Below are 202,586 nucleotides of genomic sequence, written 5' to 3'. Positions count from 1 at the left end.
TAAATATATCTAATGTCATTATTTGAAGTTTCTATTCCAGTATTTAGTTTTCAGTGACTTCTAATGTGAGGCCTGTTCAGTGGCTGTTGACCTGAACTATGCTATCTGTAAATGAAAACTCAGATACACCCTCAGTTATGACTGTCCAAAGGCCAAGGCAGTTTTGGAAGATTATGGAAATTGTATAAGAGCGGACGGTGTCCTTGCTTCTCAGAGAGAGTGTGTGTGTGTGTAAGTGTGTATGGATCTGAAGTAAAAGCAGCAATGTCTGGAAAGTTTTTTGTTACATTGCTGGCTCTGTGCTGCTCTGTCTCTGCTCTGTCTGTAGAGAACCAAGCCAAGGATTTCCTTCGGCAGTTTGATGAGGAGGCCAATACTCGCATGTACGAGTACTCACTTGCATCATGGGCCTACAACACCAACATTACAAAGGAAAACTCTGACAAATTGGTAAGATTTTTATTTCTTTAAATCACCATCTTCATCATACCGCTGACAGATTTTTTAAATCATTGAATATGTTTTCATTTATCCAGTCAGAACAGGGACAGATTTGGGGCAAGTTCTACACCCAAAAGTCAGAAGAGGCTCAGAAATTCCCCATTCAGCAAATCAAGGATCCTCAAATCAAATTACAACTCATCACACTGCAAGACAAAGGTTCTGGTGCTCTGTCACAAGCTAAAGCTGAACACGTAAGAGATGTTTCTCTTTCTTCCGAAGCTGCATGAACTCTTCTAGCGTTTTCCAGTATCACATCATGTTTCCGTTTTGTGTGTATGTTTCAAATATGGCTGTAGCTGAACAAGATCATGAGTGAGATGAGTACAATCTACAGCACAGCAACAGTGTGTCTCATGGATGACCCGCTAAACTGTCAGACATTGGAGCCAGGTATGCTGTGTTAACACATATGTTAAATAATAACTTGTGGTGTTTTGTGGTTGAATACAGTCCATTATTGTTATTATTATTATATTGAAACAAATTATACATATTTTTTTGCCTAAATGAGTTATTCAGAAGACTGATTCAAAGACGCTGTAATGATATGTAGTTTTCTAAAATGGTCACTACATGTTAGTAATATTATTGTAATGTTCAGCAAGAGGCAAAGCACGAGACTTGATCACCGGGAAAAAAACAGCTTTTATTGCAGGCACAATAACCCATGCAAAGCTTAAACTCAACTCCGAACCCCCAATGTCACTTCCTGTCTGCCAGCAATCTACTCTTCTCACACTGTAACACCGGAAAAAACAGCTTTTATTGCAGGCACAATAACGCCAAATAAAAAACATGGACTACTGTTGCAGCCGTAACCCATGCAAATCTTAAACTCAACTCCGAACCCCTGATGTCACTTCCTGTCTGCCAGCAAATCTGCTCTTCTCACACCGGAACGCCGGAAAAAACAGCTTTCATTGCAGGCACAATAACGCCAAATATAAAACATGGTCTACTGTTGCAGCCATAACCCATGCAAAGCTTAAACTCAACTCCGAACCCCCGATGTCACTTCCTGTCTGCCAGCAAATCTGCTCTTCTCACACCGGAACACATTTATAGCACCACACACAAGCCCAAGTTTTATTTTTGTCTTATTTTCTTGTCTTATTGTCTTACTATATTAATGTAATACAGGTGCAAAGGTGACTACAGGGGTGTTATTTCATGTTTCATTACTGTGTGTGCTTGAAATACTGTACATTGTGAAACATGTCCACAGTGAACTATTCACTATTGTCCACAATTGTTAAGTGTTTTTCCTCTTTCCACATTCATACCTATGGACAATTTGGAGTACATGTTTGGAACCATGTTTTGGCATAGGCGCCTCAAAAGTGACGCTACTCAACCAAAATCCTGAAAGATACGGTCAAAAAAGCAGCTCATGAAAAACAATTCAAATTTCAGTTTGATTACGCAAGGGTTAGCCTGTTTTTTACGGCAAAAGTTTGAGTATATTTTCTGGTGTACATATGTCATGTTATTAATACACTGTGTGAGTCCAACTGTATTTTCATCACAAACGTCCTTGTTAGCAGCTTGCTAATACATAGAAACAGTAATTGGAGGTCAGCTCCGTCACCTGTCAATGATGTCATCAGCTGTATTTCTTTGCCATCTAACACAGTTACACTACAAGTCTCAAAAATGTTAACAGTAAACATGCTTTTATACTTTTACAATTATAGTTTTACATGCATAAAACAATCCTAAACACATGTAAGTGACAAATGAAAGGGATAAATGAACATTTCAGGTTCCATTTACCCTCGTTGAGAGACATGATTGTTTACAAAGACACTATGTGAGATCAACACAAACCTTTTTCTTTTGCTATGTGCTAGTTCTTGAATTCCATAGTACTTCTCACCTTCTTTATCAAGTGGTTACATTATAGTATTTGTTGTTATTTTGCAGCCACAATAAAAATGCTCATTTATGCCTCTCAGTTATAATTTATATGTGCAGTATTCACACATGTTCAATTGTTTTCACCATATAAGTTGTTGTAAAACTGTAAAAATTTGTTTTTTGTTAACATTTTTGGCTTTCTGGAGCGGATTAATTTGATTTACTTTATTTCTCATGGGGAAAACGTATTTGGTTAGATTTGTTCCTTCTGGAATGGATTAATGGCACTAACCAAGGTTCCACTGTATCTAATGATAATATAGATAATACAGTATGAACAAGAATGTTTCACAATATAAATATTTTGTTGTTTGTATTGTTATGTATGTGGTCTTTTCATTAATGCAACTTACAAATTTGACTTCTGCATGAAAACTCAAAATTAAAAACACATGAAGCAATACACGGCTGCACGGCGGACGAGTGGTTAGCGCGCAGACCTCACAGCTATGAGACCCGAATTCAATCCCACTCTCGGCCATCTCTGTGTGGAGTTTGCATGTTCTCCCCGTGCATGCGTGGGTTTTCTCCGGTTTCCTCCCACATTCCAAAAACATGTTGGGTTAATTGGAGACTCCAAATTGTCCATAGGTATGAATGTGAGTGTGAATGGTTGTTTGTCTATATGTGCCCTGTGATTGGCTGGCGACCAGTCCAGGGTGTATCCCACCTCTTGCCCGAAGCAGTAGAAAATGAATGAATGAATGAATGAAGCAATACAAACCCACCTACATATATCCCAGTGGAAACATTTTTACCCATTCATTCCCAACTGCCTTGTCTAAGGGAATCCCGGTATTCAGCGACTATCATCCAGTCGTTCCACTGCCCCCCCCAGCCAAATGGTATTCTAAATGTCATTCATAAGCTGTTGTTTGCAGGCCTGGAACATGTGATGGCAAACAGCCGCAACTACTCTGAGCGTCTGCACGTGTGGGAAGGATGGAGGAGACAAGTGGGGAAGAGAATGAGGCCACTGTACGAGGACTATGTGCATCTGAAGAATGAAGCTGCCAAACTGAATGGTGATCTAAGTTACAGTTAATAAGATACCATTTTAAGGAGGTTACATTTGAATACCAGATATACAACAGAAGATATCAATAGAAGATATAATTGCTGTCTCCCCTGATGTATTTCAAGGTTTTGAGGACTATGGAGCTTATTGGAGATATAACTATGAGACCGTTGAAGAGGAAAGTCCATACAATTACACAAGGGATCAGCTCATGGAGGATGTACGCTCTATCTACAAACAGGTACATCTGCTGTGTCTTTATGGGTGCTTTGTGGAATCCAAAAGTGTTTCTGGCAGTAGGTAATCAGCAAGGTGTCTCAAATTGTATCCACACAGATCCTGCCCTTATACAAGGAGCTGCATGCCTATGTGAGAGGAAAACTGATGGATGTCTACACAGGCCACATCGAGACTCAAGGACCGCTGCCAGCACATCTCCTGGGTAACATCCAAGATTTGTTCAGTCCAAATAAGCAGAAATCACACTGACACGCCATCTCATTACAATATGTCTCAAAGTGAGCACACACCTCACATTTAAGCTTTTTATTATATATTCTCAAGGGGAAATACTATAAAAAGAAAACTTTCAATAGTCATTGTACAGCTTCTATAGCAGCAGAGGTTGACTGTCCTTTGAAAATCAACCATTAGCTGGCATACTCAAGTCAGTATAAAGTACCTCACAGGTTGTTACGGGAATCCTATTTCACTCCTCCATGGTGCCATTACTGGTGCCGCTGGTTGATGTTAGTCAGACACATTCTTATACTGGGAAACTGCCTTGCATTTTCCAAAAAGAGGACATAATAATAATAATAAAAGTTTCCCAGAGGCATTAGCATTCATACAGCCCCGGATCATGACACTACCTCCACCATTTTTTGACTGTACGCAAGCCATGCTTATTTTGCTACTCACTTGTGTTGCCAGCTATGTAGACAATAAAGTCAAGTCAGCTTTATTTATATAGCCCTTAATCACAAAAGAGCCTCAAAGGGCTTTACAAGCTGGCAACAATCCACAACATTCACTGATCTGAACTCCCATCCGGGCAAGGAAAAACATAAAACCCCATTTGGGAAAGAGAAGGAGCGTCAAACAGGCCAGGAATACTATTAACTTAATGCTATAGTGTAAAAATAAGTATTGAGTCAGGATTTCTACTGAGGTAGCAACTCTAACATCAGGAGGTAAAGCATTACACTGTTGGAGCCCTGAAATAGTTTATGATTGTATTTTTTTTCAATATTTTTTTCCATTGGCAACTTGTGTGATATATTTATGGTCTGTTGTTATGATCTGATTTGTTTAGGAGACATGTGGGGAAGATTCTGGACCAACTTGTATCCTCTGTCAATCCCCTATCCGGAGAAGCCTGATATTGACGTCAGCAAAACAATGGTGGAAAAGGTGCAGTGCAACTGAATCTGTTTTGTTTACAGTAATATGCAGTCATTTGCAGACAATATGGAGACAGGCCAATTATAGCTTTGTTGTTTTAATGACCTTGGTCAAACATGAAAACCAAAAGAATCTGATTTCCATGAAGATTTGTAAAGGTGTCGTGCATGGGTCAAGCAAGAACATATTACATTTCGGTGAGAATCTAGATGAAGGGGAGCATATTTTCAATAAGTCTTATTGGAGTCACTATGCCATCATGGAACTGTCAACTCCATCAAAAAAAATCACGATATTGCGTCTCTGTCATTTTCCATGAACCAGTAGGAAGCCAAAGACATTTGATAGATAATGTGACTGTAGAGCATGTCAATGCAAAGAAGCACTGACTATGTTCACAACGTTCCATCACACAGCACAAAACATGTTTTCTTTGATATTTAATAAATGCATGCCAATTTCAATTTCAGGGCTGGAATGAGCGCCGACTTTTTGACGAAGCAGAGAAGTTTTTTATGTCGGTGGGACTGTATAAAATGTTTGACAACTTCTGGACCAACTCCATGCTGGTGAAGCCGAATGATGGACGCAAGGTGGTCTGTCACCCTACGGCCTGGGACATGGGGAACAGAATGGATTTTAGGTATCTTAAATGCACATTTGTGAATAAACATGAACAAACCAGCAAGAAACTAAATACAAATTAAATGTGTATTTAGTATAATTTATATTTTTCTGTAATGTTGTAACTGCAATAATCTTAGTGCGGTTTCTTACTACTTACTATCAGTCATGACTCTGAGTCATTCTTTGTTGCTGATAAAGGTAACAAAAACTATTTAGTCAAACATTAATCAATATACTGCACAGTTGTTGCCCTATAACCGATGAACATTCTAAATATAAGATAATGTCATGGGGGTTTTCTTTATTTAAAAAAAGCTACATAAGGAAAACCATACTCATTCACATGCATGCATTTGTTGCTAGGCAGACTATGCTTGGAATAATTGCTGTGTCCCCAGGCGCAATTCCAAAATGGCGCTTGATGTTGTTTTTGTGGCTTCATTTTTTTTGAGCATGGATTTTATTGTGTTTTGCCTCTGACTATGATTCACCAGAAACATATTATCGTATCAGTTTTATTGGTTATGATAACAGATCTGTATTCCATTGTAAAATGGCTATCAACACCACATCTATCTTATCATCATCAGGATCAAAATGTGCACCAAAGTGAACATGGACGACTTCCTTACAGTACATCACGAGATGGGCCATAACCAGTACCAGATGGCTTATCGACATCTGCCCTACCTCTTGAGGGACGGTGCCAACGAAGGTTTCCACGAAGCCGTTGGGGAAATCATGTCCCTATCTGCCGCGACACCCAAACATCTCAAGAGCCTAGGCCTCCTGTCTTCTAACTTCACTTATGATAACGGTACTGTTGACCTCCATAACCACTGCATATCTCAAAATTTTTAAAAAGAGAAAATTATGACAAACTGTCCTTAATTCATCATAGAAATTGGGGCTGCAGTGATCACACCTGAGTAGATCAGGGGTCAGCCACAATAGAAAAGTTAACATACACACACCTTTATTGTATATTTTTCATAAATAATTATTTTTCTTTTATTTAATAGTATAAAGCTTATTTTACTCACCTTGCAATCCTGCTACAGTCCATGCTTTCACACCAGGGATGCTGAAAAAACTTCCCAATCCAATAAAGATAATGGAGTGAAAAGTTAAAAGGTAACAATGTAAATCTTGCCATTACTGTAATTCAGCATCACTGTAATTTAGCTTATGTGGGAGTCTAATATTTTGTGTATTTACAACAACCAATGTTATAAATCCACAACATTTTTATCACACATAACAGTTTCTGTGGAACTTTCTGGATTCTGCTCTCTATCATGGCGGACAAACCCGCCCAGGGCACAATACGGAACCGGAAGCCGATCTTCGTCAGAATTATGATCGTTACTTTGTCACGTCAGCTTGTTTCTACTGCCACTAAGTGGCAAACATGTGAACTACAAATCATTTTGTCAAAGCTGCAGTGATATTATTCTAACAAAGTTATTTTTTTTCCTTTCTATAGAGACGGAGATTAACTTTCTGCTGAAGCAGGCGCTCACCATTGTGGCCACTCTGCCTTTCACCTACATGCTGGAGGAATGGAGGTGGCAGGTCTTTGCAGGAAACATCCCAGAGGATAAATGGATGGAGCGCTGGTGGGAGATGAAGTAGGCACACTCACAGACAATTGGCGTACTTATAGAGCATCATTTCATAAAAAAACATGCCTGAATTATTGTTGTCTAACATAACAGGAGAGATCTGGTTGGGGTAGTGGAGCCGGTGCCAAGAGATGAGACATACTGTGATCCCCCTGCTCTGTTCCATGTATCTGGAGACTATTCCTTCATCAGGTAAACATTTCACAAACCCACAGCAGAGGGACTTTATAGGACACAATAAGCATTGAACATTGTTAAATGGGTACAGATTCCAATTACACTAATTCATTAAGTAGGTTTCCTTATTTATAAACGGAATATTTTCATAGTTTCAGTACAGAAAACGGCTGCACGGCGAGGGAGTGGTTTGCACGCAGGCCTCACTGCTAGGAGACCCGAGTTCAATTCCACCCTCGGCCATCTCTGTGTGGAGTTTGCATGTTCTCCCCGTGCATACGTGGGTTTTCTCCGGGTACTCCGGCTTCCTCCCACATTCCAAAAACATGCTAGGTTAATTGGGGACTCCAAAGTGATGAATTTGAGTGAATATGAATGGTTGTTTGTCTATATGTGCCCTGTGATTGGCTGGCAACCAGTCCAGGGTGTACCCCGCCTCTCGCCCGAAAACAGCTGGGATAGGCTCCAGCACCCCAGCGACCCTCGTGAGGAAAAAGCAGTAGAAAATGAATGAATGAATGGTTGTTTGTCTATATGTGCCCTGTGATTGGCTGGCGACCAGTCCAGGGTGTACCCCGTCTCTCGCCCGAAGACAGCTGGGATAGGCTCCAGCACCCCCGCGACCCTCGTGAGGATAAACGATAGAAAATGAATGAATGAATGAGTATATAAAAATTGGTTGCTACCTTCTAAGTATATTTTTAACATTCTTAAAGCCCTGTAGACATGAACTAACACCCCTATAGTCACCGTTCCACTCATAATATCCGATGTACTGTAATAATAATAATAATAATAACTGAAAATACATGAATAATACTTGTGTTTGTTGCTGTAAAGGGATTGAAATGTTTTGACTAATGATAAGCCATGAAGCCGATGACGACGGTTACTAATTTCTGATGTAAACATCTAATTACAGAACAGTAAGTGCATAGTGTTTAATATATATCTGGTGTTGCCCAGATAGATATACACACAGGGAAAGGATACTATTGACTGTGCAAAACGATTACTGTGGTCTTTGTTCATGTTTACTGACAGGTACTTTACAAGAACCATCTACCAGTTTCAGTTCCAAAAAGCTCTTTGCCACGCCGCCGGTCAGTCAGAGGTCTTGTCTTCTTGTGACATTACGGGTTCTACGGTAGCCGGCTCCAAGCTCAGGTATTTCTTCAGTTTCTCCTTTCAACAATTTCAAGACTTCCTTAGGGAGGTGTGCAATATTTTGTTTACTTTTTGTTTGAATCCTGGTTGGACCCCCTGTGGAAAAGGATGCATGGTACAGTGGGTACTAAATACTAGACTGTCCATAAGGTGATAATGTGAGTGTGTTCTTTGTCTATATGTGTCCTGTGATTGTCTGGTGTGCCCCATCTCTTGCCTGAAGTCAGCTCAGATAGGTTCTAGCCATTAGCAGAACACATCAGAGTACAAAATGGATGATATGAATTAATTATTGTTCTTTCCTATAAACCATCATCTTCTCTCATTGTTTACTCTCAGGAACATGTTGGAGTTGGGTCGTGCCCAGTCATGGACCAAAGCATTGCATGCAATATCTGGAGATACCAGGATGGATGCAAAGCCTCTTCTGGACTATTTCCAAAAACTTTACGAATGGCTGAAGACAGAAAACATGAAACACAATCGTGCTGTTGGCTGGGATAAAGCCATAGATCCGTGTGAGTTGAAAAACCTGAAAATTTTCCCTGAAAGTCGGACATCTTTCTTGTGTTCACCAAGATAATATTTGAAAGATGTCAAAAACACAAAACATATTGGATTTATTCAACCTGCTTGCAGATTCTGATTATGCCATCAAAGTGAGGCTCAGTTTGAAGATGGCCATGGGTGCTGAAGCTGTGAGTATTACTAGAATTACATGAAATTATAATAACATGAGAAATATTAATCAAGTGAAAAATTCTATTGTAGTATTCCTGGAACGCCAACGAGCTCTACCTGTTCAAGGCCAGCATGGCTTACGCTCTGAGGCAGTACTATAGTCAAAATAACGAGACGCTTCTCTTCACGTCAGTATTGGCCTCCTTTGTTTGAATACGTTACAGCTCTGGTGTGAGAACATCTCTCTCTCTTTATTGCATCTGCAGATCAGAGAACATCCTAACTTATAAAGAAACACCCAGGATCTCCTTCTACATGGTGGTTAACAATCCTAAGACGCCCTCTGTTTACATCCCAAGAGAAGATGTGAAAGCGGCCATACGGTGAGGTTGCACTTTATTAACACACCTGCTAGGACCTGCTATAGCAAACTTGCGCGGGCCGCACTAACATTAAACTTTCATATCAAGGAGGGGGGCCTCAAACTGGTGTCCTGCAGGCCACGTTTGGCCCGCGGGCTGCGTGTTTGAGACCCCTGTGGTAGAGGTTGTATCACAAATTCTGCCTTTACATTTTATTTTTACTCGCTTTTATTTGATTTGTGAGGAATTGATTTAGCATTATATAGTTTGTATTGGTCAGGAGATCGGGAAGAAGAATTGGCGACTCCAAATTGTCCATAGGTATGAATGTGAGTGTGAATGGTTGTTTGTCTATATGTGTCCTGTGATTGGCTGGCGACCTATCCATAGTGTACCTACATAGCCCCGTGACAACAACAGCATATTCATTCTTACTGATATGAATTATAACAGATTATCCCGAGGCCGAATTAACGACGCATTCCAACTGGACGACACCACACTAGAGTTTGAGGGTATCCCAGCAACCCTTTCCCCCCCTGTGGAGCAGCCTGTGGAAGTGTGGCTGGTTGTGTTTGGCGTGGTCATGGGAGTGGTGGTGCTCATGGGACTCTTCCTTATCGTCTCTGGCATCAGGGATCGCAGAAAGTAAGTCCAGTTTAAAACCTGGAAGTGCAGAATTCCTAAGTTGGGACATTTTGCACTCACTGTACATCTGTGCTTCCTGTCCCTTTGCAGGAAGTCTACAAATGTGGGAGTCGAAAATCCTTATGAGTCTGATGGACAGACTAACAGGGCCTACGAGGACAGTGCTGATGAACAAACTGGATTATGAGGAGTGAGGTCATTTTCACCTACGAGAGGGAAGGCAATCACATGACTTGGTATCTGTAAATAAAATGGTGTTCGCCCACCTTAAGTGTGGCTTACTTACTTTTTAGATGGACATAACCAGTGACGTGCAGTCAGGGGAGGCAGGCCTCACCAGTTATGATGAAAAATAAATAAAATAAATAATGGATAACATAAAGCAAATATTAATATTTGTGCATTGTCCTGTATTCTGTAATGTATGTATTCTGTAAGTGTATTTTCTGTATGAGTCCAATTGTTTTTAACATTTTCTTAAGTAAATATCACTGAATTTGCACATTTCAGTGAGGCTGAGCGTGCCTGCCTGTGGTCATACTGCACACCAAGTGGGATCGTGGCACCTTCTAGTTCTGTTTGTCTCCAATAATAGTTGCAGAAACATTTATTTTTCACCCAGACCTTCTACGGCCTTTGTAATGTCTTTAATGTAAGTGTAATATCATTATTCATGCTCATCAGACAATAAAATACATAAGAATGTCATACAGGAGGCTCTTGTAGTACCACAGCGTCCTGAAGGGGTCAGGCGTGCATGAGCTGGAAGGTGCTTGTCACTGCTGTTCTTCCATAAGGGAAAGGCCCTTTATAGCAGCTCACCAGGAGGTGATAAGACTTTTTGCGGTCTGAACGCAAATGTTTTTAGTTCATAAAAAAATAATAAAAGGGACTCAGAAGTATGTGCAAACAATTTGATAATAATTCACTTCTTTGTCTTGTTTTTCTCTTAATGAGCAACCTGTTTTAACAAAAAACCCCTTCCAAACGCGTCAGTGACTAACCAGCCATGAGCCAAGATCTTCATAAAAAATCTATTTACATTTTTTTTTGAAAATGTTAATGTCAAACATGATTCAGGATTTTTTATAAACAAAAGTATATCCACAGACTTTGTTTTTTGAAGTTTTTGAAGAGTAAAGGAGGGTCTTACGTTCTCCTTGGGAGGCTCACTGAGCTACACTTTGAAAATCCCTGATCTAAATCATGTTAGAAGATGTTACCATTCTTTTTTTGTTGGAAAAGAACCAATTACAAAACAATTACAATTCCCCATTTAATCAAAGAATTCCTCATTTTGGGATTTTGGAAAGACTTGGACTTTATACAATATAAGGTATCTTTAATTGGGCTGTTTGGAATTTGTAATATACTTACATAGTAGTACTTTTTACTTGGATACATTCCAAGGTTCCTTTAATGCTTGCTTAATGACATTGGTAAAGTGTATTTTCCAGTGTTATGAAATGCATTTTCCTTAAATATGCATTAAAAAAACAATAACAAATATAATAATATTAATAATAATAATAATAATAATACTATTACGATAATACTACTACTAATATAATTATTATTATTATATTAATATAATAACAACAATAATAATTATTATTATTATAATATTAAATTATAATATAATATAATACTAATAATAATAATTGTGCAAAATAATAATAATAATAATTAATATGATAATAAAAATGATTATTATTATTATATTATTATAATTATTATTATTATATTAATATAATAATTGTTAGTAGTATAATATTATATAATGCTACTACTACTACTACCAATAATAATAATAATAATTATTATTAAATTATTAAAATTATTAATTATTATTATAATTATTATTATAATTATTAATTATTAAATTATATAATACTAATAATAATAATTGTGCAAAATAATACTAATAATAATTTATATAATGATAATAATGATTATTATTATTATATTAATATAATAATAATAATTGTTAGTATACAATATAATATTATATAATACTACTACTACTACTAATAATAATAATAATTATTATTAATATTATTATTAAATGTAGATTTTTTTTTGTTATTTCCAAGGACAATCATGTGCAAGAGCATTTATTATACAACAGTCAGTTTAGTTTAGTTCAATCACAATAAACCATAACTCATATCTGAGTCAATTGTAAACCTTCATACCTTTGCCAGTATTAAAACACAAAGAATTAAGCAATGTACTCACTTACATATTTAACTTATTCTGCCCAAATAAGATTTTTCCCAAGTTATAGTATCATTAATAATAATATCATTATTGTGATGAATGATAATATAAATTTTTTTTAAATGACGTGAAGTAAGCTGACTTGCACTCATAGCTCTAATAGTAATGTCAGCACACACGTTACTTCACTCCTAACGGTGGTCAACTTGTATTTGCACATTTAACATTTCACTTAGAGTAAGTCTTGTGTTGTCAGTTTATTCCTGGAATTATTCGTTTTTCCTACACAAGGAATTAAAATACAGTGCATGAATTCTATGTTTGAATGATGAAGAGGAATGGCTGGCATTCTCGCGGCTCTTGCAGTTCGCCCATTTTCACAGAATCCGTGGCGTCTGATGTGACTATTTGGATATACCAGCCACGGTAGAGGGCTGATTCAAACCTCCGCTGGCTTGTGTGGTCAGTTTTCATGTAGAAGACGTATGAAAGGTTGGTCTCGTCGTTCATGGAAATGCTCCTCAGTCTCTGCTTGTCACATGTCTACAAAAGCAAACGTGGGGATTCATCGGTTTAACCACTCCTGATGGCATTTTTATTTCAAAATAAGTTTTCTAAACAACTTTGAAGTCAATCAGCGTCACAAAACAGAGTTTTAGGATCTACTGTATTTCTAATGTTTTTACCTCCACTTGAAGGAGCACCTGCTCTCCTCTCTTGGAGCACCTAAGGAAGCAGTCAGAGCCAGTGAAGTTCAACACCACTGGGAAATACGGCGTCAAACAAGTGGACTTGTAGTAGTAGATAGTCATTTTCTCTGAGGACAAAATGTTTCAATTTTAAAACAACCTCCAAAGGCTGATAAAGGCCTAAGCAGTGTGGTGTGGTGTTTGTTGAACAGTATGACACACCTGGATGAGGTGACGCATAAAGAGTCTTCTGTGAACAAATGCCTCGAAGATATTTGTTGGAGGCCACATGTTCAATTGGAGTGTCCAGTGACTTTAGGTGTTTGAAAGATCCCCCTCCTCTTGAAACTGGAACATAACATACAGCAAAGAAGCATAACTTACAGTACACCAAGGGTCTATAATGTGCAGGCCAAATGTGGCCCGTAGGACACTAGTTTGAGGCCCCCGCCTTGATATGAGAGTTTAATGTTAGTGCGGCCCGCGCGAGTTTGATATGGATGCTCTATGGTATCATGTACCCAGAAAAAATTATTACGTTTGATTAATGTTCATGTTAAAGGTTAAATAACTGTTAATAGTTATCCTCCCTATCCGTGTGGAAGTGGTAAGTTTTTGGCTATTTAAGTATAAAAGAAATAACTTGAAGGCTACCGTTTAGGTCGCTAGCTCTCTAGTTTGCGAGTTAGCATGTGTCTCAAGACCCTGCAGTTGCGCAATATGTTGTAAATAAAAAGAGTATAAATGTGACTATAGTCGCGTTTTGTCATGTCTACAGGGCTCTAATAATGCTTTGTTCATTTTAATTTGAAAAAAATAATAATTTAAAATATAAATAATATAATATAAAATAATTTGTCTACCCACCAACTATATGTGGTTTCTTAAGTTTTTATTATTTACCGTTTTATTATTATCATTATATTTATTTATTACTGATTTATTCTTGATTTGTTTATTTATTTTTCATCTTATTTTGTGTAGAAAAATAAAAAGTAAGATATTCGAGAACAGTGGAATGTTTTATCAGAGCTTTTATTGTAGAAAATTGGAACCAAAGCAAAGTTTTTTTAAATTTTTTGTTTTTAATAAATGCGTTTTTTTTTTTTTTTAACCTGATGCGGTGTTGTTGGACCGCCAGGGCCTTCAGAATCAGTAATGCTGGCCCGTGTCACATAAACACTGTTTTATTTACTCACCAAGCGTCACAGTGCTGGACTCTGACACCATGACAATGTCACTGAAGCTACATCCCGTCCCAGGACATCCACGGCAGGCGCTCCCAGCATCACAGCCCCTCCCTCTTATCACAGAGATGCTAGTTTTATTCATGGTAACAACAAGAAGATCGTTGTCTTGCTTTTTCTCCTCATCTTCAACCGGGCATATGTCATTATCTTCTGCATCATTCCTTGACTTGCTCTCGCTCTCCTGCAGGTCTTCCTCTCTCAACATCTCCATGCTGAATTGTAGCAGAGTACGTTCCTTGGAGACAGGGTGGAGGGCATCCTCCACTGAACACAGCTGATCTTTGTGCTGTTTTTTACTTTGACTGTCTTGCTTGTGCACCGTCTGATGACAGAAACAAGAAGTAAGCCATGACTTTACTGTTTAGGTTTTCTCTTTAAAGGAGACCTATTATGGTCTTTTTCGACCCTTTGACCCTTCGACCTATGACAGTTGGATTTCCTTGGCTTTACAAAATGGTGTGTTTTAATTTATTCCACCCACGGCCCACCTTCGGGCACTCCGCTGTGTTTGGTCCCACTCAGCTTGTACAACTTGTAACCCCAGCATGCCCACAAAAGGAAGTCTGTGATGTCACAGTGAGCCGGTGTTACAAAAAAGAGCCATCCTCAAAATGTCTTTCAGGGCTCACTTCCAAATGTGCAAATCTCGTTATGTGGAACTCATTCATTCACTTTCTATCGCTTATCCTCACGAAGGTCGCGGGGGTGCTGGAGCCTATCCCAGCTGTCTTCGGGTGAGAGGCGAGGTACACCCTGGACTGGTCGCCAGCCAATCACAGGGCACATATAGACAAACAACCATTCACACTCACATTCATACCTATGGACAATTTGGAGTCGCCAATTAACCTAGCATGTTTTTGGAATGTGGGAGGAAACCGGAGTACCCGGAGAAAACCCACACATGCACGGGGAGAACATGTAAACTCCACACAGAGATGGCCGAGGGTGGAATTGAACATGGGTCATTATCTGAAACTCTTTTACCAAATACTCAAAAATCTGATTAATTACACTTTTTTAATTAATTAATCATGATTAATCATCACGTGCAGTTATGTCTGAAATATGTCAATTTTTTCTTTATTTTATTGAAAGAAATATAAATGACAGGACAGGATTATATATATTTGTATGTATTAATAGTTCCAAATGAACGCAAAACCTAAATCAATGCAAAAGATATCACACGTCTGAAAATCTATTTACTAGTTTGTCTAATAGTGAGGGGGTTGCATTCAAAGATATGAGATATATATATAAAGATACGTATATAAAGATACCATGTCATTTACATTAAAGTCACAGTTTGAGTGTGTTTTCTAAGATTGCCAAGCAAAGTGAGTGATGAGAACATCAACTCATTGTTTTACTTTTTAATTAGACTACACACAAACACATACACATATAAAAGACGTTGCTTTGATGTTCGGAATGTACAGGAATGCATCTCTCGATCATTTAGTGACAATGAGGAAGTGTTGTTCCAATGCTGAACAAACTAGAGACGAGTTGGAGATACAGATATATTGTTGGAATTGCACTGTTGTTGATGTGTTCAGGCCAAAATAAAGTTATAAAAGAGCATCAGACTCTGTGGGGGCGCTACAACATGCCTCAGTCTGCTGTCGTAACAGAGAGGTGGGGCTTGCGTTAATTAAAAAATTTAACATAATCAATCAAACCAATTAGTTACCGCCGTTAACGTCAGAATCTGGCCTATATTTCATGTTGTGGATGAACATCAAGGCCTTGAACATGCTCTTAGGACACAATAACCAAATGATATGTTTTAATCCTTGTCAATGGATGATGACCTGACTCAAGAATCTGCATGATGTGAACTCACCAACTTTGGACAACCTTCTGCTATGGCCTGAGCCAACTCCTTGGGGGTGAAATCCTGCAGGTCAGTTCCGTTTATTTGCACTAGCTTGTCTCCTCGCCTGACCAAAAAATAGACATGAACAGTTCCAGAATGCAACTTGACAATGCCAGGGCTTATTCACATCAGGTTAGTTATCACGATTGGCTGTAGCTGGTAGATTGTCTTGGGCAGCTCCACAGAAGCTAGTTATCCACAAACATGAACTGAGAGTGCTGTGGCCAAGAAACACGACCCTTCTCCAAAATGGACAACTTTAAGCACCGAAATGGTTTTCTATTCGAATTCTTCAACTTTACCTCAAATCTATCCTGACCAACAGCTGGATGGCTGAAACTGGGACACATTTTGTTTGATTGTTTGTTTTTTTTTTTTCAATTGGTACCAAAAGCCTTCAGAAATCAGTGTGCAAATACCTCATCATTTGTTTGGGTCCACTTGATTTTTGGTACTGAACAACATTTTCCACTTCATACTGGTGCTTCCCCTGATGGAGTTGGTGAACTATCAGCACACTTCCATTAATCAGAGTCTCCTACCATGTGAAAATAAGACAAACGTCCTTCTTATTAATGATCACAGTGCATTCATTTATCCGTATGTTTTGAAAATGAAAGAAAACATTGGTCACTCACTCACCATTGCATCCATGTTGCTGACACTGTCCACAGATGATAATGGAGGCACCACGAATGACAAATGTGTGTCTGAAATCTTCTGTGGTTTTTATACTTGTGCTCTGGACAAAAAGCGGAAGTTGCAACCAATGAAACACTAACACAGAAACAGGATTTTTTTTTTTGAATGGGAAAGTGCAGCCAGCCTCTGATTGTGATAGAAAGGAGAACTCTAATATAATACTACAAAAATACAGGAAATGCTGTCACAATCAATATTTACTTCTGAAATGACAAAAATCAAAAAGTTGTTTCAACACTCGAAAAAAGTGCAAACCTTCATTTGAATTGTAATGATCAACCTCCAGGTTTGGACACATAAAATAATGAAGTGACTCACAAATATTTCACTCCTCTGACCATGCCTTTTTTCTTCTCTACATTCTGCTGTACTGTGGCGTTTTTGTATCCTTATTAAAACTTATTGCTGCGGTACTCCTCCTGTCGCAGTACTCCTCAAAGCGAAGACTCATTTATTCTGTACTGGCACCCTGCAGCCACATAACTTCTACATTCCTTCAGCATGTACAGAAATCTAACATTTTGTGCGATGGTTAGCATCTTCCGTTCTACATGCAAAACATACAGAACGTTTTGGGGAGAACCTTGCAACCTACTGCAAGCAAGGTAGCGATGACACAGGAGACACGGCAGGGAGGCATGAAGGAGATTGAATGACAATGGCCTACAGCGAATCAGGATACAGAAGACAATTAGAGGTGCAGACAGACAAGAGAGGGAAGAGATAGACACTCAATTTCCCATAATGCAGTTCTTTCAAAAGAGCCATGCTTGGCCTTTTTATTTAACTTCATAAGCACCTGCGATCAGTGGTCATCACTGCATTTTTACATATTATAGCTCTTCATGTTTTTATGTGTCCAATATTAACATTTACTGTGTAAAAATGTGATTAATAATATGTCATGGAAGTACTTTTATTTAAACACGATGAACACCTAATACTATTATGGAAGTACATTCTTCCCTAATTGTTCAGCAGCCCCGTGTCTACAATGTACAGTAGGAGCAGAGACTACTAGAAGAGGAAATGGAAGTGTTTGGTTATAACAGCATGTCACTGATATGGGAACTTAATGGATGTGACTTCTCTATGCCCAAACACTGAAAATAATGCAATATTGTGAGGGTCGATATTGACTGTTGCACCAGAAACAGAACCACTTATGACTGTGATGTCAGTGTGTTGTATTACAAATATCAATGTAACAGGATATAAAAGTCAGAGAGGAATTTTATTTAGTAATACTGTATGTTTATTATGTATTTTGTATATTGATGAGAACTACACTACACGAGAGCTGTTATTAATATTTTAGTTATCTTACCTTAGCTGTATGGGATTGTGTAGGAGTAAACAGGATGTACACACAAAATGCAGTGTCAACATATTTACAGTATATAATAGTAAGGAAATGGAAAACAGTAATCCCTTCTTTATCATGGTTAATTGAGTTCAGACCCGACCATGATAAGTGACTTTCCTCAAAGTAGGATCCTTATATCCTTACTCTCTTTGGCTCTGGGACCCCTGGTTTGCCCGTCCCATTGCACCCCAAAATGTGTGTGTGCGTGTCTGAGTTGTTTTTATGTATATATTTCATTTCATTTTCTACTGCTTAACCTCACGAGGGTCGCGGGGGGTGCTGGAGCCTATCCCAGCTGTCTTTGGGCGAGACGCGGTGTACACCCTGGACTGGTGGCCAGCCAATCACAGGGCACATACATATAGACAAACAACCATTCACACTCACATTCATACCTATGGACAATTTGGAGTCGCCAATTAACCTAGCATGTTTTTGGAATGTGGGAGGAAGCCGGAGTACCCGGAGAAAGCCCACGCATGCACGGGGAGAACATGCAAACTCCACACAGAGATGGCCGAGGGTGGAATTGAACTTGGGTCTCCTAGCTGTGAGACCTACGTGCTAACCACTCGGTCACCATGCAGCCCTATGTGTATATTGTTTGTGGTGTATATTGTGGTTGTCTGGAAGATTTAGAACGTTTTCTGTGTGGGTTATTGTGTGTAGCTACTCTATAGGAGTCCACAACTCAAAACAAAGGGTCTAAAAAATGATACACCAGAAATTAGGGTAGTTCCTACAGCTTAGCACTGAGCAGCTCCACAATGACAGGCTGCCCACTTGTGCGCTGTGCCACATGGGCATAAACTGTCCTAAAAATACACACATAGACATCAAGTGAAGCTATTTCTAGCCTTTCCTGGACAAGCCAGCTAAATGTGTAGATGTCGAGGTGGATTGAGTTACATGAGAAGCGCATAGCACTGCTGCCATGTTTCAGGTCCTCACACTTCTGCCACTCGTGCTCAGACTCAAAAACTTTTCAGAAGAGGACATACACTCGCAATCGAAACGACACAAGGTATAGTCATGTGATCAGTTCTGCATGATAATGTCATAGTATAGTGCCCGCAAGGGTCTCTTTAATTTCAGTAGATATTCAGTAGTGTGCAAACATCTTATGCGGTCATTGTTAATTTTTTTCTGACAAATAAACCACAGGGTAGCGCTGGTATTAAAATTAAGTAAGGCCTGTTTATGCAATTTTTTTCACAGTGAAGGGTCAAAGCTAATTCGCCCTAAATTGCATCAAACAGACATAACTCATATGAATATAAAATATAATGAAACCCTTCTGGAAGAAGGAAGATCTCAATTTGGGCATCTCTGTGTGGAGTTTGCATGTTCTCCCTGCACCCAAAAGCAGCTGGGATAGGCTCCAACATACGAAGAGAAGTATATAAATTGATGAACAAATTAGTGAGTTACTACACTTATTCTAAATTATGAATGGATGGAACTTGTTGCTTGTTGTTGCTGTACATTCTGACAATATCAAATTCAACAGTAGTTCTCATCTTATTTATCAGCATGCTGGCAGTCAAAATGTTCTTTGTCCCCATGGCAGGTTACTTTTACTATTATTTTTATGAAGTATACAGGGCAGGTGAAACAGACTAGTTTATTACATACAATACTTTTCTGTATTACCAGATGGAGATGCTCGATGTGTTGATAATCGGGAGTGGGCCTCACGCCTTGACCCTGGCAACCCTCCTATCCAGCTCAGACTCAGATCTTGGGCAGGAAATAAATCCTACCACATCTTACAAGGAACCTCCAAAATTGGAACTAAAAATGGAAACCCATCACAGACAACACAAAACAAAGAGAAAAGTAACACATGGTACAGTATGCTACTATTAATTACAAGTAGTTTTCCTAAATTGGAAGCAAGGTTATGTGGTTAGCAAGTCCTACAGCTAAGAGATTCTGGAATCAAACCACCTTTTTATTTTTTAGGAGGCCCAACACCGGAGGAGCGTATAGCAAAGTCCACGCTAACAGACGGTGCCATCAAGTCGCCAATCAGTTTCCAGGTAGTTGACACCTATGGAGAGTGGACGTCTTTGTGGAGAAGTCAGTTCATAGCACTCAACATCCCTCACCTGCGCTCACACACACTGGTGCACACAGACCCTGTCAACAAGGTAGAAAGACACAAACCCTGGTATTAACACAAGCAAGGTATAATATCTAACAATTTATTGTGTGTGTTTTTATTCAGAAAGCGTTGCAGGAGTTTGTTTTGAAGCACAATCGTTCAGCAGAACTTCATCGTCTTCCAGACCAGATGTTCATTCTGGATGAGAACGCTTTTTTCAATGACATGCGACTTGGCAAGAAGGATAGAAAACGACTGAACATCAAATCAACACTCAAGAAGAGTGTGTGCTTTAGTCTGCCAGGAGCAAAACTAAGTGCGGATTTCTTTAAAGATCAGGTTGGACTGTAAAATACAATGTGTGCGTGATTGTGTGTGTGTGTGTGTCTTCAGCATGACATGTTGATATGAGAATCAGGTTAATAAACAAAGACGTAAGCATGCAACAGTTTGAACTGCTTTCTGCTTCATTGTGGAATGTGATGACCATTTGATCCTACATTCATTTGTATTACTTGTTATTGTCAAATGGGAACAAATGGAAGGTGTTGGAATTGAACAGCCTTTGTCCTTAAATATTCAGTCACAATACTGAATGGAAAGGTCGTAAAGCATGTGAGACATGCAATAAGTCACTAATTGTGTGTGTGTGTGTGTGTGTGTGTGTGCTTACAGCTTGTTGTGTTCACTGCTGTCATCATAGTGTTGGCCATCATGCAAAAGTACTATGTAATTTTCATTTAGGGTCATAAGTATTTGGACAGTTACAACTACAATTAGGCCGAGTGATTAGCGCGCAGGGCACACAGCTAGGAGACCTGCGTTTGATTCCACCCTCTGCCATCTCTGTGTGGAGTTTGCATGTTCTCCCCGTGCATGCGTGGGTTTTCTCCGGGTACTCCGGTTTCTTCCCACATTCCAAAAACATGCTAGGTTAATTGGTGATTCCAAATTGTCCATAGGTATGAATGTGAGTGTGAATGGTTGTTTGTCTATATGTGCCCTGTGATTGGCTGGCGACCAGTCCAGGGTGTACCCCGCCTCCCACCCGAAGACAGCTGGGATAGACTCCAGCACCCCCGCGACCCTCGTGAGGATAAGCGGTAGAGAATGAATGAATGAATGAATGAATGAATGAATGAATGAATGAATGAATGAATGAATGAATAAATGAACAATCAAGTAAATCCCAACGGTCTAAAACTGCATGAAACTCTACACTTTAACCACCAATTAAATGTGGTGAATAAAGGCAAAATCCTAAAAACCCTCTTACTGTCCAAATACTACTAGGCCAACTAATTAAGAAAACACTTGTTTTACCTGATACTTATGTACAAACAGGTGGCGAGATACAACTTGGACAAGGTGCTTGTAAAGGGAAATGTTACACACATCACTCCTGTGACTGAAGACATGGAAACGACTGCAGAGCATAGGACAGAAGACGGTGAAGTTTTCAGAGTTATTTCCAAAAAAGGAAGTGGAACGAGAAGGGTGAAGCATTTCGAAGTCCAAATTCAAGATGGCGTCATACTAAAAGCTCAACGGGTTGTCATGGCAACAGGCCCTACTCGGGCCCAGATGGCAAACATTCCATTGTGGGTTACAAATATGGAGGAGAATTATCCAGAGGGGCGCTTGCAACACACTGTGCACCTGATGCACTATTTGTCAACTCAGCAAGACACGGATTATGAGGGAGAAGGTCTCCTCAAACAAGGTAAAAATATTGATTTACAATGATGCAACATTTTGTTAAGTCACATATGCAATAATTTACTTTTGCTTGTGTTTTGGTGGCTACATCTTAAAAATATTGCATGCTAATTTGTGTCAAGGCTCGTGTATCGTGTGTGAGGCAGGCCAGAGAGTAATGGTAGTCGGTGGAGGTCTAACCAGTGCTCATGTGGTCTCAATTGCACTACAGCAGGGCGCCAGTCATGTGACATGGGTCATGAGGAAACACCTCCAGGTCCACTGAGATAAATCAATACTGTATATTTTAAACTCTTTTATGACATTTTTATTATCTTTTCAGTTAAAGCAGTTTGATGTGGGGGATGTAGAGGGCCTGGTGGGTCGGTATTCCCACGTGGAGCACGGCATCAAAATGGATGGCCAGGCCCACTTGAGACAGTTCTACAATGAAAGGAGCGTTCACAAACGACTGGCTATGATTCGACAGGCAAGGAAAGGAGGTGCCGTCACCCCAGAAGCTTACATCCACCTCAAGCCTTTTATTTTGAAAGGGCAGGTGGTTGTGAAGTCATACAGTCAGGTAAAAGTGCATGACCACTGTATTGATTGGATTAGAACATGAATTTATCCAAAATGTATGGGTGAGATGTGGAATGGACTAACTTTTAAAGGGTTTGTTTGTATTTTTTGATGTTAAAGAATTGGCATGACATTCCCATCAGCAGTGTAATCCATCAATGGTGACTTACCCCACCCTACCCCATAGGCTTGACCAAGTCTCCATTTGGGGTAGCACGCGAATAGCACTGGTACGAGGTGTGTTTAGCAACATTGCGTCATTTTATTTTATTTTTCTTTGAAAATGGCTGGTCACAAACCACCAGTTGACAGTCACTGATATAGAGAATCTTTGACTAGTCGTAGGTCCTTAGAAACAACAAGTGTTCCTGTCATATAAAGGATCTTCGACAAGTATAAGCAACATGTTTGCATTGAGATTATTTAAGTGAAGAGAGAAGGATATTACTTACTTTTTTAAATTGATCAAGAGACAATGTTCAGAAATCATGTGTGACCAGGTGAATGAAGCCAGCTGGTGCTATAGGAAGCAGGCCTGGAGCTTGTCCCTCAGCAATGGAGAGCACTGGACAGGAGATATGATTTGGTTGGCCACTGGATGTAAACTTGACGTGCAACAAGACCCTTTGCTTTCTGAAGTCATGAAGAAATTCCCTATCCAGGTGAGGCTGGGGTAAACGTGAAGTGCTTGAAGTAATCCTAAAAATGACAACAATGGAAATGTGTTCCCATAAAGGTGCTGGATGGCTGGCCGTGTATTTCCGAGAGTTTACAGTGGGCAGACGGGTGCCCCCTCTACCTGATGGGGCAGTACACAGCTCTTCAAGTAAGGTTTTTGTGTGTAGAAGACTGAATACAATTACTTTACATGACAGATCATTCATGTGCTGTCTTCCTCTTGCACGTCTCCACAGATCGGACCTCATGCAGTAAACCTGGCAGGTGGACAGGCAGCCAGTATGAGAATAGCCAAGGACATCCAGCGTCATCACAACAAAAACACCATAGACGCAACTGAACGGAGTGCAGGGAGATGCACAACTGAAGAATATATTCAACAAATGCAAGGCCTTTTATGGCTCTAACTGCAACAAATATATGTACAAGCATGTTGAGCATTAGGTGGGAGAAGTGACATTGAAGTGGTATAGAAGATGGATGTTAATAAAATCCTAAATATTGCTGGTGATGCAAGGACACTAATGGTGTATCGTAAAAAGCGAAATCCTGCTTTATCCTGCTGTCTCAGTCAGATCTGTCTCAAGCAATTAGCAATGTTTTATGGGGGTTGAACATGTGAAATATGGTGGCAGAGAGTCCACATTTAATAAAACAAAACCAAGCTACAGTATATAATGTAGCAAAACACATTGATGTGTGATATATTTTCTTTTCATGAATGGATTGAGGGCTGCACGGCGGTCGAGTGGTTAGGGCGCAGACCTCACAGCTAGAAGACCAGGGTTCAATTCCACCCTGGGCCATCTCTGTGTGGAGTTTGCATGTTCTCCCCATGCATGCGTGGGTTTTCTCCAGGTTTCCTCCCACATTCCAAAAACATGTTAGGTCTCCAAATTGTCCATAGGCATGAATGTGAGTGTGAATGGTTGTTTGTCGATATGTGCCCTGTGATTGGCTGGCGACCAGTCCAGGGTGTACCCCGCCTCTCACCCAAAGACAGCTGGGATAGGCTCCAGCACCCCCCCAACCCTCGTGAGGAAAAGCGGTAGAAAATAAATGAATGAATGAATTATTGAATTCTCCACCACGGCAAACTCCCACCACAATAATATACTGCCAAACGATACATTTTACATTACCTGTTATTATGTTTGTAAAGGTAAATTCATTGATACTCTGATATTGAATCGCATTACATTGTAAAGGAGTGACTAACGTGTGGCTGCGTGGTATAGAGAATCGCTGAACAGATTCTGTACAGTTATTTGAAATTCCATTAAACCTGCTTTATATGCAGATGCTTTCTTTTTATATTGACAGTCCCTTCTAAGTGGAGGCTAAGGCATTAATTCAGATGAGTCATTTAGCCACGCCCCCAAGAGGAGCTTCCGCATTGTCATCCTCAGCGACTGGACAAACTACTACAACCACACGTTGAAAACAACACAAACAATCATCAGCACCCCTTGTCTCACAACTGTAAAGGTATGTAAAGTGTATCCAAAAACAGACATTATTTCCGTGACTACAAATGTGGACGCTAGTTATATACTGGATATGACTTCGCTTGGGATAATAAGTAATAGTACTGTATAGTAATAAGGACAAGGCAATGTTGAAAGATAAACACGTTTAACGCTTTATGGCTTCCAAATTGACTGACGGTTGATTAACAACCGTATTTTAACAAAAAGCAGTATTTGCTTGCAGCACAGTGATGACGTACGTATCAGCTGACGTCTCGGCTCTTTCGAGCAACGACGAGCCACCAGATTTAATGATTTATTTAGCGTATCATTGTAAATAAATGTGTACTACTATATTTTACTATTTATTACAAATTAAGCTCAGTTACAATGCGCAAAAAGCTTAAATTGAATAGGAAGTCGGTTCTCTGCCCCGCAGTGCATCCTGGGGAATGTATTTTTCCTATAAGGTTGACACATTCTGCCAAAAATGACAGTTTTCTTCTTTTGTTTCAGTGTATTTGGATTTTTTCCATATATAAAGGTTACTTACAAATAATATTTTGTAACTACACAGATATTTTCAGCACAATGAATGTGAGAAAGGTGGAAAAAGCTGTTCTGAGTGTGGAGCAGTCTGAGGGTGTTGGTGCTCGTGTCCGCAGAAGCATTGGTAGAAAGGAGGTATGGCATGTGGCTAGTATGGCTACCTATTTCATTTTTTTTAAAGGGACCTATTGTGCTTTTTCTAATTATCTGACCTATAAATGTAGTTAGAATGTTGTATTCTCATGTTAAACAATGCCAATGTTTCAGATAATGAGGATTACGCATTTGGAAGTGAGACCAGAAGTTTGGGATGGCTCAAAATGCTCAGTTTCAAAAACTGTGGTAAAACTGACCCTTTGTGACGTCACAGAGGGTCGCACTTCCTCATATACAAACTCTCTGACCTCCTCCAAGCTCTGCTTCCTCCGCCCTCCCCCAAGCTCTGCTACTCTGTTTACGAAACAAGCCCAGGCAGAAGTTATTGTATTTGGTCATTCCAAGCAACAGAAAAATATTTTCATCTGTACAGCATTTCACACGCGCTCTCGCCGGGAAAGGTGCCCTCACGTCCGGCTCCTGAGCTCCACCATACCAACGGTGCCTCTGACAAAATGTGTCCCACAATGCGTGCTCTTCCTCGGGCAGGCAAGGTTGCCACACGTCTGGCTTCTCCTGAGTTCCACAGCACCAGCGGTGCTACGTTACCACTATGACATCATAAACTGCAAGTCAGGGGTCTGCAGCCAATAGATCATGAGCTGCCAGTAGCTCCTAAACACTTTTCAATTAGCTCTCCAAAGATTAATTCATTTATTATCAACTCCTATACCCACCATATTAGGGTTTGTTTGTAGTTAAGAAGCACTTTGGGCGTGTGACCAGAGTGGCTGTGGGTGGAATAAATTAAAACAGACCATTTTGGCGGTAAGCACAAATCCAAGGAAATGCAGCTGGAATAGGTGCAGATTCTGGAAGATCTACATATATAGCTTTGTGTGCTGGTTATTGTGTGTAGCTGCTCTATTAGAGTCTACAACTCAATACAAAGGGTTGAAAAATTAGCATAATAGGTCCCCTTTAACAAATATTTCCACTCCAATGTATATTTTAATTTTAATTCTTTGTAAATTACACTCCACAGACAAAGTTTTTGAAAAATGTTTCTTTCAGCTGCAGACCCTGGATCCATTTCTGATGTTGGATGAGTTTCGAGTGAGCAAGCCAGCAGGGTTTCCAGACCACCCTCACAGAGGATTTGAAACGGTGGGAATATTTAAGTTCATACATTTAAAATGGTTTAAATGTATCTTATCAAGTCTCTAAACTCATTTAAAAGAACTTGATTTAATTTGATATCTGGTGCTGTAATGCGGCATACTTCTGCCTTTCATGGTTAAAGGACATCGGTTTGATTCACAGCCAGTGTTGCGTCAGCAAGGCTATCCGGTGATGACTCTCTGTGGTACTGTAGACAGAAAAGAAAATGGAAGGAAAAAGATTTCATTTAAACATTCATTCCTTCATTTTGTATGCTGCTTAATCCTCATTAGGCTCACAGTGATATGCCTACATGTATAATTATATAATTATAACCCTAACCCTAACCCTAACCCTAACCCTAACCCTAACCCAATGGTTGTGTGTGCCAAGCAATAAAGCACATCACACTAAATGTGTTCCATAAGTGCCAAAACCCTAACCTAACCCTACCTCTAACCCTAACCCTAACCCTAACCCTTAACCTAACCCTAATTCTAACCCTAACCCTAACCCTAACTGTAACCCTAACCCTAGCCCTTCTTCTCTGAGGGAGTGGAGTGTTTTTTTGGACGTGGCACACATGTGCCATATATGCGTATATATACGTTATCTGACTTTAGGCGAGAGGCAGGGTCGCCAGTCAATCGCAGGGCACATATACTGTAGACAAACAACATTCATACTTACCAATTAACCTAACATGCATGGCTTTGGACATGTGGGAGTACCTGGAGAAAACCTACATACAGGGAGAACATGCAAACTCCACACAGAGGTGTCCAATGGAGATTCAAACCCAGATCTTCCAGATCTCCTGACTATGTGGCCGACATGTTTGTTTATTTATTTATTTGCTCAGGGCAGTTCATAGTAATGAACGTATGAGCAAAAGCATAACATTAAATATGCCGGAATTAGCTGCAATAGTTACATTTAATCTCTTGTCCTAAGGCAGGTACCATAAAACACATAGATGTTTTTGGAATGTGGAAGGAAACCGGAGTACCTGGCGAAAACCCACGCATGCACGGGGAGAACATGCAAACTCCACACAGAGATGGCCGAGGGTGGAATTGAACCCTGGTCTCCTAGCTGTGAGGTCTGCGCGCTAACCACTTGTCCACCGTGCAGCCCATTCCAAAAACGGTTAATTGGCGACTCCAAATTGTCCATAGGTATGAATGTGAGTGTGAATGGTTGTTTGTCTATATGTGCCCTGTGATTGGCTGGCGACCAGTCCGGGGTGTACACCGCCTCTTGCCCGAAGACAGCTGGGATAGGCTCCAGCATACTAATCAGTGACCAAACTATCGAAGCTGGTATTTACTTTTAAATGCACAAGTTAGAAAAAAGTGACAACAGTTTTGTGCTCTGTAAAGACATCTAGTATATCAATCCAGAAACCAGAAATACATTTTGGAAGTATTTTATTTGGCAGATCTAATCTCCTCGTGTGGGTGTGCGGAACTATTCTGCACTCCCAGCATGCAGCTCTGCAGGTGTGTTTGCTCACACTCAGATGACTTCTGCAATGATACAGCTGTGGTGAAAGATCACAGGCAGCTCGCGGCAGGAAGCTGAGCTCTCCTCCCTCATACAAAGATGTTCCTTATTTATTTCCTGACCCTGAACTCAGAACTTCTCTTCCCGGCCAGCTTGACCACTGGGGTGGACAAAATAAATGTGTACAGTTTATGCATGAATAATAGCTGGAACTCAATATTTCATTTATTGTGGTTAACCCCACACATTTTGCTGTGTGTTACGGTGATGTCCTGTTGTTTCATGGTTGGAAATTTACAAATAAATGGAATTAGACATTGGACCTTTTAGGCTAATTGAGGTAGGTCAGGGTTTTGTATTGCATCATTTTATCAGTTCATTCGTTTTTGTGGCAAACTGTTTCATGTTGAACTTATAAAGCCATAGAAGCAATAAACATTTGGTATAATTTTAGAAATTCATTTAACATATATTTTGGTTACCGAGTGGTTAGTGCGCAGGCCACACAGCCCGGGGACCCGAGTTCGATTCCCCCTTCAGGCATCTCTGTGTGGAGTTTGCATGTTCTCCACGTGCATGCGTGGGTTTTCTCCGGGTACTCCGGTTTCCTCCCACATTCCAAAAACATGCTAGGTTAATTGCCGACTCCAAATTGTCCATAGGTATGAATGTGAGTGTGAATGGGTGTTTGTCTATATGTGCCCTGTGATTGGCTGGCGACCAGTCCAGGGTGTACCACGACTCTCGTCCACAGCTGAGATAGGTTCCAGCACGCCCTCGACCCTATTGAGAATAAGCAGTACAGAAAATAAATGGATATATTTTGGTTATAAATAGGCAACACAAAATTTGATTACATTAGACTGTGTGATGCTCACACAAACACTATATTGCGATACTAAACCCACAGTATTACCCACAGTAGCTACTATTTGTTATTGGGTTTTTTCGCTAGTGATGCAGGATGTTTTATCTCGCTGAGCGCTCTTGTTCTTGCAACTATATTATATATGAGGAAGTTAAGCGTGTTTGCTTCAACATTTTCCATATTGTCTTCTACTTTACTATGTTGTTCCACAAGCAGGTAACATACGTGTTGGAAGGCATCATAGGTCATGAAGACTTCTGTGGACATTCAGGGAGACTCCAACCCGGGGATCTGCAAGTACTTCAAAACTTTTTATTTATGTTTTATTATCTGTTTACAATGCCACATGTCGGTTAGGGACATACTGTATAACATAACATACATTTTTTTCAACTCGCCCCCCCCAAAAAAAACAACCACAGGAGCATTGCAATTTGGACAGTGCCTTAGATTTGGAAACTATCCTTTTGTGTGTGCTTGTCCAGTGGATGACTGCAGGACGGGGTGTGGTTCATGCAGAGATGCCCATGTCTGAGGGTCCCTTGGTGGGTTTGCAGCTATGGGTGAACCTATCCAGGCGGGACAAGATGGTAGAACCAGCCTACCAAGAGCTTCGGAGCTCTGAAATCCCTAAACCATCCCATGGTGGCGTCACTGTGGCAGTGATATCTGGAGAAGCCCTAGGAGCAAATGTATGTTCGTATGTGTGTTGCTAACATTCTGACTTATTTGTTAATATATGTTGTTTTACAGTCTAAGATCTTCACAAGAACACCAACGATGTACCTGCACTTTGTGCTGCAGACAGGAGCTCAGCATGTGCAGCCAGTCCCTTTAGGTAAGTAAGGATAGGTTTCAATTCTTAGACACAGCGAAACCTCAACTTGGACATAATTTGTGTCCTAATTAAGCAATACTGTTGTCTACATTACATTTGTCAATCCACACAAGTATCATATCATTGGAGTTGCACATTACTTACAGACATTTAGTCCCAATGCAGAAGAAGTGTATTACAAAGGATTCTGTAACAAAAAGCATCTGGTATCTTCTGCATTATTCGAATTGCGTGACAAGCTTGACACAATGAATTATTGCGGCCTCTGCATGTCGACAAAAAAGTAACCACCACCCCACTTAAACTTAAAAGACAACTGCACAATCCTTATGTGAAACATGAACACATACTGTATTTCTTTCCCTTTTCTGTACATTATAACGAGAGAAAACAAGTAAGCATGAGCTAGCTAACAATGCACGTCATTGGGTCCTACCTATTTTCACTCACCGTGTCTGGAGTTGCGAATAGACATTTCCCACCACAATCAGTGGGTCTACCTGAGTTCTTAAAACACTGGTAGTCTTTCGAAAAACCCTAAAATGCTAAAACTACTTACCATTCAGAGTCTTCAAGTAACATCTTTTCTTGGGAAACTTCAGATTGTCCAGTGTCTACTTCTGGATCGGAATTGGGATCCAACACATATGGCTGTATGTTAAGTGGACTTTGAAAAAGAAATTAAATTGCCATTTATTATCAACTCCATAAAGTTGGGTTTATAGGACTTTACCAGCTATCCAGAAGTCCTTGTGAGCACTTGGGAGTGTGACCAACCACAGTGGAGTGGGCGTTTTTGGAGGCAGGCTACGGGTGGAATAAATTAAAACAGACCGTTTTTGCAGAAGCATGAAATCCAAAGAAATACAGTTGGAATAGGCACAGATTCTGGAAGATCTAGAAAGGTTTCTGTGCTGGTCATCATGTGTGGCTGTTCTATAGGAGTCCACAACTCAATACAAAGGCCTGAAAAATTAGCATAATAGGTTAAAAACAACTTAGGTAGACACATCGATTGTGGTCAAACAGGCTATTAGCAACTCCAGACATCGGTGAGCTTGTAATTTGAATGCAGGCAAGATGCTAACTGTATGCTCACTCTATAATGCTACACAGACAACCACTTACTTACACAAAATAAACACAGTTAGGACACTGATAAATTGTTGTTTACAGCTTGCGCTTTTGACTGCAAGTAATGTTGGAAAGGCATCAGACTTCAACAACAGTTTGGCAGATAGTCCAGCTGCGCCAAAACAGTTCCTATAATTTTCTCTCCTCCATCTGCAACTGTATGTTAGCAGTTCTTCAAACCTGAACAAATATTTATATTAGCGCTAGCACCATGCTAACACAGTGAAATCAAACCAGTGAAACAATATAGCAGAGCGGGTGGAAGACAACCATGCAGCTTGTATCCGGAATGCCCATGTAAGGAAGTCCAGTTCACTGTGATGTCACAGGGAGCCACTGTTAGAAAAAGCTCTCTGAAACCGAGCGTTCAGAGACAACCCAAACTTCTTTCAGGGCTCACTTCCAAATGTGCAAACCTCATTATCTGGAACTTTGGCATCGTTTAACACGAGAATACAACATTCGATCAACATTTATATAGGTCATAAAAGTCGAAAAGCATCATCGGTTTAAAGGCAGCACATGTTGCATGTTTTATCAATTCTTTGACTATCAAAATAGTCTTTGACTTTGATGATTTTGAGAGAATGATCATTCCATTGTTAGATATCAAAGGTGTACCACATCAATAAATGTACGTATGTTTCACAGGATGGACTGCCTTCATTTACACTCTATCAGGATCCATTCATGCTGGTGAGTTGTATGTTTACATTCACAGTGAGCCTAGTTTTATAGTTGCAGTTTTACAGTAACTAGGATTTCTAGCGCTATGTTATGAAGAAAATGTTTTTTTTTTCATGTGTGATCACTTGTAAGTGATGGACAGGGGAGTTTCATGGTCAAATTTGATCAACAAGTGGGGTTTGTGGCATAGAGATCACTTATGGTGCATGACAAAGCTTAGGAGAGTTTAAAAAAAACAATGAAGGAAAAGTAATACCGTCAAGCTTAAAATAAAACATGAAAACCTAGATTAAGATCAGACACAAATGGCCAATGTTAACATTCTTTGCTTGGATACATGCCATCCCAATCACGCTCTGTCTCCCTCCATTTGCTTCCTGATGGTAAATACTTGATACAAATATTTCTGTGATGTCAGTCCAAACTCCCACATGTCCTACTTTGAAACTTCAGAAATGGCGCTGATGCCCTGCCCACCCCCACCTTGTGTTTAGATTTTCAACGTGACATTTTACCCAGCATCAGCAACTTTTCAGTCATCCTCATTCACATTGATTTTGCCATTAAACAATGACATATGGCGGCAAATACATTATGCATATACATTATGGCTTCATATCAAACATACCGCCTGATAATTTTAACAAAACAATGCTGTACTAGTCTTACCGTTGGACTACAAGAAAAGCTTCCAGCTCATTGAGTTTTGTGTGAGAGGAAACCCTTTTAGACAGGAAGCTTATACACAAAATCTGTTTATTTTTACACAGACATTCTAATTAATCTTCTCACAAAATGTCATAAAGGTTTTACTAGTGACTAGAAAAAAAAATAGAAAATTACAGTCAGATGCATTACTTACCACAACAATGAACATTTGAATTTAGTAAGTTGACTTAGTTCCGGGGGTGTCCAAACACACAAGGCTGCATACTGAATAATCAAATGATGCCAACCCCAAGTGGATATGCAGATGTTTTTTTTTATATTTAAAGGAAAAACAGCCTGAATTTCAGATTTGTTTTATCAGTGACTAAACAAATTATTACTATGAACTTTTTCTACTCACATTTCACTTTTTGCTGTTTTTTTTCATATTCATTCATTTTTTTCTTGCAATATTCTGATTCTATTCTCATTATTTTGACTTTTTCTATACAATGCATGCTGGAGCCTATCCCAGGGAGGTGGGGTACACTGTGGACTGGTCAGCAGCCAATCACAGAGCATATATAGACAAACAACCATTCACACTCACATTCATACCTATGGACAATTTGGAGTCGCCAATTAGCCTAGCATGTTTTTGGAATGTGGGAGGAAACCGGAGTATCCGGAGAAAACCCACATGCAAACTCCACACAGAAATGGCAGACGGTGGAATCGAACTCGGTTACGCACCATGCAGCCTATTTTGTCTTTATTATCATAATTTTTATTATCATAATTTTCCAAAAATTCAACTTTATTCTTTTCAGATTCATCAAATGTCTCCATGTCATGACACGACTTTCTTAATATCTACTCTCTTTATTCTTTTGTGCCTTTTTTCTCTTTAGCTGTATTTTCATTCATAATTATGTTTTTAAAATGTACCAAGGGTCAATAAAACAAATTGCCGTAAATGGCCCCCAATTCAGACTTTGGACACCCCCTGACTTAGTTGTACATATGTGTATGTTAGGTAGTAATGTAATTACTGGACTCTTTTTCAGGCTCTGTTGAGGAGCAGCAGAAGTTTGAGCCTCATCACACCGTGGTGTTTGGAGATGGAGATTGTGTCAGATTTGAAAACAAGGTGATATCACATTATTGCATTTTTAATGTACTTATCCAGTGACAATGAACAGTATCATATTAATATTTGAATGGTGTGTCACTCTATAGATTTGTCTCTAAGCTCACTACGACTACCTCCCTGGCCTTCATTATGTTAAAATTAGCATCATAGTTCTTCTCTTTTGTTGGCTATCTATGAACCACTTTAGGTCTCTGCCTCGGCTGCATCTCTGATGGTCACTGCTATTTGGTGCTATGTGTTGGTTTGCATATGTAAATCTAAACACTATGTGTCCTACTCAATTCACTTCATTTTTCATTCAGGGACCTGAAGTTTGCACTTTTGTGCTGATAGCTGGAGAACCCATCAAAGAGCCTGTGGTTAAACATGGTAAGTTCGTGAACATTATTCTCATGCAGGTAAAAAAAAAAACAACAATATTTAAAGCTTTGTGTTTGCACTTCAGGTCCGTTTGTAATGACCACACACGAAGAAATCAATGAGGCTATCAACGATTACAGAAATGCTATTAACGGCTTTGAACAAGCCTTAAACTGGAGATCAAAGATCAGAGACTGTTGCTGACCACCATTATGTTATTTTTACACTAAACCCTACACTAAACTTGATAGCTGCTTGACATATTTATATAACTTATTTTTTATTTCAAACATATATAATATAGAATGCGTTTTATCGCCTGTTCGACAGCAGCACACAACGTGATGATTCCAACATTTTGCTTCTGTTTGTAGAACGCAAACATTGTAGCAGTGGCATCATTTATACATATTTTAAGGGGACTGAAGCCTTCCTAAAATATTCTATTTATTCTAAATAATTGTAATGTTAATGTTTTCTCTCACATCCTATGCATCTCTTGGGGGCTAAGCCTCCCCTGTCCTTAAAAGCTCATTATGCCTCTTCATTGTCACATTTCTGGATGTTCTTGTTTAGGCCTTTTAAAAAATAAATATGTTGAAATAAATCACTGCAATGTCTACAGATGTATGTGCTTTTGTAGTGAAAAATAATTTGTATTTTGCTGCATGCACATGGTTGATGCCATGACAAAGAAAAACAAACTAATACAGGCATGAAGTATCATTTCTGTGCATTAAAATGTGTTTGTAACACACACCAGCGATTTCAAACATGTATGTGACAAAAAATGTGACAAAAATAAAAAAATAAAAATTTTTTAAATAATACATTTTAAAAAATATATAAAAAAACTTAAACTATATTAGGAAAGCAGGAAGTGAACAAATGTAACAGTTAGTGATTGTAAAAGTGCCAGATGGAGGGGTAGGATTTAGTAAGCTTTGCTTCTTCCTAGGCGGCATGTCGGTCTAGTGGTTAGCGCACAGACCTCACAGCTAGGAGACCAGGGTTCAATTCCACCCTCGACACCCTCTGTGTGGAGTTTGCATGTTCTCTCCGGTTTTCTCCGGGTACTCCGGTTTCCTCCCACGTTCCAAAAAACATGCTAGGTTAATTGGCGACTCTAAATTGTCCATAGGTATGAATGTGAGTGTGAATGGTTGTTTGTCTATATGTGCCCTGTGATTGGCTGGCGACCAGTCCAGGGTGTACCCCGCCTCTCGCCCGAAGACAGCTGGGATAGGCTCCAGCACTCCCCCACGACCCTCGTAAGGAAAAAGCGGTAGAAAATGAATGAATGAATTAATGTTTCTTCCTACTCTGATGCATGTTCAACTGAAATAAAACCATTACCATAAACACAATTGTGGAGTGGCCTTTTAATGTGGCCAGCCTAAGGCACACCTGTGTAATCAGCACGCCGACCCTGTGAGGTGGCCGGATTATCTCTGCAAAGTAGAAGTACTCAATAACACAGATTTGTGAACAATTTTTAGAGAGGTAGGCGTTTTGTGTACATAGAAAAGGTTTTAGATGTTTGAGTTCATTTCATGAAAGATGAGAGCAAAACCAAAAATGTTGTGTTTATACATTTGTCAAGTTTGTAATGGATTCTTTGACACATGCACCATCTACAAAGTTTCATCAGTCAGTGTAGCAGGGTTTTTTTTATTAATAATACTGTTAATTGTACTGTACTTTTCACTTTCTGTCTTATCAGGGGTCACCACATACTGCTAAAGGTCATCTTCCTTTGGGATTCCTAATGAATTGTCCAGTGAGTGTATTTCCTCCAGCATGTTTATTTATTTCAAGCGGGGAGGGGTGTCCCATCTGTGGGACATGGGCGGTGCTGCTTACTTGTTTCCCCTCACATGTAACCGAGGTCTGGATCACATTTAAAACACATGTCAGTGATCTACGCACGTGTGCTTTCACAACTCCAGAGGAAAATACATGACGACTGGATTTTAACTAGCAAGTGAAATGAGATAAGAAGGTGTGAGGATCCGCAGCAGTGGACAAGATTTCGATGTCACTTTCTATTCACAGATAGATGAGAGGGAACAGACTTTTGCTTACTCCATTTGGACAAAAGAGAGAGTGTTGGTAAGAAGCCTTCAAGGGAGTCTTTGATTTTTATGAGGCCATTTTCAGCTACTACCTTGTTGCCTCGTTATTCAAGCGGACACTTGAGGTTCTGCATCAAAGCTTCACAAGTTCGAGGTTCCAAGTTTTAAAGCCCCTACATTTGGCTGGCGGGTGTCTGGGGCTGCTGCGACAGGTTACGTCTGGCGCACACACACACGCACGCACGCACGCAGCGTCCTGTACAGCTGTTAAAGGTTGAGGGTTTATGTAGGACTTACCCCGAGGAGGTCAGCTGGTCTGGCAGTCAGACAGGCAAGACATCTGTGAAAAGAGGACAAGTTCATACTGTACTTCTCAGAGTCAAGAGCTGAGCCGAGGGATGCCGATGAAGATCAAACAGACTCTTTGTAGAACCTCCTGCTTGGTGACTCTGCTGGTGGAGCTCAGCTGGATCAATGGGAGCCTCGGCCTGCACAGAGAGGGAGGAAGTAGAGTAAGTGACATGCATACGTCTGTGGTCTTAGCAAGCTTGTGAACAATTCTGAATTGAATTGAGAATGTCGTTCAAATTCAACTCCAATGAATCTGAAATGAAATTGAATTGTTGTGAACAGACAGTAGCATTGAAATTCAGATTTGATTTGAAGGAATTAAAGTTTTTTTTAATCAAGTTTTACAGTAAAAATCCATATGTGACTGTTTTAGTGTACATATTTCATTGAAATATAATAGTGTGAACCTCATGTAGACACTATATTTTCAATAAACTGTAACTTTGAAATTATGGAAAATGATGGAAAATACTTGATTTCCCAGAATGTTTATCCAAGTATTAAAACCGGGGAGAATTTTGTGTTTCATTTTAGTGTTTGTAAAAATTTTATTAATAAACCTTTGTTGAATGTGACAAATACTCCGTTATTTCTTACTTGGTTAATTTAATTTAAGGAATTGCAATGAATGCAGTTGCACTTCCAGTAATTCCAAATCCACATTTCAATTCAATTTAAATTCCAAATTTTGTACAAACCTCATCCACTTTTTTCATAGATCTGCACTTGTCCAATGTAATAGAGGACATATATATATATATATATATATATATATATATATATATATATATATATTTATATATTTATATACATGTATATACAACAGCATAACATTAAGGAGTGTGGGAGGATACAAAGTGTTAGCAATATTAGCTTAGCTATGCGAGTCACGTTACTAACCTTACCGTCATTTTAGCCGGTTATTATACTTGTCTATTTGCTGAAGAAAATGATCAAACTTTACAGCTCCCGTCTGGAGTGGATTGAAATTTAGCGGAACTCCAGGCTTTATTTTACAATGAGTCGCACGGTGAGTGTGTACACGGGTTATTGTTCGGGTCAGATAGTATCATATTCATGAGGAAGGAAGTTTGTCCTTAAATAAATAAAAACCCAAAACTGCAAATGTGACTGTTTAAGGGCATGGTAAGGTCTCACTCCGATCATGCCGTTGTTCTATGGAACAAACAGAGCAATGTACTGCAACCAATTCACAGAGTGAATCCTTTTCCTGCTTGTTTGGAGGAGAAAGATGAGAAAAAAATACATGCATGCACATGGTAATATACAGAGACCTGCTAAATTGTCAAATTCATTTATTTATTCATTCATTTACTTATCATCCCAGGTGAGGAATAAAAACCTGAAACTTCAAAAATGACCATTTAAACCTAATCATAGATTATGATAATAGACAAGAGCTCACGCTTACAGGTCTTAAATAGGCTGTAGGAACTAGGGATTCCATCCATGTTGTTTTCCTTGATCTCATTATTTGAGTCTCCCAGGCACATGCTGTTTTACTTCCCCCTTTCATAGCTCCCCTTCAAATATCGTCATCACAATCTCTGGAGCTGTTTCTCATTAGCCACTCTCCTCTGGTGGAAGCTGCAAAGTGTAACCCCCTAATTGTTTCTCCTGTAAGTGGCTAAATCCACCAGCACAAACAATGTTTTTTTATTTATGTTATTGTACCTTCACCTTGGTGTTATACTGTCAGCACTATTTTTGAGTTAATAAAAAGATGACAAAAAGTGTTGTGTGCAGGTAATGAAGCAATGGGAGAGGAAGGTGCGCTCAGCCTCCAGCCTTGATGAGTTGCTCAGACTCGCAGACTTCCCCGACTGGAAGTTGTGGAAGTGTCGCATGAGACTGCAGCAGTCTGAGACTCTTTTCTCGCCACCTTTGGTGGGCTCCCACCGCTCCACCCGTTACGCTGCAGAGTCTTACAGCCTGGAGATACTGAAAGGTTGTGCACGACAGCTCATGTCCAGTTTGACTGTGCATGGTTTGTATTTCATTCAATGGTTTGTCTTTTATTCATTGCAGCCATAGATGAGGAGTGGCAGAGGACACAGTGCATGCCCAGAGAGACTTGTGTGGATGTGGCCAAAGAGCTGGGAACGGACCCATCTATGTTCTTCAAGCCACCTTGTGTGTCTGTTCACAGGTTGGTTTAACAAAAAGGTCACATTCACAACATAAACCGGGTATTCGCCGTTAATGTGAAAATACTCAGGTCAAGAAAGTTGAAGGTTGCGGTCAAACATGTCAACACACAAACACAATTTATCACCTCCGAACATGGTACTGATTCTTTTTTGGTGCCATTTGCCCTCGACCTTCAGGGTCCTTCAGGGACAGTCTTTTCATAAGTAAGTTCCTTTTAATGGCGGCAAATTTTTAATGCGCGATTAACGTGCACTCCTCCTGTTTGAACATGCAAACTCCACACAGAGATGGCCAAGGTTGGAATTGAACCCTGGTCTCTGTGTGGAGTTTGCATGTTCTCCCCGTGCATGCGTGGGTTCTCTCCGGGTACTCCGGTTTCCTCCCACATTCCAAAAACATGCTAGGTTAATTGGCGACTCCAAATTGTCCATAGGTATGAATGTGAGTGTGAATGGTTGTTTGTCTATATGTGCCCTGTGATTGGCTGGTGACCAGTCCAGGGTGTACCCCACCTCTTGCCCGAAGACAGCTGGGATAGGCTCCAGCACCCCCGCGACCCTTGTGAGGAAAAGCGGTAGAAAATGAATGAATGTATTTCCATCTGTGATTAATTGTGAGTTAACTATGGGCAAAAAATGCGATTAATCATGATCAAATATTTTCATCGATTGACAGCCCTATTATAGACACATTAGGGCTGTCAATGTTGTACATTGTTAAATCAGATTAACCAGGTTAATTAGTCATGATTAATTACCATTTGCAACAATGTTTGAAATGTGCCCATTTTAACAGAAAGATAAATGAGAGGACATGATTAGTATATACTATTTCATGGTGTTGGTTTCGGATAAAAATTTGTATTTCAACAAAACCTTTCCTCATTTTAGTCATCATAGGTTCGAGATTCTTTCACTAAAAAAAAGCTGACACATTTGTTGTATATGCTCTCCAGAATTTCTCTGTGATGTACGTCTCAACTTGACATGACATCTTCATTTTGGACAGATATTATTTCAGTGATGTGTCTCCCAACTGGCAGATGCAGTGGCTGTTGCAATCAAGAAGGTGTCACGTGCAGAAATACAAGTACAGTACTGGTCAATAAAACTGTAAGTTGGTCACTCCACATTTCTGTACTGTCTTTAGCAGAATAAATCACCCTGCGTCCATTACAGGTCCTTAGTATAATTCCATTCAAGTTTGTACCAGAGCCAGTGCTGATAAAGGTCGCTAATCATACAGAATGTAGATGCATGGAGCCGGCCATTATACGGCGTAACGCTCAGCCTCAAAGTAGCAGTGGGTGAGTCCTAGAACTTGTCAGTTCGTGCTCTGAATTAAATGTACAGTATATGATATGATTGCTGTATGCATCTGGTTTGTTTTGCAGCTGTTCCCTGATTGGACAGCTGTCAGAGGCAGAGGATTCCAGGAGACTTTGTGTCAGTGGGTGGATTTGGGATTGTGCAAGTGACAGATGTATACCTTACCCCTCCAGTAGACCAGGTGAAGGATTGTGTGCTCACTTTTTTGTGGTCATATTGGACCCATCCCAAATAACAAAAATGTATATTATACTGTAGGTTCATGGTGACTCTTGAACTGTCCGTAGGTGTGAATGTGATGTGAATGGTTAGTATGATTGCTATGATTGACTGGTTACCAGGCTGGAGTGTAGAAATTGACACTGCAGTGTCAATCAAAGTCATAATTTATTGATACAGCTCTAGTATTGTCCACCCTCGGCCATCTCTGTGTGGAGTTTGCATGTTCTCCCCGTGCATGCGTGGGTTCTCTCCGGGTACTCCGGTTTCCTCCCACATTCCAAAAACATGCTAGGTTAATTGGTGACTCCAAATTGTCCATAGGTATGAATGTGAGTGTGAATGGTTGTTTGTCTATATGTGTCCTGTGATTGGCTGGCGACCAGTCCAGGGTGTACCCCGCCTCTCTTCCGAAGACAGCTGGGATAGGCTCCAGCACCCCCGCGACCCTCATGAGGAAAAGCGGTAGAAAATGAATGAATGAATGAGCTCTAGTATTGGAATCCATTCTACCAAATGCAGTTCCATAGTATGGAAATTCGATTGCTGACTATGAATAATATTCCCTCCTGCTTAGAGCTCCCAATGACTTCATGGATGCCTGACTGTGAGATTGATGTGGATCACTGTGACTGTATTGCAATACCTGAGCCAACTCCCCAGCTAAGACCCGTCCAGCTCTGTCACCTTAACAGTTCTATCTGTGCACATCGACGTCAACATTTTGACTCTGCATCCTGCAGGTAGGAGACACAAAAAACACTGCAGAGTTTAGCAGTCTGTTTCCGTCACCTCATTCATGTATGTTTTATGTATCTTTTATTGACAGATGCAAGTGGCAGAAGTAGCAGCCCACTGGCAGAATGAATTAGGACAACCTGCACACCAATATTTTTGGAAGCAGAGAATAGAGGCTCATAATTTATTTACAGTACTATTTATGTTAATCACGACAACTAATTAAGATTATATTAACTCAGAGGACCATGTTAATTGATTTTTTTAACATGTTGATTTTATATTCCAATCAATGTACAGTTGTTCTTTGTGCACTGAATATTTAGATTATTAAAAGATTATTTTTGTAATTTAAGTTAATTTAAGTTCACTCAATTTTTACTTGGCATATCCGTTTCCTGCTGTAAAAAAAAAAGTAAACCTCTTGTAATTCACAACAAGCTGAATGTTTTGCAAAGGTGCATAACGGTTACAACAAACGTTATTTGTTATATTTGATTACAGTATACAGTGTTAGTGTACAGGCCTCATAGCTAGGAGACCGGAGTTTGATGCCTCGGTCATATCTGTGTGGAGTTGGCATGTTGTCCCCGTGCATCCGGTGGTTTTCTCCGGGGACTCCGGTTTCCTCCCACATTCCAAAAACATGCTAGGTTGATTGGTGACTCCAGATTGTCCATAGGTATGAATGTGAGTGTGAATGGTTGTTTGTCTATATGTGCCCTGTGATTGGCTGGCGACCAGTCCACCTGAAGACAGCTGGGATAGGCCCGCCTCTCACCCAGAGACAGCTGGGATAGGCTCCAGCACACCCGCGACCCTCGTGAGGATAAGCGGTAGAAATATCCTATCCCAGCTACCAGTACACCCTGGACTGGTCGCCAGCCAATCACAGGGCACATATAGACAAACAACCATTCACACTCACATTCATACATATGGACAATTTGGAGTCGCCACGTGCATGTTTCCGGAGTCCCCGAAGAAAACAGACTCATGCAAACTCCATACAGAGATGCCCAAGGGTGCAATCGAACTCTGGTCTCCCAGCTGTGAGGCCTCTGGTCTAACCACTTTCCACCATGCAGCTCACACAAGATACATACAAGTGCAATAACTGACATTTAGACACCTAAAACAGTACGTAGTGTAGATAAGACTACACTTTATACAAGGCTCAACATTGATGAATGAAATCGAATGTTATGTAAGAAAACAGACACACTGTGCACAACTTCTTCTCATCTTCCAACTATTTACACATAATCTTCCTGACAGCATGGCTTAGTCGCGTCCATCACGCTCTCACTAGCCATGGAGTGACGTGTGCTGTGGACAGAGGTCATACGCATGTTGTTATGCAGGCTGGAATTCTGGGAGGAGGATTTGGTGATCATGCAGCAGCAACAACACAGGTGCTCGTTGAACTGCCTCTGGAAGGTCTTGCTCAACAGGTACAGGGCAAAAGGATTGAGGCAGGAGTTGGTGAAGGCCAGGATACGAGCGACAACGCTGCACACAAGGTGAACCAGGGACGTGTCCGCCTCAGGGATAATAAAGATAATACATAGAAATAATGCATTAATGGGTGTACATTATATTACATCATGAAGGTGTATCTTAATGCAGTACATAAGCCTGTCCTCTAGATGTCAGGACTGTCCTTTCAGTGCAGGTGTATTCATATGCGTGTATTTATAGCTACTGTACTAGGAACCTTTCTTCGATAAACAGGTGTGTCTGGAGGGAGGAGCACACAAGCTGGCACACCAGGTGAGGTGTCGTAATGCGGTGTCCGAAGGCCAAAACAATTCAGGAGGCAGAGAAACTTACGGAAAACACTAAAAATAAAAAAAAATAAATTGGGGAAAAAAGAAATGACTTGACTTCCCAAAACAACAACAAGAAAAAAAGGTATTCGCTCACATCACTGAAATCCAATACTGCCTCCACCCTCCTCTTACAGGGCTCCTAATCTGCCCAGAATGTCCCACTTTCGTCCATGGGTGAGTCTACAAAACACATCTAATCATGAAACTCTTAAAAATGGATTTCAACACCATCATCTGATGCGACCCCACTGCTACTACTAATCTCCATAAAATATTAACCCACACACATATTTCCCTACCCGAACCCAAGATTAAATACCCATCCAAATTTACAATCCCCTCCCACCATCTCCAGTACATGGTATGGTCTAATGACATCACCAAACCTATAAAATCCAGAGAATCATGGCGGCTCCTCCCCTAATTTTCACACAACATAAGTATCCCCAGGTAAGACAAACTCTGTACACTTGTTCGAATTCCTATTTAGCCTGGATTAACACAGCACTATTATCAGTGACATACCTCCACAAACAATGACATCCTGAATACAACAACACAAGGGACAAGTGATGAGTTCTAACTCATTCACTTTGTCAGTATCATTGACATGTCAGAAGTAATGAACACTAAATTAGGACTTTTGCATGTTATATGTAAAGAGCAATACGTGGTGTATAGAGTGGTCATACAGTAACTGGAAATGTAATGTACAACTGACCTCAACTTAGCCAAGCTGGGCTGAGTTACAGCTACAATGGTTCCTATTTAAATTTGTCAAAATGACAAAACAAGTAATTCCAAGCTGGAGGTCAACCTTAGATTTTACTATTATTTATTGTTGTAAGAAATATGTCTGAGTGTGATAACACATACTGTTGTGGCAAGTGGGTGTATATCTTGCCTATACCTACCTCTGAGTAGTGGTAGGAGCGGTATAAGAAGATGACATGACTGGGCAGCCAGCACACTGCAAAGAGGCCAACAAATACGAACACGGTCTTGGCCAAGCGCTTTCTTGATTCAATCTGTTGGTGTTTAAAAAGAAATGGTCAAACCTATAAAATTAAACATATAAATTCAAATATGTAGCAATGAATCTAAAACCTGCTGCGTTGCGTGCATGTTCCCTTCCACAGGCAGGTTGATTGTGCTCCTCATCAGGCTGCCAGCGATGGACGTGTAGTACACAGATATGACCAACAGGGGGATGATGTAGTAAATGAGGAAGGAGGCGGTAGAGTGGATTTTTGGATGGAGCTCCCCAACATGGGGATATGGAGCACAGGTGACGAAGCTCTCATTCTTGGAGGGGATGTTGAATATGTGAAGGTCAGAGAATATAGCCTCGGGAATAGCCAGAACCAGAGACAAGAGCCAGATGAGCGCCGCCTTCAGGACAATGCTGGTTGTAGTGTTTCTCGTTTGGATGTCCAATGGCCTCACAATAGCCCTGTACCTGATTTGAATATGTAAAGCAATGAATAAGCAAGAAGGTTAGTCTGATTGTTGTATTGACATCCTCATGCTGCTCAATATTTGCACTGTGATTATATGCTGTAATGTCAACTTGTATTCCATCCATCCATCCATTTTCTATGCCGCTTATCCACATTAGGGTTGCAGGGATATGCTGGAACCTATCCCAGCTGACTTTGGGCAAGAGGCAGAATACACCCTGGACTGGTTGCCAGCCAATTGCATGGTAAACCTGTCTTATAGACCACTTACACACATATATCTGAAATAATATTGAGACCTCTGATCAATCCATGTCAATTTCAGACTTACAATCATGATTCATGATTCATGAATCACAGATTTAAGCCACACCCATTTGTGATTAAACCATTGTATGCGATGTTTGTTTGTTCAATTAGGGTGCAGGCAAATAGTTTTTTTCTTTGTGATGAAGGTGTTGATCTGAAACCTGTTCTGCAGTTATGTACAAATTATGCTTTCATGAAAAAAATAAATTAAACTAGACAATGACACGTGAATGCTGAAACACAAACAAAACTAAGTTGTAATTTAGAATGAACACAAGAGCCGTTTGGAAGCTGAAGCTGGACTGAAATGCTGTGGAAATACGCTAAAACGTAGAATGAAAGTAGGAGTAGCTTGAGCCCAAATCGGGAACTGAACGAACCATCTCTGGGTCTGATTCCAAGCACTCTATGCAACTTTTGGCACAATTGGGGTAGCTGTCGGGTATGCCTGTCTAGCGCAATTTCCCATCATGCTTTGTGGCATTGCTTTTCAACAGTTAATGTGTTTAATGTTGTGTATTAGGTTTTTTGTCCTTCCGTCATTTATTTTTATGTATACAAGTAAATACCCAGTGTGTATTTAAATACAATGTGTGTATTTATTTATTTGTTCTCTTCTATGTATTTATCTGACACCATGACCATAGTTTGAGTTCTTTGCAGTTGTCCCTCCTTCTCCCCGTACTGCTTTGACTTGTGATTTGCATACACTTTAGTACTCCGCCTACCTTGTGTACTGTCTGTTAGTGCCAGGTATGAAGTAGCCTACTCCAGTAGGCTTTGAGTAAATGGTAGAATAAACTGTGGACAATATTCTCCCGTTGTTAAGAATGTAGCGGTTTGCCTTTGCAATCCTAAATCAAAGATATTGTTAAAAAATAGTCTTCGTCAGTCAACCTTTGCTCCTAAATAGTGAATTGGCGGCAGTGATAATACAGATAAATGTTATCAATAAATCGGCATTTGCTGTCATTTCAGCATTCACACAATACAATGTAGTGCATATTCTTTCACAAAATTATCATTATGAAAAACATGAAATGTGCAAAGCTGTAAAAAAAACAAACATCCCTGTAAACAGTGACTTTAAAAGAGTTGGTGCAATGGCTACCTGTCAGCAGAGAGCGCTGTGAGAGTGAACACGGACACTCCAACTGAGGTGAGCTGAATGAAGGCGATGGCTTTGCAGCCCACTCTCCCAAACATCCATTCCTCTGTCAGATAACGGCTGGCATCCACCGGGGCACAGGTCACCAGCAGCAAAACATCACCGAGCGCAAGACTCGACATAAACACACTGGGGACATTCCAGACAGAATTGGTAGAGCAGAGCGTCCTGATGAGGGTGATGTTGCCGACGATTCCCAGCAGACCGATGACTCCATACAATGAGGCAATGGCCGCACCGGACAAACTCATCATCTCTGCTCGGCTTTGGAATGAAGACATGTGTGATCAATATGAATACAAGTGCACCATCTCTGCCAACTCAGATGAGACCTATCTTTACAAATAGCGTGGTGAAAATGATGTGTCCAGTGCCTGAGGGTTTGAAGCAAGCAGTTTGAGCATTAGGGGTATGTGGGGGCTGGTCCTCAGCATGATAGCCAATAGCACACAAGCTGCAATCACTGTGATCTTGATATTATTAGGTTCTCAACATGCATATTATTTACAACTGACCTATAGAATTTATTCAACCTATGTCATTATAGCAGTTATCCATGTGCAGAGGTAATATGTCACCAAATTCATGAACTAAATAAAGCCATCTCCTTTTTTGAAAATTCCATATTCATATTTTTGCAGTTTGCATCGCATAGGAACAAAATGCCCTGCAAGTAGCTCGAATCTGCCTTCTTAGTATATGTTTTTCCTTTTAATTGTGGTAATTGTTTTTAATTCTGTAAAGCACTTTGTGTTGCATGTCTTTGCAGGAAAAGTGCTATACAAATAAAGTTGATTTGATTTGATTTACGTCCTTGGTCAATGCAGACTTCACTGAGGTACTGTCATTATATTCAATAACTTGTAAGTGTGGTGTGAATGGTTGTTTGTCTATATGTGCCCTGTGATTAACTGGTGACCAGTCCAGGGTGTACCCCGCCTCTCGCCCAAAGACAGCTGGGATAGTTTCGTGAGGATAAGCGGTATAGAAAATGGATGGATGGATGGATGGACTTGCTCTAAATTGCCTGTCTAGTCTGTCTGCTTGAACGTAATGAAACGTCAAAGGTGCTCTGAATGAAAAGGAGATAGTCAGCAGACACTCAAAATTCTCAATGACTGAAAACATTTAATTCAAGCAAGTTGAGAATTGAACACACTGACCAGTAGTGTGTAGTATTATGGAGAAAAAAACACATGAAATCCCTTATAATCTCTGGCAATGTTGGGTTGGCTTTTGTTGAATTGAAATTGGTTCCATCAAGCAACAGCAGGGAGGACATCATGCTGCAAAAAAGAACATCAGAGGGTGCATTGTCACCTATTGATCCTTTATATGTACTTAGCCAAAATACAATAAAAGTCATTATTGAAGGATACAAGAGGAAGGTGACTTGCAGGGTAAAATGTCATGTAAATATCAAACCAACAATTTAGTGAGACTGATTGTAGATGATAAATGCCTCACACAGTAATTACTTGTGTAATCAATTGAGTATTTATGCTGTTGTGTTTCGGACATGGCTGTTTTGCTGCACCAGTATCACAAAGGATCTGGTGTTATATGGTGGGGTAAATGGGTAAATAGATGCCATCAAATAGTTTTCAAAATATAATTGGATTGTTGGCTGCAACATATAGTACATAAAATTGCAGTTTTGTGTCCAGGTGATCTTTTACTATAGTCTACAGTCAAATTGATAAGGGCAAAGTGATATTGGAGACACTCAACTATAACAACGTACGCCGGCTAATCAATCTGATGCCTGACAATCATCCGTAATTTAGAAACCACAATCATCTCGTGAGAGATAGTCAAACTCAATTTACCTGGGGGCCACTGGAGCTTGGGTCTGGGCAAGGCTGGGCCGCATCAGGTTTTCCAAAAAAAAAAAAAAACGCATTTATTAAAAACAGAAAAATATACAAACTTTTTCAATGTTTTGGTTCCGATTTTCTACAATAAAAGCTCTGATAAAACATTCCACTGTTCTCAAATATCTTAATTTTCATTTTTCTGCACAAAATAAGATGAAAAATAAATAAACAAATCAAGAATAAAAAAAATCAATCAGTAATAAATAAATATTATAATAATACAACGGCAAATAATAAAAACATAAGAAACCAAATTATTTTTTTCAGATTAAAATGAACAAAGCATTATTAGAGCCCTGTAGACATGACAAAACACGACTATAGTCACATTTATACTCTTTTTATTTACAACATATTGCGCAACTGCAGGGTCTTGAGACACATGCTAACTCACAAATTAGAGCGCTAGCGACCTAAACGGTAGCCTTTGAGTTATTTCCTTTAAACTGAAATAGCCAAAAACTTACCACTTCCACACGGATAGGGAGGATAACTATTAACAGTTACTTAACCTTTAACATGAACATTAATCAAATGTAATATTTTTTTCTGGGTACATGATACCATACAGCATCCATATCAAACTTGCGCGGGCCGCACTAACATTAAACTTTCATATCAAGGCGGGGGCCTCAAACTAGTGTCCTGCGGGCCACATTTGGGCCGCATACTCATTAGTTCCTCAATAGTTCTTCATTGTGTTCCTAAGTAACTACTTTTTGTGCTTTCGTCATCAGTTCCATAGTTCTTCATATAGTTCCTCAGTAACTAACCTTTTTGTTAATTTTTCTACCTTATTTTAAACCGAGAGTGCAAATAATATTTTAAGTCTTGTGCCTTTTGGTTCAATGGGTCAAGAAAGACTGGAGTTCTTGTGAAGATCACAAACATATCCTTGCCCTCTCCAGATTCACTTTAAACACATAGGTCACATTCTTGCTTAACCAGTCCGACGGGTTTAAACGCTTCTGCTTCTCACAGTAGTCTCCATTTTGTTTATTTCCACCACCCGTTGGTCTGTTTTGTTTCGTTTTTCATTCTATGCTCAAATTGAAAATCTATTTTAATCCTATCCTTTGTCCATGCAACCCATGATTGACATGTTTGGATGGAATAAGAGTACATGAACATTACTGTACAATTCTTGTCTCATTCTGCAAAGGTGTGTACCTGCATTTTATGTCTATGGAAGAGAGGACAGGCCAAAACATGCCAGGGGGGCGGGAAAAGAATGTAACATGCTTAGCAGGGGCTTTTGTGATTGGCTCACAGCACTGTCAGTCAATCGCCGATTTGAGGGCGCACCCAGAGGAGCCCGTCACTCCCCAAGTAACGTCGACAGGTTTCGATGTAAATTTGTAAGTTTGTCCTCTTTTCACTCCAACGACAAACAAAAGGACGGAGTTTATTCAACGGCGTGACCATGGAGACAAACATTTTTACCTTCACTCTTCTGTGTCTAAGTAAGTAATAAGGCACATTTTTTTAATTTAGCCACACCTGTTTGCGTCTGATTGTTAGCCCATGTGTCATTTCTAAAATGATATATCGCTTTCATTGTGATTATTACGTATGTATTTACTAATACATTATTAAGCAAACTGTTGCATGATAGAGCCATTGTTTTAGGTTTTCTAAGGATATTTGGTCTGTATGTAGTTCAGTTTAGGCCTATGGGTGATAACTATTAGCACTGTGAATTGCGCCTATTGTGCCTGTTAGCAGAAAGGATATCATTGACAATTATTTGCCAAAACAAGATGTTTCTAATAATTTTATGGCATCTGCTGGTACATGAAAATATAGCATTGAGTGAAATAAAGTGGGAAACGCCCTATACCAGGGGTGTCCACACTTTTTCTAGAGAGGGACACGAGGTCATATTTTAAATCTAATTTTTAAATCTTTGTTTTTTTGTAATTGTCTTGATTCATTGTATTTTTAGAATACTGTGTTCCACAGGCGAAAATAACCCCCAGGCCGCACTTTGAACACCCCTGTTCAAAGATTTTGCAAGACTGTACTCATGCATTAGTCTTTTTTTTTTTAATCTTTTGTCCAACAAAATGCTAAAAGTGCTTTAACTCTACAGTTAATCTGAGCCAGATGGTGTTACTCAATGTCGATTAACATTCATAGATCATCAGTATAAAATATACCTAAAAAAATTAATTAATCCATTTTCTACCGCTTATCCTCACGAGGGTCGCAGGCATGCTGGAGCCTATTCCAGCTGTCTTTGGCCGAGAGGCGGGGTACACCCTGGACTGGTCGCCAGCCAATCACAGGACACATATAGACAAACCACCATTCACACTCACATTCATACCTATGGACAATTTGGAGTTGCCAATTAACCTAAAATGTTTTGGAACTGGAGTACCCTGAAAAAACCCACAGAGAATATGCAAACTCCACACAAAGATGCCCAAGGCGAGAAATCAAACCCGGGTCTCCTAGCTGTGTGGCCTGTGCTCTAACCACTTGTAATGTGTCTGTTGAGTTTGTAAGAATAATGATAATATAAATTTGTCTGTTTTGAAATTATTTCAGTGATGTCAGGAGTCGGTGCCTTGGAAGTGACCATTCCAGAGGAAGAGTATGAGTTTTCCAGAGGTGCAAACATCACATTGCCCTGCACGTTTACAAGCAGGCTTACCAACCCGCCACAAGTGATTGTTCAGTGGTCTGTGACCGAATTGGAAGTCAATGGCGAAAGGGTGTGTTCTTATCTATCTTACTAGAGAATACAACATTTTTTTTGTTCTCATTTTAATCATTCTGACATTTGTTTCAACAGAAAACAATCGTCACCTATTATTCTGCTGGCTCAGTGACTGACATCAAAGCAAAATATGAAAAGCGGGTGTCCCTGGATATAAACGTGGCCTCTGGAAAGGCCAACCTGAGATTGGCTTCAATACAATCAGAAGACGAGAAACAATTTGAGTGTCGCGTCAACATCCCAGGCGATGACGAGGGCCAGCCAGCTGCTACTACCAATTTGGTGGTTGTAGGTAAAGTTTTGTTGGGTGGAAAAATCACATACTGTCATTGTTGTTCAGGGTTCCTACAAAAAGTATGGAAAAGTCTGGAATTTGATTGTATACATTTCCAGGTCTGGAAAAGTACCGGTATATAGAAAATAGAAACCTGAGTGTGAGAAAATAATTCTGTTACTATTGTTTTGTTTTCTTTTTTTTTATATCACACATCTTTTATTCATGTGCATTCTGGGTGATGTTTAAAATGCTCCTCAAGATAGTTCAGTTGTCTAAAAGAAACAATTATAAATACGTTACAAACATTTTTTTCTTAGGCACTTGCTAGGGCAGCTAAGATGTTTGTGTGAGAGCACACAGTGGACAACGTATTTGGGAAGATTGACAAGTCGAATGGCCAACACTTTGTATGAGTTACGTATAGTATATTACATAGTTATAATCTTCTGGAAAATTCTATGGTGACATAAAGGCATACATATTCAGAATATTAAAAACAAACAATTCCATCATTTTATAAAGTCTGGAAAAAGTATGGAACTTTGAAATGTCAGCTATGTAGGAACCTTGAACACTCACCTGACCCTTCATTAAGTACATGTGCAATCCAATACAAAACAAAAGGTCTATCAGAAACTCTTACGAAGGTAATAATGGTTACTTTTTTTATTATTTTATTTATGATTTTAGTGCCACCAGCTGTGCCCATCTGTGCCATCCAAGGGAAATCAGAATATGGGCACAACATCAACCTGACCTGTGTCTCAAAGGAGGGCTCACCATCACCCCAGTACGAATGGACCAGTCTTAATGCCAGGAAAATTCCCCATATTAAAGACCCAAGAACGACCAGCAGTAAGTACCCGAGAGACCGTTTCTCACAGGAACATCAACCTGGTAACACAAAATGATAACACACTGCTTACTCTCATTTGTAATGGTGTGGTCTTAGCCAAAGTTATGGAACACACTGTACATCTGTACATTTATACACCAATAAACTAACAATAGTACTGACAATATTAATCAAAACTGAGTATCTTTATGTATTATTTTGCTAATGTAATTTAGAATACGTTGGACTGTTCTTTAACATGCTGACTTTTAGATTGGTCTTGATTTTCATTATGAAATCTTTCCTCTTGTCTGTCAGGAGGAGGCATTCTGTCTCTATTCAACATCACCAAAGAAACATCGGGATACTACACCTGCACCTCCAGGAACAAGGTTGGCTCTGCCAGCTGCAACATCACCCTCTCGGTCATACCACGTGAGAAACCCCATCCTTTTTAGCATCTTTTACAAAAACGGGTCATCTTGACACTTGACACGTGCTTCACTCAACAACTTGGTCTTCCATCCACTCTGTCTAGGAACCATGAATATTGGCTCCACTGCAGGAATAATTGTAGGAGTTGTTGCAGCTTTGCTCATACTTGGCATAGTCATCTATTGCTGCTGTTGCCGCAAGAAGAAAGAAGATGAGGAATATGCTATGGGGTAAAAAAAAACTAATAAACACGGACTTAAGCAGAGGTTAACTTGATACTAAGAGCATGTGGCTTTGTAAGTTTAAAGTTTTTAAAGCTGTCATCTGTCACTGAGTTACTGTATCTGCTACCGAGTAGTACTAATTACAGTAAGTGTAGTGCAAAGACTTGAAATATCTCTTATGAAATGAAATGTCCCCACTTGCAATCACACAACAATGCTACGCTTATTTTCCAGAGTTCGTGAAGAAGGATACCCTGGCAAAGAGCAAGACAGGAATGGTGAGAGGCGCCATGCTGAGACGTCAGATGATAGACCCGCTGACGATGATGATCACTCCGACGTGAGGGCCCCGCTTCGTGACCAGCCTGAAGAACGTGGGGAACGAAGGGAACGTGACCCCGACCCCCACAGAGATTATGATGATCATAGCAACGATCGTCGGAGGGATTACGACGGTCGTCGTAGCGACTACGATGATGGTGGAAGTGATTACATTGATCGCCGCTACGATGACGACCATCGCAGTGACTACTCCAATTCCCGTGAACGGTATAATGACCGCCATGACCGTTATGCTGACAACCGTCGCCGTGACGTTGAGAGAGACAGAGAAGTCCGCTACCGTGATGATGACCGCTACGATGAGCCCTATGATGACCGTGAAAGACCCCCTGTCCCATCCGATAAGCCACGTAGAAGAGACTATGATGACTAAGCCGGCATCCTCCAGCTTGTTTTTACACAATGGTGCCCACAAGCGGGCGCTCATTTCCACCTCAGGAGGCCAGCTGTGTAATGGTTGAAAAAAGTAATTCGCAACTGTAAACAACTCTCGGGATTGTTAACCAACATCTAATGTTCATTGTTTGTTATATAAACCTCATTCCATCCATGGTTGATATGGACATCAGCTGTTTCTGCAGACAGCATGCTATAAGTGAACGTAGCTTCCATATTGTCAAACCTCCACTTGCTTTATACAGCCTATAGCTCCTCTATCACTTCTCTCTTTTGTTGTGCATATTGTGGCAATGGCACGATGAGTACAGTATATAGTTACACTCCTCAGGCGTAGATGTTGCGCATATAACAGTTCTGGGCAGCTCTATGTCTGATGCAATACAGACACTTAGGTTTAACAGTTCTTGTGCTTGAGATGAATTTTATTTCATTTTACACCACTGTTGCTGATCCATTTTAAGTACTTTACCTTCATTTTTTAGATATAGCAAAACAATGGAATTAGCGGTACCCTAGTTATTTCCTGTGTGTTCATATGTTGTGAATGAACTCTAGTTATGCTTGTGTATCTGTGTTGTGTTTTTTATCTTTATAGCTACATGCAGAATTCTACTATGTGGCGTTGACTTTGAAATGTGTGCGAGTATAAATGTACTACTGCTGAATGGTACACATTCCAAACAATATAGTTGTACAGTGACGGGATTAAAACGGGTATATTTCTGATGTTTGGAAACAATGCCAGTCTCAGTGATTTACTGAGTTACTTGCTGATAGATGTATATGCTCTTATTGAACAATGTACAGTGTATTCCACCTTAGATAATATGATGAAATAAAGTAAGGCTGATAGAAAATACAGGTTGTCTGAATCGTGAACACTAGAGGGCAGTGCCTCACCTCTAAAATAGCTAAATTAAATTTCGCGTCTGTTAAAATCAAATTATTTAAACCCACACACCAAATACACCAGCAAAATAGAGATTATACGGTTTATTCAAATTTAAAAATGGGAACAGCATATTTTGATCGATAATTTATGTGCACTTAATTCTTATTGTGAAAATCCTGTACAGGAAGAGTGTAGAAGTGTTATCCTGACGCCATTTACGCAACGTTCCGTTACGTACCAGTACACTGGAATTAAACACAAGTGACATGAAGGGATGAAACGAAAGAGTGAAGAGCTCAACGTCCGTTTGAATCAAATGGAAGTCAACTGCAGCGTCTGGAACGTGTTTTTAATACTAAAGTGGTGGATCTCTGTCGTTTGTTTGGCAGGTAGGTGGAAGGAACAGGTTCACAAGTCCCATTAAGTTTTCATTGTAGCCTTTACTGTCTGATATGTGGACTAACTATTTCAAACGAAAGATGCCAGTAACAATAATCTTAAAAGATTCTGCCCTGCGATTTGGATTTTTTTTTTTTTACCAGAATGCCGTGATTTCGCCAGGAAAGAGGAACAGTAATATGGAAGTTTTCCTTCTGGTCAGCCAGTGCTGTCTGTTAAAAGTAAATCATGAGTGAACAATCCTACTATAGGATTGAGGATTAAGAGTTTCATGGTTTCGTTTGTATGTTTCCCTCAGTGAAATTGGCTTTGCTTTGCGGATGACCATAATTGTTTTTGAGAGAGAATTTGTAAACAAGTTCAACTGTATTCAAGTATTGTTTAAGATTCTTGCTACATCTTCCACAAAATAACCCTTTACCCCCTTCCCGCGCTTGTACGTTCTCCTATGGAGGTATTTTGTTCTGAAAAGTAATAAAGCATGGATTGCTTCAGAGCCTGTCTGTGATCCCAGGATAACCAGTCAGCCCCCTTGCCTTTGTTACTGCAATTCCTTGAAGCTGCAATTCCTTTAAGTCAAGAGAAAACTATTCCAGGGGATTTCTTATCAGTCTGATGCAATTTTGTATTCCAAAATGCCAGTAAGCAGTTTATCACGGAAGTAAGTAATCAGGAATGTTTATACTCCCATTTTCACCAAAAGTACAGTACATCAGTATGTACTGTGTGGAATGCTCCAATGTAGATAGTCAACTACATAGAATACATCTTGCAGAAAGGCGTAACTCTCTGTATCTCTGTTGCAACCTGCTAATGACATTCGGTGACCTTCTAAACCAGGGGTCTCAAACACGGGGCCCGCGGGCCAAACGTGGCCCGCAGGACACTAGTTTGAGGCCCCCGCCTTGATATGAAAATTTAATGTTAGTGCGGCCCGCACAAGTTTGATATGGATGCTGTATGGTATCATGTACCCAGAAAAAATTATTACGTTTGATTAATGTTCATCTTAAAGGTTAAATAACTGTTAATAGTTATCCTCCCTATCCGTGTGGAAGTGGTAAGTTTTTGGCTATTTAAGTTTAAAGGAAATAACTTGAAGGCTACCGTTTAGGACGCTAGCTCTCTAGTTTGCGAGTTAGCATGTGTCTCAAGACCCCTGCAGTTGCGCAATATGTTGTAAATAAAAAGAATAAAAATATAAATGTGACTACAGGGCTCTAATAATTCTTTGTTAATTTTAATCTGAAAAAAAACCCACCAACTATATGTGGTTTCTTAAGTTTTTATTATTTGCTGTTTTATTATTATTATATTTATTTATATTTATTTATTATGGCCACTTCTCCCTGAGAACGTCCCGTTTGAAGCCACGCATACTGTTAATCAGTTGTTGGGTGTCATCTTGGTCTCAAAATGTGAACGGCACGATGAAGTGGTCTGTGTGAATACCAATTCTAATTGAACCAGGAAATATATTAGTTGATTTGTGGATCGTACACTGCTGTTCAGGTCCTTGTTACAGAATGCTAAGTTACACCTATTAAATCCTACACCGTCTCCATATCACAGCAGTTAATTCAGTTATTGTGTTCCTGCTTTACATCGCCAAAAAGGAGACCCTTTGATGGTATATTCGCGGTATCTCCTCCTCATCCTCTTTGAGAAAAAATGAAAGCCAGATCTTAACAACTATTCATCGCCAAGGAATGATGATGGCGCATTGCACTGTGTGGAAAACATCACAGCCAGCTGTGAGATCTCCTTGTAATTCCATAATGTTGGAAGCCACCAGGACCATCAAGGTTACATTAGAGAATACTTCCTTCCACCTTTCAATGTCCCATGTTTGGTGCTTTCATGCAAGTACCAAATGTGCAGTTTTGAACATATAAATGTGAGTGTGAATGGTTGTTTGTCTATATGTGCCCTGTGATTGGCTGGCAACCAGTCCAGGGTGTACCCCGCCTCTCGCCCAAAGACAGCTGGGATAGACTCTAGCACCGCCGCAACCCTTGTGAGAACAAGCGGTAGAAAATGAATGAATGAATGGTTGATTGCATACTCAACATTTATTGTTTTATTTTGAATATTCTGTTTGGTATCATCATTTGATGCTCTAATCCAGAGGTAGGGAACCTATGGCTCGGGAGCCAGGTAGGGCTCTTTTGATGACTGTATCTGGCTCTCAAGCATTTCTTACCACAATAAAAATGTATTTTTGCTAACATTTTAAAGTAAACATCACAGAAATGACTGTTAAAAATAATATTAAAAATCAAAAACTTTTTTATGCATTTTAATTCATCCATCTATTTTCTACTGCAATACGGCCGACCATATCCATCTTTCCTGATATTTTCCAGGTCAAACACCAAAACTTGATTATTACTGGGTAATGCTGTAGTCTACCTCGGTCATTGAGATGTCAACATGTAAATATAAACTTTTCTCCTTTAGTCAAATAGTCACCTAGCTAAAGCTGCAGAACCAAGCCTTCTGGCAAAGATGGCCAAAAGAATGAAATATACTGAGTACGGTGCAAAATTATGCAGCAGCAGAAGTTGTATTAATGGCAACAAGTATTTGATTTATTATTAGACACTGCGCTGCTCACGAAAGTGTGCTGGCCACACCCCATTGGCGTGGGGTAGTGTGCCTGGTCTAAGTAATTAGAGCCCATTATCTAAAACTATTGGTCTTACATAAAAATGCACACATTTTATTGCATTCAATGTTTAAAAAAATGTATATGGCTCTCACAGATACACATTTTAAAATATCTGGCCTTCATGGCTCTCTTAAAAAGGTTCCCGACCCCTGCTCTAATCTTTTAGTAGGTTTTGTGAGGTGTACTGACATTTTGCATGACATCATGCAAGATGGCGAACCGATCTCAACTTCTGAACGACTTGAGGAACATGTTTTAGTCAAATTGCACAACCGCAGGGAGAGATTGCACTGTAATTATGTATGTTTGATGTACATTGGGAACACAAATGGACCGTACTGTATTAAATTGTAGTAGTTTACTTTATCATATGCACCTTGTGTTTACACAGATGGTAGTGGGTGTGGATGTGTGGGGGTGGCATTTTTCTTAAGACCCTTTGGTGAATGTTGCTCTAAAACTGCTGAGTTCAATCTCCTGGTCATCATGTGACTCGAGAGTCCTGCAGCTTCACAAGCTTCCAAACAATGTCTGATGGAGCAGCTTAATCATTTAGCTCACACTGTCAAATATAGTGAGTTTACTTTACATATAAAATATATGCAAACTTGCATATATTGTCTCAGAGTAATTTGTTAACTTAGATGAATTACATAGGATATACCTAATCATTGTGAGTGTGCAGTACTGAAGTTAGACTACATAATTGGATTATTGTAACTTGAGTTTAAGTTTGCAGTACTAAAATGTTCTTAAATATTTTGATTAGAGTAACTTGTTTGTTGGGTTGCACGGCGGTCGAGTGGTTAGCGCGCAGTCCATGTCCAAATTGTCAATAGGTATGAATGTGAGTGTGAATGGTTGTTTGTCTATATGTGCCCTGTGATTGGCTGGCGACCAGTCCAGGGTGTACCCCGCCTCTCGCCCAAAGCTGGGATAGGCTCCAGTACCCCCCACGACCCTTGTGAGGAAAAAGCGGTATTCAAATTAAATGAACTGAATTACATTACAGTAACTTATTTATTGTTACAGACTGCACTGCTCACAAAAGTGCACTGGCCACACCCCGTTTGCGTGGTGTAGGCGTGGCTCTAGGCAGGCACCTGGTCTACAAAATTAGAGCCCACTGTGTTAATAATATTCACTCATTTTTTTTCTATGTTGATCTGTTGCTTTACTGAAGTTTTCTCATTTTCTCTCTATCCTCCCTAAGGTCTCCTCCCTCAGCATTGCAGTGGAGTTCATGTTTTTGTAAGAGATGAGAAGAAATATGCTGTCCTGTTCCAGTCGGTGGTGTTGCCATGTCAGTACACCAGCGTGTCCACCCATACACCTGTAGTGCAGTGGGTCTACAAGTCGTACTGCCGCGACCGCACACGGGATTCTTTTAGCTTCCCAGACAGCCTAAGCGGAGGGTTCGGAGGAGGAGGAGGAGGCCTGATTGGAGGAAATGGTGGAGGCGGGGGAGGTGGAGGAGGCTACGAGACCGCCATGACAACAAACTACCTTGACTGCTCTGACAGCAGCCGCACGGTGCGAACTGTGGCGTCCATTTCCGGATCTTCGATCACACTGTCAGAGTACTACAAGAACAGAGACATTTCCATCATCAACAGTAAGGACCACGCCAATGTTTTTCTTCCCCTCATCACACCCATGCAGTCTACGCCACTGCTTTCTCCAAATTTGAAGTTTATTTTATTTTGTTTTATTTATTTAGAAATTATAATACAGGACTAGCACTATATTCTATGTAGGATACAGCAAAATGAACGTGACTGTAACCATTTAAAGCTCCATGCCTGAGTTTTCCTGCAACACACAACATACATGGATGAAATACACCAATACAGCACACTTGTTTTATATCTGAACTAAACCTATCATGTGTAAACGTAAATGTAGCTAGCTGACATTTCTATTCCAAACATAGTGATTCACGACCAGTCCAGGGTGTACAACGCCTCTCACCCGAAGACAGCTGGGATAGGCTCCAGCATGCATGCCAAACTAGTGAGAATAAGTGGCATAGAAAATGGATTAATGTTTGGCTTTAGTGTTTGTGTCAGTAATTTAAAGAAACATTTGAAGACATTCAACAATAATGGATAATAATGATAATGATAATCATGATAATAAAGAGGGCGGTCGACTGGTTAGCGCGCAGACCTCACAGCTAGGAGACCAGGGTTCAATTCCACCTTCGACCATCTCTGTGTGGAGCTTGCATGTTCTCGCCGTGCATGCGTGGGTTTCCTCCCACATTCCAAAAACATGCTAGGTTAATTGGTGACTCCAAATTGTCCATAGGTATGAATGTGAGTGTGAATGGTTGTTTGTCTATATGTGCCCTGTGATTGGCTGGCCACCAGTCCAGGGTGTACCCCGCCTCTCGCCTGAAGACAGCTGGGATAGGCTCCAGCATGCACGCCAACCTAGTGAGAATAAGTGACATAGAAAATTGATTAATGTTAGGCTTTAGTGTGTCTGTCAGTAATTTAAAGAAACATTTGAAGACATTCAACAATAATGGATAATAATCATAATGATAATCATGATAATAAAGAGGGCTTTATTATCCATATCCATGAACTCATGAATGTGAGTATGAATCTCATGAATGTGAGTGTGAATGGTTGTTTGTCTATATGTGCCCTGTGATTGGCTGGCAACCAGTCCAGGGTGTACCCCGCCTCTTGCCCCAAGACAGCTGGGATAGGCTCCAGCACCCCGGCGACCCTCATGAGGAAAAAGCGGTAGAAAATGAATGAATGAATGATAATAGTGACAATTTTAGTTCATTTTATTTGTGATATGAAATGTTCATATTGTTACAGCCCTACATTAGGTACACCTGCAGCATAAGAAAAAGATAAAACTAATGACAACCAAGAGCCATACTGGAAATTTACATTATATACTGTACATCTACATATAATGCATTATTCTGATGGATAATTTCCAATAGTTTATAATTTAGTAGTCTAGTTGAATAGAACTGCATTTCATCACACACTCCTCTTCATTTAGCCCAAAATGTACAGTATAAAACAATTTCGGACAGTGTTTTGGATATCATTGAATTGTCCACTAAACTCAACGTGTACTGTAGTTTGGCTGGAGAACCATCCACACAAGACAATACAATGCTGCTGGTTATTGTGGGGGATCAGACATATCAAAACAACAGCCAGGAAATAGGCTGTATAATTCATTTCCTTTTCCTGTTTGCCAAGGAAGAAGGGGGAGTGACAAGCTGCCCAGGCATGCACCACTCGACTGCGGCCAGTCTCTCCTTTAACTCCTGCACTTTATCTAATGTATTTTATCTAATTAGTAATTCCTCATACAGTGTAGTAACTGTGCCACCATCCCCCACACAACCAGCGTCTGAGTACTGATGACTGGGAGAATCCAACGGTAAAAGATACATTGAACATAGAGGACATTTTTTACAGTGTGTGGTGGGTGAAAAACTAAAAGAGGGACACTGAGGCATGAAAGAGTGAAGGAGCAAGAGGTCAGGATGAATTAGAGGACAGCATGAAACTATTTCTTTTGTGTGTGCTCCTGGATGCTGAAGAGAGGCTTGATTCTTCACCCAGAGTTAGTACTCCATAAATCTGAGAGCTGAAAACAAGAATACCTCTCTGTCTTCACACACACACACACGCGCACACACGCAGTACATGCATAATACACATACACTCCCTTAGCTGAACCTCTTGTTGCATCAAAGCAATAGTAGGGCTGTGTAAAGAGATGGGGTTATGCTGGAGCCTATCCCAACTGATTTCGGGTGAGAGGCAGGCTACACCCTGGACTGGTCGCCAGCCAATCACAGGGCACATATAGACAACCAATCATTCACACTCACATTCATACCGATGGTCAATTTGGAATTGCCAATTAACCTAACATGGTTTTGGAATGTGGGAGGAAACCGGAGTACCCGGAGAAAACCCACGCATGCATTTGGGGAACATACAAACAAAAGGGCACATGATGGAGCAATGCATTGTGGGCCGCATATTGTGGTTGTATGGATGAACACAAAGGGAAGTGTGTGCCATTCTGATCTAGTTTCAACACGTCCAAGTAATTGAAAAGGGGATTAGTCTTTGCAAGGGTATCTAATATTATATAATATATATAAGATTGTTGGTCACCTAGCTGAATACGGACAATTTGTATTTTCATATCACATTCCTCTGACCTCTATTCTTTTGGACAATGTATTTTCATTATCACTACTTCAAGCAGCACAAACCGTGTTATTTTTTTAATCTATTCTTTATTTGTCTGTCACATTCAGAGGCTGACCTTCGCATTGCAGAGGTCCAGTGGGGGGACAGCGGAGTGTACACATGCAAAGTGGTTATATCTGATGACCTGGAAGGACAGAATGAAGCGTCTGTGGAGCTATTGGTTCTTGGTAAGGTGATAATACCTCCCCTGACTATATGGACATGGAAATACCATGTTGTACTGAGTCCTAGGGCCCTATGTTTTAATTTTTTTTTTACCCAAATTCAGTTTTTCCCCTTGTTTTTCTTTTGTTTTTACATTTATTTGTTTTTTGAAATTCAGTTTACATTTATTTATTTTTTGAAATTCAGTTTTGTTACCTTTTTGCACTTATTTAACGTCATAGAGTGTGTGCTTTTTGTGTCATTTTGTCATTGTAAAAGAAGTTTAAATTACATTAAAGCTATGAAGTACAGACTAATATAATACATTAAATTAAAATTACAATCAGAAAAGTTATAACAAAAATCTGACTTTATTGTATCCCCAGTTTGAATTAGTTGATAGGGGCAATAATTAGACTTTGTAGTGTTGTCAAAAAAAGGGGACCTCTTATCCTTTTTTCCACTTTTTTGACCTATAAATGTAGTTAGAATGTTGTATTCTCATGTTAAATGAGGCCAAAGTTTCAGATAATGTGGTTTGCACATTTGGAAGTGACCCCTGAAAAAAGTTTGGGATGGCTCAAAACGCTTGGTTTCAAAAGGCGTCGTAAAAATGCGCCTTCGTGATGTCATAGAGGGCGGATTTCCTTATATGGGTGTGTCTGTAAGCAGATAAGAACTCTGCCCTCCCCCAAGCCCTGTTCCTCTGTTTATTTGCTTTAATTCCTGAAGACCCCTTGCACGGTGGAGTGGTTAGCGTGGAGGACTCACAGCTAGGAGCCCCGAGTTCAATTCCACACACAGCCATCTTTCTGTGGAGTTTGCATGTTATCCCTGTGCATGCGTTGGTTTTCTCCCACAAAAACATGCATGCTGGGTTAATTGGCGACACGAAATTGTCCATAGGTATGCATGTGAGTGTGAATGGTTGTTTGCCCTATCAGGCCCCTGCAACCCCGCGACCCTCGTGAGGATAAGCGGGGGTGCCATCAGGCACAAGTGGTTTGTGTTCCTGATTCCCCACCAGCAAAAGAAATGCATTTTAATATGAGGCAGCCTGTGGGTGGAATACACTAAATGTGGGAATATTTTTGAAAATTCAGAATAGGTAGCTCACCCGAGAGTCCTACTGCCGCACTGCTCCACTTGAGTGGAAATTTGACCATACAAGTGTTTCTCCTCTTGTTTAAGCAGGCCTGGTGCTCAAGCCTTTGTAGAAAAATATTTGCAGACTCTAAATTGCTGCAGTTGCATAATATGCCATTCATATGTCGACCCTTTCACCACCAAGAGAACAACAGAATCTCATTATTAAGCTGATTTATAACAAGCAGTGGCATTTCTTGGTAAATGTTGGTTGATCTGTTGTCATAGCAACTGTTCCTGCTCAGTCTGTTTTATTGCTGTATAGTCCTAGTTTTTGAAACAGTTCCTGCAGATGAGCTGTATTTAGCAGGTACATTATTTGACTTAAATACGTAAATGTAGTTTCTATCTGCAGTTTGTGTTGGTTGTGCCATTGTGTGTCACAGTGACTGCTCTATTTATGTGCAGATCCAACTGTTACCGTAGTAACCATTGAGAGACCTGGTCTTGGACTACGCTCTATGTGTATTTTTAAAAGCACATATGCCCTCTGCAAATCTTTATTTAAATAAGATCACATTGTGAGTTGAGTTGAGCCCGCAATGTCTTAATTGTAACATGGCAGAATTACACCACAGGTTGATACAGGTTTTACGTTTTCTCCTTCTCGCAATGTATTCGATACAGCATGTGAGGCACTTGTGTTTCCATAACAACTGTAGGGCCTCAATGAGAATGGTTTGGGGGGGGTTCCTTTGTTTTATGAGCAAATGGCTTCACTCGCAAGAAAATAGACATTATTTAATGGCACTCAGGGCCAAAGGGACAGTATATACAATACAAAAGATGGAGGTGACACCATGTCCAACACTCAGCTAATGTTGAAGACTGTAAGAAATAATGTAATGTGTATAAAATGTGTATGTGTATAAAATGTACTCGAATAACTACTGTGAATCATGTAGAGGCTAAGAATTTCTGTTCTGTTCAAAACAGGAAATCCTGTCATGTACTAGTGTAAAAGTACTACCTGTTGTTGGCCTTCAAGCAACAGAACATAAACAAAATAAAGCTACACATAGTTTACTTTAGTGTATAGTGTGTTAAGACTGAATTCCTCAAAGCTCTGGATGGTCCTTGGCTTCCTCAAGGACTGTCTTGGCTGACATGTCTCTTCAACATTAGGTGGAAGTCGGGAACAGTACCTTTGGATTGGCGGACCGGGTTGTCGCTCCCCCTTTTTAAGAATGGTGACCGGAGGGTGTGTTCCAACTATAGAGGGATTACACTCCTCAGCCTCCCTGGGAAAGTCTATCCCAGGGTACTAGAGAGAATGGTACGACTGATGGTCAAACCTCGGCTACAAGATGTTTAATGTGGTTTTCGTCCCAGCCACAGAACACCAGCTCTACACCCTCACAAGGATGCTGGAGGGAGAATGGGAGGAATATGTGTTACCCTTTGCTGCTGAGAGGTGACGGCATGGTCCTTGCATTTGATGAACAGAGACAGCATACTCCAGCATGCGTTTAGTGTAGTTGATTTATTGCAGAGACCAGGGTACAGCAAACTGAGGATATTGATATGTATGTATGATGGCAAAATATGGGCGGCACGGCGGACTAGTGGTTAGCCCGCAGGCCACACTGCTAGGAGACCCGAGTTTGATTCCAACCTCGGCCATCTCTGTGTGGAGTTTGCATGTTCTCCTTGTGCATGCATGGGTTTTCTCCGGGTACTCCGGTTTCCAAAAACATGCATGTTAGGTTAACTGGTGACTCCAAATTGTCCATAGGTATGAATTTATTTTTTGTTCTCATGTATTCATTGTTTGAAGACTCTGCTTCATTGACTATCATTATCTTAAAATTAGCATCATAATGCTGCCTCCGGTCTAGTGGTTAGCGCGCAGACCTCACAGCTAGGAGACCAGGATTCAATTCCCACCCTCGGCCATCTCTGTGTGGAGTTTGCATGTTCTCCCCGTGCATGCGTGGGTTTTCTCCGGATACTCCGGTTTCCTCCCACATTCCAAAAACATGCTAGGTTAATTGGTGACTCCAAATTGTCCATAGGTATGAATGTGAGTGTGAATGGCTGTTTGTCTATATGTGCCCTGTGATTGGCTGGCGACCAGTCCAGGGTGTACCCCGCCTCTCGCCCGAAGACAGCTGGGATAGGCTCCAGCGCCCCCGCGACCCTCGTGAGGAAAAAGCGGTAGAAAATGAATGAATGAATGAATGCTGCCTCTACTGCCAGCTTACCTGCCCAAGCTTCAAGACACTTTTTTTGGAGTGGGTCTCATGTCATGGCTTCACTTTCATTGGTGTGTGTGTGAGTGATTCGCTTGGGGAGATATTTGTGTTGTATCATGCCATATGTTGGTTTGCATGTAGAAATCACTAAATAACGAATATTAAAACAACCAATCTTTTTCAGACTTCACCCATACTTTCGCACGACTGCATGTAACAGTAATGGAATTGCCCACAACAATCATTGAATCCTAATTTGTCTCACAGGTTGGGACACACATGCTCCATGGTCTTCTCTTTAGAGACTCATCTAAGTCTGACGAATAGGATAAAATTGTGAAGTCTGGCAAGTTTCAGAATGTTTCCTCACTGCCCTGCATGTCCCACTGCAGCATGCACTTTATCTTCCTGACAACATTCCTTTTCCTTCGGCCACCATTACCAGACAGGGTCTTCAAAGATTGCTTGGGGAAGTGTTTCAATTGGATTTCAAGAGCTTGTGCAAGTGTACCTATTTATGTGTCTGGTGATTGTGTTTAATTATTGCTTATTTCTCGTCTTCATACTTGCTGCTACACCAATAACTTTCTTTGTTTACGTCAACCTCAGTGCTTTTCCCTCTCCTTTTCGCCTGTGCTCTCTCCAGGATTCTCAGGTGTCTCTGAAGATCTTCTACCAGACTTTGATTTGAAGATTATGCCAGGTATGGGCATAATGTACCTGACCCCTCACCTGCTTTCTTTCATTCTAACATTTCATTCACTTCTTTCATTCATTTCTAACACTACTGACCGCTCTAACTGCAGTAGTAACTCATGTGTGAAGTGTATTAACTACAAATATTCTGGTTCGATTTCTACAGTAGCTTAGTGTTTTTTTAAAATGTTTCATGAATTTAACGTGATCCATATTCTATATCACATTGTTTACATTTATTGAACACCTGAAACAACAACCCAACAGCACATGCTCAGAAGACAGGAAAAGAGATGAACACAAATAAATAAGGGACAGCATCAACAAGTGCGCACATCACAATGCATGACTCTACCCCATAGGTTTATAAGGCATGTGTAAACTTAATGGCCTTCTTTTGTAGTTTGGATTTATTTGCATAGATGATTGTGTTTCTGCTTTTATACATGGCTGCATATACAAATTTTGCCACTTGGAGAAAAACAAACTTGCTTATTCGACTTGTGTAGTGTAAATCCAGTCCAGCCATATCAGTGCTGTATGACTGATAACGTCATACAGAAATAGTGAGGAATTCCAAATGTAAACCTGGTGAAAGTAATGCTGTTCTACCTCCTTTAGCAAGGTGTTTGGAATTTAACCATATAAGAGAACATTTTCAGAGCCAGACACATGAATCCACTGTCCCTCTTGCATGTGTGACGGGGCTGGAAAACAGCCATTATGGTAATTTAAGGTAGTTATCGTTGTGGTTAGCATGCTATCCCATTGCTTGACAGTACAAACATGGTAATCTACTGTGAGGAACTTTTGTTTATGGGACATTAAGTTCCCAAAATCATCACATAATGCCTTGTTGTTTGTGGAATAACTTTAAGGAAGAAGGACAACATGGAATGAAACTATTCAGTCACTGGAAATTAATACTGAAAGCTTGTATTCTGTGTTTATGTGTGTGTGTAAATTATGTAAATGAGATGTCGTCAGAAGCTGAAATGGAACAGCCAAAGCTGCAGTATCTTAGGTGACAGCAGCAGCATTAACTGTTCTTTTTGTCCTGTTGCAAACTCTGATTTCCTTTGTGTGTGTGTGTGTGTTTGTGTGTAAACACGGTAGACTTTGCTTTTGCAAAGAATGCCTACTTTCCTTTCTGTCTCCAGAGACACTGTGACAACATGTAGTTTATCTGCTGTGCCAGAGGTATAATTATCTATGCCCAGTCCTCCTGACCAGTATTGTTTTATCAAGAGTTATTCTAGTTTGGATTGTCAACTGTTTTGATGATGATGGAGATGAGTCTGACTTACAGGGCTGTCCTATTTTTTGCTTTGTTTCATGGTTCAGAATTGTTCATAAATCTGGTTAAGGAAAGCAGAATTGATGTAATTGATGAGGATGATGAGATTGATGTGTTGTCAACTTTTTGTAAATGATTGTTCAGTTTGACTATAATCTATAATCACATTACACTTGCTGTATATGTTCTTATGGTGATGCTGTGGGGGATTGTTTTTTTCAACAACTGGGTGAGATTAGTATTTAGCAATGGTGCTCATAATTGTTGGATAAAGAGTTAATGGTCTTTGTCAGTGCTGCAGCTATGTAATACGGGTCTTTATTATAGGCCTTTAACAGTCCAGCCAAAGGTTTTATGTTGTCACCGAGGCTGCAAGGAACAATTGATTAAGGGAATAGTAAGTAAAAAATGGGTTCATGAATGTGTGTCTGTGCTTATTTCCCTGTGTATTCTGTGCTCTTTCAGAATGGGTGTTTGTAGCTGCCGTGGCACTGGGCATTGTGTTATTCCTTCTGCTGGTTGGGGTGTGTTGGTGCCAGTGTTGCCCTCACTCATGCTGCTGCTATGTGAGCTGCTGCTGCTGCCCTGATACGTGCTGCTGCCCGAGACATTGTGAGTAGAAACACACAAATAGAGCTCCAACATCGCCAGATGTTCTCATTCTCCCTTCTTATTCTAGTGTACGAGGCAGGAAAGGGTATAAAGACGGGTACCTCCACCCCGCAGACACCTGCCTACATGCCATACTTTGTTTCTGGGGTGCCCGCCATGGTACCCATCGCTCCCCCTTCCCTGGTGGAAAAGATGTCATCTGCCCCCCCTTCAGATGGTAGTCTACTCACAGCAGGTAAGTCATATTTACATTTGCCAAATGAATTATTCAACCAAACTGTAATCATAATTAACTTGATGCTAATTTGAAAAGCGTAGTAGTGAGGGACACAGTAAGAAAAGCACATAGTGTTAAACATACACAGCTCCTCAGTGCTGATGGGTCAAGTGTTTATGTCCAGTTCCAATACATGGTGTAGGAGCTCCCTACCGCTTGCCTTCACCACAAGACCAAGACACTCTCAGGGTTCTACAGTATGTAGAGAACCAACTGGCTCACTTCAACCCTACCAGGTCCACCAGCCACCAGTGTAAGCTTCACAAAACTGTCCTGTGGCTTTTACTGTGCATGAGCTTCTTTTATATAGCATGCTGATATAATCCTTGGGCACTGCCTGCTGGAATATTTATCTTGTTATCGCATTTGCATGTTTCTCTGTATTTATGCACTCTGCCTTTTCAATTTTCTTTACTTTTGATCTCCAAACTTGTGTGCTTTTCTTACCTGAAGTCAAATCCTTTTCAAGATCTTGCAGTTTCTCTTTTTGCATCCTCATTCAATTCTGATTCCAATCCTTGGTTGAGGATTCACCCATCCATTCATTTGTAATCAATCCAGCCTGTGGTCTCTCCGAGCTGAGTTCCCTCCATGAAGGTGAAAACGGCTTCCGCCAAACATTCCGGAATGTCCAGAAGAAAGCACTTCCACCTATCTCAGATCACGACCCTCAACCTGAACCGAGACGATATAGGGAAAACCGCAGCCCCGAGCCACAGCGGTACCATGACAACCCCCCTTCTTCACCTCAGCATTACCACAAGGGCCCCGAGTCAGAGCCCTGTCACTATGGAGAGGATCCCGTCCCACCACGCCGCTACAGTGATGACCCCCCTCCCTCGTTTCAGTCTCGCAAGCATGTCCGTAATCATCGGCAGCAAAACCACACCGAAGAGAACTCTAACAAAAGGTATGGTTAGGCAAATACATCTCTTATAGACACACATACCCACCTACACTGTACTTCCTTGTCTCAGCATCCTGTTGTAATTTACAGGTGGAACCCTCGATCAGAACATCTGCAAAGAAAGACCTATAGCACCGTGGGACGCACTGGCTCGTTGGATGAGTTGGAAGAGTTTGCTACCACCTACAAGCAACGAGGAGGCAGACGAGCAGATAAAAGGGAAGATGAAGACGATGACACAGAGCTTCGTGAGTTCAGCCGATATCCTTTGTACCGTCATGGTCCACCACAGCACTATTACGACAATCACAATGAGCTTGGAGACAGCAGTGACCACGACGACCGACCCAGGAGACACAGGAAAAATGGACATAACATAAGTCCACTGCCCTCCCCCACAAAGAGTCGGGGCAACTGTGGCAATGAGTGTTCCGTCCCAGTCCCTACCAGTATGAATCCGCCATCAACTTCTTCTCAAGAAAAAGACTATGACGGCACATTCCTGAATAGCCTGTTGGAGCGTAAGGCTAAGTTACGAGGAGTCAACCACGGGAAAAGTGGCCCCCGGGGAGAGGAGGACTCAGACACACCCTCAAAGAGCAGCTTGAAAAAGAGTAACGGAGAGTCAAGCCGAAACTGTAGCAGGTCACCTAGCAACAGGCCAGAAGCAGATTCCCTGGCCTTTTACTCGGATACAGAGCGAAGCAGAACTGACAGGCCTGCTCCACGGCCGCTCCCAGCATGCATCCGCTCTCCACAACCTCACACCCCTTCCCCACTTCATCGCAGAGAAGAGGCCAGAGACAAGTCTCGCAAAGTGGTGAGTTTCCTCTGGTAATGCTCAGCTGCAGATGTGGACAGAAGTATTGACATAGGTTCCCACTAAATTTTAACTATTGACCTTACAAGGGATATTCAATAACTCTGCGCTTCCAAGTATTTGCTCTCTCTACGGGGACTCTGTTTTTCTCCTACATTCCAAAAACATGCATGTTATACCCTTAGGTATGAATGTGAGTATGAATGATTGTTTGTCTATGCTGTATGTGCCCTGTGATTGGCTGGCAACCAGTCCAGGGTGTACCACTCTTGCCTGAAGACAGTTGGGTTAGAGCAGGGGTCTCAAACTCAATTTACTTGGGGGCCACTGGAGCTAGGGTCTGGGCGAGACTGGGCCGCATCAGGTTTTCAAAAAAAAAAAAAAAACCGCATTTATTGAAAACGGAATAAACTTAGCTTTGGTTTCGATTTTCTACAAGAAAAACATTCCACTGTTCTCAAATAACTTTTTTTTTCTACACAAAATAAGATGAAAAATAAATAAACAAATCAAGAATAAAGAAAATCAATCAGTAACAAATAAAAAAATATAATAATAACAATAAAACGGCAAATAATAAAAAAAACATAGTTGGTGGGTAGACAAATTATTTTTTCAGATTAAAATTAACAAAGCATTATTAGAGCCCTGTAGACATGACAAAACACGACTATAGTCACATTTATACTCTTTTTATTTACAACATATTGCGCAACTGCAGGGTCTTGAGACACATGCTAACTCGCAAACTAGAGAGCTAGCGACCTAAACGGTAGCCTTCAAGTTATTTCCTTTAAACTTAAATAGCCAAAAACTTACCACTTCCACACGGATAGGGAGGATAACTAACTAAGTTATTTAACCTTTAACATGAACATTAATCAAACGTAATAATTTTTTCTGGGTACATGATACCATACAGCATCCATATCAAACTTGCGCGGGTCGCACTAACATTAAACTTTCATATCAAGGCGGGGGCCTCAAACTAGTGTCCTGCGGGCCACATTTGGTCCGCGGGCCGCGTGTTTGAGACCCCTGCGTTAGAGAGAGCGGTATTTTGTTACTGAGTGAAACAAAATGGGAAAAAAAATCACGTTTATTTTGAACGCAACTCGTCTTAGATGCAAATAGACATTCTCTGTGACACTTCTGTGACTGTCCTTCAAATTAAGAGCACCGTCTGCCCCATGTCTACAAAACAAGCAGTGTTATAAAAATATCTTCATTACAGTTTGTTGAAGATTTAGTAGCAATGTGTTCAGATACAAGTGTATTCCAAGGTAAGGCTTAACGTTTGTAGCTTTTTATACAAGACTCAGCTGAATTAAAATTTCATATCGTTTTATATCATGATGCATCCCAAAAACATTGTCATACATGCTGGGTTCCGTATTGCCCAACCTAATAAACACGCAGACACACATACTAATACTCGTGCATCTCTGTCAGAATCACTCAAATCTTCGTATGGACACATTTTTGATCCATCTTTTCAATTGGATCATGTCGCCGTATATGATGTTGTAACTCAAAGGGACCCAGCAAGCGTGTATTATTGTTGAAAGTTGTGTCATTCTAACGAACCTGCTGTACCTTTGACAGGTCAGGTTCTCATGCTACCAGAATGAAGACTAGGTAGAATTTTCTGCTCTCCATCCAACCCTTTACTTACTTTACTTACATTCATTACTGGTTATTTCCTTCCTAACAAACCTTGGGAAAAAACATTCTTCAACATAAAAAGTTCTGCTCAAAATGAGCATGTTTACCGGAGTTAAAATGTGAAGTCCCGTTTGTCCCAGGTTCTGTGTCCAATATAACCTGTGTGGCCTAACCTCTTAATCTATTTATAACGATGTGTTCATGTAAACCTATTGTTTTTTTTCTCAGCAGGGCACTCTTCTCAGCCGGGATTCCCTCATCGTTTGATTGGCTAAAAGGCTCAGAGGTTGGAGGGGGGTAGGAATGTGCGACCATGTGATTCAATGGGAGCTACAGTACTGCAGCTGGTACTGTTGGACGAAGACATGGATGGCACACGTATATACAGTATGCCATCTTTACCGCTGATGTCATCACTGCTTGGTTTGTGTCACTGCTTACCCAGAATACAGAGCTGAACTAATGTGGGTTTAGTGGATGACCTGGAATGTCGCTCCTGCAGGACCCGCCCATCTGCCTTGAGAGGGGGGATGGAAGCCAATGAAAGTAGCTTTATGACCCCAGCACAGTGAGTGCATTCATTTTGGTTGAAGAGTTGAGCATATATAATGTCACCATCATGGATGATAAAGGACCTATTAGGTGTGAAACACTGTCTTTTAGGTAATAAACAATAGTAGACCAGAAAGCAATAATCATAATTAAGCATCACTTATATGTGTTAAGTTTAACTTACAACTTGTCCTTTCAATCACCTAATGTAACATATGTGGATGTGAGTAGCAGTGCTAAAGTATGTGTGACCTTAATCCCAAGATGCCACAGTCATCGTATACAGTATTCTGCATCCAAGGTATGCAAATGCCTCAGTTATTGTCGCCATGGCAACATATGGAATTTCTGCATTGTCCTGTTTGTTATGTCATGGATTTTCAGTTCTATATAAAAGTGCCAGTCTCATAAAGGCTCGGGCTAATACTGTTGATGCTTAATTCAACATCTAGCGTGGTAATTTATTTGCTTTTCAGTCGGTATTAATCATTTAATATGTGTGAGTTTACACAAATTGCAGCAGCTACTCTCTTCCAAGGGAGTGTTTGTTTCGTGTTACAAAAGTTTAACTTGGCTTTTTACTCTAGCAGTACAAACTAAACGGATGGCAGCCTTTTTATGTGATGATGTGAGGTTTTTTATATGTGTGTTTTTTTAAGAGCAAAAAATGACTACTGTAAATTGACTGCCTGTAAGAGCTAGTAGTGCAAATTTAACATATGGCTGACTTGAGATGGAAATATTCATTGTTTGACTCACTACAGTATTATCAGCTATAGCTTTTTATTTTTTAAGACTGTAGCATTTACATGTCAGTTTTGCTCATTTACACGAAACATTGTACAATGTTGGATTATTTCTTCGTGTGTATCAGAGCGGGATGACTTTACTTTTTTGCCAAAGGAGACAATGTCAAGTATGAGTCATGTCTTTGTTCATTGTTGCCGTGACAGGCTGCCTTTATTCAATACACAACTGGTGTAAAACTCACATGGCAAGACTCACTCAGTCTCCCATATGGAATCTGATGTTTACAGTTGTTTCCTATGACCTGTTTAATCGACCCAGATGCGGTGTGCTGTGAAACAACATAAACATCCACCAGATTATCAGCAAATAAACTATGTAGAAATGATGTCTCAATGTAATTCTTACAATGCTTTTTATTCATTCATTCATTTTCTACCACTTATCCTCACAAGGGTCATGGGAGTGCTGGACCCTATCCCAGCCAATCTCAGGGCATGTATCGACAAGCAACCATTCACACTCACATTCATACTATGGACAATTTGGGGTCACCAATTAACCAAACATGTTTTTGGAATGTTATGTTAATTGGAGAGTCTCATACATTTTTAATGACCCAAGTCACAAACGTCTACCTATTACTATAAATATAGAAAGATTATTAGATATGTTTTTGATATGACAAAGAATTTAATGTGAAGATATCCCTTATAGGTTGTAATTCCTTGTATATCTGCACCTTGAGTGTGCATATTTGATGGGAGGTAAAGACAGTGGCCACTCATGCTTACAGATTTTGTTAGGAATGCAGTTGAGCGACTCCCCTTTTCTTTCACTTAAGCTTTAACTGGAACGCAGTCATCTTTCCCCATATGTCAGTAAATTGTAAATTGACTTGTTATACAATCTTATTTGAACTATTTTCAAATATACATTTTATCCTCATAATGTGCTGTGGAAATATGATGAAACAATTGATACCATCAAAAATTGGTGTATTACTTTGAATCATGCTAGCGACTCCAAATTGCCCATTGGTATGAATGTGAGTGTGAATGTTTGTGTCACGATCCGCAAGCTCGCCGGTGTGACAGTTTATTTGGTTTATATTTTCTATGCCTTGGTTCCTGTTTTCATGCTCTTGTTTTGGTAGCGTTTCCTGTTTTGTCTGCCTGCTTTTCTGTTCCCTTATTACTCGCACCTGTTGCTAATTATGTTACCCTTCTATTTAGTTCAGGTGCGTGCTCACTAGTTTGTGGCTGCATTGTTTGTTGTAGCTCTCCACGCTACTCCGACCGTCTTTGCTCGCATCCTGCTGCTGTAAACCTTTTCAGTTTATATTAAATTGACTTTCGATCTGCACTTGGATCTCCTGCTCTCTGCATCTTGGGGTCGTGTCGCAATACCGAAGCGCAGACGTGACAGTTTGTCTATGTGCCCTGTGATTGGTTTGCGACCAGTCCAGTGTGTACCCCGCCACTCGGCCGAAGACAGCTGGGATAGGCTCCGGCATACCTGCGACCCTTGTGAGGATAAGCGGTAGAAAATGGATGGATGGGATGGTTTTGCTCCCAATTTTCATGAGCTGGGAAAAAAATCTAAAACTTTTTCTATGCACACAAAAGGTTGCTGTCTTAATCTGTTAGTGAGCATAGACAGCATGATTATTGGTTGGCCACAATAAAAGGCCACTCAAAATGTGCGCTTAAACTGTGTTGGGGGTGGCCCGTCAATCAGTGTCTGCTATGACCACCATTTACCTCAAACACTGTATACCAGGGGTCGGGAACCTTTTTGGCTACGAGAGCCATGAAGGCCAGATATTTTAAAATGTGTATCTGTGAGAGCCATATACATTTTTTAAAACATTGAATGCAATAAAATGTGTGCATTTTTATGTAAGACCAACAGTTTTAGATAATGGGCTCTAATTGTGTAGACCAGGCACACTACCGCACGCCAATGGGGTGTGGCCAGCACACTTTCGTGAGCAGCGCAGTGTCTAATAATAAATCAAATACTTTACGTTTACGTTAATACAACTTCTGCTGCTGCATAATTTTGCACCATACTCAGTATATTTCATTCTTTTGGCCATCTTTGCCAGAAGGCTTGGTTCTGCAGCTTTAGCTAGGTGACTATTTGACTAAAGGAGAAAAGTTTATATTTACATGTTGACATCTCAATGACCGAGGTAGACTACCACATTACCCAGTAATAATCGAGTTTTGGTGTTTGACCTGGAAAATATCAGGAAAGATAGATATGGTTGGCCGTATTGCAGTAGAAAATAGATGGACGAATTAAAATGCATAAAAAAAGTTCAATATTATTTTTAACAGTCAGATGTTTACTTTAAAATGTTAGCAAAATTTTTTTTTATTGTGGTAAGAAATGCTTGAGAGCCAGATACAGTAATCAAAAGAGCCCTACCTGGCTCCCGAGCCATAGGTTCCCTACCTCTGCTGTATACTATACTTCGATCCAGACCTTCCCAAAGAATGCTCAATGGGTGACATGTCGGGTGAGTATGCTGGCCAAGAAAGTACTGGGATGTTTTCAGCTTCCAGAAATTGTGTACCATGCTGCAACAAAAGATGGTGCTTGTGGATAAACAACGTAACAATGGGCATCAGGCTCTCATCACAGTATATCTGCATAGAAAATACTATTAATACAGTAAAATGCACCTGTGTTGTGGACGGAGGGGCCCATGGTGGCAGTGGGTTTATGGTATCTGCAGGCATGTATGTTGCGGACAACAAACAGGTGCATCTTATTGATGCCACTTTGAAGATAGCAAACATATTTGGGATGCTCTGGATGGGCGCACAAGGTATTTGAGGCAAATCTAGGTCACACTTAGCTGTGTGGCCTGTGTGCTAACCACTCTTCCACTGTGGAGCCCAATGTATACATAATATATAATATAATAAACGCTGGTCAAAAGTTACTAGTTTCCATACATACATCTAAGTGACAAAGTACTTTATTGAAACAAACCTTGTGTTTATGATGCTCATTCTATGGACGGATAATAAAACAAATAACAACATATATAAAGATAATGTCAAACATATATATTTCAAACAAAAAATTGTCGTGGATTTCAACTCGGGGTTTCCTGTTACCCGGAAGTGACGTCACTGCACAGGACGCTTTCACCTGTTTCGGGGTGTGGCCTGATAATGTGACTTTAGTCGGGCAGATACTCAAGCATAAAGAGGCTGCCATGAACACCAGCTCTTAGACACATCTTCAAAACGGTGGATTTTTTATTACTATTTCGATTTTTTAACATTTTATTTAATATTATTTTTTCGTGTCTTTTTATTTTTTAGTCCAGGTGCGGACTTTCTACATGATGCGGCGTTTTTTTGCTGCCGTCATCTTGTCTCTGCTAAAAGGTACTTTGTTTTTCTGGTTGGTTGGTTAATTGGGTCGTTTTGTTATGGATTTATTTCCTACGTCGGGCTGTTCTGGCCCATTTTAAGTGTTAGTTAGGCCACGTGATGAATATTTTTGTTTGTTGAAACAAATTACATTTTTTTAACTGGGTTATTATTTTAACTAGAAGTGCTGGCTCTAGTGTAAAAATAATGGTGGACGAGTGGTGTTTTCATAGCATCCCTCATTGTTTTGAAAGTGTTCCAGATGAAATGTAATTGCTCATTTAGGGGCTGAAGATGACTTGGTTTCATCCCACCCATCTTCATGTTTGTTGGCTAGTTTCACTTCCTGTTACTTTGTCTGAGTCACCAGTTTTTCTGGTTGGGTCACTTTGAGATGAGCTCCCTGTTTGAGCAACAACACTGATGCATTCTGACCCTACTCTTTTATTTTGATCTTTACATTGGAAGCGCTGGTATCTTTTACATGGACAGCCCCCACTTGTCAAACATGTTAGGCACAAATACATAATGGACTACTGTATGTGAAATTGTGTGTTTGCCCTCCCTCCAGTGTCAACGTGTATTCAGGTGATAGTCTCCCAGCAAGAGCGCAGCACTGCTCTGTTTGCCTCAGTCATCCTACGCTGTGACTTCACCACATCTGCAAACCCCCAAGATGTCCTGCTCACCTGGAGGTTCAAGTCTTTCTGCAAGGACCCTGTGCTGGAGTACTACTCCACATGTAAGAGACATGTAGATGTCACTCCAAACATGTAATATATCCTCATAGTGTCCATGTCGGATGGTGAATGCTGACTACTTTGTCATACACATTTTTCTCAGTGAAACATTTGTATCACTCTTCACTTATTTCACTTGATGAGACATTTTCATTCTCGTGTTTATTAGTGTCGCTATTATTTTCGTTACTTTCTGTTTTTATTATGCCCTGTTTTCCTGAATACTTGGTATATATTTTTTGTGTGTAAAATTGCAGCACTGTACTTCTGTTTTATTACCACCATCATATCACCAATTGTCAAATTTCACCATATGCTGCAAACTCTACCAAGTTCCAGCTTCACCATCAATCCATTTTCTATACCACTTATCCTCACGAGGGTCGCGGGTATGCTGGAGCCTATCCCAGCTGTCTTCAGGCGAGAGACCAGCCAATCACAGGGCACATATAGACAAACAACCATTCACACTCACATTCATACCTATGGACAATTTGGAGTCACCAATTAACCTAGCATGTTTTTGGAATGTGGGAGGAAACCGGAGTACCTGGAGAAAACCCACGCACAGGGAGAACATGCCAACTGCACACGTCCACCGTGCAGCCTGACTTTGACTGTAGTCATAATGGATGCATAATGGATGGATGCATAACATGATTACCTATGTACCTTTTTTTGTAGCATACCAGGCTGCACTCCAGTTGGGGCAAGACCCCTCAAACGACTGTCCCGATCGCCAGCGCACAGTGCGCACTGTGATTCAGAAGAGAGGAACTAATGAGCCGATTCTTGGTGCAGAATATCGTGAACGCAAGATCTCCATCCAGAATAGTGAGTTCATACCAGAACACAGCATACCATGACTTTATCTCATTCTTTTAAGATACAACTTTTTGCCACTATGTTATTATTAATATGCAGGTATTTGCACTTGAAAGGTGTGTACAACAAATGTAGTACATTTGAGGGTAATGATAATCATTAGTGATAGTCCTGCTTTTTGTAACCTTCTGTTCCTGTGGAGAAATACTGTACCAATATAAAATATACTGTAATTATGCCAGAATTCTATATTTACATACAAAAGGTATAATCAACACAAATTGCCTGTTTAATTCTTGTTATTCATTCTGGTGGTTTCTGCATGTTGCAAAGCCAATGTAAAACTAAAGTATGTTTGTGTGTTTGTGCAGAGGCTGATCTGGTCATCAACGAGGTCATGTGGTGGGACAACGGTGTGTACTTCTGTGCAGTTGACGCAGCTGGAGACACCACTGGGGACTCGGACAGAGAAGTCAAACTCATTGTATATCGTAAGAAAAGTCTATTTTAAGTGTATATAATACCCACATGTTCATGTCCTGTGGCTTGTTACAAGAAGTGTATTATGTTAAGACTTGGTGAGCAGCTCCCTCTTTCTTTTTCTCGCTCAGATTGGTTAACTGTGCTGTTCATCATCATCGGCGCTCTGCTGCTCATCATTCTGTTTGGCATCTGCTGCTGCCAGTGTTGTCCTCAGAGATGCTGCTGCTATGTGCGCTGCCCTTGCTGCCCACAGCAGTGCTGCTGCCCCGAAAAAGGTACATATCAGAGAAGAATGTTCATGGAAACTTGGACTTTGATGTTTAGTGATGACATTACCTCAACAATAGATTAACTGTTTTAATACTAGTCATAATGATCAGCAAATGTATGAAGTATGTATTTCCCATGTTTATAGAGTTTAAAATAAATGTCTTCCAGCCGTAATGCAGCATCGTATGATGAAGGAGGCTCAGAGGGCCATGGCCCCCTGGATGGGAGGACAGCCTGTCTATGCACCAATGAGCCATGTTCCCTCCACTCAAATGAACCCAGTCCTATATGCAGGTAAATACACAGCAAAAAATACCACCATGTGGCTCAGAAACTATTGGTTTATACTACATCCTAAAATCTACTAATTTGCACCGCTGATTTGTTTCAATAGGATCTGCGTCAGGCAAAAGCATTCCTTTGAAAGCTATGCCTCTCCCACCGCCTCAGTCCTCTGCTTACAGTATGCCGACGCCAAGTATCCATGGAAGCCACACCCCTGCCACCACCAATCAGATGCTTGACTACATGGAGAGTCAGGTGAGGGGGATGGACGTGACCAGTCCTCTGCTCCAGGTATGTAACTTGCTTTTATTGTCATCTAATCCAGGGTGTCCTCTAGACTTTCTCACCTCAGTATTAGCTAGATGATTACCACTTTGAATCCCTATGTTGAAATACAAAGTGTGCAATAATTATTTAAACAAAGGTAGGCAGGTACCAAAATTTGGGCACCCCAACAAAAAAAGACATCAATATTTAGTAGATCCTCCTTTTGCAGAAATAAATGCTTCCTATTCTGGTTGAAGGTATTTTTGACCATTGTTATTTCCAAAACATCTCCAGTTTGATGGTTTCCAAGCATGGACAGCCCGCTTTAAATCACACCACAGATAAATATTCAATAATATTTCGGTCTGGGTACTGAGATGGCAATTCCAGAACGTTGTACTCGTTCATCTGCATGAATGCCTCAGTAGATTTAGAGCCGTGTTTAGGGTCATTGTCTTGTTGGAAGTCTACAGCCTCGGCACAACTTCAACTTTGTCACTGATTCTTGAGCATTGTTGGCAACAATCTGCTGATACTGACATGGAATTCATGTGACCTTCAACTTTAACAAGATTTCCAGTACCTGCACTGGCCACAAATGTTACTGTGGGTAGTAAGTGGTAAGTGTTTGTCTTGGAATGCTGTGGTCTTCATCCGCAATGCATACTGCCCCATGTTATGTCCAAATAACATATATATTTAACTGAAATTGCTGATCCAAACAACCAGTGTTTTTTTTTTCAAAGGCAAATATTGAAAATTACCAGGGATGCCCAAACATTTTCATACCATTGTAAAACGATGATTGATTGACAGCACGTCCGCTGCCCTCTGTGTGAATGAAGCAGAGCCAACCGAGGCAAAAAAAAGTGGTCCAATATTAAGGCACACATTTCCAAGGACATATTAGCTCTATCTTTTAAACTTAAACAGTTAGTTAGTTAGAACGCATAATATTATCATTATAATATTATCATTATAATAAAGTAAAATATGTAGTGCTGCACTGGAAATGATAAATGACAAATGATATCAATCAGTGTCACATCAAATAACACTTTCCACAAATGTTTTCTTTATTGGCTTCCATTGTGTGTTTATTTCTAACGTATGATATTACTTCAGTTTTCTCCAGGTACTCCGATTTCCTCCCACATTCCGAAAACATGCATGTTAGGTTGATCGGCGACTCCAAATTGTCCATAGGTATGAATGTGAGTGTGAATGGTTGTTTGTCTATATGTTCCCTGTGATTGGCTGGCGACCAGTCCAGGGTGTACCCCGCGTCTCGCTCGAAGAGATCTGGGATAGGCTCCATCATACCCCTGTGACCCTAATGACAATAAGTGGCATAGAAAATGGATGGATGGATGAAAACATGGTTTTGTTGGCATGTTTTACATCTGGATTTACATTAATTCTTGAGGGGAAAAATCCATTCGGTTAGATGACATTTCATTTCAGTTAGAGTTGGACCTTCTGGAACAGATTAATGACACCAACCAAGGTTCCACTGTACACATCAATTGGTTGTACAGTAAGCCTTGTTTATTACGTTTAATTGGTTCCAGACCTGACCTTGATATGTGAATTTCCACGAAGTAGGACTGTGTTTATAAATTGAATATTTTCATAGCAGAGAACCTTTTGAAATAAAGTTTAACATAATTGGTCTCCTCCCGACATTAAATAACACCCCTACAATCACCTTTACATTCGTATTACCCAATATATGTATAAACAAAATAAGAGTGAATAAGATAAAAACCCGTTCTTGTGTGTTACTACAAAGTTGTTCCCATGAGAGGCAGACAGGATGTGACATTGGAGGTTGAATTTCAGCTTTGGGTGGGCAACGACTGCAAAGGTTGTGAATGCAGAAAATATGGCCGAAAAGTTAAGTATTGTTTTTCCACGCCTGGTAGGTTACCTATAAAAACGAGAATGTGCACATCGGAATCCACCCTTTATAATTAGAGTATGCACTTTTTGGATTGCAAAAAGTGGATGCACATTTTAAGTGATGAAGTGAAATCCATCCATGCATGTTTTTGGAATGTGGGCGGAAACCAGAGTACCCGGAGAAAACCCACCCATGCACAGGGAGAACATGCTAATTCTGACTACTTTTTTATGCAACAGATTTTGCTTTTTTTTATTCATGTTACTTCTTCTCTTTCTTCCCATCAGCCTCAGCCGCCGCCACCCCCCCACATGCAGCATCTTGCACCTCCTTCCCAGCAGTTGCCTATAAGTGTCCCATTTTCACCCGGGCCTCCCAGCATGATATCCGGCCTTAATGAGCCATTGGAACGCCGTGTCATCACCCTTCCACCACTACGAGAGTCGCAGCCAGGCAGGGTGCCACCCCCTGCACCTAAGACACGACCCCCAAGCTCCAGCGATAGCAGTCGTGGTGGCTTTGGAGTTCGCGAAGAGCGTGGGCAAGCTGCTCGACGTTATCCCTCACCTCCACGGTCGAAAGGCATTCCCAGGAGCTACAGTGAGGAATCACTGGATGGCCGGCCGCGTGGTGGGCCACGAGGGGGACTGGACCGCCCTCGATCCCGATCCAGAGATGATCTCTTTGACAGCAGGTCCAGAGGAAGATACTCCCCACCAGGAGCACGCCGACCTAGAGGGTCCTGGAGTTCTGATGATGAGGACAGTAGTCGGAGAGGAGGGGCGAGAAGAGGGGGCGGAGGATGGGGCGAGAAACCTCCAAGCTACACTGAGTACGAGCCTGGACATAAACCAGGAACGCGGAGGAACGAACACTACTCTGTAAGGAAAACACTGCTGTAGTTGCAATGCTGTATCACACTTCTCAAAAACAGACCTGCACACAATCATCAATATTCAGTTTGAGTTGGCTGGCTGTAAGAAAAGTGAATCTAAAGGAAGTGTGTGTTTCTCTCAGGTTAAGAGCTCTCGCAGTGGCACCAGTGTCGTCATCTGAACGGAGCTGGGAAACTACATGTTTCTGAGAGCACGCAAACCTCACTTGAACTGGGAGTTAATGGCTTCCTTGTTGTCAAAGTCCTGGGAATTTTGATAAGATGAGTTTAAAGACGGTCTTGCACAAAGGAAAACAAAATTGTATTCATTGTACTCACAGGTAATGATGAAGGACTGATAAAATACATCTTCTTCAAGTACTATATACTGTAGATATCGCTACTAGTCGTTTGGAAAAGCTTTGAAATTGAAATATCAAATGTGAGTGTGAGCACCCTCTAGCGGTTCATTGATGTTAAAATGTTGATGGAAGACCTAGAGTGAGGTCTGCTGGTAGGCTGTTTATTTTTATGCAGTTTTTTTCTTTTTATAATGCTTAACAAAATAGCTGCAGTATATACAAATGGCTCTTAAAGGGACAGTGGTGTCTGTGTCCTTAACGCAAATTGTTTTTTATTTTTTGTTTGTTTTTTTAACGCAAATTACACATAAGGTATTTTTGTGAGTTTTGTGCCGTCACTATTTTATTGTAAAGTTGTTTTTGTCTCCTTGGTGCCCTGAATTGCAATGATGCTTTTGTACACTTACATGTAAATGCCATTTTGTTTTTTTGATCCCATTACAGTGTAAATATGTAATTGACCACAATAAGTAGATAGCATTGTTTTTTGGGGAATTTACTCGGGAGAATTAGCCTAATGCTAGTTTATGCAGTCTTTATTTTATAACAATACATTAAGTTTGTGTAAATGTAATGTCTTATTTTGAGTTTGTCTAATAAAAGCGTCTCAAAATAGTATTGACCTTTTTCTGGATTGCCATATGAAACAAAAAATGAAAAAATATACGGTAAGCTGTGTGCTACTATGGGAAAAGATGGTTAATTAGCATTTGTCCAACTTCAGCTCTGATGTGACCAAATCTTAATGTTTTATGGTGTGGTACTTCACAGTAGTAACTTTAAAAATGGGACATCCCCAATGACTGTTACTAGTATGTAGGATATTGTCTAAGTATAATAAATCTGGTGAAATGATACAACATATGGGGTCATCACTCCAAAAGGCAGTACTTGTGCTTTTCTCCCATTTGTCATGAGCTGATCTCAAATGCTCACCTTTTGTGTGCATAGAAAGTTATAGATGTTTAAGTTCAGCAAATAACAAAAATGTTTGACCCTGACATTCTCGTGGAAAAATAGATTTGTCTAAACTTTACACAAAATCTGTAGATATTGTATGTATGTGAATATTACACATTTAGATGTATAAAGCAATGGTGTTTTTTGGGGTGGGAGGCTGAAAGAGGCCCCCAGCATCCTTAAGTTTTTCAGCATGTTGCCCATTGTGACAGAGACACTCAGGGATGAACTGTTGAATTCATTTTATCAGGGAGGACAGGCCTCGGTCTAAAAATCCAAGTTAGAAAGCCAAAACAATTATATTAAATAATGTCACCTAGAACTTCTAATGTAGGTAAGCTACATAGACAGAGAAAAAATATGTCCATATTGACTAACAGTGCTAACAGACTTCAAACGCTACGTTTAATTCCGCGTCGCGCGTCGATGACGTCACAACACGGAGGTGCGGGCTTGCCACGTCGGTCTCTCTGAAATGCATTTACACAGTAGCACCTCGCAGCCTTGGGTGAACTTTTAAAGACGCTTTTTCTTTGAACACGGACTGGAAGCGACGTCACCAGCGTCTTCGGAACCGTCGTAGCTCATCTCCACGGCGCTGCAGTCGGTCTTATTGTAGCTAGGAGGCGGAGGAATGATCGGTTCCGTCTGGACTCGTCCGGCTGGAAGCCACACAACTGACTGATGCATCCTCGTTCACTTCACCCTCCCGTATGTTGTGTGAGTAAAAAATATTTCCCAGGGCGCATTGACCTGGCCAAGTAGCATTCGATAGAATGCTATACCTCCACACAACTCATTTTCTTCCATTTTACGCTCTTTGCTGAAGTTTCTGTGTCTTCTAAAAAGAGCACATTGCCTGGTTCCATGGTTCAGACGGACAGGTTTGGTTGCACGTCATAGCGGTGTCATCAACATGTAATCAACACACGTTCGTCACGCTTTAGTGTTAATGGTACATATGCAAAGGGTTGAAGTCTGACCAAATTACAAAATAGCTTCCTGCAATGTACCACTTAGTTCCTGTATTTCTTTGTGTGACTTTCTACGGAACCGCTGCCACTTGACTATTGTCGTGTGGATTTTTTTCTAATGATCACATTTGAAGTATTCCAATAACCACATACACAATAGAAAGTCTAAAAAGTAAATATAATATATTGGACTACCTTTCCCTCCAATGGTAAGAGTGCATTGCTTTGTGAAGTCATTGAAATAGTTAAGGGTTCTGATTTTATGATATGAAGATGTATGGCATCCCCATCAGCAGTGTAGTGCATCAACGGTGACTTACTCCCACTTAGTCCTGGTCAGTGCTGCTCAGATTTCTGTGATTAGTTGGTGGGGCCACTTAAGTAAAGAGTTTGACTACTTAAATTAATATGTGTTCAGAAGAGGAATACATTTACATCACAAAAATGCCTCCTTGAAATAACATAATCCGTGCATGTAAACGCTGTGGAACACTTAACGTGCAGTGAGGCGACGGCAGAGAAAGTAACGTTGAGCGATTGTGAGGTCTGTCTGATTCTTTTCAAGGAGGCATTTTTGTGTTGCAAATGTATTGCTCTTTTTCTTTTGAGAAGCCAAACTCTTTACTAAACAGAACTGAGTTCCTCATCACCAAAATCCGACCAGAACTCAGCTTATGGGACGAATTGAGGTGGTAAGTCATCATTGATGCACTACACTACTGATGGGATTTCATACAACTTCATGTAAAAAAAAAAAATCCAGACTATCCCTTTGTCATCTGTGCTACTGTTGTGACATGTATTTGGTGAAAAATAACAATGTGGTTGCATTTGTGTATCTTGTCGGTGTTAAAAGTACCATTTGAATTAGAACATTCACTTCTTTTGACCAGCAGTCTATGAGCATGACACGTCTTGACAATATTTCCACACTCATTGTAAACATGCTCCAAATCTGGGAACTTGTAAAGACATATCCTGTGCACAACTCTCTCCAGGACACCCCATTCACTTTGAATTTGATTTACCTCTACTGGCACAATTAAGAAACGTCATCCTCCTGGTAAAGTCATTCAATTCTTTGTTCTGGATAACAATATAAAGTCATTGGACTATCAGATACATAGATACATACATGTGTTTAATTGGTTTCATTGCATGAAACAACACTAAGTTAGTGTGGCTTCTGTTTGCAGAGTGTGAAGAAATAAACACACATAGGCTAAAAAGCATAAATAAAGAAAACAACTTTATATTCAATGTTGGTCTACAATTCCACGAGGACAATGCTTAATTGTAAACACAACAATTTTAGGTGCGGATGGATGTCAGTTTCTTTTAAAAACATTTATTCTCACCTAAAAAATGTAAATAAGCTGAACTTTGAACAAGTTCAAAATTGAAATGGTGAGCTATGCACATGAACTATTTGTATTTAAATGTTGTGAACTGAACTTTGAACTAGTTCATGAGAACTATGAACTTGCACGACACAAACTACCTTTGCAATTGATGTAACAGGCACCCCTACCTTTGACTAAGGAAATGATTTACATTTTAGACACTAAAATCAGGATATTTACATGAAGAAAAAAAAGCAACCGAATACCAAAATATTTGACGATTTGTTGGATTTAACTGTTGCAGCTCTAGCTAACATAAGTAATATAAGTCACAGGCTGTCATGCTAAGCTGTACCATTTGCTGAAGAAAAACAAAATGATTAAACTTCCACCTCTCACGTCTGTAGCTGACTGACAGTTAGCAGAGCTCCAGACATTTTAAGAGGTGCTGCAAAGCTGGCCATTTTACAACACCGTCCTCCGTGGTATGGCAAGTCCGCAGGGCATCTAGTGATGGACGTGATGGAGGCATATCCATGTGGAAAGAAGGTTTTCCTTCAGCACATCACAAAATCCCAGAAGCAACACTGGATGTTTGAGGGAGACGATTGATTTTTCCTCATGTTTATTGATCATAAAATACGTTTAATTAATGTTAAAGGGGACTTTTCTGGACTATCAATGTAGTTAGCATCAACATTTACTTCAACAATCTCTTTGGTTTGAAAAACAATGAAAACCAGGACATTTTCATATCCGTGCATAAAAAGAAAACAACCCAGGACATCATGACGGGACGTAAAAACAGGATATGTCCTGGGAAAGCAGGATGGTTGGTCAGCATTTTTTGTAATACTGAACTACATTAAAGTTGATTCCTGTTTTGTAAACTCTAGAGTAAGACATTATTAAGGTATAGCACAGATTATATAATGTACTTTTAGCAACAAACAACAAAAACACTAGACTTGACCGTTTACTTTTTTCACAAGTGAAATGTAAACAACTTCTAGTAGATGTGTTCTCTGATAATGCTGCATGTGACTACAGGGTGCCTGTTTGCTCTTTTTTTTTTTTTTTTGCAGTGGCTTCAGCGTATATGGTCACTCATTAAGGAGCAAGGGGGAGTCCCAGCGTCCAGGGTTGCCACGGTAACAGGCGACCATGCCAGGGGGTCGCAGGGGTCCCAGCAGACAGCAGTTAAGCCGCTCTGCCCTGCCCTCCCTGCAGACTCTGGTTGGAGGCAACGTGGGCAATGGTACAGGCTTCAGGAGCAGGTATGCCCGAGCATTGTTTCCGCAATTTTTTTATTATTTTTTTTCAATCTGTGTGATCTCCACCCCGTCTTGAAATAGTTTTGCCACTCGACACAACCTTTTTTTATTTACAGTATTTAAGCATGCCCATTAAGAACACAAGAGTCCACCACATTTCAGTGGGCAAGCCTTCTCTTTGGGAGTGAGATATTGGTTTTCCTCTATCACGTGGTTGCCATGCATGTGATTCAGGTTTGGGTAGCATATAATATTAATGCATATTGTAGTGTAGCATAGATTGTCACATACTGTATGTGTGTGGTGGCATGTTTTGAAGACTTCTAGTTTCCAACAAGATGTCCTTTAAACAAAACGTATTTTTCTCATTTTTCTATGGCCACCAGACTTTTCGTGTGTGTTTGTGAAGCCTACAATGTGTGCACACAGCCCTGCAGGTTCAATTACAGGGGTTGGTGTGGTATTTACCTAAGTTAATTAAGAACAAGTTGCACAGTTGAGATAAGAAATGCAGGTGTGAACAGTGCCACACAATGCATCAACGACCAGATATTTCCTACAGTACACTTTTGAGCTCAAAGAGGAAGGCACAGTTGCCATTTTTATTTTGTACACTCTTCATTGCAGATTTGTGTGTGTCTTTCAGGAACAGTAACTCCTCCGGTCTGTCTGCACCACCTATCTCGTCACTCATAACGCCAGAGCCCGTCCGTCACTCAAGAATTCCTGAGCTCCCGTTGGACAGTAGCCTGTTGTTTGAGTTTCTCCTCTTTCTTTATTTACTGGTGGCCTTGTTTGTCCAGTACATCAACATCTACAAGACAGTTTGGTGGTACCCGTACAACCACCCACCTGCCTCTACCTCACTTGTAAGTATACGCACAAACATACACACTTATTTACTTGGCACAGATTACTTTTTTATGTATAAGTTTGCATAGTGGTTTTTGCTTTAAATTGTTTTCAAATATTTTTAAATTATTTCTGTGCACTGCTTGTTTTCCTGCAGAACTTCCATCTAATGGACTACCACCTGGCTATCTTCATAACAGTCATGTTGGCCAGGAGGCTTGTTTGGACTATAGTTTCAGAGGTGAACATAGTTGCCTACTTGAAGTAATTCCACACTTGGACTTGATTGATATCAATTGTCAATTATCAAGTGTCATTGAAATATGTTGATCATGCCTCTTTGTGCAGGTGTCTCAGAGCAGCGGCGGGTCGCTCGTCCGCTATGTGGTTCTGATTGCAGCGAGACTCTGTCTTCTCACTATGTGTGGCTGGGTTCTCTGTTGGACACTGGTCAACCTCTGCAAGAACCACTCGGTTCTCAACCTCCTCTTTCTAGGATACCCGTGAGTCTTTCACATCAAACTACTGTGTACAACTGAGCATATGTCGCGACGGACATAGTGCCGTGATTGTTTGCATGGTGTCATAACGAGACATTTGTGATAATGACGTCTAAAGTGGTTGCCCTGCACAGCACACTAGTACATTTTGCACTGTAGTCAAGTTAAGACATCCCTCTTGATTATCATAGTTAATTATTTACCACTTTTAACAGGTTCCCTCCTGTTGAATTTAGGGTTTGCAAGCTGAGTGCTTTTTTTAGCAGAATGTAGTAAAAAGCATACTGGTACTGTGATTGGTGTTTATTTCAACATACTGCCACAGTTGGGCACTCTTTCACTTTCTTTCCATACAAACCAAAAAAAATATTTTCGTGAATTCACTGTCATGAATTTGGTTAATATGCTCCAGGTAGCCAAGTGTCGTATTTAAATGAGCATGTTTTTTTACAGTGCAAAACGCCTTTTTCTGTGTCTTATAAATTGTTACCTGACACAAAAGTCAGTTAACAAAGTTAATCAAGACATGTGAGGACTGCACACGGTTGTTGAAATGTTCAAAACATACAACTCAGATTCTCTTTATCTCTCTCTTTCTTCTAGGTTTGGCGTATATGTCCCACTTTGCTGTTTCCACCAGGAGGGACCAAAGAGCCAAACTTCACCGGCTGACTGTGATTACTCAGCCGATCACCAGCAGACGGATTTAACAGAAACTGCATTTTTTCGGCCCCGGGACTTCCTTTTCCTGTTACGGGAGAACCTCAAAGAACAGTTTTCTACAGCCCCGCACATGCCCACACACACATGTCCACCACACACGCACAGTCACACACCCGAACGGATTCGGTCGGAAGTGGAGGAGCTAAAGAGCGACTTCAATCGTCGAATCAAAGAAGTGCTGTTCAACTCGCTGTTCAGTGCTTATTACGTTGCCTTTTTGCCGCTCTGCTTTGTAAAGGTAGGAAAGAAAGCTGACTTTTTTTTTTGCACTCTCAATGTAAAAACATATTTATTCACAAATTGTATTTTCATACCTGACTCCTGCAGAGCACCCAATACTATGACATGTGCTGGTCATGTGAGCATCTGATCATGGTGTGGATCAATGCCTTTGTGATGCTGATGAGTCAACTGCTGCCCCCCAGCTACTGCGACCTGCTTCATCGTTCGGCGGCTCACCTGGGGCGATGGCAGAAGCTGGAGCATGGCTCATACAGTAATACACCTCAACATGTGTGAGTAAGCTTTCTCCACAGCATTTAATTACACATAAAGAGCTAAAATGTCTCCATGGCGAACAGGTTTTCTCATTGCGAATGTGTGTTTTGTTTTTGTTTTTTACAGGTGGTCAGACAGTGCAGTTTGGCCTCAGGGTGTGTTGGTACGACATAGTCGCTCTCTATACAAAGCAGTTGGACCATATAATGTTGCTATGCCCTCCGATGTTTCACATGCAAGGTTTTATGTGAGTATCTGCCTTCTTAAATCATTATAAATAGCAATACGGTAACCTGTAAATGATTCACTTCACAGAAAAGAGTTTCATTACAGCTTACAGTGGAGTGAAACTTTACATTGGCCATTGTATCACTTTTTGCATTGGTTTCACCGCTCGATTGCACATATGAATACTAGATATGGGTCCAATATCAGCAAAAAACTGGATGGGATTATATTTGCCTGCAACTAAAATATCAGATATTGGCCCTCCACTACAAGCTGTCAATTCCAGACTGCGCACCAGATATTCTGTTCAGCTTGCAACGCCCACGTGATCACAACAATCACATATGCTGGCGTGTTTAGCAAGGAGTAGGAGCGATCTCAGCCACGTGGCTGTGTTTTTCACTAAACTCCCAAAATCCCTTTACAGTTGAATGAAGTTCAAAGTTTAATACGACCAACCTCATTGCACATTTTGCAACACGACGACTTCCTGAAACATCCACTGCTGTTTGACACATTTGCAAAGCTTCCACGGGACTGTAACAGAATAGACCTAGACCCTGTCGCTGTCGAGTAATGGTAGTTTTAAAACACTTTATTGAGCACATCGAGCCTCACTACATTACGCTTATTGCCAATAAAAGTATAAATCACACTCATTAAGAACTAAATGGGTTGTTTTTTCTCATACCGACTGTAGCTGCCTATTGTTTTCCAAGTAATATTACTTGAGCAAGCCTTTTCTAATATTTAAGTCTACATAACAAGTAAAAAAAAAAGTATGTATGATTTGCATCTGAATTGAATGGCAAGTGTAGTGGGACACCCCTAATAAATAGAATAATTATGCATTCTAATTCCCATCCTTAATATGATCTTTGTTTCTTTTGGCTTTTTCCTGATCACAGAGTCGCCACAGCAGATCTTTTTTTAATCCACATACTGATTTTTGGCTTGAGCCCTTTATATTGTTGTAATTATTCTTAATTACAATTCTTACGAGCAAGTGTCTTAAGATGATAGGGTACCAATGCAAAGAACCTAAGTTGGATTGTTTTGATCTTTTTTTCAGCACAAGCTTGCTTTTTGCAATGAGCTTGCCCTTAAAAACAACAGACACATCATATGAACACCCACTGTAGTAACTGTTTTTAATATCAATTGTATGCGTCTTGCATATTTGCCTCAATTTGTATTTGTCTACCTCTCCAAATGTGCTTTGTCTGAATTTTCATGTTTAATTTATGATGACAGGAGTTGCTTGAATGTAAATTCATGATTGTAAAATCATGTTTTACCCTTTTGAACAATCTAGTTTAGGTTTGGTGATCTTCTCTTCCTGTCATTTGGTTACAGTTTCTGTTCCACAAGCCGTTGCGGATCCTGAACATGCTGATTGGGATCGAGTCCAGCGTGGTTCTGTACCAGTTATACTCTCTGTTGCGGTCCGAGCGCTGGAACCACACTCTCTCTCTAGGCCTTATTCTCTTCTGCAATTACTATGTCCTTTTCAAGCTGCTCAGAGACCGCATAGTGCTGGGCAAAGCCTACTCCTACCCTCTGTCTGGTAGTTTGGGCTTAAAGTCACAATAAAGATGTATTCAGTTTGGGAGACCAGAGGGATGCTCAGCGCTCACAATTGGAAGTTAAGGGACAGGACTTTGAACTCATAATCGTGTTTTGATACGGTTCTATTTTTAATGCAATGTTTATATAAACCTATTTAAAAAAATATTTTATTTTGTATACTATTTCAAGTCACGCCGGGCATTATTACCACACTGATGACATGACTATGTTGTTGCTAGAAGAGGAGGAATGTTTCATCAAATATGTAATAGTGCAAGTGGCCAAGCAACCACATAGCCAACAGGACCTCCCGACAACCTTTGGTTAATGTCTAAATTTGCCCACCATTGACCTAAAAATCTACAACAACCCTGAGGCTTTATTTTTAAACTCAATTGAAGGATGCAACTTTTCACGAGGAAAAGTCCCAACATTTGGGGATGTTGTTGGTGTGACAGATGAGCAAGTCAACAGCGCACTCGCATGTCGATTTACAGTACATGTTCAGTTGAGACCTGAGCCCAGGAAGTATGAGAACGGTACCAGCAGAGACTCCTACACCCCAGAAAGATTCAACTGTATGAACTTAGCATTAGTGGTGTGTTTCTTTTCAGTCAAGGTGCTAAGCTGTTTCTAATTGAGCGAACATCCACAGGAGCAATGTCGCTAGATATGGTACTTCTCACTGCCTCGACAATAAATGCTGCACGTTCTTTCTTATTTCATTTGCAAACAGCATGTGCTTGTTGGTCATCGTGGGGTGGGTGTCGTCACCCTGACGTGCCACCTTCAGGCGCACTGCCTTTCTCCTTATTTATGCTGCTTAAGGTCTCTGTATAGTTTTCTGTCTGTGGTGCCTAAAAATGTGGCCAAGAGTCTAAACAGTTCCAACCACCCATTGCTTACATTTTGAATGTCATTCTCAAAGGATGCTTTATTATTTGGGTGTGAAATGCATGGTTGAGGTGAGCCTCGTCTGCCTGTCGTTAGTAATTAATGGATTCTCTACAGAATGCGTCTCCAGGTCACCTTGGATGTTGCCTTTGACTAAGTCATACTCTTTATGCTCCCTCCTGCCTTAAGTAGTTCCCTCTGACTTGTGCCTCTTGTTGAATCTAGTCTGAATATGTCGCATTTATTTTGCATCGCAAAAATACATTGAAAAGGAGACAAGCTACTGGTTGTCCAATATTGTCTGTCAAGCCCCCATCGAGGACAAGATTCTCCTGTTTTTTTAAGAAAGTGATATCTACTTATCTGTACTGTACTCAGAACTGAAACCAGCAAAATGCAACAAAATTGAGTGCAGTGGAGCATACAAACAGCAAATTCGTACATGTTGGCAGGTGTCCTTCCTGTCTCTCGCCCCCCCCACCCCCACCCCCCGCCCACTATTTGAACAGCACTGGGTTTAGCTGAGGAAACTAAGTTGAGCTGGTGGGTGGCTATTTGTGCCTTTTTGTGGACAAGCGTTCAATCAGCAACGTTGTGTACAGGACTGCGGTGTTGGTCTTAGCCTGCATGGACTAAAATGCCCCAGTTGGGGGCGCTGTTGACCCGAATGGAATTAAGTCACACATCCAAACATGCGCTTATCTTGGAGACCATGGCAGCAAACAACGTGTGTGGTGTTATGTGCTTGCTCATATGATATCAACCCTGCTTTTGTTGTGTTGGTAACCTCCCTCAAAATTAATTAATCCCAAATGTTGAGTATTATTTTGACATTTTGGAAGATGTTCATTGAGTAACCTTTTGACACCATTCCTTTGAGTCTTGTAGCTTCCATGAAATGAAACTGAAACTAAAGCTGTCTCAGTCACATTGAGTTATTATTTTCTATGGGTTCATAGAAAATGCAGCATGCATTCGTTCAACCTGTTGCAGAAGTAAAAACAAAAAAAAAGAGCTGGTCCTCATATTTCGGCTTTTTACAGTATTGGTTTCTCTCACAGCATTCATGAAAATTATTTGTTTTTTTGGCATCTGAAATAAAACATGGCGTTGAAATGATGTTGTGTTTTGTGCAACAAAACAGCAGCAGACAGATGAATCATACGCTTAAACGGAAAGCGTTTTATTACCACAAGAGGGCGCACAACTTTGAAGATATATAATGCTCCTCGGTACTCTTAATGTGCTTTGGATGACGACCCATGAACGTACCAAACATTTGATTTAGCAGAGAATACATGCTTTTCCCACCGTTATGAATATAGGCACTGTTGGTAGCTCACTTGTACATTCTTGGACAAAAATAAGCAGAGGCGGTTCTAAGCTATGGGCATATGGGCAAATTGCCCAGGGCGGCATTCTTGGAGGGGGAAAGGAAAAATCTAATACTCAAAATTTAACTTAAAACAGTAATTGCTAAAAAAAAAAAGCATGTTTTATTTCATTCATTTTCTACCGCTTTTCCTCATGAGGGTCGCGGGGGATGCTGGAGCCTATCCCAACCGTCTTTGGGCGAGAGGCAAACAACCATTCACACTCACATTCATACCTATGGACAATTTGTAGCCACCAATTAATTAACCTAGCATGTTTTTGGAATGTGGGAGGAAACCCACGCATGCACGGGGAGAACATGCAAACTCCACACAGAGATAGCCGAGGGTGGAATTGAGCCCTGGTCTCCTAGCTGTGAGGTCTGCGCGCTAACCACTAGACCGCCGTGCCGCCCGTTAATATAACATATTAATGATATTGTTGCATGTTGGCCACACAGGAGATTGGGTAGACCTTGGTTCGAATCTCTGCTTGGGCATCCCTGTCACAGAGTTGATCCGCCCAGGGTGTCAATCAAGCCAGAACCGTCACTGGAAATAAGTCTCAGTAGAAAACGTTTTACAGTGCAATCACAAAGACGTAGTAAATGATGGCAGTCTGCAGGCACCTTCCTAAATGTATTCATTGCTCCATATTATTGCCTATAATGACCACAGGAAGCAGATGCACTCGCGGAAGGAAGTAAATAGGCTTGCGCTGATTACATACTAGCAGTAGGAACAATTATGCATCTGCAACCTTTCTTCAGTGCTCTTCAGCGGTCCTGGTGTATCCATGTCACTTTGTCATCCTTCTCGACAGTCCACAAAGTTCCCTTTTATCCAATAACAAATTTGAGCGTATTTGAGCGGCGTCATTCTCACGGCTACATTATATTCCTGAGACGCCCCTTGACGCTCCACCCACTGGTGTCCAGAAAACACACCTATGACTTTCCTCTCCCAGCGTCGCCGCCCCGCATCCCACATTCGGGCGTAAACCCCTGACCCGCTGGCCCCTGGCTGGGCATCACAGTGCTGGTACAGAAGGTCTGCTGTCTCTTCGCTGGCACGACAGAAACGGTACACCAGCTGACCTGGGCGGTCGTTGTCAAATCCTGAGAAATGAACCCGTCGCCCCGGGAGCCTCTGAGCAGGGGGGCTGACCCCTAAATTCATGTGGCGTCGTTTGTGAGCTTTCTTGAGTTCTAGAAGAGCGTAGTCATAGTCCATTCCAATGTCGTTGGCATTACCTTTAATCCATCCCTTGGGCACATGAGTGCGCTTGGCTCGGATCCACTGGAACTTCATTTTCTCAGAGACTCGAGGGGCATAGTTTGGACCGCCCTCGACATGATTGGTCAAGTTGGAGAGAAGGGTTGAGGCTTGAATATCTCCTTGTTTGGGTTTCAGAAAGCCGACTCTGAGCCTCTGGGCGCCCTTCACATAGTTTTTACCATCATGGACACAATGGGCAGCCGTTAGAACGTGACGGTCCCCCACCAAAGTACCAGAACAACCAGTGGACAGTTTGACAGCCACTGAAAAAGGATATTTTAGCACAAACTTCTGCCCAGCTATGCTGAAGCGCCCATCGTGACCAAAGATCTGACGCTTCCGTCTGACACGTGACGTCTTGCCTTTCCCGGACGACCCAAAGGAGTAAGCAGGACTCGTGTTGGACCCGAGGTTGTAACCGTATAGCCCGACAGCAGTCTCAGTGAGCTGACCGTCGGAATGGAGAGTCTCGTAGGCAAGAATTTGCCGCAGGTCCCAGTAGCCCGGCCGAGGGGCCCTCTTGTGGCATTCTGGGTCACAAGGAGAGGCGACATCTAGACGGGCTTGAGACAGGAAGCGTGGGGCTGGGCGACCTTCAGTTTGCTGTGGGAGAACTACTGGGACACGCTGAAGGATCCACTGGGGTCGTGAGAAGGAGAAAACATGGGGAAGGAAGAAGAGGAATAGAAGGGGGAGGAAAGGAGGGAACCTGTGGACGGGTCGGATAAAAACTCATCAGATGAATATCACAATGTTCACGCCCTTTCAATAAAACATCCGCATTCCCAAAAGCTGCATCATGGTCTTAAAATGAAGAAAACATTTCTTCTCAGAGTCTTCATCTGCATTGGAATTTGGCAGCTGCAAACATGCACTGTACTAAATGAGCAAATATGGCAGACAGGGGGGGCAAAGATCAAGTCTTAGGAGACTCTCATGGAAAATCCCCAAGTACCATAAGGGATTGGCCTTAAGCCTGCGGGAGGCACTCCATAATATTTTCATACACTGAATATAATTTGATGCTTTTTATAAATAAGACACTTGATCTCCTGCTGTGGTTGTATTTGGGAATAACATACAGTGTCGGGATGGCAACAATTAACATTATCACGGTGATATTTTACTGTCAATATATGTTTAATAGCAGGGGTCTCAAACATACGGCCCGCGGGCCAAATGTGGCCCGCAGGACACTAGTTTGAGGCCCCCGCCTTGATATGAAAGTTTAATGTTAGTGCGGCCCGTGCAAGTTTGATATGGATGCTGTATGGTATCATGTACCCAGAAAAAATTATTACGTTTGATTAATGTTCATTAAAGGTTAAATAACTGTTAATAGTTATCCTCCCTATCTGTGTGGAAGTGGTAAGTTTTTGGCTATTTAAGTTTAAAAGAAATAACTTGAAGGCTACCGTTTAGGTCGCTAACGCTCTAGTTTGCGAGTTAGCATGTGTCTCAAGACCCTGCAGTTGCGCAATATGTTGTAAATAAAAAGAGTATAAATGTGACTATAGTCGTGTTTTGTCATGTCTACAGGGCTCTAGTAATGCTTTGTTCATTTTAATCTGAAAAAAATAATTTGTCTACCCACCAACTACATGTGGTTTCTTAAGTTTTTATTACTTGCCGTTTTATTATTATTATATACGTATATTTAATTATTACTGATTGATTGATTTTCTTTATTCTTGATTTGTTTATTTATTTTTCATCTTATTTTGTGTAGAAAAATAAAAAGTAAGATATTTGAGAACAGTGGAATGTTTTATCAGAGCTTTTCTTGTAGAAAATTGGAACCAAAGCGAAGTTTAAACATTTTTTTTGTTTTTAATAAATGCGTTTTTTGTTTTTTTTTGGAAAACCTGATGCAGCCCAGTCTCACCCAGACCCTAGTTCCAGTGGCCCCCAGGTAAATTGAGTTTGAGACCCCTGTTTTACAGCCATTGTATTACATTTATTATGACGGCATTTGCACCTCTTTATATCAAAATATGGTAATGGTTTTATTTCATTTGAACATGCATCAGATTACAATTGAATGCATCACATAATCAGTTCCCAGTTCCACATGTCCAAAAGGAGTAGGAACAAGCAAAGCTTATTAAATCCTACCCCTCCATCTGGTACTTTTACAATCAGTAACTGTTACATTTGTTCACTTCCTGCTTTCCATCATACAGGTTAGGGTTGTTTTTTTTTTGTTTTTTTTAATAATGCACCTCGTACCGACGTAAAATATCAACTAAATATAAAGGTGATAAAATATCAACTAAATGTCTTACTTTTCTTTTCTGCACATTTGTAGTTACCTGAAGTACAAATATTAACTTATTTAGAAACTTTATTTATATAAGAAAAAAAGACAAGTCAGTCTATTGTAGTGCTTGACACGTAATATTTAGTTTCTTAAGCAGTATTTGATGACGTCAGAATATAATCATTAACTTTAAGCAGTAAATGTCCGACGTGACTTACCGTGATGATTCTTTGCTGGAGCACATTGTGTTTCCACTTCAAATCGCAACATGCAGAAGATAATCGGAAGTTTGCGTGTGGAAGCGATCTCGTCAAGTGGATCGGCTGTTTGACGGCGTGTTATTGGATATGATGCTGAGCTGATGCATTGAGTAAATCCATGACAGTCCTCAGGCTGCAGCACCGAGTCACAACACAGCGACTGGACCACGAAGGAGGAGGAAGATGACGGAGGAGGAGGTCTCGTGCATGAAAGATGTCACATCTGCACGTTAGGCGGCTCGGTCACGTGACACACACGTTTGTTGTGTGTTTCTGCTAAAGATGCAGTTCATTAATAACCTAAACCTAATAGTTATTCTAAAATAGTACAAATGGTAGGCAGGTTACATGCCAGTATTCACACTTTTTTATTGTTCACAATTATCAATATAACTTAATCTATGGGCTGCTCAGGCCTCACAGCTAGGAGACTAGAGTTCAATTCCATGTCTGTGTGGAGTTTACATGTTCTCCCTGTGCATGCGTGGGTTTTCTCCGGTTAATCCGGTTTCCTCCCACATTCCAAAAACATGCATGTTCGGTTAATGGTTGACTCCAAATTGTCCATAGGTATGAATGTGAGTGTGAATGGTTGTTTGTCTATATGTGCCCTGTGATTGGCTGGTGACCAGTCCAGGGTGTACCCCGCCTCTCGCCCAAAGACAGCTTGGATAGGCTCCAGTACCCCCCCTATAATATATTCACATCTGTATATCCACCAGTCATGATGTGCTATACATATCAGATTAAAATGAACAAAGCATTATTAGAGCCCTGTAGACATGACAAAACACGACTATAGTCACATTTATACTCTTTATTTACAACATATTGCGCAACTGCAGGGTCTTGAGACACATGCTAACTCGCAAACTAGAGAGCTAGCGACCTAAACGGTAGCCTTCAAGTTATTTCCTTTAAACTTAAAAAAGCCAAAAACTTACCACTTCCACACAGATAGGGAGGATAACTATTAACAGTTATTTAACCTTTAACATGAACATTAATCAAACGTAATAATTTTTTCTGGGTATATGATACCATACAGCATCCATATCAAACTTGCGCGGGCCGCACTAACATTAAACTTTCATATCAAGGCGGGGGCCTCAAACTAGTGTCCTGCGGGCCACATTTTGCCCGCGGGCCGCATGTTTGAGACCCCCTGCTCTACATCATTCTCATCAAATACTTCCATTTAAAACATGTAATGAAAGGAGACTCATTGCATGCATGGATGAAGACTGAGGAAGCCCCCACCCATCACTTTGTCTTCATCCACATTATAAAAAATAAACACATCAATTTCACTGCTGTGATACTCCAAAGTAGTGCATAAGTGATTAGATCATATCTCTTTTGTTAGAGCACTGGGTGGACCTGCTGGCTCAAACAGTGCTCTCAATAACCCCCACCCCCTCCCGTCCCACAACACAAAGTTACAATGAACACAAACACACACACACACCTCACTGGAAGTAAATTTGGGGCAGGAGGCTCTGCCAACTCTTCATCGTCCTCCTCTAATTAGCTGGCTAAACGTTGATACATTGAAGAGTTAAGCAAGGGAAGATGCTTTCCCCACATATGTAGCTGGGTGCTCATGATAATGATGTTTCTGTTGGAAATGGCTATGAAAGAGCTGGTGTGTTTGACTGTGCCTACTGTAGTCACGGAAACCCACATTCCCTGACTACTGTCCATGTTAATTATTAAATTCAACCCACTCCCATGCTTCTGGTCGCTGACACAATCAAACGTGTGTGGATGCCCTCATATATTTCCATCCACCGCCCATGTCGCCGTGTCCGCTCTGCTCTTTCTTTGTGTTTTCCCATTTGCGTCGATGAGCTTTTCATTTCTTTCCCCTGGCTCGTCCCTCCAGGCCACGGGACAGCTGCTTGGCTAAAACGGATTACCGCAGAGGACCCTTAAGACGTTCTTTGCTATGAAATGTTTGCAAACTTGGGCCAAGTTTAAAGCTCAATAGATTTCCAAGAGGAACAAACTACAAGATCATTCCCTTTCAATTCCTCATGTAGAAATATAAACACTGTCAGCTGCAGTTAGACACCACTTAGGATTCAAATTTACAACTTTATTTAAATAATAATGATAATAACACTACAGATAGATAGATGGATGGATGCATGGTTGGATGGATGGATGCATGGTTGGATGGATGGATGAATGGATGGATGGATGGATGGTTGGATGGATGGATGGACAGACGGATGGATGGATGGATGGAGAGATGGCCAGATAGATAGATAGATAGATGGATAGATGGATAGATGGATAGATAGATGGATGGATGGATGGATGGATGGATGGATGGATGGATGGATGGATGGAACGAACCCTGGTCTCCTAGCTGTGAGGTTCTTAGTTAGTTTTCCTTAAATGGCATGACATCATTCATACAGCACATACCATCACTGTCCAAATGTTTTATTCTTTGCAGGGTGGAATCGAACTTGGGTCTCCGTGCACCCTGCTGTAGTACAGTGATTCCCAAACATTTTACAGTCACATACCGTTCAGACATTTGACCTGAAGCCAATGATGCTTACTAGTGAAGATTCGTACCCGAATTAATTAAAGAAAAGTAGGCAGGTGCATACATTTGGGCCCCCCCAACAAAAAAATGACATCAATATTTAGTAGATCCTTCTTCCTGTAGCTTCCTGTAACCCATGTCTTGCCACCACCCTAATGAGGAGCAGTCATATGACTTGGTCAGCTGATGGTAGGTCCCCTCCTGATTCGCTGTCTGTGCTGCAAGGAAGCACTAAAGGGCCATCAGGTGCAGGTAATCAGCGGCTCCTGCTGTGGCTGATCAAAACGCTGCATGCTCACAACCCTCTTTTTGATATCCGTACCTACAGAACACAACTTTGAGGTAAGCCTTTCCATTTCAGCGGCCATGTCTGCGGCCGCTACATCTGTATGTAGTATGTATACTGTTAGCAGAGTTCTTTTACCCAACGTTAAACGTTAAACGCACATAACACACGGCACACGTTGTTCAGTGCTGAGTGAAGCACCCGCACACACGGGCTCACCTGTTTTATATTAATTAGAGCATGTGGGCAGTTCCCTAATCACAGTCACGTGATACCAAAATGAACAAATAAATCATAACATTTTAACAAACAAAATGAAATGAGAGCACATCAACACCCCCACTTGCTCACATTTTACAAGAATCATGTCAACATAAACTTCACAGGTTTTTCTTCTTTTTTTTTTTTTTTTCCAATGCTCACACAAAAATCATAAGTTCTGAGTTCATTAGTTGTTCATAGTCCATGGTTCATTCACCAAACATAAAGGTTTCAAAGTTCATCAACTTCAGCTTACTGGCTGGTTTCGTTAGGATGTCTGCAACCATTTCATTAGTTGGACAGTATTCCGATGTCACATCATCAGTTTGTAAAGTAGATCTCACAAAGTGGTATTTAATGTCCACATGCTTACATCTTTGCCTACGTACAGGGTTTTTGGCTAGAGCTATAGTGCCCTGGTTGTCCTCATAGACTAAACACCTGTATACCTGTCCATCAAAATACTTCAGAAGCTGTTTTAAATACAGACACTCTTGCATGGTCGCAGCTAAAGCCATATACTCAGCCTCACAAGTAGAGAGTGCAACTGTAGGTTGTCTTTTAGTTTTCCATGAAACAAATGGCCCATCTTTGTTCAGGCTGATACAGTAACCTGTCGTGCTTTTTCGATCAATATCAGCGGCCCAGTTGGCATCACTATAAGCATGGATTGTGTTTTCACCTTTGTGCTTTTTGAAACAAAGTTCTTTGTTTTGAGTACCTTTTAAGTATCTCAACACATGCTTTACCGTTGTCCATTGATCAGTAGGCGGTCTAGTGAAGTACTGAGATAGTTTACTCACTATAAAACTCAGGTCTGGCCTTGTACATGTTGCTAAGTATATTAAGCTCCCAACTGCCTCTCTGTATTTCCGCATCATCACTGTAGTCAAGTTTCTGTTCACAAGGGGTAGCTCTGGCTTTACAGTCTAACATGTCAAATCTCTTCAGTATTTTCTGTACATATTTGCATTGTGACATCATACTGTAAAGTGGGATGAATGCCACGTGAACTTTTACTGAGATCATGAAGGATGGCGGGCGGCACGGGAGTCTAGTGGTTAGCGCGCAGACCTCACAGCTAGGAGACCAGGGTTCAATTCCACCCTCGGCCATCTCTGTGTGGAGTTTGCATGTTCTCCCCGTGCACGTGTGGGTTTTCTCCAGGTACTTCGGTTTCCTCCCACATTCCAAAAACATGCTAGGTTAATTGGCGACTCCAAATTGTCCATAGGTATGAATGTGAGTGTGAATGGTTGTTTGTCTATATGTGCTCTGTGATTGGCTGGCGACCAGTCCAGGGTGTACCCCGCCCCACACCCGAAGACAGCTGGGATAGGCTCCAGCACTCCCCGTGACCCTCGTGAGGAAAAGCGGTAGAAAATGAATGAATGAATGAATGAATGAAGGATGCCATCTTGAATTGGATGTCAGAGTCAGTGGGGGTTTGTTTCATATACAAAACATGTCATACTCTAGAATTTTTGGGGCAAGAAAAACATTTCTTTGACATGACAATGTGGAACCATCCATTATAAATGTGTTTTTGTAAATGTTTCACAAAACCAGACAAGCTCCATATATTAGTGTGTAGTGTGAAAACACAAATTCCCATTTAAAGGAATGATTACTGAAATGTGAGTGACTTTCACCCCCCCACAGGAACTTGGACTTTGGACCATGTGTATGAGTATTTGGCATGACTCAACATGTGACTTCCTGGCTATTTGGAAAATGAGTCACAACTGATGAAGGATGCAGAACAACATTTAATGGAACAATATGTAGTGGTATACTGACTTGTTGGGGCGACTTCACTTTCTGTTGTTGCTATTGAGACCCTGATATACAGTATAATAATGGTGGACCTGCTTGGATACCTCACATGTTGGGTTGGTAATTAGGCACTGATGTTGTGTCTTTGAAGACGGTGTGTGTAATACTGAAGCTGTGTTTACATTGACTGACATCATAAAAAATTAAGTTTGCTTCATGTTAGTTATGTTTTATTTGACATTATTATTTATTTATTTATTTGACTCTAGTCCAACTACATGAAAAGTAAGGCTGAATGGGAAATAATTATTTATCGCCTGTTGAGTCTTGCACCGCAGATGGATGATTTTGCCCACACAGTAAAACCAAGTAAAAACATGTCTCGTTTATCATCAGAATTTTGTGTATTCAAAAACCTTGTCTGCTGCAAGGAGCTGTGACTCAGTGGCTGTGGTTGCTTCAAAACATGGTAATGGTAATGGTTTTATTTCATTTGAACATGCATCAGATTACAATTGAGTGCATCCCATAATCAGTTCACAGTTCCACATGTCCAAAAGGAGTAGGAAGAAGCAAAGCTTATTAAATCCTACCCCTCCATCTGGTACTTTTACAATCAGTAACTGTTACATTTGTTCACTTCCTGCTTTCCATAATACAGTTTAAGGTTTTTTTTTGTTTTTTTTTTTAGTAATGTACCTCGTACTGAAGTACGAGGTGATATGAGCATCCAATGACATAATGGGTACCATAGTAAGTGTCAATATAGTGATATATATAGCACATCATGACTGGTTCAAGACTCTTCATCCTTGTATTTAGCAAACATCAACTGCTTGTATTGTTTCTTGAATTGGCTCATCGTTGTGCATTGTTTGAGGTCCTTACTCAATCCATTCCATAGTTTGATTCCACATACTGAAATGCTATGGCTTTTTAACGTAGTCCTAGCATATAAGTGTTTTAAATTGAGTTCTTCCCTGAGATCATATTTCTCCTCTCTTGTAGAGAAGTATTGGATGACATTTTTAGGTAATTGGTTGTTTTTAGCCTTATGCATTATTTTAGCTGTTTAGCTGTAACTATATCAGCAAGTTGAAGTATTTGTGATTTTAGAAATAAGGAGTTAGTATGTTCTCTGTAGGCGGCATTATGAATTATCCTTACTGACCTTTTTTGCAGTACATTTAGCGAGTGAAGATTGCTTTTATAGGAATTACCCCATATTTCCCCCACAATAAGTCAGATATGGTAGAATTTTGTGCTTCAAAAACCTTGTCTGCTGCAAGGAGCTGTGACTCAGTGACTGTGGTTGCTTCCAAACACCTTTTGTGAAAAAATGTCTCAGTGAGTCAAATGTACTCTTCGTTGCAGTGGGAACATTTAAATAGCAGTAATTATCTTGAAGCCTTTTTACTCACTTTTTACTCCTATTTAGCTCAAACTGGGTGAAGACCTTGCATGACAGCAAAGTTGACTTTGTGTTAGGATGAGCATTTATTTTTTGTCACCTCACACTGTGTCACTCACATGACCTCAAACAATGACAGCTATTAGCTATTGGACTGCAGCTTTCCTGTTATGGAACTTATTCTTCCATGTGCTCATCAACCTCCGTGTGCTCAAAGGTCAAATTCTTCCTTCCTTGATGAAACGGTCGCACGCTGACACACATTTATACATGAAGTGTCAGCAGCCAAGGGAGACCTCAGAGCACACCGTTCACAACAATTATTCATCTTTTCACTTTTGATGTGATCAGCATAGCAGTGTTTGAGTTTGAGAGCGTGCAGTGTCGCAAATGTAATGACGGTGCTCAGGAATTTTGATTTTTAGGTCACTGAGCTGCAAGCTAATCAGCTCCATTCTTCTCTCAATTTCATCAGCCATGACCTGAATTGTGTTGCCAAACATCCTGTCAAATTCCTCCTAGCTTCAATAATTTATAGCCTCAGAATTTTACCAGTGCAGAGTTGTAGTGTGCTGGGACGGTCCCATTGGGTATTTTAAAATAATATAAAAATATATGGTGAAAGTAGCAATGGTCATAATTTAAAATGACTCCTCTCTTTTGCTTCCCCTCTCCTCTTCTGCCTGAGAATTTAAAGAAATGTTTTCCTTGGTTAGTACACTAGGTACTACATAGGGTGCAGTACATTTCAAATGTGCTTACAAACATTATACAGTCGTCCTGTGTTTAGTCTAGCATTATCAACTGGTTGCAGGCCCAACGGTGGTAATTAGGATTCATGTAACATTCACGCCTTTGACCAGAATTGTACGTATACAACCGCGATAGAGCGATGTAGCGATGTTCAAACCGCAAAGTAGCGTGGGATGACTGTATTCTGTTCTGACATTTTAGGCCACGACCTACTAGGTCATAAGTTATGTTTGATTTGAGCTCATAATGGTGGTTTGGCAAAGTTTAGCTACCATTCGCTATCATTGAATGTTCTCCGAGACTGCAGTTGTGTATGTGTACACACCACTGATGCTGTTGAGTGAAAGCTACACTGTCCTATTGTGTGGGTCAAAGGTTGACTATGAATTGGGACAAATATAGATATTTATTGGTAATGGTTTTATTTCATTTGAACATGCATCACATAATCAGTTCACAGTTCCACATGTCCAAAAGGAGTAGGAAGAAGCAAAGCTTAATAAATCCTACCCCTCCATCTGGTACTTTTACAATCAGTAACTGTTACATTTGTTCACTTCCTGCTTTCATAATATAGTTTAAGGTTTTTTTGTTTTTTTTTTAATAATGTACCTCATACCGAAGTACGAGGTGATATGACCATACAATAACATAATGGGTACCATAGTAAGTGTCAATATAGTGATATATACATTAAAGTCTTGTTATATCGATATTCTCGCGAGTCGGAAAAAATACCGATATAACTGGACTATCCATATATCCGATCCTGCGCCGAACTGCATTAAAAGTGGGCAATAATGCACTCGACATTGTTCTATAGTATAGAACAATGTCGAGCAGCTTAAATCAATCTTTGCTTAAGGATTTCAATACCAAAAAAGAACACGGCGAACGGCTGCTTCCAGTCAACTTTATTTTTCACACTTCCACCACCAGAGCACAGCACACACACCGATTCCCGCACTTCCTGGTTCACAGGTCATGCTCAACCCGCCCCACATAGCTGGCCAAACACATGCCTGCAACAGAAGAACCAACTGCGTTCGTGGTTTCTCTCATGTGTATAGATTCTATACAGGCATGTGTTATTACCCCATATTTCCACACAATAAGTAAGATATGGTAGAACCAGAGAGCAATAGAGCAATAAAGAATGGGGAGTGATTTCTGATTGAGAACAAATTTTGCTTTGTTCAATACTGAAAACTAATACTGAAACTATTTGTTCAAATACCTTGGATTCTGTGTCATTTTAAATGTAATGATCCAAAAGCAGACATGAGTGTGGTTAACACATTCTGGGTTTGAATTGTTCTGTGCTTGGTACACCGACTTCTTCCCCCATCCCCAAAACATGCATGGTATTTTTAATTGCAGAGTCTAACCAGTCCATGGTTGTGTAATAATAAGATAATGACTGGTGACCAGACAAAGGTTTACCGTGACGTTCACCTAAAGTCACCAGGAATCGACCCTGTGTTTGTGTCTGCTATCATTCCACCTCTTCCACAAAGAAACCCTTCCCCACACAACAAAATAATTTGCTGTAGTAATGCTGCATCGTGCACGGTTAAATTGTTCACAAACAGGAAGTGTGGAGCTTTTTGGGTTAATTAGATCTTCCGAGTGGGAAGCGGTGTACTCTGAGTAGGAGTCAAACCTGTGCGTCACGCTGACATAGGGGTTTTCCATGTTTTTACCACAGTGGGATTATTGTTCCTCTGTTTTTCTGTTGGTAAAGGCTCCAGCGGGAGCCAACTGTCTGAGTTGTGGATGGAGTCTTCCTGAAATCAGACTGGAACTGGATGACTACATGTATCAGGGAGTGGGGAACCTTTTGGAGTGGATCTGATTGCAACCTTTTCATTCAGGTCATTCATCAAGCTGTACACACACGTGAACAAACATGCACACTATAGGAGGAAACGGCCATCAGACGGTTTTTCTTAGCTTAAGGTCCGCGTGTAATTATATCATGTGAAGTGATGATCCCGGCCAGCACACATTGACACGCACGCTATCAACATTATAGTCCATCTGCAGCTGTTCCCATCCATCAAGACTCGGCTTATTACCAGGCGGACTCGTGATGATGTCCAGATTTAAGGGCGCGTGCACACACACACATTGACATCAACCATCAGACCTTTATCATGATCTTACAGCTGGATTGCATCGAACCCCCACCCACATAAGGTGTGATTATATTTCTGAAGTACTGCATTTTAAAAATATTTATATTGTTGGAAGCCGCAGTAAGAAAACACTCCTTTTACTCTCAGTAAAGCAAGAGCAAAGGGAATGGAGATAATGAACTGCATTAGAGTAAGAACTGATGACAGGATAAGTCTGGATTTAATTTGTGTGTGTGTGTGTGTGTGTGTGTGTGTGTTCTCTGGAGGGAGATAGTGAAAGGATAAGACATCTTTTTGGAAGTGTACATATTTGTAACATGTCCTCTGGTCTGAGACCCATGCAAATACCACAGGTGCTCATAAACACAGTCACACATACACTCTAAAAAGTACAAACACAACACTTTTGCTCACTTTTTTCATCATCTAAAAAGGTTTTCTCTGTAAACAAACGGCCTATCTCTCGCAAATCTGTCTACATCTGTGTTAGACATTCATGAATCATAATCTATCCACCTGACAGGTGTGGCATAACAAGAACTGATGAGACAGCATGATTATTGTACAGGCATGCCTTAGGTTGGCTACAATAAAAGGCTCCACAGTGTACACTTTAAATGTATTGAGGTGGTCTTCAAAATGATATAAATACTGTATATATACATCATAAAATGATATAATAATAAACACTTGTCGCTCCATCCACAATACGGGTGAATTTTGCTGTAATGATGACATGTTGAGTGCCAGACGCCCATTGTTGTGTCATTCATCCACAATCATCACCTCGTGTTGCAGCAAGATAATGCACGGCCCCAGTTTGAAAGGATTCCTGGAAGCTGATTGGTGTATAGGGTATTTGAGGCAAATTCCGTCACACACTGATTTGTTTTGGACCCCTCCATACCCCAAATATAGTTAAACTGCACAGTTAACTGCCCTCGGGTTCGATTCCCCCACATCTCTGTGTGGCGTTTGCATGTTCTCCCTGTTTATGCGTGGGTTTTCTCCGGGTACTCCGGTTTCCTCACATATTCCAAAAACATGCTAGGTTAATTGGTGACTCCAAATTGTCCATAGGTATGAATGTGAGTGTGAATGGTTGTTTGTCTATATGTGCCCTGTGATTGGCTGGCGTCCAGGGTGTACCCCGCCTATTGCCCCAAGACAGCTGGGATAGGCTCCATCACGCCCTCGACCCTCATAAGGAGCGGTACAGAAAACGGATGGAAATTGATTTTAGAGTGTCCTTTTATTGTAGCCAACCTATAAGCACACCTGTGTAATAATCCTGCTGTCCCATCAGCATGTTCATATGCCACACCTGTCAGGTGGATAGATTATGACTCATGAATGTCTAACACAGATGTAGACAGATTTGTCAACAATATTTGAGATAGATAGAACATTTAGGTGTTTGTTGAGTATAAGAACATTTATTTCGACTATAGAATAATTTCTTTTCGGAATGTAGTACGAGTCGTCTAATTCTGACAGTACTTTTGGACAATATAGTGATAATCACTTCAGCATGAGAGATACAAGAGTTTAACAGAAATCATATACAGGTTGTCCCTATTCTACCAACATATTCCAGAAAAAAGTGAATCCAAAGTTACACAGAACTTGAAAAACAGCATGATGCAGGACAGCATATCTTGTGAGACATCAGCTCAGTAAACATCCAAAAGATTAACTCTAAGCTTATTCTCTGGCTTGTTTTGTGACCTCACCACAGACAGCTATGAGTGAAGACAAGGAGTATGTGATGATGACCATAAAACAAAAAATGATTGCCAAGTAGCAGTAACAAAAAGTCTTGCAAAAGAATAAAAGAATGTTTATGCAAACAGACTCACCTCTTGATTTTACAGATTGGCTCTATATGTCATTAATTACTTTTATGATACATCCAAAAAAATCCACTGTTGCATGTTTATATATGTTGTGTTAAAATAGCAGATGTGGAAACATTAGGATGTAGCTTATGATCAGGAAGAGGAAGAGGATAGGTGGAGCCTTGAGTAGAAATACATTTTGCCAGGAAAATGTTTGTGACATGAGGTGCTTTTTGGGTGTGTGTGTGTACTTTTGTCAAGTCAAGTCAAGTTTATTTATATACTGCAGCCTCTTAATCACAAAAAAGTCTCAAAGGGCTTTACAAGCTGGCAACAATCCCTTAATCTGAGCAGAGCGGCAGTCAAACAAGCCAGGATTGCTATTAACTAAATGCTAAAGTGTAAAAATAAGTCTTAAGTTGGGACTTCAACATTAATATTAGCTGGTAGGGCATTGCCCGAATAGAAAAGGCTCTGGTTTTCGGTCCCGTTAAAAGACTGGCTTTTGAAACTCAACTTTGGAAGACCAGAAACAGAAAGTAGCACTATTCCTGCGTAATGGTAAATTGGGGATGGTGGGGGGACAACGCTGAATGATGCGCAGTCATTTAAAAGCAAGAGTCGTTTGTTTGATTTAAAAGCAGTGAGAGTCGTTTGTTTGATTGGTTAAGAATACACTCGGCTGTGTTGAACCCTCTCACACCTACTCTCCTCCATCTTTGCCACTTGCGCCGGTAGGAGGGATGGAGGCAAGGGTGCGCCGCGCTGTGCCAGGCTGCGCTGCTCATGAAATTTGAAAAGTGTGCTGGCCACACCCCATTGGCGCGGCGTAGGCGTGGCACATGGCAGGCCTATTATTTTATTATGTAAATTAATTATAGCCTTTTGTAGAGTGGGCCCAGGGGGAGGCTATCTGTAATCTGAGGGTTACGAACTGTGTCAAAGGAAGTCACTCTTTGATAAAAGAGGGCGAGGGGGCACCAGGAAGTCCCTTCAAACATGGCTGACCTCTCATTCAGTAGGTTATCTAGCATAGGTGCAACAAACCTTGCCAGAAGAATGGGTGTGTATGCTAACCCCCATACATGAAGGCGGCATCAGGGGAGAGACAAGAATGTCTCCTTCCTTTTACAATGTGATGGAGTCACCTTTGGCTAGCGTGTCTGAGCTAGTAGACCGTGTTGCAGTCGAGCTAACGAAAGGAATAAATCTGTTATGCGTCTGAACAGGCTCACTGTTGTTAACAAACCGCTTAGGGCTAATGCTAACCGGACTAGCAGGTTGGCTACAACTTACATTATCTGGTGGCCACCACATTGAAAGTTACAAAACTATCCTACTCTAGTTAGCGGACATGTCGCTCAAGCAGGGAAAGCCTCTCAGGTGGAAGGGTACAATTGGTGGACAAAGCCATACTCATGTCTAGTCAGTCAAAGTTTTGAGGAAACAAGAAGGGCTCCTGAAAAACACTGGTCCAAGTCAACAAGGCTAGTGTAAAGGTGTGAAAAAAACTCCACAAAAAAAATCAAAGGGGTTTTCATTTAATCTTCCTATAATTTGTGGTTGAAAGTAGGGCACTTTCGCTGCTCGGTGCTGTTGCACAGTGGCGCCACAGGGGGGCGTTGTGGCTTGGTTGTTGGGAAGGCCACACAAAGCGGTGAAGAAGAAATAAATAAACTGCTGTGTTGGAGAGAAGACCAACTGTTCCCGCTCTTTCATGTGTTTCAGGTTAGTGAAAAAGAAGTGTTTTTAAGTACACCACGATGTGTAGTATAGTCATGTAGAGTGACTTTTGATGCCTCTGTGCTGTATGTTAGTTGTTTATGTGAGAAAAGAAAGTCTGTGTATATACATGTGTATATTCGCTAATGCTAACAGGCCTAGCGGTGTGAACCGAAGCCTTTAGCACCCATTTTAGGTGCAAGTGAAGTCGATAAACAAAAGAATGAGTGAAGGAACAAAATGGATGTATATTTCAATGTATATTTTTCTTATATATATATATATTATCTTAATATGGCTATTTCCTGTCAATTAGCAGACCATGCTTGAATGGCTCCATGGTTGTAGTTGCGTAGAAGAAATTTTGTCAGTGAGCAGTAAAACTATATCTGTGTATTTCCCTAAGTCTAGTTTAGGGAGGTAACACTAGCTTGCTAGCGAGCGGCCAACACAGGAAGTATGTGTGAGGTGAAAAAGGCTGCGCACACACACGCTAACGTTCAGACATGTTGGGCCAAGGGAGAAGGCGTGGTGGCGATTTCTGGACTTTTGCCTTGCACTTTTTAGTGTTTTCATCACAGCAAAACAGCAGTTTTGCTTCAGATGCACGGAAAATGACTGGTCTTGATTGAGCGGATAAAAGACATAGGGCTTCATTTATCAACAGCTCTTACAGGTTTGCTTTGTGTGCCAAAAGTGAACAAATGTTACAAACCCTTTTTTGGAATTTTGCCCATCATTAACAATCTTTATGTAAAACATGAACACATATTTCTTTCCCTTTTCTGTGCATTATAACATGAGAAATAGAGTTAATTGGAGCTAGCTTACAATGCTGTCATTGGGATACACACATTTCGACTATGAAGCCCTCTAAAAAAAATCTAACAATTTTACAGCTTCTTTCCAAAGCGCATTCATACACATATTTATGCTAGTTCCTTCAAAAACAACAGTGGCTACAACACTTACTATGTCCAATCTCTTTGGGATGGCTGTGTCTTCCAGCACAAAACTTGTGCTACAGTCCTCAGGTCAAAAAATGCAAATGGCAAATGAGCATCTTAATTCTTTTTAGGGAATTTGAGAACTAGTTATCCACTCTTACGTCTGTCAATGACGCCAAAACTAGCGCTTAGCGATGCGTCATGTTGTTCTGCCAGATAAATATAATTTTTCATGCTAGCTGTTACAATAATAATATTGCTGTAGCTTGGTTAATATACAAGTCAGTTATGTAAATGGTACACAGTTTTTTTTGCATCAAAATAGGTATTTCCCATGACGCCGATTGCTAGCTAGCTCATATAAACTTGTTTTCGCGCACTAGAATGCTGTGAAAAATATATGGACAAAGGTGTAATTTTTGTTATTTTTTTGTAATAATAAAAAAATTTAATCATTTAGCTTGTAGCCGTGTTTAAACTTCTTCTTTCTTTTATTTGTATCCAGACATTAGACCAGAGTGCAGATTTTAGAGTGACTTTATCATTTTTATACAATAGATTTCCATCGGCAATAACTGAAGGATTGAGTGTGCGTGTGTTTTAGTAGGCTTGCATCTGGGTGGATCCTCAACTGGAGGATATTTCTCATTCCTAAAATATTTGTTTGTTTCTGTGCCATCAGTGTGTTTAGGAAATGACCAAAGTGGGGCCAAAGACACACACACACACACACACACATACAGTAACACAAGGTCCACAGCCAAGAGAATGTTGTCATGATGCTGCAACAACACCGCATTAACAATTTATTTAATGTAAACCACACACTAAATGAAACCATATCTCCTCTTGTTTTTATTGTCTGTCTTCCATTTAGTGTTTAACATGTACTGACTTTAATGGTTTCAACTTCCAGTGATTTGTGTCTTCCAGTGATTTCTGTTTTCCTGCCTCCATCCTCTCACAGCTGCTGGGAGGCCCCACTGAGGCCCTCTTGTTTTACACCCGACCCAAACCAATGTACATCTCTATGTACTGTGGGGGCACTATCATATTCCACTACTGTATTTTAGGGTCAGCAATGGGACAATGATCCCTTAAAGTCCTAATAAAAGACACTGTGGTTTTGTCCCCTATGCAGTACTATAGTATATTAATGAAAAGCAGAAGGTAAACACAGTCTATATGTATGCTATTTGTATAACATATTATACGGTACTGTATATCACATCAAGGCAACCCAATGACTTCCATGGAACACACAATGAAAGCACATGACAGAAACCAGTAAAGTTTAAAAGTGATGTAAAACAACCCAAGCATGCATAATAATAAAAAACTGTCTGGTTTAAATAGTAGCTCTGACATCATATCCAAAGAATGTTTGCCAAAGCAGAAAATTACAGATTGCTGTGTTCTGTCTTGATCCCTTGATAATGTCCTTCAGCAGAGGTAGGGGCATTTCGGTGTTTTGCAAGTCTCAAGTAAGTATCAAGTTTTTAAGTTGTGGACAAAAAGCTACACACAATAACCAACACAGAAAGCTTTCTTGTTCTTCCAGAATCTGCACCTATTCAGCTCAATTTATTTGGATTTTGTGATTCCTGCAAAAATGGTCTGTTTTGATGCCAGCCTCCAGTCACGCCCAGTCTGCTGTGGTTGGTCACACTGCCGAGTTCCAGTTTGTGCCTCTAACTTTATAGGAGTTGATAAATGGTATAGGAGTCGATAATAAACAGCAATTCCGCCAACTCCCGAGTGCATAGAAAGACTTCCAGTTGTCCGGAAAAATCCACTTTGAACATACAGCCGTATGTGTTGGATCCTGAATCCAATCCGGAAGTAGAGACTGGACAGGCCAAAGTTTCTGTTGGTGCATGGATCTCTAATTCTCTAGACTGTTCTCTTTATTCGTCAAAAAACAAGATTAGATTTTAACATTACTTTAAAGAAAAGTATAATGAAAAAATATGCCAAATATATGATAATATATTGCAATCTAGTAATATAATTTGTACTATGTGACACTCTTCTGCACTCTGTATGTATACTACATGGCCCCGCCTCCACCTATACTGAGACAAACAGACTGCATGACTGCACAGCGCGCGAGTGGTTAGCGCGCAGACCTCACAACTAGGAGACCGGGGTTCAATTCCACCCTCGGCCATCTCTGTGTGGAATTTGCCACGTTCTCCAGGTACTCCGGTTTCCTCCCACATTCCAAAAACATGCTAGGTTAATTGGCAACTCCAAATTGTCCATAGGTATGAATGTGAGTGTGAATGGTTGTTTGTCTATAAAATGAATGAATTCATTCATTTTCTGCCGCTTTTCCTCACGAGGGTCGCGGGGGGGAGCTGGAGCCTATCCCAGCTGTCTTCGGGCGAGAGGCGGGGTACACCCTGGACTGGTGGCCAGCCAATCACAGGGCAAAATGAATGAATGAATGAATGTATTTAAATAAAAGAAAATGCCTCTCAGTATGATGCAGTGCACCACTACAAATTACTACCACAATAATCAACATAATGTTAAAGAATACCTCTTCGACCCTGTGTTTTTTATACATACAGTTCTCAGCAGGTTGTGTAAAAACATAATGATTCTAATGTTTATGTTGCCCTCTAGCGTCCGAATAGTTTAACGTGGCTTCCCTCGTATTTCAGACCACATTGAATTGTTGTAATGTAACATAAAAAAAGACAACCTTATCACTAAAAGCACGTAGACTGTTGTCATGGTTACCAGACCAATCCACGTGAATATGTATGCTAGATGATGTGTCCTTCATTGTATTCATTTTCGTAATAAATGCTCACATCACATATGGGCAATTTATTGTTTTGCATTCATTTAGTCATCAGTGATTTGTTTTGTGTCCTGACTAGGTTTCATTTATTAGAAACCCCAGAGGTGTCTGTTGTTGACACCCCAGTGTTAACTTTCCGTTCCACATCGAAACAAATGTTCCGAAAAGCGAGTGTGCTGCTGCTGCTATCGTCATGAAGGTTCTTCTGTTGCGCCTGCTTTTCCTACTTTCATCTCTAAAAGGTCGGTGAATGAAACAGATTTCTACACGTATATAATGTGATTTAAAACTACATTACAATTTCACTCAGTATCCACACGCTGGAGGGGATAATTCATTATGAGCTGGAAGTGATGTTAAGTCTACCGTGTTGTTAATAATGTAATAGTGCAGCTCGCTTTTAGTTGGTGAGAATTATTATGTTTTCTTATTAATTCTAATGCATATTGCTAAAGTGCTGACTTTTACCAAGTTTTTTTCCCTTCAATCACAAGATAGGTGCCAACAAATGAGGATGTGGTTAAAAATAATGCCTTGTCTGGACTGATAGTTATGCAACTACAAGGCCACTAAATGCCAACAAAAAGCCACTTTGATTTTTTTAGGACTGTCAAATAATTAAAATGGTAATGGTTATGGTAATGGTTTTATTTCATTTGAACATGCATCAGATTACAATTGAGTGTATCACATAATCAGTTCACAGTTCCACATGTCCAAAAGGAGTAGGAAGAAGCAAAGCTTATTAAATCCTACCCCTCCATCTGGTACTTTTACAATCAGTAACTGTTACATTAGTTCACTTCCTGCTTTCATAATACAGTTTTTTTTGTTTTTTTTTTATAAAATGTCAATAATTAGATTAATCAGTTTTCTAATGTATTAATCATGATTAATCACCATTTGCATTTGAATTATACCGTGTTATTATGAGCAAAGAGGGGTTACATTCAAAGACCCAACGTAACTCAAGTTGAATTCACATGTTTTGAGTTTATTTTCTGGGATTTTCCAAGCATACTTAAATGCAGCAAATTGTACTTCCGCTTTATGAGCTGTAAAGTGAGTGATACGAATATCCACTTATTGTTTTTCTGTTTATTTAGAACGCATATATATGCATCATAAAGCCATTGTCGTGATGTTCGGTGTGTCCATGAATGCATCACGCGATGGGCGCCACACATGGGAGATGACATGCCTGGACTCCATTAATTTTATTTATTTTTTTTATTTTATTTATTTATTTATTTTTTTGTCCCGTCCAGCCATTGGGGCAGATAGTATTGTTGATCTAAATGCCCTTACATGCTAGACAGATTTGCTCTGTGTCAGGAAAGGTGTTGGCTACAACTTCCCTGTACCATGAAATTTTATTTGCCGTTATTTGATGTTTTTGTTATGCCATTTGGAGCGACTGGACCGGAGCAAGAAGAAGAACAGAAAAGAAGAGGAGAGAAGAGAAAGGTGGGGTCGGGGGGGGGCAGTAGAGGGAGAGACAAAAACAGCAGCAACAAGAATTCCCAAAACAACAACAGTGACAAACAGAACAGTTAAATGTCAATGATGGCTAAGGGTCACACTGGAGATGATATCAGTGAAATGAAACAGTCCAACTTACCAGTAGCAATAGTAACGGTGAAGACATGACCCATGATAGTAAACACAATTGGAACCATACGGTTACAGTAATTAAAATCTCACTGCTTGACATCATTATTACTGTAATAATAGCATACAAATACTATATAAACATCAGGGATAAGATAGTAGATTGTATAGAGAAGCACCCATGTGCTGTGAGTGCCCATATGGAGGTGTGTTGTGTATGTGAATGCGAGTGTGTGAATGTGTAATTGTCACTGAGAATGACAAAAGGAGAGAGACTGCCTTCTACCACCCAGCAAACCCCGCCCCGCGCAGCCAGGTCAAGCCCCCACCGCCAGAGATCCTCCGGCCCCGTGGGTGCGGGCAAAGCCAGGGCCGACTCCCCAAGACCCACCCCCAAAGCAACTCCCCGAAGAGACCAGCAAGAGGCCATGGAGGAGCAATCCCAACCGGCAACAGGGCGCCAGCAGGCCGGAGGAGAGCCGCACCCCCGAGACCAGCGGGAGACCATACCCCACTAGGGCAGAAGGGCATCGAAGGCCACACACCCGTGGGCACAGGGGCGCCCCCGCCGGCCGGAAGGGAGCCCGTCCACGGCCGGAGGCACCGTCTCCCGCCCCCCACACACCCCCAGGAAGCAGAACCAGGCCCGCCCCAGGCAACCCCAGGCCTGACCACCGACATAGGACCGCCCAGGCCAGGACAGAAGAGGCCCGGGCACACTGCCCCATGGAGGACCGGGCGGTAGAGATGGAACGCCCTACGCCAGACCCCCGCAGAGCCCCCCCCCCCCCCCCCCCCCCGTATATCTATATGGCCATATACCCACATACGCACCCACACACATATATATATATATATATATATATATATAATTATAATAAAACTAATCATTATTTATCTAAGTATTTAAAACAATAAATACATAAAATAAACTCAAACACATGCATACCCCATCCACTCAATACACACACAGACTCCATTCATTTTCAATGGAACCTGCACGATAGGGTGATTATCGCATGTTTGTGCTTGTGGGTGTCATGTGACACGTCTTGCGATGCGATCCCAGAAAGTTGAAAAATGTTCAACTCACGGGTGTTCAGCTCTCTGGTGTAGCTGGTCACAATCGCAGTCGCCTCCCGTGTGCATGGTTTGCTACGTGTTGGTGATGAGTTTCGCCAAACGCCATCGTTGTGTGCTCTCCATGACAATGAGGAAGTGCTGTTCTGGTCGAGAACCGTGTTTGTAGTTGGAGATGCATATGTAGTATTGGAAAACATCACACTTTTTAAAAAATGTTTTTGTCTTAACTAAGTAAGTTAATACACTTGAATTCATTTATAATCCACAGGCGAGTGTGAGGCGAGGTCCTTGCAGGAGATCTATGTCAAGGCAGGTGACATGGTGGTGCTACAGTGTCCTCAACTTGCAGGACATCGTGATACGGGTGCTGAAGTGATATGGATTAGCGAGAACAGCCAGGTGATGGATTTGAGCAACATGTCACCTGCTCAGCAGAAGCAGGCTGGCCTCATGCATCATGACAGGAGTCTTTTTATTCTCACTGCTTCTGTAAGCCATCAAGGGAACTACTCATGCTCACAAAGGTAATGTATATGTACGTACATTATTAGAAATTATTGATTTTTGCTGTTTAGAACATTCCCCTTGAAAGAGATATCACAGGGAATAGAAGTACATCAGACAGTAAGAGTACTGTAGTTGTTCGAGCCTGTTTAAGTTCTTAATATGATCTTCTTTATACATGATAGGAATACAAGCAGACGGTTCTGGTTCAGAGTGACTGTGTACACCACACTGAGCAGCGAGATGGAGGACAGAACACAGTACCTCATGATATGTTACACCCAAGAGTCCTGCTCATTGACCTGCCCTGATGACAATGTCCCTGACCCAAATACTCCCAACATGACCAGCTACGACATTACATGGCGCAAGGTATGTAAACATGGCACATTTATGAGAGCTTTCCTTTTCATAATCTCAATGTCTCATTGCTCTCATTAACGATGAAACCTCATAACATCCCATAGATCGGAGAGTCATTGCATGAAGTTAACAGCTACTTCTCAAGTGTGGAAACAAAAGACCAGGGTGTCTATACCTGCATCAGGTCTTACCTGTATGACAGCCAAATCTACAACATGAGCTTTACGTTGGTCTTGGATGTCCAACCTCATGAAAGTAAGACCAAAATGATGTAGGCTGCGTTCACACTTTCAAAAGATACTTGTTCTTTTAGCATTCACACTGGTATCATCATGTCTGTGAACCAAAGGCTGTGTTTAGCATCAACAAAGGTTTACATAGTTCAATTCAGAGTACCAAACATGGCAAAGTGTGAACGCACTCTTCAGCCTTGAACCAATCTAAGTGTTCTCTTTGCACAGCAAATATGGACAAACATGCAGTGATCACATCCCCGCGGGCAAATGAAACGATTTACGTGGATGTAGGTGAGCATCACTCCTGTTACATCAACTCCAATTTGTGCGCTTTTACAACATCAGACTGGATCTTTAGGATTACCGGCGGTGATCAAATGTGAAGCCCTTATGAATTCAGTCCCCAGTGAATTGTTTTGGTTGAGCGGTGATACATTTGTGGAAATGAACAACTCTTTCCCAGTATTCTACAATTCTACAAGGTAGGACAAAGGATGGACAAATAGTCTTTTATATATGAGGCCAGCCTTCTAAGATTGCTGTTATCTAACCTCCCAGGGAAACTACGACAGAAGGAGAGAAAAACATTGTATTGCTAGTGTTCAAAAAGGTGACAGAGGATGCTCTATTAAAACATTACACCTGTAAAATGGAATCCCTCTCTCAGCACTCCAGCTACGTCACCATATCCTTGGCGCAAAAAGGTAAGGATTGTTGGATCCAAGTGTGTACCTTCACACAGTGTGTACAATTATTATCTAAGTTGTATTTTTGAGGATTCATTTTATTATTGATTTCTCGGTCACACCGAGATGTTAAAGGGATAGTTTTTGACATTTGTAGTGCATCAAAGGTGACTTACACCCACTTTGTCCCTTGTATGTTGGTGATTTCGGTTGGGGCTTGATAAAAATCAATAATTACTAAAATCGTTCAGAGAATAATCTCCTTATCGATTCATTGTGTCGTGTGATTTATGCGTCACTCTCCACATTGCGGATTCGTTCACTTCACCTGCAGAGCTTTGTCAATTCTATCTGACTGAAATAAAGTAAAAAAAAAAAACACTCCAGCAGAGTTCTAAATACGTTTTTTAACATTATTGGGGCCCTCTGGGTACTGTTTGAAATAACACCCCTTTACACTCATGTTACATTTAATGACGTTGTTGGTTTAGAGTTGAGTTTTAGCTCAGAGTGGATTACAATGTAACAGTAGCCTGTGCAATTATAATGATGATTATTATGTCATTATTATTGTGCCTGTTGTGAGATAATTCAATAAAAGGCTGTTTTTCTGATGATCAAGTCCGCTTGTGTGTCTCACCAAACATTAGAGTAATATTACTGACACCTAGCCACAAGTGTAGAATACTACGAGGTGTGTCAGAAAAGGTCTGTTCATGTCGATCATATTCTTCCACATGAAGGGCATCGTCTGCGAGTTCTTGCACACACAATCAGCCATGTTTTCAGCGTTTGTGTCTTTCAGTGCACTAGAAGTCATGATACGACACGTGATGCACAACTTACGATAACAATATTTTCATACAGTGATAGGGTGAATCAAATAATGAATAAATAATTTCATAGTTTGTATTTTTCTACATAAAGCTGGGATATTGTATACTGTATACTTTTAATAATACATGATCTTTAAAATCTCTTCATATTTTTTAATATTTTAATAATTAAAGCAAAGCAACACTATAGAGTTGTGGAGGGTGAAAGGTTTATTATGCCGTGTACAAATAAAACGGTAAAATGGTCCAAGATGACAGAAGACCAAGAAAGACAAAATGAAGGTTTTTATTGTGGAAGGGAGTTCTTCATTAGAACCAAACATTCTGGAAATTACACTTTGCTTACCAGGTAATGCTTCCAGGTCTTTGTGATTAGAGCGGGATGATTGTTATATTACATTTTGTGTGATAGCAAAAGCTAGCTCAGCACTGATAGCAGTTTGCTAGTTTTGACCCTACTTGTTGTGTATGAAGTATCCATTATCTGACTGGAATCGTCTCATAGTGAACCGCTACCCCCTTCTTAACCTTTAGATGCATAAGTGGGTCAAAAATGACCCAGTCAGGTTGTTTTCTTGAAATATCTTCGTAATGAAAATTTTTAATCATTTCATATTCCAGGTATTCCTAAAAAAACATGTTTTTAATATCATGCCATTCACATTTTTAACTTACCTTTTATAAATTTTAAGAAATGTTATTTTTGTGTTACTACCACAACCTTCCACAAGTGGGTCAAAAATGACCTGCATGTATTTTCTACGGAATCCAATTTAATTCTTATTATTATATCTTTAATTCTTATTATTCCTAACCAAAATGACAAAATTGACATAAAAAGGCATTGATTCTATTTAAAATCTCATCATATTTTTATTTTCCTTCTTTTCAGATCGACCTTCCCATTTTTCTCTGGTCCTCTGTCCTGTGGTCATCGTGGCAGTGATGTCTATAACTTTTATTGTTTACGTCAAGTTCAAAATCCATATCACACTTTTCCTGCGAGACACTCTCGGCTGCCATATGAGAATCTCAGGTAAGAGTCGGCTATTATGTCATTATTAGAAACATGAAGCAGGATTCAATTTCATAAACAGAATATTTTCATAGTTAGAGCGTAGAAAACCAGTTTATGACTTTCTAAATATGTTTTTTTTTACCATTATTAGAACCTAGAAGGAACCACTCCAACTATACAGTCACCACACCAGTCATCACAAGCTAACATGGATATAAAAAAACATGGTATTATTATGGTATTGTTTCAGTGAGATTGAAAATAAAAAATATTCTTTAAAATACCTCAAATTAAATAACCACACTTGAGTCTCACTACTTCCCTATTGTCACTGCTATCCCAACTACAGTGTAACAATATAATGTAACAATAATTCTTGATCTTTTCAGATGGAAAGACCTATGATGTCTTTTTGATGTGTTACAAGAGCGACACAGTGACAGGACTGAATATGTGTGATAGAAAATGGCTAGAGAATGTTTTGGAAGAAAAGTTTCATTATAAACTCTGCCTCTATGATCGTGATGTGCTGCCAGGACAAGGTAAATGCTATTTACACTTAGCAAAATTAACACACAACAGAAGGTATTGAATTATTTTCCTTCATGTTGTTGCAGCTGTGGCCGAGGCTGTGTTAGATTGCATAGAAGAGAGTCGGTCTGTGGTTCTGATGCCTTCCCTTGTGGATGCATTTTTGGAGTCAGGCTTGTTGAGTGTCGTCTATGCGGCCCTCGTGGAACGGAAAACAAGCTTGGTTTTCATTAAACCCGAGACCACAGAAGAGGCTCAATCGGGTTCAGTAGAAGAGGCCTTACAGCTTCTTGATAAGACTGGACACAGCGTCACCTGGGAGGGCTCCAGCTCCATGTCACCTTCTTCCTCCTTCTGGAAAAACCTCCGCTATCACCTGCCAGCAGCATACACCAGACGTACTTTTCCATTAGACACTCTACCATTTTAACTTGTCCAAACTTTAGGCACACTATAATGAGATCTGGTGCAAAAATTCTGCTTTTTACCGACACTGGTAGAGTTTGTGTAAATGTAGAACTTTTACTGTTAAATAACTGCATAAACCATAGCAAACCACAAGCATTCCAACACTCTTTTAAGTTTATTCATAGAGCACCATTCATACATCTTGGTAGTTCATAGGGTAAAATACATCCATCCATTTTCTGTCCCACTTATCCTCACTAGGGTGCTTGAAAGTCATAGAATACTATTCCTTTGCAGCCCATACAGTAAATGTTCTAATCTTAAGCCCATCTGGGCTGCATGGAATTGAATGATATTATATTGGGTTAGTTCAGTGTGTAAAAAAGATTGCACAATTGTAAATATGAACAAGTAAATGCTATTATTGAATGTTATGTATGTGCATTTTCCTTGAGTCGGGCGGTGATAGATGTTCTTCTCGTGTGCTAGAGCACTGAATTTCCATGAAGTCATTGCAGATGCAACAACACAGGAAACTATGAGGTCCTGCCTACTACTTACTTACTTAAATTTAAATCATAATCGAAGCTGCAACAATCCATGTGTTATCATTCAAATCTTCAGGATGCAAACTGGATATTTTCTGTTCTTTTTTATAATTCCTATTTTTTTGGAGGGATGCTGTGTGAAAAACTACCAACATACAAAAAAAGGTATTTGCTTTGAAGCCAAAAGTGCTTGAATGGATGCTTAAAAGGCTTTTCTTTGTGACTATCTCCAGGTCCTCGAGTGTATCCAGCAAAGCAACACTATAGAGTTGTGGAGGGTGAAAGGTTTATTATGCCGTGTACAAATAAAACGGTAAAATGGTCCAAGATGACAGAAGACCAAGAAAGACAAAATGAAGGTTTTTATTGTGGAAGGGAGTTTTTCATTAGAACCAAACATTCTGGAAATTACACTTTGCTTACCAGGTAATGCTTCCAGGTCTTTGTGATTAGAGCGGGATGATTGTTATATTACATTTTGTGTGATAGCAAAAGCTAGCTCGGCACTGATAGCAGTTTGCTAGTTTTGACCCTACTTGTTGTGTATGAAGTATCCATTATCTGACTGGAATTGTCTCATAGTGAACCGCTACCCCCTTCTTAACCTTTAGATGCATAAGTGGGTTGTTTTCTTGAAATATCTTTGTAATTAAAATTTTTCATCATTTCATATTCCAGGTATTCCTAAAAAAAAACATGTTTTTAATATCATGCCATTCACATTTTTAACTTATCTTTTATACATTTTAAGAAATTTTAGTTTTTGTGTTACTACCCCAAACTTCCATAAGTGGGTCAAAAATGACCAGGTCAGGTTGTTTTCTTGAAATATCTTCGTAATGAAAAATTTTCATCATTTCATATTTCAGGTATTTCTAAAAAAACATGTTTTTAATATCATGCCATTCACATTTTTAACTTACCTTTTAAGAAATTTTATTTTTGTGTTATTACCACAACCTTCCATAAGTGGGTCAAAAATGACCCGCATGTATTTTCTACGGAATCCAATTTAATTGTTATTATTATACCTTTAATTCTTATTATTCGTAACCAAAATGGCAAAATTGACATAAAAAGGCATTGATTCTATTATGGGTCATTTTTGCCCCACTTAGGGAAGTGTGTAGGGTCCAGTCACTCGTGCATCTAAGGGTTAATAGTGTCCAAAATACAAAAATACATACAACCAACTATAAAGCCTCATGTTTGAGTGAATCTTCCACTCACAGTAACAGATTTTCACTTGATATCTTCAAGATGAAACATATAATGCACAAAGTAATCATTTAAATGTACTTATTTGCTAATATGATGCAAAGAACAACGTGACGCTCTCTCTGCCTCCTTCCTGCTGCGGTTTCCTTTTGTGTGAGACTTTTAGGCACACTTGTACTTGCTTTTTCATTTTTATTAGTGCGTCAACACATGCAATGTTTGACAAAAGGTCCCTGTTACTTTTGGTGTAACCAAATCGAGGATCATTTGTCACCCCCCCCCTCCCCCATACACTCACAGACACCACTTGTGTTTTTCTCTTTGACCTACACAGAATTCAAGTCAGCATTACTTATTTAGTAGCATTATCTTAAAGCACTTAACTGCTGTACTTAAACGAATGAAAGAAAACACTGGTATTTTGTTATTTTTCTGATTCATTATTTTTGGTTTTTCTTTGCAGAAGAAGGTACTGTTCACAGGATTGTTAACAAAAGATCAAGAATATCAAAGTGTACATCTCTGGTTTCGTCCACATTAGCTTTTCTCAAAGTGTTTGTGAGGTAACGTCTCTGCTGTCTACTGGCAGCCAAATGTTCCTGCATCTTCAGGTGTTACGAGAAAGACACCTGCCCTGTTACAAGGCCGACGAGGGCGGTGTCATGCTGCGTGTTGGTGCAGGCGGAAAAATCCCCTGTCCAGGTCTCGACTGTACAAATAGCACCAATTTCACTTGGTACAAGGTCAGATATAAACAGGCATGGTCGTTTTCACTGGGTAACATCTTAGTAACATCTGTGTTTTCTTTCAGCGTAACAAAAGAGTGTCGGAGCAGCATCGAACCTCCTGTGAAAAGAACGGCTTGTTGCACCTCTGCACCGTTAGCCATTATGACACGGGTCTATATTTCTGTGATCAACACTTCATAGAACAAGGACTGCAATGGACATTCCGGAGGGCTATTCATGTAACAGCTATACGTAAGTGCCCTCTGTTTGTACTTAAACATCCTCTATGCTTAAATCAGCATTTTTTATTATAATAAATAATAGATTTTGTCCTATAAGCATATGAGAGCACAAATGACTCTCCAAGGATTACATTTCCGAATGGCAACACAACAGAGGAGGTGGAGCTGGGTAAGCAAGTCCACATTATAACATTCATTTTCTACCCGTTATTGCGGGCATGCTGGAGCCTATCCCAGCTGTCTTCGGGCAGAAGGTGGGGTATACCCTGAACTGGTCGCTAGCCAATCACAGAGCAAATATAGACAAACAACCATTCACACTCACATTCATATCTATGGACAATTTGGAGTGACCCATCATCAAAATGTCAACTGCAATGCATAATAGGGGACCTTTAAGATTGTAGTACTGAATGAATGAAAGCATTACAAAGGTAATAAAAGTTGTCACTACAACATGATGTGTAAAGCGATACTAATGATTATGTCGTTGCTTGTTCCAGGGGAGCCTCACACTCTGACATGTCAGGTACATTTTCCTTTTGAGGTCAACTTTTCAGCACAGATACAATGGTACATGAATTATAGAGGAAATATGGACAATAAGACGCTGCTGCACAGTGAGCGCCAACCGTGAGTCACTGTCACACTCTTGTAGTCTCTTATCATAATGCTTGATTATTGACGGGATGTAAAAACTTTGATGTTTTCCCTCTGAAACAGACAGCGGAAAGTGACATTTAAAGAGTTTATGGTGACGGAGACGGCTACCATACAGCAGGTGACTGCACTACATTTCAACCACACGTACACCTGCATAGCCACAAACTCTGTTGGAAACTGCAGTGTTACCGTTAAGCTCAAGAGAACAATTCAAGGTATTTCCACTCGACTTCAACTCTGTTATAGTATTTCTCTCAAGTTACTTGGTCCTTAAAATAAAATGTGTTGGAATGACAGGCGTTTCATTTCTCTGGCAAATCATACCTTATCAATAATATCATCATTATCGCTTAAAAAAAGGATTATGTTGTTCAGTACAGCCTAAAATACAAACACAAGGCATTCAAAATACACATTCAAAAGGTGGGATGTTGTGTAATATTCTACACCGTTCACTAGGTGTCAGTAATGTTACTGTAATTGACAGTTGACTCTTTTGGTATTTAAGGAATTAAATACTAATTAAGGAATTTAAGGAATTAATTTAAGGAATTGTATTTCACGGAAATTTGCTTATCACTATCAGGTCTAGAACCAGTTAACCAAGATGAACGGGAGATTTCCATTTTTTTGTCATTTGTCACAGTTATCACTCACAGCTTGTGTCCCCCCCCCCCACCAAAAAAACATGGTATCAACTCAGTTTTAGAAGTACCCAAGTGTTTAATAGAGTAATTTGCTGTATTTTATGTCAGATGGAGATATTATACATAGATTTTCAGTGTGCATTACTTGTAATTAAAGGGGACCTATTATACTTTTTCCACTTTTCAGACCTATAAATATTGTATTCTTGTGTTAAACGATGCCAAAGCATCAGATAATGAGGTTTACACATTTGGAGTAATGAAAGAATGGCTTTGCACACTCGGTTGTACTGAGTTTTTTATAACACCAAGTTCTACTGACGTCAGTGCCATCCGGACTTCCTTATATGGGCTGCAGATTGCCTGCACTCTGTAAACACAGATCTACTTAATCCGGAAGTCCTCAGGAACACTAGGGAGTGTGACCAATCACGGGGGAGTGGGTGTACCGTGGGTAGAGTCAGTTGCTCAGAAAACGAGTACAATAGGTCCACTTTAAATCACATTGAGCTTGAGTCAGTGACTGCTTAGAATTGCTAAAAACACAAAATTGTACAGTAATCCAACCTGTGTGTTTTACTTGCAGTGAAATGGCCATCACTGGTTGGCTACCCTGTTGCAGCCTTGCTGTTGGTAGCCGGGCTGGTTATTGTTTTGCATGTGAAATGGTTGGAACTGCGACTAATCTACATGTCACGCTTCAAACATGGGAAAGCTGATGACGGTGCGGATGCAAAAACATACAGACGCATGCACCAACAACACAACATACTGGACGTTTCAATAGATGTCCAACAGTTTGCCTTCAGTGTATGCAGATCAGAACAGGATGTGGTTTTTTGTAGCACAATGTTCTACCACAACAGGAAAGTTGATCTCTGTTAGTTGTCACGTTGGAGCATCAGGTGCAGGCTGTGGAGACACGGCGTGTGGGGGGCCAGCGTCTCAGCCCGCACACAGGCGCTTCATAGAGTGGAAATACTGTCTGACTAGTCAAACATATAGAAAGACAAGTTATATTGGGCAATTAGGCTTTATTCATGTTACATTGATGAGGCATGACGTTAGATTCATTAGCTTTCAAACTGCATGGAGCCTGGCTGTCGATGGAGTGCCAAAAAAAGTTCTCCTCTCATTCCATGCGGAAGTGGTGCGTTTTGGCTTCTTACTTTGTCCTTCTTCCCAAATCTGTTTGAAATACTTTCTTAAGTTCACAAGCTAACTAGTTTGCTTGCTATGCTCGTGGAAGCCGTCTGTTATGTCCCTCGGGCATTTCCGCTTATAGATGACCTGGAAGTGCTTGAGGGAGTTCAGTTACAGAGACACACTTGTAGTGGTGGGCAAAACCGTTCATTTCAGTGAACCGGATCGTTCCGGTTCATTCAGTAAAAAGATCCGTTAATTTTGTTCATTTCAGTCAATTGGTCGTTAGCCTGTGATCTCCCCCTGGGCATAGACCCGGTCAGCCGTGTCGAGTCAGTCCGTTCACTCGTGTTCACGTTCGACTCAACAGCTCAACAACACATGATGACTAGTGGTGTGTCGGTCATGCAGGAAAGGGTCAAAAGAACTAGTTCTTTTTTGTGAACGGAATGAACGAGTCACCGACAGTGTCGGTCAATCTCTCGGTCTCTGCCTTTCAGTCAGTTAACCCCACCCACCCACAGAGCGAGACACGACGATAGGATAAGACAGGCAAGCACGCAGATAGTCCCGTCCCGCAAAAGGAATGGTGGAATGACTCTCCAGTGAATAAAAAAAACTGTTTGCAACTGAACGGACTGAATGGGTATTTTAGGGGCGGTGAGCTTGTTCATTGCGTTCACAAAAAAGAACTAGTTCCTAGAAGAACTCATTCATTCATGACCGAGACACCACTACACACTTGGCCTTTCCATCGTCCCCAACAAGGCACTTTGTTTGGGCTCAATATCTTGTAGGCAAACTGCCATCCAGCCTGAGGAAGGGACTCGTGCTCTGCTTCAGAATGTCATATTACACGTTGGAATTCATGTTTCTCTCAATGAACCGCAGCACTCATGCAGCCTCAGTTGACTGTAGTTGGCAAGACTGTACTTGACTTGTTGTCAACTTGTGTTGACTTGTGTTGCCAACTACTTTGACAATACAGTAGCTCCCTAACAATTCAAAGTTCGGCATTCGTGGATTTTTTTTTCTCTGCATTTAAAAAAATAGAATCATAAATGGAAAGTGGTTTGGTGACGCTATCCGCAAAGGCAAAAGAGTCCTGCTGCAGCGATGAATCCAGCAGAGAGTGTGGTCTCACAAGTCAATTCAGTCAAAACTTTGCAGCAGGAAGAAGCGTTGATAAAACATGCTGTTGGGTAACTGCATATTTAGTCAGTACAATTTACTGTATATCTGCAATTGTTTCTGAGTGTGTAAAAAAAATAATTTAGAAGATGTCTAATGAGTGTGAAAGCCATCTGTCTTAGTATTGGCCTTTAATGAGATGTACTTTAATACAAATTATGGGATCCACTACTGTAAATGTAACTAAGCATCAGGGATTATTATGTGAATGAGAATCGAAAATTGTGAAAAATGTTGAAATTTTGTCTTTTCTGTCCAACATGACCAATCAGAGGAAAAAGACTTTGATGTGTTTTTGTCTTATGTGTGGACAAGTCGATGTGTGGAGGCTGATGGGACCCTTTCTTCTCTATCAGGACCACGTTTACAAGGTAGGAGGACATGTTCTCACGTGACTGCTTAGAAGAAAAAAACAACATATAGAAACCTTATATCCATTTTACAGATTACCTATCAACACTTGAACTGTTCAGTTCTGGGGGCGAAATTGGTGACCAGAGGCCACCTGAAGTACTGATTTACAAAGTCTTAGAGGACCTGTGGGGGTATCGCCTCTGTCTGCTGGAGAGGGACATTCTCCCTGGAGGAGGTCAGATTCTCAATTTTGTGTATGTGTGTGTATGAGATTTCTGATTCATGTTTATTTTTGCCTTGCAGCCTTCACAAATGATGTGATTCATGCATTGCGAAGAAGTCAAATCCTCATCTGTGTTGTGTCTAATGACTATTTGTCGGACAGTGATGCTGTGTTTGTTCTGGAATCAGGAATTCAGGTATGGCATATAATATGTACTGTGGTTAGCTGGCAACTAGTGCCAGGTGTACCCCACCTCTCACCCAAACCCACCTGGAATAGGCTCCAGCATGACCCCAAGTGAAGCTAATCGCTGTAGAAAATGGATGGATTATATGTCTGTGGGTTGCAGACCCATTGGTTAGACACAGCCAATAGCTGCTTTTCTTACTGAAGCGTTGGCAACACTGTCAAATATAAATGTACTATTGATCAAAAATCCCTAATTACCTTCTTTTGTCTTCCAAGGTTTTGTTGCAAAACTCTTCCCTTAAAATTCTGCTAATATGGACAAGTAAAACATCCACATCCTTCACTCAGCCGTATTCACCTTTGCCCCCTGTGGTCCAAAGGGCCTTGAAGGTGCTACCCAGCCTGAACTGGACCTCGGGAAAAGCTGGAAGAGCTACTAGCAACTTCTGGAGGTCACTAAGGAAGGCCTTACCCAAATACAGAGTTACCCATAACACATAAATATCTGCCAAAATGTTTATTGGGTTGTACGTTAAAACATGTGCTCCATAGTGTTTAGTCACATCATTTTTTAACTGAGATTAACATATAACCAATAAACGTAACTTATACGTATGACATTATTCATTTAGGAGGAACATAAATGACAAAGAGACGTGTGACAGATTAAATGTAACATTTGTCTTCTTGGTTACATTTTTGACGTCACCACAAGCCAGCACAACACAAACAGCAAGCATTAACATACATTCCAAGTGTAAACTTTCCAACTCGGGTGATATGAATACATCAAGACTCCAATATTTTTATTTCAATCACCCAAACTACTCAAAATGTGTTGTAATGATCTTTCAATAGGCTTAATATGACAATATTCCTCCATTTTGCTACTCATATTTCAAAGGTTTGACAAGGTAAGGTGTATCATCTGGCTCTTTAAACACACTTTCATTTTTAAAGGAGAAAGCAGATGAGAAAGCACGTGTAATTCGAGAAATTGTGACTAAACACCTAAGCACAACAGAGAAACACGGGCTGGCATAGCTGGTGAAAACTACAGAGGTGACGAGAAGCTAAAAATCCGCACTCATGCTAGAACAGCAAACAAATGAATAAAACAAAAAAACAATCACACTGCTATGTACATTTATACACAAACATGAAAAAAGCTAGCTTGGAAGTATACCTAACCAGCTTCAGGTATGAAGAAGCAGGACCAAAAGGAGCCTTCATTCATTCTTATCGGCCATTGGATATGATGTGCAGCAAATGTTACACGTTGCATTTCAAACCATTATAGCTATCTTAGTTAGACTTTAACTGTGGTATGTTCTTCACAGTTTGTCTGCTTGGGCCTTCAGCTTCTTTTCCCAAAGTTTTTGATGATCCGAGAAGCCCTGCTTGCCCTTGTTAAAGGAATTCGGTCCTGCCGATGTTGGCGTCTCCCTGAAAAGATGTCAGACAAAACACGCATGTTAAATCGTTTTGTTGTGGAGTCTCATGTGGATTTTCATCACAACCTGTCCACCAAAATAGTACTTTGAATGAAACGTTGTGATCAAGTACACTTTTACTGTGCAGTAAAATTGTGTGTTTGTCAATATACCTGCCAATGTTCTTCATTCTCATCTTTGCCTCTGGTGGCATCTCCTCGGGTTCACTCTGCAAGGCGAGAACATCCCATTTGTTTTCTCATTTAGATATGTGATCTTTCAGGCTACAGCAAATATATATGAACAAATAATCTGTACTAGGCTAACAAACAGTCCAAACATACTGTATTGACCTGCATATTGTTTCCCTGAAGAAAAAAAGTCTGAAAATGATGGGTCCTTATTTTCTAAATTTACAGTGTACAGCTGTCCTTTGCCACTTCACAGTTGGAATTACACAGCTTTATGTTTTTTTTCCTAAATATAATAATTCAGGCCATTTCATGGGTGAACATGACCTTTTCCTTGACAAAAATACTGATATTGAAGCAAATTTACAAATATTTTAATGTAATTTTGCAACCATGATAACGGAATAAAAGTGTGCATTTTAGTGTATACTTACATCATCATCCTCATTGAAAACAGATGGCATCCCAGGCTTTTTAGCAGGAAGTGTTGGAACAGGCTCTTTGGGTTTCTAATGCAAGTTAGAAAACAGAACAAGAACGCAACAAAATGAAATCACTCATTGTTTTAAAGTACTATTAAAATATACATTTGGCAACATACAGTATGCATGCCTAACACCAAACTCAATACAAGATTTACTCACACTTGCTCCAAGTTTGATTGATATGGGATTGGACTTTTTTACACTCTGACTGCTCAAGCCGAAGCCTATTTTGGTGGCTTTGCGTGGTGCTGGTGGGTCTCCTGGGGCTTCATCCTCGTCATCGGATGCAAGGTGCTGGGACGTGCGTTTGAGAGAGGTTGCTCCTCCAGCCACCGTGCTACAAGAGACAGGCTTAGTTTTCACTCTGCCTCCCTCCTCCTGCGGCCCTGCTTGAGGCAAGACAACTCACCAAGGTGAACCACTGTTTTATTACAAAAGACAAGTGGCTAAATGACACCTTTACCTGCGTGGCTATGTTTCTAGCCACATTGGTGCACAATCGCGGCGAAGCTACTAATTCTTCATAATTTGAACTAAGAATTATCTTAAACAGCGTCCGCCAAATGTATCAGTACCGTCACAATTAGCTGGTTTTAAAAATACAATGCCAAACAACAATAGTATATATTCGCATTAGCATTCGTTCAACAATATCACGTAACATGCTAGCCTGATAACATTTTAAGACTGTTTTTATTGACAGGTCTTTCAACTTAAACGACATGTGTAAAAAATGCAAACACATTTGAAATGGAAAAAATGTTTTTCATTAAAATAGCACAGATATCACCTCCGTCGTCGGTGTAATCTCTCCTTTTACGGTGGAGATTCGCCATTTTTAGTTCAGTAAATGAGGCTCCTTTTTCTTCTTCTTCTTCTTCTTCTTCTACTTCTTCTTCTACTACTACTTCTTCTTCATGGCGGCGTGCAACCAACGTTTAAGCGCATACCGCCACCTTCAGTACCGGAGTGTATTGCCTGCGTGTGCTTTCGGTTCTTCCTGAATTTTACCATTTCTGCCAGGCCACCTCTTGACCCACTGCTTTTGAGATTCGTGCATTTGGTTCGCCTCTTCCAATTGGGATTTTAATTAATTTATCATCTGACAATTTAAGTACTCTATTCGCCGTATTTTTGTTGTGAAATGCCACAAGGTCCCTTCGCGCTACCTTCTGCTTGTTGTCGACCCTTTCGTCAAATTTGTATACGAAGCAGATAACATTTATTTCACACTCGAGACACTCTTTACTCAATGAATTACAAAAATATACACTTTTAGGTAAATATAAAAATGTATATTGTGACCAGTGACTGCCAACCCGCCATACATGCAATTTCAAAGTTTGGCCATCCAGTCTGTAGTGGCGCTCGTGTACTAGCCTTTAATTTATACTACAAAAGAAGAAGTAGCTCACACGCTCATAGGCGAACCAGGAAGCTAACTCAAGAAAATGGAAACCCCGGTGATGGTAACAGGTAAGGCTACGCTGTATTGTTAAATGTGTGTGTATTATTTGATACAATAATGTCGCATTTCCTCTGTATTTGTAAGGAAAAGTTACAGTTACGTTTTAAATGGGTGTTTTTGAAGGTCCGGTTCCAATGTTTACATCAGGTAAAGGTAGCATGTGGAGTCAGCATTTTGGATCATTGTATTGTATTTTGAAAGTATTGCTCAATTTTTGTGCGCTTTCACTGACTGACAGTTTTGTCTCTAGTAATTATTTTTTAGTCAAAAACCTAAACCCACAGGACACAACTGTCAAAATGTAAAAAAAATACTATCTTTACAGTGTTCTACAGAACAACACAAGTAACTTCTGAAATTCTGGATCTAGAAGTAAACATTGCTACATTTTTGGCATTGTCAATAAAAAACCTAAAAAAAACCCTCAAACGTTTTAATTTGTTTGTGCAGATGATTTAGTTAATTACTGTCTGTCTAATTTGCTGTGTGTCCATGTATTTCACAGGCTCGTTTTGAAACAATGTTACAGTCAAAATGGGGCAGAACATATGTATTTGTTCCCGTGGCTCCATCACCATTGATGGCAAAAGATACTACTTCTTGCAGAAACTCGATGAGGGGTATGTATGCAAATGTACTTGCAATCTTTACAGTAAGTCTGTGTATAGATTGTATATTATCCACAGACTCTGAGAAATGACTTCTTTCAAACCCGTGGGAAATGGATCATTCATGCATAAAAACTTTAATATCAGTTTATGGTTGCTGAATGTTGAATCGTAAATGTTCTCTCTCTCCAGTGGTTTCAGCTATGTGGACCTAGTTGAGGGGGTAAAGGATGGACGCTTCTATGCCCTGAAGAGGATTCTGTGTCATGACCGAGAAGGCCGCCAGGAGGCCCAGACTGAAGTGGAGATGCATCAGATGTTTAACCACCCCAATATATTGAACCTGGTGGCGCATACATTTGTTGAACACAATGGAAAGAGTGAAGCCTGGTTACTTCTGCCTTACATAACAGTAAGTTGGAGTTTTAGGACTATGACTGAAACATTGGTAGTAACGTATTGTCTGTGTGTGCAAAAACAGAAGGGCAGTCTGTGGTCAGTACTGGAGAAGCTTCGAGAAAAGGGGAGCTCAATGCCTGAAAAACAGATTTTAAAAATATTCCGTGGCATCTGTTTAGGACTCAAGGCCATTCATGACCAAGGTTATGCACACAGGTAAGAACTGTTCACACATTCATTCACATCTGCAGTTCTTTAGTCCCTTTAGGGACTTTAGTTCTTTAGAGTGTGAATGGTATAGTATAATATTATATTACAAAATTGTACTATACTATAATACACTGTACAGTCATTCCTCATTTATCGCAGTTAATTGACCCGACCATGATTAAGGGAATTTCTGCAAAACCTGCTTATAACTTTCTAAATACAGTTTTTACTATTATTAGAGCCTTATAGACATGAAATGACACCCAAATAATGTACTTAAATAATGTACTTATTCTAAACCGTTGTTTCAAAAGGGAGTGTGGAAGGACAAAGTTTCCACTTCCACACAGAATGAGCGGATAACCTTTTTATCACTCAATCATGATGGACATGGCATGACTGGCTCCATGCAATGTTAAGGTAATGTAATCTAATGTCATGTCTCATCAACATGACATTAATGGCGCCTAGCAGGCCTGTCACGATAATGGATAAATCCATTTATTGAATGATTTAAAAACAAAAAATTGTCATTATTAGCAAAATTATCGTGGCCAAACGACATATGACTTATCTTTCAATATTTGTTGACTAATAGTCAACCACGAAATGGCAATCATTCTAACCGTGATGTTGTGAGGAATGACTGTACAATATTATATGATACGACACTATAATATTAGGATAATATCTTGCTATTTTTCATCAGAGATCTTAAACCTACAAATGTGCTTCTGAATGAAGAGGACAGTCCCGTCCTGATGGACTTGGGGTCTATGAATAGAGCCCGGATTGAGGTAGGAATCGATCGGGACGCCAAAGTTCCCTTAATTTCCCCAAATATCAGTCCTTTTCAGTCTCAATGATACAGCAGCATGACCCATCTTGACAGACTAGTTAGATGAGGTTACTCATTTGCTTAATAAGTGTTTGTTTTAAAAGTAATTTAACCGTTACTGGTTGCTCATATTTAGTGGTAAACGTGACTTGTGAGAGAAGTTCACAGTGGAATACTTCTCACATTACATAGAATATATTTCTGAATTATAGGTTCGAGGCTCCAGAGAAGCAATGACCTTACAGGACTGGGCTGCCCAGAGATGCACCATTTCTTACCGTGCCCCTGAGCTCTTTAATGTCGAGAGCTACTGTATTATTGATGAGCGCACAGACATCTGGGTAAAGCTTATTTCACTTCTACCCCTGAATGTTTTTTTTTTATTAACATTAACGTTGCTATTGAGGGGAAAAAAAAGTTTATCAAGTTCTTTATTTGTTGTTCTTCTTTCTGCTTCTTTCAGTCACTGGGCTGTGTGCTATACTGCATGATGGTGCTAGAGGGCCCCTACGACCTCGTGTTTCAGAGAGGAGACAGTGTTGCCTTGGCAGTCCAGAACCCTGTAGTCATCCCCCAGCCATGCAGGTAAATTTTCCATACGAGTAATCATCAAACATAATAATTTCATTCCAAAATATTATAGTAGATTAAACTTTCACTGTTGCCCTTGATGTCTGAACTGTGACATCACAGAGGTAATCAGGCTTTGGGATCACCTTTCAACGGGCTGTTGGTTGCTAGTTTAACACATTCACAGCCCTGCAAATCTGTGGATTTTCGGTATAAAAAAATCGATTTCCATTTCATTTTATTGTAACGTGTAACATGACGAGCCTTCATTTGTGTCCCAGTTACTCAGAGGGACTGCAGTTGCTGCTGAGCTCCATAATGACGTCAAATCCTCAAGAAAGACCGAACATCAGCTGGGTTCTTGACCAGGTACAGGACCTGCAGAGTTGCAGTCCAAACACCCAAACCAACATGGTCTGAGCAGGACATTTTGCACACATGGAAGAACACACTATCTCATGTTTTAAGCTTAGAAATCCAAATAATTTATTTACTAGACTTGTGTAAAAGGTACAGACATTACACTTAGTCTGGGAATGTTGATGACATTTTTTGACATATTTGTAATAATTTGCTGCTTCAACTCGTGATCCAGATTGAGGCATTAAATAACATTTCTGTGTTTTGGAAAATATACATGTGCCTTTTTGTTAAATTAGCTAATTATACACAGTCAATTTGACATAGAGATATGTTTTCCAATCAATTTTTGCATTGTTCTTCTTCTAATTTGCTTGTTAAAGCCAGATGAGGTTGGGAGCCTTATTCTCTAGAAAGCAGATGAGCATTTCCCAATTGGATCAATTATTATTTTAAGAAAACATTATTGATAGCAATTTAGCTTGTTTAACTACAAAATGGATATCATAGTTTAATGCTCCAGTAGATACTGATAGTACTGTACAGTGACGATTTGATGACATTCCCCACCAAAAGAAAGCCGTTTTATTACCTATCAATTATGTAGTTATTATATCTGAACGTTTTCATTTTGGTGTATAACTTTTTTGCACACTTGTTCTTCAATAATAATGGAATCCATCCCACTCAACTAGTTAAGTCCACACCCGCACAAGTCCTCATACTGCAATACCGCGTGCAAACAAACGGCGGCACTGCATCATCACAGTAGACCAAGATTCCTGTCTGTAGACTTGATAGTTGGAAGAACTGTTTGCATGGAAAGGGGGGGGTCTGTTGTCATTGTCTAATACTGTTGAATATATAAGCAGTAAGTAAGTAAATTTTTTTTATCCTTTTGTTTATCTCTTGACCGCATATCCAACTTGTTCCTACCACTTGGTTTAATTTGATCAAAATTAGAAACGTTTTAGGTGTTACTTTTAATTTCGTAAAATAATAAAAACAAATATATGGTATTTGTATGCAGTCATAAACTTCTGTTCTCTCATCGCTCACCCTCAATGGATCACTTAATTATTCTTGATAGACATGTATGGTACGTTTTGTTTAAATCCATTATTACATAATACTTTGAACGCCTTATTTTCACCATAATATCATGTCACACTGGACCATAGGTGAATGAAAACAGTTCCTATTCTGCAGTAAATTATTTTAGTGGTGATTTTACTCTGTTTCACAGTCTATACATGTTTTCAAGCTAATATTGTATATTATATATTGGTAACTGTATGAAGTTTGGGTGTTATTTATGGCAAGTAATAATGCTAAACGTTTTTTTTTATCATTTTTTTCCCTCATGTTATTTAATTTAAAGTTGTGGAAAGGTTTTACTGTTTACTCACTGCACAGAAAATAAACTTCACAATGTTCAGTCAAATGTTTTCAATCACAAAGTACTTAAATACATGTTCTTATACTTCACTGGTCATTATAATAACAGACTACTGGATTTAAAAAAAAAAAATGCCTTTAGCAAAAACGATTACCATCACAGCTAACTTATCCCTTGTATCCTTGGAAAGATGAGTAACAAAATGACAGCCACATAACATGTATATTGAATTCACTGCAAAATAATACGTGTTTTACAAATGAATAATTGGCAGTGTAAGATAAATCCAGTTGTGTCATATCGCGTCCGCCTTGAATGAATAGTGCCCTCTGCCTTTTACTTTCCTCTTATTACATTTGTTTTCATGTGCACATTCCCCCGACAACAAATATGAAACTGGTCCCTCAGCTGGATTTATGGGCCCCTCTACCTCCCACATCCACCCAGATCAGTCAGATGTCACACTTCAACCGCTGCCCCAACCCCAATTACATCCGGAGACACAAACACACAGAAATGACTAGACATAAAGAATGCAAACTGTATTTACAGTGTACATTTTTAATTTACAAACAGAACTGCAATTTCTGGAATTTATTACAATAGAAATAATCATATCACAGGGGATATCTTCCTCAAGTGCTCCCGTGAACCCTAGACTCTCCTGCAACCTGCTTTATCCATTCTCAACACCCCCCCGTCCTCCTACACCACCACACACACACACATTTATACTCATTTTTAAGTGATGTAATACAATACAACTGCATGGTTCAGTCAGTGAAGTTGTAACTGAACCCCTCAAACTTACCTCAGCTCTCAAACCATAAACTATCCACAGGCTGTATTGATTTGCTATGAATCAATTAGTGAGATATTTAATTAGCAAAGCATTATGGGTTAGTTTCCAACTGCTCCTGCCCGCCAGTGTGTAAGTCTCTTTAAATCATGACATGATGACACTGATACCCTGAAAGTTTTCAAAGTACTTTAACTCCACAAAGAATTTTTTGTGAGACGTCTTTAGAGTTTCACTCTATTTATTTAATGTTTTATTTGCAAAGACTCAGAACTTGTGCTGTCACTCAAGTCCAAATTACCCTTGGCTGCTGCTGAAAGAGGGAGAAATATAGCCATTACGTCAACGCCACCTGAGTGGATGATTTACAGTGTTTCTTTTTTTTTCCCATGCAGACGCTTTTTCTTTTTGCTCATTAATTCATGGGTGTGTTTGGGTTAAAATGCATAATGAGTTCATTAAGGGGGATTGGCGTAATCAGGAAAGGTATTGCCTTAATTACTGGCTCACAGCCAGACCGATACATTCTCCATGAGATCTGCAAGCCCACCCTGTCCACACTGAGCTCACTAATTTAATTAAGTGTACAAAATGCAGCACCCTAACGTCACCCTTGGGGGCAATTATCGCAGTAGAGATTGAAAGATCTCCACCAGGGGTATTTTACTTACTGGCAGGAGATTGCCTATGTCAGTTAGCTGATTGCATTGATTATATTGATTTGTAACAGCTTTTCAGGTAATTTCATCTGCAAAGGTGAGAGCAACATGTTGTCTTAGATACTTTTTATTTATTTATACTTTCTTTATTTAGACCCAGGAATCTCTTGCCCAGTGACTAGATTACATGGACCTCAACAGGAAGTCTTTTGAAGTGGAAATTGGGGTGGATGGATCAATAGATTTTATTTGCCGATAAGGTCAGAAGAGGTTTGATGTTGGCACCATCAATCTTTCTTTAAAGATTACTTTAAAGTTGCGCAGAACAAACACGAATGTCATGTTCTGTGTCATCTGTGCAATTGAATTCACAATTTCAGTCACATTGACATTATTATGACATTTATTGAACATGAAAACTGAATTCATTCATTTTCTACCGCTTTTTCCTCACGAGGGTCGCGGGAGTGCTGGAGCCTATCCCAGCTGTCTTTGGGCAAGAGGCGGTCGCCAGCCAATCACAGGGCACATATAGACAAACAACCATTCACACTCACATTCATACCTATGGACAATTTGTCAAGTCGCCAATTAACCTAGCATGTTTTTGGAATGTAGGAGGAAACCCCACGCATGAACGTGGAGAACATGCAAACTCCACACAGAGATGCCCGAGGGGGAAATTGAACCCTGGTCTCCTAGCTGTGAGGTCTGCGCGCTAACCACTCGACCGCCGTGCCGCCAACTGAATTCATATTCCTTTCAAAATTGGAAGTTGTAGTATCAGTTTAGTTTACTTGGGTTTACTATACTCTTACAGTCCAAAAACATGTATGTCAGGTTAATTACAGACTGTAAATTTTCAGTGGGTGTGATTGGTTGTTTGTCTATATGTGCCCTGTGATTGACTGGCGACCAGTCCAGGGTGTACCCCACTTCTCCCGAAGTCATCAGGGATAGGCTACCTGTAACCCTGAACAGAAGTGGTACAGAATGAATGAGCAAACACCTCACAGGTCACAGACACATTTCATAATGGCAACAAATAAGAAACAGTCCTTTTGAAAGAGTGGAGGTTAGATAGACAGCGAGATTGTGTTGAAACATTGAAAAACACATGCAGTGCAGGTCAAAAGTTTGGACACAAGCTCTCTCTAAGTGAAAATCATTTCAGGTGACTACCTCATGAATGTCATGAGAAAACACCAAGGGTTTGCAGGGCTATCAAAAAAAATATAAGACATAAAATATGTGTTCATTCATAGTTAATATCTATAATGTAAATAGTCCTGAAAATGAAGAAAACCCATACAATGAGAAGCTGTGTCCAAACTTTTGGCCTGTCCTGTATGTACAAAGCATGTGCATGCCACTTAAGTAGGGTTGTCACCATACACTGTCTTCGGGCGAGAGGCTGGGTACACCCCGGACTGGTCGCCAGCCAATCACAGGGCACATATAGACAAACAACCATTCACACTCACATTCATACCTATGGACAATTTGGAGTCACCAATTAACCTAGCATGTTTTTGGAATATGGGAGGAAGGCGAAGTCCCCGGAGAAAACCCACGCATGCACGGGGAGAACATGCAAACTCCCCACAGAGATGCCTGAGGGGGGAATCGAACTCGGGTCTCCTAGCTGTGTGTGGGCTTTTGCACAAATTGAAGCAAAAACCTAAAAAATATCAAGTTTAAAAATAGTGATGGCAGTTTAACCACTTATGGTGATATGTAGTTATGTAGGTTAGTTTTATATTGGCAGGAAAAGAACTACAATTCCCATGATCCTTGTGGATAAGTATGGAAATAGATGTTACTTTGAGGAAGTCTAATACAACGACCATGTTTTGAGTTGACAAATCTGAACTTTGGGGAGGGGGGGGGCACGGGATCATGTTGGATTGCAAGGTTTATAGTGTAGGTAAAGCCCTTGTGAAGCAGGATTGGAACCGCACATCGTGTATTATCATTCACAGTAGCGATGCCATAGCTCACAGTCTGATAAGCTTCTGGCTGCCCTCTTAAATGAGAAATATCTTTGTTTTAATCTTGCGAGATCACGTGACACCCCAATGTAAAGCGTCTGCATCCTTTTTTTGCTGACTAACTAACAAACAAACTGACGAACTCTAATGTGCATTGTATTGTATATTGTTAGCATAAGACCTTTGCACAGCATTGAAGATGTTATTGCCTGGGTGTTTAAGTTTGCACAGTGCTATAATTTAGCTGCCAAGGTTGTGAGTGTTGCCTGTTTACGAAGGTGCTTCTGAAACAAAAGCAATTAAAAGGGAAGTGTGGTTGCAGATTGTTATTTTACTACAGGCCTATAACCTTTGCTGAACGCGGCAAAGGCAAAAGGAGGCTAATAGTTTGATGAGCAGTTCATCAGCACTGATTAAGCGCATCAGATGACAAGCTAATCCCGCGGTGGAGCCGTCATTAATGGTGTCCAAAGAAGAGTAAATTAGCTGATTAAACATGTCCCCACCCAGCCGGTGCCAGGCAGGCATTGGAATGAGGTGCTTCATGAGTGATGGATGAGGAGGCGTGTTTATGGTGCTCGCCAGTGGAGTTGTCACCGAATGAGTGAAGTGTCTTCATCAATTTGGAACCATTACCATGTCAAAAAGGGAGGATGGCGCTTGAGGGAGGGGAACACGTAGGGGGAGGAGAATGGAGAAAAGGCCATCTGCATATGACAAGCGTTTTCATTCTCACACACACATTTGTAGCTTCGCTGCCCCGCCCCCACTCTAAACAGCAGGCTGGTTTACCGTAAGGCTGTTTAATTTTCCTGAAATAGGGCTGTGACAGCTGTGTCATGCTGATGAGAAGAGTGGCGGCCTGTCACATCTCATCTATCTCAGCTCGGATTCAGCTAAAGCTCCTCCCCAGTCTTCACCTCCCTGCGTCTTGAGGTGTCAGACATTTTCTTCAAATAAACAGCACTCCCGGTCTGTAAAAATGATGTGTATTTTGTAAGGGGAGGGCCACGTGTTTACTGTGGAGAAGGACAAAAGTAATAACTGGGAGCTGTTTTTTATTTCATCTGCATTGATTATTATGGGTCTCTTTATCATGTGACCCTGCTCAATTATGCCAATTGGATACCACGGTGACACTAGTGCTGTGGGGCCAATAAAATACAAAATATAAATGCATGGATTTAATCGTAAGCATGCGTTGGAGCCATATGGAGTGGAATTACTGGGAAAAATAAGTTTCTGGTTATATGCATGTATGTAATGAAACATTATTTAGTAACTGAGTTAGTGTCATACAGTAGACCAGGGGTCTCAAACTCAATTTACTGGAGCTCGGGTCTGGGTGAGACTGGGCCGCATCAGGTTTTCCAAAAAAAAAAAAAAAAAACGCATTTATTAAAAACAAAAACTTTTTAAAAACTTTGCTTTGGTTCCAATTTTCTACAAGAAAAGCTCTGATAAAACATTCAACAGTTCTCAAATATTTTACTTTTTATTTTTCTACACAAAATAAGATGAAAAATAAAAAAATAAATAAACAAATCAAGAAGAAAATCAATCAATCAGTAATAAATAAATAATAATAATAATAATAATAAAACGGCAAATAATAAAAACTTAAGAAACCACATCGTTGGTGGGTAGACAAATTATTTTTATTAACAAAGCATTATTAGAGCCCTGTAGACATGACAAAACACGACTATAGTCACATTTATACTCTGCAGGGTCTGCAACTGCAGGGTCTTGAGACACATGCTAACTCGCAAACTACAGAGCGAGCGACCTAAACGGTAGCCTTTAAGTTATTTCCTTTAAACTTAAATAGCCAAAAACTTACCACTTCCACACGGATAGGGAGGATAACTATTAACAGTTATTTAACCTTTAACATGAACATTAATCAAACGTAATATTTTTTTCTGGGTACATGATACCATACAGCATCCATATCAAACTTGCGCGGGCCGCACTAATATTAAAGTTTCATATCAAGGCGGGGGCCTCAAACTAGTGTCCTGCGGGCCACATTTGTGTTTGAGACCCCTGCAGTAGACATATCTTTGTACAAAAACTATTATCATTACTTGTTCTGACAAGTCCACCTGCAAGGTGCTGTGTAATCCTCAGTGGATGTAACTTGTGACTGTGGACCTCCGTCTAAGCTGTATTAATGACGCAAATTGCTTTGATGATGTCAGCAAGATAGATTACCCCACTCCTTACCCTCTTTTGAACCCGGAGTGGCACACAAAAATAAACTGCACACCTTCATACAACTGCAAACACATATCCACATTAATGCCACTTTATTCATTTGAAGTCATTACTTACCTCTCAGATAAAGGAAGGACACTTGATTTGAGTCGGCATAAAGTCCGCAAGGGAATGAGTGAAACCAGGCTGGATTACCGAAATTCAACACCTCAAAATCATATAATGATGAGTTAAACAGTCCTGGGAAAGCAAATACTTTTATAGCGTTATGAACTCCACATAATCAATGTCAGTAGGCTATTAAGGAATGAACTTCCATCTACCTGTTAGGGAACGTTTAGATCAGGGGTCTCAAACTTGCGGCCCGCGGGCCAAATGCGGCCCGCAGGATGCTAGTTTGAAGCCCCCGCCTAGTTTGATATGGATGCCATATGGTTTCATGAACCCAGAAATGACAGGTTAAAGCTGTGTGCACACCGCACACAATTGACACGATTTTGCCCCGCCCATACGCAAGCGAACAAGCCCGCCTGTTTTGCTTTTTCTCTCATCATCCATGACTGAGATCAAAACACTGAAAGCTTGTGTTCCAATAAGATCCAATAGATCCTTGTACAAGCAAGGATCTAAATTAAGGGGCTAGAGGAATTTATTATTACAGTTTTAGCATCACTAAAGCACTGATGGCGGAACAATCAGACCAAGTTTACAAATCCATCAACGCATTCCGACCCCAGAGACCCCCACAATACCCATCCAGATGTTAAACATAAAAGAAAGAAACATGCTTATGAGAGCAGAGATGCGAGGATGGGAAGGTTGGCGTCTTTCTTACCCGAGAAATGGGCCTCTGTTTGGGTGTAGGCAAGGCTGGGTAGGTGTAGGGGGGATTTAATTAGAGCAAGTGCCTACATCCCCCTCTGGTCACCTGCAGAGGATTACTACTTGCTGCCAGGGGTTAACTGGCCTGATAAATGGGATCACTGACACTTTTGCATACACGCACGTCTATATTGTAGTAGCAAAGAGCTGAGGATAGTTGAGATAGCTATGTCATTGAAAGCAACTGTACAGGGAAACTTACCGAGGATTGTTGCACTCACTGGGAATTTTAGATACAATTACGCTAATGCTAATTTGATGAAATAAATATCAGCTGTTTTAACAGACATTAGTATCGGTATTGGTTGAACCATACTGTATGTTCATTATTTAGGATGTAAGCTATAGCATGTTTGTGAGTGCCATCACGCAATTATGCTGCTGTAACGTTCCTGACTGCAGATTATTTCTAGTCACATTTCATGCATGTTACCACTAATAACTGGTGGGAGGAAGGCAATAATTATACAACAGGTTCATGACCATTGACTTTCAACAATATTTGATTTGACACTTTTTTTCTGAATTGTTGTATACGTAGGCACAGTAATGGTAATGGTTTTATTTCATTTGAACATGCATCAGATTACAATTGAATGCATCACATAATCAGTTCACAGTTCCACATGTCCAAAAGGAATAGGAAGAAGCAAAGCTTATTAAATCCTACCCCTCCATCTGGTACTTTTACAATCAGTAACTGTCACATTTGTTCACTTCCTGCTTTCCTAATATAGTTTATTTATTCATTCATTCATTTTGTACCGCTTATCCTCACGAGGGTCGCGGGGGTGCTGGAACCTATCCCAGCTGTCTTCAGGCGAGAGGCGGGGTACACCCTGGACTGGTCGCCAGCCAATCACAGGGCACATATAGACAAACAACCATTCACACTCACATTCATACCTATGGACAATTTGCAGTCGCCAATTAACCTAACATGTTTTTGGAATGTGGGAGGAAACCGGAGTACCCGGAGAAAACCCACGCATCCTAGCTGTGAGGTCTGAGCGCTAACCACTCGACCTTCATTATTACCTTCATTATTTATTTATTTATTATTTTTTGTCATGTACCAAAGTACGAGGTGATATGACCATCCAATGACATAATGGGTACCATAGTAACTGCCAATATAGTGATATATAGCACAGTCTGATTAAAAAAAGTTCAGATATTTTTATATATATATATATATATATTATATATATATTTTTATATTCCTATTACCGTGATTATTTTTACAAGTGGTATGAAACATGAATGTCGTGAACGTTAATTGTCGTCTATGTATGCACATGAAGAATATCCATTATGCAGCCAATTTGATGAAAATGTGTTGGTGTTTAGTAGCATTTGTAAGGTCACACCATGCAAGTTTATCTCAATGGAGAAAATGTTGCCGCGTATTTTAACATAAATCCTGAGCTTAATCAACGCGAAGGCCACGTCCATTAATAACCCAGTGTAGTTGGTTTGATGACAGAACACACTGCATCTAATGGAACAATTTATTTCCATAATGCTGCTTTGTCAATCAGGGCTGCTGAGGCACGGGAGGGAGGGGAGGGCTAGTATACAAAATGGGAGGACAGCAAAGGACATTAACTGCAAATTGAATGGGTTTTTTAGAATATTGGCATTAACATTCATTTAATTTTGATATTGATATTGTAGAAGCAATCATAATATATACACTTACCGTATAAAGCATGAGTATTCACGTCGCCAAAGCCAGTCTGGCTTTAAATCCAGTTTGTTTCTGAAGGATGCCCAAAAGGATAACACAACTATACTGTATTTTACTGATGTATCATATACTGTTGTATCATTGTTATTTTTCTATATATTTATTTTCACGTTTTGGGCTAGTCATCCCTCGCCACCTCACAGTTACGGCTTTACTCTGACAGTTCAATCAAATAGAAGGAATTAAGAAGACGATGTACTATATATAGTATAGTTCACGGCAGAGACCAGGGATCTTGGGCCCATAAGTCTTAGTAACCACTGTTTTAGAGGGTCTACATTAGCCACTAGGTGTCAGTAATTGTTCGGTGAGACAAGCACCAGATGTGATCACTAGAACAGGCTTTTATTATGCTGAACCCCTGACATCACTTCCTATCGATATGTCTGGAGCACATTTACTGCGAGACACACACAAGCACAAGTTTTTTTTTTTTTCGAGACCTCACAGCTAGGAGACCAGGGTTCAATTCCACCCTCGGCCATCTCTGTGTGGAGTTTGCATGTTCTCCCTGTGCATGCGTGGGTTTTCTCCGGGTACTCCGGTTTCCTCCCACATTCCAAAAACATGCTAGGTTAATTGGCAACTCCAAATTGTCCATAGGTATGAATGTGAGTGTGAATGGTTGTTTGTCTATATGTGCCCTGTGATTGGCTAGCGACCAGTCCAGGGTGTACCCCGCCTCTCGCCCGAAGACAGCTGGGATAGGCTGCAGCACCCCCGCGACCCTCGTGAGGAAAAAGCGGTAGAAAATGAATGAATGAATGAATGAATGAATATTTATTGTGTATGGTAATACGAATGTAAGGGGTACTACTGTATATGAGCGTTATGTTATATCCAGAGGGCTCAAGTAATGCTAAACAGATTTTCTGTGCTCTAATAATGAAAATATTCCATTTAAAAAAAAAAAGGAATCGTACTTCATGGTCAGATCTGTATAAACAAGGGATTATTGTCTATGGTACTGTATTATAATGTTGAAAATAATAATTAGTAATTTTATAGATATTTTGCACCAAACCATTAAAGAACTATATTTTTAGACATATTTATTTTCATGAAGACGATATCATTACAAATATTTTTTGGTTACATGTGGGCAGCAGACAAAAGAGGGCCTTAAAGACCTTAAAATGTCAGATGTTTATCAGGAGGAGGGGCAGTGTATTCAAACCAATTAGCATGCTGACACAGAGGGATGGCTTCCCTGACCTTGTAGCCGTAAATAGAGCAAATATAATGAACAAAGAGTGGGAAACAAGATGGAGGAATGAAGCCAAGAAGGCTGTAATGCATCAATTGCAAGTGAAACCAGTGTTAACTAATAACTAACTTTTTTTCTCCTCAAAGTTCATGTTAAAGTATGTATCTAGTTACTAGTCATAAAATGTTTTTTACACATTTTTGCAGCTCATATTGTGTGTTTATCCTGTCAGTAAAATTAGCTAAAGCGATGCATCTTTCCTCACTCTTCTTGGTGTGACTTCAAGGACATCTGAGCCGTGTCACAGAGGAAGCCGGGCCGACCGCACTTTGTCACACCCCTGGCGACGTTTTGATCAATTGAGAGGCATTAAAATACACCACAGTGTTGTGATTTACATCTGCCACAATGTCCTAAATTTACAAATCTAAACAGGGCTCCATCAATCTATTGACAATGTCAAGTGACAAATCCATTCCTACACATTTTTGGAATATTGACTCCTTCCAAATAGAAATTACGAGATGGCAGGTGGCACTTGTGCGAACATAAAAACAGATTAATTTGCTTAAAAGATTTGCCTTTGACGTAATTGAATTTGTTTCCTCATCTGCATGGGCCTTCATGCACATGGCATAAAACTACCAATTCTAAGCATAACTTGTGCAATTAGATCCACTACTCTTTTTTTTTTTCTAATTGAAAGTTACACCTTCTGAAAGTTTACACTTCATTATTGCCCCTTTTTTTTGCTCCATCTTGTAATCAAAACACATAGTTAGTACAAATGAGTTTTGGTAAATAAATTCATTTTTCCTTAAAAGGACATGACCTAGTACAACCAGTGCTACAAATAAAAACTAAAGTTCTAATTATAGGCATTATAAGCAGTGGTTAGAAAGGTACTATGTGTGTTTGTGTGTGTGTATACAGTGGTATGTAAAAGTTTGGGCACCCCTGATCATTTTCAAGATTTTCCTTTTATAAATCCCTGTTTGTCAGCCGTTTCAGTTAAATATATCATATAGCAAGCAAACAGTAATAGATGAGAAGGGAAAGTGTGCAATAATTAGTTAAACAAAAGTAGGAAGGTTCCTAAATTTGGGCACCCATTTTTTTAAAATACCTTTACACTAATTATTGGAACACAAAATTAGTTTGTACACCCAAGCCAATCATGAGAAAGGGTATTTAAGGTGGCCAATTGGAAGTTGCATCTTCAAAACAACTGTCAAATGACCTGAAAGCAAAGATTATTCAACATCATGGTCTAGGGCAGGGGTCAGCAACCTTTATTATGAAAAGAGCCATTTTACCCCATTGCCTACTAAAGACAAATAGCCTGGAGCCACAAAACATATGTTTAAAACAAGGTCTGATAAACTCCAAGAAAAGTCCATCCATCCCACTGATTGGTCCTCATCTGGGCAAAAGCGATGAAAAGCCATATATATACTTATATATACGCACAAGTGTGCAACTGGCTGAGATTTTCAAAGTTTCTGATGGCACCAAGTAATGCTCTGTCAGAAAGATAGCAGGGTGAAAGTAATGATGCCTTGTTGTGACTGATAAGGTATCTCCCACACTGTGCACAATGGGGCCCTTGTACAGCCGATTGTAAAACAGGGCAGTTAGATGCAAGGACCCATTAAATGGCCATAAAGCTCACACTGTACTGGATTATGTTAAAAGGAAGCTTTTGTTTCCCTTGTGGAAAAGACAAACAGGTGAGCTGTGGTGCAAAAAAAGAGCCACATTGTTGGAATTCCCCAATTTAGATATCTTAAGCACACACAGAACCTGTGCTTATTTATTTGCTCTCCCTCTTTTGTAGTTCATTAAATGTAGCCTCTGGTCTTCTACACTTGGCCAACTACAACTAATCCAGTCAATTTTTCTTTTGCATAAATTAAAGTAGCCAAGCAGGTTTGAACAATGTTTTTCTTTATTTTTCTCATGTATCATGATTTTCCCAATGTAACATACCACATTTTCTTCAACAGTGTCCCCTACTCAAATAGACATTGTGTCTCAATTAGTTGCATTGTCCGGTCTCACTTTACATTTATAATAAGGTACACAAAAATACACTTGTTACTGAGGAACTAATGATAAACTGAGTAGTTACTGAGGATCTAATGAGTAGAGTAGTTACTGGGGAACTAAGCACAGAAATTTAAAGTGGTTACTGAAGAACTAATGAGTAGAGTAGTTACTGAGGACATCAATTTAGAGTAGGAACTAATTAGTACAGCAGTGACTGAGGAACCGAGTGAGTAGAGTAGTTACTGAGGAACTATCCACATACATTTAAAGTCATTACTGAGGAACTGAGTAGAGTAGTTACTGAGGAACTATCCACATACATTTACATGCAAACTAGAGAAACATTTGGGAATATGTGAATATCTAACGTGTCAACACAAGGAATCTATTTACGTCCATAAGGCAAGCTCCACTAAGGCATGGTTGTAGTTGGGCTTTGGTGTTGAAGAACTTCAATGCAATTTGAATGGAATCCGTCAAGTTGTTCCACCCCTGTAGGTATAATGGCCAGCTATCCTAATACTTTAGTCCAGATAGTATATAACGATTGCTTGATTGATTTTATCCCAGCTGATGATTCAAAGGCTGGGACTGTAGCCTGTATGTAAAAGACAGAAGCAGATTCACATTCAGAGAGCCAAATATCATATGGCATAGCTCAATATTGGTTAATAAATAATGTGAGGGTACAACGAGTAAGAAAATAATTAGATTACCTTTTTCTCCTTAATGAGACAACATTAATTTTGCAGTCAAGGTCTTAGAGAAAGCAAGGTGGTTCAGTGCCTGCCTTAAACGTTGTTGGAATTAGACTCATTACCCTGGAACATTCTCACTGCACAGGGAGCCCATTGTGCTCCGGCATCATTCATCACATTCAAGGTCCCGATGGTCGGATGATGTGCTGCAGGCCTGGTGGGAATTGTCAGGCACCTCACTGACCACCTCAAGCTTGCAAAAACTGCAGCCTGTAGGACTGGGCTGAATGTTAGTTTCATGTCAGAATTTTGCTTGACTCGGTGTGTTAAGTAAACTAAGTACAAGAGATCAATAATCTGCCGAGGAGGCCTGCAGCGTGAACGCAGACATCCAGAGAGCAAACCAGGATCAGCGCTAGGGCAGGTCACACTATCTCTGAGCTGTGGTAATGATTGAAAAATATGCATGTAATTGCTGATAGGCACTTTAATCTTCCTGTAAACTTCTGTTGGCGGCAAGGTTTACTGACACATAACTCTTCGATAAACTGTGGCTTTGTAAGACCGGCATGTCTCTTTGAACCAATTGTGTTCTCACGGTGTGAAGGGAGTGTTCCGCATACAGTTGAGAGTCGGGCGCAGAGTTCAAGAGGGCATGTGTGAAAGTGGAATAAAAGGATGCAGTGAGGGATTTAGGCTGTATACAAAACCACATTTGATGATGATGGTGATGAATGTTGGTCAAATAGTTTTGAACTGTGGCTGGCTGATCTCTTACTACTGAATTTCTTTACTCTTGATTACAATTGGTAGAACTCTTTTACCAGTCAGCAAACATACTGGCCATGAGGCCTCCTGTCCAGTTATGGTCTGATACGAGAAACTGGAGTTTCTCAGCTGAATTTGGGTTTACGATCAAGACAGATCACCAATAATAGGCCTTACCAACCATTCAATTAAGTTGATAACATATAGATTACAACACTGTAAATCAGGGGTCTCAAACTCAATTTACTTGGGGGCCACTGGAGCTAGGGTCTGGGTGAGACTGGGCCGCAACAAGTTTTCAAAAAAAAAAAAAAAGAAAAAACGCATTTATTAAAAACAAAAAAATGTAAAAAACTTGCTTTGGTTCCAATTTTCTACAAGAAAAGCTCTGATAAAACATTCCACTGTTCTCAAATATCTTAATTTTTATTTTTCTTCACAAAATAAGATGAAAAATAAACAAACAAACAACAGACATGACAAAACACAACTATAGTCACATTTATACTTTTTTATTTACAACATATTGCGCAACTGCAGGGTCTTGAGACACATGCTAACTCGCAAACTAGAGAGCTAGCGACCTAAACGGTAGCCTTCAAGTTATTTCCTTTAAACTTAAATAGCCAAAAACTTACCACTTCCACACAGATAGGGAGGATAACTATTAACAGTTATTTAACCTTTAACATGAACATTAATCAAACGTAATAATTTTTTCTGGGTACATGATACCATACAGCTTTCCTAATATAGTTTTTTTAATTTTATAAGTTTTTTTAATTTTCATTTTTTAATTTTATTTTAGGGGCGGCACGGCGGTCGAGTAGTTAGTACGCAGAACTCACAGCTAGGAGGGCCAAGGTTCAATTCCGCCCTCGGCCATCTCTGTGTGGAATTTGCGTGGGTTTTGTCTGGGTATTCCGGTTTCCTCCCACATTCCAAAAACATGCTAGGTTAATTAGCGACTCCAAATTGTCCATAGGTATGAATGTGAGTGTGAATGGTTGTTTGTCTATATGTGCCCTGTGATTGGCTGGCGACCAGTCCAGGGTGTACCCCGCTTCTCGCCCAAAGACAGCTGGGATAGGCTCCAGCACCCCTGCGAATGAATGAATGAATTTTATTTTTGTCATGTACCGAAGTACGAGGTGATATGAGGCATGTTTTTAAAAATGTAGTGTTTGCATTTACAATAAAAATGCTGTTGTCGCCTAAACAGGGAGCATGGCAAAAAATGCATTTTTCCATTAAAAAAAACAGTCTAGTCTAAAACAACAGTCTAATTCTGCACTGCAGACTCAGCCCAGGTTTAAACCCAAGACCTTCCTGCTAGGAGACACCAGTACAATATAACGACTGGACCTGCTCAGCCACTATCTGGAGTCAAGTTCAACATCATTGTAGATAGGCTGATAGGCAATCAATGAAGGGAATGTTAGCCGATAACGCTGTCATGATGAATATTTGCATTCTTTTGCAAGTTTGAGGTAAAGCAACACAATGTGAAGAAAGAATCCACAGATGAATGGCCTTTATGCCGCATAATTTATAACATTTGTAACCCTCATCACTGTCGGGGGGGCGCCTTGACTTCAATTGACACTGGAAGCAGAGGTGCCTTCACAGCCTCTGATTCAATTCAATTTGGGGACTCCTCAACAGACCTGTAGTGAAGAATGTGCCCCCCCCCCCACTGTGCCTATTCAAATGACTTTCAAATCATAAAAGCAAGGCGATGAAGCGTTGGGGAGACAGCCGTACCAAATTACCCGTGTTTGAGCAGCAAGGAGGTAATCTGCCTGATGGGTGGCAGAAGAGGGACAGACAAAAGGGGAGTAGTGCGTCAACCTGCTCATTGCTTCAATTTTCTGGAGGTCAACTTCACTTGTGACCCACCGGTTCACTGAAAAAAAGTGATGTTTTTTTTTTTTATTCATGCATGGAAAATGTATACCAATCCCCTTCAGTTTACAGCTTGCATGTTTTGCATGGAGGAGAAAAATAGAGGGATAGAACACTGAACGACTGGAAAGGACATTAGTGGCGCCCTCTATGGATTGTGGTCAAAATCCCCTCAGTGTATATACAGTGAAGAAAATAAGTATTTGAACACCCTGCTATTTTGCTATTTCTCCCACTTAGAAATCATGGAGGGGTCTGAAATTTTCATCGTAGGTGCATGTCCACTGTGAGAGAGATAAACTAAAAAGAAAAATCCAGAAATCACAATGCATGATTTTTTAACAATTTATTTGTGTGATACAGCTGCTAATAAGTATTTGAACACCTGAGAAAATGAATGTTAATATTTGGTACAGTAGCCTTTGTTTGCTATTACAGAGGTCAAACGTTTCCTGTAGTTTTTCACCAGGTTTGCACACACTGCAGGAGGGATCTTGGCCCACTCCTCCACACAGATCTTCTCTAGATCAGTCAGGTTTCTGGGCTGTCGCTGAGAAACACGGAGTTTGAGCTCCCTCCAAAGATTTTCGATTGGGTTCAGGTCTGGAGACTGGCTGGGCCATGCTAGAACCTTGATATGCTTCTTACGGAGCCACTCCTTGGTTTTCCTGGCTGTGTGCTTCGGGTCGTTGTCGTGTTGGAAGACCCAGCCACGACCCATCTTCAATGCTCTGACAGAGGGAAGGAGGTTGTTCCCCAAAATCTCACAATACACGGCCCCAGTCATCCTCTCTTTAATGCAGTGCACTCGTCCTGTCCCATGTGCAGAAAAACACCCCCAAAGCATGATGCTACCACCCCCATGCTTCACAGTAGGGATGGTGTTCTTCGGATTGTACTCTTCATTCTTCTTCCTCCAAACACGCTTATTGGAATTATGACCAAAAAGTTCTATTTTGGTCTCATCTGACCATAAAACTTTCTCCCATGACTCCTCTGTATCATCCAAATGGTCATATGCAAACTTAAGACGGGCCTTGACATGTGCTGGTTTAAGCAGGGGAACCTTTCGTGCCATGCATGATTTCACATCATGACGTCTTAGTGTATTACCTACAGTAACCTTGGAAACGGTGGTCCCAGCTCTTTTCAGGTCATTGACCAAGTCCTGTCGTGTAGTTCTGGGCTGATTCCTCACCTTTCTTAGAATCATTGAGACCCCACGAGGTGATATCTTGCATGGGGCTCCACTCCGATTGAGATTGACCGTCATGTTTAGCTTCTTCCATTTTCTAATGATAGCTCCAACAGTGGACCTTTTTTCACCAAGCTGCTTGGTAATTGCTCCGTAGCCCTTTCCAGCCTTGTGGAGGTGTACAATTTTGTCTCTGGTGTCTTTGGACAGCTCTTTGGTCTTCGCCATGTTACAAGTTAAAGTCTTACTGATTGTATGGGGTGGACAGGTGTCTTTATGCAGCTAACGACCTCAAACAGGTGCATCTGATTCAGGATGATACATGGAGTGCAGGTGGACTTCTAATGGGCAGACTAACAGGTCTTTCAGGGTCAGAATTCTAGATGATACACAGGTGTTCAAATACTTATTTGCAGCTGTATCACACAAATAAATTGTTAAAAAATCATGCATTGTGATTTCTGGATTTTTCTTTTTAGTTTATCTCTCTCACAGTGGACATGCACCTACGATGAAAATTTCAGACCCCTCCATGATTTCTAAGTGGGAGAAATAGCAAAATAGCAGGGTGTTCAAATACTTATTTTCTTCACTGTATCAGAAAATGTAATAACAATGCATTTCAATTTAATTAGAACATTTTTGCAATCAGGTTCTTGCTAGCTCCAAAAACTCATTTTCAACAGATGCCCCTGCTACTTTTTTCTGCTTAAAACAGCATTAGTTCACATTAAGCACAGGGCCAATTAACTTATAGCCTCTTGCGCCCGAGTTATTACGCTTTTATATGGTTTGTGTGCAATTCTAGATCGTAAACTTTAATGGCATCTCGGATGGCCATGAGAATGAAGCGAGCCATTAATATAAATGATTTAAATACTGTGCACGGTGTACTTTCTCTGCAATGTCCTCCAACCAGCAATATTTTTGAGTCACCATTAAAGACGGCTATGGGCTGAATGTGATGGCTTTGTTCAGTGTCCATCATGTATCAACTCTGGGTACAATTCAAAAATAGTATTTTGCAAACCTAAAGACAGTTTTATGTATATTTTGTTAAGTTGGGGGAATGAATGAAATCTTGCACTTCAGACAATCACAATAATAAGAATATTGTATATTGATATCTCTGGCAATGTTATTGCAAACTGGACATTTATGTATGTGTAAAGGCAGATTTGCATTTTCATTTTGGTCACCAGGAAACAAAAAAATATTTTATTCCTGGGCCAACAAATGTAATACTATCCCTTGCAGCTAACCAAATCCCGTAGAATAACAATTTACTTCTGGTCAATTGTGAAAAGAGAGACAAGTATTTCAAAACAGACTTGACAGAACTATTACACAATTTACACAAAAAAATCAAGTACAAGCTTGAAGTCAGCTGGGATAGGCTCCAGCATACCCCCGTGACCCTAGTAAGGATTAGCGGCATAGAAAATGGATGCATGGCAGAGGACAAATGACAGAAAAACACTGTTAGGTGACGGGCTGCACGGCAGTCAAGTGGTTAGCGTGCAGGCTCACAGCTAGGAGACCCGCATTCAATTCCCTCGTCAGTCATCTCTGTGTGGAGTTTGCATGTTTTCCTTGTGCATGCGTGGATTTTCTCTGGGGACTCCGGTTTCTTCCCACATTCCAAAAACATGCTAGATTAATTGGTGACTCCAAATTGTCCATAGGGGCTGCACGGCGGTTGAGTGGTTAGCGCGCAGACCTCACAGCTAGGAGACCTGGGTTCGGTCCCACCCTCGACCATCTCTGTGTGGAGTTTGCATGTTCTCCTCGTGCGTGCGTGGGTTTTCTCCGGGTACTCCGGTTTCCTCCTACATCCCAAAAACATGCTAGGTTAATTGGCGACTCCAAATTGTCCATAGGTATGAATGTGAGTGTGAATGGTTGTTTGTCTATATGTGCCCTGTGATTGGCTGGCGGCCAGTCCAGGGTGTACCCTGCCTCTCGCCCGAAGACAGCTGGGATAGGCTCCAGCACCTCCGCGACCCTCGTGAGGATAAGCGGTAGAAAATTAATGAATGAAATTGTCCATAGGATGAATGTGAGTGTGAATGGTTGTTTGTCTATATGTGCCCTGTGATTGGCTGGCGACCAGTCCAGCGTGTACACCCTGCCTCTCACCTAAATACAGCTGGGATAGGCTCCAGCAACTTTCGTGAGGATAAGCAGTAGAAAATGAATGTTAGGTGACCGTCCATATAGGAACAAAACACCCTAGAAATTAAAATAAATGATCAACTAACAAATAATATTCTAGCTGTAGCAAATGCATTCAACCATTACTTTATTGATTTAGATTTGATTGATTTTATTGATTCCGTGGCTGAAATAGCGAGGTGTTTTGCACCTGTGGAAACTCACATCTTTTCGATAAATGCAAATCAACCAGTTTCCAATTCACTGAATATTACAGCATCGGAGGTATTGTACAGTACATTATTAATTTGCTTTTTGATGCTCACCTCAGTCCAATTTTTAAAAGTGGAGCTCCTCATTCTATGGCCAACTGTGGACCCATCAGCATATTGCCCACAGTGTCCAAGATTGCAGAGAAACGGGTAACAAAACAACTAATCAATCATTGAAACACCACACACTTTGCCGTACACCCCATGCAGTTTGGCTTCAGAGCCAATTATTCCACCCAGACTACTACTTGGGGTTTCACGGAAAACATCACAGCGATGTTAGACCGAGGTGGGGTTGTCGGTAATGTGTTCCTGGATCTCAACAAGGCATTGACACTGTCAATCATAAAATCTTACTAGCAAAATTGTGTAGTTTTTAATTTTTCACCAGATGCACTTAAGTGATTGAGTCTTACCTCACCGAGCGCTCCCAATATGTCAAGAGTCCAGTCCGTTAATCAGGAGCCCTCCGGCTGTCCACTGGTCATATGTAGGACTGTTGCTGTTGTCATGGATGACCTCCCATCCATTTGCGTTGGTGTCTCTGTCCAAATGTATGCTGATGAAGAATACATCAGCATACTGCAGACCAGGGGTCTCAAACTCAATTTACTTGGGGGCCACGGGAGCTCGGGTCTGGGTGAGAGTGGGACGCATCAGGTTTTCCAAAAAAAAAAAAATGCATTTATTAAAAACAAAAAATAAAAAAAAACTTTGCTTTGGTTCCAATTTTCTACAAGAAAAGCTCTGATAAAACATTCCACTGTTCTCATATCTTAATTTTTATTTTTCTACACAAAATAAGATGAAAAATAAATAAACAAATCAAGAATAAAGAAAATCAAGCAATCAGTAATGAATAAATAAATATAATAATAATAATAAAACGGCAAATAATAAAAACTTAAGAAACCACATATAGTTGGTGGGTAGACAAATGATTTTTTTCAGATTAAAATGAACAAAGCATTATTAGAGCCCTGTAGACATGACAAAACACGACTATAGTCACATTTATACTCTTTTTATTTACAACTTATTGCGCAACTGCAGGGTCTTGAGACACATGCTAACTCGCAAACTAGAGAGCTAGCGACCTAAATGGTAGCCTTCAAGTTATTTCCTTTAAACTTAAATAGCCAAAAACTTACCACTTCCACACGGATAGAGAGGATAACTATTAACAGTTATTTAACCTTTAACATGAACATTAATCAAACGTAATAATTTTTTCTGGGTACATGATACCATACAGCATCCATATCAAACTTGCGCGGGCCGCACTAACATTAAACTTTCATATCAAGGCGGGGGCCTCAAATTAGTGTCCTGCGGGCCATGTGTTTGAGACCCCTGGTTTAGAAAAAGTGTATTTGGACAAACAGCTTTCTCCATCTAAGCCACCACTGAGTACACCCTCACACCCGTAGTCGGTAGTAATGAAAGATTCAAGATCCAGTTAAAGAAATGGCTTAGACTTGCACGGACTGACTGGTACTGTTGTGTATTTGTGTCTTGTTATTGTGATGTTGATTGTTGGCTCATTGTGTTCCCATTATTAGAGGTGAGGGACTATATGGTGAAATATAGTATTTTGCCTTCTGGCATATTGACAGAAAAAGTAAATAAATAAATCATGAATGGAATTTGCAGGTGTACCTTATGATGTGTCCAGCTAGTGTGCAATCTTATAAGGAGTTGGTTCCAAGTTATAAATTGAAACAATTGACTAATCTTCTAATGTACCTCCACAAGCTTTGATGCACTTGAGGGTGTTTGCAGGCGGGACAGGGGTTGGACATTACCTCACTCACAATGCTTTCTGAGGGGAGAAACGAGCGAGTAATTAGCTGATTAGAGGCCCGTCAGAGCAATCGAGGGGTTCAGCCAATCACAGCCAACAACCAAGCCTGCATGGGGAGGGGCGGGGCTTGTGGATGAAGAGGGTGTGTGTGTGTGGACTGTGAAGTTTAGAATGAAGACGGACGCGGTCCTAGTGGGCACATTTACGTAACAAAGTAAGGAAAATAGTGTGGAAAATGTTTGTGTTATATTGTTAAATGTGTAGATGGACAGTGAATTCGCTACATCCTAGTACACTAAACTTGTTACAAAACTCGTCCTTGTATCTCAAGTCGCCATGGAGAAATCCAAAAATTTTAGAATCGACGCTCTACTCGCAGACGAGACCAACCGGGCAGGTCGAGCCCTCTCCCCGGGACTGAGCAGCGACAGCCCGGCTGGGAGCCCCGTCTCCTGCCGCCGCGGGGACACACCGTCTCCACGGGCCGCGCAGCTCCACGCAGGAATAATCCCCAAAGCAAGTGTCCTCAATCTCACACACCACGGATTCGCTTCGCTGCCCCAGGCCGCCATCCCAGGCATGTACCCTGCACCCATGTACCCGCTGTCGGCTCTGGGTGGCCAGCACCCAGCCTTTGCCTACACCGGCTTCACGCAGCTAACTCAGACCTACCCCGAACACCTGAAGGCGGCCGCCATGGCGGGCTCCGTGCCCCTGGAGCACTGGATCCGAGCCGGGATCATGATGCCGAGACTGCCCGATTACAGCGGTGAGTGTTTAAATGATATGAATTTAGTGGACAATAATGCTGGCATGAATCAAATGTTAGTTGTATCTTTAATTATCAAACCATAACAATATTAAACAATATTAAATATAACAAGGACTGCTTTTGTATTATGTTATTGAACAAACACTGAGAAAGTTTCAATTGACTTTTCAAATGTCCATTTCAAGACATCATATATCCATACATTCTGCTCTTTACAAGTTATCTGTCTCATATTTTCATCCCGCATCTTTCTCCATAAACGACAAACCCATGCAAACTGCCTTTGTGTGATAAACAAACTATCAACAAACGCCTAAAACGTTTTGTAGTTCATCAATAAAACCCCAAAGCCTTCATTGAATTTTCATTAAGTTAATGGCATGCCTGTGTTTTTATGGCCTCTGTGCCCGCTTCTGCTGTGTTCGCCGTCAACAATAAACTGGAGTAAGGCTATATACTTAATGACGGCTGCAGAGTGTTGCCATATGTGTCTGCCCCCACCTACAAAATCATATTGAACTTCCTGTGTCCTTGGTGTCAGCATCTGGCCTAAGAGTTCGCACCCTCTCAGAAACTTAAGTCATCTCTAAAGGTCAAGTTATTGGGTCCCCTGCATTGTAGACAAACAAGACAAAAAAGCACATGAGTCTTACAGGCCTATAAAGCTATGATATGTGATGTCATAAAAAAAAATCCGGAAATTATGAGTGTAATGAATGCTCCGATTTATGCTTTATCTTTTGTGTCATCTCCTGCAGGACCACAGTCTGGTTTGTTGGGGAAGTGTCGGAGGCCCCGAACCGCCTTCACCAGTCAGCAGTTGTTGGAACTGGAAAACCAGTTTAAAGTCAACAAGTACCTGTCCAGACCCAAACGCTTCGAAGTGGCTACATCCCTCATGCTGACGGAAACGCAGGTAAGCGAATCAAAGGGCTCTCCACGGACACAAGAATCATTTTTGCAGTCAATGTGTGAACAACCGATAACTGCATCGCATCACAATTTATTCTATTTATTTGCTATGTCCAAACATATTCCTGCAACAGACGCTGGCGTGCGTATGATATGGTTCCAAACTGTCTGCAGCCCATTTCAACAATGGTAGACCTAAATCCCTGCATTAAAATAACCACATAGACATTATTCATGTGTATTTACAGCACTCATTGCATCAAATCTATAGTAACAACTCTTCAGAATTATATTTTAAAATATATTTATATTAATTCAGTGCTTTTTGGAGACGTTTTCAACATCTACATCCGGTACTTGACTGTGAAATTTTAACTTTGTTGCATCATGTCATTTGAAGATTCCCACTGGTGTAAAATGCTTGTTTTTATATGTGATGTGCATTGTATTATTTAAATGTAATTCCGTTTAGAATTCTCTAAGTCATTGAACATACTGTTGATCATTTAACTAATTTGTGATTTGTGTTGTTGGAGGTACATTTGAAAACCTTCTTTCTATATATAAGAAAGGATTTGTAATACAATTGTTTTGGAAATTTCTGCATTTAGCTTACTGAACTTACATATTTAAAAAAATTATGTACTCTTATAAAGAAAAAAGTACATTTAAGGAATACATTCCAGTGAAATGCTCATTTGTATATTTATTTGATTTAAGGTCAAGATCTGGTTCCAAAACCGGAGAATGAAGTGGAAACGGAGTCGGAAAGCGAAGGAGCAAGCCAGTGCTTCAAGTCAGTCTGAGTCTGAGCGACTCCACAATGGAGGAAGAACATCCAGCAGCAAAACAGACGAGAGAAGGCCTCACAGGAATCCAGAAGATGGAGGAGATGTGGATTTGGAGGATGGCGATGACGAGGAGGATGAAGTGGAGGAGGAGGAAGAAGAGGAGGAAACCCAGCATGGCTTTGCGGTCACAATGAGGAACCGTGTCGGGGTGCCAAGATCCATGGACTTCTTGCAGCGTAGCACCGACGCTGGCTTCAACTCGCATAGTCCTTTTTCTGAAGAAGAGCTGGAGGGAGTGCAAGCAGGAGGAGGAGACAGAAAGATGATGGCAGGACTGTGAAAGGACTGCAGGTTTGACAATATGACTGTTAGGACACCGACTCCAAGATATGTATAATATTGTGTCCCAAAAGGACGTAATGCTGTTGTCTTCATACACAAATGAGAAAGGACACAAATATGTTTTTGTGAATAAAGCCATCAAACAGCTTGCCATGCAGAGACAGGTGCTGATTACCTCACCTTCAAGTCACCTTGTGTCTACTCCACCCACCTTGTCATCATGTCATGTGACCATGCCAGATTACTGCTGTGTGTGGTTGCTCATAAGGACAAAAGGCATAAATGAGCAATGGTGCTGTGGCTTATACCACATAACATCCTTTTTATTTTGTGCATCAATTTCAAATGTGATGTTGCACTTTTTGTTCTTGTTGTTCCTCCTTGTATGTAAATGCATTTAATTTATTTGATGTATTCCAAAGATTGATCATAATGTGTTTGTCTGAAGCTTGTTTGTGGTTCAACTATATATATACATATATATAAAAGAAGGTTGTGGATGTTCATGAGTGGAGTTTGTTGATCGTGAAGGACCCAACAGTTTACCTGCAAGTAGACATCAATATTATTCAACCGGTCCTTGTAAATTGTATTTATTAGCAAAGTTCATACATTTACAAACAAAAAAAATGTCAGTTGCTCTAATATTACAACCTGAAATTGGCTGTTTGAAAAGTATAAAGTATACTTTTTGAAGAAAAATAAGTGAACATTCAATAAGGATCAATTGAACAGTGCATTTTGATGCTTTACGGCAGTGTTTTTCAACCTTTTTTGAACCACGGCACTTTTTTTTCCATTGGAAAAATCTTGCTACACACCACTAAACAAAAGTGTTACAAAATATCTCACGTGCATCACTAAATCTATTGGAGGAACGAGGAAATCAGCTACGTGTTGCCACACGGACGAATATTACATTGCTCTTTACAGCACTGGCACTCGACAATAACATAATATTTGCAGAAAATTATTAATAAATGTTGATTTTTAAAAAAGTGATATCGGATAATTCCTCACGGCACACCTGTGGTTGAAAATCACTGTTGTGCGTAATGTGGTTAATTCTTTATCTTGTATTTAGCATGCATATTCTGCTGAATTCTTTGGGTTTCTTTTCCTGCAATATGAGACGTTTGAAAGATAAAAAAAAACTCCGGAAATAAGGTTTAACATTATTTTTGTGTCCCTTTGGGTTATGTTCGGTGTGCGTTACCTGCAGAAATTCTAAATGCAAGAAATAAACTATAGAAGACGGACGGGATGCTGACGAAATCCGACACAGAAAATGTATTTTTCAACCAAAACAACTGCTTTCGTGCTAAATTGTAATGTTGTTTCATTCTGTATCAGCAGCACCTCCACGGCCACGTTTTTTTTTTGCAAAGCAAGAAATGACATGACCGTGTACATAGTGCTTTCATTTAATGTATTAAATTGCATGATATAAAATTAACAAAACGTGGCTGATTTTTGTCTTGTTGTCCTTGTCTTTATTTTCTCTAGTAGTAAAAAATAGCACATAATTCACGAATAATTGTTTTCTAAATGCTCTTGGGTACCACTTAATCACAGGGGTTTACTAATAGCCATATTATTAAGTTAATGAAAAGGAAGTAAAGCAACTCAGACGTTGATTAAATTGCAGCAAGTAAAAAATACTACTAATACAATATTTAAAAACATTTGCAGGGCAATCAGATGATATATTTAGTAGTTTTCATGGCTTTTATGTTCGCTCGCATTTTTATATTTAAAAATATATATCTAATAGTCACATTTTGAAATGATAAAAAGCATACTTCGGATTGAGTTGGGTTTTTTTTAAGAGAGAAAACGAAAGACATTGAGAAAAGAAATTATAATAATATATTGATATTACATCAGAATGTGTTTAGATTCAATGGCCAATCATTGAAGGAACTCTAGTCGATCATCAGAGGGCATTTTTCATGAAAACGCCTTAGACTTGGTTCATCACATTGCAGCTTTTCATTTGACTGATGAAATCAATAGCAGCTCGTTTACTTCTCAGGCTTGTCATCTCTTTCATGACATAACTAAACTTCACAGCTAATTGGTAAGGCATGGAGATTATTAATTGGTTACAGGTCAGATACAAACAAACAAAACAAATCTTTGTATATATTGTGGTCCATTCTTAACGAAAATGCTGACATTATTTTGAGGAAATTCTGTCTAAATACATTTACTTTGACTCACCTCGGGTCCCAGCATGAAGGAAACCTTCATTTGTTGTTTTGCTTTTCATTTCTTAAATGAATAAATCAGAAAGCCTCTAAACTATTTACACACCGCAGTTGAATTAATCAGCTAGATGTGGGTCTCATTGCGTGAATATGAACAGATTGTGTGATCTCTTAAGGTAATCACACGTATGGCTGTGCTTTTGCACGGCCCCTGTCACTTAACTAATGGACAGCCCAATAAATTCACATCAGGTCGACTCAAAACGCTCTTCTAAAGCATGAAAAATGTCTGTTTTTTCCAATAAAGTTTATTGAAAAGGGCGTGACCGTGAAAGGGATGTATCCAAACGCGTCATTTATTGTTGGACGAAATGTACATCGCAGGTGTTTTACTAATTGTCAACCTTCAAGACAAGCTGATGGGAAAAGTATACGTAAATCCACTGAGCATCAAAATTAACATCCCTAGTTTTTAAATTGGCGCAGTCTCAGCTTTCATGTAAATAGTGACTATACAGTTACAATAACGTCCAATGCATGGTAATGGAAACTGATTTATACTAATTTTATCTTATTTGTTCTTATGGAAATTACACAAACATATTTAATTAAACAAGTAACCTATTAGTAAAAGTAATTTGTGATATAAAGGTCAGCAAAGACAAAACGTCACCACTAGCTGCCCTCTGGTGGTGAAATGGGGGAAGCATATTCGTCCCCACAATCCCGTTCATAAATCAAAACGAAAAATGTATTGAATACGTTATTTTACCCAAGTATGATTCCAGTTTTTCATTCGTATCAATTCCAATAATATAATACAGTCATTTTAAAATGCATGAATGTACTTCAATAATATTATTGTTTTTTCCTCATGTGCATTTAAAAAAAACACTAAACTACAACATTGTTACTACTTCTACTTCTACTACTTTTACATCTACATAGTGCTACTTCATGACAATGTACTGAGCTTTGGCATAGTTATGTTGCAATTAGTAGTATTAATATAATGAATGAAAACGCCACCAATTTCAACGTGATAGCCCTCTGCTGCCCTCTGGTGTTGAAATTTATTGAGAATTTATTTATTGGAATTTCCCCAAATTGGTAACCAACTTTCATATTAATGACTGTGGAAAATGTATATTATCAACTATATGTAGGGAATATATATACATATATTTTATCATCGTTAAATATAGTTTTTGTGTAGTAGAGCACGTACTTCCGGGATGTAAAAATGACGCTTGGGTACGCTCGTGTGATGTTCGGGGGCGGGCCGATGTTGCAGGGCGGGACTTAGCACTTTTTGAAGCACATGATGAAGAAGCATTGAAAAGCGTGGATATTGAAGATTTGAGTTTGTCCATGGTACAACTGTTTCAGCGATAGCCCTGTTAATAAACCTGTTCCTACTACAACCTTACTGTTACTGTGAACATGTCATCCTCCTCCGAAATGGGTGAGTTCTTGTTCCTCAAGTTTGATTTCGGCTTCGTTTGTCCGCAAATTTATTCGCCAGCTATATTTGCTGTGCTAACTTAATTGCTAACATTAGCCGACGTGACGCGTTCATGGCTCGCTCAAAGTTCACGTTATTTGCCGAATAAAATAACTATTTTATATCCCACGCAGCACTCCTGAGTGTATCAGATAAAAGTGGGCTCCTGGAGTTTGCCAAAAGGCTGGTGGACGTGGGCTTGAGTCTGGTAGCCTCAGGTGGGACTGCCAAAGCTCTGCGTGATGCTGGCCTGGCTGTCAGGTATTTGCTGTGATAAAAAAAACACAACAATGTTGTGTCTAAGTGTATATGTGTTATTTTGCACGTTATGCAAGTTATCGCACGTATGTGTGAATGTGTCAGGGACGTGTCTGAGCTGACTGGACATCCAGAAATGCTGGGAGGCCGTGTGAAGACGCTCCATCCCGCAGTCCATGGAGGCATCCTTGCCAGGAGGACCTCCAGTGACACTGCAGACATGGACAAGCTGGGCTACAGTCTGGTCAGGTGAGGACTGAAGTAGCTATAAGAACTGAACATCATTATCATAGTTTTGTACACACTAATGTGTACTTTTGACAAGATTAGACAACCTTTTAAGTGTGACCAGGAAACACGAGTCGGCTCATGTTAATTGGAAAATCTGCTGCTTCCACAAGCTGGTCTTGTGACTCTGGTTTGTGTTAGGTCAGGAGTAGCGTGATAATGTCGGACTTGTCTTTGGTCCCTCTGTTGGAGAAATCTATACACATTAAAATAATTGATGAGTAAAACTGATAGGGTTATTGACTGACCAATGTGCACATGCATTCTTAACAGGATGCTAGGATAACTAGGATGGAATCACGGCCTGGATTAAGGAAGTATAGTTATGTGTTTATGAATTAAAGAGAGCCTATTATGCTTTTCTGACCTATAAATGTAGTTAGAATGTTGTATTCTCGTGTTAAACGATGCTGATGTTTCAGATAATTAGGTTTGCACATTTGGAAGTGAGCCCTGAAAGAAGTTTGGGATGGCTCAAAACTCTCGGTTTCAAAAGGCGTGGTAAAACTGCCCCTTTGTGATGTCACAGAGGGGCGGACTTCTTTATATGGTTCATAGTTAGGAAGCACTTTGAGTGTGTGACCAATCACAGTGGAGGGGGCATGGAATATTCATTCATTTTCTACAGCTTTTTCCTCACGAGGGTCGCGGGGGTGCTGGAGCCTATCCCAGCTGTCTTCGGGCGAGAGGTGGGGCACACCCTGGACTGGTCGCCAGCCAATCACAGGGCACATATAGACAAACAACCATTCACACTCACATTCATACCTATGGACAATTTGGAGTCGCCAATTAACCTAGCATGTTTTTGGAATGTGGGAGGAAACTGGAGTACCCGGAGGAGAACATGCAAACTCCACACAGAGATGGCCGAGGGTGGAATTGAATCCTGGTCTCCTAGCTGTGAGGTCTGCGCGCCAACCACTCGACCGCCGTGCTGCCCATGGGCATATAATAAATATGGAATAAATTAAAACGGATCATTTTGGTAGGAAGCACAAATCCAAGGAAATACAGCTGGAATATGTGCAGATTCTGCAAAATCAAAAAAGTTTTCTGTGCATGTTATTGTGTGTAGCTGCTCTATAGGAGTCCACAACTCAATACAAAGAGTGGAAAAATAAGCACAATAGTTCCCTTTAAAAACATGAGTGTCTTCTGCTTGCTTTTTCTTAGGGTGGTTGTGTGCAACCTCTACCCATTTGTCAAGACGGTATCCAACCCGGATGTTCAAGTGGAAGACGCAGTGGAGCAGATCGATATTGGTGTGTTGTCCATTCCTGTAAAGTTAAACCAACCCCATTAAGTTTCACTTAAAATACCAACATGTTTTTTTCTCTTTCCATAAGGTGGTGTAACTTTGCTGAGAGCCGCAGCTAAGAATCATGCACGGGTCACAATTGTGTGTGACCCTGCTGATTATTCACTGGTTGCTACGGAGATGGAAAACTCGGGAGACAAAGATACAACACTGGAAACACGCAGGACTCTAGCTCTCAAAGTAAAAATATTGTGTGATTTTTTAATTTTTTTATAACCCATTTACCCAGGGTCAAGTGATTAGCGCGCAGACCTCACAGCTAGGAGACCAGGGTTCAATTCCACCCTCGGCCATCTCTGTGTGGAGTTTGCATGTTCTCCCTGTGCATGTGTGGGTTTTCTCCAGGTACTCCGGTTTCCTCCCACATTCCAAAAACATGCTAGGTTAATTGGTGACTCCAAATTGTCCATAGGTATGAATGTGAGTGTGAATGGTTGTTTGTCTATATGTGCCCTGTGATTGGCTGGCGACCAGTCCAGGGTGTACCCCGCCTCTCGCCAAAAGACAGCTGGGATAGGCTCCAGCACTCCCTGCGACCCTCGTGAGGAAAAAGCGGTAGAAAATGAATGAATGAACTCATTTACCCGACCGTTTGTCCTCATTAGGGTCGTGGGTGAGCTGGAACCCTGGACCAGTCAATCACAGCAAATATCGGCAAACAAATATTCACACTTTTGTAGTACATTCACACTTAATCTAGCATGTATGTTTATGGGATGTTGGAGGAAACCCAAACAAGAGGGAGTACATGCAAACTCCACACACTGCTTCCTTCTTGCTGTTTGCATAGTGGTGATGACTGGCCTCGGACAAAGTCCACTTGTTTCAAGTATTTCGGACTCTGTCTGTGACCCTTCACAAAATTAGCATTAATGTTGTATTAGCAGCCTGCATACAAATTTCTATATATTTTCTTTTTTTTTTAATCCTTAGGCTTTCACACACACAGCCCAGTATGATGAAGCCATATCGGATTACTTCCGTGGTCAGTACAGCCGTGGCGTTTCCCAGCTGCCCCTCCGTTATGGCATGAACCCCCACCAAGCACCCGCCCAGCTCTACACGTTACACCCAAGCCTCCCTCTCAAAGGTGCCCACTTTGCATAAATCGTCTCAATATGCTCACGTTTAGCTTACTGTGTGTGTTTTAGTTGAAAAATGTGATTTGGTAGTAAGATGGTGACATCCTTTTGTTCTCTCAGTGGTCAACGGTTCCCCTGGCTTCATCAACTTATGTGACGCCCTCAATGCGTGGCAGTTGGTCCGGGAGCTGAAGAGTGCTCTTGGCATGGCCGCCGCCACATCCTTTAAGCACGTCAGCCCTGCTGGTAAGAGATTGACTTTGATAAATCCATGTGGGAAATGGAGTCATCTTTTTTTTCTTCCTACGAAGGAGCTGCTGTAGGAGTTCCTCTGACTGAGGAGGAGGCCAGGGTGTGCATGGTGCATGACATGCTGAAAGACCTCACCCCGCTGGCCACTGCTTATGCCAGGGCGAGAGGTCTGAATATGTCATTTACTTCAAAGAACCTTTCCTGTTGGTCACATGTCACCTTTTTTTTTTTTGTTTTGGTTTTCACAGGTTCTGACAGGATGTCATCTTTTGGTGACTTCATTGCTGTATCAGACGTGTGCGATGTCCCCACGGCCAAGATTATATCAAGAGAGGTAAAACTGACAGGATTTTTAGCTCAGAAAAAAATGTCTTGTGGACACTAAGCCTTGGACAATAATAAATACATTAACTAATCACAATAAATGAAAATTCATGTGATAATTTTGCTGGCATCAATATATTTCCTTGTGCATGCGAGTCTGTCTTCCTCGTTTCCTGCTTTCAAACAGGCATCAATAGTTTTTGACTATGCGTTGGTTTATACAGAGTGAGCCCTTTTTGTCAGAGTGGGTGGAGGCGGGGCCGGTAGCATACACTAAGTGTGCAGATGATTGTAACTTATTCATTCATTTTCTACCGTTTTTCCTCACGAGGGTCACAGGGGTGCTGGAGCCTATCCCAGAAGCGGGGTACACCCTGGACTGGTCGCCAGCCAATCACAGGGCACATATAGACAAACAACCATTCACACTCACATTCATACCTATGGACAATTTGGAGTCACCAATTAACCTAGCATGTTTTTGGAATGTGGGAGGAAACCGGAGTACCTGGAGAAAACCCACACATGCACGGGGAGAACATGCAAACTCCACACAGAGATGGCCGAGGGTGGAATTGAACCCTGGTCTCTTAGCTGTGAGGTCTGCGCGCTAACCACTCGATCGCCATGCCGCCCGATTGTAACTTAGTACATATTAATTGATTTTTTTATTGTACCTTTCTTAATAGTAAAGTTAAAACCTGGTCTTGTCTCATTCTCTTAGAGCGTCGCAGGACACCCCAGCATGGAATTAATAATTTGTGTTCTAAAGTTGTATTTTTCAATTTTAGGTCTCTGATGGGATCATTGCACCTGGTTATGATGAGGAGGCCCTCAGAATCCTGTCCAAAAAGAAAAATGGAAACTACTGCGTGCTTCAGGTGACTGGGGGTTCTTTTATAAAAAAAAAAAAGAAAAAAAAAAGATTGGTATTCACATTGCCATGCACTGGAAAAATGGTGCATAATATGTATTCCTAGTTTAAAATCATAAAGTCTTAACACTACACAACGTCCGTGTTGGTACAATATAATATCTGCCTGTAGATATATTGATGTTGTTGACATCCACATTTAAGTGTCTGGATTAGATTGTGGTTAAATTTACGATTTGGATCTCGTGTGTGCTTTCTGAAGATGGACCCCGACTACGAGCCTGACGACACTGAAGTGCGAGTGTTGTTTGGACTCTATCTCAAACAAAAGAGGAACAGCGGGCTTATCAATAAGGACTTCTTCAGCAATGTTGTCTCCAAGGGCTCGGTGAGTACAAATGTTTCAAGGTGCGCCTCCTTTTATCCTTTCAAGTTAACGTCATTCTATGCCAACGTCTTCACCAGCTGGCTGAAGCAGCCGTGCGTGACCTCACTGTGGCCACCATTGCTGTCAAATACACTCAGTCCAACTCGGTCTGCTACGCCAAAGATGGACAGGTAACGCCGATTGAGGGAAAAATACCCCGATGCAGCAGAATAAGAGTTTCTTATTCCATCAGGTGATCGGGATCGGTGCGGGCCAGCAGTCTCGCATACACTGCACCCGACTGGCAGGCGACAAAGCTGATAACTGGTGGCTCAGACACCATCCTCGTGTGCTGGGCATGAAGTTCCGTAGCGGTGTGAAGCGAGCCGAGATAGCAAACGCCATCGATCAGTATGTCAGTGATACTATTGGAGAGGTATGGTTTCCACACACTTAACACTCTAGGACAGGGGTCTCAAACACGTGGCCCGCGGGCCAAATGTGGCCCGCAGGACACTAGTTTGAGGCCCGCGCCTTGATATGAAAGTTTAATGTTAGTGCGGCCCACGCAAGTTTGATATGGATGCTGTATGGTATCATGTACACAGAAAAATTATTACGTTTGATTAATGTTCATGTTAAAGGTTAAATAACTGTTAATAGTTATCCTCCCTATCCGTGTGGAAGTGGTAAGTTTTTGGCTATTTAAGTTTAAAGGAAATAACTTGAAGGCTACCATTTAGGTCGCTAGCTCTCTAGTTTGCGAGTTAGCATGTGTCTCACGACCCTGCAGTTGCGCAATATGTTGTAAATAAAAAGAGTATAAATGTGACTATAGTCGTGTTTTGTCATGTCTACAGGGCTCTAATAATGCTTTGTTCATTTTAATCTGAAAAAAATCATTTGTCTACCCACTAACTATATGTGGTTTCTTAAGTTTTTATTATTTGCCGTTTTATTATTATTATATTCATTTATTTATTACTGATTGATTTTATTTATTCTTGATTTGTTTATTTATTTTTCATCTTATTTTGTGTAGAAAAATAGAAAGTAAGATATTTGAGAACAGTGGAATGTTTTATCAGAGCTTTTCTTGTAGGAAATTAGAACCAAAGCAAAGTTTTTAAAAAAAAAATTTGTTTTGAATAAATGCGTTTTTTTTGTTTTTTCAAGTATATTGAGTTTGAGACCTCTGCTCTAGAAATACATTGCTATTGCTGTACATGTATACTGTCCCCATTTATACAACTCTGCTCATTGGAAACGTGAGGTAAACCTGAACTGTTGAATGAGTCATTGGGAGGAAGCCGGACTACCCAGACAAAATCCACACAGATGCCCAAAAGAGATTGAAACCAGATCTCAGGACTGTGTGGCCAACATTCAAACCAACAGGTTTCATCAGGTGCAGCCCTAAATGTGGTGCCATTTTGTTTGCTCAGGGCCCAGATTTTGCCGTGTGGAAATCTATGTTCGATGAGGTTCCTGCGATGCTGTCAGAGACTGAAAAGAAGAACTGGATCAGCTCCCTGCAGGCGGTGGCGGTCAGCTCTGATGCCTTTTTCCCCTTCAGAGATAACATTGATCGGGCCAAACGGGTAAATACCACGCAGCAGAGCATTCATGTGCTGCCAAACATAGTGTCGCACAGCAATGTTTTGCATTAGTTTATCATCGTCGTTGCTTTGTTTTGCAGAGTGGCGTTGAGTACATTGCAGCTCCGTCAGGTTCAGCCGCAGACCAGGTTGTCATCGACGCTTGCAACGAGCACGGCATCACTCTTGTGCACACCAACACGCGACTCTTTCATCACTGAGCACATGTAATGGCAGCTAATGCTTCATAACTAACACTGTACGCCTTTTTGTCTATCATCCACCTTTAACTGGCTTATGAAACTAACTGGTCAAAGTTACTATCATTTTAGTAGTGGTGATTCTGTGTGAAATAAAGTAAGATTCAAGTATTTGTCAGTTTTTATGAAATATGGCATTCACTCGACCTTTAAACACAATAAAAAGATTACAGCTGTGAATTAGGATCATTTCAACTTTATTACAATAATGGATTTTTGTCAGGTAGAAACAACGTCGGCACAGACAAAGTATAAAAATAGAACAGATACAATTCAACTCGCATTCACACAGAAATTATGGGATAAATTAGTATAGAGACAGTGTGACCCTCTTCCCTTCCACCAGCAGTAACAGAATGACTACAAACAAAACATACAATTTAACACCTGTGTGTATGTGTGTGGAAAGGGTTTGAACTCTTCTAAAGAGTTTCAAAAAATACTGTAATGGCTTCCTTTCTTCTTTAAAAGTCCCAAACCAGAGACTGTCATGAAGGAAAGGACATTTTGTTCACGCAGAAGTGCAGTTTAACATCTTTGGATGTGTCAGGAAATTATAAGGTAGCAAAAAAAACAGTGTCTCTCGGGTCAGGCAGTGCAGTAATTGGACAGTGAGGAAAGCAAAGCGAGTGCCAGATTGTTGATTCCTCACTCTCGAGGATCTGGGACCACGTGTGTGTTAGCCAGCAGGTCGGGTCTGAGACACTCAATGGGGCAGTGAATGTTCTGGAGGAGGAATAGTGAATTTCCATTAGTTCCATAGTGTATCTGCTGTAAATGACACTTTATTTCTATATATGAGAATTACCTTGCGTAGTGTATTGTCTCCATAGCGTACAGGCTGCAGCACACCGGCATCGGCAGCAGCAGCAGGTCTGCGGCAGTTCTCACATCGCCAGCCCTGACAAAACCAAATAACCACCATTGTACAATTGTACCATATATATGTATTACCAGTAAACACATACTTAGTATACTTCTTACCTGCTGTCCTCCATAGCATGTACAAGTGCAGATAGCACCCAGGTACTCTTTCTGCCACTGGTTTCCCACCTGGAATGTTTTCCCTTCATCGTAGCACACTGATTCATCTGTGGAGAAATATTTGCGTTCAGAAGTTGTATTCATGGGGTTACCAATAGTGGGCGACAAAGTTCATGTAGGAGCCTTACTTACGTGGTTCACACTTGAACTCTCCTTTGCCGTTGCCCAAGCAGGTACAGCTCATCAAGTGACCATTCTCCGCCTGGCGGTCCCACTTCTCGCCGATGCGATAGTTCTGCCCATTGTCGTGGCACCATTCTACAGGAAATGTTGACGCTAATAACTCAAAATAACATATAGCGCTGTCTTTAAAGAAGTCTTTAAGTCTTTAAAGGCTTACAGGCTATAATGTTTATTTTGCCTTTTTACAACATTTTAAAAATAAACTATATAAATATAATATATAAAATACTGCAATCTGCTGGTGACCTGTCCAGGGTGTACCCCGCCTCTCCCCCGAATACAGCTGGGATAGGCTCCAGCACCCCCGCGACTATATAAATATACTGCAATCAGCTGGTGACCCGTCCACGGTGTACCCCGCCTCTCGCCCGAAGACAGCTGGGATAGGCTCCAGCACCCCTGCGACTATATAAATATAATATACTATAAAATACTGCAATCAGCTGGTGACCCATCCAGGGTGTACCCCGCCTCTCGCCCTAAGACAGCTGGGCTAGGCTCCAGCACCCCTGCGACTATATAAATATACTGAAATCAGCTGGTGACCCGTCCAGGGTGTACCCCGCCTCTCGCCCAAAGACAGCTGGGATAGGCTCCAGCACCCCCGCGACTATATAAATATAATATATAAAATACTGCAATCAGCTGGTGACCCGTCCAGGGTGTACCCCGCCTCTCACCCAAAGTCAGCTAAAGGTTTGGACACCCCTCGTACGAGCCAGTCAATTGTAAAGTGGAGTTTTTGTTACCTTAAATATTGTTTGAAATTTGAAATGGTAATATTTATTTTAATCAATTGTTGTTGCTATTTGTGTTTGAAATAATGGTACTGCTGATTATAAAAACTCCATTCAGGTGTGCGGCCACACACATGTTGGGGGAGGTGCTGTTTGGACTGCTGTGGAAGCACACAGTTTTCTTTTACTGTTTCTGATCTCTTGAGTTATCATTTTTGAACAATTAACCTTTATGTCATAACATTCTATGAAATAAAACATTTCATTTTTTGCAACTTTATACGGACTTTGTGTGGATCTCATCGATTGGACACGAGTAAACCAGTGCCTCACACAGAGGCGTCAATCTGCACCTACACCCCAGATTTCCAATATACTACGGGTACATGAAGGTTACATACTGGATGAGTCGCATCTGAAGTGGCCCCTGCCCAGACCCAGACATCTGCACCACAGCTTGAAGCCTGTCTCAGACATGCGCTCCCACTCAGCACCGACATCTTGGTAGGTTGCAGTAAACGTATCGTAGCAGGCATCGTCTGTGGGAGGAAGTCCACCTGGGATTGTTGAAGGAACTCCTTCTGGGACTTGGAATATAAGCACACGGTAGTAAGGCATCTAATATTTCATTGGCTGTTTAATGTGGATTGTGGCTCACTTGTGTTTCCCGCAGTGACGAGCTGCTCCAGGACCTTGTGTTTAAGCGCTCCCTTCAAAGCCTCGACAATGACGTTGTAGTCAGCCCCTGGCGTCAGTCCTATCAGCGTAGCAGTAGTGGATGTACCTGGTAAGCGCACCTGGACACACATGCAGAAGGTAAGATTGCATTAAAATGTTATGTTGAGAGGTAAAAATGGCAGAACCATACCAGCTCTTACCTGGAACATCTTCTCGTCTAACTGCGTGACTGGATTACAGGAGACCAGGTAGGCATTGCTCTGACTGTATGGCTTCCAGGACAGGGGGGTTCTAGTTTGAGCTTCTAGCGGGAGACCTGTCTCGTTGGGAAATGTGGTACTCATGGGCACGTTGAACTTCACATATGGCTGGCGACGGCCTTCGGCGTCGGGCAGAGGCAAGAAGACCAGGGGCCCTTGAACCTGACCGTACGGGGACTGCTGGTTGGCACTGTTGGGTCCATTGTTGTTGTACTCGGTGTATTCCACATGTTGGCTTTGACCACCAAGACCGTCCTGGCCATTGGTGCCCACTAGCTGAACTCTGTTGCCCAAGTCAGTTTCGGGGACATCCAGCCTGTCTGTGACATCTCCAGGGCGGTGTGGAAGTGGTACCGGGAGCAAAGAGTCTGGATCTGGGGGTAGGGAGGTACAGGGGTTCATATCAGCTATGACCAATCTCAGCCATTTAAGAATATTGAGTACACCTTCTTAGTGGTGTTGTATACCAATATTATATTAATATTAATATTAAATATATACAATATTATTATGTTGAACCAAATGAGAGCCTAGCTAAAAACATGTATTCAATAATTGCTAAATAAAAAAATTCAAGTCAATAATATTATTAGTGCTGGCACGGTGATGAGTGGTTAGCGCGCAGACCTCATAGCTAGGAGACCAGGGTTCAATTCCACCCTCAGCCATCTCTGTGTGGAGTTTGCATGTTCTCCGTTACTCCGGTTCTCCGGTACTCCAGTTTCCTCCCACATTCCAAAAACATGCTAGGTTAATTGGCCACTCCAAATTGTTCATAGGTATGAATGTGAGTGTGAATGGTTGTTTGTCTATATGTGCCCTGTGATTGGCTGGCGACCAGTCCAGGGTGTACCCTGCCTCTCGCCCGAAGACAGCTGGGATAGGCTCCAGCACCCCCGCGACCCTCGTGAGGAAAAGCAGTAGAAAATGAATGAATGAATGAATATTATTAGTGTCAATTCCCAACAGAAGGTATCTCAAGGCACTTTACCCAAGAAGCATTTTTAGAACTACATACACATGTCAACTCCCTATGAGCAAGCCCTTTAGCAACAGGGATAAGGAAAATCTCGGAAATTAGGAATGCAGCTTTGATCACATGTAAATACTACAAAAATGTAAATACTCACGAGTCCTGATTCTTCCCACCAGTGGAGTGCTTCTCTGCGTGTTCTGGATGGCAACAATCTTGATGATATATTCTGTGGCTGGTTTCAGGCCTGATGATAGAACGTTACGGTGAGTAAAATAAGACATACAGGTACTTTGTATTGTGTGTTTATTCGCTATAGAGGATAATACTAACATACCAGATATGGTGGCGTAGTTCTGGCCGGCGTGGGGCCGTGGCTTCAGCTCCCTTGGGGCTACTCTTGGCTCAGCATAGGTGATGTAGTAGCCTGTGATGGGCGTGGCTGGAGGTTGCCAGGTGAACGAGATGTCGGTGGGGGTCAAAGATGTCACCTGGAGGTTGGTGGGAGCTTGGACCACTGGTTTAGCTGCAGAGCAGAAATTCACTAGCTGACCTTTTGTGAGCATTGAACGGTTAGACGGTTAAAGGAAAATTGTGCTAACACGCTGCGGGCGAGTGTCTGGTGAAGTTAGCAGATGGCCGGCTAGTAGCTAGCCAGTGTGGTGTGGCAAGATGTCACTATGCCAGTAAAGTAGTTCTTTGGAGTAAAAATGCTAATAACAATAATAAGAACAATATCGCTGTACAATAGCTTATTTAACATGCAGGTAAATGGAGCATTGTGAGCGTTTTGGAGGTTATTTCAGAAGGCTGTAAAGGAGGAATAGGTTTTCTTTTTAGCTGTTTTTATATCTTTACAACACACAGAAGAGAGAAAGAGGACACACACACACAAACAATACCTGTTTGAACAGTAAGAGGAATAGGTGCGTCCCATTATGTGCAGTCTGAGCTGCCTCTTTTTAGCTGTTTTTATGTCTTTACAATGCACAGAAGAGAGAGAGGACACACACACACATAATACCTGTTTGAACAGTAAGAGGAATAGGTGCACTCCTTGTGTTGCCATTTAGAGTGTACAGGTTAACAGAGTATGTGGTTCCTGGCTGTAGTCCTTTAAAACAAAGCAAAACACAATGAGACAAGTTTTTCCTCTGAAAATAATTTAATAAAATTATTGAATTAAAAAAATATATGTTTTTTTTCAGTTATACCTGTGACTGTGTAAGTGTAAACATCTGGTGGTACGGTCCTGGTGATTGTGGGACGTGAGCTGGCGGCTGGTGTGGCTTCAATGAGGAAACCAGTGATGGTTTCTCCCTTGGAGCGCCAAGTGAGTGTGAAGGAATCGTCCTTCACTTCAACAATACGCACTCGACGAGGTGGGCTTATGTCTGTTTAAGAAAAGGAAAATTACTACAATTTCTCCTTCAATGGCAGGGTAATGCACAGCTTCACATTTTGAAACTTAAATATATTTTTATTGTAAGGAGGCCAAACTTGTATAGAGTCATTTTTACCCTCTAGTGTGGTTGCACGACCCTCCAGTGGTCTGCTGGTGACCGAGTTCTTCAGTGCAAAGACACGTATCTGGTATGCGGTTGCCACCTACGATACACGTTCAGACACTTTATAGTTACAGACAGACAAAATCTAGACTTTATGCACAGGAAACAACCAAATGTTTACCATGAGCCCAGGTACAACCACACGTGTGGTGTCAGGAGCAACATTCATCTCCTTAGTGGGGCCGTTGATGTTCTCGGGGTTGACAACCACACGGTACCCTGTCAGTCGTGCATTGGGGGCTTGCCATGACACAGTGAAAGTAGATGGCCCCTCTTCTGAGATGACGAGGTTGGTCGGAGAGGGGATGACTAGGTGGACACCAAAATTATGATTAATTTGTGCGCTATTCACATTTAACTCAGGGATCATATTAGCTTCTACCTGTGGCCTGTGTTCCCACCAGTGGCGGGCTGGGTGTGCGACCATGGAGGGCAATGACTTTGACAGTGTACTCCGTGCCTGGACGAAGTCCTTTTATCGCCACACTGTCTTGGTCACCTCTGGGCGCCGGACGCAGCTCTCTCTCGCCGTCCTCAGGGCTGGAGTACAGAACGCGGTATGAAGTCACGGAACCCTCTGGACTGTCCCAGGTGATGCGCATGGAGTTGTAGTCAATATCAGAGAAGGTCAGGTCTTTTGGACGATCCATTGCTGCAGGGGAAGGATGAAAAGGGGGATGTACGAGAAGAATAAACAACATAGTTATTTTAATATACAGCATAAAGACAACATTTTATATTTACGTATATTTTATTGCTTAAACCTTTTTACTTGTAATAATAGAGTAGAATCACACAGACCTGTGATAGCATTCTCCACCACTGGAGTGGAAGGCTGGCCGTCAGTACCCAGGGCTGCAACACTCACAACATACTCAACGGTGGGCATCAGCCCTGTGAGGGTCATCTCTGTTTGAGCTGTAAAGAAGCAGCAAAGTGTACTTCAAATCCAAGTATATACACTATATAAAGTATTAGGACACCATGACAGGAAGTGCAGTTGATAGAAAATATGTGTGTTTGTTTTGCCGCTATAGCAGATTTCATTCTTTGTGGAGGTTTTTCTACAAAATGTTGGAATGTCTCATCAGGAAAAAGTCAGAGGTCACTGATTTTGGACCTGAGAGAGGTCCTGCTGGCTCACAATCTCTGTTCTACTTGATCCCAAAAGTGTTTTATTGGGTTGAGTTCAATGCCAAACCCATTAAAGCATGCTTTTAGAAACACCACTGGATTGGAAAAGAGTCCTTCTAAACTGTTCCTACAACATCGAAAAATGTATGAGGAAGAATTCAGATTCGGGGGGCACCTAAAGGGGTCCAACCCAATCCCTCATTGAGAGATGTGTTGAGACTTTTCTTCATGTTAAGTATAAAGATCATTATCATATCCTACCAGGAGACACATCCTTGGAGTAGGATGGTCCTTGGCCATTTTTAGGGACACCAGTTATCCTGTAGCCTGTGATGGGTCCCCGAGCAGGTGACCAACGCACAGTGATGGCATTGTCGCTCACATCAGTCACGTCCATGTTAGCAGGGGCCTCGATGTCTATAGGAAGAGTAAAAACAACATAACTGAATTGGACCTCCTCAAAAGTGTTGTTTAAAGTTATTCATTTTGATTACCAGTCTTGTGTGTGATGTAGACAGGGGTGTTGGAGGAGGGGCTATCTCCTCGGCCAGTAACAGCATAGACCGTGATGGTGTAGTCGGTACTCGGATTCAGACCAGTGATGGTGGCAGTGGTCTGAGTACCTGGTATGGTGAACTCTTGAGGAGCCTCACCACCTGGAAAAATCAGAAGAGCCCGCTTTGAAATCCAGTAAATGGAAGCGAAATGACAAGAGGTTGTAATGACCTGTCCCTCCATAAGTGATCTTGTATTGCTTGACTGCAACTGAAGGAGCCTCCCAGCGAATGGTAATGCTCGTGGGTGTGGAGGACACCACCTCCAGGTCAGTGGGAGCATCTGAAACTGATAATGTGTAGAAGAACTATTATGATCAACGTGCTGATGAGGAAAAGGGACCTTCACTGTGGTTGAGACACTCACTGGTGGCTTGCGTGCCAGTTATAGGTTGACTCTCCTGGTTGCTGTTGACGGCATACACAGCGACAATGTACTCTGTCTCTGGAGCCAGTCCAGTCAATGTGTAATGAGTCCTGCTGGGAGGAAGTCTCTCATCCTTGGCCCGTCCACCGCTTGTCCTCTGATGGCGGATACGGTAACCCGTAATAGAAGCGGTAGGAGCCCGCCAGTGAATAGTGAAGGAGTTGGTCTGAATGTCAGAGAAGTCCAAACCAGTTGGGGAATCAATAGCTGGAAGGAGAGGAACACTATAAACCTAGCGGCCCCATAAATATGGAAACATTGATACAATTTGAACAATTCGCTATCCCTTCATTAAAAAATCAGTCTGGACTCACTTGTCCTCTGAGTTCCTGTGGCTGGGTTGCTCTCTCGCTCTCCATACATGTACACCACACTGATGCGGTATTCAGTGTCAGGATACAGGTCTGTATCATAGTTTAGGATACACGTTGAGTGAGAATGGGATACCAAGCAAATGAGTTATTCAGTAGTTATTGGCATACGTATAAGTTACTTACTCTCCAGCAAGAAGGTGTTAGAGGCTCCACCCACATTGACCTCTTTCAAATCATGGTCTCTGGCCGTAGGGTGGTAGCGGATGACAAAGCGAGATATATCACTTGGGGTAGCAACATGCGGGACTGTCCATGTGACCCTGATATGGTCAGGACCCACCCCTCCAAACTGCAAGTTGGTGGGAGCTGGAATCACTAAGGAAATGAGGGGATAGCACGTTTATCTCATGAAGAAAGCTACGTGAGACCACAGAATAAAAAAAAAATAAGGAAACTATCACCCTGAAATGTATGTTTGCATCAATTTGTCATCACAATTCCCGCCCTTCTCAAATATATAGTGAAAGTGAAAGTGAAAGGATCACCCGCTTGAGTTTGCTTTGTGTGTATGGATGGCTCGCTTTCCCCTTCCTCTGTAACTGTGGCGATACTGATGTCATAGTCCACGCCGGGCTCCAAACCACGAATGGTGTAATAACCAGCAGATGTGTCCACCATGTCTTGAAAAATTGGCAAGCTCTCGCCTGACGTGGCTACCGTTATCCGGTAACCCGTTAGCGTGGAATAGTTCAGAGGGATCCAGCGCAGGCCAATGGTGGTGTCAGTAATGTCGACAAAGTGAATATGTCTTGGTGGGCGTATGTCTGGAAAGGTTAGGCCAGGTGCAAAAGCGCAGGCAACATTAGACAGACACAAAGACATGATTACACTGATTAATTCAATGAATGACACATTTAGTGCCAGGATAGATACATTCAACATTCAAACTTGACTTTAAAATCAAGAGGAAAATTCAAATCAACAGTTGGGGGCATGCTCCACTAATATGATTAATTGACTTCATGCAAATGTTAGCCAAAGACCCCAGTAGTAGGTGCATGTTATAATTAAACAAGACATAAGCTGCGTTAAACACTGTATCAACATTGTTATATTGTCATATGAAGCAACAGATAATCTATTATTGATTCGCAGATTTGCAATCTTAGCAGCACACCACTTTTCCCACGTGACCTTAAATGCAGCTTGAATTAAAAAAAAAAACTTCTAAGGAATTCATGCAATCCAATTACTGCTTCAATTTAATTCACCCGTCTACAAAAGCAAGTAACAGCAGTGATGTCATTCACAGCTGTGGCTATAGGCAACTTCCAAATGTAGGTTTTAGTCACTCCACAAGGTGGCAGTAGCTGCAAGTGGTCAGCATCAAGCAGCTTTATTATCCCTGCAATTGCTTCAAAATATTGGTTAAGCTGTGAAATGTGTGTTCACTTCCCCGACTTTTTTTTTTTTAACAATACACCTATCAACAGTATTAATGCTGACTGAGCTGTTTACTCTTTAGTGCAATAACTAATAACACTATTGGTTCTGTTGTGTGTTGCTGCTGTGTTGTTCCATTGTGTCCTCTACACACAGTGTGTGTGTGAAGGCCTTTCCTGAAGCACCTACCTGGGGTGATAATAGTGGACACAGGGACACTTTCCAAATTTCCCTTGACTACGAATACGCTGATGTTGTACTCCACCCCCAGATTCAGGTTCTCCAGCATGCATGAGGTTTGACCGGGCTGCACTAACTCCTCAAAGCTGTTTCCTTTCTGCCCGCTGGTGGGCGTGCTTGAAACTCTGTAGCCTGTGATGTCTGCAGAGGGAGGAGGTGGAAAAAGATGTCAGATTCTGGTCATCTGTGAGTCAATGTGAGAAGTGAGGAGGAAGTACCAGGAAGAGATGTTTTGGAAGGTCAAAGTCTAGACTTGGTGGGCTCCAGGCAGCCCAGTCAATATTTACCTGGTGTTTTGGAGGCTGTCCAGTGGACAGTGAGATCTCCTGTGTCAGAGTTGGACTGAACTCTCAGGTCAGTTGGAGGGGACAAAGCTGGAAGGAGACCATGACACAAGCATAGGGACACTGAGACCATGCAGAACGTTTGTTTCTTAGTACACATGAGGTTTTCTTAGATACTCACCAGTGACTGCATTGCGGGTGATGGGGTTTCCGCGAGGCCGTCCATTGAACATAGGCTGAACACTGTAGGTGTACTGTGTTCCAGGAATCAGTCCTGTTATATAAATGCGTCCAGAGTCTGAGGTCTTGTGTTTGGGAGACTCTCCTTGCTGGCTGGGGAGGACAGACAGCTGGAAAAAAGATCAGAAAATAAGAGAAACGTTAGACATGAAGTCATAATGCTCGCATACATATGGCATCTATTGTAAGTTGACTACATTAGAACAGTTCTGGTTCCTTCATCAGGAAAACTACTCAAGCCCCCTTTGCTATGAATGTGTCTGCCTTTAGTTGAACAGGGACTACTAGAAATCCAAAACAACAGGGTAAATTGTGATTTTTGAAGCCCAAGGAATGTAGTGGGCTCCTTCTACCTTGTAGCTAAACCTGCGGGCAGGTATCCAGGTAATGATGATTGCGGTATCAGTGACCTCTGAGCTGAAAGCAGGTGCATTACCCACGTGGGGCGCTGGAAGACAAAATGAATGGAAATATTCCAATTAAAGCATAATAAAACAGCAGTTTATTCCACTAGCCATGGATGCATGGGCATCACTATGGATGTAATAATTTGTCCTGGGACTGAAGGGGGGGAGGCTGACCTGTGGTAAAATATGTGGTGACGGCCTCACTGAGCACATTGTCCAGCTCAGAGTGCAGGGTAGCAGTATAATCGGTTTCAGGACGCAAATTCCTCAAAGGGTACTGGGTAACCCCGCCTGGGATTCTCTTCTCAATGGGGCTGGAGCCCTCAATGCTCAAGAAGAGACGATATCCAGACACCACAGCATGGGGAGCTTCCCAAATGACCAGAGCGCTGTCTGGGCCGATGTCAGTGAAATGCACATTGGTGGGAGCATCCGGTTCTGGAGAGGTTGGAAAGTAGGAAGTAGCCCGTTAAGGCTAAAGATCTCAACTGTGTCATGTTACTCGTGACAACACTTACTGGTGGACATCTGTCCCATGAGCGGCTCGCTCTCCACACCGCCATTAATGGCATAAACATAGAAGCGGTACAGAGTGCCAGGCTGCAAGTGGGTGATGTCTGCGTAGGCGTTGGAAGAGATTGGCAGCTGGAGGGGTCTGATCTCTGTGCCATCAGGAGCCAAGGGGGAGAAGGTCACCCGGTAGCCTGTCACCTCGCTGGGTGGGCCATTCCAGGTGATGGTGATCTTCACGTCTGTCACCTCATAGAACTGCAGGTCTGTGGGCGATGGGACCTCCTCTGTAGTGGGAAACACAACCAATGCTTCAAGCAAATACAGTTGAATAAACAATACAGTTGAACAATAACATCACAGGATTATCAGAAGGTTATAACACTTACTAAGCCTTGAAGTTCTGATGTTATTTCTATAATAATAGTATTTCTAAACTATTTATTATTTCTATACTGCTCACTGCCACTAGTATCTGTGCATAGTATAGTATATTGTTGTCATCCCTATATACTGTTACTGCTATACTGTGGTTCAAACATTGTGCCCTCACCCTATTGCAAATTTTCCGTATTCTTGGCCTAAATTATTGAATTAAAATACATGCTTACATTCATTGGGTAATATGTGTAAAGGTGACTATGGGGGTGTTCTAACATTATTAAAAAATGTACTGTAAAGGTCATATACTAGTTTTCTATGCTCTAACTAAAAATATTTGATGTATAATTAGGGATCCTACTTTGTAGAAATTCACATATCACGGTCGGGTCTGGAACCAATTAACTGCAATAAACGAGGACTTACTGTACTATAGTTATATGATTATGATGTGATGTATTAACCTGCTTTATAGCCTTTGGTTCACTTGACTTCCATTGCATATTTACTTTGTGACAGCATCTCCCAGCATTTGTATGCAAAATAAAAAATGAATCATACATTCGCTATAATGAATGTTTAGATAGGAGCTTGTGATATTTAGTCAATTCACTGTCTGGAGTAACAACAAGGCAAATTTATTGGTTGTATTAAATGTCATTCTAAAAGTGAATAACGCCCAGGGGATCTTTATCACATTATTTTTTTAGAGGTAATTGCTGCAATAAATCATTGGGAAAAGTTTAGTTTGAGCTTTTTTTTTAAAAAAAAAAAACACATGATGTTAAATGTTAGGTTTGGTGTTCCAGATTAAACAAATGATAAAAGATACATTGTAATACTGAACTGTTCCCTTCTACAGCTGGTTTTGCTTTTGAAAGTACTTATAATAAATATCTTTTAACATGACCAGCAGACTAAGTAGTCAGTGAAGTTTATGGGCGTAGGTTGTGTGCACATTCTTTCTCCTATAATCCGTGTTCGTGTGTCTGTTTCTACGACCACCGTGAATCAAAAGGAGGTCATTCAGGGGCCGCAATGATGACTGAGATGAACTTCTTCATTCTTCTCTTTACCTGGTTGAGGAGTTCCAGCTGTGTTGACTTGGACAAAAACAGGTTCGCTCTCCTGGTTCTCCTCTACAGCGAAGATGCTGATGTTGTACAGAACACCAGGGTGAAGGTCAACCAAGGTCACTGAGGTCTCAGAATCTGGCAGGGTCAGCTCAGTGCTGCTGCCCTCCAATGATGGTGTGTACACCACACGGTAACCTTACAACACAAAAACAGAGAGAATAAACAACCAGACTGCCTAATTTAAATACACACTTACTGTAAAAGCAGAAGGTGATTACCAGTAATAGGAGCTTCAGGTCTGGACCATCTGATTCGGATTGAGGTCTCTCCCACATCATCAATAGCATGATGAGCCGGAGTATCGGGGGCTGTGAAAAAAACATACATTCTGCATAAGTTCTCTTTCACGTTAAGTTTGTAACGGAGTGAAAGTGGCTCTTCCCTCTCCTCGAGGTGTGGAAAGGATTAAATTAACATCACTACATTTTTACATGCAATGTAGAAATATTACAATTTTAATAGTTTAAGAATTAGTTTATTCACGGCGGCAATAAATCACTTCTATTTCCATTTCCATTATGAATGCAACAATTGTTTCCAAATCTGAGCAAAGACATCAGTGAAGGAACTGATTCTACCTGTAGTCTGGGATGTCGACAGGATGAGGGTCGCATCTCCGTCATCTGGAAGCTCGTAGACATTAATGTTGTATCTGCGTCCGGGCAGAAGGTCGCTAATGGTAACAGAAGTGGCTGTTCGAGGAACATCTGTAACACAGAGTTGGAGAATAAACACATCTGCACTTGGGTATAAATTTGTCGGGGACTCACTGAGTGTATCTTGATAATTACCCAATATTTTCCGTTGAGCACCCTCCTCACTGAGTTCATACTCCACCCTGAAGCCAGATATGGTGGATGAGGCTGACGTCCAGGACACAACAAAGCTGTTTGATGTGATTTCTGTCACAGACTCTGAGGTGTCGACCAGAGGAGGAGGCTGGGTTGTCTCTCCCTCAGATGTTTCCACTTGAAGGATATCATTTTATGTAATCTTACACATCATATACTGTAATGCAATATATTAAGGCTTTCTAAAGATACATGGACATCAACAGATTACTCACATGAGCCAAGGGTGGTGGTGAAATCGAAAAGCGTAACCTCACGTTGCCCGTAGCGTAAGATGCTGATCAGCTGACCTTCATAGGTGACACCTGGACGCAGACCACTGATAGTGTAGGAATTAACGTGTCCGGGAATGACAACCTCCCTCCAGGGGCCACGGGAATTTTTCTAGCGATAATAGTAGGGACAAGATGACGAGATTTGATGAAATAAAGGTCAAATGAAATTAATAATATTAGCAACTTACAATTTTCCATTTGAGGATATACTGTGTGATGTGAACAGAAGATGGAGGGTCCCACTGGATGGGGTGGGAGTCTGGCTGTTTGCCTGCCTCTGTGATGATGACTTGGACTGGCCTGTGGCCGCCTTAGGGGTAGCAACGAGACTCAGTGAGGGGAAAGAAGAAGAAGCTGGAAGGCGGTGTATGGTGCATTAACATGATTGTGTTAGCTCTGGTCGGTGTGGGTGGAAACTGGCTTCTTTGACTTTGACGCAACCAAACCACCAGCTCACAAACAATTTCTGACTTCATACAGTGTGACATAACACCCGAGTACCATGCTGCCCACTTTGATTTCCATGCATCCCTTTCATTGGTGGTGGCCAAACATACAAGCAAATAGAATAATGTGTTGAAGTACAGTAACTAAGTCAGAAGCAGGAAATGTTCTTCATGCATAAGCAGACTCACCTTGGTGGGTCTGCTGGGGTTCACATCTCATTTCTCCAATCCCGTTGCCATAGCAATAACAGCGGTATTGAATGCCACGAATGATTTTGTCCCATGTCTCTCCAATCTGGTAGAAGGCTCTTGTTTGTGGCTCCTGACACTGATCTGTTGAAGGAGGCAAGAATAGGATGGAACAAATGAGGGTCTGGTCGCATCACAGTCTAGCGCAGGGGTCTCAAACACGCGACCCGTGGGCCAAATGTGGCCCGCAGGACACTAGTTTGAGGCCCCCGCCTTGATATGAAAGTTTAATGTTAGTGCGGCCCGCGCAAGTTTGATATGGATGCTGTATGGTATCATGTACCCAGAAAAAAATATTACGTTTGATTAATGTTCATGTTAAAGGTTAAATAACTGTTCATTATCCTCTCTATCCGTGTGGAAGTGGTAAGTTTTTGGCTATTTAAGTTTAAATGAAATAACTTGAAGGCTACCGTTTAGGTCGCTAACTCTCCAGTTTGTGAGTTAGCATGTGTCTCAAGACCCTGCAGTTGCACAATATGTTGTAAATAAAAAAAAGTATAAATGTGACTATAGTCGTATTTTGTCATGTCTACAGGGCTCTAATAATGCTTTGTTAATTTTAATCTGAAAAAAATAATTTGTCTACCCACCAACTATATGTGGTTTCTTAAGTTTTTATTATTTGCCGTTTTATTATTATTGTTATTATTATATTTATTTATTACTGATTGATTTTCTTTATTCTTGATTTGTTTATTTATTTTTCATCTTATTTTGTGCAGAAAAATAAATATTAAGATATTTGAGAACAGTGGAATGTTTTATCAGAGCTTTTATTGTAGAAAATCGGAACCAAAGCACTGAAAAAGTTTGTATATTTTTCTGTTTTTAATAAATGCGTTTTTTTTTTTTTGGAAAACCTGATGCGGCCCAGCCTTGCCCAGACCCTAGCTCCAGTGGCCCCCAGGTAAATTGAGTCTGAGACCCCTGGTCTAGCATGATGTGCCAATAACATACCGATAGCATCACACTTCCAGCGTCCGCGTCCCTGCCCATAGCAGGTACAATTCATCATGTAGCCTTCATCGTGGCGCTTGGAGAACTGCTGGTTGACCTCATAGGTCAAGCCATCTACAATACACTGATCTGGACACACAAAGGCAAGAGGGTAACACACGGTTAACATTCATTTTGTGGCCTCTACTATAACGTAACATCTTTTAGCAATCTGCTCCCAGACCTCGCAGCTGTGAGTGAGCGATACAGCTCCACTCCCCACGGCCATTGCCGAGGCATGTGCACTCCATCATGTGACCCATGACATCATGGCGTTTGTCCCATTTGTCTCCGACGCGATGCATGACTCCGTCGTTGGTGGTGCACACCTCCTCGTGAGCTGCAAAGTTGAGGAAAAGCAAACAGAACTTGGTCACATGCTCCTATCTATATTGATTTGTCTCTGTTTGGGTTCATCTCCTTGCAGTGTCACGGACGGCAAACAACTTTGGCCAACTCATGTGCTCTCACATGACCTCAAACTGACTCCACATCAGTTATTGCCGAGTAGTTAAACATCCAGTGTCCTGCATGGGCACTGTCAGTTTGAACTTTTTGTTTTTCTTCAATTAATAAGCTAACCTAGCATGATGTTGCTGTTAAAATGTGACTATGTGAGCATGGTAGCACACACAGTTATGCTAATGTTTTTGTGTCCTCTCCCATTCCTTAAAGTTAGTTGTTGTATACAATACTGCATCTAGTACGTTGGACAAATACAGAGTTACAGTGTAAAAAGTGCAACATTTCTTAAGCCACACACACACGGAACTCATTAGCATTAGCTAATTAGCTCATTAGCACAGGGCACATATAGACAAACAATCATTCACACCACACTCACATTCATACCTATTGACAATTTAGAGTCGCCAATTAACCTAACATTAATGTTTTTTGGAATGTGTGAGGAAATCCACGCACGGGGAGAACACGCAAACCCGGCTCTTCTAGTTGTGACCTGCGCGCTAGCTACTCGGTCGCAGTGCAGCCTACTTAAATACATGACATTAATAAGTGTTTGACATTTAACAACTGGTAGAAAATGGATGTATAGAGAGACGGACAAACACTCACCAGCCATGGGGCAGAATCCAAAGCGCTGATCTGCATCATAGTTGTATGTGGTTCCACACCACCTCATGCTGTCACGACGCCCATCAGATGTGCAGTCAGTGTAGTTACGGCCACTGTAGAGGTAGGGGAAGTGGCAAAGGGCACCAAAGGAGTTGCCTCCTCGTGTGGCCACAATTGCTGGTAATGCGGAGAAAACACTTGTGTTACAACGTAACACGACAAGACCTTTGAGATGTTCCATTCTATATCCATAGGCACTAATATGGAGTTGGTTCTACAACACCAAAACTCAAAACTCTTCCAAGTCTCACCATTCTTCTCAGTGCAGAAGGAGTACTGCTGGTCTCGTTCGTAGTCCGAGGTGGTCGAGCACCATAACTGCCCATCTGTGCGTCCGTCTGAGGTACAGGAGTAGTAGGTCTTCCCCATGAAGACAAATGGAAAAACACATGGCTGCCCGTTTGAGTTGCCACTGTACACCTGGTTCCTGGCCTCTGCACAAGGAAAGAAGGTGAAGAACCGAACATACACCATGAACACGAAAAGATCACCAACAAAGTATGGATCCAGACCCTTCTACTCATGCACAAAACTTTTACAAATGTCTCCAGAGTGTCTCACCCCACTCCTGGCAGCTGACGCCATTGCCCAGACAAGTACAGAGCATCTGCTTGCTGCCCTGGGTTCTGATCCAACGCTGTCCATCATAGTAGGTCGCTCCAGAGTCAGTGCGGCAGGTTCCTTCAATAGGAGGCTCGGGTTGCGGTTGAGGCTGGAGGTGGGTCACCACGACGGAACCTGTGCCTATTTTAGTCCAAATAGACAATATTTACCAAATAGTACAATAGTCAGAACTGATATTTTAATGGGAGATTATATTTAAATGTGGAATATTGGCGTTGTGACGGAAGTGGGGTATTTTCCTCACCTTGGCCTGAGCTGTGGCGGTCACACTTCCATTCTCCACGACCGTTTCCCAAACATAAGCACTGCAGGGTGTTCCCATTTGTGTCAGTCTTGGACCATGTGTCACCGATGCGGTAGGACCTCCTGGTTTCCTGGTCATTGCAACGGTCTGAAGAACAAAAGCAGTTAGAATCCACAATTGAAAACCATGCTGACACAGTCTACAGATCTGTGTTTCTGTATGCATGGCTTACTCCTAGAGGTGCATGTGATACGCCCATTTCCCTCCCCCAGACAAGTACAGTCTAGCATCATCCAGCCTTGGTAGGGTTTCTCCCAGGTCTCGCCAACCACGTATGATGATGCTGCATTGTTGTCATAGCAGCGCTCAGCTGGGCAGAAAACAAAGTGGACATCAATGATAATGATATTTATGCTTAACATTGTTACATGCACTTGCACAATTCCAAAGTCCAAAAAGAAGTAGGAAGAAGCACAGTTAATTTCAAACTATACCTAATGTTCCTGGGTTTAACATGTACAGTTTGTGGTTGCCAAGATCAATAATAGTGCACATTGATGAGCACATTTGTTAAATATTTACAATGATATCAAACAGAGGCAGGTCTGTCAGTTTGTCAATGCGGGTGACAAACCAACATGGTACCCACCCACAGGCTTGCAGGTCCACTCTCCTTTGCCATTTCCAAGGCATACACACTCCAGCATGTAGTCTGCTGTGTCATGAGGCCTCTGCCAAGTGTCCCCGATTTTGTAAGACCTTCCACCCTCATGGCAACGATCTAGAAATCATTCAAGGTGGATTCCAGTTCAAGTTATTGCACTGTGAGATCAATGGACACCCATACATTCAGTATAGAGACACAAATGGTCACGTTTAGACTCACTTGCTATGGTACAGCTGATCTTGCCCCGGCCAGAACCGATGCATGTACAGTCCCACATCATTCCATCCTTTGGTCTCTCGTACGTTTCACCAACCCGGTATGTCCGGTCATTGTGCTTATCATAACAAGACTCCTCCACTGAGGAAAAACACAAAGGAGGCACAACAATAAATTCAGGGACCATTTTTCTCTCATTTGGGTATTGGTCGCTCAGCTCTCACTCACCATCAGGCTTAGTTTTACATTTGATGCCTGCTGCTCCATTGCAGGTGCACAGCAGTATACTACCACGATAAGGTTTCTCCCACTGTTCGTTCACTCTGAATGAGCGACCATTTTCCTCGCAGCCAGCTACAAATCATAAAAATACTTAAAGGAGAATCTTTGCAAAGAACATCACACTGTGGAACTCACATTGCTTGATACTAAGTGTTTGTAATGTTTTGGCCCTGCCTAAAGAAATGAAAATATTACAAATACATTATAGTAAGCTGCAATGCTGGTTTATAACACTTCAAACTAGTATAACTACATTAATAAACATATAGTAACAGAATGATGTTTGTAAAGGCAGAACTTACAGTTACACTTCATTAGGCTGCCCATGTGTAAAATAATGATATGATAAACCTGTTCATTGGTAATTGCCTATCAATTAGCAGTCATCTATCCCATTTTACAAACAAAGCCACGCTGATGTGAAAAAAAAACTGAAAATGCATGCACAAACCTGGAGAGACAGGGTCTTGTTGGTAAAGCTCAGGATACACCTGATACTGTCCACTCTGCCTTTTACTCTTGGGCAAGCTGTGCACTGTGCTGCACACGCACACTGCCACCAGCAACCTTGTTAGTGCGCCACCACACATTTTGCACCCAAAAGACGTACAAGATAAAGTAAACAGATTACTTTTAAAAAGTGAAAAAAATAGTTTGCTGCTTTTCCAGGCGGGTATTTGCCGCCTTGCAGCCTGTGCGCCAGGATGAGTAGTCTGCAGTGCATTGCTTATATGGGCTGGTGCTATAATGAGGAGGAGGAGGAGGAGAAGAGGAGGAGGGCTTCTGGTGCAATTTGACCCTCCCCTTTCAAGAAAAGAAAGAAAGCAAATGAAAAGTTCAGGGAAAGTGAAGAATGTAATCTGTGCAATTAAAAAAATAATGTTGCACTACAGATAATGATCATATCATTTCATTATGTAAAAATATTAATATATGCATATTAAATGTTATATCATTATATTATCTTTTAGATTTGCATTTTCATTACTAATTAGATTTAGATTTAGGTTTATTTTGAGTTACTCTGCTTTATGTTACATTACATAATATTATTTTATTACTGCCCGTATGGCCCCCACCTGTGGAACAGCCTGCCGGAGAGCCTCAGGACAGCGGAGACTGTTGATATTTTTAAAAAAGATTGAAGACACAGCTTTTTAATCAGGCTTTTAACTAATATTTTTAAACTTTTCTTATGTTTTTATCTTTTAGTCATATTTTATGCTCTTAGTCTTCAGCTTTTAACTGTTTCCCCGTGTTTCCTCACGGGGGGTCCTCCACACTGGGGGCTGTGTCGGGTCTGCTGAGGGGGTGCCATCCTTGGGTCCCTTTGACCCGTCTGTCGGAGTCGGGGGCCCCGGGTGCTGGTCCCCCGATGGCACGGCCTGAGGCTCCTCCCAGTGTGGACGGCCCCAAAGGTGGCGTTTCCTTCATCCTCAGTGCCATGCCATGTCTCCCTACTATGTGTTATTGTGTGATTGTGCAATTGTGTGATTGTGTGTGGGTGTGTGTGTGTGTGTGTGTGTGTGTCTAGTATGGAGGGTGGGAAGGAGGGGCTTTCTTTTGTTTCTTTGTTTTTTCCTTTTAATTGTGGTAATTGTTTTAATTCTGTAAAGCGCTTTGTGTTGCACGTCTTTGCAGGAAAAGTGCTATACAAATAAAGTTGATTTGATTTGATTACTATTAGATATTTATTGAAAGTTTGTAAATAAATGTAAAGTAACAAGCGGGGTTGAATATTTTTAATGCAACTGTGCCTGCAGACTTATCACAGCTCCACCATCAAACTAGATAAGACCTCCTATTGTGCACCAGCTGTGCAAAGATGTTATATTTGCACAATTACAATCTTTGTTACAGTTATAAAACATTTGATTCAAAGCAGCCTATGAAAGCTACACTACATAGACTTGAGGACGAATGAATGACTGAAATAATTTGTTGTTGTTGATGATGAATGAGGAAAAGCCAAATCCCCAGACGAGGAGTGCAAACAAGCAGGCTTGTCCCTGTCCATGATGGGAAGTCAAAAGCAAACATGACTTTTCCTCAGACTGCCGGTTGACTCATGGCTCTGCACCAGTCCTTCCATCATTTCCTCTCTGAAACTGTTTGAACAATATGAGTTTCAAAACCACAGTGGCTGGTAAAAGTTTGTCAGAGGCGTTTATGCCCTGCACACACCCATTTTTAGCTTGCACACACACACACACACATCTCTGCCACCTTGGGCACTCACCTCATAGCTATAATCATCTGTCGAGGAAGACTAAAAGAAAAAAAAGTTTAATGAAAATAGGGAATATTAATTATGATTATGCATAACAATGAGAATATATCAACTAATACTGTATTTTACTGTGTAGGATGAAACAAGTTACTGTATATCTAATCATTAAATGTTTTAAAAGGGACCTATTCTACTCATTGTAGGCCCTTTGTATTGAGCTGTGGACTCCTTTTGAGCAGCTACACACAAAACCAGCAGATCTTCCTAGATCTTCCAGAATCCACACCTATTCAGCTGTATTTCCAAAATGCTCTGTTTTAATTCATTTCACCCACGAGCTGCCCTCAGGCACGCCCACTCCAAAGAGTGATTGCCCCAAGAAAAGAAAGAAAGCAAATGAAAAGTTCAGGGAAAGTCAAGAATGTAATTTGTGCAATTAAAAAAATAATGTTGCACTACAGAGGAGAACATCTCAAATAATAATCATATCATTATGTAAAAATAGAGAATATTAATTGTGATTATGCATAACAATGAGAATGTATCAACTAATACTGTATTTTACTGTTTTAAAATGGACCTATTCTACTCATTTTGGGCCCTTTTGTATTGAGTTGTAGACTCCTATAGAGCAGCTACACACAAAACCAGCAGATATTCCTAGATCTTCCAGAATCCACACCTATTCAGCTGTATTTCCAAAATGCTCTGTTTTCATTCATTCCACCCACGAGCTGCCCTCAGGCACGCCCACTCCAAAGAGTGATTGCCCCCTAAACCTAATAACTGGTGAGGCCTTGATTGCAGAAACAACTGCAATCAAGCGTTTGGGATAACTAGCAATTAGTCTCTTACAGCGATGTGGAGGAATTTTGGCCCACTCATCCTTCCAGAATTGTAATTCAGCCACATTGGAGGGTTTCCTTTTTAGGGTCATGCCACAGCATCTCAATATGATTCAGGTCAGGACTTTGAGTAGGCCAAGTCTTTATTTAGTTTTTCTTCAGCCATTCAGAGGTGGACCTGCTGGTGTGATTTGGTTCATTGTCCAGCTTGAGGTCACGAACAGATGCCTGGACATTCTCCTTCAGGATTTTTTTGCTAGACAACAGAATTTATGTTTCCATTTATCACAGCATGTCTTCCAGTCCCTGAAGCAGCAAACCAGCCCCAGACCATCACACTACCACCATATTTTACTGTTGATATGATGTTTCTGAAATGGAACATGACTTTTATGCCAGATATAACTCTGCTCAGTGTCCTTGTTATGGTGGAGTCATGAACACTGACCTTAACTGAGGCAAGTGAGGCTTGCAGTTCTTTGGATGTTGTTGTGGGGTCTTTTGTGACCTCTTGGAAGAGTTGTCGCTGCTCTGTCATTTTGGTTGGCTGGCTACTCCTAGAAAGGTTCACCACTGTTTCCATGTTGTCAACACTTGTGGATAATGGCTCTCAATGTGGTTTGCTGGAGTCTCATAGCTTTAGAAATGGATGTATAGATCTCACTTACGGAGAGTTTCACGGCTTCCATTTTTGTCCTCCTTTGATGATAACAAGCTTTATTTTAAAACTGCATTTTGTTAGTTGTATTGTCATTTCATAAATAAAACAGAAATCAGGAAGGTGGCAAACATTTTTTCAAACCACTATATCATTAAAACACTGCTTGGGTTGCGCCCTAAGTTTACCTGCTTCCACATTCACACGTTCACTTGATGAATTATGTGTGTAGAAACGGGGAGGAAAAGAAAGTAAAAGAACATTTAAATATTTGTACACACAAAGAGAAAAATAGTTCTGACAAGAATGGTGCATTTGGGGGCATGATTTGGATTCCTGGCCTGGATAGTCTCAGTATCAGATTTATGGTGTGTCCTTTGTCCGAGCATCTGGAAGCCTGCCTGGTTTGTATCACTGTGGTTATCTGTATCGCTCCATGTAGCTGTTTTATGTTTAAAACATTCCTGTTCCAACAACAATTATGTCCGCAGTGCCTCTTTTCTCAACGGTTTTGCAGTTTAGTGGACTACAATATGATTAATGTGACACAAAAAGATATTGCTGTATATATTTCAATATTAAATAACACAGAAATGTGATAGCAGCCACAATTATGAGTTGCAAAAGTTGTCATCAAATATTGTTGAAATTGCATAGACTTATCGTGCTGCATGTGCCTGCCTACATGCATTCTTATGCAAAAGGTGTCACTGAAGTGAATATTTATTAGGCTGCATATTTTGAGGTTGTCAGCGTTCTCGCTGCTTCTCGTCATCTCTTTCATTTGAGTCAGTCTGGATTTTCTGCACAGGATGTGAAGGAGCATCTGTTGTTGATGTGTTGACGACAAAGGCTAGAGGTCTCTGAGAGCGGGCACAGCAGCAACATGACTAAGCACTTGCCTAAGATTCCACAACACTGTGCTGCAATACAGAGTTACCATGGAAACCTGATTGGGAAAGTGACAACAAAGGTTATGACTGACAAATGATGGGCAGTGATGGCAAAGGGGGGATTGACAGTAAATTACACGCACGTTAAGACTGCTTGTAAGCATGATCTTACCGATATAAAACATGTGTCTTTTTGTAGTACACTGGGGAGCAAAAGTGCTTTTTAAAAGAATAAAATGTTCTGTTGTACAACATGTGTTAGTTGTTTAACCATTGTTGTGGCACAGCTAGGTTGTCCTATTTTCACTATACTTCACTATGGCTCCTATATCCGTAGGAGGCCTCAGAACCTGCAATGTACATAAATACAGTGAAATAATAATCCATCCGTGAGATGGACTATATACCCACTAATCCAAACAAGAGAAGGCAGTCTGTCTGTTATGATGTGCAGTCCTCACTGCCATCTCAGAATCTGGTGTTGTCCCGGACTGGAAGCAAGGACTTCTTGTTCTTCTCTCCAAGAACCAGCAACCTTAGCAGTCTGTGCTACGGTAGCAGTCTGTGCTCTCATGGGCCGCATCCTTTTAACTGTGCAGCCATCTATGATGTTTGAAGTCTTTTGAGTGTTTAAACAAGAGAAAAAATTCAGAAAATATTAATGCCTGTCTGAGTGTCTGTAAGAAAAACATATATAATAATTATAATAATTGACTACTTGTGGGGGCGGTATGGTAGTCGAGTGGTTAGCGCGCAGACCTCACAGCTAGGAGACTAGGGTTCAATTCCACCCTCGGCCATCTCTGTGTGGAGTTTGTATATTCTCCCCGTGCATGCCAAATTCCAAAAACATGCTAGGTTAATTGGCGACTCCAAATTGTCCATAGGTATGAATGTGAGTGTGAATGGTTGTTTGTCTATATGTTCCCTGTGATTGGCTGGCGACCAGTCCCGCCTCTCGCCTGAAGACAGCTGGGATAGACTCCAGCACCCACCGCGACCCTTGTGAGGAAAAAGCGGTAGAAAATGAATGAATGAATGACTACTTGTGGGCTGTTTTGGGAACCTATCCCCTGCAAAGTTGTATTTGACACTGATTTCTTTCATTTTTGTTTTATATCAGAAATATATATTCATAATTCTGCACACTAATCTTCATGCACACATAGTGTACTCAGGATGAGACATGTTGGACTGACCGAGAGCACTGTAGTTCAATAATAAAAAGAACACTATAAATAAATATGTGCACACAGTGTAGGCTATAAACCGACCATTAAAGCCTCCAGACTGGGAGATTGAGTATTTAAGAAGTCCAGGCTGCCAATGCTTTCATTTCTTAACACATCATGCAGGAAAGCGGAATTAAAAGCTCCTTTTTTACTTTTTAGGCCAAAGATCAAAGGCCCAAAGACCAAATTTTACAAAATTTGTTTTGGAAGAAGCATACTAAAACAAAATGTGTCCTGCAATTGCTTTCTAATGATGCACACACAGTTTCCATGTCGGGTGGGAAGTATCATTAACTGAGTGCCTCCTGTCACCATCGCCCTTAGTCCAGCATCACCGTTAGTCACTCAATCCTGTCTAGACACAGTGAGAGTGTCAACTCACCTGGGGCACTGGAGGAGGGCCCATAGAGAGGCGAGGTCTGCCTGCTTCATCTCAGGTGAAGTCAGTATCATTTCGGGAAATATGGGAGCAACCAATCTTTCGAACAGAATGAAAGATGTCTTTTGTCGATTGAAGCCTCAAGCTTGTGGTTTGATCCTGATTAGGGAAAGTTCTGAATGGGTAGGTAAGGTAATGGATGAACATAAATAAGCTCTTGCGCCAACACAGACGTTGACGTCTTGGTCACCCACTCAAGGCTCTTGTAAAGGAACCATGAATAATAGAAACACCACAGTTTTTCATCCTCACTTCACCAGAATCCATCACCTTGCAGACACACTTGTGTTAGTGTTCTGTTTTAACACCACCATTCCATAGCACCCGTGCCAGCGGGAGCACAGCTTGGCTGGGGAGGCTTGAATCACAGGGTGAGTAGGTGGGAGGGGGGGGGGGGGGGGGTGATGATGGATGAAGAGCCGGTGTGCTGAGTGAAGCATGGGTCACAGTTCACACCCACACAATGATTTGCTGGTGGCTGGCCGGAGGTGTACAATGGCGCTGTTTCAGTTTTCATATGAAGGTGACAATGTGGGTGCTGTAAGTGTGTAAAGGCCTTGATATGAACAGCCAGTGCTGATGTTAGATTCTGCAGTGCCAACATTTTACACAGGAGTACTGTGCAGTTAAGGTCAAAATGAAGAAGTGGACTAAGAAAATCAAATAAGAATTAAATCTTCTTTACCGCTTATCTTCTTCTGTGTCACATACAGCCTGTTAATAGCCAATCACAGCATGACTTTGACATGGCCAATCCAATACTGAGTCCAATTCAGGCCGGCATTGATAATACCAATCCGATAAGTGGTGTATTTCAAATCATTGCATGGCTCATAGCGTAACAATACATCAGAGTAATTTTTTTTTATTTTAAACTCTGAAGTACAATATATTGATGTAGCAGCGAGATTTGCAACAATGCCAAGCTAGTATACAACAACAGAAAAAACAGAGGACAAAATAATGTAAAATATATGACAAAAACAAATCGTTTCAACAGACTGAAATTCATTAACGGAGGAGTCTTCTTCTTTCTCTTTGGGCTTTTCCCTTCAGGGGTCACCACAGCAAATAAATCTCCTCCGTCCAACTCCGTCTTCTGCATCTGTCTCTCCCACACCAACTACCTGATCCTATCCATCCTGGTCACTCCCAATGAGAACCTCAGCACCCTCGTCTCTGCTACCTCCAGTTTTGCTTCCTGTCTTTTCCTCAGTGGCAATGTCTCTAGACCAAACAACTTCGCTGGTCTCACCACAGTTTTGTATACGTTCATTAACGGAGGAGTCTTCTTCTTTCTCTTTGGGCTTTTCCCTTCAGGGGTCACCACAGCAAATCAACCTCCTCCATCCAACCCTGTCTTCTGCATCTGTCTCTCCCACACCAAGTACCTGATCCTATCCATCCTGGTCACTCCCAATGAGAACCTCAGCACCCTCGTCTCTGCTACCTCCAGTTTTGCTTCCTGTCTTTTCCTCAGTGGCAATGTCTCTAGACCAAACAACTTCGCTGGTCTCACCACAGTTTTGTATACGTTCATTAACGGGGGAGTCTTCTTCTTTCTCTTTGGGCTTTTCCCTTCAGGGGTCACCACAGCAAATCAACCTCCTCCATCCAACCCTGTCTTCTGCATCTGTCTCTCCCACACCAACTACGCTCATATCCTCCTTCACTACATCCATAAACCTCCTCTTTGGTCTTCCTCTACACCTCAGAATCAGAATCAGAAAAGGGTTTATTGCCAGGTATGATCAAACACATACTAGGAACTTGTTTTGGTGAAGTAGGTGCAGACACATCTATAAAAAAGAATGAAAAATACAAAATATACAGAATACACAGTATAAATATATGTACACAGTCTGTTTTTTTGTTTGTTATTCCGGAAGTGCAGTCTGATTGTTTTTCCTAAGAGTCCAAACTGGGCGTTAATGTAACGCATATAGTGAAAGTGTCAAAGTGGCAGGGTGAGGCAGGGGTGGGGTGTGAAGAGTGTCAGGGGGGGTTCTGGACCTTGTTGATGAGGCCGACCTGGCAGCTCTAAACGCAGCATCCTTCTCCCAATATATTCACTATCTCTCCTCTGGACACGTCCCAACCATCTCAATATGGCCTCTCACGGCCTCTAACATGTAATGTCCCTCTAATGTACTCCTTCCTGATCCTATCCATCCTGGTCACTCCCAATGAGAACCTCAGCACCCTCATCTCTGCTACCTCCAGTTCTGCTTCCTGTCTTTTTATCAGTGGCAATGTCTCTAGACCAAACAACATCACTGGTCTCACCACAGTTTTGTATACGTTCATTAACGGATGAGTGTTTCCGCATTACTAACTAAGAAAATGCAGTCCCCACCGATGGCGTATCATTCAGACAATATCTCAATAATTTATTTACTTTCCACTGTGTTCCTAGTAATGATCTGCATTGATCATTGCTACACTGCTTGATGTGATATAACCGATAACCGATAGAATCTCTATGAATGTATTATATCTGATGAGTCATCCTGTCGCAATTCAACTACTGATGGATGCACTGGGAGCAGCAGACTTAAAACAACAGGTTTTGGTGAGCATATGATTTTTTTTTTTCTCTAAAATAACTGAAGTCACTCGTAATACCTGTCAAGCATGGAAATAATAATGTTTTGGCATAAAGGGAAGCAGTTACATCCCAGCAGTCTCATCAAATAGCAACGTCACATGGGTGAGATTATCACCACCATTTCACCACCCCCGTGTTCCGATACACTACCTTTTTTGGTCTCATTCTTTTCTCTCCCTTCAGCTTCTTGTGGAACTGACGTGATGTGCTAGCGTGATGTTGTCTTAGGGAAATGTCAGAATGTTCTGCAGTCCGTATCGCAGTCAAACTTGAATCTGGCTTTTAACAGTTTATAGTACATGTTGGATTTCACTGATGAATAGTTATTGGGCTTCAACAACCCAGTCCAGGTTGACCGTGACTCACATGAGTGGCGATGCAGCTAAGAAAAAAAAAAAGCATACCCTAACACTGAGAGAATGAGTCATGGCCTGCTGGAGCACAGACATTATTGCATTACATGACTTCCCAGCAGAATACTATTGTGCATGGAGAAAGCATTAGGTACGTGCAAAAAAAAAAAAAAAGAGAGCGGACTTACATGTCTAATACAGCACATGGTCTTGGAAACCATCAAGAAATCATCTCGCACCAGAGCTGGAATTACTGGGTGTATCATTACTCAGTAGTTCCAGTAAGTGTCTGATCTGTGCTGCGTTTACGAGAAAATTCAACAATCCGACAATTGACAGCACCGCTTGAAAAATCGACACTGGCACTCAATGAGACACCTCATAGCTACTTATGACCTCTGACTCACAATGACTTCAGGTCACGCATGACAAACTGTCAGCTGGGGCTCACTCTGCAATTTTGACTTTGACATTGTTGATGTTCCCAGGAAACGAGCGTGGCGTCATCACACATGTGCACGCATGTGTGTCTATCTGTTTTTCCACTGGTTTAACAATCCGAATTAAATGGTTCTTGGTCCCCTGAGGGCGTCCATCAGATATCATCAGGCAGACATAAGTCAGCCAAATTGGCTGGAACATATTCACGTTTGCACATTCTAGAGGTTTATGCAATATGTTGTTAGCTCCTTGTGTGGCTCACTGGAGAGTATGAGCCAACGGTATGTGTGAAGTGTACATACAGGTAAAGAAAGTTGCATATCAGTGATTTACCACAACGCACAGCTTCCCCGATATACATACACTTTATCATGTTGAACTGTACTTGAACTACTGAAGCCACAACAAAATCTGGCACCTTGTAAGAATAGATTTTTAGTAATTATGTCCAACGGCGCAGGAGACTGCCCCAGCTGACTTGGGGTGAAAGGCATACTACGGTGTTCACTGGTTATCAACTGTCAAAGTCAACTATGTGGCATGTTGCATTACCAATGGCCTATTTAAATGTGTGCATCATGAGGGGTGCAAAGAGTACTAAAATACTGGGGTAAAAAGTAAGTAGCAGTAAAAATACAGATCTAAAAATGCACTCAAGTAAAAAAAAAGATTTAAAATTTACTCAGAATAAGGGGGTTTGAGTATATATGAAGAAAGGAAATGGTGGTACAGGTCTGCAATATCTTTGATTTAAAGTGCACAGTTTCCTGTCCATCATTCACTACTGTTTCCAGCTGCCTTTTACCATGTGTTTCTATTTTAGTTTTTTTTACTGAGTAAATGAAAAGGGAAAAGGGGTTTAAGAACATTTTAAAAAGTACAAATAAACAAAAAAAAACTGGCGTTTCCACCTCTGTTTGTTGTGGAGATGCTCTGGTCAGCAACGAGTGTCAAGAGGGAAGTGTGAAGATTTGCTCCAGATGAGACACCACATTGTTGGACTGTGTCGACTAAAAACAGGAAGTAAAAGTTGTATACTATTAATTTCATACAAGCAATGCATGATCAGCAGGTATTTCTCCTCAAGTCATATTTCTCCTGGTGGTGTTCAAGATTCTTTGCTAAATACAAGGATGAAGAGTCTTGAACCAGTCATGATGTGCTATATATATCACTATATTGACACTTACTATGGTACCCATTATGTCATTGGATGGTCATATCACCTCGTACTTCGGTACGAGGTGCATTATTAAAAAAAAAAAAAAAAATACAAAAATAAATAAATAAAAATAAAAAAATAATAATAAAAGGGGCGGCACGGTGGTCTAGTGGTTAGCGCGCAGACCTCACAGCTAGGAGATCAGGGTTCAATTCCACCCTCGGCCATCTCTGTGTGGAGTTTGCATGTTCTCCCCGTGCATGTGAGTTTTCCCCGGGTACTCCGGTTTCCTCCCACATTCCAAAAACATGCTAGGTTAATTGGCGACTCCAAATTGTCCATAGGTATGAATGTGAGTGTGAATGGTTGTTTGTCTATATGTGTCCTGTGATTGGCTGGCGACCAGTCCAGAGTGTACCCCGCCTCTCGCCCAAAGACAGCTGGGATAGGCTCCAGCACCCCCGCGACCCTCGTGAGGAAAAAGTGGTAGAAAATGAATGAATGAATGAAAAAAAATAAAAAAAACCTTAAACTATATTATGGAAAGCAGGAAGTGAACAAATGTAACAGTTAGTGATTGTAAAAGTACCAGATGGAGGGGTAGGATTTAATAAGCTTTGCTTCTTCCTCCTCCTTTTGGACATGTGGAACTGTGAACTGATTATGTGATGCACTCAATTGTAATCTGATGCATGTTCAAATGAAATAAAACCATTACCATTACCAGATTCCACTGTAAATGATGATGATAATGATGATGATGGCTTGTTGAGGAATGGTGAAGACAGGGATCTGACCATTTCTGAGCCTGGTGATGTCATAATATGCACATTAGATGAGTGAATGACATGCATTTGTTTGGTATGTGAAAGGAAGCTGGAGTCCCAACAACATGATTACAATAGTACATTGTTTTAGTGCAGCACACACTATTTTTGATGACTTTGAACTACACTCTCACACACCTACTCACCCCTCCACAGGCTCTCTGCTGGGGTGGAAATTTTTGGCATGGTGACATCATAATTCCGAGACCATGGGGATGAAATTAGCATGTGGATGAAGTGGACATGTAGTCCTGGGCAACAGGAAATATCAAAATACCAGACATGCTGTTACCGTCATTACTGGTCAACTGTAAAAGCCACAATAGTGGAAACAGACAGAGTAGAAAAAGTTAAACGTGAATTTATCTCATCTGCAATTACAAACCATGCTTCTTTTTTTTTTTTTAACTTGACCTTCCATCAATCCATTATCTGTCATTTGGCAAACATCAGTGAGGGGGCTCTGGCAGGAGGCGGGGAGCTGGTATGTTTATCTGTGCTTTAAGTGATAAGAGTTTCTGGTAAATTCTTTGCTTTGACTTGCATGCAGATAGGAAGCATATGGTCGCATTGCGTAACAGACAAAAGGAGAAAATGTGAGGGAATGATTCAATACAATTGTAAAAAACTGCAGCGGTGTGTGACTGGCAACTACACACTTAATTAATTTCCCTGGAAAAACAAATGTGCATTGTTTTTCCTTTTCCAGGAATGTGTTGTTAAATAGAGTTAGGAGTTACATTGCTGATGCTCAATATGCATGCATTACACTTGTGCGCTGTATGGCACGGCGGTCGAGTGGTTAGCGCACAGACCTCACAGCTAGGAGGACCAGGGTTCAATTCCACCCTCGGCCATCTCTGTGTGGAGTTTGCATGTTCTCCCCGTGCATGCGTGGGTTTTCTCCGGGTACTCCGGTTTCCTCCCACATTCCAAAAACATGCTAGGTTAATTAGTGACTGAGGGTATGAATGTGAGTGTGAATGGTTGTTTGTCTATATGTGCCCTGTGATTGGCTGGCGACCAAGCCCGAAGACAGCTGGGATAGGCTCCGGCAGGACCTTATTCCCAACCCGGAGGGAGCACTCCACCTCAGATTTGGAGGTACTGAGTCTCATCCCAGTATACACCTGAAGAGGCCATCAGGACCACATCGTCTGCAAATAGCAGAGATGAGATCCTAAGGCCCCCGAACCGGACTCCCTTGACGCCTTCACTGCACCTAGAAATTCTGTCCATGACAATTATGAACAGAATCGGTGACAAAGGGCATCCTTGGCGGAGATCAACATTCCCTGGAAACAGGCTCGACTTTTTGTGAGATACTTTAAGTCCTGCAAGAACAATTTGCATTCTCCCCCATGTTAAGACCCATACTTACAACAAAGCAGTAATGGGCTCCATTTCTCCTGTTGTATATAAAAGGTGCAGGTCCCAGCTGCCCTTCAATTGTATGCTTAGCTCAGCAGAAGAATTGAGAGAGAATGTTCGTAGGTAAAGTGCAGAAAAGGGAGTCAGACTCCTAAGTTGAAGCAACACAGCTGCACAGAAAAATCAGATTCACTAACAACATCCAAATGATGCACATTTTCACCTCGCCGCATTAAACTGGCCTTAAGGAAAAGTCAACAGTTAAGGCGAATATTTAGAGTAAATGTGGAATGCTTTGCAAGGGAAAAAAATATTAACATGAAAGGCGCTCTATGTGAAGGTTCATAACAGGGGACATGTTATTGTTCATTCATAAACACACATAAGATAAAGGATCCGTGGTCTCAAGCAGGCTTGGTCCTGTCCTTGGTCCTTCCTGTCTCTTGAGACTGCCCAGCAGAAGGAGGCGTCCTCACGCTCCGCTGTGAGTCCCTCATTGGGTTGAGCGCGGGGTTGCCAGGGGTGGCCCTTGGGGTCCCAGGTGGTCTGGGCTATCAAGCAACAAATTTTATCACACTTCATCACACACATGCATAGTCTGTTTTCAGCACCTTTTAGCCACAGTATATTATGATATTAACTGCCTTCATGGATAGACATCCTGGATTCAATCCAACAGGTCAGTGTGAACCATTTAGCAGACCGTGTGTTGAAACCATCTGTTTTTGTTTAGCATTACTTCACAAGGCAATAAATCACTTTCTCATGGTGGGTTTTTACGTCTGACGTCACTTTCTGCAGGGAAATCATTCATTGTCAGACTCGTTGAATGTCTGCATAGTGATTGTTTACAACTGATTAACACCTAGAGTTGGCTTTCAACAACATAAAGGGGAAAGTTTGCTGTGTGGCACAGTGGAAAAAATTGTATTTGTTGATAATTTTGGCTGTTGTCTGGATAACATCTTTCATTGTGGGAATTTGTTAGGAAATCCAGATGATAATCACATTGGTGTTTTCTGTGTATTTTACTATTCTACTTTTCAGGTTTGTTCAGACTTGTGTCCTCCATGTTTTTGTTAAAGCAATACCATTAATCTCAAACCCATAGAGATACCATTGTGTTGCAGGTGTATTATGAGAACATACTGCATGACTTCACTTTTCAATTCAGGCTGTATCTTATCTCTGGGAGACATCTGCAGGAATCTTCATGGGGATTGGCTGTATCTAAGAAAGTCTTTCTGATTTCAGCAGCTTAGAATGAAAATACCACGATGATTCAGCACTTTTAGCACACAACAGAGGTTAACGAAAACAGAGTTTTTAAGTTTTAGAATGTAGCCAATATTTTCAGGAAAAATGTGCCCAATAAATTTGCAAGAAACACTGTTGTGCATGACATCCCAAATTTTTCGGCAACTCGGTAACTGTCAAAGGATTTATGCTGTGGGTGTTTTGCTTTTCTTTTGGCTTTATGGAAACACCAAATCAAAAAGCCACCCACACGGCAGCCACACGGGGATTACATCATATACAGCAGAGTGCTCTAATGTCGATCAATTTAATGGCCCTATATAAAACAAAACCAGGGCATTTTCATCACTTCATCACAGCCAGGACAGAATGTGAAAACAGGTCATGTCCTGGCAAAACAGGACTTTTGACCACCCTAAACTAATACAAATGACAGAATATATTAACCTTTTTTTCAGCTTGAAGATTATAAGAGGGCCCTTGAAAAAAAGTTCTCTCCTGGTTAAAAAAAAAACATCGAGAACCCCTGCAGAGTACAGTTTCATATTAAAATGTTGCTTAACATGGGTGTCATGGAGCTTCAGCTACTGTATAGTTCAGATTTTTAAGCAGTGTTTTTTTTAATTATTATCCACAAAAAATTGGATAACATGTGATAATTTAAGGTTTTGTTCTTGAACAAAAATGATGTAACCGTAAAGCCTTTGGATAAATGGCAGAGGACCACGTTTGTCCTGGCTCTTTTTTGAGGACATACTGGAAAGGGAGGAGAAAGAAGGCATGTTCTTGTTGGGATTTTTAAAGGAAAGTATAATAATTCTTTAGGAATTTACATGAATCACCACCTTTAATTCATCAGTGAGACCATGGATTAGATTCAGTTGGCATCCTAGTGATCCTGCAAGGGATCCATTACAAGGGAATAGAAATGGCATTTTACCATGAGTGATGGCTGTAAGCTTAAAGACCTAAGAACTATTCAGCAACACTGAAGCTGAAAAGCTGAAGGAGAAAGAAGACACTGTGTGATGGCCACAGCAGTGGCATGGAAATGCCAACACATTGTTATTGCACTGCATGCTGTGACAAAGAGGACGGTGTCAAAACAAAACAAAAAATTGTGTGTGTGTGTGTGTGCAATGCAGTCAATTGTGT

At 40.9% G+C, this 202,586-nt stretch overlaps 18 protein-coding genes across 23 annotated transcripts; 13 read left to right on the top strand and 5 right to left on the bottom strand.

Moving 5' to 3' along the window:
• The first annotated feature begins 218 nt into the window (after nucleotides 1-218).
• Nucleotides 219-10,952, top strand: ace2 (angiotensin I converting enzyme 2). Its single transcript, XM_058088754.2, has 18 exons — nucleotides 219-450; nucleotides 537-695; nucleotides 801-894; nucleotides 3,303-3,446; nucleotides 3,565-3,680; nucleotides 3,776-3,881; nucleotides 4,755-4,852; nucleotides 5,314-5,486; nucleotides 6,061-6,287; nucleotides 6,957-7,101; nucleotides 7,189-7,287; nucleotides 8,317-8,439; nucleotides 8,779-8,957; nucleotides 9,079-9,137; nucleotides 9,211-9,308; nucleotides 9,387-9,503; nucleotides 9,936-10,130; nucleotides 10,221-10,952. Exons 1-18 carry the CDS (start codon nucleotides 265-267, stop codon nucleotides 10,315-10,317), a joined length of 2,415 nt encoding a protein of 804 aa, XP_057944737.2. The 5' UTR covers nucleotides 219-264; the 3' UTR covers nucleotides 10,318-10,952.
• A 1,311-nt stretch (nucleotides 10,953-12,263) lies between these two features.
• On the bottom strand, nucleotides 12,264-16,704 carry LOC131139853 (uncharacterized). The gene is made up of 6 exons (XM_058089779.2): nucleotides 16,591-16,704; nucleotides 16,139-16,235; nucleotides 14,239-14,611; nucleotides 13,262-13,387; nucleotides 13,037-13,167; nucleotides 12,264-12,893 (listed from the first exon to the last, which is right to left on the bottom strand). Exons 1-6 carry the CDS (start codon nucleotides 16,596-16,598, stop codon nucleotides 12,666-12,668), a joined length of 963 nt encoding a protein of 320 aa, XP_057945762.2. The 5' UTR covers nucleotides 16,599-16,704; the 3' UTR covers nucleotides 12,264-12,665.
• Nucleotides 16,705-19,226: 2,522 nt separating this feature from the next.
• On the top strand, nucleotides 19,227-23,908 carry LOC131139852 (uncharacterized). Its single transcript, XM_078795830.1, has 11 exons — nucleotides 19,227-19,263; nucleotides 19,896-20,088; nucleotides 20,205-20,392; nucleotides 20,470-20,685; nucleotides 21,691-21,779; nucleotides 21,843-22,054; nucleotides 22,188-22,321; nucleotides 22,388-22,627; nucleotides 23,127-23,288; nucleotides 23,363-23,452; nucleotides 23,541-23,908. The coding sequence occupies exons 2-11, from the start codon at nucleotides 19,896-19,898 to the stop codon at nucleotides 23,709-23,711; spliced, it is 1,695 nt and encodes a 564-aa protein (XP_078651956.1). The 5' UTR covers nucleotides 19,227-19,263; the 3' UTR covers nucleotides 23,712-23,908.
• Nucleotides 23,909-24,658: 750 nt separating this feature from the next.
• pir (pirin) lies at nucleotides 24,659-35,189 on the top strand. Its single transcript, XM_058089660.2, has 10 exons — nucleotides 24,659-24,792; nucleotides 25,351-25,457; nucleotides 26,493-26,585; nucleotides 29,170-29,250; nucleotides 29,439-29,645; nucleotides 29,707-29,791; nucleotides 31,577-31,621; nucleotides 33,328-33,410; nucleotides 33,716-33,782; nucleotides 33,859-35,189. Exons 2-10 carry the CDS (start codon nucleotides 25,365-25,367, stop codon nucleotides 33,975-33,977), a joined length of 873 nt encoding a protein of 290 aa, XP_057945643.2. The 5' UTR covers nucleotides 24,659-24,792; nucleotides 25,351-25,364; the 3' UTR covers nucleotides 33,978-35,189.
• A 189-nt stretch (nucleotides 35,190-35,378) lies between these two features.
• On the top strand, nucleotides 35,379-41,005 carry vegfd (vascular endothelial growth factor D). The gene is made up of 8 exons (XM_058089659.2): nucleotides 35,379-36,360; nucleotides 37,967-38,168; nucleotides 38,249-38,369; nucleotides 39,414-39,483; nucleotides 39,550-39,677; nucleotides 39,765-39,880; nucleotides 40,496-40,661; nucleotides 40,748-41,005. Exons 1-8 carry the CDS (start codon nucleotides 36,247-36,249, stop codon nucleotides 40,764-40,766), a joined length of 936 nt encoding a protein of 311 aa, XP_057945642.2. The 5' UTR covers nucleotides 35,379-36,246; the 3' UTR covers nucleotides 40,767-41,005.
• Nucleotides 41,006-41,718: 713 nt separating this feature from the next.
• grpr (gastrin-releasing peptide receptor) lies at nucleotides 41,719-45,679 on the bottom strand. Its single transcript, XM_058089777.2, has 4 exons — nucleotides 45,369-45,679; nucleotides 43,596-43,947; nucleotides 43,403-43,516; nucleotides 41,719-42,200 (listed from the first exon to the last, which is right to left on the bottom strand). Exons 1-4 carry the CDS (start codon nucleotides 45,677-45,679, stop codon nucleotides 41,913-41,915), a joined length of 1,065 nt encoding a protein of 354 aa, XP_057945760.2. The 3' UTR covers nucleotides 41,719-41,912.
• Nucleotides 45,680-48,574: 2,895 nt separating this feature from the next.
• LOC131139571 (cell surface A33 antigen-like) lies at nucleotides 48,575-53,408 on the top strand. The gene is made up of 7 exons (XM_058089301.2): nucleotides 48,575-48,765; nucleotides 49,856-50,022; nucleotides 50,103-50,319; nucleotides 50,995-51,159; nucleotides 51,458-51,574; nucleotides 51,678-51,804; nucleotides 52,033-53,408. Exons 1-7 carry the CDS (start codon nucleotides 48,726-48,728, stop codon nucleotides 52,511-52,513), a joined length of 1,314 nt encoding a protein of 437 aa, XP_057945284.2. The 5' UTR covers nucleotides 48,575-48,725; the 3' UTR covers nucleotides 52,514-53,408.
• A 222-nt stretch (nucleotides 53,409-53,630) lies between these two features.
• Nucleotides 53,631-72,215, top strand: LOC131139570 (immunoglobulin-like domain-containing receptor 2). 4 transcript variants are annotated; one of them, XM_058089297.2, is made up of 10 exons: nucleotides 53,631-53,820; nucleotides 57,715-58,116; nucleotides 60,817-60,936; nucleotides 64,901-64,957; nucleotides 66,713-66,859; nucleotides 66,927-67,094; nucleotides 67,261-67,389; nucleotides 67,698-68,046; nucleotides 68,134-68,863; nucleotides 70,760-72,215. In XM_058089297.2, exons 1-10 carry the CDS (start codon nucleotides 53,706-53,708, stop codon nucleotides 70,793-70,795), a joined length of 2,253 nt encoding a protein of 750 aa, XP_057945280.2. In that variant the 5' UTR covers nucleotides 53,631-53,705; the 3' UTR covers nucleotides 70,796-72,215. The 4 variants fall into 4 exon arrangements, with proteins under 4 accessions (XP_057945280.2, XP_057945282.2, XP_057945279.2 ...); XM_058089296.2 differs by having other exon boundaries at nucleotides 53,632-53,820; nucleotides 70,757-72,215; XM_058089299.2 differs by lacking the exon at nucleotides 67,261-67,389 and having other exon boundaries at nucleotides 70,757-72,215.
• Nucleotides 72,216-75,008: 2,793 nt separating this feature from the next.
• On the top strand, nucleotides 75,009-81,846 carry LOC131139601 (immunoglobulin-like domain-containing receptor 1). The gene is made up of 9 exons (XM_058089344.2): nucleotides 75,009-75,237; nucleotides 75,794-75,964; nucleotides 76,647-76,796; nucleotides 77,159-77,278; nucleotides 77,399-77,545; nucleotides 77,709-77,834; nucleotides 77,935-78,116; nucleotides 80,283-80,876; nucleotides 81,013-81,846. The coding sequence occupies exons 1-9, from the start codon at nucleotides 75,192-75,194 to the stop codon at nucleotides 81,049-81,051; spliced, it is 1,575 nt and encodes a 524-aa protein (XP_057945327.2). The 5' UTR covers nucleotides 75,009-75,191; the 3' UTR covers nucleotides 81,052-81,846.
• A 761-nt stretch (nucleotides 81,847-82,607) lies between these two features.
• tmem39a (transmembrane protein 39A) lies at nucleotides 82,608-90,200 on the top strand. Of its 2 annotated transcripts, none has more exons than XM_058089348.2 (9): nucleotides 82,608-82,902; nucleotides 85,594-85,785; nucleotides 86,429-86,651; nucleotides 86,792-86,875; nucleotides 86,983-87,137; nucleotides 87,738-88,095; nucleotides 88,185-88,372; nucleotides 88,482-88,602; nucleotides 89,940-90,200. In XM_058089348.2, the coding sequence occupies exons 2-9, from the start codon at nucleotides 85,673-85,675 to the stop codon at nucleotides 90,174-90,176; spliced, it is 1,479 nt and encodes a 492-aa protein (XP_057945331.1). In that variant the 5' UTR covers nucleotides 82,608-82,902; nucleotides 85,594-85,672; the 3' UTR covers nucleotides 90,177-90,200. The 2 variants fall into 2 exon arrangements, with proteins under 2 accessions (XP_057945331.1, XP_057945330.1); XM_058089347.2 differs by having other exon boundaries at nucleotides 82,609-82,911.
• A 2,515-nt stretch (nucleotides 90,201-92,715) lies between these two features.
• On the bottom strand, nucleotides 92,716-96,422 carry LOC131139603 (serine protease 23-like). Its single transcript, XM_058089349.2, has 2 exons — nucleotides 96,176-96,422; nucleotides 92,716-94,406 (listed from the first exon to the last, which is right to left on the bottom strand). The coding sequence occupies exons 1-2, from the start codon at nucleotides 96,199-96,201 to the stop codon at nucleotides 93,227-93,229; spliced, it is 1,206 nt and encodes a 401-aa protein (XP_057945332.2). The 5' UTR covers nucleotides 96,202-96,422; the 3' UTR covers nucleotides 92,716-93,226.
• Nucleotides 96,423-112,826: 16,404 nt separating this feature from the next.
• On the top strand, nucleotides 112,827-120,924 carry LOC131139618 (interleukin-18 receptor 1-like). Its single transcript, XM_058089378.2, has 11 exons — nucleotides 112,827-112,963; nucleotides 115,684-115,939; nucleotides 116,105-116,291; nucleotides 116,387-116,537; nucleotides 116,744-116,809; nucleotides 116,877-117,000; nucleotides 117,077-117,222; nucleotides 118,933-119,076; nucleotides 119,448-119,600; nucleotides 119,676-120,710; nucleotides 120,779-120,924. The coding sequence occupies exons 1-10, from the start codon at nucleotides 112,915-112,917 to the stop codon at nucleotides 120,017-120,019; spliced, it is 1,620 nt and encodes a 539-aa protein (XP_057945361.2). The 5' UTR covers nucleotides 112,827-112,914; the 3' UTR covers nucleotides 120,020-120,710; nucleotides 120,779-120,924.
• On the top strand, nucleotides 118,302-128,771 carry LOC131139617 (interleukin-18 receptor accessory protein-like). Its single transcript, XM_078795687.1, has 11 exons — nucleotides 118,302-118,389; nucleotides 122,353-122,506; nucleotides 122,575-122,743; nucleotides 122,831-122,902; nucleotides 123,237-123,366; nucleotides 123,457-123,611; nucleotides 124,630-124,767; nucleotides 126,650-126,748; nucleotides 126,823-126,966; nucleotides 127,035-127,150; nucleotides 127,420-128,771. The coding sequence occupies exons 2-11, from the start codon at nucleotides 122,357-122,359 to the stop codon at nucleotides 127,642-127,644; spliced, it is 1,398 nt and encodes a 465-aa protein (XP_078651813.1). The 5' UTR covers nucleotides 118,302-118,389; nucleotides 122,353-122,356; the 3' UTR covers nucleotides 127,645-128,771.
• Nucleotides 127,652-130,152, bottom strand: pcnp (PEST proteolytic signal containing nuclear protein). Its single transcript, XM_058089380.2, has 5 exons — nucleotides 130,043-130,152; nucleotides 129,412-129,638; nucleotides 129,202-129,276; nucleotides 128,750-128,805; nucleotides 127,652-128,589 (listed from the first exon to the last, which is right to left on the bottom strand). Exons 1-5 carry the CDS (start codon nucleotides 130,086-130,088, stop codon nucleotides 128,478-128,480), a joined length of 516 nt encoding a protein of 171 aa, XP_057945363.2. The 5' UTR covers nucleotides 130,089-130,152; the 3' UTR covers nucleotides 127,652-128,477.
• A 421-nt stretch (nucleotides 130,153-130,573) lies between these two features.
• stk16 (serine/threonine kinase 16) lies at nucleotides 130,574-135,248 on the top strand. Its single transcript, XM_058089379.2, has 8 exons — nucleotides 130,574-130,728; nucleotides 131,226-131,340; nucleotides 131,521-131,740; nucleotides 131,810-131,943; nucleotides 132,647-132,734; nucleotides 132,988-133,116; nucleotides 133,239-133,360; nucleotides 133,627-135,248. Exons 2-8 carry the CDS (start codon nucleotides 131,255-131,257, stop codon nucleotides 133,763-133,765), a joined length of 918 nt encoding a protein of 305 aa, XP_057945362.2. The 5' UTR covers nucleotides 130,574-130,728; nucleotides 131,226-131,254; the 3' UTR covers nucleotides 133,766-135,248.
• A 20,349-nt stretch (nucleotides 135,249-155,597) lies between these two features.
• mnx2b (motor neuron and pancreas homeobox 2b) lies at nucleotides 155,598-159,375 on the top strand. The gene is made up of 3 exons (XM_058089088.2): nucleotides 155,598-156,226; nucleotides 156,988-157,145; nucleotides 157,862-159,375. Exons 1-3 carry the CDS (start codon nucleotides 155,794-155,796, stop codon nucleotides 158,270-158,272), a joined length of 1,002 nt encoding a protein of 333 aa, XP_057945071.2. The 5' UTR covers nucleotides 155,598-155,793; the 3' UTR covers nucleotides 158,273-159,375.
• Nucleotides 159,376-161,781: 2,406 nt separating this feature from the next.
• Nucleotides 161,782-168,736, top strand: atic (5-aminoimidazole-4-carboxamide ribonucleotide formyltransferase/IMP cyclohydrolase). Its single transcript, XM_058089028.2, has 15 exons — nucleotides 161,782-161,949; nucleotides 162,123-162,249; nucleotides 162,352-162,495; nucleotides 163,711-163,799; nucleotides 163,884-164,035; nucleotides 164,789-164,945; nucleotides 165,058-165,183; nucleotides 165,249-165,356; nucleotides 165,438-165,523; nucleotides 166,305-166,394; nucleotides 166,650-166,775; nucleotides 166,853-166,945; nucleotides 167,008-167,190; nucleotides 168,200-168,355; nucleotides 168,454-168,736. The coding sequence occupies exons 1-15, from the start codon at nucleotides 161,928-161,930 to the stop codon at nucleotides 168,571-168,573; spliced, it is 1,779 nt and encodes a 592-aa protein (XP_057945011.2). The 5' UTR covers nucleotides 161,782-161,927; the 3' UTR covers nucleotides 168,574-168,736.
• Nucleotides 168,737-168,792: 56 nt separating this feature from the next.
• On the bottom strand, nucleotides 168,793-187,838 carry fn1b (fibronectin 1b). 2 transcript variants are annotated; one of them, XM_058089026.2, is made up of 46 exons: nucleotides 187,567-187,838; nucleotides 187,062-187,187; nucleotides 186,837-186,974; nucleotides 186,600-186,731; nucleotides 186,183-186,320; nucleotides 185,951-186,097; nucleotides 185,644-185,826; nucleotides 185,334-185,516; nucleotides 185,023-185,199; nucleotides 184,130-184,285; nucleotides 183,907-184,035; nucleotides 182,887-183,030; nucleotides 182,440-182,561; nucleotides 182,192-182,360; nucleotides 181,917-182,093; nucleotides 181,704-181,832; nucleotides 181,344-181,433; nucleotides 181,066-181,260; nucleotides 179,617-179,895; nucleotides 179,273-179,536; nucleotides 179,045-179,139; nucleotides 178,633-178,801; nucleotides 178,455-178,541; nucleotides 178,117-178,308; nucleotides 177,030-177,308; nucleotides 176,668-176,859; nucleotides 176,485-176,574; nucleotides 176,111-176,377; nucleotides 175,916-176,032; nucleotides 175,684-175,845; nucleotides 175,451-175,606; nucleotides 174,857-174,973; nucleotides 174,438-174,707; nucleotides 174,177-174,364; nucleotides 174,008-174,095; nucleotides 173,702-173,881; nucleotides 173,512-173,601; nucleotides 172,825-173,013; nucleotides 172,645-172,734; nucleotides 171,455-171,888; nucleotides 171,235-171,373; nucleotides 170,978-171,163; nucleotides 169,789-169,914; nucleotides 169,597-169,703; nucleotides 169,421-169,513; nucleotides 168,793-169,338 (listed from the first exon to the last, which is right to left on the bottom strand). In XM_058089026.2, exons 1-46 carry the CDS (start codon nucleotides 187,703-187,705, stop codon nucleotides 169,261-169,263), a joined length of 7,398 nt encoding a protein of 2,465 aa, XP_057945009.2. In that variant the 5' UTR covers nucleotides 187,706-187,838; the 3' UTR covers nucleotides 168,793-169,260. The 2 variants fall into 2 exon arrangements, with proteins under 2 accessions (XP_057945009.2, XP_057945010.2); XM_058089027.2 differs by lacking the exon at nucleotides 177,030-177,308 and having other exon boundaries at nucleotides 187,567-187,837.
• Nucleotides 187,839-202,586: the final 14,748 nt, after the last annotated feature.

Source organism: Doryrhamphus excisus, linkage group LG13 (genome assembly GCF_037039965.1).
Source record: "Doryrhamphus excisus strain RoL-2023G ecotype Guam linkage group LG13, RoL_Dexc_Guam_v1.1, whole genome shotgun sequence".
Classification (NCBI taxonomy): domain Eukaryota; kingdom Metazoa; phylum Chordata; class Actinopteri; order Syngnathiformes; family Syngnathidae; genus Doryrhamphus; species Doryrhamphus excisus.
The sequence above is the reverse complement of the archived record's forward strand: the minus strand, read 5'-3'. Positions and strand labels throughout refer to the sequence as shown.

Excerpts from the sequence above, each read along its gene's own strand:
- ace2 (XM_058088754.2), top strand. The coding sequence starts at position 265 with ATGTCTGGAAAGTTTTTTGTTACATTGCTGGCTCTGTGCTGCTCTGTC. Across the intron at positions 3,882-4,754 it reads GCTGCCAGCACATCTCCTGG|GAGACATGTGGGGAAGATTC; the intron begins GTAACATCCAAG and ends TGATTTGTTTAG. Across the intron at positions 5,487-6,060 it reads GGGAACAGAATGGATTTTAG|GATCAAAATGTGCACCAAAG; the intron begins GTATCTTAAATG and ends TATCATCATCAG.
- LOC131139853 (XM_058089779.2), bottom strand. Across the intron at positions 14,612-16,138 it reads CAGAAGGTTGTCCAAAGTTG|ACGGTGCACAAGCAAGACAG; the intron begins GTGAGTTCACAT and ends TTCTGTCATCAG. Across the intron at positions 13,388-14,238 it reads GTCCAGCACTGTGACGCTTG|TTTCAAGAGGAGGGGGATCT; the intron begins GTGAGTAAATAA and ends GTTATGTTCCAG.
- LOC131139852 (XM_078795830.1), top strand. The coding sequence starts at position 19,896 with ATGGAGATGCTCGATGTGTTGATAATCGGGAGTGGGCCTCACGCCTTG. Across the intron at positions 20,686-21,690 it reads CGGATTTCTTTAAAGATCAG|GTGGCGAGATACAACTTGGA; the intron begins GTTGGACTGTAA and ends ATGTACAAACAG. Across the intron at positions 21,780-21,842 it reads GACATGGAAACGACTGCAGA|GGTGAAGCATTTCGAAGTCC; the intron begins GCATAGGACAGA and ends TGGAACGAGAAG.
- pir (XM_058089660.2), top strand. The coding sequence starts at position 25,365 with ATGAATGTGAGAAAGGTGGAAAAAGCTGTTCTGAGTGTGGAGCAGTCT. Across the intron at positions 29,251-29,438 it reads TCCAACCCGGGGATCTGCAA|TGGATGACTGCAGGACGGGG; the intron begins GTACTTCAAAAC and ends GTGCTTGTCCAG. Across the intron at positions 31,622-33,327 it reads ATCAGGATCCATTCATGCTG|GCTCTGTTGAGGAGCAGCAG; the intron begins GTGAGTTGTATG and ends ACTCTTTTTCAG.
- vegfd (XM_058089659.2), top strand. The coding sequence starts at position 36,247 with ATGCCGATGAAGATCAAACAGACTCTTTGTAGAACCTCCTGCTTGGTG. Across the intron at positions 38,370-39,413 it reads CCTTGTGTGTCTGTTCACAG|ATGCAGTGGCTGTTGCAATC; the intron begins GTTGGTTTAACA and ends CCCAACTGGCAG. Across the intron at positions 39,678-39,764 it reads CAGCCTCAAAGTAGCAGTGG|CTGTTCCCTGATTGGACAGC; the intron begins GTGAGTCCTAGA and ends TTTGTTTTGCAG.
- grpr (XM_058089777.2), bottom strand. The coding sequence starts at position 45,679 with ATGATGAGTTTGTCCGGTGCGGCCATTGCCTCATTGTATGGAGTCATC. Across the intron at positions 43,948-45,368 it reads ACAGCGCTCTCTGCTGACAG|GTACAGGGCTATTGTGAGGC; the intron begins GTAGCCATTGCA and ends TATTCAAATCAG. Across the intron at positions 42,201-43,402 it reads GCTCCTACCACTACTCAGAG|GCGGACACGTCCCTGGTTCA; the intron begins GTAGGTATAGGC and ends ATTATCCCTGAG.
- LOC131139571 (XM_058089301.2), top strand. The coding sequence starts at position 48,726 with ATGGAGACAAACATTTTTACCTTCACTCTTCTGTGTCTAA. Across the intron at positions 50,023-50,102 it reads TGGAAGTCAATGGCGAAAGG|AAAACAATCGTCACCTATTA; the intron begins GTGTGTTCTTAT and ends TTGTTTCAACAG. Across the intron at positions 50,320-50,994 it reads TACCAATTTGGTGGTTGTAG|TGCCACCAGCTGTGCCCATC; the intron begins GTAAAGTTTTGT and ends TTATGATTTTAG.
- LOC131139570 (XM_058089296.2), top strand. The coding sequence starts at position 53,706 with ATGAAACGAAAGAGTGAAGAGCTCAACGTCCGTTTGAATCAAATGGAA. Across the intron at positions 60,937-64,900 it reads TGTGGAGCTATTGGTTCTTG|GATTCTCAGGTGTCTCTGAA; the intron begins GTAAGGTGATAA and ends TGCTCTCTCCAG. Across the intron at positions 67,390-67,697 it reads CAGGTCCACCAGCCACCAGT|CCTGTGGTCTCTCCGAGCTG; the intron begins GTAAGCTTCACA and ends TAATCAATCCAG.
- LOC131139601 (XM_058089344.2), top strand. The coding sequence starts at position 75,192 with ATGATGCGGCGTTTTTTTGCTGCCGTCATCTTGTCTCTGCTAAAAG. Across the intron at positions 77,835-77,934 it reads GAACCCAGTCCTATATGCAG|GATCTGCGTCAGGCAAAAGC; the intron begins GTAAATACACAG and ends TTGTTTCAATAG. Across the intron at positions 80,877-81,012 it reads GGAGGAACGAACACTACTCT|GTTAAGAGCTCTCGCAGTGG; the intron begins GTAAGGAAAACA and ends TGTTTCTCTCAG.
- tmem39a (XM_058089348.2), top strand. The coding sequence starts at position 85,673 with ATGCCAGGGGGTCGCAGGGGTCCCAGCAGACAGCAGTTAAGCCGCTCT. Across the intron at positions 88,373-88,481 it reads AGTAATACACCTCAACATGT|GTGGTCAGACAGTGCAGTTT; the intron begins GTGAGTAAGCTT and ends TGTTTTTTACAG. Across the intron at positions 88,603-89,939 it reads TTTCACATGCAAGGTTTTAT|TTTCTGTTCCACAAGCCGTT; the intron begins GTGAGTATCTGC and ends ATTTGGTTACAG.
- LOC131139603 (XM_058089349.2), bottom strand. The coding sequence starts at position 96,201 with ATGTGCTCCAGCAAAGAATCATCACG. Across the intron at positions 94,407-96,175 it reads TCCAGCAAAGAATCATCACG|GTTCCCTCCTTTCCTCCCCC; the intron begins GTAAGTCACGTC and ends ACCCGTCCACAG.
- LOC131139618 (XM_058089378.2), top strand. The coding sequence starts at position 112,915 with ATGAAGGTTCTTCTGTTGCGCCTGCTTTTCCTACTTTCATCTCTAAAA. Across the intron at positions 116,810-116,876 it reads AACGATTTACGTGGATGTAG|GATTACCGGCGGTGATCAAA; the intron begins GTGAGCATCACT and ends CTGGATCTTTAG. Across the intron at positions 119,601-119,675 it reads TGATGTGCTGCCAGGACAAG|CTGTGGCCGAGGCTGTGTTA; the intron begins GTAAATGCTATT and ends ATGTTGTTGCAG.
- LOC131139617 (XM_078795687.1), top strand. The coding sequence starts at position 122,357 with ATGTTCCTGCATCTTCAGGTGTTACGAGAAAGACACCTGCCCTGTTAC. Across the intron at positions 122,903-123,236 it reads AACAGAGGAGGTGGAGCTGG|GGGAGCCTCACACTCTGACA; the intron begins GTAAGCAAGTCC and ends TGCTTGTTCCAG. Across the intron at positions 123,367-123,456 it reads CTGCACAGTGAGCGCCAACC|ACAGCGGAAAGTGACATTTA; the intron begins GTGAGTCACTGT and ends CCTCTGAAACAG.
- pcnp (XM_058089380.2), bottom strand. The coding sequence starts at position 130,088 with ATGGCGAATCTCCACCGTAAAAGGAGAGATTACACCGACGACGGAG. Across the intron at positions 129,639-130,042 it reads AGATTACACCGACGACGGAG|GGCCGCAGGAGGAGGGAGGC; the intron begins GTGATATCTGTG and ends TGCCTCAAGCAG. Across the intron at positions 128,806-129,201 it reads TTTTCAATGAGGATGATGAT|AGTGAACCCGAGGAGATGCC; the intron begins GTAAGTATACAC and ends CTCGCCTTGCAG.
- stk16 (XM_058089379.2), top strand. The coding sequence starts at position 131,255 with ATGGGGCAGAACATATGTATTTGTTCCCGTGGCTCCATCACCATTGAT. Across the intron at positions 131,341-131,520 it reads TTGCAGAAACTCGATGAGGG|TGGTTTCAGCTATGTGGACC; the intron begins GTATGTATGCAA and ends CTCTCTCTCCAG. Across the intron at positions 133,361-133,626 it reads GTCATCCCCCAGCCATGCAG|TTACTCAGAGGGACTGCAGT; the intron begins GTAAATTTTCCA and ends TTTGTGTCCCAG.
- mnx2b (XM_058089088.2), top strand. The coding sequence starts at position 155,794 with ATGGAGAAATCCAAAAATTTTAGAATCGACGCTCTACTCGCAGACGAG. Across the intron at positions 156,227-156,987 it reads GAGACTGCCCGATTACAGCG|GACCACAGTCTGGTTTGTTG; the intron begins GTGAGTGTTTAA and ends CATCTCCTGCAG. Across the intron at positions 157,146-157,861 it reads TCATGCTGACGGAAACGCAG|GTCAAGATCTGGTTCCAAAA; the intron begins GTAAGCGAATCA and ends ATTTGATTTAAG.
- atic (XM_058089028.2), top strand. The coding sequence starts at position 161,928 with ATGTCATCCTCCTCCGAAATGG. Across the intron at positions 161,950-162,122 it reads GTCATCCTCCTCCGAAATGG|CACTCCTGAGTGTATCAGAT; the intron begins GTGAGTTCTTGT and ends TATCCCACGCAG. Across the intron at positions 166,946-167,007 it reads GCTACGCCAAAGATGGACAG|GTGATCGGGATCGGTGCGGG; the intron begins GTAACGCCGATT and ends TTATTCCATCAG.
- fn1b (XM_058089026.2), bottom strand. The coding sequence starts at position 187,705 with ATGTGTGGTGGCGCACTAACAAGGTTGCTGGTGGCAGTGTGCGTGTGC. Across the intron at positions 184,286-185,022 it reads TGGATTCTGCCCCATGGCTG|CTCACGAGGAGGTGTGCACC; the intron begins GTGAGTGTTTGT and ends TCAACTTTGCAG. Across the intron at positions 179,896-181,065 it reads AGCTGGAACTCCTCAACCAG|AGGAGGTCCCATCGCCCACA; the intron begins GTAAAGAGAAGA and ends TTCCCACTACAG.